Here is a 248,791-nt window from a genome sequence, read left to right on the forward strand (position 1 = left end):
TATTTCTTTTAATTAACGTGCCCTCTTAATCTTTAATCAAAGTAACTTTCCCTCCCTCTTACAGCACCATCTCTTCTCTTCTCTGATGACGTGTTTACTGAGGGCGGGGCAAACTTTCACTAACATGAGATCCCAAAACACCAGAAAAGACTATCACAACTTCCCTTTCATGCCGACTTAAACAGTTTGAACTGATATAATATAATAGATGTTTGAAACCAACATAGCTGGATAAAAAGCATAATTGTATAATTAAACTTTTGACTCAAAACCATAAAGTTATTAATGAGATATAGCCAATATATCTAGATCTATAGCCTATAACGTTACCAAGATATAGACCAATGTATGCAGCAAATTCAGCTACCGGGTCACATGACTTTGGAAAAGAATACCAGATAATTTCCAATTTGGATTTGGCTTTGGCTACAAACCCTTGCAGTGTTAACGCGATGTGGTTTTGTTCTCCAGCACCACCCTCGGGTGAACAGCGCGCGCTCAACTCACTGTCAACACCTCAGATCACATGCACGATGAAGCAGCCTCCATATACACACTAACGCAGGGTTTGCCTTCAGCAGCACGCACACAACCCGACATTTCTGCACAGAATTATTGCCTACATCTGATAGTGACAGGCGGATATTAAAACACTAAAGCATGGATACCGTTTCTATTTCTAGAGAGCGTGATGATGCTGAAATCACAGATTCAGCCACGACAGAGGGACCTTCTCATGAAGAAGCTCAAAGGTACGTGTATACTGTACGCTAATGTGGATATTAAGGATTATAAGCTAATTGTTGGAGGAAATGTACTTGCTTGTGAAGGAACGTACGTCATTTAAAATGTTGCTTTTGCAAATTATCAGAAATAATGAACGTGTCGCTTTTTAAGGTGTCTCTCTATCAGACCCACTTTGGCTTTTGTTTACAAGGGAAAATTCAATTTTAGGATAAAAAAACAAGCAATAGGTTGAAAGTACAAGGAGATCACGTGTAAATAGTACTACTACTACTAAATAGGCTACTATAATTTATTGGATTTGGGTTTATTTGGTCCATAATATGGCACGTCACGACCACTGATTCTTGACGATGTTTTAGGGTTACAAAAGCCAATATGAATTATTTTTTAGGGTAAAAAACATTTAATATTGGCTATATTTGACTTACAATGCACATGTCATTCAAAAAGATAAAGATTAAAAATACTCTTTAAATTCTTGCAATGAATGACAAAATAATGTTATGTAGATGTGCTATACAAATTTTACTTAAATAGTCTGTAAGCACATTCCTTGTGTCATTTTTGATTTTTTTAAACTTTATAACATAATCAAGACATTCCTGCTATTACAAAACACTTTTTAGCTGTGTATCTTCATAAAAATGAATGCTTGATTATTAAAATTGAGTATTTCTGAATGGTATGCCGTATCATAAATGTGGTCTGAACATTAATTATAGCTTGTGAGGAACTGATGTGATATTGACTTTAAGTTCATTTAAATATTTTTAACTGCAATGTCATGTAATTTGATATAGCCTAATGTTTTGAAGTCAGATATGATCTTGACAATCCTGATGTTTTTGTTCAGAATATATTTACATTCATATTTACTTATGTAAGTGTAGATGTATTTATTATTATTAATAATAATAAATTAATGTAGGGGCTAAATCCATGTTAAAATGCATTTGGTCTGAAAAACAAACAAACAAAAAAAAACAAACTACAGGACATCTACTAGCCTATTCAAAATTACATTTAAGAAATATTCCAATTCCTTTAATGAATGCCCCCCCCAAAAATGGAGTGGAAATCTTTTCTTTCCATCCTCATTAGTCAGGCATGTTTCATATATCTGGAGTAATTCTAATAATCTGGGATCTATGACTCTAAATGGAGGTGTTAGACGATTGACTAATCACGGGGCTCATTTGTTACTCTGACTTAGATATTTTGCTTCAGCATAGGTGTACATTCCCAGTTCTGCTAACATCAACAATGATTAACTTTCATGATGAAATCTATCTGTATATCAAAGTATGAGCAGATGGTGAGATGCTTTCTCCAGCTTTGGTGGAGAAGATGCAGTGACTCATGTTTGACCCTCTCCGGAGAATCCATGTCTTAATATTCCAATGCGATCTTCACACATAGGCCTCCCTTACCAGCGTTTGATTTGTTAATCACAGGTTTTGTTCCATGTTATTATCTGTTGTTTATGGTACTTAAAATGGCTGCACACGATACTACACACTACACACAAATGCAAGTTCTTCATCTCCCAAAACGGTCACAAACAGCCTGGGAGATTTTATAGTCTACTGGCAACAGCATTAATCTGAATCTTTTGGTAAAGACTTACATTACTGAGATGACAATCAATCAATGTGTGAATGATATTGTTACTCTCATCAAGTTTTATTCAGCCTGCATACTTGTTCCTAAGTATGGTTTCGTAAAAAATAAAGTTGATTATAAGATTTGAGGATTAATAATTCAAATTTTAGCCATTTAAAATTGAATTATTAAAAATATGATTTTAGCCAATGTACAGCAGATACTTTGCCCTTTACGTGCAAGAAGATGTGCCTAAAAGCAGTGTCACAGAATCGGTCCAATTATTTCGGATCTAGACTGAGTCACCATGTATCAACCTGAAGTAAATCTCTTGCAGCGTAAGTGTCCATTATATTCAGTTTCTGTTACATGTCAGGCATTTATTCCAGATCGTGACTCCTATGTAAGTTCCACAGAGTATTAAAAGCTTGAGTGAGATGGGAATATAAACTGAGCAATGTTTTTTTTTGCTGAATATTTATGCACATCATATGCTCATACGATTTGGTGCAAAGAGAGCAAACAAATTAAGTATTTAGTAAATATTTATACTTTCTCCCAAAGCCGACTTTAGTTAAAGAGGGTATTTTATGAGCAAATTTACTCTGGAAATCACAATCATATCCATTAAGCTTAGTTTTCCCTATCCTTGAGGCGTTCAGAGCCATCCAAAGTGCAAGATTTCTAGTGTCTTTACTTGTCTGCTGATGGACTGATTTCACCCTATACATTCTGACAGGTCACAACAATCACTTCCGAGTCCTGGCAATGCGGACCCAGACACGATGTACCAGCTGCAGAGCTGTCAAATTAAATTATGCCTGTGTTCCTTTTGATAGGCATCTGAACACTTGCAGCATGCGCACAACGTAAACCCATGATCCTCGTCAGATGCCGAGTTGAAATTATGCCTGCTTTTACAAGTTTTAACACATGTGGAAATTTGTAACGTTATTAATTCATGCAGAAAGCCTTGTAATGGGAATCTGCTAACAATGATAAGCGAGTTCATCACACATTACATTATCAAATTTCCTGATGCTATTTTTACAGCTCTGTGATTAGTAATTGATCCACAACAAAGATTGCCATGTTTTATTGCAGGCTGCTTCGAAATATGGAGGTAATGGAGATAAAGCAGCTCACATCCAAATACACACTGTGCCGAGAAACATTTTAAGCATTTAGGCCAATCAAGAAGTTCAGTAATGTGAGAGAGAAAAGGCATACGGGTTAAGAGTCAATGCTTTGTTGAATCATTATTCACACGCGTCTAGTTCAAAAGTCGTTTTATTCTTCACTGCACATGATTTATGGTTGTTTATTTTCTCAGTGGCTAAATGGGATCAGTCGTGCATATTATAATCTGCCCAATTTAGTTTGCACACTTAAAGAAACTAAAAAGGCAGCGTATTTGTTCCTTGGACACATTTATAAACTTGAACAGCAGTCATTTGTTTGTTCCAGTGTTTGCATTGCTTGTCTCCCTGGTAATACTAAGAGTCATCTAGATCTGTGTAAAAACAAGCTTGTTTAAAGCAAATAACTTAAAACTTCATAGTATTAGGAGTTGTTAATGTTTTCTCACACCAAACCTGACATTTTATTTGAAATATGGTAAAGAGGGACACATAGAAACATGGTTTATATCATGACACATTATGCTATTTGATCAATAAAGCTTCTACTTCAATACTTCAGCACAGTAACAACTGATGGTTCCCCATAAAGAGCCATAATAAATGTTCATAATTAGTATTGTGAATATACTAAACGAAGAAAAAAAAATGAATAGGCCTACTGAATCTTAAGGTTTGGTTCTTTGAGGTGATCTACATTATTCAGCAGTACATTTTAAGCAGTTGTCGCACTCATATTTTTTTATGCGGTTGGCAGGGTAAACTGATGGAGTCCCTCCCACTTGGCCTAATTGGGTCTTCAAGCATTTCGCTGATACATTTTCCAGACACTGCTTATCTAATATATAGGGTAAGACGCTCACTAAATAGTTGTCAGACACTCAGCTGTAAACATTAATGTTAGAGGCACATTAAGTTAAGTATACTTAAATTAAGATTTGTGGGACAACTATTTATTTTACATTACAAAATCTTTATTAAACATTCTATTTTTTGTCAACATGATGGATTCAGGCTTTCATGCGCATTTCTTTTTGTTCATGTCTGACGCAAGCAAATGATTAAACACTCAATATCAAGTAATCAAGTTACCAAATTAAAGTGTGTAAAAAACTAGTGAAATCAGCAGCAAAATATGACATTAAATGAAGTAAGCATAAACACATTGTGCTCTCAAAACAACAATCTGTTTACAGCTGATTTTGCACTTAAACGACCTGAAATATGATTTTCATTTACAATTAATTAAATGGTTCATTTAATGACTGGATCAGTTAGTTCTTAGATCATCAACTGCAGGAGTCGGATCTGTCCATTTGTGAACCGGTTCATACAATAAGAATCGCCTTTAAAAAAAGATTCAATACGAATCTGATACTGTGTCTCGTAAATTCTTAATGTCGAAATAACTAGTCAAGTCAAGTTACCTTTATTTATATTGCACTTTTTACAATACAGATTGTATTAAAACAACTTCACAGTGATATCATGAAAGTAATACAACACCGATCAATAATATTGTTGAATATTAAATGTCCCAAACTAAGCAAGCCAAAAGCCAAGGCAACAGTGGCAAGGAACGGTATGTTCCTTACGGTAACAGTGGTAAGAAAGGTATGCCATCCGATATGTAGTAAAGTACAAATTTGTTTGCTAAAAAAAAGTAAATAATTTCCCAAAATGACTGGCTCAACCATACGATTGAATTAATGATTTTGTAAGTTGCTTGAGAAACTACAGAAATTGGATCAGCCCAATTGATGAATTATCGGACTGTTGAAACAAGGCTACATTGAAAATACATTCATTCAATGTAGGCTACATTGAAAAGGTAGTGGTGTGAAAGTATAGCTACAGACCAGCACAGTAATGAAGTTAAAACACCTGATAACGCTATTCTTTTTTTGTGCAGTGAAATACCTGAGGTTTCGCTGTGTCCTCCGGACAATGACAGCACAGAATCTCAGATGTGTCCAGTCAGGATAGAAGAGAACCAAGCAGACAGCGACAGTCCGTTCAAGTCAAACTCCTCGACTCAACTCCACCATCATGCATCACAGGGCTCTGACTCTCATTCTCCACAAGGCAAAAGATGCCCCTGCTGTGGCCACCAGCTTTCGAATCAAAGCAATGTATGTCCAGATCAAAAGAATGCTTACCATCCAGCAGACTTGCATTCAGCGAGTCCTGTTAAGACTGTCCATAGCTGCAGTCCATCACATCTGCCTTCGTGTCACAATAAAATGCAGTGCCATTGGCTTCACGGATCTCATGATGGCAGTAACCACAAGCCTGTACAGCGGCACATGGTGACAGTGAGGTCCAGACCCTTTATCTATTATTAATATCATGCTAATAGACATGCATCTAGTTGATTGTAAACATATAAATATGTTATATTTCTATATTTGTCTTCTTAGTAGGAATGATGGCCTGCATAGGATACCAAGGAGGTGAGCTGCTTTTATAGCAACTGATGATGAAGATTATAACAACATCACATGAAATTCAATATTAGGATTATTATTTACAGTAATACAGTAGTGCACATTAACAAATTAGCCTTATGTTCCATATTAGATTTAAAGGAATTGTGAAGATGCATTTAAGCATTAGGCTAATGTGGTAATGTAATTCTAAAATGCAGGGTGGCAAATACCAGTAGTATGATGCAAGTTAATGTGCCATACAGGAATTAGATTCAATTTGACCATTTGAACATTGATTTTTACAGCTATTCCCAGGTCATAGTGGAGTACCCGATGACTGTACTCATTTCATGTACGCTAGTTCTGTTTGCCTGTTCCCTGGCTGGGATTTTGACTGGTCCTCTGCTAGACTTTTCAGACCCTTTGTTGGTGAGTATTTCAATGTCTATAATATAGAAATAAGGCACGTTTATAAAAGTGACTTAAATGACCTAATTTATCGAAGGCCTAATCCTGGTTTAATTTAAGCTGTCTCTGAAACCAGGCCTAAGAGTTTATTTTCTGCTTGAATACATTTCGGAGAATAAACTGGCCAACGCTAGACTTTAGATCTTTATAATTGTAAACTGGCTTCTCAAATGACTTCAATTCATTTTTATAATGACTTCAAAGAGTTTCTGCTTACCTCTCATGTGTCTTTGATCGGATCTCATAGGGATTTGAACCACGTGGAACAGACATCAGTATCCGTCTAGCAACCTGGATGAGGTTACAGCAAAACACTGGGCCTGGAAAATCATTATCCCCAGTTCCATGGCAACTCACAGAAAGAACTACAGCAGGGTATTTCTTGCCGATCGTATGATGCTAACATACTTTAAATGACTACTACTGATATTTTCACTTAATCAGACTTTGCTTTTAATACTAAATGATTTATATGTTATGTTTATGTTGAAAAACATATTTGTCTTACAGAGAGGACACTATTATATCTGAACCTCAGTTAAGAGAACGATCAAGGAGAATGTTGCACAGAGATAACGCTGAGCACAATTTTTTTTGCAATCCCCCAGGTGAGATTTTATTCAGGTATTTCCTAACCTAATAAATCAGTAAATGGAGCACAGCACGTTATATGTTATGCTGTTGTTGGTCACCTAATCTGTGGTTCTGTAGGAGAGCGCTATGCTCAGCTGGTCTTCCGCTCTGGAAACTCTGCCAGTCTCTGGAGCCTAAAGGCAATTTACTCCATGTGCCATATGGAACAGACACAGGTAAACCAAGGACTATATTTTTCCGAAAGGATAATATTCTCAAGAAGAAATTCAATTCAGTGTTTTGTTGGATATGTGATAAAATCAGATTAATATATTACACTATTGAATCATTAGTGATCATTTGTAATCATAGATACCTGTAGAGGAAGTTTGGTTCTGCATAAGAAACTACATTTTCAATTTAAAAATCTTTTTTTATATTTGCGATCTTTTTGCTGCGAAATGCAACTAATGTTTTTTTTTTTTCCATTATTTTAGATCCGTTCAGGGAAACAATTTGATCAACTCTGCCAGGTCAGATCAGAGTTGTACGGCTCCACAGTGGAAAATGAGTGTTGTCCAAGTTGGTCTCTGGGAAACTACTTGGCTCTTCTGAACAACATTTCTTCCTGCTTTAGTCTGACTTCACAGCATGTTTCTGAAAGCCTTGGTCTGCTCAGATTCTGTGCCCCTTACTACCATGACAGAAGCCTGGTTGCATCATGTACTGAGTGGAGTAAATTTGGCCGTTGTGCATCTGTCCCACACCGCTGTAAACTTCCAAGCATCTTCCAGATTCTTCATTACCTTGTGGACAAGGACTTCCTGGGACCACAGACTGTTGAATACAAGGTTCCGTCTCTAAAATATAGCGTAGTATTTCTACCAGTGGAGAAAGGTGATCCATTGATGAAAATGTATTTGGACCATCTAGAGGGTCGTGAGCTCACTTACAACACCACCACGATAACAGGAATGGATTTGGGAATTAAACAGAAACTTTTCAAGTATTATTTGGCATGGGACTCTGTCTATCCTGTTCTTGCAGCTCTTGCACTTTTGTTCACAATGGGAATATATCTCAAATCCCCATTTATAGCGGTGATGTCACTGGTGTCTGTCCTTTTATCACTTTCCACCTCATATTTTTTCTACAAAGTTGCATTTAGATTGAAATTTTTTCCAATCCTCAATCTTGCATCAGTCCTTGTCCTTTTGGGAAGTTGCCTAAATCAAGCCCTGACATTTGTTGATTTCTGGAAACTAGAGCTAAGCCACAACCCTCAAGCTGTCCTTGAGAAGAAAATGAACCGGGTTTTACAGGAAATAGGATACTTGGTGTTAGTGTCAGGTCTGACATCTAGCATAACGTTTTACTCAGGCTACATAAGTAGCATCACTGCCGTGAGATGCTTCGCTGTATATCTTGGCAGTGCTTCATTAATAAACACATTATTTGCTCTTGTTTGGCTTCCTTGCACCCTCATTTTGCAGGAACGCTATGCTGAGCTGTCTTCAAACCCTGTTGCAAAGGCAGCGTGGAAGCCCTGCTGCTCAAAAAGTACAGGTGGATTCTGGGAGACAAGTTCAAGAAAGCGCTGCCTGTTTACCTTGAGGCAGAAGCTTCGGACATTAGGCAGAGGGTTTTCGGACACGTCGAACCTGCTTTTTTTAAAGATCCTGCCTTGTGGCGTAGTGAAATTCCGATATATATGGATCTGTTGGTTTGCAGTTCTCGCAGTCGGTGGAACGTACATATCATGCGTAGACCCTGGCATGAAACTGCCAACTTCGAACAGCAGGACAACTCAGCTGTTCCGTTCCAGCCATCCCTTTGAGAGATACGATGCTGAATATCGTCATCAGTTCATGTTTGAGCGAATGAAACAGGGAGAAGATGAACCCATGACGCTGACTCTAATTTGGGGCATCGTTCCATCAGACGATGGTGACCACTTTGATCCAAAAAGTAATGGATCTTTAGCTCTTGATCCAGGGTTCAATATGACCAGTCCCCAAGCCCAACTGTGGCTCCGGGATCTGTGTGGAAAAATTCAAAACCACAGCTTCTATTCTCCATTAACAGCTGACCAAGAAACTGCAGAAGACAATTTGTGTTTTGTCGAACGTTTGATTCACTGGGTTTCTATACGGCGCTGTTCAGAAAGTGAGGATGCATTTAGCTTCTGCTGCAATAATATTCCCTTTCCATACCCACCAAGTGTTTTCGAGCAGTGCCTTAGCATGATGGTGGCAGAACAGTATGCAGAGGGGCGCTTAACCAGTGGCGGAGGCCTGAGGTTTGATTCAAATGGTAGAATCACTGCCCTTGTTGTAATATTCAAGACTGTAAAACTGTACAGCTTCAACTACGGCAGTATGTCACAATTCTATCAAGAGATCTTATCATGGTTTAATGGAGAAATCTCCCAGGCTCCAATGGGACTGCAGAAAGGATGGTTTGTAAGCCAGCTAGGCTTATATGATTTCCAGCACTGCTTGAGTTCAGAGACATTGGAGGTGGCAGGCTTTTCGGTAGCTCTGACATTTGCACTGTTCTTACTGATGACGTGGAATATTCTATTAAGTGTATATGTGTCCATTGCAGTGGGAGGAAGCGTGTTTGCTACTGTTGGTCTCCTTGTGCTTTTGGAATGGCAGTTAAATGGTGTGGAAGCACTCTTTATTTCAGCAGCTGCAGGTCTTTCTGTTGACTTTGTGGCCAATTACTGCATTTCATACAGCCTGGCCCCACACAGTGACAGACTGGGCAGGGTTGCACATTCCCTAAAGAGAATGGGTTACCCGGTAGCAACAGGTGCTGGGGCATATTTTTGCGTGGGCATTATTATGTTACCCGCAACTGCACTGCTTTTCAGGAAGCTTGGAATCTTCCTCCTGCTTGTGAAGTGTGTTGCATGTGGCTTTGCCACTTTCTTCTTCCAGTCGCTGTGTTGCTTCTTCGGCCCCCAAAAGAACTGTGGGAGCATAACCCTACCCTGTGGTACAAAGCAAGCCACTGAAAATATACTGTCGTCCTGTTCGGCTACAGAACAAGGGACCACCAATCCCGCAGCTAATGGGGCATTTGGGTGTGGCACAGGTTCTCGGGTTCGAAGAAGTTTTAATAAAGAAAGCGAAGGCTTTCTTTGCCCCAACCAGCAGCACCAAAGAAAGCGCCAACCGATCGGAGGACGGGAGCCAGAACAGTATGAGCTGCAGCCACTTGCTTGCCAGTTGAGCGACAGCTTCGAGAATAGCACTTGCACCAGCAAGCTGTCCAACAGACCTTCTGTTCTTTCCGATGATATTCAGTTCTGTGGCCTTAGTCCAAGGCAAGACTATGATGGAGTCAGCATTGAGGCTGACAGGGCAGACATGTGTAGCAGGCACCTTAAGGGTTGCAACCCACCTCCAGCACTTCAGACCTCATCTCCGTACAAAGAGAATATTTTGCGTCCTGCAGTTGCTCCTACACAAGATGCATCTAAGGAGAAGGTTTTGTGCAAGAAATGCCGAGGCCAGACGAGAGGTGGGCTCCAACTTTGGAATGTCTCTTTATCATCTTCCTCAAGCATGGAAGAAATCATGATCACTCAGACTACAGACACTGTCAATGAAAGGTCACTCTCAATAGATGAAGCCACTAGCTGTCATCTACACAAACGGCTTTTGTCATGCCAGTCTCAGAGTTCCATAGAGGGACTCGAAGACTCCAATGAGACCTGCTTAAGTGAAGTAGAACCTGGTATATTAGTCTCTCAAGCTGTTAAGATAGAGGAAGAGTTACAACCAGGCCACCTCAATGGCAAGAGAGAAACTTTACGTCTATCCTTGAAGGAGACTGTATATGACCTTGCCTCCCCTGGGTCTGGTAGGGTGAGGACCACACAAAGTGAGGCGCCAGTTATATTGCCCAACAGCAAACCTGACATGCCCGATGTCTGGATAAAAAGGGATGGAAAAGGTGAAGGTGGCAGCTGATCAATATTGTCAACACACTGAGCAAATCTAAACAACCACAGCATGGACAGTACTTTATGGTGGGCTGAACTTTTATACTCAGGAGCAATTACATTTCGAAATCTGTCTGAAAGAGACCTAGACATTTGCAAACATCAATTAATTGTTTCATAGTATACACAGTGCTGCTTACACAATTTCAAGAGGAGACTGTTTTTTTTTTTTTTTTTTGCATGATTCCTTGCATGTCATGTAAATATACATTGAATGTGCACACACAATAGCCTTTGAAAAAGCCTTTCTTCAGGGGCCTTGAACTGCACTTACGAACAATTGTGCCTGATCTTTTACACAACCAAGCCATGAACTTTTCAACTAATTTCCATAATTTTAAGGTCACAATCATTATCTTTACTGTTATTTAGACTCAACAACCAAGCTCTGCAAATCTAAATTCTACAATTTACAGTTTTTATACACAAATTATCAAGCATTGAAAACCAACTATACCGTAATTTTGCGCTTAACTTATGCTAGGAAAACTTGGCATAAATGTGCTTGCTATTGTGGCTATAACTGTTTTACCAATGAATACCTTTGCATGTTATTTTAATTATTTTCAAACCTATATTTATTATCGCATAGCCATAAAAGTACCTCTTTTAAAAAAAGACAATGACTGCCCATTAGAACATAGGCCAATTACAACAGTGTGCTTTACTTAAATGCTTCAGTGTGTGGACATGTTTCACTAATGCCCGAGATTTATAAATACCTGCAATATGACATTTGAACTCTATACAAGACTGTGAGTGTTACTTCCATGTTCAGTATGTATTTGAAAGATATGCATTAATCAGAATGCAAAAAGTTGTATGTAAAAAGTGGTGTATTGTGATGTGCACAAAAATGTCAGTTATAAAACTGGAATCAAAGGTCAGTTAAACCTGTTACACTGAGGGAAAAAAAAGTTTGCTAGAAAGAATATGTCTCTTTTTTATACTCAGATTGATTTAATGTTAATTTATTAAGGCCAGCGGATGTGCCCTTGAACTTAAAAAAGCATCTTAAAATACAAAGTGCCAAAATTTAATAATGAATTGTGCCAAAAGTTGTTTCCCCTCTGATTATGCAGCTGTATTATAAAACCTGCTGGTGTTGAACTACTGTTGTTGATAGCCTGTGTGTAAAATCAGATTTTAAGTTGTCAAAAGATAAACTATAACGAAGAATTTCAATAAAAAATTAAATATTTTTAATTGAGGTTACACTTTGTGGGGTGGTTTTCAGGTCTCAACAGGTTCAAACTTCATAAGATGCAATTAATTTTTTTAATTTCTATGCATAACATGGCATTTTGCATGAGGGATTTTAATTAAAATTACTCCCACCTGTAGGGGGAGAAGGAACTTAAAATTATATACAGTATATATATATATATATATATATATATATATATATATATATATATAAGTTCCATCTATATATATATATATATAAATAATTTGCATTCCCACAAAAAAGGACTGTTTTATGTTTTATTGCTGTATGTTAATGTCAGATGAAATGTTGTCCTTATCAAATAAGGTGCTAAAAAAAGAAATGCACCGCAGAACAGACTAATTAAGAAATTAAGTCATTTTGAATTCACAATTAGTGTATTCAGTAAACGAAGTGTATTTAAAAAACAAACAAACAAACAAAAAAACCATTATTGTAAACTTGTGCACAGTGGTATCTGGTAACAAATGTTGCATGAATACATCTGACTTGAGTTTAATCCTGAATCCAGTCTTCTTTGGCCCAGTCAGGCAGTCGGGTTGAGTATTCAAAGTCAGCTCCTTTGTAGCGTAATGCATGAAGATACATTATCAAATCCTTCTCTTTTGGGTCAGGGCGCACAATTTTACACTCGCCACATAAATGATCTCGGACAAAATAATTCGATGTTGCAGTTCTGGGGGCTTCATCTGAGATAGAATTTGTTTCTTTTTGAGCACCACTCATCTCGCCCTCAGACTCAACTGCAGATGTGCTCTTGTGAAGTCCTTGGCTGCCTCCTGCCGTTATTTCACCCAGGGGCACTTTACAGGAACTATCATCACATGCACCACCACTTGACTCAAGTACCGTTATCTGATCATGGTTTTCTTCAGCACCAACCTTACATTCCGTCTTCGGCCCTTGTTTTCCTGAGACCTCTTCATCAGGCAAATCCAACAAGTGCAGACTCTCCTTTGAACGATGTTCTTCTATTAGAGCTTCTAGAAGCTCCTCATCACTCATACCTACCAGCCCTCCTTTGGCTCTATTAGGACCCCATGCAGAAGACCCATATATGGGATCGTTGAGGATTGGGAAGCCGAGGAACTGAAGATGAACACGAATCTGGTGAGTACGTCCTGTGAGAGGCAGACAGCGGACCACACTAGAGCGTCCGTTATAGCTCAGTCTCTGGAAGACTGTGCGGGATTCTTTGCCTTTGGGATCCACTCTGCAAAGGCCCACGCGGAAGGACACTACCAGGATGGGTTGCTCACACACCACCTCACCCTCTGGAAACTCCCCCTCCACACGGCACACATATTCCTTTTCTAACTGTGAAAAACAGAACAAAAGTATGGTTAAAGCTCAACGCTTCAAAGTTTAAAAACACTTCCAACAAATATGCATTACTTTTTGATTAATTTTACAAAAAAAATCTTGAATACCTCTTCTCCCAACCACTACAAAATGGAAATAACTTTTACTGTCCCTTCTGATCACACTGAAAAAGTGATCCTCTGTATTTTTATCCAAAAAAATCTAAATCATGGTACATTAGAAAAATGACAAGATAAGAAGTCTTTTTTTCCCCCTGAGCAATACAATATACTGTCATCGATTAAAACAAGAAGAAATATCTGCCAATGGTTTTAGAGAAAAACAACATAATTCAAAGGGAAAACAAGATTTCTGATCTTGATAGGTCACATGATCAATCAACGCTCATCATAAACTCTTTATAAACTTTTCCACAAGAAAATTAACACCAATATTTAGAAGCTGCACAGTCTCATTCGCACAAACATTAAACACCATCATGGTAACACACATGAAATTTTAAAAATGCAATAAACTAATTTAACAACATTACATGTAACATAAAACCCTAATGTACAAAACTGATTAGAAAAAAATAAGAAAATTTTTTAACAAAAATACATAAAATGTGTATTGTCACGCAGGGAATTGTGGGAATGTCAATTTACATTTTTTTCACTATAAATTATACAATGAGTTGTTCTTTTTCACTTTCAGAAACTAAATTTAATGGTGTTTTACAGTAAAATTACATTAAATGTATCATTAGATCTATCAAAATTATTTACCATATATAGTAATTAAACTTTCTGGTAACCAATAAAAGTTTTGCACTGTAGCATTTTTGCAGTGTACGATTCCTTTAGTAAGTGTGAAGGGGGAAACAAACAGCATGGAGACATTTCAGACTGTAAACCAAGTAGGCATCATTCAGAGAGTTTGTCTTACCTGTCTCTCACGAACCATTTCGTCCAGTTTTTGGGAGACCTCAAGTGTACGAGCAAACAGCAGCACACCAGAGGTGAGGCGGTCCAGTCGATGTACTGTGTGAAGACCACTAAGGCCTTTCTCCTTCCCCAGAATGAAGATGACAGTATTGTGACGGAAGCGCCCACAGGGATGCACAGGAAGCGAGCCAGGTTTATCCACCACCACCACTTCACCATCATCCACCAGAACCTCCATGGGCTGCCCGCTCACAGGGGGCTCGTGGCGATGCACTGTGTTCCTCAAAAAGTCATTGTTCTAGACGAGTAAAAGAGATACATAACAATTAAACAGGACCACATACACAGAGACAACCGTTGAGCATTGTCACGCGATCTCTTACCTTCAGTGTTATATTCAGGTCATCCACAGGCGTTTCATTCAGTTTAATCCGCCCCTCTTTGACAGCCTCATGGTAGTAGTCCATAGACTCCGCGCGAAACTCACTCTTGAAAACCTCTAGCAGAGTTTTACCAACCCAACGTCCCTTACAGTAAGTCTTAAAATCAAAATAATAAGGATGCACTTTCCGAAGACCGCCTTCAAAATAGTAGGAGGTTTCCGCAAAATGTTCTTGACTGAAACTCACACCCGGGTTGCGTTTCTGTGGAGGCGGCACGTACCTCTCTCCGGGACGCTGCTGTTTTCCGCCCCTCTTTCGCTTCTTATCGCGGCCTGGTCTTGCTGCCTGATCCGGCTCCTCGTGTTTACGTTTAGCGCAGTTTGTTCTTACCGTGCTCTCTGTATCACAGTTGTCTTCTTCCCTGGTTGCCCCTTTAGTATCCATGTCGTTTAACTGTGTGCAGCGCTGCTGTTTTGAGAAATTAAAGGAGACTTGTACACTATTTCTCCTGACATTTAACGCTGTTCGTTGAGTTCCCAGGGTTTTAACACTCACGTTTTTGTCCCGATACAAGTGTCTCAGGAAATTATTGTTTTCTCTTTTTACAAAGCAAAGTAATGAACTGAAACCTGCTACCTTCCACCTCACGCACGTGAGCCATGCCATCCAGCGGTTCAATGACAATGTTATTTCCGTCTTGGGTTGATGACATCACCGTGACGTCATGTGTTTACGAATTATTTGTAGAAAATCGGTGTAAAATCTGCTTTCATTCTATTCACTTTCTTGGCATGATGAAATTTACAATAAAAATTATTCAAAACAATTTTTACCTGAAAAATCAATTGCTTATTTTATTTAATGACAATGGTCAGCTTATTTATTTAATATCTCTTTACACAGTGTTTCCCTTGTTTTCCCCTACGTTATTTTAATGCACTGCTCTATACTGTTATATTTAATGGTAATAAAAAAAGTTAATAGATTCTGACAGCTTTACCAATTTGTGGGGAAAAAACACAATGCCTAGTTGTGTTTACATTTAATTGTGTACATTTAGCTTAGATTACTACAACATTTCTTTGATTAATTAAATTTGTCAAATTACACAGCTGATTAGACAACAGAAACACTTCAACAAAACATCTGACTCTGACACAGAATTAAAAAGAAAAAGAGAATACATTTTTAAACTCATTCTTAATTTCAATAGCTAAAAGTATTTTTGTTTCCCATTTATATAAGCCTGGACATGTAAACTGAGTGAGCAGTGAGACATCAAAAAAAAAACATCAAAAGGTAGCAGTTACATTTAGAACTGTACTCTATTTTGAGTGCTTCTCACTGTCTAGTATGTTAAAGCTGAACAAATAGCCACTTATGTAGCATACTGAAATCACAAGCCCTATGGAAGGTCTTGCTCCCTCAGTTTAAGTATGTGAAGGAACACCACCTCAGAGAATACAGCATTCATTTCAATCCACTGCTGCATTTGAACTTCAGTTTTTAGTCAAGAATCCGAATGATCCAGACGAGTGTGTTGCTAGGCAGCAGGTGAGATGGGATGAGAGGCCTCCCCTCAGCACTAAGGGCTTGCTGAACCACAGCACCAGCGCCATCTCCTGCAGGGGGAACCATACTGCAATCAGAGCTCATCACTGGGAAGAGAAACAAATGTGATGAGCTTCAGTGCAATATAAATCACTGCGTTCTGAATCTGATTCATCTCATAAGAACTAATACATACCTTGGCCACTGGTGGTGTTTGTCTGTTAGTGGGACATAAACCACACCCATCAGCGCTTTCCTGAGGAAAGTGCCATCGCTCTGACGGTCATACTGCTCGAGAACTTGGCTTCCACCCTCCGGGCCCACAGGCAAAACAAGTCTCCCACCTGGTTTCAACTGTTCCAGAAGCTGTTGATACACATGTTTAAATCAGACCACTGCAGGCTGTATAAACAACAATTAAATCAAATGCATATTGTGCATACAGCTTTAGGGAGTGTAGGCGCAGCTGCTCCAACATGAATGGCATCATAGGGGGCTTCATCAGGAAAACCTAACCGTCCATCACCCACTGCAAAAAAGCACAGCACAAAAAATATTTAGAAACATTCTTCATTCATAAAATGCAAACAAACAAGTCAAATTGGCAATGTTTGTGCTTCTATGTATAAAAAAATATAACACAATTCATTTGAATCTATTATTTTAATCCCTCACCCACTAACTTAATTCGTCCAGAGGAAAGCAATTCTGGATCGTCCGCCTGGACATTTTTCATAGAGGCTTGCACCAGCTCATCTATGTGCTCAATTCCCACCACCTTTCCAGAGGGCCCTACCTGCAGTATAAACATTGTTAAACATATTGAAAAACATATAACATAATATATAAGCACTGATGGGTGTGGTTTATAATTCTATATACTGTACTGGTCAAAAGTTTGGAAACATTACTATTTTTACATTTTTGAAAGAAGTCTCTTATGCTCATCAAGCCTGCATTTATTTGTTAAAAAATATTGTGAAATATTATTACAATTAAAAAAATTCTATTTTAATTTACTTAATTTATTTCTGTGATCAGAACAAGCTGAATTTTCAAAAAAGTAAAAAGTACTTTGTAAAGTAATTTTTGAAAAGTAATGTTTCAGTCATTTAAAAAAAAAAAAATATATATATATATATATATATATATATATATATATATTTAAAGAAATTATTACTTTTATTCAGCAAGGGTGTGTTAAAATGATTAAAAGTGATAGTGAAGATTTATATTGTTAGAAAAAAAATCTATTTTGAATAAATGTTGTTCTATTTAACTAATCCTGAAAAAAAAGTATCACAGATTCCCAGATTTTTTTTTTTTAATTAAGCAGCACATCTGATCATAACAGAGAATCAAATAAGCATATTAGAAAATGAATGCAGGCTTGATGAGCATAAGAGACTTCTTTCAAAAACATTAAAAATAGTAATGCTTAAAACTTTTGACCAGTACTGTATATATAGGATTAATATACTGTATATTTATTCTTTTTCTGATCATTTGCAGCAGGTATTTGTTTTTATAAAAATTATAAAAATGAAAAATTATATCAAAAACTTTTATGACATGCTGAAACAAGACTGCACTCACCATTCTGGCAAAGCATGCAGTGAGATATCCACTTCCTGAACCCACATCCAGGGCTGAGGCTCCTTCTTTTAACTTGTCACTGAGAACCTCAAGAGCATGTGCGTGCTACACAAGCAATCATTCATTCATTAGAACATATTAAATATGACAGTTACATCTACTTTTAGAAGGGTTTGTCTGACTTACCATATGAGGGGCACTAATTGTAGCCTTGAATCCTTTATAGAGAGAAAAAACAACAATGTGTAAGTGAAAAATGGCTCAGCACTCTTCAGTTTATTTCATCTATTTTGAAACCAACATGCCTGATGTTGAAAGAAATCACCTATGGACTGGGGAGAATCAGCATAAGGGTGGTCTCTTGAATAAATCCCTCTGTCGGTGGCAAGCATAGCATTAAAGACTCGGTCACTGTGGATAACTCCATGATCTGTCACAGAAAAACACATATGCTATGCTAGTAAATCTATATCCATTAAATTACATAAATCTGTGTATTGACATACATATGTACAATAACATCCTATATGACTATCTATGTCTCTATCTATTTATACATCTCTCCACTAACCTCTCAAGCGAGTGATGAGCTCTATATGTGTTTTGCCACTAGAGATCCATGCCATGGTTCTGGAGAGCAGCAAACCCATAGGGACCGCTACTGCTGCCAGTCTGAGCACAGTCTGCATTGCCTGACTGGCACCGCCTGCAACAAATCACATTTTCATTTCTTGTTCATTCCACAAAAATCACTTTCATGTTCAGACAGTCTTTTCACTCTGAGATACACCTGACTTGAGTCTTCAGTTATTACCCTGCTGAAAAAAGAACCAACTTAAACAACTTATTCTTTGCCAAGCTGGTCTACAAAGTCTAGAAATCCCCTTTTAATCCAGCCAAGAGCAGTCTCGCCTAGCTGGGAGGAATAAAGCAGCAAACCTAAGCTTTTTTTCCAGAAGGGTACAATGAGAGTTGTTAAAAAAGAATGCATGATGTTTAAACCAAACGAGTAAGTTTAATTGAATTTGACTTGTGACGCATGTTATGCTGTGTTTGCTCATTTTAATAACTTTAATGTCTGGATACCCGTCTTTAGACCTCAGACCACTGATGCGTCCAAATATGCGTCCTTCCTTGATTCAGGTCAACAAACAGGAGAATCGGATCTGACCTAAATGTTGCAAGCCAAACAGCAAATAGACAGTGAAATAACCAGAAATAACAGAATATTATTCTATATATACGCAACAAACTGGGCTTTAAAATGTTATACGTGGTTTTCTTATCACACAACTAAACATTAAAGAGTAATACAATAACAATATGCAGCACCTCAAGTACAAGTTTACACAATGTTGTTTTAAAATGCTAGATTATAGACTAAATGCATAACTGCCAAGAGAGATCAAATGTCCTACTTGAAAAATTCGACCCGATGTCAATGTGCTGAAGAAGTAAACGGAAGTAGCGTTTCCAAACGTATCTCTTCGACCAATCGTATTCACGGAAGTATTGACGGACAGGTGTGACGACCAATCATATTCGACGGGTAATCCCTGCCGGTTACGTGCATCTCCGTAGCAGAGAAGGCAAAGCAATCAGAAGTATGGGTTTTACATGCTAACTCTTGAATTTATTTCTCCTTTTAATGTGTGATTTTAGGTCTGTGCTGCATTGAGAGCATTGTACTTTAAGGTAGGCACCACTGCTTTAGTTTTAAGATTGATCATTTTCTACAGCTCCATTATACGGGCTCGCTTAAAGAGCTAGTAATCAATGTCAACAGTCGTTAAGATTTTTGAGAGCTTGCCATGTAAACAACCAGCAAATGAACACTATTTTGCATTATTTAGTCACAGAAAACATGACAGGGCTGCCTTTTTCATTTTCAACCCATGATTGTTGATATCCCATGTATAACTTCAACACGCGAGTTTGTTTATAAATGATTTTCCATTCAGAAACGTGATGATTGACGACATTGAAATCCACGCGGCTCGATCTAGTGGAGAACTGTGGTCTGAGATCTGCTCAAGTCTCCCAGAGCCTGAGGAACAGGATGCTGGGCAATTTACAGACTCATTTGAGCCTTCCTCACCAGGCAACCCACATTCAAACTCACCCAGAGCATCTTTTAGCCCCTGGGAACCAATGGCTGATTCTGACATTTACATTGCCAGTTTAGGTACAGGGAATAGCATTTGATAATCATGTTATTTAAATATGGCCTGTTTATTTGTTCTTTAAGAGCGTGTTGTGTTTCTACTGTACAGAAAATCGATTGAAGAGGATCAAGGGACAATCAAATGAAGTTACGTCAAGGGAAATGCTCCGTTCCTTGTCCCAGGCTAAAAAGGAATGCTGGGATAGATTCCTCCACGATGCCCAAACCTCAGAACTGTTCCAGGAAGGAAACTTCGATCAGAGGTTAGGATGAGGCATCTTGAACTATTCACCCTCGTTTATCATCGTCTACAAGTATTGTAAAAATTCAACTTGTATCATTTTCCTCACTTTAATTGTAGATTATAACTAATTTGAATAACATCTCTCTCTTAAAGGGACACTTCACCCATTTGCATTAAGCTTTGTATCTTTAGAAACCCAGTCATATTTCTGAATGGTCATAGTTTATTAATTGTTAATAATTGTGTGATGTTGACTATAACCTCTGCAAATTTACTCTTACAAAAACACAGCCATTCCTCCATACATTTTACTGTGTAATCTAAAGTAGACCATTTCTCACAGAAATGGTCTACTTTAGATTACACAGTAAAATGTCAGGGGAAGGTCAGGATCTGGCTTGTCCAATCTAAAAAACTGAATTTATTCTGCTCGAACCATTCTGTTGCTGACTTGCTCTTCGACTGAGTCTGTGAACCAACATCGCATATAAATATGTTTTGCTACTAAGCCAGATACGATGCCCACATTTAACTCCCATGTTTTTTTTAAGAGCCTGTTTTATTAATAATTAGGATTTGGGTCAAGATTTTAGGAGCCATTCATTCTGATTATGTTGAACAAATGCCATTTATAATTTCTATGGTCAAATGATTTTAGTGTGGATGTAATTATTCAGTGTTGTCTTTTCATGCAGTGCTTTGGAGCAGTTCAAGCGCTGGATGTCTCCTGAAAGGGTGGCCATCAATGCAGAGGAGCTGGAGTTACTTCTTTTGCCCACACAGAACAGTGAGGCTCTTGCTAGCTCAGCCCAAACTGACAAGCCATGTGAGGAGGAAGAGTGCCCAAGCCCAGAGAAATAATCACATTCCAGCGATAACCTGACCAGCAGTATTAGGGGAATTAAGAGTATATGGGCTCTTGTTGTGGAAAGCAACTAAATTATGATCCATTTAATGGGATCATTTGTTTCACATAGATAAATGAAGGTGTCTTTGGTTGTTTGTCTCCCTTAATCCAGTTTTCAATTCAAGGTACATTACTGTATCATATTGAAAGAAATACATGAGTGATTAAAAAAATAAAATCTCTATCTTGGAGACATTTCAGCCAGAGGAACTTCACTACATTATCATGAAACATTCCATTTATGTATCATCAAATGTATTTTTATTATTTACTTGTGATTTTTTTTTTTGCTATGTACTTACTCCTTTCCTGTAGTATTGAAACTTGTATACCCTAAACCAAACATACATTTTTTTCATTACATCATTTTATTTACGCATTTGTATGAATTGATAATCAAATGTCTGGCATGTGAACATTCTCCTAAATTTGAATGTAGGTTAGTGGACTAAATCAAACATGAGTAGAGAATTGTGTGTGTTTTAAAACATTTTAGTAACTGTTCGCTTTATCTAAAAGGATAATAAAAACTCTGAAGGAGCCATAATGAGATTCCTTTGTGACCTTTGTAGTGATGCATACTGATATGTTTGCCCAGCATTAACCAATAGATGTCACTATTGTTGAATATGGATGAGTCACACCTTTAGGGCATTCCTGTCATTTTGTTCTGGAAGCATTATAGCATATGATTATAGCTTTGTTCCTCAGCTGACCTCTTTAATTATACATACAAATTTAATATTGTGTGTGTAAAAAATATTTATTGCATGAGTGCTATATTCAATATTAAAATGTAAGTTTTCTGCTTCCAGTTTCTTCCTCAACATCATAAGTTGTTGTTGGGGTAGTTTACAATATTTTGATTAGGCTATTTTTGATTATTTATTTGAATATTTCCTCGATACATTAATGAAGCTTGGAGAGAAAAGCTAATATTGGTCAACGCCTCTTTTGATGTCCGTTTTCAGTGTCTCGTTTGTTTATTTGTAAGTGTAGTTCTTTCATTACTAATACGAAAACGTGGGTGTGTCTCAAAACCTTGCGAGCTGCTGGACGTTGGATATTCAAAATAAGAATTGTATTTAAATGCGTTCATTTTTAATGATATATTTTTTTTTGTTTAACTGTTGTTTTTTTATTTTTTAAATTAATTTTCTTAGATTTATTCATTTAGCAGACGAGGTCTGAAATCGTGTTGGAACAATGTTGGATTATGTAAGCAGGCTGGTCGTTACTGAAGGGTCCTCACTTGCGCGCATTGACGTGTTGAAGGATGCGCGTGTCTGGAGGCGATCTTCGCGCCGAATCTATAACCTACACAAGTTGTGAAGCTTTCAAGAGGGACATTTACACGGGTCGCATTTAATAGACAACGTAGTGATTTACTCAGTCTGTGAAGAAGTCTTACCTGTATCCTTTTAAAGAGTAGGCTAAGTGCTTTTGGATCATGCATCATCCACTGAAGAAGTGATCAAGAGGACAAAGGTGGGCAATTCATCCTTATTGAAATAATGCAGTGTGTTTATCGCAATAATATTTTAATTAGAACGCTAAATTTGCCTATTAAACAATCAGACAATGTTGCAAGGATTTTTAATTGATTAATCAAGTAAACCAATAATTGTCTGTAAATGCAAATATTCAGAATTACAGTCGTATCTTTATTGAAAACATGCATTTGACGGATGTTAGATTAAATAATTGCTCATCAGTCATTAATTTTATTCATCCAATGGAGTGTTTCGTCCTCTAAACTCATTTATCATCAGAGGAAAATGTGTGACGTCAGGCTCTCGTTGCTCATCTCACACTCTTGAGTTACAGTATAGCCTATTAGATTGAATCTGACTTTTAGGGTTGTGGGCAATATGACTCAACCAACGGTTAAATTGCCTTTCTCTCTCGTGCTTAGAGAATGATCTTAGTAATCCTGTCTTCTTCCTTTAAACTTGAGATGTGTCATTCATCCAGTTTGGTGGGATCATTCTGTGATTACCCAACAGAACCGATCTCAATCACTGTATAATTAAATGCAACATGCATGACTTTGCCAGTCTCACAATGTTGTTAATGTTCAGGTGAATGAACAACTGGGAACTGCTGTTATTTCAACCTGTTAATGGCTTTTTGGCAAAAGGTAAATCCATCTATTTAATTAGCTGAAATAATAAGCAGGCTCTGATGTGTTTTCTTGTTCTATTATTTCATATTTTTCCATTTATCCTCTAGTGAACACTTGTGAGCATCTAACATCTTGTATAAGGGTCCTCTAATAGATAGAAGCCAAAATGCCTGCTGAAGTTATTCAGTCTTAGCCAATTTAAAGTGACTTCTTACAAGTATGTTCAAATGGCTGTTGATGGAATTTTATTTCAAAGAGATAAAATTGGTTCCTCCTCAGTACACCTAATGCACTGTAGATTTCAGAAAATGGTGAAAGACTTAAACTGATATCTCAATCTTGCAATGATTGAAGTCAAAAATTATAAGCAGTCATGAATCACGTCAAGATAATATTTGTGTATCTTATCACTTATGTGAGGTCAGAGAACCGATCAAAGAGAAGATTCACTTGCTGTTTCTGCAATATGATCAGTTCATTTAATCAGTTGTAGATTAATTTGCCATTTAAGTCTATCCTTTATTTAAAAGAGATTGGTCTTGTTCGAGTACATATCCACTTTAAATTACACACAAATAAACCATCCAATCCTGTCCGGTGTAGTGATCTGTGTTTATTTTAACAAAGGGCATTTAGATCTAAAGAGGTACTGAATTTGTTTCAGACCAAAATGCTTCATCATTGGTTCTCAAAAATGGGTCGCAGATCTTTTCTGACTGCAAGGTTAAAGAAAATACAACCCGGTCTAAATTAAATGTGAATTTACATAACTGACCACCACAGTGTTTTGTGTGGTAAATTATTAGCTGCCAACAGCATGAAAACAGTTAAATTCAAGACATTTAGAAGATTGTTAAACTTCCTATTTAAATTGCCTGTAAGCAATATCCAAAATTTTGAATATCAATAATAATTTTAATCATGTCGTTCATCGGTTTGTCTTGGCAATACATCATCATATGTGACCTTGGACCATAAAACCAGTCACATGGGTCAATGTAAACATATTCTGAAATCTTAATAAATAAGCTCTCAGTTGATTTATGGTTTGCTAGGACAGGACAATTTTGCCCGAGATACAACTATTAGAAAATATGTAATCTGAGGGTGCAAAAAAAAAAAAATCGAAACATTGAGAAAATCGCCTTTAAAATTGTCCACTTATATTCATGATTTATCATTCACTCACAAAAATAAATGTTTTATATATTTATGGTAGAAAATCTACATGAAACATGAGATTTACTTAATATCAAAGGCGTAAAATCAAAGCGTGATATTTACTAAACATGATATTTACTTAATATCCTAATGATTTTTGGCATTAAAGAAAAAAAAAACCACAAATGTACCCGTGCTACTTGTGACTGGTTTTGAGATCCAGAATCACATATTTATACATCAGAGTACATAATACATATACATCATAATTTATTCCTGTGATGGGAAATCATTACTTCAGTCTTCAATGTCACATGATCCTCAGATCGTTATTCTGACGCTGAATTGATTATCATCAGATTGATCTCATGAAATGGCGTATGCATGACACGCCAATTCGTATTTTCATTTTTGGCGTGCCATCAACATGCATAATCGCTTTTAAACGTGTTTATGAACGCCGTTGACTTAACGTTACATTACTATATATATATATATATGACCTACCCCAACCCCGTCCCTAAACCTACCCGTCACTGGGGTTAATACCATTTATGAGTCTTCCCCTAACATCCTATGGAAAAAAATATCACTCCCCAGATGTAGATCTACATTTTGCTTTGTTTCACTCAGACATTTAACGGCGTAGACATACACGCATACACACGCATAGCTCAAAATGAGTGTAAATAACACGCCACTTGACTTAGAAGTGGTGTGTATGTTAACGCAAAAGTCATGATGTCATGTTGTTATTATCAATGTTGAAAACTCTTTCTTTGATGAAACGAAAGTTCAGAAGAACAGCATTTATGTGAAACATTATAAATGTCGTCACTTTTGAGATACAGTGCTGAATAAAACTATTTCTTTAAAAAACGCTTACCTCAAAATTCCAAATGAGTGTAGGCTATATAAAATTAAAGTTTATACATTGTTTACATATCTATTCAATTTATTTCAAACAGGTGCCTGTGTTTGCTGTCACCATGGACTATCTACATAACGAATCGTGGATAAACATGTCTTTAGATGCATCCGCGTCATCGTTCAGTGGACTCGAGCTCCTGATGGACCTGAAGCCGCTCTTCATCCCTCTTTATGCAGTGCTAGTCCTGGTAGCGTGCTCTGGAAATCTTGTCCTCCTCATCCACATCGGACTGAACAAGAAACTTCACAGCACCACAAACTTCCTCATCGGAAACCTGGCCCTGGTTGACCTGGTTATGTGCCTGTTCTGCGTTCCCCTGACCGCGTTTTACGCCTTTGATGAGCGCGGTTGGGTTTTCGGACAGTTCATGTGTCATTTTGTTACCCTGATGCAGACTGCGACTGCGTTTGCGGCAGTCCTGTCATTAACCGCCATCGCGGTGGACCGATACGTGGTGGTCGCCTACCCAATTCGGCGGCGAGGAGGTCGTTCCTTCTGCGTCTGGTTGGTGGTCAGCGTATGGCTCTGTGCTTTGGCAATGTCCACCCCCACTGCTTTGCACACGGTGTACCTGGACCTGAGTGCAACTGGCCACGAAATGGCAGTTTGTGAGGAGTTCTGGCACGAGCAGGAGCTCGGTCGTCTAATATATTCATGTTTCTTCCTGCTTCTTTCCTATTTTGTTCCTCTAGCAGCAGTTTCCATTTCCTACTGCGCAATCTCCTGCCACCTGCAGCACAGAGCTACTCGGCTCATGGCCGCTACACCTTCCAACCAGGAAAAGTGGGGGCGCAAGAGACGCAAGACTTTTCGTCTCCTCCTGGTGTCTGTGCTGTCATTCGCGTTCTCCTGGCTCCCCTTGCAGGTAGTCAACCTCATTCGCGACCTGGACACGGACTTCGCCATCCTGAGCAAGAATCACGTCAATGTGATACAGGTGTCGTGCCACTTGCTAGCCATGAGCTCGGCTTGCTACAACCCCTTCATTTATGCTTCTCTTCACAAGAAGTTCCTGTCATATCTATGCCAGAACTTATTTCAAAGAAGAAAACCTCATCGTACTCAGAGCAGCCTCACAACCTCCATCCGAATGATCCGCATGAATACTTCTAGTACTCTAGATGACATTCCCATGGCCATTAGTAAGATTTCACAAGATTGAATCTTCACCACACAGTTGTTGCTTCTTTAGGTGCTAGAACTGAACAGCCTGAAGGCAAATTCTGTACCACCACAACTGTTTTGTTAAACCAATGATTCTTTTTCTTAAAGCTATATGAAATTAGTCATTGAGCCCTGAGGGGAAATGTTTGTATCTGCTAGAAATGTTAAACATGTGAACCGATTTTTCATATCTCCTGGCCAGTAGATGGCGCTGTGCCAAAGCTACTGGTGTACCCTCAGGTCATGCTTGTGCTGACTTGTACCAAGTTGTGCGTGAATATGCTAAAGGCTTTGCAGAGATATAGCCTCACGTCCATTTTGGCTTGCTCTTTGTCTAATTCGTTTGTGCGCTATATTGGTACATGATTCCATAACTTTGTCGGCATGGTCAGTTTGCATTTGTTTCTTACTGTTTATCAAAATTCCTACTACGAATACACACAGGTGGTATCTATGAAAAAAAAAAATCATTGTGCTTCTGTATTCATTTAGTGGTATTTTAAGGCAATGTATTAATTATGCATGTCCATTAGTTTAATGTGAAGCACTGCACTCAAGTGTCCATTAGAGGTTTACTTAACAAAAACCCTTCTGTAATACAACTCAGTATAATACATCAAATAATAATTCAATGCAATAAAGGTGTAGCAAGTTAAGCATGCATTCTCAGTATATTCTTTGATAACACGTACATTTAAAACATTGGTAACGCATTAATAAGGTTCCATTTGCATTAGTTAACTAGTTATGAACTAATATTACTTCTAAAGCATTTATTAACCTTAGTTCATGTTCATTTCAACATTTACTAATACATTTTGTAAGACTAATGTGACGAACACGGACTAATGGGAACTCCTGTAACAATTAATTAAATTTACTATACGTATTACTTTTTGTTAGGTAATGCGTTAACTAATGGGACCTCATGGTAAAGTGCTACCAAATGTTTTCCATAAAATATATTACAAATATATTATTATGATGATTTCTCACATTTTATTTTATTTTAAGGTGAGTCAGTCTGTGCTTTAGCAGTGGATTTTTTAAATAATTGAGACAAGTGCCTGTTTTTTGAACCGATTCATTTAGGAATGGAACATATGATCATTTTTATGAGTGAGTCATCTTATTATATATTCAACTTATTCAATCAAAAACACTGATGCTGCATTTTATAGATTTACAGTATTTAAATAGATTTTTTAAAATAAAATTATATAATTATCAAAGATTTAAAATAAATAATACATGTTCATTTATTGCATAATATGAACATTATATATTCATGTGGCTTTAGTTCAGCAGATGGTAAATGAGCCAAATGAAAATGACCTAATAAACATCCTGCATTTATGGAGCGCATTTCTGTAAAAGCATAAAAAAACAAAAAACAAATTATACACCACACTTCATGACCTCACATAAATCATAACCGCTTACATTTCAGTAATTTCTAGTTAATGCAATTATGCTTGTTATACTTTAAACAAAAAGCTAGTGAATGCATCTAATATTGTAATTTACCTCAGATTAATTATGAACTGAAGTGCATGAGGAGTCTAGTGTACGCCCAAAGACCTTGAATGTAGTATGGATTGTGTTTTGTACACTGCACAGTATTTAGGTATACTGCACACCATCTTCAAAGGAAAATGCACAAAACACTGTCAGGCTGCATAAAAGGCCATAGACTCTCCAATACTGTATTATAAAAGTACTTTCATCTGCGGCACTTTCTGTTCATTCTTCCCCCCCTTTTTGTTTTATTCACTTGGCTGCTTTCATATTGTTAGGCATCGGAAAACAGATGAAGCGTAAGTGTTAGACCACTGATGGTTTTTCTAATGTTATGGTTTCCTTTAAAGGAATAGTTCACTTTTAAAAAAAACTTTTGCTGATAATTTGCTCACCCCCATGTCATCCAAGATGTCCATGTCTCTCTTTCTTCAGTTGAAAAGAAATTAAGGTTTTTGATGAAAACATTCCAGGATTTTCTCCATATAATGAACTTCATTGGGAACCAAACGGTTCAAGGTCCAAATGAGAGTTTCAGTGCAGCTTCAAAGGGCTTTAAACGACACCAGACGACGAATACGGGTCTTATCAAGTGAAACGATCAGTCATTTAAAAAATAAATAAAAAAGTTTAAGTTTTATAAAGCACAAATGCTCGCCTTGCTCTGTTTTCTGATGAGCGTTCGTGACTCTCATGTTCAAACTCGTTCATCAAAATGAACAAATATTTTTTCGAGTCATGACTCGAAGGGTCCTAGATAAGACCCTTATTCATCGTCTGGAGTCGTTTAAAGCTGCACTGAAACTCTCATTTGGACCTTGAACAGTTTGGTTTCCAATGAAGTCCACTATATATGGAGAAAATCCTGGAATGTTTTAATCAAAAGCCTTAATTTCTTTTCAACTAAAAAAAGAAATACGTGGACATCTTGGATGACATGGGGGTGAGTAAATTGTCAGCAAAAGTTTTTTTTTAAAGTGAACTACTCCTTTAAGTCATCTGCGCCCTCAGGCGTACATTTATTAATTTTGCACTGAAATCAGCAGGATGTGGAAAATTATGTGCATATTAATTTGTGTCTACAGTATTGTTCTAAAATGGTGCAATTACACACTTTTAACTTCCTGAGTGTCTCTTATTCAGAATCCCAGACTTATAAAATGATGCATTTGGTCAAGAAAACTGCAGGAGTATAAGGGATAAAATATACACATTAACAAGATGAGCGATTAGAGCCCTTCTGCCAAGTACATGCCTGAGATTTGCCAAATCAGACAGTAATTAAATCGCTATCAGCCAGGTGTTTCATAACATATTCACTGCATTCCTTCTCTGTTAACTCAAAAATGCAGTCTCAAAAATAAATGTGCATTTGTCTTAAACAACTCTAAATGTACCATGAAATGCCAATCAAATGTTTGAACATTTACATATTTGAAAATGCACTACGAAGCACTCAACATAAAATTTCTGCTACAGGGTCAGTCTCCCAGACTAAGCACACTGAATAATTCAACCCAAAAGTGGCACAAAGTCAAATAAAAGTAAAAAGTCAAATAAATAATAAAGAATGGTATGGTATGAATCATGGTACACATTAGGTGTGTAAAAACAGAGCCACTGTCGATGATTACTCATGGGCACCAAGCTATTAAATATTTACCTTATAAAAATATAAGGTTTGATAAATAATGTTTCTTGCAAGGTACAGTAAGAAAGAGATTACTCACATTTACAGTATGATAAAGGATGTTTCAGACTCTTTGTCCTTTTGTCTACTGTCCGTCCATCCATCTAACATGCACACATCGGTAATCGGTAAAGGAACTCTTTATGCCAAAACAGTTCCATAGTTTAATTGTTGTATCCCTCAATTGCGTCATGGGGTCTATACGGGCCCAATCGACTTTTATTTAATAAAAAAAAGGTTACCTTCATCTCAGTGGAAAAAGATTTTTTGACTTTTCATCTATCTATACACACACACACAAAAAACTGGTCTTGATTCGGTTGTTCTGAAGGTATGTCAAAAAAATGTTTACACTTCTGGTCTTTGGGGTCAATATGGGAAATGTGAAAACAAACTAAATATATTTTCTTCATGTGTCAAAAAAAAAAAATCTGGCATAAATCTGAAAAAATGAAGAAACAGAAACAGAAATGAATTTACACAGAAATGAAGGCCTAGTACTAGAGCATAAATGCAATGTATCATAAAAAAAATAATATTTCATTTGCAAGCTAATGGCGTAGTTGAGGAATTGTGTGGTATATGGATACAAAAGTACTTTATATCTCCAAAAACACAGCATTAATGAATAGATGAGAAGTAAACAAAAAAAAGATATCATTGTATCATTTAAAATGTATATTTTTTGTGCAATTACTCAATCAATTGAGCCCAGAAGTGTAAACAGAAAACGAAGACCATTTGAAGGTTAAATGACTGCATAATACTCATGTTTAACAATTTTTTTTTTACATTTTTTTCCAGTGATAAAGTATGTTTATGCAACGTTTAATTCATTACATATAATCAAAATCAAAAATTGATTAAAACTAAATCCATAACATGATCTCGTGATGGGAACCCCTAAAATGTTCTATATATGAAGCTCCTGACAGAACCCTTAGAGTATGAACATCCTTCTAAACATCTCTTTCAATGTTTCAGTCAAAGAAAGAAAACCATGGAGTTTTGAGATGATATGAGGGCGAGTAAATAATGGCACATTTGAAATCTCTTGTGTAATCAGGAAAGCTTCACAAGAAATGAGAAGCAGACTCACCAGAATGGCACGTTTATGGATGAATATTCAAAGGGAGTGTGGGCTGAATATTGAATACGGGGAGGAAATTGATTCAAAGCTAATTACAAGAAAACAGAGGAGGTCCTTGTGGGCTTTTTTGTAGAGTCTGGCTAGTTTAAAAGATGAAAAGTAAATTGGCATCTGACAAAAGTGGGGAACAAGCCTCTCAACAGAGATTCTCACCAGCAAAAAGGCATCAATTATGGTCCATCTAAACCCTCTCTCTCCCTTCACCTCGAAGTTTCCCATCTGCCACTATCCTGCATCAAGCACCTGGAGCTTGTTCTATACTAATACAACGATTTTCTGTTAGATTGCTAGTGTCAAAATCGTGATTATAGCTGCCTGCATGAGTTTTATTTTAACAATAGTTTGAAACATGCTGCTGAACCATGGACTTAAGAGTATATTTTCACACATATGCTCCCCCCTCATAATCGGATGAATAACCAGAAATTTACATTTATGTTCATTTCCACATGGATGGACATGTAATCAAATATTCATGGGAGCTAGCTTCGCCTAATCAGTGCAAGCTGAAACAACTGTTTGCTTGTCCATGCAGATATAGAGAAAAAAAAAGGCTTAACCACTGCAATGGATTATTAATTTTCTATTTCTATTCAGCTTAATATGACTCATCATATGAGAAAACAAGAGTCACCGAATTACCTGCTGACGCTGAACATAACAGGGAACTTCCTAATCGCCCTTAAAGATGATGGCGCTACATTTAAGTTTATTTCCTGGGTTTCTTTCTTTCATTTTAAAGATGCAAACCATATTTATGTAATCACTTTTTTGAATGTTCACTTCTAAGTTAAATTAGTTGTGATTTTAGTTGTGATTTTAGATTTTTTGGTGAAGTAAATACTACATAAAAAAAATAAACCAATGTAATTTACATGAAAAAGTTAGTTCAGGTAAGAATTAAAAAAAAAACGAAGTAAATTCCATATCAGTACTTAATTTAAGCGAGTAGAAATGGAAGTGTAAATATCAACTCAATGAAATTAAGTAAAAATTACTCAACTTTTCTGATACTGGGGTTCCCATCATGCACTGGACCTTGAATAATTAATGAGGTTAATTTTTCACTGGTTTCCAACTTTCCAGCTATTTACACTATTTTATCATCGATTTTTGTTGTCAGTATTAGTAACTTGCCATTTTGTGACATTTCGAGTAAATTTTTTGCTCAAAGTGACACATTCAAACACAAAAACGACCCATCAAATGTTACCGCCAGTACCAAGTATTGAGGTGTTTGCATTCACATGAGGCTTAACATCTGACATGATGTAATATAAATTATTTAGATGATCTAAGTAAAGCACATACTATAAATGACTAATAAAATTCAACATTATTGTTTTAGTGAAATGTAATACAAAAGCAAAGGAAATCGATATTAATCAACCTTTCACTGGCCGAGTTAAAATGACTTATTTTCTGTAAAGTTTACTTAATTCCATATTCCAAGCAAATTTAACTTAAAGATTTCTAATTAAAGCTACTGATAAATATGTTTAGGTTTTTACTTGGCAAATCTTTGTAAATTTACTAGAATTTTCTGAGCAAGCAAGCTTTTTTCAAGTAAATCCTACTCCAAATTTTTTACAGTGTAACATTAATAACATCATTAAAAAGCCAGAGAAAAAATTACAGTTCAATTATAACTATTCATGTTTTGGGGGATTTTTGTTTAATTTTCAAATAGTCGTCATTTCAATTTAAGATAATCAGTTTAACAAGAGCTAATTTTTCTTGTCTATGTAATCGTCCCAGTATAATAATTAACAGTACTATATTATTTCAGTCGTTTATATATATTTCAGACTAAAATATTACATCAAATACACGTCCATTTCCAAACACTGAAAGGTTCCTCAAATAATCCTTTATTTTTCAGGGTGTTGTATAGAAATAGTCTCTAAAATTACAACACAAACATATATTTATATTATATTTTACAAAGTTACATCAAATGATAGGTCTGGGAATTACCATCCTGCCCAAATAAGTGCACAGCAGTGTAAACACATTTAATTGAAGAGTCTCAAGCCATTCTCATGTCAGCTACGTTACACTCTGCTAGACAAAATGCATTACTGTCTTTCTATTTAGTTCCATCCACCAAATGCACTGTCCACTTGAGAGACAGAGGCAAATCCCCATATGCAAATGAGGCCTTCAGTGTGCTTCTGAAGGCATTTTAACTTCCATTTCTGATCGGCCCCATTTTGTCTGCAGAGTGAAGCAGCTTTTATCAACATGTTTCGTTCCTGCTTCACAAGCTTTAGTTTTGATGAATCTCTTCTCATAGCAATTACACTGTCTCTGCTTGGCAGTCATGCCCTCAGATTTAAGAAAATGTCTCCATAATGGTTTCAGATTAAGACCTGATCTCTGGGAAAAGCAATGAGTCCCCAGCTCCAGTTTATGCCGACTTGTTATCCGTGGCGGCTGGAGGCAGCTCTAATGAGTAGCCCAGAGTTAGCTGAGAGAAGGAGAGGGTGACCAAAGGCAGGGGCAATGCTTATCAATCAACACTTATTTGAATTAATCCCTCACAGAGCGGCAGAGGTGATGCATTAAAGCATGCAATGCCACTGAGTTCTACCGTGCTTTCCGGAAAATACGTCTCACATGACTATAAATTTCACCGGGTTAAAATTGCATTGTTAAAGCTACACTGTGTAACTCTTTTAGTTTATTCTTAGCTAAAAACACTTAGTTCTTTCAAAAATATATGTGCTCATTAATGTATATTTACTTTGTTCAAGTAATAAAGTATTCTCGTGAGTGTATAATATGCCATTGAAAACACATACGGGTAAGGGGTTCTAATGTCGGTCGCCATGTTGCCCCTCCATCTTGAAAGTACATTAGCCAAAGAGGGACATACCCGTTAATTCAAGCTTCGCCTTTCGCGTTTACGTTTGAGTTAACACTCATGGGCGAGGTCGAACTGGAAGCCATGTTAATCTTGGACTACATTGGCCACCGTAGGAGTTAAAACGAAATTGGAATTGAGAGGAACAGAAACTAATATTTACTGGATGATCATATATCTTTTCACCGCTAGATGGGGGTAAAAAAAGAAAATCACAGAGTGTAGCTTTAAGAAAGCAAAGACAGGTAAATCACAGCAGAGCATAAGTCAAGTTTTAGCAAAATACCAATAGCTCTAAATTAGGGATATTGGTACTTTGTAAAACATAACTTTTAAAACAATTTAAAAATAAAAATGTATTTCAGTTCCTCTGACTCCACAACATCCTTCAAATTTTTAGTACTCAGAACAGAACAGGAATGACAAATGTAGGGCCTGTTTACTGTAAAAAAAAAATAATCCTGTAAAAAACGGTATACTACTGGCAGCTGTTGTTGCCAGCATCATACCGTAACTATACGGTGTGTTACTGTTTTTGTGTTAGAGCATATAGCTGTTAAATTAAAGTTTTATACTGTAGCTGACAATACAGTATTTAGCTGTTAATTTCAAAAACAGTAACACACCGTATTTTTATGGTATGATGCTGGCAACCACAGCTGCCAGTAGTTTACCGTTTCTTTACAGGATTATTTTTTACAGTGAAAGATGGCGTCCACACCAACATACGCGTCTGCTGCTTTAAATGTACAAGATCTTTAAAGGCCCACTGAAGTAACTTGTAACGCGCCGCTTTGTATGATGCGTTGACGGAATTACCACTGAAACAGGAAGCAAGGCGGGGCATAATTTATGTCTCCTCCCCCTTTTCAAATAGTCAAGAGCGTTTAGTTTACCTCACAGACTGCATGACGTACTTGACAGCACCATGGAAGCGAATCCGGGCACTGATGACACTGATTTAATAATAGAGGTGAGAATATATTCTAGCCATTTCATTCTTAACCAACGTACAGTTGGAAAACGGAATAAAACTGAAGCGTTTGAGAAACCGAACACACATCTACAACCCATATTGTTTTTGAACGGACCAGCTTTTTTATAACCTAAAGGGTAACATATTCATACTAAAAGCTAAAAAAACTTCGATTTTGATTTCAGGGGGCATTTAAAGTCAGATGGATTCTGATTGGCTGTCATTGTTTTTATCGTTAAGCAGTGATTCAAATGATATTGTTCCTCTGTCATTATCGTTATAGTTGTGGTGTAGATGCTACTATTCGTTAACATTTTGAATTATTTTTAAAACTAAATCTTTATTTTTATCTTTCCAGTTGTTGTGTACAGGCCTTATAAGTATAAAGCAAACATAAATCAGATGATGATGGAGAATATAAGGCTATTATACCAGCCTTAACAGGAATTCTCATTTAAATGCTCAAATGGAGCTCAACAACCAGGCATTTATGACACAGCGTTTATTGAGAGCATTGATGTACAAAGGTATTGTCCATCTTTTTGATCAAGAGCGGTGTAAAGTAAAATGAAATGAAAAGGTCTGTTAGTATGTTTCATTATTATGCAAATGCATGACTCAGAAGTTCAGTGACCTCAGAGATCTCATTTTCATGCTGCACCAGAGAACAGTGTCTGGTTTACTAACACTGGTGACTCTGGATGAGGTTAGAAGTATAGACGGCTGGGGTAAATGCTTTAAAATGATTTTTCACAGAGAAAAGAAAGTCCTGAGTAGTACTGAAAATGACCAATGAAATATATATGAGAAAACAGCATTACACTTGAGGCTAGGTGCTCTTCTTTTGAAACATCTGCTTTTCCACAAATGAATAAATGCATGTCCATGAAATATTGATGATAAAATCAATATTCCTCTATAATAAAAAGAAACCACAAACCAACCTAGCAAAAAGACGAATACTGCAACAATATTATACGGTAGTGATATTAATACTGAAGTCCTCTTAGGTCGTTTTCACTGAAATCAATAACCGAGAAGGGGGAATTTCAGGTTCAGTTGTTCATATGATTTGGACGAGAGGACTAACACAGCTGCTTGTTTTGGATACTTGTTTTCACAGCTGCAAGTGACTTTGTTGTGAGCTGCGTTTCATACATCGCTACAAATTTTCACAATAGACAATTTACCTTATTTTTCTTTATGCTTCACCTTTACCATTGTCTCTGGTAAAAGTTTGTCAGCGAAATCCAGACATTTCCATACGAATCTGCGCAATCAGAAAAAGAAAAAAGCTACTTGAAAGCTGCTTGGTTTGACAGCGACTTCTAGGTAACTACACTTGACTGTGGACCTTTTTTCCAGCAGAAGTTTGCTGAAATTTTGCTAATGATGTCACCTTAAGATATTAAAGTAGCAGAGGTTATTATGTCCATTTATTAGGAAATATCTGACACTGAACCGGTTAACATTGCATGTTTTTTTTTCTGACAATTCTGACAAAAGACACCTAACTGTGCATAATGTTAACCAAAAGCTAAATATCTTTTGAGGGATTTTTGAGCACACTTGTTTTTTTTTGTTTGTCTCCAATCTTAAACTGACACTTTATCCTGAAGCCTTTTTTAGCTTTTCTATTTTCAAGAAAGTTGTTGATATAAATTAATGCTCTAAAGAACTAAATTGCTTGTACGATTCTTTATGGTATTTCAGAACTTCATGTTTTGTAACATTAAGTTAACATTTACGCTATGCTTGTAAATGTTCTTTTTGGCAAAAAAAAAAAAAAAAGGCAACTATTTATGATCAAATTCCCCTCTCACAATTTTTCTTCTTTAATATCTCATTTCTCTCATCACAGTGTGGAAGTAAAATGAATTGTGAAAGACAATACCTGTTGACTTTAAAGTATTAGTAAATTTAATATTTATGTTTATTTATAATAGCCTATCATTATATGTGTTCAGAGGAACAGTGGGCCACATTCAGTTTTACCTCACTATTAGTATGTCTTTCATGCGTCATGCTTCAAAACTAAGACAGGTGCAGTATATCTGTAAAACAGCTGCAAGTCATTTCCTCCCGGCAACATCCATCATATCGAGACACTCTCAAGCTATCAGAAGCATACTGATTTCCCCCACTTACATAGAGATCACACTGTTCCTCCACGCTCTCTGAGTTTATTTTATAGCAAGCATTGAAAGATTTACTACTTCTAAATTCGCTTTTTTCTTTGCGAATTTTTTGATTCTTGAAATGTGTCACTATACCACTCACAATAGACTCATATTAAAAATCACTGTTCAAAACTATTTGGTAATGAATATTAGGTGGGTCAACCATTGTTTTTGATTCTTAAAGTTTATATACAGCAACGGCATTGCCAAGTGGCATTTTTGAGTTTGGAAATGTATTGGTGAATGTTTATGCTGCAAAGAGACAACTGTGCCATAGTCACCCTGAAGTTTCCTTTATTAGCCAAAATGGATTCAACTATGACATTGGATATTATAATATGCCAAATTTCAGGGAGAAAAAAAAAATGTCTGTATGAGCGAGTCAGTTCATTCAATCAATTCAGTCAACTCTAATTCATTCAGGAATGAAATTTAACTGCCTTTACAAAGTAATAACTGAATAATTAATTCACCTGATTCTCTCAAAACAGATTGCTCAGTGGTGCAAAATGGTCGATTCGTCATTGACACTGTTGATGTAGCAAAAATAGATGGAGAATTACTGACCATATTGTGTAAAGCATAATTTACTCACTACTAACTTCTTGTTTATCTAACAGTTGTACACAAACAATATCACACTTTAATGTGATTTTTAAATATGCATTATACGGTTTGAAATCAGAGTATCTACTAAATCTACTGTATATTAATCGAATTTAGCTAAAAGTTACCTAAAAATCTATTTCTTACAGAGATATAAGCACACAAAAAGCAAGCATTTTTGTCCTGATACATCTGTTGCTCTCTTTGAAAGAGGTTTAATATGGATTTCTTTGACTGACATTAAAAGGTCAAGGTGAAAATGCTGAAAATCTATCTGAAAAAACAAACAGAAAAATGGATATAAATTTATATTATACATGTCAACATAAAGAAAAGAAGAACAGACAGAAGTAAACACGTCTATAATGGTATATTTGTCTCTTGATATCCAAACCCTCACTTATCTCACTTGAGAAGACTGAGGAAAAGGTGCACCATCCAAGTCTATCACAGAGATAAGTGAGATGGAATACAAGGACTGATATGCGAATAAATCAAATGCCTCATGAATATTTATAATGCTGCTTACCTGCTCAATTAATTTGGATTTAAATGCCATGGAAACATTTTGAATCTCTAGCGGTGTGCATTTGGTTGATAAGGGAGAGTTGCAAAATTTGATTTTGCTTTCTTTCATAATCTTAGATTTGATTACAGCTCTGAAATTTGTTTATGTTGGACTGAGAATAAACAATACATCGGTATTGGTTCTGCATTATAAACAAACATCTGCATTTTATAATGATTTGTTTTTCCTGCAATGAATAGATTTTAAACATTCGTAAGCCAGTCTAGGTCTCAAAAGCCAGTTTCAAATTTGCATTCGCTAAAGAGCATTTTAAAATCTCCCGACCCAAATATAACTTTAACATGTCTATATGATTTCAAATAATCTAGAAAGGAAACAAAGTGAAGTAAAATGATTAAAATAGCAAGCAACAGAAGTTTGCTCTTTAGGGTAAACAGCAATATTATTCTGTATGAGCCAATAAAAGCACTTGTTTAGCAACATCAAATTGTGCTTATCTTGTAACATTAGCAATAGCATAACTGAAGAACTAAAAATATCATTATTGCTTCCAAGACATTATCATCATTTTTCCCACGGATCATTAATAATGCAAACAAAAGATTGCAGAGGAATCTAATTTAGTTCGTGGCTTCATTCAAGCCCTCTGCTGAAGTTTTCAGAATTCACACATATTTGGACACAAATCAAATGCCAACTAAGACCTGCCGTACAAGGCTGTTGCAAATCCATATTTCTGTAAAGTCAGCAGCATGGTAATTTGATTTAGTAAAACGTTTGCCGAGCATCATATAAGCAGCACCAGTAGAACATAAAACACGAAGAGCAAATGCCTTTCTGGCTTCAACCCTATATAAAATATATAAAACAGCTAGCAGATTTTTCAATCTGATTGCAAGTACTTTCCCAACTGGTCTCCATGAGGATTGAAGCATCCATGGAGAGAGATAAATCTACAAGTGGATTGTACTTGTAGTACACAGAGAGGGCACAGAGAATTTGAGAATGCCAAGGAGAAAAATTCATTCCAAGTCACAAACTGGACAGCTTCAGTAGGCTCCCAACAATATGCATGTGATGTAACTGCATCATAAAAAACAATTAATAGAAATGAAAATGCATGGCAGTAACTTATGATGCATCAAAATACGTTTGCTGATTTGCATTATAAGGCGACGTGGCAATGGTGGATGTTTAACTGCATCTGTTTAATGTTTAACTAAGTATTTACAACTTCTAACAGTGCTTCATTTCTCTAAGACGACAGTGTTGTTGGGCAAAAGAGGGTCTCTCTGGGTAGGTTTAGCACGACACCCTGTGGCAACTCTGCACCATTGCAGCTTGTGTTCACTAAACTATAAATTAAAATGACTTTTATTCAATCATTCTCAATTATGCATTGAATAACATTCTTCCTCCTGAAAAGTTTGTTGCATATTTTCAGTTTTTTAACACACAAATGTATTATTAATTGACCTGTGATTTAATTTAAGTTACATCAATACACAGAGCCTACAGGAAAAATACACACCAACCGGATCGTAATATGGATTTTTTTTAACAGATGCCTCAGGGTGGGCTTTGAGAAGCTGTTAACATCTCAAAACCAGTGTTAAATATGTAATGATGTGCTTCATGGTTTATTTGGATCCACATCAATACGTCTAAAGTCAAGGAACTCAATTCGGTATTAGTAAAACAAACAAAACAAAGGATTTGATGCTCATATATTATTTATTCCTTTTAAATATTTTCCTCTTATAATATACATTTCTATCTTAAATAATACAAATGCGCTGTGCTAGTTCTATTATTTCAAAGAATGCCCAGTACTTCCATGCTGCACTGAAATATATATATATATATATATATATATTTGTATAGACACGCTCGCCCACATACACACAAACAGCCATTCATCAAAGGAGCAAAGAGCTTGGAATTCATGGTCAGTTTTGTATACAGATAAATTAACGTAATCCTCTCTCCCTCTCCTCATTTTGGTACACAATATGTTGTATTTGCCATCCAGAACATTCTACATTTCAAAAATACATCATTTTGACATAAACAGCAACCATCAAGGAGTCTACTCAACCACACTGTCAAACAAAGCAAAAGCTCTGCTGAAATGTTCCACGAAACCGCTATGGCATTAACACGTCTAAACTGGCATATCTGACGCTGGGAGATGACATTAACTTAGAAAAAAGAAAGAAAAAGAAAAAAAAAACAGAACGGAAGATCAGGACGAGATTATTTCACTTCTGTTTTTGTATAGTTTGGTATATATATATATATAAAGGGCGTGTAACTACTAAACGACAGAAGTCATTTCTCAACTTCATCACAATGACATAATTACTTCTGATTGATTAACATTCACTTAGATCTCAATAATGTGAAAGGAATGGATTCAAAAACAAACCACAAATCACATCTGAACTTAAAAAAGCTTGTTAACCCAAGTCAAATAGTCTTTACGTAAAAAAAACAAAAACAACAAACAGGTCTCCTCATTCATCAGAGGTTGACCTTTTTGGGAGTCCCTGTGAGTACAATATCACTTTGTAACTTATGTAAAGTCCTCTTGATTTCTGAAACAAGTCCAAAACAGAGAAGTGTAAAGGTCAGCATAGTGCGATCAGACAATCTTATCGATGCTTTTCAGCATAGATAAAAATGTGGTGAAAAACAAGCAGGCCGAAAAACGCGAAGAGGCTTGAGGAAAAACAAAACCAATCAACCAGTATTTCTTCACATAGCAGACTGAACTATTTAAAGGCACAAACAGACCATATAAAACAGCTTTCTCATTTCATAATTAGCAATCTTGTAACAAAACTACCATGTAGGACGAGAAGCAAAGGGCACATGTTGAAAGCAGGCCTGTGCACGCGAGATAAAGTTTGTCCATTCACATTTGTAACTGACAGTTTGCGAGTTCTCTCGTATCTTTGTACACGTACAACAAATACACAGTATTTTCCTGCATTGGAGATCAGTAGCAGGTGACATTTTGAACTGAGTCAGACTGCTGACTTGGTGAATGATACATTTTAGTGCAAACTAATGGAGTTGCGAAGGTGGATGTTAAGGAGTGGCGTGATAACCTTTGGTTCGCTGGGAAGGCAGAAAACGGGGAAACTCGGTGTAGGATATAAGGCAAGTCATGATGGGCGACGGGAGAACGAAAGCTCGTTACACATTGGTCAGTCAACAGAATGGTAAGTTAACCAAATGCATTCTGGAATATTTGGTCCGCCACATTAAATCTATGATCCCCCACACCCTGTTATGACGACTAAATGAATGATTGGCCAGTGCGTTGAGGGTCAAACCGATCGGTGCCTCCTAAAACACGGAGCTTGATCTAAAAATAAATATTTTTAACCTTCCATCTACAGATAATTAGTTCAATAAGGGTGCGTTTACTACCAAAAAGAGAATATTAGAGCTCTATTACATAATCCAAGGTCATTGTTAATGTACCTGCATTAATTTTTTCATTCTTTTTACACTCATTCAGCAAATATAAAAGATAACTGCAAAAATAAATACTCAAATTCATGGAGTGAAAAATCACATTTTGGCGATACCTTTGAACTCAAGGTAGTTGTGCTCAGAATGCTGTTCTATAAAGTCACAAGGGATAATAGTTGAAACTTAGTTTTTTTTTTTCAGGAGTGCTACACCGAGAGCATTTATCCTAAAGCATTTATCCTTTAAAAAAAGAAAAAGAAAAAAAAGTGGAAAACAATAACAACTCCCTAAAGACTTGTGGCCGTCCATTTGATAGGACTTTGATTGTGTCATAACGTTTTGGATTCTGGTTTCAGTGTATGGCTCCATCCAGACCTACTGCAGGTTTTTCAGCAGACGGCCGTAGCGGTAGTCGTAAACGTGGCGGCAGACGAACACCAGGTCAGGATCGATGTCGTTGGGCACGCAACGATGAGCTGGGATTACATAGTCGGAGGGAGGGACCAGGGGGCTACGTCTGGATAAGCCCTCCTCATGACACTTCACCAAGGCACAAAATCTGAAACATTAAAAATCAGATCAATTTCGTACAAAGGATAGAAAGTGATGATACATTTGACACTTGGCGATAAAGATGATCGCTTACCTACAGTACTGTGCTAATGTCAACACATAGCACTTATCCTCAATACATGCCACGCTATTTTCATCCTGATGCCGAGACGCGAAAATCTCATTCTGGAAAAATTCACACAGCTTTAATATTTTATATTTAACTTCAGGGAAACCATGCTGTAAGTGTACTAAATAAATATTGCAACAAATACAATGTGAAATGAAAATGCAGATATATATTGAATCAAATACATGGAAGATAAAGGCATGTTGTTAAACTATCAAATATTCCCTTCATAAATAATAGTAGATATACAGTGTTCATATAACATGTTTGAGAGTGCTGGGAGTCATTTGTTTGTCCAGTGTCCCTATTCCAGTGGTTTACTGAACACAGGAAACTTGTGCTGACTACTTCCTATATGAAAATCATAATCAAAGGAAGTCAAATGTTGACATTGCAAGTCCCCGGAGGACCACACGGCTGTGCCGTGAGCAATTGTAGACTCACCTCACAGTGCATGCTGGGAATGCGACCCCCCTGAGTGTGTTCTGGGCGGTAGTACCAAAACAAGCTCATCATCAGCTCCCCTAAAAGTAGGATCCAAGTATTGTGAGCTCTTCTGTGACTTTCATTGATGTATTAGAAAACAGCGTTTAGAAGAAGCCTTACCTGACTCAGGGTCTTCCCAGAAGGCGGAGACTTTGGCCACATAAGGCAATGACTTCTTCCTGGGACCTGAGCGCAGTAGCACGGCGTCTCTGACCCTGATCACCTCTCCATCTCTCTGCACTCCTTCATAGCACCTGCGCAGGGATGTTGATTCCTCACCCTTCAATCAAATGAAAAATAAAGAGTTCCACATTTTATCTCATTATACGTTTTTGTATCACGTTAGACATCTACAAAAAAAAAAAGCTACACATTTAAAAACTCCAATAAGAGGTCAACTTGAAGCCATTTGAATTATTCAAAGCTTTACTTGATATAGCTAGATTAATCAAGTAGTGGGTGGGTTGTCTGAAATGACTAGTCTCAAAATGCATTTCAAAAATTGCACTAATTTTAACTTGACACACTGTCTTTCAAATTCAATATGTGGGGAGCTATAAAAAACAGCATGAATTACGACGCAATGACATATAAGATGTTTAAAGACATCTAAATGCATGACTGCAGAAGCGAAAGGAGATCAATTTTAAAAAGGACCCTTTAAATAGGTCAGCTGAAGCACAGCATGATGTTAACATGCTAATTGAGAGCACTACCGCTAAAAATATAAAAACTAATACATGGATTGGTAACACTTTGGTTTAGGCTCCAATTCTCACTACTTACTAGTTGCTTATTACCAAACATATTAAAAGGATATTGGCTGTTTATTAGTACTTATGAAGCACATATTAATGCCTTATAATGCATGACCATATTCTACATCCCTTAATCCACCTGGCCCAATACCTAAATTTAACAACTACCTTTCTAACTATTAATAAGCAGTTATTAGGTGTTTAATGAGGCAATGGTCGTAGTTAACAGGTAGTTAATAGAGAGAATTGGACCCTAAACTAAAGTGTGCGGAAACCCTAAACTAAATGGAAGCTCAAATGTGCTGCAAAACACGAGAATGAACCTCATTCTCGCACATTAAGCAAACACGCTTTCCATTTACCATATCTGATGCGTGAGTTGATGAGTGAATAAAAGCCTAAATTCAATCTGTTCATTATATAAAGCAATGATGTCTCTTCAGAAAACTTTAGACTAAAATACTTAATTCATGGATTAGTTTTACGATCTCTTTATGAACTTTTTAAAACGTTAAAGTGGTAGTTGCTAGCGGTCAATGGAGGGACAAATGGAGAGAAATTACATTTTTGGGTGAACTATCCCTTTAAGTCTTCCTCCGGGCACCTCCTAAATGTCTTTTTAGGAAACTTTCAATACGCCAGTATGTTTTGACACCATCCCTAGACAGGGCAACTCGAGTACATACCACGATGAACACTTCCTTTTCTGTTGCCACACCAACAGGCATCCAGCCGTTTGTTGCCCGGCGACGACTGATCTTAGGCTGCTTGGCAGAGCCGCTGCCATGGCCTGCTCCCAGCTGGCCATCCTTAATGTGAGGGCAAACAGCAGAGTCCCGCACCCCAGAGCGAGAGCCACTGGGCGGCTTGGCCCTCTGAGGGCATTCCCGTCCCACTCTAATCTGCACCTGGGGTCGACTGGCATCGGGAAGAGGCGTCTGCAGGTGGGGCACTGACTGGGTGGATGGAGGCACACTGGAGATGGGGCAGATGGACAGAGGCAGGGCAGAAGGCATCGTGATGGATGAGCTGTGGTCATCCAGAGGGTAAGAGTAGTCTTCTACAGAGCGGGGAAAGCAAAAAAATCATTGGCTCATAAAATTCTGCATCATAAACAAACACCATATTGCATGTAATACAACACAGCAGACTAATGCAGTCATAAATGAGTCAGTGTGCCAGATGCTACGTGGTCAGATGCAAAGCTAAGAGCTGTAACCACAATTATGTACAACCTTGAGGGGATTGAATTTTATGACAGGAACTACAAATCAATTTAGAAATGTGGAAACAGTGAAGCACTTGATTATTAATTCATAATTGAACTCAAACAAAACAATGACGGTGCATTATCATCTCAATGACATCCAATTGCTGTGATCCAAGGGTGTCGTAAAGGTTGTGTGGGCAGTTGAAAAAATAAAATGAAAAATTCAGAGAGGATGAGCCAATCTCGGGAAACCTGTCAATTGCCTATGTGGTTCCCATAGTGATGGGGAAATTTGAGATGTGAGAAAGTACATGTGACACATTCTTCTGGTAATGCATAAAGAGACAAGAAATGTGCATTTTTAGGGTTCACCTTGACCCCAGAAATTAAATTGTGTCATGATTTGTTCCAAAGCTGTACTCACTGTATCCTGATTTTTAACCATGAAGCAAAAGGTGATTTTTTTCTTCTTTTTCTTTTGTTTCCCCATACAATGATAAGTTCAATGTGACCACAGACTCAAGTTACAAAATATAGCCTAAAACAAAGATACAGTACGTTTCATACACTAATAATTCATTATAATTTGGTTTTGTACGGAAAAGAACACCTAGAAATCAAACGTACATGGGATTTAGAGGACAAAACATTCAGTGCAATTTTAAGTTTTATACTTTAAAAAATCCCCCTTAAAACTTTTAACAAAGAAAATTAAAAAAAACATTGACATACTGATTAGTCCCTTTTTATTTGCTGCCATGATCTTAAACTATCTAATATTCTTTAAAATATTATTTTATAGATAGATTTTCTAAATGAAATCACAAGTTTTCCTTTTTTTAAATTAAATTGGAAATCTTGTGAAACTGCTGAGTTTCATTTTCAGTCATTTAAATGCAGTTTAGTCTATCTGCATGGACAAATCAGGGTCAGAGAGTGAAAGCATGAAGACTTGAAGGCATGAAGACTATTGAAGTTAATTCTCTCTTATCTCTTGACTTTCTGTTTTACTGGCCACTTCCCCATTGCAACGAGGGAAGAGGAATGACTCTTTAATAGCCGATTAACAAGTTGGTGGTTTTAACCTGCAGCAGGGCAGACTCCTCTCGAGCAAAAGATGCGGTTTATCAGCAGTATCACCCTACCCATCCCCTGAGGTTTGACATCAATGAATGGCAAATGCAGACATTTTATTACAATCTAGACTCCAGATCTAATAGAAGCAACAAGCATAAATTGAACACCAAATCAAACAGCCCTCAAACTAAGTGCACACAATGACATGCCGTTGGAGTGGTAATCACACTCAGTCTACACAAAAAATAGATAACAATACTTAAGATAACCCAGTTTACAGCGCTTGGTCCCTGTGGATCGAGTCTAGGTAAGCGTGTAAGGAAAAACACAATCATTGTACATTCACTCGAGCATGAAAGTGTTGCGTTATTGGAGGAAAACTTCACTTCCCCCAGCAGTATACAGACAGTTTTAATAAATGTACACTCACAGTATTGAACGGTTCAATACAGCACTTTATGTGAGATTTGTTGTTTTTTTTTTAGCGTAAAGCTTTGCACTTCCAAAAATTACACAATTTCCACATCCATTTAATAGCAAACCAAATGTACCAACTTCAAATTAATACTAAAATGCCTCTGCTTTGCTTGTTTGTCTTGTCACAGTGAAAGTCATTCTATACCTAAAGAGAAACCCAGAGAGAGTCAGATTACCGTCTCATTAACGGAGATTACGGCGAGTGAAAAATTACATCGTATAACGGAGCCGTGTGGTTAAAAACCAACAAGGGAGCATCTCTGCGGAGGTCTCCGCCTGTACCGAGGTCCACATGCGTCTGCGAGACCACAGCTGCCACCTCACAATGAACAGACAGTTCAAGTCTCCTGCCAACAAAAATAACCAGCACCCTACCCCACCTGTGGCAATTACTCACATGCAAACCAACAGCGAACAGACTGCAGGGAACATGCAGCCACAATGACGTGGCTGGGGAAGGGAATTTCATTTCATTTGTCACTTATTCAAGCAGTTACTTTTTTCCCCCACAAGTCCTTGATGCAACCTTGAGAGGATATCTCTTGACATCTTTTAAAGTCACTGTATTTCTTATGTACACCTTTAGATCAATCTCTTTGGAGACTGTGTGAGCTCATTCATAAAGACGTCTACTGCTGAGACTGGGTCAAGGCTGAGAATACAAACATGGCATAGAATGATGAATGTGGGAATCCATTTTCTCTAAAAATCAGTCATTTTTTAAATTTACATAATGATGTTTTTCTATTTTCTTTACAAAATGATATTTTCTAATAAGCCATCTCTCACATTATAGGGGAGAGTGAGGCAAGATGTGCCAGTCACTCTTTTTATGTGTACCTTATGGATAAGTCAATTTATTTTTTTATTATTTTATTATTTTATTCATCCAGTCCAATTGTTTCCTCCAAACAATGTGCAAATTAAGTATATATCCCATATGTGTGTGTGAACTGTGAAATATCATTAATTTAAAATAATTTAGTAATTTAATATATTTTAAAATGTAGCCTAATTCATTCCTGTGATGGCAGTCCAGTCTTCAGAGTCACATAATGATGATTTGGTGCTTAAGAAACATTTCTTATCATTAGAGACGAACCAATTCCTAATTTCTCTGCTCATACTGATAGCCGATTATTCAGAATGATAAACCGAGAGTTAGATTTTTTTAATCTCTCCAAAATAATGCTGCAAATGAAACAAGGAACCCTCTTATTTTGAACATTACTATAATATATATATTTTTTTATTTTTATTTTTATATTTTATATATTTTTTATATTTTATATATTTTTATATTTTTACAGTTATGGTTCTTAAACAAATCATTGAACGTAAAGAGTTGTGAATGAGTCGCGTGTGAGACCAGTGTCTCTGTCAGCAACGGCTAGTCTTAAAGGGACAGCAGCCAATAAAGCTTTCTGTCAGTAAAGTTAATCAAAGAACAAAGTGAACAGAGAAAATTACTCACTGCACTTGACTAAAGAACTTTTGTATCTTTAATAAGTATTAGGCTATTCTAGATTTAATTTATAATTTATGCAATGCAGACTGTTTGATAACTTTGTTCAATTTCTGTATATGTCCTACATTTTAGACAGTAACGGCACAGACAAAGTCTGCAGTAATGCAAAAACATCGCTATTCAATTATGTGAAAATATTTTATTGCATTTAGTTGTTATTACTAGTTTGAGTTGAGAAATACACATTTCAGCATTATCACTAATCTGTGCGTGCATTTTATTTGAGAACCAAGCAAATTGATGAAACCATTTGTTTATTATATCGCAATCGCAACATTGACTTCAATAATCGCAATATATTTACCCCAACTCATGCAACCCTGATTAACTGTGCTACTTAATTTAAACCTGATTTACAACAAGCAGAAATCTGTGAGGAATATAACGCCCAAAGACAAATGAACTCATAAAAATAAGCTGTTATGTAGGAGCAATAGCCATGTGGGCAGCGCTGTGTCGCGTTCGAGTCTCAGGTAGAGGTTCAGCCTTATTCGTTCATTAATGACATCATCAGCGACGATTAGTCAACGCCGACTTTAATCACATAAATGTTGACTTTAAAAAAGTCGTTCAACCCCAACTTCCTATCTGTTGCATTGTCTGTTTTACGCGCATATGTGCATATTTGCTTTGAAGTACTTAGTTTAACAGCGTCTTGCAAGCTTCTTTACTAAATGCAGCCCCACTTAAAAATAAAATGTGGCACAGTTTACCAACACTCACTCTCTCCTCCATACTTCAAATCACAAGAACAGCAGGCAATCTGTTTCAAGAAAAATGCTCAAACATCCTTGTAAAGTTACAGTTAAACTAGTCAGACAAAAGCGAGAGACATTTTTATCTTTCATTTCCCATCCTACCTTTTTCCATTTTGTGCATGCAGCTGGAGCATCCTGCGTTGTACGAGCAGCCCCTGCTAGCGATGGGTTGCGTGGGTCTGTAGGCATAGCTGTTGAGCCTGCAGGTTTCTCCGTAGCAGGTGCCCACCGAGTTACAGTATGCCGGATGAGGGATCCCTGTGGTATGGGAAACTGAAGAGGGTAGCAATTTTGGTCTCTGGACCCCGCTAGTGCACATCTTCAGCTGGGATACTGACGAGGGCGCGTGGCTTCCTGGATTTGAGCTTACAGGATGCGTCGGAGTCCCGTGATGGGCAATGTGGACATAGTACCCAGGGTAACATGGATAGGAATGGGCACCGATAGGCATCGCTGGATGCGTCAGGGTGTGAGACGGAGGAAGAAATCCCTTCAGAGAATGTTCATCGCTTTCCGGGTAGGTTTTCTGGCCGAGGAACAAGGCTAGTCTATGGCAGTACTCCACTGATCTCTCCTGGGAACAGCAGTAATATGATTTCACATCAGTCTCTGTTTTCTCTTCCTTCACAGGCTTCAGGGGAAAGCCAAGCATGGATCTGCACTGATATCCGGGGCTAATAAAGCCATGGCTTCCTGTGCTCCCGTCCCACAATGCCTCGGAGTGGAGGGCTTGCTTCTCACAGAGGCTGCAGCATTGCTGCGCTACTTTTAACTTGGACTGACAGGCCAAGTTGTGCTGCTGTTTACGCGATTTAGACTGTGGCTGTTTCCCTCGCACCCCTCCACCGCTCGGTTTGCCATCTGTTTTACCTCTGCGCTTCACTCCAGAGGACGTGCTGGTCAGCTTGAGCAGGGCGGCCGCATTTAAACCAGCCAGGCGCTTGGGAGCAGGACTGTTTAGAGTCAGGAGATCGATAGCGTCGGCTTCCGCCTTCGCTTTTTTGGGGTTTCGACATTGTTCGGTCTCTCCGACACACGTGCGTTTTCGGTTATCTTGGGCTTTTCTGGAACAATCATTATCTTTCGTTGTGTCTTTAGAAAGAGAAGGGTCTCCTTTTGTCTGTTGCTGCTTCTTTGAGAGTTTTGATGTCTTTTGGGGGTCCTCTCTGTCCAACAGCAGACTGTTAACGGCCTCTGCATTCAGAGAGGCCAGCCGTCTCTGGCGAGGTTCGGGGATGAATTCTGTGTATAAGGCAGATTTATCTGGTTTCACTTTGCTTTTTGGTTCAGGCGCTGACCGGCAAATCTTACAGGCTTTCTTGCGACACTTGCAGATTTTTGCCTTCCCCTGCATTTCTTTCACCTTGGCCTTCATGTTGCTCCTACACGTTTCGCTCTCGTCCAAGCGCGTCAGTACGACACAGCAGTTAAGCGCGCTCACTTCACCCAATCCATGTCGTCCCCTGAGGGGGTACAGCTTCCGGTCTCTCTTGGTGGTTTTCCCTTTTATTTCCTTACCTTTTCTTCTTTGGGTAGAGCATGTTTTAGCCTTCTTTTCTGGCCAAGTTCTGTCCATAGTTGTCTGACAGCTCACCTGGTCCGCAGATTCACTCTTATATCCACATAAAGAGTTCCTCTGCCGTGCATGGGTCATCACACACTGTCATGAAAAACCTATAAAATTAAATAAAGCATTTTTAATTATTTCGAAGCTGTAACTGCTATGATTAAATATATAATGTGTACATGAACTATTAAGAATTCCATAACCCTTTACTAAATATTATTAATGCAGCTGACTATGTAAACTAAAGCTGAAAAATGTGCCACCGTAATCAGGTTTCTGGTTTGGCAAGAGTTTCAAGAATTTTAATTTGTAAGTGACAAACATGGTGACTAAACTGCGTAGGTGCAATAAACAATTTTTAGCATGTTGTTTTGGCCTTTTGTAAAAAACATTTTTCTACAAGAATTCACACAATGCATAAATAACATTCTTTTTATATTTTATCTTAGCAAGCTAGTAACACTTCTGATATTTTAACTTTGAGATTTTACATCATTCCTTTAGCACATAATGGCGTCATAGGCTCACGAACTGTATATTCGACTCTAATAGACCTGAATCACTGCCATGTCCGTTATTTAAATGAATGATGTAGTTGCTAAAACATACAGAGAGACAGCAAAACATAATATTATGAAATTGAGTGTTATGATGATGTATGATGGTGCCATGTCTGAAACTTAGGTCAGCTATGCCTATTTACATCTTGCATCATTTTAAAAGTACATTTATCCCAAAAATTAACATTCTGTCATCATTTATTCACCCTTGTGTTGTTTCAAAATAAGTCATTTGCCTTCTTTCTTCTTGAAATTACAAAAACATGTTTAAGATTACCTTTTCCATGTAAGCTCAATGACTGGACCTTTCAATAGCTTTTAAAACAACATGATGGCTTGTAAATAATGACAGGATGCTCCTTTAAGAGATACAGAAACACCTGATCTGTAAAAATTACATCTTCGAATAGTTTCTTAAGTGCCCATTAAACTGTTGCACTCCAAATAAAAACTATTTAATATGCAATTTACACAAGGTTGAAAACTTGTAACCTCAAATGTCAGATGAGAAATGAATGCAAGACATATTTCTGATGACATTCTGGAGATTTAACATGTCCAACATGTTTCCCCGAGACCTATTGATTAACTGAAAGGCAAGTCAGGGGTCAAACACACACACGCGGAGGAGACATATGACAGTAATTGGGCTCCATGTGAAACTTAACACTAACAGACACAAAACACTAACTGCTTTGACCTATTGACAAGTTCCTCTTTCTTTAAAAGGAACAGAAGTCCTTGAGGCTTTCCAGCTGACTCTGAAGTCAGACCAAGCTATTATTAGTCAAAGACATCTTTTAATGTTTGATGCATCGCTTTAGTTTGAAACATGATTTTGAGTTTTATGTTCTGTATTATTAGTTACATCACAGTGCTCCACCATTAAAGACAGAAGAGCTTTGAAAAAGTATGAATGCTACAGGCTTGCTAAGATTGTGTGAATAGATCCATTTATTCATGTACTCAGTTATTAAGTTTGACAGCTGCTGTATTTGAATCTCCATCTGTCAAATAAAAGAGGTCATCATAACCATCAGTCAACCTCAGACGCACAGTGCTCTCCTTTACAATGCACAGAGCAAGTTCAGCACCCGTGAAATAAACATTTTTGTAAACTGTATTTACATAACTGTAAAATATGGAAGCAAAAAGGCATCTACCATAATTGACAACTGTAGCATTCTCTCATTTCAGCAACAAACCTCTTCACTCCTACTGCTCTACCATTTAAAATCATCCACATTCGCATGCGCCAGATAAAGAGGGGAATCATTCTGTAGTTCCAACTCAAAAAGTGAGGTTATACTAAAAGTAAAATAAACAAACATACACTAAGTACAGTATAATTACTGTTATTAAAATATTCATTAGGTGTAATAAGTTTGTTGTTGTTAACACTGAAGAAAAAAAAAAAAAGAAGAAGCATGCATTCAATTTGAAATATTGGATTTGGTGACCGTGATTCTATTCGTATATTTACATAAAACATACAATCTGAATCAGCTTTAACCCAGAAAAAAAAATCTATAGGTCAAAAGCATATTACTTCTCTTCTCTTGCTTTATAGAGTCATTATAAGATAACCACAATTAAATCCAACAGTGTGCGTTTACAAATGTGAAAAGCTTTAAATACAATATCTAAGTGCCACTAAAAACTAAATCAACAGTCTGTAATTCTGGGAACGTCACAAGTTATTGATCTGCAGGGAAGTGTGGCTCATAAAATAATAGACTAAGTGCTGGTCATGTCCAATTGAGTGACACAACACAAACTCTTTAGTGGAAGGTAGCTGGAGGATGAAATTTTGGCACGATATTGTGGAAAATTAGAGGTAGCCCTTTCTAGTTTCGGGAGGGGTGAAGGGAAATGGACTGCTGCCCACAATTTACCACCTTTCCGGGTGTTTTTCTTTTTTTCTGGATGAGGTATAAGCCCGACTTTCTGGCAAATATCCGGATAGCCATCTGGCGTTTCGGACGTAAAACGTAAACGTTCAATACAAAAATGTATGCGGTCTGCGATTTGATAGGTGTGCGGTTTAACGTGATATCCGACATGTAGAAACGAAAGAAGTTGCTCTTTCCTTCGTGTGATTTAAAATTCACCCCTCACTCTTATTGTACACAAATAGATGTTGTTCTTTCTTCCTCCTTCACTGCAGATACAGAGAAGGGAAAGGTGTGGATTTGGGGGGGAAACTGAAAAAAAGAGGAAACAGAGTGAAATGTACAGCGCGATTAAAGTAATCCGGGATAAAGGCGGCAAGCGCGTGCTGGAGGTGTATGATGATGAGAGGAGCTCGCGCGGCTCATAGGGCGTATCACACTCACACACACACACACTAAAAAAAACAGCGATGTTTCCTTCACATCCTACGGTTTCTGCCACCGCATATCTCCCAACTGCGAAACCGAACCAGCACGTCAACTCAAAACCGAGCAATTAACGTCAGTGCTGAAAATGACACTAAACGGCCAACCGTGAGAATCAAACGCCGAAGCGGGTAACTAGCGCTCGGTCGGTCCCTGCCGAAATTTCCGAGCTTCGCGATGGTATCCAGAGCACGATAAAAGAACAGTTTTCGCAAGTCTAACTAAAAAGCGTCTATCGAACCGAAATTATACAGCAATGATTAGGAATCATGTCATATTTCAAGCTATTTCCCCACTAGAGGAGAGAGCGAGCGCTAGAAAAAAAGCGCATAACCAAGATAAAACAGATTAGTAATCCTTCATTTACCTCGTCATCCACTCACTCCGCTGTATTCCCGATCAAATAATCACATTCCGCGAGCAACGAGGCTCCTGATGTTGGGCTATTACAACAATATCGATGTTCAACAGTGAAATGAAACGAGGGGAGCACACACAGCTGACAAGACACGTTTAATCGGTGACCTACTTCCGAAGTAGCGTGCTGCTCGAGATAATATTCATGCGCTGCATTCGTGAGAGCCGCTGCTGCGCTGGGACGAGGTCTCGTTGGCATCATTCAGGTAGTTGAGTGATGAAAAATGCAAAAATGACAGGCATCGGCTGAGATTTAGACCCCATCATTCCGTAAAACTCACTGTTGGTCAGTGCTTGGTCTCACGCAGTGAGCAAGTCCCTTGGATCAGCAGCTATTACATAATGGACAGCCTTGGACTATCTCATCATCAGCAATAGGCTACTCAGAAACTAGATAACAAAATAATTGCCAAAGGGAAAAAAAAGTTTGCATGAGGTTATCAGAGCTGTCTAGGAACGACTTATAGTTTTAAAAGATTATAGGCTAATTAATCACATGTGGAAATTTAATGCTTTTACTCCCAGGAACAAGCCCTACTTCCATATTCAGATCTAACTGAAACTGGTTGGTTTTTTGACCATTACAAATTGTTTGTCAAGCTTAGGTCCTTGCCTCTTTAATGTGAGATGCATGTGAAAACAAATACTCAGGCTAATAAACAAATTACACTGTAAAAGACAGCCAACAATCACTAATCCTATATTATGTTTAGAACACAATTTCAACTGAATAATGATTTAGGGTCATTCCATGTCAAATCAACCAGAGGTTGAACCATCGAGGGCCTTTAAAACGAAGATATTAAAAGGAAAGTTTGTTAAGAAGCAGAACAGAAGGATCTTGAGATACCCAACTCTTTTTGAGTAACAGACATTCAAACTCGAGGCAAAAAAACTCACGATTGGCATATAACGCAACCAAGATTGCTAAAGTCAACTGATTTTACCAATAGACCTACAAATCTCTATGAAAAAAATAAAATAATAATGCTGCCATCTTTCTATTTGTCATTTTTACCCCCTGTAAGTAAAAAAAGTTGGCTCCAGATTTTGACCCCCCTCAAAACATTGGATTACTCCATAAATGCATCCATGACATTTAATATTTTGGCTTTCATGAGATTTTTTTTTTTTTTTGAGCAAAATAAAAAAAATTTGAGCAGAGAAAGTTTCCAAAATTTGGTTGATTTGACACAGAATAACCTTTTAGTGTCTCCATATACTACAGAGAATGTTCCTTAAACTCTCACACTCACTGATGCTCGTTTGAAGAATGCATGCCTTTCATTTGCACATTTATGGATTTCAGTGTCGCTACGCGCTTAGTTTGTTCAATACTACTACTTCTTCATAATTACTGAGACAAGTTCACAAATAATGTTTTGTTGTTAAACCAAGATATTATTGAATGGTGTGTTAGACATCAATACAAATCTAAATTCAAATCTCCAAAGACTCTAAGAAAAGTCCATGCACAGAACATCCTTGCACTCTAAAAAATGCTGGGTTGTTTAAACCCAATTTTGGGTCAAATATGGACAAACCCAATGTTTGAGTTTGTCCATATTTGACCCAAAATTGGGTTAAAACAAGTCAGCATTTTTTAGAGTGTACTGTTTTTTCACTGGTGTTTTGCCTGTATTTTAAATTACTTTACTAAACTGTTTTATAGTCAAACGATTTTTTCTCATGGTGTACTTTTCCTTACTTGTTCCTGTATAACCCAATTCGCAAACATGTACAATTAAATTGAGTCATGATCTTAATGCTTTAAATGTTTTGAGTATAAATGTCTTGAAACAAGAGTATAATATCAGGATGCAGTAGTTGCAAAATAAATAATAGATTTGGTGAACATTTGCTTTCTTTTGAAAGTAGACAGTATAGCAGACCACACTGTAAATTGATGGGGAAGTATAGCTGAGATTCTTCCTCTGAGGCTGTAATGTCTCAGATAAGATAGGGTATCAAATAGAGATGTTAAATGAACGGACCCTAAAATGTCTGTTTATCCTGTTGATTATGCAGTTTTAATCAGGGAGCCTTTAAAACACACTGCATGTGGCAGGATGGCAAACACAGCCGAAGCTATCACATTAATCTTAGAAATAAAAAGTAGGAGGAAATATTAGACCCTTCTTAGACCAAGCCCATTAGTATATTTAGTGAAACAGTGATTTTCTGCTTTGATAAAAGCAATTGTCGGTGTCATATCAAATTTCCGTCACTCTTTTAAAACAGAAAACTCTAACTAAACACAACTGAACAGAGGTAACAATCAACACTGCATGCAAAGCTCATTTTACACCGACACAAGCTCACAGCATAAACCTCAAAGTAAAGACGTTTCTCTAGCAGATCAGCCTTCAGCTTGGCCTTCTCATGAACGTGATTATCCTACGCTACTTGAAATGCGTTTTCATGTTGGTTTAACGAGAGAGAGGAAAAAAAAAACATTTCAAATAGGCTTTTTAACTCACTTAATTCAGCCGATGCTCACTGCCTTTGATAGATCAGATGATAAAGCATTAAAGCTTGGTCCGTATGTCATTGATGCCAACAGGACGAAATTACTCTTTTGAATTTCCCATGAAGATCAATAAAGTTCTGCATAGAAAGAAACACAAAAAGTAAACTAAAATATTAGTTTGTTTTAGTACCCTTCTATTTGCAGAGGTGTAAAGTTCAATCTATATTTTGGGGTTTTTACTTGAGAACTATTGTACCTTTTGCCCCTGTAAATCCAAATACATTCATTATTAACCCTATTTTTCAAATCGACATGGTAGGAGTTTCACATCAGCTGTTATGAGAAATACAAAAAGGTTCGAAAGAACCCTCGCAAATGAAGCTCATCAGCTCAGGTGGCCATGAGCAAACTGGTACCATGCTTCATTTGCTGGCATTTGAAAAGCAGGCAAGAATTCACTGAAAAGAGGCTGAAAAGGCGTTAATGTTAGCCCACTGCGTCATCACACCAAGAGTGCAGAGGCACAGTCTGATACTGACACTAACACATTGTCCAAGAGTTCACTGTCCACTGAGCAACCTTCTGCCAGTTTAGCCACTCAGAGTTTACTCCATTTCAAAGCACTAAAGTGAAGCTTTCGGGAGAAATTGCTCAGCTGCTCCTCTCCATCAACGTCCCCATTAATGCAAGATTAAGTATACTGGTGGCATTCATTCACAGAAGAAATTGAACTGTCGTGAACTTCCAGATGTATGTAGCAGCGCTCTTTCAGGACAAAAGTGGCAGAAGACATTTATTTGCAAGTTAGTGATTTTAAATAATTATAGGCCTATTTTACTTCAATGACAAAAACCCCAAACCAGTTCTGCTTCTAATTGCAATCATTGTGAAAAAGCCACTTTTAGATTAACTGATAAAAGTAAACGAAATTACCATTATCACACTCAAATGAGAAAAGCTGATGAAGGGTCCTAATAAAAAGATGGCATCTAGCCCTCCAACTACTTCTACTAATGTGAAAAATATGCATGCATTAAAGGGGTGATGAACTGAGAAATCAAATGTTCCTTGAGCTTTTGACATCTAAGAGGTCATCATATAAGAATATCCTGTAAGTTTCAGAACTGAAAACATCCCTGTTAATCCAATAAGAGCTTTTATTGACACCAGGCTCAGCAAACGACTCGTTTTTCAAAGTGAGGAACTATGACGTCAAAGAGGATAAAACACCACCCCCGCAGAAGAAGATCAACGCCTACTTCAACATGGCCGGTTTAGCCCCGCCCACCAATTCGCGCATTACACGCATAGCTAAATAACATAGATTCCTACCTCGTGATGACAAACCGGATCGAGCTACCGAGCAATAAATATTGTGCAGCGCCTGGTTGTGGAGGAAGACAGTCGCTGCATAAGCTTCCTCTGGATTCCAATAGGACTGCATGGTTAAACTATTTTTAATGACGTTCCACTCCAGCTGATGAGGTTAAAACATCGTCAGTCTGTTCGCTTCATTTCACTGAGGATTGCTTTGTAAACAAGACTGGATTTACAGACCGATTAAGAGTAAAGAACGATGCTGTGCCGTCTATATTGGATCCGAGAGGAATGGTGCAACACATCACGGACTCTGGGTCGAATCATTCCAGTTGCCATTTTACAACATTGGTGTTTTCAAAACAATTTCCCCCACGTGCATCGAGGGGTGAGTTGAAACTCATCATGATATGCAAAACTGTTATAGTCTTCAGTGTGAGACACCCATAAAAACCTAGCGTTTTTCAGGTAGGCTCAAAACTTGGGTACAAAATAGCTTATTACTTATTCATTTTAATGTTTTTGAATGCAAAAACCAAGCGAATGTCATAAATTGACCTCAGACAATATAATAAAATTTGACCCCTTTAATATCAGTGCCTCTAATAATTTGACATGTACTGTCACCTGATTTGTTAATATCCAAACCCACTGACTCATGACCCCCCCCCCCCCCAAAAAAAAAAAAAAAAAAACAGTTTGTAATTTTTACCAAAACTGTCAACTGTTAGTTACCTCACAATATATGATGAAAAAAACGTAAATGGGTTAACATTACATTTAATTTTACTGTAAAATACTGTGAAATGCACAGTATTTGCAAACTAAAAACATGGATTGGCATACAAGTAAAAATAGAAGGTAATTCCAAAAGGTCCTTGCGTGACATCAAATATGATTAAAGTTTATATAAAAAATTGAATTCTCATTTTTGTTCTTAGTAGGGGTGTGATGAGATCTCGTGCCATGAGATTAACAGCATGTAATCTGTATGATTAGCATTTATGATAAAATATATCTTGTCAAATGCGTGCTTTGCACCGCCACTCCCTTCTTTACACAGAGTACGTGCAATCGTGAATCCGAAAGTGAAACACAAGCTCCTGCAATACTGGGATATTCCATTTGATTTGTCAATTTTGATTTCATGGTGACTTTTAAGAGAACCCCATTTCCACAACCAAAGTTCATTTGATGTAGGCTAATATTGTTTTCAAGTGTAACATAGTAGTTTTGTTTAGCTATAGACTATTACCATGAAAAGATCGTAAAAGATATTCCAGTAGGCCAACATCTAAAGAAACCATAAAGAGACTCTGGATGTACACAGCATGTTAATTTGTTTGCTTGTGTTAGTTCAGACTCTCAGATGACAGTTTGTTGCCACTGAACTGACAGAACACAGGAAGTCGAACTCTTGTTAGTTGTTAAAAGTGTCTGTCTTCAAAAGCATGAAAGACAGAGGGCAAAGTGCCCAGGAAAGCGCAAGGGATGTTTTTCTTCTTCTTCTCATAATACACTCTTATGACACATCTTGTTAAGATTACAATGAAGAATCAACACCGTTTAATGCTTTCTGAGAAAAAAGAAAAATCAACAATAGTTTGACTGGATTTCCAGCTGTGTAGTAACAACCAGTACAAACAACAGAGGCTCAATCTTGTGTTCTCGCACGCTGGGTGTTGCCATCTGTGATTTTGAAGACCATGTGCTCTACAAGCTTCAGGGGAAGCCTGAGGACTGGCTTGGAAGATTTTAGCATGGCTCATGAACAGGCTTTATCATCCTTTTAACATAAACATTTTAGCAGTGATAATAGACCAGAGCTTCAACCCCTTCACGTCGACCACAGCTGCAAACCCTCAAAAAGCTGAATCTGGTTTCAGTGGCCACTTTTACCCCCAGTTCTCTACTCTAACAGACCAGTAAATTTCACAGCTGTGGCTCTGGCACAGGACCAGGTCGTGTCTGATGGGTTTAAGATTAGCCACATGAAACGACTCTTCCCCGTCAAGCATATGTGAGCTGGAAATCTATGGGACACATGTCCTGAAGGTAATGAAGAACATTCCACAATGTCTTCATTCAAATAGAAATACAGTAATCAAAGTACTTTTGATGCAGTCTAAAGAATGTCTTGCCTTTGGGGATTTAACTCTGGGATGAGAAGAAGGGACATTTGAGCCTTTGTGAGTCTGTAACTGACATAACTCCAATCTCACCCAAAATTATCCAAATAAATACGCTCCGTTTGTTTCATATAGTGTCACTAGTGAGATACTGCGTCTCTATAGGTTTCCATGAACAGCGTTCAGTACATTGCCCTCAAGGGAAAACAACAATTAGTCATCAACGATTAGTCAGCTGACATTTTGTACACATTTTAGTACTGTTCAAAGAACTGTTTGCAAATGAATTCTTAAATTTGCATGAGGAGGAAGATGATTCAAACATTTGAAACAAAGCATGAAGACCTGGTTTATCTGGTCAGATTATACTTGTCCAGTGCAAAATTAAACTTTCCAATCATTTAAACAGGTTTAACAGTTTTTGGAAACATTAGGAAGACTATCAACAAGTCTTGACTCTCATGGTCAAACTATGCAACATTCAAGGTACATTGTAGTGATGCACTGTCTAAATAAAATGTATTTTGTCAAAATAGATTTTTTTTTTAAACTACAAATGAAAAGGTTTTGACATTGATTTTTTTATTATTCTTTTAAATGTTCCTTGAGGTTAATAAAGTTTTTTTGGGCAAAAAAACATGCTGCCCGGACAAAAAATGTCGCTGTTTGGATTTAAAATGACTTTACGATGTCTAGAAATCAATTTCAATAGTAATGTTATATTGGGTTTAATAAGTCTTTTAATGAGATCTACTAATATTGTTAGTGCCGAGAAATTTCATGTGAATAAATCCATAGATCAGCAATTTTGCTTTGTGTAAGTTACCTAGTCTTGTTAGAACTTTAGCCAAGCATGTCAGGTTCTGGGATCTAATCTGCACACGTATAGATTTTTTTTCTCATCAAAACAAAATATGTTCATCAGTGGCTACAGTATATCAGACATTTGTAATACAACTTTAATATAGACGGATGTCCTGTTACTTTATCCACAACAGTAAAAGACCTGGGTGTTATACTAGACCGCAACTTGTCGTTCGAAAATCATATTTCATATGTTACAAGAACAGCCTTTTTCCACCTTAGAAACATTGCTAAGCTACGTAACATGCTATCTATTTCTGATGCAGAAAAATTAGTTCACGCATTCATGACCTCGAGACTAGATTACTGTAATGCTTTATTAGCCGGTTGTCCTGCATCCTCAATAAACAAGCTACAGTTAGTACAAAATGCAGCTGCTAGAGTTCTTACTAGGTCAAGAAAATATGATCATATAACACCGATTTTATCATCTCTACACTGGTTACCTATTAAGTTCCGCATCAACTACAAAATACTACTACTGACCTATAAAGCCCTAAATGGTTACGCACCTATGTACTTAACGGACCTTCTTTCGCCCTACAATCCACCGCGTTCCTTAAGATCACTAAATTCAAGGCTTCTGGTCATTTCTAGGATATCGAAGTCCAGTAAAGGAGGGAGGGCGTTCTCGCATTTAGCTCCAAAACTCTGGAATGGCCTTCCCGATACGGTCCGAGCCTCTGACTCGCTGACACAGTTTAAAACTAGATTAAAGACGCATCTCTTTAGTCAAGCATTCACATAATGCTTACCTTCTAGTCCTCTGTTATGCCATACGGAACCGTTTGCCACTGAAACTGCTTAACGCACCAGTGGGACTCGACAGCCTCTTAAAACAAACGGGTCGGCGCGTATGGTTGGGTTGCGGAGAGTTCGGGTTACGGAGAGTTTGTGAGTTATAACGGAAATTATTATGAACATCAGCTATGCTAATTATTTCCCATCTGCCTTTCTGCTGTTATCTCGGGACGCTTGTCCCGAGAAAAATGGCGTTCGTCAGGTCCAGTTTTGTGTCCAGCCTCTCACGGGGATTTCGGATGCCCCAACGCCTGTGATGAGACGACTCAACGCCTGTGATGAGACGACTCAACGCCTGCGATATGTTATGGCGCCGTTTGATTCATAAACAATATTTATATTTAATATTTATATTTAAACAATATGAATGTAAGCCAGAGGAGAACTGGCCCCCGACTGAGCCTGGGTTCTCCCAAGGTTTTTTCTCCATCCAATCTGATGGAGTTTGGTTCCTTGCCACTGTCGCCTTGCTTTTGGCTTGCTTTGAGCTTGCTCAGTTGGGGTTATTTAGTGTTTAGCAATGTTGTTGATCTGTGTTGTGCTACTTACATGTTATCACTGTGAAGCTGCTTTGATACAATCTGTATTGTGAAAAGCGCTATATAAATAAATGTGACTTGACTTGACTTTTGCGTACATTTTGTTCTGTGATTTCAACGGAACGAATAAAGAGTCTCCACAGCGGCGATAGATTGAAGCAAGCATCCGAGTGAAGACTGTGCGAGGCACAAGAAAACACTTTAATACTAATACTGTGTTTGATCCCCTTTTGCCTTCAGAACTGCCTTAATTCTCTGTGGCATTGATGCAACAAGGTGCTGAAATCGTTCTTTAGAAATGTTGGCCCATATTGATAGGATAGCATCTTGCAGTTGATGGAGATTTGTGGGATGCACATCCAGGGCACCAAGCTACCGTTCCATCACATCCCAAAGATGCTCTATTGGGTTGAGATCGGGTGACTGTGGGGGCCATTTTGGTACAGTGAACTCATTGTCATGTTCAAGAAACCAATTTTGAAGAGATTCGAGCTTTGTGACATGGTGCATAATCCTGCTGGAAGTAGCCATCAGAGGATGGGTACATGGTGGCCATAAAGGGATGGACATGGTCAGAAACAATGCTCAGGTAGGCTGTGGCATTTAAACGATGGCCATTTGGCACTAAGGGGCCTAAAGTGTGCCAAGAAAACATCACCATTACACCATTACACCACCAGCCTGCACAGTGGTAACAAGGCATGCTGGATCCATGTTCTCATTCTATTTACGTCAAATTCTGAAATCGAGACTCATCAGACCAGGCAACATTTTTCCAGTCTTCAACTGCAACTTGCAAATTAAGAGATGAGTGGTACCCGGTGGGGTCTTCTGCTGTTGTAGCCCATCCGCCTCAAGGCTGTGCATGTTGTGGCTTCACAAATGCTTTGCTGCATACCTCGGTTGTAACGAGTGGTTATTTCAGTCAAAGTTGCTCTTCCATTAGCTTGAATCAGTCGGCCCATTCGCCTCTGACCTCTAACATCAACAAGGCATTTTTGCCCACAGGACTGCCACATACTGGATGTTTTTCCCTTTTCACACCATTCTTTGTAAACCCTAGAAATGGTTGTGCGTGAAAATCCCAGTAACTGTGCAGACTGTGAAATACTCTGACCGGCCCGTCTGGCACCAACAACCATGCCACGCTCAAAATTGCTTAAATCACCTTTCTTTCCCATTCTGACTAGTGCTGGGCGGTTTGACCAAAAACTTATTTCACATTTTTTGAACATTCTAATGACGTTTGAATGATGTTCTAATAGCCAAGCAAGAACGTTAATACAACGTTTATATAACGGGAGAACTGAACGTTCTTATAATATTTTGAATATGGCGGTAAATTAAAAATTAATATCTATTAATATTAAAATTTTCGGTATGAACCGGACGGTATACCGTCCAGTACTAATTCTGACATTCAGTTTGGAATTCAGTAGATTGTCTTACATCTAAATGCATTGAAGCAACTGCCATGTGATTGGTTGATTAGATTGCATTAATGAGAAATTGAACAGGTGGTCCTAATCCTTTAGGTGAGTATGTCAAAAGATCAATGCAAGTTTGATTTCTCATGTCATGACCCCTTTAAGATCAATCATTTTAAATGCTACACATGAATTTACACTTCACAACATTATAGGAGTGTTATTCAATGTTATATTTAACAGTGTTATTAAATTATTCAGGGTTTTTTTAATAAAGCATTGCGCATTAAATGACGGCAAAGGTAATCTAAATGTAAAAATAGCGGGAATGTGCCTGTACAATTATAAAATATCAAAATTATAATAATGAAATCTCTTATATAATTTAATAACAGAAATAGACCTGTGCATCACAGGAATTTGGAGGCTCTGCTTTGTTCTAATTCTGTAAGTGCACTTTGTCCCCGAGTCCCACTAGAAGACGTTTATATTAGCTTTGGAAGTTCAGCAGCAAAATTACTTTATTAAATCAATAGAGGATATTATCTCACATCTTGTTTGTATCAGCAAAATAATCAATGCTTTAAAGATAAACTAGTGTACACTCTGTATCTCAACTTATAATGCAGTCAATACAGTGAATCAATACAGTGAAGCCGTTGTGTAATCATTACAACGTTTTCTTTGTAAATTCAATTCTCCATGTCAAATTTTTAGATTTGATGTGCAACGAGTGGAGATGAGGGGGCCCTGTTATACTCCATGTTGTACAAATTTGTTAAAAGGGGTTATGGACCATTAATCTAAAAGTCAATTTGCTGCACATAGGCTGCCGTCTGTAATGGGATATCACTGATGATCTGTTCAGTGAAAAATCCTAATCATGCATACATATATTTGATGGATTTCTTTTTCCCAAGAGGTGATAATTCATGTTAAACATGAGTCGAATTTGTTCAGTGAGAGACTGATCTGTACTAAGTGCACTTGACAATGAAAATAGGATGAGCAAAAAAGGAAACTATTTATATATCTCAGAATTGTTTTATGATTAAAATGACATTTAATCATAATATATCTTTAGCAGTACTGTCGATATTTGATACATTAAAATTCTATTTAGATTCATTTAATGCCTACAAATTCATCTTTAAATCACTCATAATTTCATATACTGTCAAATGAAATTTTTATCCTGGAGACGAACTGTGTTCGCGCGTCACCGTATCAATGACATCATACCTGCGTTATCCTCAATTTCCAGGTTTATTTTTTAGAAACCATAGATTCATAATAACACCAAAGATTTCATAATAATTTATGAAATGACCAGAGTAAACATTACATTTTATAATAATTTCCATATGCATTACTATAAAAATGACCTTTAACCACTGAAAAAGGTGTATGATTTATTTTGGGGAAAAAAAGAGACTGTAATGGTATAGAACTTACTCCAATAATCTGTTTTATTTATACAACTTAGTTCCCTACACATTATTTATTTAGTTCTCTACACATTAAAATACATAAAAATGCTAGCAACACCTGCAGTTATTTCAACTTTATGAGGATTTTAAGGCCTCTCATTGCTTCCTACAGTATATAACATTACTAATATTTACAAGGAATATGTACACTACATACACCCTGAACCCCTAAACAGGGAATACAACTTTTTCATTTTTTTATCCATACTGCTTTTTAAGTTTCAACTTCAAGCCTTCAACTAAGTTATACCATAATTACTGTCACTTTATATTCAGCAGACCCGAGCGCTACTTATATCCTCTTCTGATAATAGCATTTAGACCTTAGGTTATATTTTACCTTGTCGGTTTAGTCAAAACATTTCACCTTTAGCTGACTGTTTTGGAGCACATTGCCTTGTATTTGCAACTTACAGAACATTCTTCATTTTTATAAAGGCATTTAGGTCAAACAAAACCAATGAAACATAAAAACAAAACAATCATCACAGAATAATTTTTAAATGGAATTCAGGCACTTAAAAAGGCAGCCTGAAGGAATGTGGATTAAGCCGCATTGAACAGAAGACTACAGAACCCAACATCATTCAAAAATCCTATAATTGGATCATAAAATAGGACAACAGAACATACGCTTGCTCCTCAAACATAGGTTCTGGTTAATAATGGCATAAAACTGGAAAGCTCCTCCTTGCCATTTTCTTTTTTCTTTTACTTAATTTTTTGTTGTGGGGCCAGTGAACATTTTGGCTGGGCAAGTACAAATTTGAACCACTGGCCCGGCCAGGCCAGTAGAAAAAAAATCCTGAAATAATGCCTTTTCAAACAATAGCATATAAAGTCTGGGTGTTAACGTAACTTAATTGACAAAGCATAATGACAATTGACATGTCAAAGATTTTTTAGGTAAATTTTAGGTTAAACATTTTTTTCAATAAGCAAAACCAAAGTGTCTTACAATTATCTTTTGATGAAAACAAAAACGTAGATAGCACTTGAAAGATAGTAATGTCATCTCTGGTCAGGTAAAAAGCAGTATCTCTCTTTATCGACAGAAACAAAAGTTTCAACTATTGTCATCCCAGCACAGCAAAATGGTGACACAATCATACAATGTCACGTGGAAGATAAATATTCCACTAAAGCAGATTTTACATGCATCATTATCTTGATTTGTAGTACACTTAAAATGATTTTATTCAAATTGGTACATTTATAAATCAATCACTCAAAACATCGGAGGGTTAGTTCACCCAAAAATTTTAATTCTGTCATTAATTACTCACCCTCGTGTCGTACCAAACCCATAAGATTCAAACCATCCTCCTATAAAGATCATTTTGGTGAAATCTGAGAGATTTCTGTTCCTCCATTGACAGCTACGCAACTGACATTTTGACGCTTTAAAAAGTTCATAAAGAGATCAGAAAACTAATTCATATGAATTATGAGCGATTTAGTCCAAATTTTCTTGAAAGAGACTTGATTGCTTTATATGATGAACAGATTTAATTTAGGCTTTTATTCACATAGGCTAATCATTGATCAGCAAACACAAGCAGAAGCTCAACTCAGAAGAACCAACCTCTTGCTGATGCTCAAACGTGCTGCATAACACATGAGAATAACTTGCGGAAGCTTAAACGTGCTGTGTAACACGAGAATGAACCGCATCGGTTCTTGCAGAAGATTAAACGCGCTGCATAACACACGAGAATGAACCTCATCAGTTCTAGTGGAAGCTCAAATGTGCTGTGTAACACACGAGAATGAACCTCATCAGTTCTTGCGAAAGCTCAAACATGCTGCGTAACGCACGAGAACTACCATCACTGGTTCTTGTGGAAGCTCAAATGTGCTGCGTAACACGAGAATGAACCTCATTGGTTCTTGTGGAAGCTCAAACGTGCTGCGTAACATATGAGAATGAACCTCATTGGTTCTTGTGGAAGCTCAAACGTGCTGCGTAACATATGAGAATGAACCTCATTGGTTCTCACGTCAAACAAAAATTATTGAACTTTTGTTTACCATACCTGATGTGTGAGTTGGTGGATGCTCATATGTGAATAAAAGCATAAATGTAGCCTAATCTGTTCATCATATAAAGCGATCGTGTCTCTTCAGAAAATGTGAACTAAATCGCTCAACTATGAACTTTTTGAAGCATCAAATTGGTAGTTGTGTAGCTGTCAATGGAGAGAACAGAAAGCTCCCAGATTTCATTGAAAAGATCTTCATTTGTGTTCCGAAGAAGAACGAAAGTCTTAAGGTTTGAAAAAACATCAGGGTGAGTAATTGATAACAAAATTAAAACTAACCCTTTAAATGTGCTATTCTTCATCCATAACACAACACATGTAGCCTATTCATTATCATAATATAAAAGTATTAATTAAAACTACTTGTATAAAGTCTATATTCTTGAAAAAAGGCCAAATTGTTTTTTGGTGGGTGACATTCAAAATGAATTAGCCTAATTAAGGCCCTTAAAGGAGCAATAAAATGCAGTAGCCTACAAGAAGCAAATGCAATGGACAAGTGTCAGTCAGTACAATAACAAAATGTTCTAAACTTCTATTTTCTGTCGGGCCATTGACCTTTATACTCGAATAAAAGTCAGACAACGTGACCAGAGCAAAAATGTCAGTTTCAAGTTGATGTTCCAGTGTTTTCGACAGGGAACAACCAGTGCAAAGAACCCATGATTGCGTTACTAACAAACAAAAGATTAGACAAACAACTCATCACCTACACCATAGTCTTTGCCTTCTCTTAATGCGAGCGACAATCTAGGACGCTCCCTTTATAATCTAGCAAGCGCGAGTTTTCGGACAAATTACTTGATTATATTGAGAGCATTCTAGTGTTGACGCGTCGCGTAGGAATGTTATGTAGATGGATAACATGCCTGTCATTATGAATAACGAAACTAAATGATGGATAAGAATTCTTTCCAAAAACCACTTAATTACTTCAGAGAGTGACGGGCTTAGAGGAAATGTAATATAGGTGGACATGACGCCAATAAAAGATAACCGACTTATGTCTACAAACTTCCCGTATCCTTTCAAACGTAGAGATTCTCTTACCTTTAGTAGTGTCGTGGATTTAAATGACATACTTTGTTGGTAACACACTGCTGGTCCGCTTTTGTTTCTTTCTTGGATACATGGAAAGCTCATAGTACTGTCATCCTGAGGAGAACACCTGGAATAGAGCAGACTCATGCAGAACTGACACAAACACATTTGCCATGGAGTTTACGTAACACCACCATCCGTTGTTAATGGCCGTGTCCCAAAAAATAGTGACCTGCCTGCCTAGACTACATTTTTAGGCATCACAGTCAACTGAACTGACACACAACACGTCCCTGAGTCTCTCAACATGTTGCACGCACCTATAATGCTCAATAATAATGGGTGAGAAATGCGCCCACAATGTCCATTATGCGGTCTATGTAGGCAGCTCACTAGGTTTTGTGACACGACCAGTGTGTTGACGTATGGCATGCTGGGACAACATGGAGTTTCTTAAAGGGCTATTGGCACATGTGAACCCCAAGTAAATGTGAAAAGTGAAAGCTGCAAGTAAATTATGTTACTTTTCTGAGACAATTTTTAAAAGTGACTTTATAATCATTTTAGTAGCCTATTTATGAAGTCAGTTCCCCTCAAGTTGTAGTTTATCACATTGCCTACAACTACATCTGACAAGCAGAACGTATCAGAATACATTATTTTAAAAATCCCTTTAAACAATTCCAGTAATGACCTTTTTGTAACTGCTTTTTGGTTTGAAAGGGACCAATTTGTTACTTTAAAGTAAACAATTGAGGAATGTTGTGACAAAATATCAATGCAAATGAATGCATCTACAAAACTTAAAAACTAATCTATGATCTGATGATAATAATAAACTCTAACAAGTATACCGATTATTAAGTTTGCATTGATGAAGTAGGCTACATACTGAATGGATTATATGAAATAAATATATTTATAGTTAAAAGAAAATAAATTATTCTATTTGCAATGAAGAGTTATTGTTCAGTAATTTTCCACAACCGCTGCTCAAAGAATCCACCTGATGGTTAACATATAGGCTATTTAAATATCACTATTTTTGTGAATGTTCTTAATTATTTTCCATTTCAACCATTAAATAAATGTACTGAGAGTAGAAAAAGTGAACAGCTCTGTAAGGCATTTTTTCCCATTTCAGGTAGAAAATAACAGACTGTAAATGACATTATTTTTTTTTTAACTAAAACTATTAAAAATGGTTTACGCTACATGAAATAAAATATTAATATTTCATGAAAAACAACATGATTGCAAATGTTGCCTTGGCAACTAACTCTTATCTGTTGGCATTTTAGAACATTAGTACATGGATGTTTTTATGTTTTGTCTTATTGTTCTGTTGGCTTTTAATGCAATGTACAGCACTTTGGAACTAAAGTGGTAGCCTGTAAGCTGCTATAAAGAAGTCTGACATAAAGCAAAATTAGTTATAGCTAAAGCTTTTCTTAAAACGTAAATAATATAACTCCTAAAATAACCCTGAAAAAAAAAATCTGAAATAACACCACAAATACAAAGAGTATGCAATGCTTTTTTATAATTCAGAAATTCAAAAGATATAGATGGAAAGAGGATTATGTTAGTTCAAAACAATCATTATACAACAAGTAAGTTTACTTCAAACACATCAAGTGATTAATCATTAAGGCAGAATTCTGAAAACCGAAAGATTTGATGGGTCGGTACGATAAAAAAAGTGCATAATGAAAATACAAAAAGAATGGGAAGAGTGTTTGAATTACAACGACTTCAATAAATATACTCTATAAAGAAATCTTTATTTTATTCACATAAGAAAACGAGCAAAAACAATCATGTTATAGGGTAGAGATGATATGCAAACCAGCTTATAAAGACTGACCAAAAAACAAGTCGATTGCATGTACCACGTGTTACAGAAACGTCTGAGTCACATGACAAAGTCTTCTGTGACAAAATAATTGTTTAGGTGGTTTACCTTTTGAATGATGAATGATGACTTGAATGATTCCTACTGCTTGTGTTGTTGTATACGAGACCACTTGATTTATTGTAAGAGAACATCACATAAACAGCTTTAGACATCCAAAAGACATATTTTAGTTTTGTATCACTGCTCTTGAAACCGATTAGCAAGTATGCTTCACATGAATGAAAGTGTTAAAATTATGATGCCAGTTATGATGACCGTTTTGTCTCATCGTCAAGTGCTGCTCTTATTTGAACATGGCATTGAAGGATCTGCCAATGATCATCCTTCTGACCTCACTGGTACCAGCTCCAATCTCATAAAGTTTAGCATCTCTTAAGAAGCGGCCCATTGGGTAGTCATTAATGTAACCGTTTCCACCTGTGAACAGATGCAAAAGTAAGTCAACTAGGACTTGAGTCATAAGACCTAGGCTTACTGAATTAGCAGGAATTCATTCACTGACGTTGGGTGCGTCTTAATCAGCTCTTTATGTCAACAGTGTTTCTCAGAAATCGCTTACTGCACCTTTAATGATCAAAATGGTATATGCAAACCAAATTTGCCTATACATTCAAGGAACAATTCATCTACAGCAACAGTTACAAGTTTGACTTGTTTGCTGTTTATCCACCGAGTAATTGTTAAGAATGAAGACAGAAGGGTTTGGCCCTGATATCGGTCTAAGGTACATTGAGAGCTCTTTTTTTTTGCTGTGCTAACTACTAAGCACTCACCAAGGCATTGAATTCCATCCAAGGCAACCTGAGTCGCATTCTCAGCACAATAAAGGATTACCCCAGCACAGTCCTACAATAACATCACAAATCAATACTGCTACTACACACTCTGGAAAGACTGTATGCATCATTTCCAGGCTTATGTGTAACATTACAAAATAAAGCATTCAAATAACAAAAACTGTGTAAAGAGCTCTTACCTTAGCACTGAAATGGCCTTTGTCACAAGCGCGGGCAACGTTGTATAAATACTGTCGACATGAACTAAGCCGTGTGTACATATCAGCCATTTTCCCCTGCATTAGCTAGTCAATGGGAAGAAATTGTTAATTTTATTGCCAAGGGAACATAGTTGTATAATATCTTTTCATAACTTTACATGCATACATTCAAAAGTTTGGGATTGCATTTATTTAAAACACAAATCTTTAGTTACAATGGGACAGAGCTCTTCTACACTGACTTTCTATGAAGTTTAAAGTAATCTATGGATGCTGGTTTTTAGAAGGCATGATGACGAGATGACGAACACGACGTCTGTGTAACATTATAAACACATTATTAGCTGTTTGATAACGTAGTCAAGCCAAAGTCTAATCATATCAATTACCGTTATGTGTCCGACGTTGTAGAGATGTATATGTGTATATATATATATATATATATATATATATCGAGATCAGGCATAACATTATGACCACCTTCCTAATATTGTGTTCTGGCACAAAGATGTTAGCAGCAGATCCTTTAAGTCCTGTAAGTTACGAGGTTGGGCCTCCATGGACCGGACTTGTTTGTTCAGCAGATCCCACAGATGCTGGATTGGATTGAGATCTGGGGAATTTGGAGGTCAAGTCAACACCTCAAACTCTTTGTTGTGCTCGTCACACTGTCTCTGCCTTCTTCCAATAGTGCATCCTGGTGCAACAGGCTTTCTGAATGTCTTTATCATTTTTTTGAATGCCATACATGACCCATGACTAACCACATAATTTATTTTATATATATATATATATATAATGACATATGATCCATATATATATTGGTGATTCTTAACGCCAATTTGTGGCATCACACTGGGATTTTACAGTGCTGATTCCCATTGTCCCCAAACTTAAATGCTTTTTTACAAACGCTGCAAAGTCCTTCATCATTTTTATCAATAACGGGCTGCAACAATGTCTTCAAAGTTTCGTTTTAAGAACGTAAATGTAAGTACACATTGATGGCCTAAGACACGAAACGAGCAGTTTGTGTGAGAAAACGAACACTATTTATATCGTTTTTACCTCTTGTAATCACAGCCATGTCCAAGTGAACTGAAGGCATGAGCGCTTCATTCTGCACATGCGCCGGAAAGCACCAGAAGTGATCTCTTGCACGGTTGCAAAAAAAAAAAAATCTATGTTGTCTGTTGATATATTGAAATCGTCTGCCATTGCAATTTCCTGCATATCTAAATATATTTAGATCTTCAGAGTGAAGGATAACACTTCTGAAATCCCTGAGTAAACAATGAGCACCGGATCACTTCCGGGGCTTCCTGGCGCGCTTGTGCAGACTGAAGAGCCCTCGCCCTCAGATCACTTGGACATGACTGTGATAACGAGGTAAAACTATATAAAAACTGTTCGTTTTCTCGCACAAACCGCTCGTTTCGTGTCTTAGGCCCGTGTACTTACATTTACGAGTCATTAAATGATGTTTAATTTTGACTTCTCTGTGCATGCTCTTTGAGGTGAACCCAGGGGAGACCCCATAAACTTCCATTATATGACTGACAAGACTGACCTAAAAATATCAAAATTGAAAATACTGTGGAAACAAAGACACCAGCATGTTGGATGCCCTTGAGGTAAGCTAAAACATATCAAAAATGAATTTCAAAGTGAACTATCCCTTAACTCTTTCGCAAAATCCATTTCAGGACTTTTAATGCCCAGCGAAAACCCTGTGCAATGTCTTCCCCAGGTAAGCGACGCACACGCACCCGGCCTTCCACATGATGTAAAAGATAACATGATTCATCAGACCACCTTCTTCCATTGCTCCGTTGTACGGTTCTGATGCTCACGTGCCCACTGTTGTCGCTTTCGGCGGTGGACAGGGGTCAGCATTGGCACGCTGGCTGGTCTGCAATAAACTGCAATGAACTTTGCATTCTGACACCTTTCTATCAGAACCAGCATTAACTTCTTGAGCAATTTGAGCTGCAGTAGCTCGTCTGATGGATCGGTCCACACGAGCCAGCCTTCGTTGGACCACTTTTGATGCATACTGACCACTGCAGACTGGGAACACCCCAGAAGAGCTGCAATTATGGAGATGCTCTGACCCAGTCGTCTAGCCATCACAATTTGGCCCTAGTCAGTCTGGCCGTTTTTACAAAAACCCATTTCAAAGTTTGCATTCTAAGACCCCTGAAACGCCGTTGTCATTTTAAATGTTTTCATGAAATTTCTGTTTTCAATTGAAAACGGTGTTTAGTAAATGGCGCTAATGACTTTTAAAAAGGAAATGAATCAATGCTGAACTTACATAAATGGGACAATGACTTTCTTCGAGAGCTGCTGTCCAATCAAAACAATCTTTGTTGCATTAATTTCCTGTTATCACTGTAAAACTGCCTTGCAACAATCTGTAGAAGATGACTTGACTAGATAAACATAAAACATGACGAACACACAAATCCTTGCATATTTTAGTCTAAAGCATACCTGGAAGTGGCCAATTTTCTGTCCAAAGGCTTCACGAATATGAAGATAAGGAATCGCATGGTCAAGCACAGCTTGCATGATGCTGAAGGAATGTATAAGACGGACAAAAATAACTCTCCGACAGTCTTTGTCAGTTTACATTTCTGAGCATGCTAACTGGAAATAAACAGTAACAATTACCCAACAGGTCCAGATGCCAGGACAAGTCTCTCTAGGTCCAACCCACTCATCATAACATATACACCTTTATTTAATGGGCCCAATATGTTTTCCTCTGAAACCACAAAAGAACATTCAAATGACGTTTGGACGTCCACCACATTCAGACTAATATGCATAATGATAAACTCATTGACACACCAGGGACCTTGCAGTCTTCAAAGATGAGTTCACAGGTGTTAGATCCTCTCATTCCCAGTTTATCCAGCTTCTGCGCTGTGCTAAATCCTGCCATGCCCTTCAAGAACACAAGCACAATGCCTATGATATGATCACATTTGAAGTTGTATAGCCTTATGGAACAACACATTAAAAATGAAACATTCAATCAAAATCTGAATGCCAGGTGCAATGCAGTGTGAACGGTAAATTATAATCAATCATCTAAGAGGAAGTGGTTTGTCTTCTCTAACCTTCTCTATGATGAAAGCGGTGATGCCACGGGCTTCTGCCTCTGGGTCTGTCTTAGCATACACAATCAGAACATCTGCATCTGGTCCGTTCGTAATCCAGAACTTATTACCGTTCAACACGTAGTGATCCCCTTAAAGATGACAGATCAAAAGGTAAAGAAGAACATGTATTGTCACATTCTAGGGGCAAGACGCATCTTTTTTTAAATTATTTTTGCAAGCAACATAAATCATTAATGCGTCATTAATTATAATAGATGTTTTGCCAGTCACAAATTTCTTTAAAAGGCCCTTCCAAAGCATGCAATAGTATAAATAAGCATGACAAACATAAAATACAAACTCTAATAAAAAAAAAGCACAATATATTGCTGTGGCGAGCAAGACGAGACCCAGGGCCGTGAGAGAATAGAGCAGGCCGGTAGAGTAATTGATACTGAGCGTCACCTGTTCCGGTCTCGTATCTCTCATGGAGGAGCTTTGGAAGCATAAAAGGAGGGGCGACGACACAGTGAAGGACGAGAGCGGACCAGGCCTGGACATTTATATTATGTTTTGGTTATGTGTGTGCGGCAGTCTTATGTGAAGCTGCTTTTACCTTCGTTTTGTGTTTATTTTTATGTGTAATACTGTGAAATATTATTAAAAAATTTGTATTAAATGTTTATTATTTTAAAGTATTTTAATCTATTTTAAAATGTAATTATTTCTGTGATGACAAAGCTGAGTTTTCCGCATCATTACTCAAGTCTTCTCTTCAGAGTCACGCGAGCCTTCAGAAATCCTTCTAATATGCTGATTTGCTCCTCCAGAAACATTTTCTTATTATCAATATTAAAAACTAAAATAGTTTTGTGGATTTTTTTCCTTTCAGGAATCTTGATGATGAATAGAAAATTCAAAAGAGCATTTATTTGGAATAGAAATAATTTGTAAAAGTTTTTACGGTCACTTCTAATAAATTAAATGCATAATAAAAAAAGTCTTATTTGACCCAAAAATTTTGAATGGTAGTGTATATGAAAGGACAATAAATCACAAATCGGTTAACAAATATACTGTTACATGCATGCATCTAACCAGTTATGACATGGCCATGGCACTGATGTAACAGTGCTTATTATAGCAGTAGACAGCGGTGACTAACAGAGCAGCACATAGAGTGATAACAGAAGGCCAGTCACCTTGTTTTTTCGCCTTCAGTTTCATGGACACCACATCAGAGCCAGCGTTGGGCTCACTCATGGCCAAAGCACCCACATGCTCCCCCGTCATCAGCTGAAGAACAAACATAGTGAAAAACCCAACCCTAATATTCATAAATAACCTAAATGCACTACTTAATTAGCCTGCATTTACAGTTTTAATGAATTTTCCCTAATACATTATGTCATGGGTCTGTTTTAGAAAGCTAGCTAAGAAAATGTAATCGATCGACACATTAATATAAATCTTTTGACTCACACCTTGGACATGTACTTCTCTTTCTGTTTCTGGGTTGCATGACGAACCATCTGATTTACGCACAAATTGGAGTGCGCTCCATAGCTGAGGGCAATAGCTGCTGACACACGGGAGATCTCCTCCATAACAATCACATGATCAAGGTAGCCCAATCCCGTTCCACCGTCCTCCACTGCACACAATCAAAACCATTGAATCATATCAGACTATGCTCAATAGTGTCTCAGCAACGGTTTTCTCATAAACAATACTTTTTGAAGACAGTCTGTAAATAGTCCAACCTGGAGCAGTAACTCCAAGCAGTCCAAGATCACCCATCTCCTTCCAAAACTCCTATAAAAGATCATATTTGTTCTGATTCATTACTCTGGTTTATTATTACACAGAGACTCCTGAGATACTTGTCATGTATAGGAACTCACCCTCATGCGGGGAAACTCGTTGTTCTTGTCAATCTCATCAGCGTGTGGAGCGAGCTTCTCCTGGCAGAATCTTTGGACTGTCTGTCTGAGCTGGTGTTTAAAAGAAACGTGTGATAAACGCAAGGGGGTCTGTCCACAAGCAACTTGAGCTGCCAAAAATCTCAACAACAAAAAATCCAATGAATGTACACATTTCATGGTGCTTTAAAAACTATCAAGGCATTATAGAGAACAACAAACCATGGTTTTACCCATGTCAGGGTAAAAGATGGCATGGGAGACCCTAATAACAGCAGCACAACAATAAAACAAATATAAGATCAAATGTATACATTTATTTTTGTATGTAATCCTATCAAACAGCTCCCCAATGCCTTTAAGAATCAAGTTAATTTTAATAACAATGAACAAAAGACAAAAACAGTTATAAATTAAAGACATAAATTAATGTCAAAAAAACATTATAATAAATTATATATATATATAACTATATGTTTATAGCACTATAATAGAAAATAATTTAAAGATTTTTTTTTAACCCTCTGCAGTTTTTAGAATTCTTTACTTCATTGGAACGGTACTCTGTGTCAAACACACACACAAAAAATTATGAAAGGTCACTTCTTTTTTTTTTAAACAAATCTACCAAGTTACGTCTTTTACAAGAGACCAAACTTAAGTCTGTGCTCCAAAGCATTTATGATTTATGACAGTTTAAGTTGGAAAATTCTTTTTCAAGTCCATGCTAAATAACTCAAAAAGTTAATACATGGATTATACAGTAGATAAACAATTTAGTACCATAAAATCCCCTACAAATACAGAATAATAAATAAAAATATATCATCGAACTAAAATATAGTAGAATAATTTCATTGAAATAAAATAGAAATCGGTCATTTTTGATCTACACGCAAACAGTACCAGAGGGTTAAATGTATTTTCTTCCCTTATACTCCTGTGATGTCATTACTCCAGTTGTCACATGATCCTTCAGAAATCATTCTATTATGCAGATTTGGTGCTCAGGAAAAAATGTATTGTTATTATCAATGTTGAAAACAGTTGAACTGATTAGTATTTTGACAGGATTCTTCGATTAATAGAAAGATAAGAAAGAACAGCATCTATTTAAAACAGAAACTATTGTTGTCACATTATAAATGTGTGACTTTGTACTGCATCTTCCACAAATATACAGTACAGACAAAATGCATTGTAAAGAAAATTCTATTTCATGCATTTAACTCGAAAACCATATACAATAAAATAGATGGATCGTGAATTTATATCACACTAAGAGGGACATTTGCCACTTCCTCACAATGAGACTACCATGTCCAAACAATTTGCAATTGCATGTTGAATAACAAACAAGTGGGCTGCTGTAAAAACTAACTAAGGACATCTAAAACGATCCTGACCAATCAAAACGCGCTGACCGTTCACACCTACCAGCACGAGCACGGTCATTTGGCACAGACAGCACGAATACTGACGTAACGTTCTTATGAAAACCGTAACAGATTGTATTCGTTTTAGTTGCCTGGCGACTAAAACGAATACAATCTCTTATAAAATCCCGATAAAATCCCAGAGTTGTGTCAAAGGTCATCATGTGAACCAGCACGGCAAACTGACTCATTCCTACAAAAATTCCAATAAGACGTAAACAAGAAACAGTGACATTTCACGAGCTTAGGCTCTCGGTTAGGTAGCGGGGGTGTGTGGGATACCTGGATCTGCTCCTCGGTCAGACCGTTCACAATGTCGTCCACTGGTACAGCTCCAACGCAGCCGCGCCGCGAAACACTGACATTGGTCACTCTTTGACAAAGACGCAATGCTCTTCTGACTGCAAACATTTTGTAGTGACTGCAGGATGTAGACAGAACAAAAAGGGAAAACGCTTAACTGCACTTGGACGGGTGAAAAGCGCAGGAGGACAATCCTAAACTTGCATAAACTGCACTTGAAAGAATTGCGTTCTCCTTCTGTTCTGTTGTTTAACGTGACCTCTATCTGCCACTAGAGCTTTACTGCCCCCTACAGCGATGAAGTACAAACTACAGTAAAAAACGTCTAAAAGTTATATATTTTAAAAACATGCGCCTACATGTGATTTTATTTTTAAAATGTTGTATAGAAGTGAAAATCATGAATTACCTTCTAATTTGTGGAGATTTTCCGTATCAATATGCAGGCCTATAGGCAGCCTACTTATTATACTTACACTTAGCCTGCTTTCAGAAGTAAAACGTTGGCATTTATTAGAATTTAAGATTAAAGAGCCTTTTATAGAATTTTGTGAATCATCAAATTTCTCTGGATTTTAATTTAAAAATTAAGTTTGTTTTATTTTTTAGTTATCAGTTATGTACATTGGAATTATAGTTCATGTTTATTTAATTATTGTTTTTTGTCACAGGCCTATGTGTTTTGTGTTATGACACCATAATTAAAAAGTCATTATGTGACAGTAAGATTTAATAGCCAGCCCCAATAGGTTTTCATTAGCCTATATAATACATCAACAATTAAGCATTTTTAAAATATACAGTCATCCAAATGCTACTTTCAGCTATAAAGTTTTGACAAACACAAAACTTTTTATATAGCCTATGGATTAGCCGAATAAATATATAGTAATATATTTAGATTATAGTAATAGCCTATTATAGTATATTATAAGGCTATTAAGCTTTAAAGACTTTATTTATCCATTTTCTTAATATAATTTAACATAAATCTGAGAAATAGCCTAATCAAAATGATTTGTATTGGGATAGACAATGCTTTATAATATTGTCAGTATTGCATGTAACATAGCCTATGAGATTGATACAGTAGCAGCAGTAGAATACTACAAAGAACGAGGAAATGGGCTATCAAGCAAAAGCCGAACAAATTAAAAGCCAGGAAGAGCGCTGAAACGTTTCAAATGCGGAAGATGTGTGTTCACAGAGCTCGAGCGCTGTCAACAGGGTCTCCGTGGCTGTGAATGCACGTCCACAGACTCACACCAAGCCAAACAAAGTTATCCGGAGGGAGATCGTTTGTTACGTAACTTACTGGAAATAAAGTAGCTTATCTGGACTGAACCGACTGATTACTTTCCGCGGCGGTACGCAGGATTTCTTTTTGGGGGCCCCCACTCACTAGCAGCGTGTGGCCCCTCGACCAGAGGGGGGTTAATCTGAACCCTCCTGTCACCTCGATGCCCAAACAGAGGCGGAGGTCGCTGCGAGAGGCGGTGTTCTCCCGTTCGTCTCCTGTTAGCGACGGATCAGGGAGAGGAGGAGGAGGAGGACGCGCACATAACTTTTCATCCACAGAGATTTGTGATGATCAAGCACAGATGGCGGAACAGAACACTGGGCAAGGAGGATTTCTCTGCGACGGTAAGACGGGGAGAGGGTGCCTGGTGCCGCAGGTGACTATCACGTCTGATGGGGACTCACGGGAGATCACCGAGGAGGATCTGGAGGAGGAGGTGAACGGACGGCTGCGCCGCAAACTCTCCAACTCCTCCATCTCTTCCAACGGCTCCTCAACGGCGTTCGACGAGTCGGAGGATGACATTCTCAGCGACAACGAGACCAAAAGCAAAGGCATCGTGACTCTGGAACATTTCGGGGACTCGCTAGACTCAGGAGAGGTAGGTTATAGTGATTTACGTGCGGAGGCACTTACAAAAATAAAGTTTCTTTATTGGCATCTTGCCTAGGGTTCCATAAAGAACCTGTAACACAAATGGAAACTTACCATTGCACAAAAGGTTCTTTGTAGTGGAAAAAAAGTTTTTTTTAGATTATTTATTTTTTATTTTTTTAAAGAGCTGATCACTGAAATGTCCTTCAGGAGTGTAGATTGCTGCAAGGTTATTTGACAGTAGGTTTTATAGTTGTCACACATTTTACTGTGAATATTTATCAGAATAATGTATATTTTAAAGTAAATTTCGGCCTGGAGTTCTTTACAGTTTTTTACACAATACAGTTCTTTAGACAGATGCTGATCTTTTGTGACAGCCTCTTGTTATCATCTTATCATGTTATCAGATTACAAGGGGCAAGTTTTCATGCTTACATCTAAGATAATTAATGCATCAAAACAATAACAAAAATCATTGTCTTGGCAAACTATTATTGTAATTATATATATATATATATATGGTAATTAAAAATAGCTATATAGTTATTTTATATATGATATATATATATATATATATATATAGTTATTTTCAAACTAAGACTTTGAGCTTATTGAAATGGGAGTTTGTAACCCACAAAACCACTTCTAGGGCAACATTTGTGTAATGTTGAGAGACACTTTTGTGACAACTTCACTATGTGACAACTAGTCCCGGTCTTCAATATAAGATATATAAGGTAAATAGAAATAAGCTTAATTTTGGACTAATTTTTATGATTTTGGACTTATTTTTATACATCTCTTCTTAAACTAAATAAAAGAAGACTATTCGAAACATGTCATGAGAACATGAGACTAGTAATGAGGAACTGTTGTGTTGTTACGGTATGAGATCCTTATTTAATCTGTTCTTGAGTTCCCAATGAAGCTTTCGATACATGTTATCTTCATTTGACCCCATAACTGAGTCTGAGGCATTAGAATACTTTTGATTGATATCTGCATATTTCCACCATTAACACAATGTGCTGTGTGTTCGATCTTTAGCTGTAGAGCTCATGCTGGTTCATCATTATGGTATGTCTGTGTGGGTGTCTGTTTGTCTGTACTTGCTTCTAATTGTGAAATCATATCTGTTCACCATGTTGCCAATTGAAAAGGATTGTATGTGACACAAAACATGACATTAGCGGCTATGCAGATCTGTATCAGGTGGCTCTTGTAGGTTTTTTCTGATGAAATATTTGCTGTAGTGGGGAACTAAAAATATAACAGTAAAAACCATAATCCATCCATAGCATCCATAGCATTGATATGTTTCTCCTTCATTGTTTACAAAGTAGGCTGTTCAGCGTTTTAATTGGAATTGTTTATATTTTGTTTGCATTTAGCGACTTCAATGTAGATTGAGTTGAGCAAATATCACAGGCGTGCAGCTTTAATAACCTGGCAGCACTTCATGCGTTAAAATAACAAGCTCAACAGGCTTAACCACTATGTGCCAAGGCCCTTTTTTTCATATGCCTACTCACATGTTGTTAATTTCTATAACAGTGGGTGAACTCGAAGTGATGACCTTTGCAAATTGTTTTGAAAATATCCATGACAAGCATAGATGATTTCTAAATACTAATTTGAAAAACATAATAATAATTTGTTACATTTATATAGTGCTTTTCTCGGCACTTACATCCCCCTTACATTTACATGGAAGGGGGAATCTCCTTAATCACCACCAATGTGCAGCATCCACCTGGATGATGAAAAAAGTACATAAATTAGCCCATATTATTTCTGTTACTCGGCTAGCAACTATAGAAACCCAAGACTATGGCTTCAATTCCCAAGGGACATCCTAATAAAACGGACTTTGAACTGGTTTCAGATAGTAGCATCTGCCAAAATATGAGAGAATCACAAATAAAAATTTAACTTAGATAAATAAATCTAAGCGATCATCTCCTAATGTTTTGTTTCTCACTCCTGCCATGTCTGGGATTATTTTGATGGATGTGTTATGTATTGTGGTCCTCGGGCTCATTCAATGCCGTAGAAGGCCTTCGCTGTCATTGTACGTTAAACACTTTCCCTCTGTAAATCTGGACATCATGTCTGCATAGTATCTACTCTATCCTTTTCAGAAAGTTACACATCTTGCACTTAATTAACTGACTGAATGTTGATGCTCTTGCTCAATGACACTGTAAAAAGCCTTTCAGAGTTGTTGAATTGAATGTTTGCACAGACCTGTTTCAGACTCTAATATTCTGAGAAGGAAAGCACATTCAGTGTCACCAAATGCCAAAAGTGGCAAACGCTTCATTTTTATCAGCCTATATCAAAACAAACTCATTGCCGTTTGACATTTAGGCAGAAGCCACAGTGTCACAAACAAGTTTCCATCCGCAGTTTGATATAGACCAACTTAAGGTCATTTTTATAAACTCTTCAATACTCACTCACAATAGAAATTAGATCTTTTTGCTGTAAATATATGTAATTTATCTAGTTTAGAAGCACATTTTCACCATAACAGTGGAAGAACAGTAGTGATATTATCAATTTGTCTAACTAGCAAACAAACAACAGATAGGCCTAGTGGCCTACTAAACAAAGATACTAAAGATACACTCAGCTTTTAGTGCAACATTTTCACTTTGATTTGTAAAGTGGGGCCAAAAAGTATTTAGTCAGCCACTGATTGTGCAAGTTCTCCAACTTAGAATGATGAGAGAGGTCTGTAATTTTCATCATAGGTACACTTCATCTATGAGAGAGGGGGGGGGGAAATCCAGGAAATCACATTGTAGGATTTTTAAAGAATTGATTTGTAAATTATGGTGAAAAATAAGTATTTGGTCACCCACAAACCAGCAAGATTTCTGGCTCTTTAAGAAACTCTTCTGTCCTCCACTTTTTACCTGTATTAATGATACTTGTTTGAACCCGTTAATCAAAGCGATCTGTATGCAGAATCTAAGACATACAAGACCATTGATAATCTCCCTCGATCTGGGGCTCCACGCAAGATCTCATCCCGTGGAGTCAAAATGATCATGAGAACGGAGTGCAAAAATCCCAGAACTACATGGAGAGACCTGATGAATAACCTGCAGAGAGCTGGGACCAAAGAAACAAAGGCTACCATAAGTAACACACTACACCGAGAGGGACTCAAATCCTGCAGTGCCGGACGTGTCCCTCTGCTTAAGCCAGTACATATCCAGGCCCGTCTGAAGTATTCCAGAGAGCATATGGATGATCCAGAAGAGGATTGGGAAAATATCACGTGGTCAGATGAAACCAAAATAGAACTTTTTGGTAAAAACTCAACTCGGAGGAAGACGGAGGAATGCAGAGTTGCATCCCAAGAACACCATACCTACTGTGACGCATGGGGGTGGAAACATGCTTTGGGGCTGTTTTTCTGCAAAGAGGACAGGAAAAAACTGATCCGTGTTAAGGGAAGAGTGAACGGGGCCATGTATCATGAGATTTTAAGCCAAAACCTTCTTCCATCCGTGAGAGCCTTGAAGATGAAACGCGGCTGGGTCTTCCAGCATGACTATGATCCCAAACACACCGCACGGGCAATGAAAGAGTTGCTCCGTAAAAAGCATTTCAAGGTCCTGGAGTGGCCAAGCCAGTCTAAAGTCTGTGTTGCCCAGTTGAAAATCTGTGTTGCCCAGCGACAGCCCCGAAACATCACCGCTCTAGAGGAGATCTGCATGGAGGAATGGGCCAAAATACCAGCTACAGTGTGTGCAAACCTGGTGAAGAAGACCTACAGGAAACGTTTGACCTCTGTCATTGCCAACAAAGGTTATGTTACAAAGTTGAACTTTTGTTATTGACAAAATACTTATTTTCCCACATAATTTACCAATTAATTCTTTAAAAATCCTACTCTGTGATTTCCTGGATCTCCTTCAATCAGTGGCTGACTAAATACTTTTTGGCCCCACTGTATATAGTTTCAAGTCATAAATGCCTTTTTAATATCCAATTTTCAGTTGCTTGTAAAAGGAAAATAGTGTTGACTTCTTTGTTTACTAAAGGTAAAGCTTTTTATGTTTATGTAGAAACATGTCACACTTTTATAAATGATGATTGGTTGTTGTTTGAGTGTTGGAACCATGATGTTTAAATTGTCTGCATGACTGTCCAGTTCAATATTTAGTTATGGCGTGTTACAAATGTGTGTATGCACAGTTCCACAAAGTGCAGGTCATAGCCTTTGGTTTATGGCTTTTCGCTGTATTTATACAGGGCCGTACACAGTCTGCTTGACTTTAAATATGATGTGCTCTCTGGATCTTGTCCAACCCTCAAAAGCAGTTTTATGTATATGTCCAATTTAAAGGCTCAATAATTGCATTGTAAAGAAGGTTTTCAGATCAGCTCTTGTGCCTGAGGGACAATTTAACATGTTTGCAAACTTAAATCGTCTGCTTCATTCTTCCACTTCAGAGGTAGATAGTAAGAAACATGTTTCTTTCCTTGTCAAGTGGAAGAACAAACACTGCACTTCAGTTACACCCTTACTATTTCAACACATGGAGTAAATAATCTCCTAAGGGATTTTTTTTTTTTACAGTTTGGGGGAAAAATATCTGTGTATTTGTGACAAAAATAAAATAAAGATAAAAATAAATGATTTAAGGGCATTACTGCCATACAAATGTTAGACACAGTAACTAGACCAACACACAAAGTGCACCTGTAACCCACATCATATATAATATATATCAAATACATTAGAAATATTAATGTGTTATGAAATTAAAATTCACCGGGCCCTATGGGTTTTTCTTAACATGTATTTATTTATTTACTTCAAAATGACAAAAATCAATCTTCCAGTGAAGAATAAAAATCTTTTTCCCAACATTTTCATACCTCCACCATTACATTACAACTTTAAAATCAACATGAAATCAAAATTGACCCCAATTTGCTCTGTTGGAATGACATCATGCAATGAAGAATTCACAATAAGTCTAGCAACATTAATGCATAATGGATTGATGGATAATGGATAAAACGATCTGCCATCCTACATTTTTTCCTCACTAAATATCCTGGTTCACTCAGAAGTACGTCACATTATGGCATTGTGAACGCATTTCACATCGACATTTGCATTGCACCGTCTTAGCTTTGCCTGTGCTTCATTTAATATTACTCCTCAAATGAACAGAAATGGTTTCCAGGGTGCTTATTTGAAATGGGCAGCAAAACAAACGTCTACTGTATGTTATGGGCTGCAGTGCTCGATTACTGCATGAGCTTCACAGCTCCAAATGAGACCATGTGTGTGTGAGTCAGTCTTACACACTTAAAGAACATTGTGCAGTGTTTAAAAAAACACTGTCAGTTAGTTTCAGTCACTGGTCACTCTTCTTTTTTGGAATCCAATCTCTGACTTATTGTTGGGCGGTCTTAAGGGTTGAGCTTTATATAAATTCAGCAGAGTTTAACATATTTAATTATGTGTTCTAGCAAACCAATGCCTGGTGGAAGCTGAAGACGATTGTCCATTGCCCTTTGGTGGCCACACAACGAAGACGTCTGTCCTGGGTTCAGTTAGCAGGCCATAAAGGTATGCCCAAAAAAATGCTGCACATTTTTGTCTGATGTAACTTCATGTTTCAGTTCCATGTCTACACGGTTTGCACAGTTTCCAGGTTAAATGCATATGGAACGGCATTGTACCTTATACTTGAGACTATCAATTTACTAACAGTAATTTAATCATTTATTAATTTGTTACTTTTTACTAACAAGTTATCAAAACCAAGACACACTTGAATATACTTTTTAGTCTTACTTCATGTGTAAATAGCATATTTAGCTTTGCTTTTTGTAGCTTTTTAACTTTTTTCTTATTTTTTTGTGCAATCAGTAATTCTCTTATTCAAATTTATTTGCAGAAAGATTGGCTTTGTGAAAACACCACTGATTTTAGCTCATGTTTTCTGGCTGTTTTTGTAAACAGGGCTTTTAAATACATGGGGAAGTACAGTCATTTGAGACCATATTTAAGGAAGTGGTTATGATCAGTGTGATGATGCTTGACTCACATGTCAAAGAATATACATTTTAGATTTGATCTTATTGTCTTTTTTTTTTTTACATTTTAAGCTGCAGATATCAAACATATCTAACGTTTTTTTTTAACACTATAAATGTGTGCATGTACTGTTCATATTCACAGATGATAAAGGCACATATTCTGACTAAGATCTGGTTGTCTGGCTGAGCGGTAACTCCAGTGACTCCAGTCTTCCTTTGTGTTTGTGTTTCTCCTCAGGCAGCTTTAAAGCAGGGGATGAGGGCTCCATACTGAAGAAGTTCTCAGAGAATGAAAAGCTGTGTTTTGAGAGGCTGAAAGAGGATGCTTTACATTCTTTCGTGCCCAGCTATTATGGAGTGGTTGAGAGAGACGAAGAGCTCTTTCTCAAAATGAAAGACCTGTTGGCCAACTTTGATTTGCCAAACGTCATGGACTGCAAGATGGGAGTGAGGTACAGTGATTGGAGAACCGATACTCTTTTTTGTTTTTACATGAACACATTTTACACATACTCAGATTATTATTGTAAAGTTGTAAGTTGTTAGTTCACCCAAATATGAAGATTCTGTCATTAATTACTCACCCTCACGTCATTCCAAATCCGTAAGACATTCGTTCATCTTTGGAACGTATTATGTTTGATGAAATCCAAGAGCTTTCTGACCCCAACATAGACTGCATGTAATCACCACTTTCAAGGCCCTGTAAAGGTAGTAAAGACATTGTTAAAATAGTCCATGTGACTACAGTTGTTCAACCTTAATGTTATAAAGCAACGATAATAGATTTTGTGTGCAAAAACAAAACAAAAATAACAACTTTATTTAACAATTTATTCTCTTCCGTGTCGGTCTCTGACGCTGTTCACATGAGCACCATTAATCTATATATAGGCTTTATTTTCTTTTTCTTTAAAGGGTTAGTTCACCCAAAAATAAAAAGTCTGTCAGTATTTACTCACCCTCATGTTGTTCCAACCCCGTAAGACTCGTTCATCTTCGGAACACAAATGGCTGGATCACTCCTCCGTAGGCTTCTTAAGGGTTCGAAACTGGCCGGCTCAAAAAGTTATTAAAGACATTATTAATATAGTCCAAGTGACTACAGTGGCTCAATCTTAAATTTATCAAGGGACAAGAGTACTTTTTGTGCGCAAAAAAACAAACAAAAATAGCAACTTTATTCAACTGTTCATTTCCTTCTCTGTGGACCTCGAGATTTCACGTAGTGGAACTGAGCAAAGCTTAGGTTGTACCTCACACTCATCACACACATGACCAGTGTCGGCCAATAGTGAGCCTGCGTGTGACGTGCAAAACAGAAGCTTTGAAATCTCGAGGTTGAATAAAGTTGTTATTTTTGTTTGTTTTTTGCGCACAAAAAGTATTCTTGACACTTGAAAAATGTAAGATTGAGCCACTGTAGTCACTTGGACTATATTAATAATGTCTTTCATAACTTTTGGGCTGGCCAGTATCCAGCTCTCAGATTTAATCAAAAATATCTTAATTTGTGTTCCGAAGATGAATGAAAGTCTTACGGGGTTGAAACAACATGAGGGTGAGTAATTACTGACAGAATTTTCCTTTCTGGGTGAATTAACCCTTTAATTATTATTCCTGTGATTACTCCAGTCTTCATTGTCAGATAACCCTTCAGAAATCATTCTAACATGCTGATTTGGTGCTCATGAAACATTTTATTTTAAAGCGGTGTCGTCTAATTTTTTTTGTGGGAATCGTTTTTGAGAACAATTTGAAAGAGTAGGGCAATGTATAGGCCTACTATTAATTATATTGCTGTATAATGTTATAATGATGACACACAATATTACAAATATAACACAGCAAGTATTACTTATTTAGCTAATGTTTAATTATTTCCTTTTCATAGTCATGCTAACATATTGTGCATGATGAGTTTACTCTGCCTACTGAAACACCTGTTCTGGTTGTTGGCCTGCATCCTGTCAGGGCAATGGGTGGGGCTCATGAAGAGAGAGGCCCTCTTACCGCACACAATAATAACCACTTCCTGTGCATATGCAGTCAAAACTTACATGCATGCTTAGCAAGGCAGACAGGGCGTCCCTGAGGGCTTCCTTCTCACATGCATTTCACGTCTTCTTTTTAACACACTGAGAGACACTTTTGTGCAAGGAGTCCCTTGGTGACTTCCTCTCCTCACACAGGAAGTCAAGTAAAGTTCAAGCTTGCAATAAAAACAAAAAATGCACATGCACAAAATAGGAAAACAAAACAAATTCAATTAAAAATGCACATGCACATGATTGAATCAACATTTCAGTCAGGTTCCAGAATTTCCAGTACATTTTCAGGTAGTTAAATATATATATTTCTTACTTTCTTTCTTTCAGGACATATCTAGAGGAGGAGCTGGTGCGGGCAAGGGTGAAGCCAAAGCTGCGTGAGGACCTGTATAATAAGATGATGGAGCTGGACAGTGAGGCTCCAACAGCGGAGGAGAAGCAGCAGCAGGCAGTCACCAAACCACGATACATGCAGTGGAGAGAAAGTCTCAGCTCTACTAACACTCTGGGCTTCCGCATTGAGGGTATCAAGGTAGCCACAGTGCCTCAAAATCACAGCAAATTTGAGTTCTGTAGAAAACCAGGAGATTGAAACTAGAGTGTTATATTACATAAATTCATTTGAAGAAAATAAATAAATAATTACATTTGTTACGGATCCACTGAAGTCAGAGTTCTGAACCCAATTCACCTTTGGCTAAGTTTTTTCCGGTTTTGGGAAGGGAAAAAACGGACACCCCCCCCCCCCCTCCCCCTCCAACCTCTCTGGGAAACGCGTATCTGTGTTACAAAGGTCCGAGGCACAACGTTTAACCATATTTTTTGATAAAATTATGACGGTAATAGCCTGCCGAGACCAAAAAATGAGACGCCTGTGTTAAAAGTCAATGGAGCGCTGTCAAAAAGTGTCCGACCTCTGTGGGAGCTCGTTCTTGGCTGCGCTGTGATTGGTCAATCTACATTCTAGGGCGTGGCTTAGCCAAAGGTGAATTGCAGTTTATTCCAAAAGTGTACAAAAAAAAAAAAAAAAAAAAACGATGACTTAAAAAATTTTTTACATAACTTAAACTTCACTTGGTATGGTGTGGGTTCACGAGGATTCACCATTACACCTGAAGAAGCACCTGAATGCAATGGAACAATGGACCAGTGGGAACACAATAGAAAACAAAAGCGCATGGCTTGAAAACATTGGGTACATAGGAAAATTACATGACATGGAAAACATAATGACATGAAATACAAAGCAAAAAAACATGAAAACAAGAGTCCAACAAAACACTAGCCTTACATATTCCCGTGTCTCTAGCCACCCAAACCAAACACCACAAGAACATTTTTCAAGTCCCAGAGGATGGTGGAGCGGAGGCGTACAAGGGGGAGGGAAGGCGTGCCTGGACCATGAAGTGGTCTGTTAAGGCATGATTTATGGCTCAAGTCCTGCTACAATGAAATACCATGACTGTAGAGCATGGGCAGGCCTGGATCGTGGAGTAGAAACAGGAGGCCATGTTGGATCAGAAAACATGAACATCATTCATGACTATGACATGGTCGGCATGTACTGACGGTTCATCAATAGCCTCCCTTGACTTGTTCATGAATAGTCTCTGTAACCGTGATTTGAGACAGACATGGTTCCTGAATGCTCTCTCTGGTTGTAACCTGGGGCAAGAAAAGTGGATGGACTTGGAAAGTGGTTGTGACTCGATCCATAAACCTTTTATGGATGATTCTCCTTGACTGTGGTAAGGTTCTCAGAAGATTCAGTATCATCTATTACAGCTGCTGCATTCTCAATATAGGTGTTATAATGGACGCTGCCACCTCGAGAGGATATTACGAACGCTGCCCCCCTTTCTGAAGAGGTGTATGTGTGGCCCACACACAGAATAGCAGTGGCTATCACTACAAGTAGTGTTGACAGTGGCATGATCTCTGGGAACTACCAGGATCATCATGGTTGATGAATTCAATGTTGGACAAAAGCTCCGTATCCTCTGGCTTGGCAACCATGCTTGGCTTGGCCATTTCATGAAGAGGCTCTGAATTGGCATTCATGACAGGACTTGACTCTAACATGACGTTCTTGACATAAGACTCTGGTTTGGTGGTCATGATATGAGGTGAAGACATAACATAACCAGACTGATCTCATGAAATGGCGTATGTATGACACGCCAATTCATATATCCATTTTTGCGTGTTTATGAACGCCGTTGACTTAACGTTACATTACTGTGTATATATGACCTACCCCAACCCCGTCCCTAAACCTACCCGTCGCTGGGGTTAATACCATTTATGAGTCTTCCCCTACCATGCTTGGAAAAAAAAAATGTCACTCCCCAGATGTAGATCTACATTTTGCTTCGTTTCGCTCGGACATTTAACAGCGTGTACATATACGCGGAATCACTCGGACATTTAACGGCGTAGACATACACGCATACACGCGGATAGCTCAAAATGCGTATAGATAAATAGATAGATAGACATGTTTATGCAAAAGTCATGATGTCATGTTGCCATAACATGGCTTTGGCATGATGGATACTCCGGTACTAAGGAGATGTCTCATCCACAATCCCCACAGTAAATGATGATCTGCTTAGTAACAAAGCATGAGCAATGAAAAATAAATCTTTCCACCTGGTAATTTGGAACATGCGGGCTCTTTTAAACCTGCACGGAAAATGTCTTTAAGCGCTTTAATCCATCAGATTTCAGATATTGCCCTCAATCTGCTGATTTGTAAAAACTCTTCATCTGACTTTTTTGTTTTTATATTCAATACAATACATTGTTTTCTTATTTCAGAGAGGAGAAACCTGCAACACAGACTTTAAAAAGACCCGGTCAAAGGAAGACGTCATTCAGGTCTTTAAGGATTTCGTCGAGGGCAATAAAAACATAATTGTGCGTGAGTTCTTGAGAACTAGATCAACCTGTTCTGACATAATGCACACACACACCTACATTTCAGTGGAACAACACTACACCTTGAATACTTTCTATCCAGGATATACATGTCTGATGTAAAAAGGCCAGATATTGTTTACTCTCAGTGATGCTCCAACAAGGCAGTTCAAACAGAATCATAAAAGCTCATCTGTTCAGTTTTGGGGTCTATAGTACATGTCATGAAGGGTAAGGTAAATTACAGGGATAGTTCACCCAAAGATTTGCTCACCAGTTATGAATGCACCCGTTTCGCTTAAGACCTCGCCGTATCATTAGGAGCCACGGGTATTAATTTTGTTTTGCCTGTATGTTTTTACTTAAACTTTTTTTTTTACTAGAACTAGAACAGAGTTAGTACTAGCAGATATAGCTGTAAGGTTTAAAACACCTTTTAAATAATATTTTATAATATGCAAGCACAGCAAGATGTCTCAACAGAAAACAAATTAACTGCACTTACAAGATGTCCTTGTGTAATTCGAGCCTCTCTCCAGTGAATACTGAAAAAAAAAAAAAATCAATTCTAGGATAATTCCAGTTGAATTATTGATTATTGATGTGCTCTTCTCCTTCACTTACCTAATAGAACTCCTATATTACAAGGTTGGAAGATATTGAACAGGCACTGAAAGCCTCGGAGTTCTTCAAGAAACATGAGGTAAAATACTTTTTTTTTCCTGTAATGTTGTGTTTTATCTTATTTTTTGAAGTTGTGTGATGTAAATATTTACTGATTAATGTTAAAAAAATTGTTTAAATTGTTATGTTTAAAAGTTATTACTATTTAAGTACTATATGTACACTTCCAACATGAGCTTTTTGGAGTTAATAATATCTAATAATATCTATAAATGTCCAAATATATATATTATTATTATTTTATTTATTATGTGCCATATTTTTATTTAACGTTGTACTATATTGTACAGAAATATTGTTTACACAACAAAAGTTTGGGGTTAGTAAGATGGTTTCCATAAAAATATATTTTTAAATAAATCCAGCTTTATTTTCATTTCCCCAAAACATTAAAACGGTACTGTAAATCGTGTTTTTACATGATTTGGCCCTCCTCAACAATTACTATGCATCCTCTATGCGACTAGAATGAGATTATGGAAATATTGTGATTAAACTTTACCTTGTGTAAATGCAATACTTTGGTCAAACTAATGCAATTAAGCCCATAATCATAGTTAGTAGCCATACTCGCATTCAACTTTTCCGATTTTAATTACTATAAACAGGCATTCAAACACCTTAATTGCATTATTACACGCGTGTGCTCGAACGTGTGAAAATTGCTCGTAAACTGGAGTGAAACATCTTACTATGATCAAGTCCTTACTTTGATTATTGTAAAAAAAAGGAAAAGAAAAAGAATAAAACAGTCATTGTTGAATGTCTTTCAGGTCATTGGCAGTTCGCTTCTCTTCATTCATGATCACAAAGAGAGAGCTGAGGTCTGGCTCATTGATTTTGGTAAAACCACCCCTCTCCCAGAAGGACAGAAGCTGGATCACTACAGACCCTGGGAGGAAGGCAACCGAGAAGACGGATACTTATGGGGCCTTGACAACCTGAAGCAAACCCTTTCCTTTTTAGCCAGGGAGTGACCTTCTTACTCTGAACTTTTCACTTACTGTCCGAGTGACAGCTACGGCATGCTGATAGACACTTATAAACCTTCTGCAGTGCATTATGGGGAGACTACCAGTGAGCAAGTCCATTACAGTATTAAGCTGTAAAAAGCATTTCGCCATGATCATGGTTTCAAAAACCCAAATTTGTTTGTTGTCATTGCGCATCACACAATTACTCTTCCCCAATGTCAAAAAAAGAGTTCAAAACAAATACAATTCTAATTACAAATGTTGTTTGTAAAAAAAGAAAAAGAAAAAAAAAAATCACATGAACAGGTACAATGTATATTTGTCTACAAAACACTTAAGCATAAACCTTTCGATGATACGGGACAAATTCAGTAATTTTTTTAGGCTGGTAGTTTTGCATGCTGGAATCTATCAAAATCAGTTTCTTCACACATTGTTGCAACATTGTTCCATGTCTAGGCCCAACAAACACTAGTCAAACAATTGACATTGCACAACCAACACAGTCTCATGAAAGTGTGTATCTATACCATGATTGTCATTTCTCGTGGTATTTATATGCCAAAAATGGTTTTTGCGTGCATATGCTATGCACTTAAAACCCCCTGGGTAGGTTTAGGGGGAAGGGGGGTGGGCAGTTCATAGAGCCAGACCGATATATCGGCAGGCCGATATTATCGGCCGATATTAGGCCTTTTCCAAACTATCGGTATCTGGAGTTATAATGGCCGATAAATGAATATTTCAAAAATAAAATAAAAACGGACGAAACACGCTTCAACCATGTCATGTTGGAGTTGTATAGTTTGTCCACCAGAGGGCACTCTACAGCGTCCCTGTTGGCATTCTAGCTAACCACAAAGCTAGCTAATGCCACTATCATCAGTGGAATTTAATGAGCTTTGTTAATTAATTAATGAGCCTCTGTTCTGTTGCGTCAATAAAAGAAACAAGTTTCTTTTTAAAATGCTTTATTATTATTTTAATTAAAACTCATACATAACTAAAAATAACTAATGTTAGGGAAATCTGTTAATGTTTTGTTGTGCGTTCCTGAAAAAAATAAAATATATCGGCCGATATATCGGAATATCGGATTTTAAAACCAACAAATATTTGTATCGGTATCGTCCTTCAAAATCCTTTATCGGTCAGCCTCTAGTTCGCACTTATTATACGCCAAAAAGTGCGAAAAACGCGTACCCTATACATGCAAAAACTAGTTTTGGCGTATAAATGGCACGAGAAATGACATTCGTGCTATAGATACGAACTTTCATGAGATCGGGCTCGCACAACTGACTGTTTTCTTAAAGTACCATCAAACTAACATACAGTAGAACAGATTTGTGGAACGCAATAGTTCACAGATACGGGGAACGCATACAGTGATACAATGTGAATAATGCACAATAGTGCATTTATATACAATATGATATTAATCGTTTTGACCTCAGTGATCAATCAAGGGTGGTGTAATAGATTATTTGGATGATTGCGTGGATATATAGTATTGGTTTTATGTTTAAGAACCTGGGTTGTGATTTTCTATACCTGCACACCACTGAAAGTGTTTCATTATCAGACAAACTTAACGTTGTGACACTATTTTGTTTAGGGGGGCAGGTGAGTTTCATCACAGTGTTCCCTGTGCAGCATGTTTATGACAAATAAAACATCTGCTCAAAATTCATTCTGTATTTCCCAAATTCATTTAAGGATGGTCCTTCATAGCAGGATTATAGACAAAAACAATTTATTTAAAGTTTGCTATTATGCAGCAACGTCCATATTTGGAAGAAAAAAATACAGGTAGTACATGTACGTTAAAATTCACTTCATGTGATGGTACATTTCTAATCTGGCTAGTTAGAAATGAGCCACTGCAAAGACAAATGCAGAAGATTGGCAGTGATAACCTCAACATAATCCAACAAAAATTATAATAAAGAAAACAACAATAAAACTGAGATTAAATATTACAGCTACATAATATAAGGGTTAGTTTAGTGTGAAATGAATATTAATTCAATTATACAGCACTCATTTTTCTGGGTAATGTATACCTTTTCTACCCTTCTATCTGGTTATATTCCAACTAAAGAGTAAGAACTTTAAGATCCTTAAATCACAGTCAAATTATGGAACTTTTAAATGGATAAATAAGACAAAAATAAATGTAAGATTGTGCTAATTCATTTTTAGCCTCATCTAAGGATCCTCTCAGCAGTCCCTGACTAAAATGACAAAAAAAAAGTACACACAAATGAATCTTTCCATATTAAAACATTATTCACCAACAAACTACAATATCTAATAAAACATTTAAAAAAAATTAGGAATAAGACTTAACAAGACTCAAAAATCAAACTTCTCATGCATCACATTATGCACACTGAGGTGTTATGTGGTTCGTGATTGTGTTAGTTGTCATTTGTCTGCATGTATACAAAGTCACAGTTAACACAGGGTAGCTTTACATCTAGTACAAGGACATTTGGAGATAAAAAGCACTTCTATTTACTTATTTATTTTTGAGGGAAAAGTACTAAGAAAATAAATTGCAAAAGTGGTTGTCTTTCAACAGTGCATTGACATGGAAATCAATACAATCTCCAAAGCAATTTCCCGCCACGTCACATGCCAACACATTCAGGTGCAACACCTTTGTAAAAATCTCACAATTATCTAAGTGTTTCTCACACAAAAACACCCTCAATATAAAGGCAACATACTGTTTGCAAACGTGTTGGTTTTTCAAAACTAACAGCAGACAAAAAAAAAAAAAAAAAGTCTCTAATGCTACTTTCCAGTCAAAAAACCCTGTAAAGTCCACCTGATCTGAGATTAAAGTTAAAGGTGCTTTCTGTCAGCATTTCTGCAACACTGACATTAAAGTGTACCTCTGAGTTATTGGTGATAGTACTTAAAAAGCTTTAATGAGACAGCTCACCCCAAAAGATTACAATTATTATTCATCTTCATGTCATTCCAAATCTGTATGACTGACTTTTGAACACAAAAAAAGATTTAAGCCCTTATTTAATTGACCCTTTTCACATTTCAGAGGCTTTCAGAAGTAAACTTCGCCATTGTTGGATAAATTTCAATAGTGGCGAGGCAAATATGATTTTTGCACTCCCATTTGGTCCAATAACAAAAGAATTTTAGTCGATAGATAGAAAGATGTCAAATTTACCATCACTTCCTCTGCCATTGTAATAGAAAACACCCTCATAGCTGTTAATTTATTTATTTTATTTAATGCCAAGGTTGCATAACATATCACAGTCGGCAAAATGGTGTATTGTTTTTGTACACACAATGAGAGTCAATTCCATTAACACTTTGGACCATATTGACTTTCACTGTCTAAAAAAAAACAAAAAAAACTGACGCTGTTTGAAATCGAATACTTCCCTACTATATAATATGCGAAAAACAGTACACCAAAAGAAAAGAGTAGTATGTTCAAATACATAAACAGTAGGCGAAACGTCTGAAGTGATATACTGAATTGAATACACTAAAAAAAGTTATGACAACATGTTTTTACATTGCTTAACTTATTATACTGAAGTTATACAAGTTTCAACTCATTTTAAGTCAAATTAATGTAATTTAAGTTCTAATGACTTAAACATCCAAGTTGATTGTACTTCATTTTAGACAGCAACCTTTTTTACAGTATACCATAAGGCCAGAGGTTTTGTGAATGGAAGTGAAGTGATGCTGGTAGGTCACATGACCTTAACAACATGGATGATGTAGTACGTCAGAATTTTCACTACCACCCATATTCACTACTATTATAGAGTAATTTTTTTTAGCAGTCGCAAAGTAAATTCAAATTCAAACCTAGTACCCTCAGACAGAACGCGATTCCAGACGCAGCCTGAGACATCTTTTAAAACATCTTAGAAAAAATTCATACAAGTTTAGAAAAACTACAAGATGAGTAAATAATGACAGAATTTTCATTTTTGGGTGAACTATCCCTTTAAAATTTTTAAAGCTCTTATGTTTATTTTAAAGTCATTCAAACTATTTCTTTTAACAACCCAGTTAAATGTTACTAGTTTTTGTGACTGGTCGTTATGTGTCAAAGTATTCTGTTTGTGTGAGGTCTGAACATGTTTTGGTTCTTCCTATATTCCACTCCTAAAACCAGCTAAAAATGTGAATTCATCTAGGACATCAAACCTCCATATATATGCATTGCTAATTATGACGAATCAGTAAATTTCACGTGAACATCATGTGTTTTCACAGTTTTGACAGAAGATGAGAATCCAGTGTAAAAGGGCTGCTATTAGCCAAGTGGAAGTTTCCATAGAAACCATCAGCCATTTGTAGGAGAGCCACCACTTAATGACAAATTAGGTACAACTCCTCATGTCCTTAGTGTTTTTGGCACCGCAATACAATAATGTAGTCTCTCGCACCAACATTTATCTACTGGCAGTAACTAAAGGCTGGAATACACTACACAAATTTCGCTTTTTAGCGTTGGTTTACTGTCTGGACGATTCAACACTAGTAGCCAAAATCGAGAGCCAGTCTGCAAATTTGAGCTGACATATTTCACAGAAAAATCTGTGCATAATGATGACTAGATTTAACTTCCGTCCCAATTCAGATACTATCCGTCCTAAAAAATTAGAATTAGTTTGTCCCAAATTGTAGCAACTGTGCACACTTTAACGGCTAATATTAACCCCAACCCATAGAGTGCAACAGTCTGGTTCCAGAAGTAAAAACTCCAGTCATTTTCCCCATAGGGAAATTGATTTTAAACAATAACTTATAATCCTTTAAAAACAGCCTTACTGTGAGCTAAGAGGTTGTTCATCGATAGCATTTGCTTCTGTTGAAGCCGTCAGCCCCCATTATTTTAACTTGGTTTTAAAATAAGAAAACTTTTGAAATTGTGGTGAAAACTACATTACCCATAATGCTGTACAGAAAATTCGGTTACACTATTATATTACACTATATTTATAGAAAATACCACCAATCGGAGAATAGAAAGAAAGTAAAAAGCGCCAAAAGATCTCTTTACATTTCCCTACACTCAAAATATTTAAATATTTTGATATATATATATATATATATATATGCATATTTCTATAAAACTTTTTAATGCATAGTTTTATATTTCTCTATTAAATTGATTATTCTGTCCACAAGGCATCATGGGACTGTGTTTTTTTTTCCCTTACTAAAGCCGTTAAGTACACAGTCTTGTACCTTTGCATTTTTGCCCGATTTTCAATTACGTTTTTGCTTCAAATCAAAGTTTGTAATGTTATGATTCACCTCATAGCTGGTTGACTTGGTTCATGGCTTATAATAGTTTACAAAGACCTTTTTGAAATGCCTATGGGAGAAATAAATGGTAAAAATACTTCCGGAACCAACGCCACTAAAAGAGCGGGCAAGCGCTGTTTTATTAAATTCATTATTTATGGAGTTATTTCATTTTGAGTAATTTGGTCCTCCATAGAAAACTACAAACATGGCAGATGTGCAAGACCTACGGTTAAGAGGCTTGAGTGAATAATATTCAGTATCTAACCTGACGACAAAAATACCATCCACGTTATATTTATCAACCGTGACAGGATGCGCGTAACTAAGCGCGAGAGTGGTTCGTTAAAGACGCCACGAAGTATATCTGCGTTCATGCCATGTTGCAATTACAGGAATTTCGAGATGACTACACATGACGTTCTACTTGAAGCTGTTCACGTCCTCGTACTGCGAATAATGCGTTTCAGTTTGAACACAATCAATCCCTAAATTACAGCAGGTCATGTGGTAGAAGCAGAAGCTCTCCGAAAATTCCCAGCATACAAATTGTAATTACGAGCTCTACAATGACAATATGAAATCTCAATTACAGTAACTACGATATGGTGTGTGAACACATCTTGCGTCCCAAAAGCTAGCTTACTATTCTGTTAAAAATAAAAATATTACTACTTTATTTTATGTAGGTGAATTGAGATTGAGGTGAATAGCATATAATTCCATCCAGTTTGTGGATATCAAACTCGTTTTATATTTTGAGCTCATTGTTTTAACTTGTCATGAGTTTCCTAGCAAGCAGGAGCATGTTTCTGCATGAGTTTGTTGCGTTCGGTATGACTTGAAAGTCTGGTCCTCAAGGTGCGGCCACAAAGTAGGCCAAAATCCACTCCTTTCAACAGGAATCCAAGCAACAGTGAATTTTGTGTGCGGCTGAAAGATTTCCCCATGCAGAGCAGATTTTACAACATATTCAAGCTGATCACACAGATTTTCTGCGTTGACCAAAAGAAAAATGGTTGGTTTGGAAGAGACTTATTACGAGCGGTGATTCATTCAGCGCTACACTATGTATTCCAGTGCAGTGTATTCCAGCCTTAAACTGCCATTCTCCCTCTAGCTAATCCACTGCCATTATCAAATAAAAATTAGAAAAAGAACAGAAAAAAGGTGTTTCCTCAGAAGAATCGTTCTTCAGTGCTAAACCGGGGTGACACTGAGGTCTTCAGACAAGGAAAAGCCAGAATCCCGGTCTCTCGTTGGCTTCTCAGACTGGGTGTAACTCCTTACATCCTCGTGTCCGTAGCTAGCATGGCGCTTCACCTGAGGTTTGTGGGTAGGGGTTGTGGCCAGGCCAAGGGCAGCAAGTGAAGACGTTGCTCCAGAGCTGGTGCTGGGTTCCACAGATTTGGGCACAACTACAGGCAAACTCTCAGTCTCGTAGCTCTGCTCATCATACGCATAGTTTACATTGCCACATGGGAAGCTTTGGAGTTTGGCCAAGTCCATAACAGCAGTGAGCGAGCCACCCGTAGCCCCTGTTGGACCCTTCCGAGAGGGAGGCCCTGTGGGACTGGGTGTGGTCTGGGAGGAGACGACAGTTGGAGGTGGAGACGTTGAGACATTTGCGTTAAACACCACTCCAGGGTCCACGCGCTCTGAGGTAGAGGACGGGGCAGACGTGGATGTGGGGTTGCAAGACAGAGGCATGGACTGGGTATGGCACAGGGCCGTCTTCCCTCGTCCAAAGCTCTCCAGGACCCAAGAACCGTAGGTGGGGTTCCAAAGGTTTTTAGTCTTGTTCTTTAGCTTCTGGCTGCCTGACGACGAACTGCTCCTGGAGCATGGCTGGTGATCTGGGACTTGAAGCCATTGTCCTGGACAGACTCCAGAAGCAGGAACAGGCTCAGCCCAACACGGCTCCAATGTTTCTCGGTATGTGCCCACCTCCTGTGCAATATGGAGGGGTCTTTGTAGCTGCAAACAGGGTTTGAGGGCCTGTGGGGATGCACCGGTGATGCCCGGTCGAGGGGAAGCATCCTGGGACATGGAGTGGGCCACTAGAAGAGGGGTCATACTGCCTGATCCTTCAGGATGGATCACAGTGCCGCCTTCTTCGACAGCAGGACCGTACTCCACTGGGAGAGGGGTGTTAATGACATCGGGGTCCTGACGAATCAAAGGATGTGTGCCAGAAAAGGGTCAACACTATTAATTTTATTAAGTCAGGGGTTTTCGTTTTTTAATATAATAATCATGATTATTATTTTACTCTTAATCTCAAGTTTATAAGATTAAGAAATACAATAACAAATCTGCATGTAGTTTTGTGAAGAAAAACATTTCTACTGTAAGTGTTTTATTACAGTTTCTTCTTTCCACTGGTTGTAAGAAGTGTCGTTAGTTAACTAAAACTTTAAACAATTATTTTCATTCATTAAAACAGAGCTGAACTAAAATCTAAATATTTGATGAAAATGTAAACGAAAATTTGAAATGTTGATAACTAAAATAAGTTTAAGTTAAAGTACTATAAGTTAAATAAAATTGTTTTTAAAAAACAAAAATAAAAACAACTAAAACATATTGCAAAATTACTAAAACTAAAATAAAAATAAATAAAAGCTAATATAAATTACAAAAGGTTAATAAATCCTATAATAGTATATAACCAGTGAGTGTTATTTTAGTATTATTTATATACTATTAAGGTACTTATTAATATATTGTAATTAATTTATATTAGCTTTTAGTTATTTATTTATTTAATATAAATTGCCTAATAATACTAATATAACACTCACTGGTTATAAGGCAATTTATATTTAAAATGTATAATTAAAGGCAATTTACTCTGTAAAACTGCTTAGAAAATATATTTCCTGAAAAAAGATTCAACACACATTTTTTTTTATCAATTTAAAAGGATATTTAATATTTTTAATTTTGCATGTTTGTAACAACATGCTTAATGTTTTTTCAAACAGTCTAAATGATTCCTTATCTATTCTCCAGATCTCCAGATCTATTAAATTCCAACTCTGTTTTACCTGTGTACAGTAGTTGATCCTCTCTAAAATAGTAGTAAAGTTGGGTCGATGTTCTGGGCAGTGTTGCCAACACTGAGTCATGATCCGATAACTAAAAGAGAACAAAATATAATTATTAAAACAGATTAGGCACATTTCACTGATGCTATACAGCTTCTAACAGTATATTTTCATTTACATTTTGTTACATTTACACTTATTTAAAGATTCACTACGTAACTTCATCATGAATCAATCTTCCAAACCGCTCGCGCTCGAGTGTCAAAAGTTACACAGTGTAGGCTACCTTCCAGGTTAGGGCTGAGATCCATTTTCAATTTGAGTAACAACTCTGCTATTGTTACTTACACAGGTCCTGGGCAGCTCTTAGGAGGATCCATACGACCTCCACCTGTTACAAACTCCAGTACTTCCTGATTGGTCTTGCAGGGATAAGGCATGTATCCAAGAGAGAAAATCTCCCACAGTAGTACCCCGAAAGACCTACAGATGGAGACAAATTGTATGCAAATACTGGCCTTGGTCTCTGCAGCCGAGTCCGGCCAAAACAAAAGTCACTGTTTGGATTTAATAGGCAAATGTTTAACAGTATTGGATCATTGCAGTGATTATAATATTTATAGCATGTTATATGTTTGGCAACATTTTTAAACAACCATGTAGGAAGACATCATGGCTCAAATGGTGAAAGAATGGTTGGGAGGTTGCATGAAGAAGAATCACTATCACACAAGAATTGGCACCTCTGAATCCAGGCCTTAAATTCATTGAAAGTCTTTGGGATGTGCTGTGGGACACTTTACAGGGTGCTCGACTCTTGCATTGCCAATAAAAAATCTTGACCAAAAATGTATTCACCTCTATATGGAAATAAATGCTGTAATATTATTTTTGGTCAAGATCTTGTATTGACAATGCAAGAGTAAAAATTATAGTTAGTTAATTAGTGTGATTAAGAGAGAGTAATAATAATTTAATAATATACATGCACAGTGTGTATATTTGTTTTACCTGAATCTTGGACGCAACAGTCCAAACCACTAAAACTACAATTCTTTCAAACCATTGCTGACAAAAGACATTTTTTTTCCCCCAGTAAACTAGTATTACCAGGTATCAGTCTTGCATGTAAAAATGCCTTCTAGGAAGGCTTCAGGTGGCATCCACTTCACTGGCAACATGGCACGGCCACCCTTCCTATAGTAACTCGCCCTGCAATACAAAAATACTCTTTTGTTAAAACTCAATCAATGCCTGTGTTCATTATTATCCTTAACAGGTACTAAACCACACACACAAAGTTTTTTTTTTTAAATAAATAAATATGTGAGATAGTGAAAGCACCTGTAGATATCTCGAGCCATCCCAAAATCTCCTATTTTAGCCACTCTCTCTGGACCAGGACAGGTCAAAAGACAGTTTCGTGCTGCAATGTCCCTGAAACACACAACAGACATACATTCTTGACTTATTATATGCGTGCGAGGCATCAAGGTCAAGGGCTGCAGCGAGTTAATGACGTCTACATAGCAACTGAAGAGCGATTTCCACTTAATCCAACAATGAAGGCTCCTTGAGCGCAAACTTTACTCAGGTCTGGCAGTGAGAAATCACCTGTGAATGAAATGGTTCTCTTCAAGGTAGCGACAGCCAAGTGCAATGTCTCTGGCCATCTGAAGAAGATCCAGCATACTTAGAGAAGATGGCTGGTTCTGTGGGAAGATAAGACGATAATGTTTCTGAACTAACCATATACTGTATGTTCCACACATGTGGCAAACCCACATCACAAAAGCGAAATGTGTGCTAAGTAATAAACAGAGGATAGAATAATGTCTATACACACAAACACTCACAGTTCTGGGTCGGTTTAGTCTCAAGAAGCTCTTCATGTCTCCTCCTGTCATGAGCTCCAGCAGTATGAAGCGAGGCAGGATCTGCAGACTGACTCCGATACAGCGCACAATGTTCTGATGGCTGAACTTACTGCAGACACAAAGGATGAAGAAATAGACTATTGAATGGAAGAAAAGTTACATAATGCAGGTCATTTCAAATTATGTGAAATTACATATTTTATTGTGTGCCAGTTAATACAAATGTAAAATATTTAGTTTATATTGGTTTAGAAATAATATTTAAGCACCTTGAAGACTATTAATATTATTATTATTAAGCACCTTGAAATAGATGATAACATATGTGTGACTCGAAGCCAAATGAAAATCAAAATATCCTCTGGTAGGGATTCACTGATCTAGACCATCCAATGGAAGTATGAAGGATATGATAATTAACTACAGCACAGTTGCTCAGAAAACTATGAATCACTGAAAAACATCTGTTGCCTGACTAAAGACAATGCCATACGCTCAAAAACAAACAACAAATGTGAACGTGATATGCGTAAAAAATATTAAAAAAAGAGAAAAGATTTCATAACTTAAAGCGAGTTTGACTAAAAGCAGAGGATTGAAATGACAAATTTCTGTCTGTCACACACATGTGCGGCCATTACAATGCTGTGTGTGTGTGTGTTACAGCCAAGCATACCTCATGATCAAAGCTTCCATTAGGAAATCCATCTCATCCTGCTCAGAACAGATTTCTGGAAGAGTCTATAAGACGGATGAAGAGAGAAAAAACACAGAATCAATTAAGAGAAACCAGAAACTGCTTTCAAAGGCCAAGGCAGATCTGGGAAAACTCACCTTTATAGCAACCTGCATGGCTGTGTTTTCTCCATTCATACCCAAAACCTGTCCTTCATACACTTCCCCAAAGGCACCGTGTCCCAACGCCCTATAGTCACAGATACATATTAATCACATGTGTAAATGTGGAATTAATTTCCAGTGCTTTCACATGTCATCACAGGAATATTGAAGGAATATTCCAGGTTGAATAGGATTGTTACTGCAGACTGCCAGTGTAAATGCAGAACTGTCAGCAGTATTTTTGTTTGTTTTATGTACTGTACATAATGTCAGGCAACATTTATTATATCAGATATGCTGTCAACAGAACTCAACTTTTATTTAACCCCAGAATATTATTTTAACTAATAACTGGACAAGTGCAACCTGTGGGAAGCTGCATAAACAGCCACGATGTTAAGACTAAACTAAGATGTTTCTTATTAACTAGTCTGACCAAAAGGTTAGAAGGTTAAAAGGTTAGCCAAGGCGAGTCAGTCATCTCATTTTTTTCTTCAAGACTGGAATAGCTTTTTTTACGCCATAATTCATTTTTTTTTTTTTCCGGATACCAACCTTGAGCTTTAATCACCTTAACCTTGATAACATTAGTTAATGAATTATGTATAATGAACTAAAAATAATACTTTAACAGCATAAATGGCACGTTTACAGCATTTATTAATAGGTTATGTTAACTTCCACATGTACCATTATATATTTTTCCTTATATTTTATAAATATAAATTATATATAAATTAATATAAATAAATTAATACAAATATATATTACAATTATAACATGAACTGGCTTTTTAATTTTTTTTATATTGTTGTCTGAGGTCAACTCATGATGTTCGCTTGGTTTTTACATTAAAAAACATCAAAATGAATAAGTAATAGGCTATTTTCTACCCTAGTTTTGAGTCCAGCTCAAAAACGCTCGGTTTTTATGGGCGTCTCACACTGAAGACTTGGACGTAAACGCCCACTGCTGTGAGTGGATGACAGTTTTGCATATTATAATGAGTTTCACTCTCGACCCGGTTTGTCATCACGAGGTAGGCCTATATGTTATTTAGCTATGCGTGTGATGCGCGAATCGGTGGGCGGGGCTAACGGCCGTGTTGAAGTATCCTCTGGTGTTTTATCCTCTTTGACGTCATAGTTCCCCTCTTTGAAAAACGAGTCGTTTGCCGAGCATGGTGTCAATAAAAGCATTGGACTAACAAGGATGTTTTCAGTTCTGAAACTTATAATATGATGACCTCTTAGATGTCAGAAGCTCAAGGAAAATTTGATTTCTCAGTTCATCACCCCTTTAAAAAAAAACATATAGACCCCACACGTTTGAATGGTACTGTACATCTGCACAGCATAGATACCTGAGAAGGGTGATGTTTTTACGTGGCACCTCCTTAAGCTCACTCAGTGAGGCCGCCTTGCCAGCAAAGCAGTAGTTAGGGTTGTAGTCGGTCATTATGGTGGACGAGCGAATTTTGCTAAGCTTGTACTCTGGGCTCTGCAGACGAATTCTGACCGCATGCAGGTGGTTCTTCTTACGATAATATACTGCAAAGAGAAAAACACAACAGGAATCAGCAAAAAGTGATCAAGCTTTTAAGGTGTTTTCTTTAGAGGTAAATCCACCTGCCTAATTTGCATAATTATTGGTCTCAGAGTACGATGTGGATAAGATGATCGTGCATCCTAAAAGTGTCTTTCAAAAGGCTTTCAGCATGAAGGGTAATTTTCTCAGAGAAATAGCCATGTGCGCTTATTTGTCCCCATTGAATTCTATCAAGATGACACAATTGTGCATTTTAAAGCCCCTCAGGGCAGGGGAGGGCCGAAGCTCGGGGCCTGTCTGTCAGCAAGTGATCGGGCAGGGTGGACTCACCCTCAGTGGAGGCTGCCCATGTCCCCAATGCAGGTTGGTAGTCTGCTGGGGAGGGTGCTGCGTGGAGGTGAGAGGTCCCCTTTTGCCGTCGGGCTGCTGGCGCAGTGGCGCGAAGCGAAGCCGGCAGGAAGTTGACCAGGTATTAGGGGTGCGAGAGGGAAAGCCCGAGCAAAGACTACCAACCTACATGGGGGAGAGCTCAGGGGAAGACACACAATTAGCATCCAGTGGAGCTCTGCTAACTAAGGACCCAGAGACCGTGCTCTGCTGATTGTATATTTGACTTTTGAGGTGGTTTTTGTGTGCATACCGAAATTGAATGTCCAAAATATACAAAATGAGAATGAAAAACATGCTTCAAATGTCTTTTTAGAGGTCTGTATCACTTCTCTTTAATGATTTGTGTAATGACAAGTCTTTGTTTATCTTACAAATACATATAAAACGTGTCATGGCACAGCATTGTACAGTTAGTGCACAAGTCAAACAGACAATATATGTTTTTTAAATCGAACATATGGAAGGTACTTGATATTAAGCATAGTTATTAAAAAAATAAAGCATTTATAATGATGAGTCCATTGGATATACATAAAGTTAGAGCATTGTGTGACAGACTGTTGGTTTAAGGCATATTTCAATCAAGGGTTTGGGAAATTGAGTTCACTGGGATACTAAATGAAAATTACAGTAAATAGTGATTTCTAGGCATGCAATTTTTTGCTAAAACGCGGACAATTTCTTCCTATTCAAACAAATATCCTACTGTTTCTATGCCAAGTTTCTGCACATCATAATGTTTCAATGCCAGGTTTATATAATTTTAAATTGCAATGTTAAAAAAAAATAATAAATACTAATATATAATATCAGCTATCATTTATGTTATCATAGATTTTTTTTTATTGGCTTTAAATAGATATGAAAACAGATGAGTGAATATGTGTAATAAATTAATGATCATCCATTGGTGAATCCCAACTTCCCAAGTCATTGCTTTTTACTTTTGATATAAATGACCATTTTTTTGTTTCCCTTTACGAGAGGTAAATTCAAAAGGTCAGTATGTTGGACTGCCACCAGCGCAATGGAAGTATTCAAAATTGTAACCAATATTTCTATTGAAGAAAAAAATCATGATATCCTCATTAATTCCAGAAGATGCTCACATTTATAGGGACAGTGCATTATGCCACCCTCAATATTCCCTCACTGTCCTGTACTGGAAAATAAACCGTTTTTTGTTGAAAGAACAAAACACACAAGTTAAATAGCAGCAAGTGTAATTAAAATACTGGTCAGCACTTATTTACAAAAAAAGCCCATCTGTGAGATTACAGTTAGTTTTGACAATAATTTGGCTTAATTGTTCATTTACCTTTAATATCAAGTCCGTGCTTAAAGGTTAATGGGCTCTATGCACGGCGTTATTTCCGGTGAAGCATTAGGGATGCTCGATAACTTCCGCCGATCATAGAGTCCAATGCAATACCGAGAATTTATATTGAATTTTATACTCCATGGTTCTACTAATGAAACGTTAGTCACAAAAACAGATAAAACAGACACCCCTCGTTGTGTTTATGCTTCTTTTTAAAATTATATTAAATAAACATAACTATATATAAAATTACATCTAAACGTATGTACGTTTCGTTTCAAAGACGGGAGGACAGTAAATATTGAAGACTCTGCCATAATCCCGTTTTCTCCGGTTTTCCTCCGCTTTAATCTACACAACCGGAAATGGACGAGCATCCTTACGTCAAATGCGGAACTTATGCGTGCATATAGCCCATAGCAGTCTCTGTCTTAGTTCCCTACTCATTCCTATACGGGGTATTGTGCAACACTACATAAAGTAGTTAGTTAGTACAAAAAACAACAAAAATTTGTACAAAAAACAACAACAACTCTGTTCAAAACCCAAGATAACACAACCGGTGTTAAATTAACTAAACAGCAAAAGCAACGGACAGAAGGATGAGAAATAAGTAAGTGAAGATTTTTTAGCATGGCTTAAAGATTCTGCAATACTCATATGTGATAGTTTTTGAAAAGGGTTCATTCATATTATCCTGTGTACACTATAGGCTTCAAAAGTTTGGCGTCAGTAAGATTTTTATATATATTATATATATATATATATACTGAGTTTTCACCTTTTCAGCATCATTACTCTAGTCCTCAGCGTCACATGATCCTTCGGAATTCATTCTGATATACTGATTTGCTGAAAACAGTTGAACCGTTTAATATTTTTGCGAAAACTGTGATGCATTTTTTTTTTTAGGTTTCAGAAAATTCTGAAAGTTTTTAAATTCAGAAAGTTGAATTACATTACAAATGTCTTTACTGATGCTTTTGATCAATTTAATGCATCCTTGCAGAATAAAAACATTAATTTTTTACTGATGCCAAACTTATGAACAGTATTAAACAGTATTAAAAGTGCTGTATGAAATTTGGCTAAATAATTATCCGTAATTATTTTTATCATGTCACAGTTTTGTTCATGTCACATTTTTAAGCTGGTAAAACCCTTTTCTTTTAGGATTTTTAATGATGAAACGCTAATGCCCAGTGGCTCCAACAATTACAATTATTTTTTGTACTTATACTAATAATTATAGGGTATGAAAAAAGTCACAAATTATAATTTCCGCTGCCTGTTGTTATTGCTTGTACAAGATCTAAAATAACTGATGTTGCACTTGCCTGAATGTTCTCTGTGAAATGCAATTTTATAATAAATCTGTCCTGCAATGTCACCAGGACCTAGACAAAGCATGTCAAAGACGATGGAATGTTGACGGCACAGAGTTGACGCAGAACTGGAAGAATCTCTTACTGAGCATGAGGCTGGCACATGTGAGAACGACACCCGTAACTACTGTGGACGCGATCACTGCCAGGATAAATATCAGGGATGGGGGTCCGTCTGCCAGGGAGCCCAATGGAACAACTGGAGGACGACAAATTAGAAACATTTCAAACAAATGCAAATATAAACATACTTTTGAGAGCAAATAGACACAGGCTGTTTAGGTACCTATGCAGGTGACGTTGTCTGGAGCAAGAACCTCGTCGCCGTCACAATGGCAGAGGATGAGTCTGCTATCTTCATCACGCTTACAGCTCTGGGTCTCACAATGGCTACAATTCAGATACACCTCGATCTCAGCTTCCCCATGACTCTCCATGGCTAGAACACATGAAAACGGATCAATATTGCACAGTAGCTGTACAAAACCTCAGTGTTTCTGTCTAGGGAGTCTTTTTATCTTTAATTTAGGTTGTATGTAACTGCTTTGAGCTAAATAAAAATTCTAGGGTAAAACAAGCAAGTAAAATTAGTTTAAAACCTCCATGAAGTAAAAAAGATATATTTGGTTTAGTGTATTTGCTATGATGGCATGTGTACTTACTTATATATGCCAAATAAGGTTTACAAAAACTTCTGGCAGACCTTTAAAATGTAATATAAATTGTAATATAAAATATGACTAGCCATTGTCTAATTAAAATACAGTTCATAATAAAATATTTGGTAATACATTTAATAAAATGAACAAAAAAGATCATATTATCTAATGCTAAACAAATAATTAGTGCATTAACTAGCAACTAGTAGCCTTAAATTTTTGAAAGTGCCAGTATTATGCTTTTCAGATATTACCTTTAATGTAGTGTGCTATATAGCTGTTTGTGAATGTAAACCTCGCAACCCAAATTAGGAGCCTTCAAAAAACGCATAATAAGGGCGGTTTAATATATTTGTATTTATTAATATTTTAAGCATTTTATACTGTTTGTTAATGACTTGATAATGAAAGTTATCATTAAGGATTGACAAAAAAATTGTGCCTGGCCTCACAAGCGATAGTCGTCTAAATCATAGCCCTTTACTCCAAACACACTCGCAGTAATAAACAGTGGCGCCAACTTTAATAAGTCACATAAGGTCTTCCATTATCCACCACGAGTTACATTTTCTCAATTTCACGTTTATAACTCAATCAGTGTGTGTGTGTGGCCTGTGGAAAATGTCTCCACAAAGATGGCAATATCAGAAATCCTTGTGGACATTTTTTGGTCCCCATGAGGAAAACAGCTTATAAATCATACTAAGTGATGTTTTTTTTTTTTTTTTGAAAATTAGGCTTAGGGGTAGGGTTAGTGTATGTAAATGTTTGAAAAGGGACTTTTTTATGATCATTTTTTAAGAAGCTATCATTTTTTATTTAAAGCTGCAGTCCGCAGTTTTTTTTCTCTTTGTCGCCATCTCTGTTCGAAATCTGCAATTGCAGATATTCACGGAATTATCAACTTGTACTTCGACTCAACACAGTGTGGATGAACACAAGGAGAGTGTGCAGCTGTCAGTCCCCGCGCCGGTGTCGATACTGGCATTCAGAATCACAGATTTTTCTTTTTGGAAGTATGACCAACATAAAAATTTTCACCAGAAAATGTAATCTGAACAAGTAAGAAACATCCACTTTTGTTCTGGTTCTGACATTGCAGTAAATCACGCTGATTACATCTAACAATGGCTAATAATAACATGCAAAACTGTGCAAATTATACTTTGTTCTCAAATTGCAACGTCAGCATTGCGTGACTGCATGTTATGTCCTTCCGTTATCTATCCATGTTTTCGCATGGGTCCGGTTGCAGTTTCTTTTTTTTTCTGTAGCCACTCCAAAGTCTTTTACAATTTACAGCGGGTGAATCTGTTGTCACTGGTGATTGTCGTTTGAACCTTTCTGGATCCGCCATCAAATTGCAAAGATCAATTATACAGTACCACTGGTGTTAAAAACATTACTATAAACTTATCGCTTTGAATCGAGCGAAGGGAAGCAGATAGTTTTGAACAGGGTGTGTAAACTTAATAGCACAATGGTACATCATTATAGACAGATTATGGCCTGACCTGCCAGCGGTTGTAGAAATATCTTTCCCATGGGGTGAACAAAAGAGACACCATCTTGTCCATCTGCTGTGATGCCATCAAGAAGGGGAGCATCCCCACCTGGGCAAAAGTGACAAAGATAAATATTCATTACATCAGCTAATCGACTTCCTCAAAAAAAGTAAGTATTTAAAATAAGTAAAATACTATAATACAATATCAAGCAAAGTGTATCATATAATACATGCATATAATGCAATTTTATTATTTTTTAAATAATACACACTACTATTCACACTTGGCTTCGGTAAGTTTTTTTAAGGACAATTTTATTTAGCAAGGATGCATTAAACTGGTCAAAAGTGACAAGTATTTTTAATCTAACATTTACCTCTGTATCCTCCACCACCCCCTCCAGAGGTGCAAGCGCCCCCTCCTCCCCCAAACCCCCCAAATGTAGCCCATCTCAGCACTGACAGAGCCTCGGGACAGGATGAGCCTCCTTGACCACCTTCAACAAGAGCTTTCCCTCCCCAGGGGAGAGAGGATGAGTCACTCCATCCACCTCCTCCACCTGAATACACACATACACAATATTGAACTGCTTGTTAATTCAGTGCAAAGCATGTTAGTTAAAAGATGTTCCACAGACAAGATGGCAAATACTGTTATTCTTTGTCTGCTCGTCTACTTATTGTGCAAATTTGACAATAACGTGAGGGCCAAGAACTGCTTTCTCATGACATTTCTGCACACAAAAAGCCTCTTCCAGATGTCAATCCCACAAAACAGCCATCATAATTTATGGGATTGTCAAAAGATAATTTGACCCCGGTGGCTAAACTGAAACTGCAGCATCATATTGAGGAGGGAAAAAAAATGGTTGGTAGCGAATAGAATTAAAGAGCCAATAAAACATTCATAAATGTGGGATTAACTGGAAATTGCTGAAATAATACTTACCATCATCCAAATATAAACCGCAGAGTAATTGTTAGCATTCGAAATAAAGCAATTGTAATATCAAATCACAGTAAACAAGCAGTGACTGAGAGAAGCCAGTCACCCTAATGCTGAACATATGGAGAAAAATATTGGGAGACACCTCACAATTATTGAAATCATGTGCTTCAATCAGATCCTATTTTCACAGGTGTAAAATGTCAAGAACCTAGCCATGCAGTCTGCATTTACAAACATTTGTGAGGGGGTGGTACTCTGACAGGATGCCACCTTGGCAATAAGTCAATTCGTGAAATTTCATCCCTGCTAGATATTCCACAGTTAACTGCAAGTGGTATTATTGGAAAGTGGAAGCATTTAGGAACATCAAAACCAAGTCTGCTAATTCCATAGCTGAAGAGTTCCCAACCTCCACTGGCATTAATATCAGCACACAAATGACAGGAGCTTCATGGAATGGGTGCATTGCAGCAGTTGTATGCAAGCCTCACATCACCAAGTACAATGCCAAGCATCGCATGGAGTGATGTAAAGAACACCACCATTAAACTCTGAAGCAGTGGAACATGTTCTGACAAATCACGCTTCTCTGTTTGGCAGTCTGATGGGTGAGTCTGGTTTTGGCTGATGCCGAATTTAATGGGTTTGGTGTGGAAAAACTTGTTTGGCCCACACAAAGCCCTTACCTCAACGCTTTCTAACACTTTGAAGTAAAATGGTGATTGCGATCCAGGCCTTCTCATCCAACATTAGTGTCTGACCTCACAAATGCTCTACCGCATCAATTGGCAAAAATTCCCATAAAATACTTTAAAATCTTGTGGAAAGCCTTCCCGTATGCATCTCAGCCGGACTGGTTGGCAAAAGAGTATTTCGTTCAATAAATTCTGCAGAGGGCTGTGCTGTAAAAATACTGTACCTGCTGCTCCAGATTTGCCATTGACACCAGAAGCGGAGGTGTCGTTCTCATATTGTTCCAGGAAAATCTGGTCCAGGCTGCTTTCAGGGTCCTCCAGGTAGGCCTTTCCTCCCCCTCCTGCTGCAATCAGTAAAGGCACTGGTTCCCCGTTCTCCATCTGTCCCCGGGCATCCCAAAAACAACATCAGAGTTACTTTTCATCCAAGTAAAAAAGAAGGCCAGACCGACCGTCATTTACATCTGTGTTTCAATTCAGATGACTCCAAATTATTTCAGGATGTCTCAAATATGCTTGTCTAGACAGGCACTATCAGACGACGACTGCTGTCCACATGGCTCCCCTTAAGGGTACTCACAAAGCTGTGATTGATGTTTTTAAAGATGTGTTTGAGACAAGAAAATTGGAAGAAGAGAAAGATCTTACCCGATATATGTATGTGGCTCCCCCACCACCACCACCGCCTCCCGCCCACTTCAAGGCCGAACCGTCACTGTCAAAACCATCTTCAATCACAGAAGACTCGCCCAGACAGATTTTGTGTGTAAGGGGGTTCCTCTGTACATATGTGAAGACAACACTGAAATGTACAGTAGACGGAGAGCTTATACATAAATGCTTTGTAAACCAAGTTTCACTCACTCCTGGACAGGCATCTTCTCCTTGGTGACCAATCAGGATGTAGAGGATGTCCCCTTTCTCCAGTGGGAAGATAGCTGAGATGATGATGCCATGTGAGCGCTTGTTATGGTTCTTTGCTCCTTTGCCTCCAGCAGCTCCATAAGCTGAAATCCTGGAGAATGAGGATGTTTCCTTAGAATTCCCAATGCACTGAACTAACAGAGGACACAACTGCTACATCGGATTACTAATACCCATAAAGAGAAGCAGAAAATGTTTCAAACAAACCTTAAAAAGAGTAAAATCTGAAAACAGATGAACTATGGTCTAATTATACTGTATGTATATGGGAATGAATATTGATAAATGAATATTCATAATACCATGAATAAATGTATGTATGTATGTGTATATATATATATATATATATCCATCCCTCACAAGGGAATCTTCATTCTTAAGGGTCCATGGCATAACAACATTTGAAAATATACTATTAATATAGCAGTAGTATATTAAGCTATTAAGTCATTAGTGGGCCCAAAATAATCACCATTATCCTTTTGAATATAAACATTATCATTTTAATAACATACAACTTAATTAAGCTGAGCTAATCCTGAAATGTAAAAGCAAAGACTTTTATTTCCTCACACCACTAAAGAAGATAAAACTTCCTGTCTAGAGGCAAATATAATAGTTTGTTATTAAAACCAGTCAGTGCTTAAGGCACCAAAACAAAAGGATACAATATAAAATAATTCAGTTTACGAATGAGGGATAGCCGGTGCTGGCTCTCTGGCACCCTGAATGCAATAGCATCACAACATAGTGTCGTCCAAGTTCATCTGATAGTTATCTGCTATGTTTTCCGGTCTCCTGCATGCTCTTCTTTCTCAGACAGTTTTGGAGTTGTTTTTAATGAGCTCCCATGACTAGCCTCTATAATCACTGTAAATCAGTTCAAAGGCTTGACAACACAGGGGCCAGATTAAGTGGAGTACAGGAAGAGATTTATTTGTGCCTACAGCCAGTGAGTCATGTCCCTCTCTGATTTTACAAAAACAAAACAAAAAAATAGATAAAGAGAGTAAGAAACTGTTCACACCTGGTTTTAACATCTGCTTAAATTAATCTACTTGCATTCAATTGGATTTTGAGGGGAGAATCACTTATTTCAAGAGTACATAGATCATGTTTAAATGAGCACTTGAAAAAACAGGTGCGCCAAAAAAAAAAATGAGCGTATTTTAAGAATATCCTGTAAGTTTCAGAACTGAAAACGTCCTTGTTCAAAAGTCCAATAAAAGCTTTTATTGACACCAGGCTCAGAAAACGACTCGTTTTTCAAAGTGGGGAACTATGACGTCAAAGAGGATAAAACACCACCCCCGCAGAAGAAGATCAACGCCTACTTCAACACAGCGGGTTTAGCCCCGCCCACTGATTCGCGCATTACACGCATAGCTAAATAACAAAAATAGATGCCTACCTCATGATGACAAACTGGATCGATATCGAGCAATATCGAGTGCCTGGTTGTGGAAGAAAACAGTCGCTGCATAAGCTTCCTCTGGATTCCAATAGGACTGCATGGTTAAACTTTATTTTTATTGACGTTCCAGCTGATTAGGGTAAAATATTGTCCGTTTGTTCGCTTCATTTCACTGAGGATTGTTTTGTAAACAAGACACAGCTCAAGACTCGATTTGCAGACCGACTAAGATTAAAAAACGGTGCTGTGCCTTCTATATTGGATCCGACAGGAATGGTGCAACACACGGACTATGGGTCGAATATGTATGGGTGAATCATTCCTGTTTTTACCGAGCGTTTTTGAGCTAGGCTTAAAACTAGGGTAGAAAATAGCCTATTACTTATTCATTTTGATGTTTTTTGAATGTAAAAACCAAGCGAACGTCATTAGTTGACCTCGGACAACAATATAAAAAATTAAAAAGCCACTTCATGACCCCTTTAACTAGGTTAACCAGTAAGACAGCTTCCCCAGAAATTCCATGCATGTAGTAATACCTGTCCAATAGCTGTTTTTGAACCCAAGATTGATTCTAAAGTCTAAACCACATTGATTTCCAGCTTCTAAACTTACTTGTACATGTTGGTAGCTGGGACCTTCCACATCTGAACCCCTCTGAGATGGCCCTCTTTCCCCACCACCACGCTGACGTTGGTGTTACGGTAAGCGCCGTCACATTGTGCTTGAGTCGGGCCTAGCGGTCCGCTTGCTCCACAGGAAGTAAACCACCATGTTATAAGGGATGCTTCTGAAAATAAAAGACACTGCTTTCTTTTTTCATGCTTTTATGGTGGTGGTTGAGGAGATCAAACCCCCCCCCCCCCCCCCCCCCTCCTCTATGTGAAGCGCTTTGAGTTTCCAGAAAAGCGCTATATAAATGTAATGAATTATTATTATTATTATTAAAAAGAAATGACTTTTAATCAGCAAGGGTGTATGAAATTGATAAAAAGTGACAGTAAATGCATTTAAAATGTTCCTAAAATGTATAGGTGAAAGCACAGTCATGGGAAATCCTTTAAAGGCCGAAATTCATGAATGAGAAAAAAAAAAAAGAAGAAGAAGAAAAAAATAGAAAATATCCTTAAAATATCTTAATAATGAGAATGGTGATTAGAGGAGTAATCCTACTGATGGATGGTGTGTCAATGAAAGGGTGCATTTCAGTTTAACAAGTGCACTTATTTTGAACATTCTATTCAACAAAGAATCCTGAAAAACAAAATCTATCAAATATTTGGCAGCACCATGGTTTTCAACACTGATGATAATAAGAAATGTTTCTTGAGCACCAAATCACCATATTATAATGATTTTTAAAGGATCTTGTGACACTGAAAACTGGCGTAATGATGCCATCATAGGAATAAATTACATTTTTATACAATAGAAAACTGTACCTGAAGCTGAGGGTTCTGGGAGAGGGCTGAAGGGGTCTAAATTATGCGGTAGTCCTTGTCCAAGAAGCAATTCGTTTAGTTCTTTTAAACCAGATATGGAAAGAGAACGAAGAACAAAGAGGAAGAAAAGTGTGAGACGTTAGGATCAATTCTTGTGAATTTTTTAATTAATTTTATTGTTAAATTTTTTGCCATTTTTATTTTTTGTTGACAAGACCAGCAGTATTGGTGTCACGAAATAAACACACGAAGAATTGAGTACAACAAATTAACGGTCTTAATAATTCCAAAGGTTGCAGGAGAATTAGTGTAATATCAACAACTATAAACTGAAATGAGACTGGACAATGGAACACAGGAAACTGAGGGCTTAAATATACTGAAATTAAAGGAGCTGTATGCAAGATTGTGGCCAAAACTGGTACTGCAATCACTTTCAAATTAGGGTGTAGGCATATGCTAGTCTATAAATAAGACCGACACTAAACCAGCACAAGTAACAATGTCCATGCTGGTCTGGTTTGGTCCAGGAATGGAATTACCTACAAGAGCACCACAGCATGTGTAGCAACAACTAAGCCACAGCGCTTGCGTTTTACTATTTTTATGATTAGTCTTTCAATAAATCAATAAAAATAATATACTGTTCAAGTTAAAAAGAGAAGTCCATCTTCATGTAGATATGGTGGAGAATGACAGTGGCAACATGACAAAGAACAGAAAGAGGAGGACTAAATAGAAACCTAAAGAGGATATTTAATGAGCAGCTCAGGAATTTCTCCAAATCACAGATTATAGAAAACAAAGTTAACAAGGATAGTAAATTTTAAAATTCACAAGTCTTAAATGTAAAATAACAGGCCCATCAATTCCTGCGGTCAACCGCGGCACCGAAACAATCCTGATTCTGAGGATTTATAAATCCTACTCAGAAAAAAAAAGTCTTTTGTAGACATTTTTACAACATTTGCAGATTGCGGAATACGAACGCAAATAGGGAGATCGTCTTATGGATTCTCCCATCCTTCAAAACCAAGCAAGCAGAGTCTACATCAACCGTGTTATGAGAACCATCTCCCGCTGCAAACTGGAGACAGCGGTTAGACATCATGTGTGCACATCACCTCTTAAATTCTCCATCTGCATTTTTGAACACGCCTTTTATTTCTGCATTTTTGAACACTACATTTTTGGACACGCCTCAGCTTTGACTGATTGAACTCAATTATGGGTTTAATACTGTGGTGTGGTCAATCAACTTGTGCGCTATGGATGGACATATGGACCATTATTCTGCACGAAATGAGTGTCTGTGTGAATACTGTACATGTGTGAAGCAGAAAGTTTACCTGTGTCAAAACATGCAGCACTTAATGAAATGTCATCGAGCGCAATGTCAGCCTTAGATCCAGAAGTCCAGAGAGCCCGCACTTTAAGATGGAAGCTGTGCTCAAAACAAATGAAAAATATTTTAGAATGAGAGCAAAGGCCAAAACAGAGTTGTTCAAGTAAATAGTCTACATTTAAATAAAAGCCCAACTCCTAATTTACATCACTCTAAGCAGGGCAAAGTCTCCAGCTTTGGGTAACATGCCTCCACCTAATTTGACTTTGTATCCAAGGCAGTACCAAATTTCATCTCCGGTTAAAAGCTCAGTCATTTAAACATTTCTATTTAAACATCATTGTTAAATCAGAATAGTTAACTGAGCTATATAACTGAGGCTTTATAATTATGTTGGACATTTAATTTAGTTAATGAGGGATTTGTAGCGTCCACAAGTAAAGGCCAAAGTATACTTCACATTTGACCTAAATATTTTTATTGAAGTACCATCTGAAATTTAGTTGATATTTTGAATTTTTACCAAAATATTTGCATGTAAATATTTATTTGATGCCACCAACACATCTTTATAAGGCACAACAAATTTAAAAAATTTTGTGAATGTTTTATTTTGATTGTTTTTATTTTAAAATTATTTATTTTAATTGTACACATTTTAAATGTAATTTTCAATGTCATTCATTTTGGGTTTTATCAACTCACAAACTCCCTTCCCGTTCCCGTTCCCTCCCCCAGCGGTTCGCAAATCAGTCAAAAAAATCATATTTAAATAGAATACTTGATCTTGAAATCACTTTTTTTGACAAATCCAAAGATGAATGATTCTATGAATCAAATGACAGCCTTTGGGTGTTTTGTACAAGATGGTACCCGTTTACCCATTCATCTATTCATCTCACCTATTTAGGATCTTTGTAATCGGCAGAATAAGCTCTTGCCAAGTGTCCTTCCAGTGTCCGGTTCTGTTCCACAAAAGTGTAGGTGCTGAAATTCCGTTCTCCTCCACTGACAGGAGCACCGTTCCATTGAAGTTCCCATACAGGTACATAGACAACTGCAACTGCACAGAAAACTTCATCAGTTGAGCATCTGCTACAAGACCAGATGTCTCAGAATAATATCTTATTCATGGAAAATCGAGTGTAAAAGTGTAAAATTGAAATTTGAAATTTTGAAATTGAAAATTGGCTCAATGTAAGATTACTCTGTGTAAGCTATTTGTAGATATTCTGTACAGATGTGTCCCTGTTTTCATGGACAATTAACTTGAAATCTGCCAAATCTGCCAGTAAAAACCATTTTATGTGGATAGACAAATAAACTACCACTCAAAAATGTGGGTCAGTAAGAATTTGTTTTTAAATAATACTTTTATTCAGCAAGAATGCATTCAATTAATGTGAAAGGTGTCTTCAAATCATTATATCTGAATGATTTTTGAAGGACCATGTGATACTGGCTGCTGAAAATTATCATCAATTAAGTACATTTTCAAATAGAAAACAGTTATTTTAAATTTTAATAACATTTTAGAATATTACCATTTCCACTGTCTCAAATAAATGCAGCCTTGGTGAGCAAAACAGACCTTTTTAAGGTCTGTTTTACCCCAAACTTTTGGAGGGTGGTATAGGTCTAAATCATTAGAACATTAGGCAAGTCTTGTCTTAATTGTGAATTTGAGATCATTGATATAAAATCATGAATATATATTTGTTGTTCACTCACACAGCATTAATATTGCTCACAAGTGAATTTACCTGACAGTCCTGATTCGTTATAGTTGAAGGGAGAGCTGAGCTTTGAACCAACGCCTCAATTTCATCACCATCACCTCTGACCTTTAAGAAAAGAAAGTGCCCTGAGGCGAGAAAGGATCAGTACTCTATTGAGTGCTCAGATATGGTGTGCTGCAGCTTGCAAAACAAAAGCTTAATTGGCAGGGCTGACAAACCTCTTCAGAATGGGCTTTTAAACACAGTGCTGACAATCTTATAGAAAGCTAGAGTTTCTCACGCAAACGTTTTTCTTAAAGGCTGCATTTCAGTTTAACAAGTTGGAATACAACTCCCCAGCCATGAACTGGACTAGGACACCTGTAGTGTGGATTTAAGATCATAATTCTTGCATCATTCTACAAATAAATCACACTAAGCTACATAATACAGCACTATTCTCCTACAGCCTGTAAATGATTACAGACCACTCTTAAAGATATCATGGTAAAATCACAGATGCCATTAAGTCATCATGAAAATAGTTCTCCTTTAAACATTTTGAATTTCTCATGCCATGGAAAATCCCATTGGTGACTTTCATAACTAAAATGATTGTCTGTCTTATGATGAATGTCAACAGAAATTTTTATACACATGGGTCTCCTACATGTTCCTGTCTCAAAGCTGTAGAGAGAACAGTTTTGCCAAAAATAGGTCAATGCGCAAACATGGAAAAGCATCAAAAGTCACAGTTTGTTAAACTACATCACCTCATGACTCTTAATTGGATTGGAAGTGTATGCTATTTAAACATTTCAATGTGACCCATCCATAATATCTCTTACTTACTTCCTGTTTCTTTTTAGCATCAGTGAATAATATTTTCAATGAAATGGTGATACTAAATTGATTCTTTGATGAATAGAAACTTCAAATGAAAAGCATTCATTTGAAATAGAAAGAACACTATATGAATTTAATCCATCCTTGCTAAAAAAAATTAATTTGATTTATTTTATTTAGCAAGGATTGTGTATTCTGGCAAATTATTTGTTTATATAATTAATTAAATGTTAAAATACTTACACATTTGAGAATGAATGTTGTTTCACATTTACCTTGAGTGTTTTGCAGAGTTGTGCCCAGTAGATCTGTATCTTCAGTCAGCTGTTGTCCACTAACTAGTCTCCAAGAGGACTGTGTATAAGACACTGGCCATCCACAGGAGTCCATCTCAAATGAACAGTATGAACCCAAAGGTAAAGAGTCTGCATAGACATAAATCAAATTATGAAACATAACAAATTTATACGTGGCTTTAAAAGCTCAAACGAGCATCCTCTGCTTCCATTTATCCATTAGGTTCACTAAAATGTAGTTATCAGGAACACCAAAACAACAAAGCTGGTGAAGTTTTTTTTTTTTGACAGTTTGTTCAATGTAGTTTTAAGTCCAAGTATATACTGTAGGCCTGAATTTCAGCAATCAGACACAGTACTGAAAAGATTCAAGTATTACATAATTCCAACATCTTTACTTGAGTCTAAAATTGACAGTGTTATTATAGATTCATTTATAAAAGCAGATTGTGTCTCAATTAGCTTTACACTTTAAATATTTCACACCTAAAATGACAGCTGATATGACAGGACTCCAACTAATGTGTGCTAATATGGTCCCTGGATACTTGGCTAGGCCAGATTTAACTAACTGACAGATTCATTATCTAGAGGACACGTTTTATAATGTCATGGATGTAATTAATAAGCTTAAACTTAGTGGGAGTCGCTTTGATCATTTTCATTAAGATGTTGTCAAAATTATGAAACCCTTCACAGAATATCAAACGTTTTCACCAGCCGCGGCTCGTCTGTAAGGGGAGAAATATTCATCTCAAAACATAGATCTCACTATGAATTAAATCAATAATAAATTGTAAATGTGTTCAGTGTTCTGGAACAAATATTTTCAGATATTCTAGATAATTTTAAGTCGTAAAGTGAGCAGGGTACATAAAAATTGGCTCTGTTAGCATGTATTATGACACTCAGGGCCCTATCATACACAATGTATAATCATACAACATTATAAAACAACATTTGGAGGACAATAAATACTAACAAGATAGCATTCTGTGCGTGTGTATCTTTTCAATCAACATAATACCGTAAAATAAGTGGGGTTTTTTATTTATTTTAAAATATAATTTATTTTTGTGATGGCAAATCTGAATTTTCAGCAGTCATTACTCCAGTCTTCAGAGTCACATAATCCTTCAGAAATCATTCTAATGTTAATTTGGTGGTCAAGAAACATTTATTATTATCATCAATGTTGAAAACAGTTGTACAATAAATAACAAATTTGAATAATGAAAATTGCTAAACAAACAAATAAATTAAACTGAACTGGTATTAATTTAAAGCTTTATTTCAGTATAAACTGCAGTTTCAGTTATTCAGCATCACATTGCATTTTCTTAATTGAGTATGTAATCAAACAATTAGGGTAACTCTAGAATAATTAACTGATTTTTTATGCAATGCGTGTTCCATAAAAATCTGAAAAATCTTACATTTTTAATAAACTGTAAATTAAGATAACTTTTAAGAGTCTCTCACCTTTTTATCTTTTTGGATTATAAGTGCTGTGTGCCAAATACTACAATTCAAGTTCTTTGTACACAGACAATTATAAATCATCTAAGCATGGTATAAATGTTAATGAAGATTAAATAAATCAATAAATATGCAAATATTTTTCCAAGAGGGAAGCACACACGAATGCATTTCAGATCCATTGTGTGCTTCCTTACTCAGTGGAAAACTTTGACAGAGAAGTTTTCTAATCCGACGCCTCCAGTGAAAGGATTAGAAATTTATCATAGCCGTAAGATTTAATACAGCTAATGTGAGTGACACACAGCCAGCCAGTTACTCAAATGCACTCTCTTATATCGCCCTGTCACACTGCGGTTCATACTTTTGAGCACTCTCAACGAAATGCAGATTGGCAAGAATGATCTCACAAATCTTACAAGGATTTATGGCTTAAAGGCAAAGAAATGTTTCGATTATCATAAATTAAATTAATGGACTGGTGGGATGCAGCCAGTTCTCTACATTTGAAATAACCAAAAAAATAAAAAATAATAATTAAATATGGTCTTTTTAAAAGACTTAAGAGCTCTGCACAAACTAAATGGTCTGATGTGAGTAACAGAAAATACATACAACTTTGAAAGAGGTGCTCACAATTTCTTACAGCCTGATATGCATCTTCATATAAAATATTTAAAATCTTTCCTTATACTCACTGCATATTAAGCCCTCATCTTCTCCTTGTGGACAGTCAGTATGAAAATCACACACTCTTCGTTTCTCAATGCAGCCTCCAGAAGGACAATGAAGTGATGAGTATTTTTCACAATCTGAACCCAAATCCAAATAATCATCTCCTGCAGAAAAACACAGAAAACCATCAATATTTTGCTCAAAAGTGCCACATAAGGATAGAACAACAATTACCAGTGCAGTCATTTGAATACTTTAAAATTATTCAAAATACTACGGGCACATTAAACAGTTTACATAAGTGATGAAGTAGAAATTCTCGACAGACGGCCTACGTGCAAGTAAAACGTGCAGTAACTCTAACAGATGTTGGAGTTGAATAATATTAGAGAACAATTAATGAGCTGTTACCCATCATGGCACAGTCCTTCAGCTCCAGTGAATCAAATGCCAGAAAACCGACGTCATGGCTGCTACAGGAAGAGTACTGCACTGTCACCTGGAAGGGCTCATCTAACTGACCAATCACAGCCTCCAGCACCTCCCACTGTTGCCTGGGCCACAAAAAGGAAATGCTTTTTTCACAATCATTCAATTTTAGATAAACAAGTTCCTACGAATTAAGAATTGATTCTCTTGTATTAGTAAACTGTGGCCAAGTTGAACGTCATTCCCTCACTTTGATTAAACTACAACAAGGTAACAAATTATCACAATGTGGCCATGATTTAGTAAATCAAGGGCATGCATTATTGTATCATGAGCGCGGTTTACTTACAAAGAGGTAACGAATTAGTAAAATGTGCTGATTTATTAATATGCCGTGGGAACTAATTGTTAATTCGTGGCCACAGTATCCATATTTTTTTACCCCGCGTGTCATGTGCGGGGCTCCAGAAACATTATCTGCACATCTGCTGAAAAAAAAAATAATGTTAATGCTAAAATAACCTCTGTAATGTTCAGAGGTCAGAATCAATTGTATATTTTATAGAAAAGTGAGGCGTTTGGAAGCATACACTATATACTATAGTGTAGCATTGTATTTGAGTTTATTGATTCCATAGCACCAGTTCAAGGTCAGAATATTGTACAAACTTTTCCAGAGAGTTAGAATAATCAGGGTCATTTAGAGAGAATGCGTTTCTATTGGTTAAACTAAATTTTAACTGAAAAAACTCGTTAATTCAGAAACTGAACTGAACTGGTATTAATTTAAAGCTTTATTTCAGTATAAACTGCAGTTTCAATTATTCAGCATCACATTGCATTTTCTTGCTAATTGAGTATGTAATCAAACAATTAGGGTAACTCTATTATTAACTGAATTTTTATGCAATGCGTGTTCCAGAAAAATCTTACATTTTTAATTGACTGTAAATTAAGATAACTTCTAAGAGTCTCTCACCTTTTTATCTTTTTTGATTATATAAAAAATGAAAAATTAACTCATTAATTCAGAAAAACAGAGCAAACATTTTTTTTTCTCATGGAAAATTAACTCGTTAATTTAGAAAAACAGAGCGAAAACTTTTTTCCATGAAAAATTCTCGTGGAATTTTGAAAAACTTTGAAAAATTCTCGTGAAAAACTTCGTAATTCTGAGATAATTAACTTGTTAATTCAGAAAAACAGAGTAGTTTTTTTTCTTCAAGTGAATGCAATATACCCCTCCGTACCATTTTGACAGTTTTACATATTTGTTTCATTTTTCAAATAGCCGCTTTCAGAAAATGAACCACAGATCAACAAAAAGTATTGAACTAAAGAACTACAAGAGAAAAGCTGGCATTGTGGAACTTCTATTACATGAGTTTTTTACAGTTGCATGTGAGAGTGCTTCACTAAATGTACAGGAGCTTAAGTACACAGTGGAGAGCTAATGCACTGTATACCAAACATGAATCTCCGAGTTGGTTATTATTAGGTATATGACTGATTTTTTATACATCACATGGCATAGCGTAACCTCTATTAAGCTCAGATCCATATACAGTAGCCAAATGCAGAAAGTAAAAGTATATTAGCTACGTCATAAACGTACCATCTTGTGCCAAATTGCATTGCATCACCATCTATTCCTAGCTTTCTGTCGGAACCAATTATGCCAAAAGAAACATCAGGTCCTAGTTTTAGAAACAAAATGCTTTCATCCATCTTGTTCATGATGTGCCCAGCATAAGAAAATCAATACCAAATACATCTCCATAACAAAAAGTCTTTTGGTTATCATTTGTTTCTTACGGGTACAGAATGCTGCTTTAAACTATTCTTTGTGTAAGTAAAGCGCATTTGTCATTGCTTGTCATTTTGCACTGCAAAATGTCAGTTCTCATTGTATGATCTGTCAATCATATATCCATCACGACATCACCAAGACATTTAGATACTGTTGTCTCTCTCTCTCACACACACACACACACACTTGGGGTCAGAGTCTTTGTTTTGAAAGAAATTAATATTCAGAAAGGATACATTGAATTGATGTGGTGGCAGAAAATACATTTTAGAATGTTAGAAAATAATTCATTTTTAAATTTTTCTGTATAAAACTTGCAACTTTAAAAAAATGCATCCCAGTTTCCACAAAAATACAAACCAGGACAGCACAACTGTTTTAAACATTGATAACAAGAAATGTTCCTTAAGCAGCAAATCAGCATATTAAAATGATTTCGGAAGGATAATGGGACAGACTGGAGTAATAATTGCTGAAAGTTCAGCTTTGTCTTAAGGAATAAATTACAACTTATTAAAATAGAAAGCTGAAGCTGTATCTCACCTGCCAGTTCCTTGTTCCTTGATTGTAAGGGCTATTGGTTTGATGACGGAGTTGTCAGTATGCTTCACAAAGGCAGATACGTTTCCTCTGAATGGTTCTGGTTGGAAACGAGCGAGACGAAGATGACATAGTGGTCCACTGCTGAGCACTACAGGACTGGTCATGTGGAAAGTACATCTGCCAGCAGCAAAATGAGTTGAGGTGGGCTTTAGTAACAGAAAATGACCTGTTGAAAGACAGGAAACTCTTACTAGACTGCCAATGATTGATTAAAATGTCAAGGTTTTGCTGTAAACATTTTATGCAAAATATATGCCTTCTTCCAGAGCTCCTGCATGGAGTCCGCCAGTCATTGATTGTTCTGAACTGATTGATAATATAATGAATGGAAGTCATCAGTTACCTTCAGATTTCCCAGTGGAATAATCTTTGATTGGCTGGACACCCCATTTGTTGGATCTGTGTTGCTGTGGTGATGTAACATACCAGTCCCCTCCAGTGCTGTGATTGGATAACGTCCAAGAACATGGAGATTCAAAGTCACAGAAGGAAACTGCGGAATGAAGGAGTAGCACTATCAGAGGGTTGAAGGGATGTCACAACTTACTGTATACTTAGGTGGCAAAATAATTACTTAAATTCAGGATCAGCTGCAATAGAAATACTAATCAAAATAGAGAAACGATTCATTTGTCTGGATATGTGGAACTGAAGTTAGAATAACATGTATATCAGCAACAGGCATATCTGGCCAAATGTCGAATAATAAACACAGAATAAGACTATTATCAGGTGCTGCTGTGCTGAACACTCCCATAAAGGCACAGGAGGAAACAAGAGTACAAAAAAGGTTCACTTTAATCCATAAACTGAGATCTACTCACAGGGGAAATACAATAACACAACAACTTAACACAATCAAATGTGATTATCTTCGACTAACACCAGACAATGAGAGTACTGAAACTGCAGGATTAAATAGAGCTAGCAAACAAATGAGTAACACCTGCTGAACTGTTGTACTGAATCAATGAGTAACTATAGCAACAGAACGTGACGGGAACTGAACAAACAGAACCAATATAAGTAAGAAGCAATGACAACAAACTACAGTAGAAAGGAAAACGACCCCACGCCAAAAACAAAGGTAAAGTGTCCAACCAGGGAAAGGGCAGGCGACCAGGGTGATACAGGCAGACTAGTGAGTGTCCAGGATGGCACCAACAATACGCTGATTTCACGCAGCTGCCATTTTGAAATCGAAAGCGAGGCTCCGGTGGGAAGAATCCCGGAAGTACAGATAGACAACAATGTCTTGGACTACCAACCTGAAGCTGCTGCCGCGATTTAAACTATTAAATGTTAATATCCAATATAGGATATGTATATAATTCGTTCCTGCTTCTTTTTATGTTCTGACTATCTATATTTAAAAAATGTATTTACAAATTTATAAAGTTCACTGTATATAGTCTAAACTATGAAAGAAATATGTACATTTTAGAATAACACATTTCTACATTAAACACAACAATACCCCATCGTATTCGCGACTCTCCTATGATTTAAAGCGACACTTCCGGTTTTCTTCCATGGGGGAAGAAATGGGGGTGAGTAAATTATCACCAAATGTTTTTTTTTTAAAAGTGAACTACTCCTTTAAGATTGAGAAACTGTAGTCACTTTTCTAACGATGTCTTTAATAACTTTTGGGCCGGCCAGTTTTTCAATCCCTTAAGAAGCCAATGGAGGAGTGATCCAGCTCTCCGATTTAATAAAAAAAAAAATCTTAATTTGTGTTCTTAAGATGAACGAGTCTTACGGGGTTGGGACAACATGAGGGCGAGTAATTACTGACAGAATTTTCATTTTGGGGTACTAACCCTTTAATATAATCAACCAAGGAAGTACCACATTTACCGGAAACTGATATAAATCCTCCCGAAAACAGGCCTTGAACATACGAGTGCTCCAGCTCACCAGATGGTAGGAATTGCTCTATATCCTGCTCCAGAGCCTGACCGTTTTGACGGTGTGTGAAAAGGAGATGATCCAAATAGTCACAGGGGATGAGCAATAACACAAAAAATTAACACAATGAATCACATCTGCGACTATCTTCAACTAACACCAGACGGAGAGAACTGAAACTGCAGAGATAAATAGAGCTAGCAAACAAGGGTAATCAAATGAGAAACACCTGAAATGAGAACTAAAACAATGAGTAACCAAAGCAACATATCACAAAGGGAACTGAAAGAACAGAACCAATTAACCAAGAAGCAATGACAACAAACTAAAACAAAAGAGGAATGTATGTATGTGTGCATTAAAAGTGCCATTTTAGCAATGAGAACATTTCTGAGCCAAATTGAACCAATCAGTTTATTGAACCAATCAGATAAGAGTAAACTGAGTGTCAGTGAGAAGCTCATCTGATTGGCTACATGATGAAGGTGGACCCGTCCTTCATCGATAACTCAGTTACAACTGAGAATGATCTGATTTTAACCAGGCTAGCGAAAATCTGGATCATGGAACCTAGCAGCGTGAATAAAATCGCGCAAGGTAGCATGGGGAAACAAAGGCTAATTAAATACCTACAAACCAACCCAATACCTAAAGTCATAGTGAGAATTGGTTTTATGCACATCTGCACTACTTCCTGAACTTCAGCCAGCTCCTTGTTTCCTGTCTGCCATTATTATTGGACCTCAGTAGTCACAACAACAATAATCAGGCACACCTGAATTAATCAGTTTGTCCAATAATGGTAGACAGGAAACAAGGAGCTGGCTGAAGTTCAGGAAGTAGCTGTGCATAAAGCCAATTGAACACTAAACTAAAGCGTAACTACAGACACACAACAATGCATATACACAGAATCCCCTACATCTAACCTTTCAAATATTATCTGTCAGTAATTAAAAGGGTTAAGAAAAAGTGGCCTTGGTTGTAAACAGACTAGGGAAGATATTGCTGGAATGCCTTCAAGAAAAATTAAATTACACTGTTTTGTACTCCCTTTTCCATTAAAATCCATCCAAAAATGCAAAACTTTATAATAAAATTAAATACTTAAGGCAAGGGTATGTCAGTTTGGACTAGAGAAGGAATATCTTGAGGGCTTTCGGTTTGTCATCAGGCATTCCAGTGGAAAGACACAGACAAGTTGTCTTTGGAATCATGTAAGGCTATTGATGAAGACAGACCACATAGAAACCACAAAGCCACTCTGACATTCGATTGAAACCAATGGGAAGTGCCCTGAGTGGGTGGAAAACTTAACCAGATCCACGTTTCTTCTCAGTTGAATGTGATGACTGCAATGATAAACTCCATTTAGGAACATTTAGTGAAACAATAAGAAAGAAAACAACTGGCGAAGGAAAAGGGAGCAAATAAATAATCAGCTTTACGTTTAATGTCTTCAACTGGACTGTAGTCGAGAGGATTTGGATGCACTGGATCTTCTACTGCTCTTTCCAACAGGGCACAGCTGCTCCTGACAACTGAGGAAAGACAAGAAGAAAAAAGGTCAAACACAACATCAGAGAAAGTCCTTGTTTTGCCTATAGGCGAAGTTATGCATGCACAGTCTTTTATCAATGAAGCATTTATTCAAAACAGCTGGGCATGGTGCTGAGCGTTTTACCAGTCAGCAAACACTTACTTTATTAGCTAACGTTCATCCGTCAGCACCCACGACTATACTTATGTAAAAAATTAATTAAAACATCAAATTAACAATTTAGCAAGACCCATTAATATTAGATGTTTTTTTTTAAATAAATTATATACAATTTCTTGTTTACCAGGACTTTGTTGAAACACATTTGAAGTTTGCCTTTCTAAAACAACAGTGCTGTTTCAAAAACATTTCGTATGAGCACTGGATTGTAATTTGAGGAAAGCCACATTTCAAGAACAGAATTCCATACAGGCATGAAGATGGGCAGCATTTTCTTTTAAGAATTTTAGCACAAGCCATTTATTTATTTTAAAATCTAGCCACTGAGAGAGGTTGCCAAAACAAAGTTAAAGAAATGAAGGACAAACTCAATCTGATCCATTATTAAAACAAAAGCATTTGATGAAAGTGCATTATCATGGCAATAGATCATAGTGTGCCAAAATCAGCTCAGGAATGAATATGCTTTGCCAGTTATGACCCACACAGGGTATTACACAATCGCTGATGTACACTATTCATGTCCTGGAGTTAAGCCACATGTGTTTGACGGGGCTTAAAATGACCCTCTTCTTCCATTAAAATATTCCCTTGATTTAAATGGTGTCAACTGAATTGAGTTAACCGGAAAAGCATCTGACAGATTGCTAAAGAAGATGGGAAGGCATGAAGCACAAAACATACTACACTGTAAAAAAAAAAAAAAAAAATATTGTTGCTTTAACCTAAAAAAAAAAGTAAGTAACCTGGTTGCCTTAAAAATTTAAGTTGATTGAACTGGAAAAAGTGAGTTAATACAATGAAGGAGATTAATTTAATCATCAGAAACTCAAAATAATAAGTTATCTCAACTAAATAAATTATTTAAGTTGATTTGACAAAAGAAAACATGTTGTGATAACAAATCTTGAAAATATTTTTTTACAGTGTAAGGTTCAGATAAAAAATTATTATGTTGAGGTTTGCAAAATAAACGCTGTACCCTTTTAAAAGCCATTACAGAAATATTTGTGAATCTTTTAAATGCAGGGTGATTCATATGACACACAAACATGTTGTTAGCAAACCCTGATTGAAATGCTGTAAACACACTTTTTGGGGCATATGAAAAAAATAAAAATAAATTCCTTGACCAATCACTGGTCATGGTACATATTCTGCATAAGAAGCAAAACACTACAAAAAAGTACCATGCCAAATCAAACACATGACGTTACAATAAATGACATGACTGGCACAATGGCTTTCTTTGATTGAATGGCTTTCATTATTGAATCTGATTGATTCAAGAATGGAAATAAACTAAGATTTTTAAAATAAATCAACAAGGCTAATTTGATCAACAAGGAGGACCGAGAGCACATCTATGTAAAGACTCAATTGGTTAAAAGGTCAAGACTGAGAAAAACTCAATCACAACAATATAGCCAATGGGGAAATTGTCATGTGACAAAATCATGTGATTTACTGGCAAAATATACAAGACTGCAGCTGGCAAGATGGACCATTAAAATGGGCAAGTTAGCGAAATTTCAAGCCTCATATATTTAACCACAAACTTACATTCTAGAATGACATGGCATCAAAGATCTTGCACAAAAAAAGGGTCTGTATTAAGCAGATGCACACTATAATATAAATAAGTTAAAATATGTGTACATCAAATATGTTTAAAGAAAGTAAGCACATGGCTGTTTAAAGTCTAAATCCAAAACTTAAAACTCATCATTTATTATATTATGATTGATTAGTCTATAAAGATTGGATTAGTTGGGCTTTGTACGTGCAGATGACTGCAACAAAAAAAAAAAAAGACAAACAAACAATATTTTGTTCTAGGCTGCCTGCAACAATGAGCACATGCAATAAAGAAATATTGCTGGATTTGCAAAGTTCTGCCCTGTTAGTGACACAGATTCTTTGAAAGACATTTCAGTGTTTAATTCAAGCACAACTGTGCACAACAGTCCAGTGAAAACTACAGTATTAGTCTTGACTACAAAACATTTCAACCATTGCCAAGGTCTAGTTTACTGAACATGCATTAGTGGGAGAATGCTGTTAGACTACAAGTACATGCAAGTTTTCACAATAGAACATTATTATAGGAATTTCATCAATATCTGACATACAATTCAACAATTTTATAAGATAGCATACATCATAAAAATATCAAATAAGTGTATATGTGATTTTGTTATGTTCCTTAGGATAGACACAAATATATAATCCTAGAAGTTTGAGTTTTTAGCCAGACTAAGATACAACATTGACCAGACTTATGCTGATAGGCTACACTGATAATCAAAAGTCTGGCTCTGTAAAAAGTTGTTCCATGCAGTTAGCTGATTTATTGAAATATGAATGAATTAATATCTACACATGAGGATCCAATAATCCATATGAACCATGTTGAGACTCGCAGTGGGGGTTAAAACTAAGAAATCTTGAGCCATTGCACAAGGCTTGATAATGGCACAAGATTTCTTAGTCGTAACCTCAAGTTTACCCGCTTTCATCTTGGGGGGTCCATCCTTCAGCAAGAACAACTTATTTGCACTTCATTCACTCTGCCAGGAGAACACTCTCTGTTGGATTTGCATGTGTGATTTGTATCCAATTGGTGAAGCATGGCATCTGGCCTACCTGTTCCGCTCAATTTAGGGCCAAATAGGAACATGTGACAGCTGGGCTTTGTTAAGCGCACACTCTCAGAGAAGAGCTGTCACTCCTCACTGGCATGATATACAGCCCAGTGTTATTTCAATTAGGACATCTAAGTCCTAACATTACTGGTGTGCATCTTGATCTATATTTTAAGATGTCAGTGCAAGTTGTTTGCAGATAAAACAGCTCAAACCTGCATTTTAGTTTGGGACTAGGCTTAAGCCTTGTCTGTGAAACCAGAGGCTAATGTTTAATGGGTTTAAAGGGGTTCTCATTTTCACACTCGAGGGGCATTTCCCCTTCCAGAAGCGCAAGTAAATTTGTGTGATGGCTGATGAACTTCTTTGCACCGCATCAACAAACAACATGTGTGATGAGTGTTTTGATGCTCAAGATGGCCAGCACTTTAATAGCATTATATATGTTTGAGCCCGAAGCAGAAGAAAATGAACCAATGAACCTATAACGATTGCAACAATCTGTTTCAGTGTGGTAACTGCCCACCCTTGCTAAATCTCTTAGCCTGTCAGTATACAGTTCTAAAACTAGGCTATATATAAAGTCCCCCTATGGTGAAAATCCAATGTGGTGTTTTTATGCTTTAAAACAAACCATGTGCAAATTCATAAGTCAACACCATTGTTGATGTTGAGTATATTCTCTTTAAAACTTGTAACCAATCACGTCAACGTGTGACTGTCAATGATTGGATTTCTGAGCTGGTGTGAGTGAGTGGAGGTGGGGCTAATTTACATATTCATAGAAATGCATAAATAAGGGCAAGGATGTAGAGTTACTGTACATTCAAACTATTTTAAGGCATAAATCAAGAAAAAAACATTTAAATGTGTATTTTTGGTGATCAAAATGAGTTTTAAGTGATAAAAAACTGGCAGCAATTTAGAAAAACTGGCAGTAAACTGAGAATAATACTAAAAAAAGTGTCAATTGTAAAATGATTTTTTTGTTCAATTGCTCAGACATGTTTGTAGCAAATTACTTCAAGGAAAATATTATCATTAGAACTAGTTATAATTGGTTATAAATATATGGATCAGTTGATATAATTAACTCAATCTATAGCATAATTAATATTACAATCAATTAACCTGTTTGTCCAACAAACACTGAGTGTTAATTGTTTATTAGTTCTAAGAAATGATCAATATCCGGGGTATGGGATATCATTTTCTTACTGTACAGTACTACTCAGAGCATATAGCCAAAATCTGCATGATTATGACTCCAGTTATGGGCGAAACAACAAACTTTATACCATGAATGGAGGGAAAGAAATATCTTAATTTGTGTTGGAACGACATGATGGTGAATAAATACGTTTTTCATTTTGGGGTGAACTAACCCTTTAAACTGAAGAGTTTGATTTGAGGATGAAACTTGCAGTTTTTATTATTGTAAAGTAATGACTGTTGTTAGCTTAGCTTAATACTGTCTATGTTGAGCATTCCAAATCGGTCACTTGGGTTTTTTAAATCTGCTTGTGTCATCCTTACTAAAACTGATGTATTTCTATGCAATTCGTATTGCATTTGAACACTGCTGAATAGTATGTTTAACAGCTGTTAAGAAATAAAAAAAACAGCTTACAAGACTATGACTGCAATAGCTTGAGCAAAAGAGCAAATTTGTGTTCATGAGGAAGCTTATAAACAAAAAATCGTGCAGAAGAGACATATGTAAGTTATTAATGAAAGTTTCAACTTTTCACGGGTCAGTCAACAGCTACAGCACCAACCGCCTGTCTCTGTGTTCACAAGCCACTAATGCAACAAAAAAACCATGCTATCAGCACTTTTTTTTTTACCATAAATCTAGCGTAATTGTAACACTTGTGAAGATCACAGAGCATAATTTTGGGTTGGGAACATTAAGACAGGGTGTTGAGTGTTGAGTAATGCCATTTAGATGAGTAGAAGTGATACAAATTGTCATCAAGATTTTGCATTATTTGACACACTAAGAACCATCTGATCGATTTTAGATTTAAAACTCAAAATCAGATTGATACTGATATACAGTTGAACAAAACGTTCCATTGCTTGATGTACCACAATATCTGTGTGATTATAGACAGAGCTAAACTGTTTGAATCCCAAATGTGACTGAATCTGAATTGAACAGGTAATCCAAGCTGGTGTGTGGAGGCAGAACAAGTTCAACATGTACCTGAATCAACATCTTTCTATATTATAAAGTGGATTTTTATTTTATTCATTTATTTTCTGCATACATTCCAGAAAGAGAGGGGCGGGGGGTAATTTAATGCACTTTTATTTTGTTTTTCAAAATAATTTAGTTCAAGCCACAATGTCTGTCATGGCCTCCAGCTCAGATTGGACTAAAATCAAATCAGAACATTAAAAAAACAGCAGGACTACACACATGAAAGCAGTTGTGTCCCTTTACTTTAGAGAGTTTGTTTTCATTCAGGCTTTTGTCTGTAAGTTGTACCATGAGGAAAGATCCTAGCCTGACTTCGTCATACTCATATTCAAGAGAGAATATGAGTCTGAAACTCCTCAGTTGGGCTTTGATTATGAGGCGTGTCATAACCGAACAAGGAAAAAAAAACAACCTCTGCACTCAATTGGATAGTCGATAGCGCAGTTTTCAAATACAGAACGTAGCCTAACTTTATTTATTTTAGAAGTTAAATAAGGAGTGTTGCTTCTTTTACTTACTTCTCCATGAGTGCCACCAAAGGAGAAACCGCAACGACCACAGGCTTTTCATTAGGCTACGTCCCATCTTCTTAACGACCGTCAGAGCCAGCTGATAAGTTACACTTTTCCCGAATCATGTAGGAGGGACGCCAAAAAATATCTTTCCGATCGACAAATGCCTTGATTGCATTTCTCTGTTTGTCTATTAAAATGAATGCGCTGTTGATTTATTTTACAAAAGACGAGACAGCGGAATCTATACATCTCAGTCCTCCAGCTGCAGTCATCTTTGACAAGCGCTCTTTGATAACGTGATGATTACGTCCCTGCAGATCATCGGTCCAAGCCCGCCCTGGCAATTTGATTGGCCCGTTCATTTTTTGCCTGATCATAATTTCTCCTCAATGGATCGAGTCCAAACCGAACTTCCCGACCAAAAAATGTTGTGGGCGGAGTTCGGGCTGGCATCGTCCAGCGAAAACTGAGCTTTTTCAAAATGCTTTCCCAAGGGGATGAATTTGAAAAATGTGTTTTTGCGTTGTAGTGTGGACTGTGAAAATAGAGGTATTCGAAAATGATGACAAGTTTAGTCATGTGACGCATAAAGCACTGACAGATGGTTATAGCAGTATTGTATTCACTTTCACTCTGTTGCTAACGAAATGTTACTTTCTACACTCCTAACATTACAGTCGTTGCTTGAGGGCAGTTGAATTTTAGACCATACATAATATAATCGTAATTGAGTGCGACCTGGACGGACGAATGTACATAAATGGTGAGATATTTTGGTAAATAAATTCATTGAATTATAAATTATATTTATATAATATATTTATTTATTATTTTATAACTTATTCTATTGAATTATTATATATATATATTTATAATTATTATGAATTATATTATATTGAATAAATAAATTATTTGAAGGTTGACTTTTTTTGTATTAAAAACACTTCTTTTATTGGTCGGATGAAATATGCTAATTGTTTGAGATAGGAATTTTGGGTTTTCGTGAGCTGTATGCCAAAATCATCAGAATAAAACACCTGAAATATTTCAGTTGATGTGCAATTAATCTAAAATATTTGAAAGTTAAATTTTTATCATTACATTATGGAAAATAATGAACTTTATCACAATATGCTAATTTTTTGAGAAGGACCTGTATAAAGAGATAAGCGGAGTAGCCAGAGCGTGCTGAGTGACGCGATCAAGTACGAAGAACCGCAACCCACTTGCTTCCTCTAGTCCTCGGGAGTTCGTTCTCCTGAGTCGAAATTGGCAAGTCCGAACTACCAAGGACGCAAATCCGAAGTATGTGTACTTGCTAAGTATATAACCATGAATCATTAACCAGATCATATCTGAGCAGTTGATAACAATCTACAGCCAGATGTCAAAAACATACAGTGATTCATCAACTAATCATATATGGTGAGGTTACCTTGTCTGGGTCAAGCCAAACAAGGGGATTTACTGTTCTTTGTGTTGTGAAGGATGTATTTGACACGTTTGAACAGGTCAGGAGGGTATGCAGCAACAACAGCCACATTTCAGTTCAACTACTGCTCTTAGGGAGCCATAGGTCTCTAAAACCAACTTAATATTGACTCACTGAATGTCACAAACTAGGCTAAATGTCAAACACATGACAAAGTCAAAACAGTCGCCAGACAGCATCAGAGGGAAGAGTTGTCTAAAAACACAAGACCATCTGGTCTGCTGCTCCACAGAACACAACAGCTTTGAAATTAAAGTGGTTCATTATTATGTAGTAGGTGGGATAGACATTAAGAAGGAACAAAATAATTATCATGAAATTAAATGAAAATAGTCCTCATGAGACTGTTTAGTCACATTTTGTGTGAATGTTACGAATCTGACACTTTTCCACAGACACTTTGGTGACCCATGACTTTTTTAGAGGTATAAACCCCATGTGGCTTTACAGTGAGCACTATCGCTAGCACTAGATATGACTAACATAGTTCAACTATCACTAACGTTTTCAGTTCTGAAACTTACAGGATATTCTTATATTATGATGACCTCTTAGATGTCAAAAGCTCAAGGAAAATTTGATTTCTCAGTTCATCACCCCTTTAAAGTTTTTTAACATTGTTTTAATGAATGAATTTGCTATGGTTATAATTATAGCAAAATTAATAAAGATTTCTAAAGTTATACAAAACATAAAATATGGAAGAGTTTATCAAGTTTACCAAGATACTAAGTGAGATAAATTTAGGCATTCTTTGGTAAATTTTAATCCATTGTTGTTTTTATGGCTAGAAAATGACAAATACACAAATTAGTGTTTTTATATAGCCTACATTTAATTTTTGATAACAGTCAAGAGTTGAAAAAAGTTGACTAAAAATGAAAGAAATACATTAAATGTTGTATTAATATAAAATGAATGGAAAATAAAACATAAAAATATATAGGCTAATACATTATATTTTATTTACAGCTGTAACCTCAAGATGTTTTATAAAAGTCAACTTGAGATTTTTTTGAAGGTTATGCAAGAAAGAAAAAAATATTTTCATCTATCTATCCAAATGATGGAAAGATGAACAAACAGTCAACACAACTTGGACTGTTGGACATGAGCCAAATATGATTGTGATCTTTGACAGTTTATAATAACTGTGACTGTGAACCATTAGATTTTATCAGTGTACGTAGGCCGAGTAAATGCTCTGCTTGCGAGTGACGTCACAACAACACATTTTGTGCTTCTTTAATGTTTGATCCAAACAGCAAACACTTTGATCTGTGTTTAGAGATGCAGACCTGTAATTACAGGATGATCATGCAGCTGGCAAAGGAAGTCCATTTCACCAAACACACTGTCTAAAGTCATTAGATATGTACTTATATGTACTTATATGTACAAGCACCCACTTTACATTGACACTCTAAAATCCCATATAAGTCAAATTTGATTGCCATTTCAGTAATTCAAGGTGTGGGAAGAATGAACAGTTTCCTCGGAAACTATGGTGCAGACATTAAAACGCTATACGTATGCTGGAGCATTTCACAAATGATACTGTCACAATGATGTCACCTTAGGCTATATTGTAACTGTAATGGTTCTTTGTCAGCAAAGTCTCATAAGTCAAATAGCAAACAGCAAAAAGTAATGATGAAATTGCTCATTCGAAATGCTGAGCTTGTCGTCTTCATTAGCACAAATTCAGGGAGATCTCAAACACAGGAAAGAAAAATCACAAATGAGACCTCTTTAACATCTCAGCTGAGCATCGCAAACAGCAATGACAAATGGAGAGTCTCCTGCTTCTGAGAAAAAGAACCTATTCATCTCATAGTTTTTTCCTTGCAGAGATCTCAACAGTGTCTCATTCAATGCTCAGATCTATCAAAAGCCAGACATTCAATATGATCTCATCTCATACATTTGTATAGCTCTATAATCTCACTGCTCTCAACAACTGTCTCATTTGTGTCTGTTTTTATTTTCTTAAAATGATTTTTATGAGCAAGACAAGACAAAATGATATAAATAAGACCTAAATAACATTTACAGTTAAATGTTTTTCCTTTATCCAACAAATGAGTAACATAACAGCGATTTGTTACAGAGCCAACAATAATCATAGTACTCAATGCCAGGTTTATAGAGTGCTGCAGGGATGACGTATTTCTGCAGACAAAATCCTGTAAACGAGTTAGCATTTTAACACATTTCTGGTTTCATCGTCCGGATTTAAATCTCTGAGATAAGATCTATATTCTACAACATAAAATACATCAGTAATACCACCTTCTGATCTGAGAAAAAAAAAAACTTTTACTTGACCCGAAAAAGGCAGATGCTAACAAGTTAAATGGAGTACAGAGGTTATAAGTGACATTAAACAGGTAAACTCACTCTCTTTCACAACCTTGTGTGTTTAATTGTGCTTAACTCAAACTTTGTTAGTCAGGGGGATGAAGACTGAAAGAGTTGGCTTGATGGTATTGTTGAAGTCATGCAACCGTCACCATGGTGTAATTTGTTTTATAGCCTATGTTGCAAGTATTTATAGGCTTCAAACTTCATAAAAGTTGTATTCAATTGTGAAGATTACCAAGATGAACAAAATGTACAAGGAATCATAAAATTTGTTCTTCACATAGCCTATCCAATAACCCAAAAGCCATTGGAATTGTATTTTTGGGTGATGGTAAATAATTTTTCTAAAATGACCAACTCACCAGAACGGTTCACCTGGTGCTGTAACGGCATGCCTCATTACATTAAAACTACTTCAAACACCCCAACTCCACCAAAGACACATAATTCTCCTCACTTTTGCTAGATGATTCCTTAAACCAATCCAAAATGTTGCTGTCTGAGATGTTTTTAATCTCAGCAAATTATCATCCATCTGCTCTGGTTTCTCCATTGGTTTCCCTGAACAGTGAGGGACAGATTCAACATGTTATTTCTGGCCTAAAGGTTGTGATTTATTCTATGACTTTAGCAATCAGCTGCATTTAGTCAACTAGGTGGCCAACTGTCCGCTATAGTTCTGCTAAAAATTGTCAGTTTGCCCTTATAAAAAAACACTTTTACACTGAATACCTTAATTAAAATGCAAAAATACCTTGCCATATAGGTCAACATGTAATGTGAGGGGTGGAGTCCGGCATTCTACTAGTCCCAGCTTGAGACAGCAGGCCAACAGACCGACCGCAGTCCTCTCACTGACTTCCTAATGCATATTTCATATGTGATTGGCTGGTTTTATGATAGCTTTGGCTTTAACCAGTCTCCTCCCTTTATTTTTGCTTCTGAAATAATCTGGATGGAATTTTGATTATAAAGTTTCCACATTTCCATTCATTATGGGGGTGTTTTTAGTACAGCTGGTCACAGACCACCAATTTTAAATGAATGAGGTTTTTTTCTATGCCTGTCTGTTGTTATTTCACTATTAAATTTCGCTAATTGTTATTGCATGTGAACTATTTCACATGAATTCACTGCTAAATGGGTAAAACAATTGAAACTGTGGTTTATGCTACATGAGGTCAGTCATATGGTGTCTTCTTTTGGGCAGTTCTTTGCTATCACAATAATGCTCTATCTATCTTCTGATTCAGTGTGGTTAGAAAATCTGACAGATGTAATATAAATGACAATGCATCTGAACGAGACATTCAAATGTGTTTCATAACTCTTTCTTCTTTTAAAGCACTGACATTCGAAATCCCTGGATGGTTAAATATCCTCAAAGCTGACTTTATAAGCTGACAGGGCAGACTAATAATATATGCTGCTCTTCGCCTTTAATGTTCATAAAAATGCATAGGCTACTAACATTTTAGTAAAATTACATACTGTACTTTTTAGTATTCTGGGTCCATTCTGAGTGAATCAGAAGTTATTTAATTTGTCTTGGAAAGACACATAAATGGATGTAAACTGAAAACAGAATAGTGAAAACCACTAGAGAAAAAGAAGGAGAATGTTAAAAGCTAGAGGCATATTGTACATGCCTTGAGTTGCTTGAAAATGGGTTTCGGTTTTTCCTCAGTCCGACATCTGAGCATTCAATCTCGCTAAAAGCTCAGCACAACAAAGGACAGCATGACAGAATTAACTGATAGAGTCTGTGTGTGCCAAAATATATTAATAAAGAAACAAATAAATGCATTAATAAATATGTTAGACAGATAATGTACAGTATTGAAAGCTAAATTGCTGAACACTGCAGAGAAATGGCGTACTGTCCAAACATGAACCAAAACTGCTTATGTGGAGCACTCTTCCCAGATTGCTAATTAGAGGTGAAGTCTGTTTGCTATTAGCCTACATAAAAAAGGACAGCACAAACTCATTATATGTGTCATAAATTCTCAAGCCGTAAGGCAAAATAAACATGAGTTGATAATCTGTGATGCTGAAGAGGACATTTTGACTGAGCAGGACAGATGAGGTTCTAATGAGCAGGATTATCACATCTCATAGCATGGACATAAATTAGCATATGCAAAACCCTCTTGAATTGGAATTTTTTTGTGTGAATCTTGTCCTTCAAAGTAACTCAATGTTTGTTTGCTTTATTGGCTGAATAAGTAAACACAAAAAATACACACTGACATAAATTCGGACAAGAGTCAACTGCAGTAAGTAATGAATATAGGCCTATAGATTTTAACTAATAGGTTGAACTGCTTTTTATAAACATACATTGGGAAAGCTGTCGTGTTTGAAATGTTAAACCACATTTTTTTTTAAATAATGGCCACAATAATATTTTTCTTTCCTTTGTTCATTTGTTTCATCAGATATTTAATGAATTGTTTCATTGTTTAAATAAAGGCTTATTAATGACAGGCTATTGTGACAACTTATCCCATAAAAGTTCAATGCAACAGAACAACAATAGAGTTTGTCTTTGACTCAACAAAAACAGCTTCATCTCTTCACTAGTTCTTCCCTGGAGGACTCTAAATCATAGGGTACTTTATTTAATTGCTGGCCAGCATATTCTGAGAAGTCAAAATGTTTTATACTTCGGAATAAATTAACTTATTTCAAAGTGCTGCTGAACTGGGCAATTTAGAAAGAACATCTCATACCGTCGTTAAAAATCCTTTGATAAACGGTTTTATGATTCTGTTTCCCCTTCGATCAAGTGGATTTCATTAAAACCATCAAATTCTAAATGCATATATATGTGTCTCGACATGTTTAACACCACCAGAAACATGCAGGTCGGATTTAATTAGCAAAACACTCACCTGTAAAGATGAAAAAAGCTAGTTTTAAGAAAGTTTGTCGAGTAAGATAATCCATGACTCCTTAAAAAGGATCCTGGAGATAAAGTAGGCTACTGTTAGCCTAATCTCCGCTCAATTTTATTCCTGGCGCGGGAAAAAAAGCTCAATAATAACAGATAAAACGCCTTTCCAAAACTATCCAATTCAGTCTCGCGGTTCCTGCTTCTCGTGCCTTAGAGCCGCTGTGATTCATTATGATGCTGATGCTGCTGCTGTAGCGTCTCTCTCTCTCTCTCTCTCTCTCTCTCTCTCTCTCTCTCTCTCTCTCTCTCTCTCTCTCTCTCTCTCTCTCTCTCTCTCTCTCTCTCTCTCTCTCTCTCTCTCTCTCTCTCTCTCTCTCTCTCTCTCTCTCTCTCTCTCTCTCTCTCTCTCTCTCTCTCTCTCTCTCTCTCTCTCTCTCTCTCTCTCTCTTGCTACTAAAGCCTAATGCTTGTTAGTCACGGTAGGTCTCGTATGGTCCATTTGGGTTAAAGGCGCACCTATTTAAAAAAACAAAAAACAAATTACAAAACGAAATGAACTGGGATTTAATTACAATGTATGAAATTATTTATAGTACATTCACATACGGTAGGCTATAGGCTAGGCCTATCATTATTTATAGTACATTCACATACGGTAGGCTATAGGCTAGGCGGCCTATCAGTATTCTAGCATTTAGCATTTAACATCGCCATGTTGACGTCACATGACAAGCTGCGTGATTGGCGTATTAGTTACTACTACTAAGCTACTACTACTACCACCACTACTACTACTACTACTACTACTACTACTACTAAGAATAAGATAAACATTAACTTCAGGGATAACCAATAGGCCTACACACTTATTAATATTAATAAATCCGTTCATCCTTTCTCAAAGCAAACAAATAAATAACCAATATATATTAGACATGATCTTCCACTATTGTGTTATCTAAGTCTTTTGTAACAAACATGATTGTGAACAGCTCAAATAAATAAATAAATTGAAACAAAAAATAAAACTGGCTATTAACAGCAAGTGCTGTTATAAAAATGGGGGGTTATTGTGTTTCTCTGTCATGTGATGCAGCATGTGTTTGACATGAGTTTCTAATATAGAGTTTAGATTCGCCTGTCATCTCAGAATAATGATGGGACGTCTAGCATTTAACCTTATTTCAGCAAATAGTTCACTTCCTGTGTTAGACGTTCTGCTGCACATAGCTGACTTATCAAAGGCATTGATATGGTCCCTAAAACCTCATAAACTGTGTTTCTATATTCCTCCGTGGGACACATAAATAGAAAACTAAATGTTGAGATAAAATGTTGTAGCAATAAAAGTATGTTTTGTGATAAAGTTGCCTTAATAATAATTTGGGGAATACCAACAAAGATTAACATAAAAGCATAAATAATGTTTTTTTTTTTTTTTTTTTTTGTATTTTAGTTATAGGTGTCATTTAAAAAATGTCCCGTTATCTATTGCAATTTTTCATATACAGTAAGGGAACTTTACAATCTCTTACTGTTCAAATTACAATAATTTTTACTGTGCAATGTAACACAGTGTCATAAACCGTACTGTATTATTATTATTATTATTATTAAATGACTGTTAAATTAAATGACTCAGAATCAAACTTTTGTTTCCCCTACTAAAATTCTCATTTATAATACACAAAGAGAATTGAAAATGTAATGTCTGTCAGCAATCCAGCCCGTGTCTAACTGGTCTCTTTTAAAGTTTGATTGCTCTAATTAAAACTGCATGATAAAAAAAAAAAAAAAAAGATTTGTCACACAACAGATAATTTAACGGCAAATACAGTTTGATTTGAGTTTTATTGAATTAAACTTTGTAAAGCTTCAGCTATTCTTAGAAACCCCATTCACTTATCTCTGTCCTCTTAAATGGAAAACTAAAGAGAATAGTATGATTCCAAAAAAGGATAGAAAAGAAGAACAGAAAGAGAGTGAACTCAAACATAATAACATAGTCATTCAATTAGATCACATCATGCAGTGTTCCTGTAGCTCAAACAATAGAGCATTATGCTAGCAACACCAATGCCATGGGTTCGATTTCCAGGCAATGCTTAAACTGAAAAGATTTGTAACTGGTTGTTGTGGATAAATATATACCACTTCACATGGTGAATATATACTATGGATTATATATAATTGCATCAATAAATCAATATATAATTTCTAATTTGCCATGTCAAACCTAAAATATTATATTTTAAAAATATTTATCAGATTTTAAATATTATGATATGATATGAGTTTGAGCAAGCGTTCATGTGCATGACAATTAAAAAAGCTAAATTATGTAGCTTTCAGCAATATGCAAAAGATTAAAACGTAGTGCCTCTTTCAGCACATTAAACCACTTACTTACACCAGTAGTGTGCTTCAGATATAGCCTTTGTGTGGAGTATATGCTGAAAGCACTCAATCACTTGACCCTCTCCAAGCCATTTAGCTGCCTGTTATTTACCGCTCAAGGAAAGCAGTAAAGAACCTGACCAAAAATGAAAAAAAAAACCTTTCAAGCTTGTCTTTAACCCGATGTTTGTAATGTACAACTGCGGCAGAAGTATCTTCTAGTATTTTGCTATGCTGTATTTTACATTTGACCAGTAAGCTCAATAAGCAAGACTTGTCTTTGAGAATAAAATTAGGATACGTGCTCTCAAGGCACTAAAATGAGCTCATTTTAGACTAGAAACTGCATATTTGTTATTGTAATTCCAAATGTATTTTCTAAAGTTTTTTATTGACATTTTTTTCCATGCACATTTTAGGAAAACAATCATTCAAAGACTAAAAAATGTGTGCGTCATGCATAAATGACCTCATGGGACAGATTTTATATAGCTGGAACTATTGTTTAACCCTGGCAGGCAGTATAAAAACCTTTATAACTGTGTTTTAGGTTGAAGTTAGTAAGTTTTGGAAGACTGAGGGTATTCAGTATTTCAGAGGATATTGGTGATGGTGAGAGCAAAGTGTTTAGGAAATGAGATTATAAAAAGTTGAGAATAGAAGCAGTGAGGGCAGAGATGAAGAATATATACATCATCAAAACAGTTTGGAAGATGTGATCCAAACTACAACCAGAGGTAACAAAAAAAAAAGAAAAAAAGATGCCAATGTCTATTATAATTGACAACAGATAAGCAGGGATGCTCCAAAAATGATAAAATCATTTATTTTGTCAAGCTATAAAGTCACTATTAGTCCCAAATCCGTTTTTTTAACTATATTTGCCCTAAAGGGTTTGGCAATAAGAATTGTATGCAATACAGTTTCCTTGTTTGTAATAAGGCTGAATCATCCCTCTCAGGTCAGCTATTAAATTTGATCCCCTCCCAATGATTGTAAAGCCAGCCTTGGGCTGCCATATCACAAGAAAAACTCTCCATGAACATCAGTCAACAGAGAAGCCTGAAATGGTTTCATGTCCTTTCCATATTTGATCTAGAGAGAAAATGTTCACACTTGAGAAAATAACATAATGTATTTTATATGGAGACAAAGTGCATGCACTGACATTTCATATGAAAGCATGTGTCTGCTTATACTTCAAAATTTTACTTCTGCCACAGATCTGCTCTCATAAATAACACTTTATTGTGATTTTAATCCTGGACGTTCTGAAGATGAATATCAGAATTTTTCCTGTTGTTCTACAACATAAATTACCCAGTTATTTCAACCCGATCTCACGACCAAGTCGTACGAATTCGACGAATGATTACAAAGTGGCTAATTCGTAACAATTCATACGACCTCACTCGTACGAATTAATACGATTTTGCTAAATCGTACATATTTTACGAATTGGCCAATTCGTATGAATTCGTACGAATGACCTACCCCTTACCCCGCCCCTAAACCTAACCATCACGTGGGTTTAGACAAATCGTACGAATTAGTACGAGTGAGGTCGTACGAATTAGCCACTTTTTAATCATGCGTCGAATTCGTACGAATTGGTCGTGAGATAGTGTTGTATCCGGAATTATTCACCCCCCATTGCAAATCATCAGTTTTATTGGCAAAATTGACATATTTTCTGCTGTTTGCAATGAACAAATCAAACTAAAGTATTTGAAATGGCTCAACACAACAAATGTTTCAAGTGGTTTCCCCAAAATCAACTGAAAAAGCAGTCTAAAAAATTACTCAACCCCTTCATGGCAAGCATCGTTATTTAGTAGAACACCCTTTTTGGTGTCATGACCTGCTGCAAATGAGAAGTATAACCAGACACCAGCTTCTGGCAGCGTTCCTGAGGAATCTTAGCCCATTCCTCATGAGCAATGGCCTCCAGTATAGTAATATCCTTGGGTTTACGGACTGCGCGCCTTCTTCAAATCCTATCAGAGATTTTCTAGGATTCAAGTCAGGTGACTGTGATGGCCAGTGTAGAATCTTCCAGAACTTCTTGTGCAACCAAGCCTTGGTGGAATTTGAGGTATGTTTGGGATTGTGTCCTGTTGGAAGGTCCAATGATGCCCAAGCTTCGGCTTCCTCACTGACGGCATGAGGTTTTCTCCTAGGATTTCCTGACACTTCAATTAATCCATCTTCCACACACTGCAGATTTCCAGTGTCAGAGGATACAAACCATGCCTAACTGTAGTCAGAGAGTTCTTTTCATCATGCTTCATCTTTTTCCTCCAGACATACCACCGAAAAGTTCCAGTTTTGTTTTATCGCTCCACAGAACAGAATCCCAAAGCCTCTGTGGCTTATGTTTATGATTTTGAGTAAATGGGAGTCAACTTTTCTTGTGCTTTTAGGTCAGTGGGGTGTACGTTTTAGAGTTCTGGCATGCGTTTAGGATACTCCTTACTGTGCAAGCTGAAACATCAGTGCCTGTTGCCATTAAGTCTTGCTCAAAAATCTGGTTGCAGCTATTGATAGCTTCCTTTTTCTGCCCCACCCAGGTAGTGTAACTGCTGTCCCTCTAACTTTGAACTTGTGAATTATGCTTCCAACAGTGTCTTGTTCCTTTTTACTTTTGGTTCCTTCACTATTTTTTTGTATCCTGTTCCTTGATTGTGAAGGAAACTCTTCCCTTAACTTTTTAGACCACTCTTTTGACTTAGCCATATTTATAACATGCAGTCAAACGTGACACTCGACAAAGCTAGCCAGTTCAGAAATGTCATGTGTTCTAGCTCAAGCACACCTGGTGCAAATAATGAAGCCCTTGATTAGTTGCATCAAGTGTGCTAAAGACAACACATTTTTTTGCAGATTTGTGCTGTTGTGAGGGATTCTATTCAAAGGGTTAATTAATTTTGAGACGGCAGAAGTATTCTAAATAGTGCATTCTCAGATAATACCTGAAAGAGAATTTGCCATTCATTTTACGTATATTCAATGGACAATTGTTAAATAGCTGTTAAATAACTGTTCTCTTTAAAGCATTTGAATTTGGACGTGGCAACATCATCAACCCAAAAAACTGGGTTTCAGTTAACTGGGTTAATTTTTATTATGAACACTGTAAAAAAAATATTGATGGTTTAACTTAAAAAAGTAAGTAACCTGGTTGCCTTAAAATTTTAAGTTCATTGAACTGGAAAAAGTGACTTAATACAATGAAGGAGATTAATTTAACCATCAGAAACTCCAAATTATATGTTATCTGAACTAAATAAATTATTTAAGTTGATTTGACAAAAGAAAAAATGTTGTGATTACTACACTGTAAAAAAATATTGTTGGTTTAACTTAAAAAAGTAAGTAACCTGGGTTGCCTTAAAATGTTAAGTTGATTGAACTGGAAAAAGTGAGTTCATACAATGAAGTAGATTAATTTAACCATCAGAAACTCAAAATAATAAGTTATCTCAACTAAATAAATTATTATAAAGTTGATTTGACAAAAGAAAATATGTTGTGATAACAAATCTTGAAAATATTTTTTACAGTGAAAAGAAGAGAAACTATAAACTTTTTTGCAGATCACTAGATTTATCTGCAGGATGAATCTTTGATGTGGTTAATCAGTCAGATGCTCTTGTCACAGGTTTTAGAGAATGTCTTTGTCAGTTTGGCTCTTTATGTATAATTTAAAGTTGATCTCACGGGTAGCTGTCGGTAAGTGCATCCACATCTCCTTCACTGACCTTACAAACTCATGCACATGCTGATTCAGCACTTCATAAAGTCAGGCTTTACCCAGCATCATACAAACTAAATTACAAACCAATTAGCATTAGCATCTTTCAGACTCATGCACATATTTTTTTAAATGAAAAATTTAAGTTGCAATAAACGTATTTTAGCTCAAAGGAAAATGTACATTTTGTAGTCATGATGGGAGATTTTTTTCTCAATATGGGTGCTTTTGTTCCAAGCTCTGTCATCTTTCTTCATTCGAGTTTGGAGAGCATGCAATGATTGTCTAGTCAGAATGAGATAGATGTGCTCATAGGAATGTGACGTTTGGATGCATACAAAAGCAACTAGAAATTATTATCTTGGCGCACTTATTGACCTGAACATTACATCAGCACTTAAAGATCATGTGTATAAACGATTCCTCACAGTCTACTCATACACTATTAGTGAGAAAAATTATTGCAGAGTTTAGTAGGTCATCAAGAGAAGAATGGAGGACAGTCATTTAACGGTCCAAAATATGATTGAAAGAAAAGAGTTTGAACTTGTTCCTAAACTTTGAATTCACTTCAGTGAAATCATCCAGCAACTCACTTTCAATTTGGAATAGGCCGAGGGGCTGGCGCAAACAATCTGATGGAAAACAACTAGCATGCAGCAGGAGGCCACATATTACACGGGGCACTGAGCAAATTATATTTTTTATAGTGTCACATTATCCATTCATATATTATAGTGTCATCTGATCATAAAAAGTGCAAGCAAAATTCAAAAATAAGTATCAAAAGTTAATAAAGTCTGCATATGAGAAACACATGCACAAACTACATACACAGGCACATTTTTAGAAATACAATGCAGCAATGATGTGTGATGTATTACATTATGATATCTTTTTTTTCAAGCAACACTGAGCAAAAATAGAAGTCCTCCATTTAGAGCAATTTATTTAAAAAGGTGTTTTTTCATTGCTAAAATATTCAAATATTCAAGCACTTTTCCTTTTCAGAAGACATGACGTTAGAAAGCACTTTGTGTTTGCATAGACTGATATGAGAGTCACTCGTTTAGCTTTTCATTTGCATAAAGACAGCTATGCCCTTTTGTTGCTGATGTATAAAAACTGTGCATTAATACCATCATCACTGCTGAATTATGATTTAAATAGTCAATGTAAATATCAGATATCTTTCCAGATGACGTAAAAATAAGAAATGAAAATGCCAACTCCCAGACCGCAATTAAAATAAATGGAAACGGAAACATTTGTTTAAGCCTCCGGTACTTTTTTTTCCCACAGTAATAGCAGTTTACACAATATCACATTTTCAGATTTGCCATGGTACCAAATTAAGTCTACAATCAATAAAAAAATAATTTCCCATCATATTACTCAAGATAAAATCACCTGGATTATTTAAAGATGTAATTCTAACACTTTCTCATTGGAAATGTTCTGGTGATATGTAACTGTTGTCATTTGTTCTCTTGCAACAATTCAAATAAAGAGCTCAGAAACAAACTAGGACTGATTGATAATGTTATAAAGTGTTGTGGAACAAGGCTAAGGTATTTGGTTGCCATATATTAGTTCAGTTTTTCCATCTCTACATCATTTTAACTAAGCTGGACATGTACATCAATAATTGGTAATTAGCGGTTAAAGGCATGCTGTGCAGTGCAGTGACCTGTTAAAAATGAGTTAAATGGGAAAAACACATCAATTGAGCGATGTCCAGCATGATGCTTCATTAATGTGATGTGCATTTAGAACCAATTCATTAAAAATATCTGTAAACCTAATATTCAATACCAATATTCCTGTTTAATTAGTTAATAAATTATTTAAAAGGCTTTGTCACTCACTTCAGTCAAATGTGTACCTTGTGTTTATCAAAAATTAATTTAGTAAGATTAAACCAAAATGAGTTTCAATCGGGTCATATTGAATGTTTATGCAATTTAATAACACTTCATAATAAAAAGGCAAAAATGTTGCCAAACCCAGTATAAAAGCCAGTATTTCCTAAAGAGCACAAGGTGTAAGTGAAGTATGCAGTATGTGTGCATATCTACATATTCCTAATTTTCTCATAAATTGAAAACCTTGGCAAATTAGCCTTCCGAGTTCGCCTAAAACTTCCATCATGACTGAACAGCTTTTTTTTCATTGGGTCTGTGCAAATTAAATTCATATGTGAGCTATTTCAATAATACCAATCAGCAGAACACTGGCTTCCTCTTTGACAGTTTCTCATATTATCAAGTATCATTAACGCGGTTAATTGATTCAGCGTGCCTTGAAGAGTATTAAACCTGAAATCTATCACAAAAATCCCAGAATCATCTTTGCAAAAAACGTATGTAAATAATTATTTTTAATATAGTAATTACAGTTTTGTTTTGTTTCTTACTCGGATTGAAGGTCTCAGATGTCTAAAGATAATTTAAAATCATTTGTTTACGCCTTATTTCATGGCTTTAGGCTTGAGGCTATAGTATTCCAGAACTACCATAACAGAGGGTTCAAGTAGAGTTGATCTGAAAGGTGGCGGACGCATAGTTGTATCCGAGATGGTTAAAAAAAAAAGTGTTTCCAGCTTTGACTCCTGGCCGGGTGACTCAAGAGCAGGGGTTCTCAAATTTGGCCCTCGAGATCCACTTTCCTGTAGAGTTTAGCTCCAACTCTAATCAAACACACCTGAACAAGCTAATCACATGTCTTCAGGATTAAAACTGGTGGGATTGATCCAGGTCAGCAGGAAAGAGGACCTCAAGAGCCAGATTTGAGAACCCTTGCACTTGGCTGCGTCCCGAAAACTATATCGGGCACGTTTGCACACACATGCAGACACCTCACGAGACTGATTTCGGACTGACTTCTGAGGTAGCATAACGTTTTAATGATCTTAGAGTAAGATTTGGTGATAAATAAGCGAATATTTAAAACATGGAAACTACATCAAAAGCGGAAAACGTTGGCCAAAAACATACCATTTACACTCAAACTGACCACCAACCCCGTCTTTATTTTTTTAGCTTAACTGTTACAGAATGGAAAGCACGGGATGGCAGTGAAGGATACATCTGCTGCCTTCAAAAATCAATCAGATGAAGGTATCTTAGGAGACAGATGAAGGTATCTTTGGATTCAGATATGCCTTGATGCCTTCCCCCCTTGGAATGCATCCTCCAAAGCCAGCATTTTTCAGTTTTTGGACGCAGCCACTGTTATCCAGACTGAAACCCAGACTGTATCTGCAATAGAACCGGTTACGGATGAGATGCACCGGCTAAATGAGCAGTAAAAAGGTATTTTTCCGTAGGCCTATATTATTATCTTTGGGAATGCTCATGCAGTGAAATTACATAAAATGGGAGCAACAAAAATATCCTCCTACGTCTCAGTTTTTATTAGACCAGTGCCAAGAAAACACTTATACTAACATTCGTTAATTGGCTTAAGCACTAACAATTCTGAGGGCCTGAAGTTTCAGTTAATTTATAATTAAATACAAAATACATATCGTATTATTATTATTTTGTAAATGTAATTTTGAAACCATTAACAGTGAAGGAACAATATTCCTATGCCCCAAATTTTAAAGCATTTTGCAATCTTTGTTGTGCTCCGCAAAGCTGACAGTGCTGTAAAATGAATGAAATAATGAGGAATGATATTAAAAAGTCTAAAAACGCTCACTGTGAGGGATATTATCACAAGTAATCTGGGTATTTTAAAATCTCCCTGACGAAGATATATTTTCACTGCACATTATCATGTATTTTCATTGGCAAAGTAAAAACTGAGGCAGTCGCACAGAGAAGATAGAGTGAATCATGCTTCTCAACGTTGTGGACCTACAGCTAATAACTCTGACATACTCTAAGCTTGCCAACATTGTGCTGCTGCTAGTTTAGAGGATTTTTACAGGCTTTGTGGGACTGCTCATGGAAGGGAAACAGGTGTGTCTTGATATGTAATTAGGCGAACACTATTCCAATGTCCTGGAAAGAATACTCAATGGGTGTTAATGCTAGCAAGTGAGTTATTTGTGGGCCTCTGGGGAATCGTATACATTAAACAGGCTTTGTTTGGTATGTGCAGATGACTTTGAGTGTAGTATGACTTTCTCTTTTGACATGGTCCTTGCACAAGATCCTGGCATTCATGATTCAAGTCATCTCATGCTGCAAGCAGTGCTTTTATCTTGTTTAGCTTTAGCCTGTCAACCCATATATTTTTGGAATAACCGTGGAACAATAACCATTTAGTGCGTGATATAAATCAGACTTTCCCTGAGTCCCTGTCTGTCTCTCCCTGTATATCTTTATTGGTTCAGACTGAAACACTAAACGCAAACAGGCACAATTATTCAATTATCAGATGTCATCCATAAGATTTTTCGTGGTATAATTTTTTTAGTTTCAATATGTTGTCCTATCCGAACTCAATATGATAATTTGTAGATTTGTAGAGGGGAAAAAAACTTGGCTCTGTGGTGCTATCAAAACATTGCTTTGTTTGTTAAAGCATTCTGACCAGCCTTAGGCCTAGACATCAACAAAAGCATAAACAATTTGTGGCAACATTTTATTTTACAGTGTCCCTGTTATACATTATGTAGTTAATAACTAGCTCCATAGGCCTTATCTGACATTCATCTTTGTTAGTGGAAGTCACTTTAAAGGAACGGCGAAACGTGCAAGAAGCAATGTAAATTGAATTTGGGGCGAGGAAATCTGTCAGTATCTGACCAATGTGACCAATTATTTAAAAAAAAAAACATTTTTTAAATTCTGTTTGGTATTCAGGTATTTTATAATTCACCTTTGAAGTAATAATTCAACCTAAAATGAAGATTCTGTCAATGTAACCCTAACGTCATTTTAAATTAATTTGCTGTTATTCCTGTTATTATTTATGTTATATGTCTTTCAAAGCCAAATAATATTTTTGTGTAACAAAAAGTTATAAAAGGAGTCTGCATCTCAGAAAAAGACTGAAAACGTGAGGTCATATAAGGTAGCCTAAATAAAAAAAGCAACACTGCATACGTCAACATCCGGCTTTTTAGGGTACCCTAGATGACGTTATCGGATCCTAACCCTACCCCAGACTTAATCCGTCACCTATCTGACGTTAAAGGTAAAGCGTCAGTTGTATGACAGCCCGGGATCGTCATGTAACCGGCGTTTAAGGGTACCCTAAAAAGGCGGATGTTGACGTATGGTCAAAAGACGTCAGTTATATGACTTCTTGGGAAGAGACTGTGTTCGATATTTCACAGCCATAAATCCTACATTTCCATTTATGCAAGCCATTCATAATTCCTTGTGCTTTAAAGTTATTACACAACAGTGGCTTTTCTTTAGTTTCAAATTACGCAAAGAACTCAATCAAGCATTATGGAACGAGAGATTTTGAGGCACCATGGGATGCAGCACAGCTGGAATGTCCTTGCAGATGACATAAATAACAGGAACTAAAGAGACCCCAGCCAGCATCTGGGAAAGAGAGAGAGGACGATTGAGAGAGACAGGGAAAAAAAAGGTCTTCCGTCACACCATGCTTCATTACTTGGCCCTGTCAAAACACACGATGTGCTGTCAGAACGTTCAACTCGTGACCCTTTTCACCCTCTACGGCCCTGATGAGAGAAGACAGTTCCTCTGATTTCTCTTGGACAGGGCGAGCTCCAAGTAGCACCTGAGCAAACATAAAACTTTACGTTATCTTTCTCCACTTTGAGCTGAACAACAATAAGGAAGTGCAGTCATCTGACAATTATTTTAACTATTAGGAAGATTAGGAAGAGGATAACTGCATAAGATCTGCATTTTTCTTTAACTGATTACAAAAACAAAATGCTCATCTTTCAATATTTTAACATAATAAATAGACAAATCTATTTATTAAATGTTTAATAGAATAATTGAATCATTTTATTTTACTTAGGGGTGTAATGATACAATAGGCTAAAGTCACGATTCGCTAGGCTATATATCACAAAACTGAACTCACGATACGATATTATTACAAGACGTATGGTAAAATGTTAACAAAAAAAATGTACTGTTAGTTAAAATGCAAAATTTGGTTTTACATTGGGGGTGTAAATGAATAGGCTTGGGCTTGATGTTGGTAACCCAATGCATGGGATAATGGAAAATATTCATGATTCTGAAGCTTAAAATACAAAATTTTACACTCTGTCACTGACTAGTTATATTTAAAATAATGTTGGCCACTTTTTACTGGTAACATCAGACATTTGGCACTGGCAGGACCTACAAATATTCCCTCATTTCATTTTAATAGATTATATTATTATTATTACGTGTTGCTGTTCACGGTCAGGGACTATTTTTTTCTAGCGGAAGAAAGGCTTTTAGTGATTTTACTTCATGAAAGTTGCTCTAATACATTTGCAATATTTTTATTGTTTGTTTTCTTACTTTAATGTACTGAAACTACTGTAATTCGCATACAGTAATTTTCATTTTTGGGTGAACAATGTTGCAACTATACACAATGCATATTGTCACTATCCCCGATACATATTGTTGTATTGCGATATGTTGTGTGACACGATTTTACTGTTACACCTCTAATAGTTAGGCCAACAAAATCCATGTCATATGACTATTTGGCTTATATTTTATTAGTTCATATATATGACTACACAACATTTTCTCATGGTAGGCTACCATTTTTTTTAACTTTTTTTTAACACAGATCATAAACATCACTGTCAAGAAGATTCTAAATAACCCGATCTTCATTCACCACTACTAAGCTTCTAGTATCTGTCAATCTACGTTATTTTACAGACATGCTGATCTCTTCAGCATTAATCAGCTCTGATTAGCCCAGAAACTTTGGGGGGCGAGTCCCAGACCAGCCAGGCAGAACCACTAATTGGAAACCTCGGTCCACTAATTTCAAAGGCATGATCTCCCCCTAAGCAACCCTGATAAACATGAGCTTACGTGCAGAATCAATACCGGTTGCTTAGAGATTCATTGGCTGGCCGAGGGCCTTGATCGTTGTATCTACCCGATGCCACTTTTCCTTTTCATTAGCCTGCATTAGCCTCCTGCCTGGAGGCTTGATCTGACACGCAAGAGGAGGATAACAAAAGGAAAATGGCGAAAAAACAATTATCCAATTAAAAGGCTTTTGCCCTAAATGATTGGCTGTGAACCAATGAACTTGATGGGTCATTGCATTATTAGAGCAGGCTCTATACTAAGGAAACATTCACGTAAGCGGTAAAAGGAAATGTTTTGGGTTAATTTGGCATTCAGATGGTCACTTGATGCAAACATTGAATCTCTGAAACAGAAAACCAGTTGTTGTCCTTAACTGTGCCAAAGAGATGCTATGACGTTATTTTTTGCACTTATTGCTGCCGCTTGAAGAGCTAAAAGGGTTAATGGGTTTCCAAAGTACATGGATAAAACAGACAAACACAAAATATGATTTATAAAAGGTCAACAAAAAGTAATTTTCTCAGAACAGCATAAATAAACTAAGTACTCTCGACTGAGTTGCTATCAGGCTTGGTTATATTCTGACAATGAATTTATACACTGTTCAGTTTGAAGTTGACATGGGATTAGGGTTACGAATACTACTCCACTCCACCCTATCATTCCTCTGACATTTCAAAAGCCTTCCATCCTTCATCTTAACAATTGGATGGCCCATCCCATAAGGAATTGAGTATTTTACACAATATCTGTGTATGAGGTAGATGTACAAAGTAATAACACATACAAAAATAAAACAATAGCCAAAAGAAAAGCCTGGAGAGAAATGTGACCGGTGCCGATTTTGAGTGATTTTATATAATAAATTGTAGAATCAGCAACACCCATCCTAAAGCTTTAAGAAGAAAATGATGCCATTGAGCTATTAACAAAATCTCCTTTTGGCAATGCTGTGAAAGTAAGTCCAAAGAATATATTACGAAGAATTAATGTTGTTCAGGAGCACAGTAAAGGCTTTCCTGGTTGAAGTTAGCAATGTCAGGTTGACATAAAAAATGAACAAGCTCAACCTCAGCAAAGTATCCAGCCAGTATGGTTGTGTCAATTAAAACCTTCCATTTAGACTTTCCAATGCACTCTCAGAGAGAAAGGTACAACAGCTTTCCCTGGGCCCCTTTAAAATGGTTCTAATACATACCATTTAGGTACTAATACACTTTTGGCACCAATATGTATATGAAGGACTAATATGCTCTCTATGTACAAAGGTGTACCTTTTGAAATACTGCCCCCAGTGACAGCTTTTGTACCTTTTTGTTCTGAAAGTGCGGGATGTCAATGTGAAGTCCATCTTCTAAAATGATAGTATGTGAAAGAATAAAGGGTGATGCATTGCTAAGCACGCTCATTTTTCTTTTGAGCCAAACCAAAGGCCCCGAGCTGTCTTTGTAGAAAAGACTTGAAAAGCATCATACGCGTAACTTGATAAATAATGAAAACACCACATACTACAGAGGGAGAGAGAAGTGGCAGCACATTTGGATTCAAGCTCGCTCCATGCCCTGGCAAGGTCTCCAAAGCGTGATTGATGATTCAATACATTATGTGATGTTCTAATGATATGGGTGTGTGTCATCTAGCATCAAAAGTACAAGCTGGTCGTCATTTAACAATTAATGCAAGATCAATTGATGAGGCTGGCTCCATGCTGTGCTGCCGCTGATGTAAGCTGGAAAGTTCACCTTATTGGTGATGTTTTCAAAAGGTAATGACGCACACAGTTAATCATTTATGGGCCGCTTGACTGCCAAATGCTTTACCAATGGTATGACTCACATGGGAGGACAACCTTATTAAGTCCGAAAGAGTTTATCAGTAACCATGTGATTAGAAAGTCAACTGAACAGTGCACTCAAATATTGTCTTTTTTTTTTTTTAACTCGTCCTCATGTTGTTCCAATTCGTTTCTTCTGTGGAACATGAAAGGTGAATGTTAAAAAAATATATACTGACAGGTCCATAAAATAAAAGTGAAAAGGAAATGGAGCTGTCAAGCTCTGAGAAAGCACTATAAAGTACCATAAAAGATGTCCATATGCTTCCAACTCTTCTGAAACCACATGATAGCTTTATATAAGGTAAAATGAAATTTAAACTCTTCCCCTGGACATCACAACAGTATTTTTGTAGTTTTTTTTTTCCTCTTCGGTGGTGTGTTTTGAAGCTTATTGATTTTTACTGGGTGGACAAAAACAAGTTAATTATTTACAATATTTTATTTTGTGTTCCACAGAACAAATAAAGTTTGAAATTACATGAATGTGAGCAAATGAAGACAATGTTAATTTTTGAGTGACATTCACAATGTTTTTCTGTTTAAAACGCAAAAAGAAAGGTATTGGAATGGGAAAAAAAACAATGTCTAGGGATGTGTTTTTTAAAAGTTGACCTTCTTTTAACTTAGCATTTGACACGTTTAAAACCAGTGAAAAGCGGCACAGCAAAATACAAAAACACATTCTGTGATAACGCCCCCTCTTAAGGCCACGATATACTCATACTGAAGTTCTTTTTCGTTCTTTGTGTAGGGGTAAAAAAAGTTTGAAATAACTTTGCAGTGGTATACAGTGAGTGAACATCTTGACGCCGCCCGCGCTGCCGAGGGCGCCGTTTAGATGTAAATTTGTGAAACACAATATAAACAGCAGTGAAGAAAGCATGTATGTTTGCATGAGATCTGCTATCCAGCACTCAGTTTAAGTAAAGTCACATTCATTTATATAGTTTATAAATTTACACATCACTTTATACACTAGATTGCTTTAAATCAAACAGCTTTACAGTATTATTTATTCATTTCATTTAGCTGACGCTTTTATCGAAAGCGACTTACAACTGCTATATATGTCAGAGGTCGCACGCCTCTGGATCAACCAGGGGTTAAGTGTCTTGCTCAGGGACGCATTGGTGTCTCACAGTGGATTCAAACCCGGATCTCTCACACCAAAGGCATGTGTTTTATCCACTGTGCCAACACCACCCCATAAACATGAAAATTAAACTTGAAAAAGAACTTTCAATTAGGATTGCACTTCAATTTCAACTATTATCGGACCTTGACGGACTTAAAGGAGTATTTCACTTTAAAATGCTTTAGAGCTTTATAATGGCAGTGAATTACAACCATCAGTTTGAAGCTCAAAAAAAATATAAAATAACTCCACACGGCTCTGGGGGGTTATTTACAGTTACATTTAGTCATTTATCAGACGCTTTTGTCCAAAGCGACTTACAACTGAGGACTAAACCAAGCGAGTCATCGTGAAGAGGCAAAAAACAATGCAAGTGCTCTAAATACAAAGTTCAGACATTGTTTGGGGTAGCAAAAGCCAGATAAGCAAGGATTTTAAGGGATACTCCACCGTTTTTTCATCCCTCACAGCCTCGCTTTCATTCTCATTAAAAATCAAAGATGGCGCTGCCGTGAATAAGACGTATCGCTCTGGCGCGCGAGACACTTTAGATAGCAATTAAACAAGCCCAGTTCATTCAATATGGGCTAAGCAGAGAAGCGACCAAACACCTCCACGTTTTCCCGATTTAAATACAGTTTAACTCGACCTAGGACGATGACACAAAATAAAACGCTGCGCTTTTCTAAGCGTGTAAAATGGATAACTATATTGTACGGCGGAATACCACAGCAAGTGCTTGGGACTTGGCGCAGTAATATCATCACTCCGGAGAGTGAGAGGGGGGAGACGACTTTTCACGAGTGATGATATTACTGCGCCGAGTCTATCGATATATATGCGCAGAGTTTAAATAGTTTAATATGAAAAAACGGTGGAGTATCCATTTAAAAGAAAAGATTTTTTATGGGGTCAATTATTAAAATTAAAACAAAACAATTACAAAATTGGTTTTAAAACAATTATTAAAACAATTAGAAAAGCAGTGCAGTAAAATTAAGAAAATGTGTTGTAAACAGTCCCTTATGGGGTCATTCACAAAGAATGTGTTTGTGGCGAGTGGGGCTTATTCAGCGAGGTCTAGCGGGAGAGAGAGAAAGGAGAAGAGTAGGTCAAGAGCAAGTCAAGTGCAAATGATGAACACCTGTGTCTTGTTGCAGTAATTGGCATGGAGAGACCGGATATAAGCCGCTGTGGAAAGAGAGTGGGGAGGGAGAGACACAGAAGGATTGAGAGCGTGATTACTAGAGGAAAGAGTGTCTGACCATCCTGGTAGAAAGATTGACAGAGCCGGTCTATGAACTGTTGTCTGGGCAACGGTGAATGTGCTGTGTGCGCGACTTTTGTTTGTTGTTATTTTGGAGTTATCCCAGTAAAACGTACGAGTCCCAATCACGCCGACCCCCACGTCTTCTTCCTTCCCACCCTTGACCTCATCAGTGTTTTTATTTAAAAACACAACACATGACAGTGTAATGACCAAAAACATAAGGTCTACAGTAGATAAAAGTTGAACCGAGCGCTGCATTTTTAGAATGTCGTGTCATGCGCGAGATGCTGCTAAACTTGAAAGGAACAGTTAAAAATGTCAGTAGCTGACATATAAAAACAATGCAAAAACTTCTGTGTGAACGGCCCCTCACCTTTTTGAAAGAGACCCAGGATTTAGATGTAAAAAAAAAAAACTTACAGTAAAAATGGACTGGCAATTGTTTCAAAACAGTGTCAGTATAAATTAGAGTAACACCGACAGAGACCTTTGCATCCATTGGTTTTCTGTCCTCAATGATGTTTAAGAGCAGTCAGTCCATGAACTGTTCCCAGCAGGCCTTTGCTTTAAGTCTCCCCTCTGAAATGTCACTTATCTGCTCTTACATAACATATGGCCTTTAGGAGGGCACTTTTAATCATGGGCAGGATGCAATCTTGCATCAGCATTTGTGAGCCATTGGCAATACATCTGTGAGGCTGCTGTTATCCATTCGAACTGCAGCGCCAATGAACAATTGCCAAAATATCTAAATGTATAGTGCTGTGAGATTTATGGAGGCAAGAGTAAAATTGAGAGAAGACGATAGGAAGACTGTGGTTTTCACAGACATAATTCACTTGTGACACGAGAGCATAAATCACTAAGTGAAGCACAAAACAGATACTCCCAGTAACGGTTATCTAAAGCCCAGTCAACAAAGAGACACAAAGACAAACAATTCAGTGTAATCTCTCTTCACAATTGAGCAGACATGCCACAAATCAACAATCATTCCAACAGAAGCTGTTCGAGTGATTGTGTACAGTTACATTCTTTTTAAAGATAAAGGCCTGGTTTCACAGACAGAGTCTAGAGAGTAGGCCTTTGTTAAATTTGGCCATTTAAGTAGCTTTTATAAACATTATTGGTGCGCATCTTGACACAAGCAATGCCTCTGACATATCGTGTTAAGACAGCTCAAACATGCATTTTAGCCTGGCTAAAGCCTTGTGGCAGCACTTAGTAAAGCTGTGATAGTGAGAACGTTTATTGCTATAAAATAAGCTAATGTAGTTAAACAGTTTAGGCATCTGTAAAATATACTGAATATCCTTTTGGAGTTTAGACTTATTTACACCACTTATGTTATAAAACCAAAAACCTGTGAATTGCTGAGTGAACTGCATCGCTAAAAGTCATGGGTTCTGAATTTACATAGAAATACATGGTAGCTAACGCTTTAGTTTAGGGTCACTATTAACCTTACCTATTAACTAGTGCATATTACTATATTGGCTGTTTATAGGAACTTATAAAGCATATTTATATATTGAATAATATTGATCTGTGTTGTATTATTTTCATGTTATCACTGTGAAGCTGCTTTGATACAATCTGTATTGTAAAAAGCGCTATATAATGTACTTGACATATTAATGCCTTTTTAGTCATGTTGTTAATAGTGAGAATTGGACCCTTAATTAAAGTATAGCCAAAAATATATATTACATATTTTTAAATTTTTTTCTTGTTTATATATATATATATATATATACTGTTTTTGCAAGTTTTTTAGTCTCACCAAGGCTGCATTTATTTGATTAAGAATACAGCAAAAAGTGATGCAGTGAAATATTACATTTTAAAATCACTGATTTTCTATTTTAATATTTTAAGTTTAATTTTAGTTAAATGTTAAATCTAACATTACGCCACTCTTCAGTGTCAAATGATCCTTCAGAAATCCTTCTAATATTGATTTGATGCTCAAGAAACATTTCTTAATATCAATGTTAAAAAAAATTTAATGTACCCATGCTGAATTTTTTTTAATAATAAACTTACTGAGCCAAACATTTTGAACGATAATATTTATATAATATTATACTTTATATAAAGTATAATAATAATACATCATACGTTCCTTTGGCTTGTTTTCTGCCAGCGGTTAACATGCTCCTCACTCAATGTGGGTATTGTCAGGGGCTTGAGATGTTGCCAGGGCACAATGTCCTGTGTCTAATATAATCAGTCTCACTGATTACTATCCTAGCTAATAACATTATGACCTGGTGACACCAATTTAGTCCCTATAGGCTGAGGCCCTCCACTCCTTTATATTACACGGTCTGTTTGCCTCAGCTGCTGTCTGTAGAGATTTGTAAGGTGTCTGTATAGCCCCTGAAAAAAGGGCACTCTGCTGAACAGTGATTGGTCTCCAAGGCCCCTGAAAAAAATGGGTCGGATTTGGACCTTGGACGTTTTAGACAGACTTTTGAGCCAACAAACAAATGTAGTCTGAGTAATAAGTTAAAAATTTGTTTCACAGGAGGTCATCCAAGTGACAACCATGAACAGGAGAAAAGCTGTCATAAAAAGAATGATTGGAGCAACTGTAAGCTTGTGCAAGAAGACATTTAGGAAAGGCTGTTTATAGATGCCTACTACGGGCACAACCTGAATATCACTGCCATTAATATAACACATCTGGACTCTGTTACCATTAGACAGGAAAAAAAATTTCTTAATATCTTATATTTCAGCTGCACACACACACACACACACACACACACACACACACACAAAGTGTCAGAGGCACACAAAAGATTCCTCTATTTCTGCTTTCATGCATATGAAAAGTAATGAGTAATTTGATTAACTACCAAGAGGCAGAAAAATACTAAAATGTCCTGAAAGGTTATTTTTGTTTCATATGGCTGAAAATAAATCTATCATGAATATCCACAGGCATACATTCCTTGAATTTTGTTTAGTCATAAGACATTGCAAATCCATATACGTAAGTGAATTTAGTTTTTAGCCTACATTAAAATGACATTGAACTAATTTTCAAGCGGTGAAAGTTACCTTTTTATAGACTGAGAATATTTGACTGCATTTAAATACTGCCATTCCCTTGTTATCTTGTTCTGTTTATTTATTGTTAACAAGTTCCCAAAATTCTTGGCAATATGCTAGAAAAACATGTTTTTAATTTTCTGCTGTAACTTTTGCTAGCAGACATAACTGGAAAAGGGTGCTACCTTCTCTTGCAATATCACTAGAATGAAAGCTTTTACATTAGATAATACTCAATATTGACCAGAAAATAGTAAATTCATTCAAATATTAATTCAGCAAATCCAACCAGTTACATATCGACCACTGGAAAAACAGTTTCACACTTCAATGCTTTGAAATCAAATGTCATACCTGTCAAATATATTGCAGTAAACAAGAATAATAGATTACCACCATCACTAGCCCTAAAGACACACATTAATGTTAAATGGTGAGAAAAGGCAGGCATTTCACATTCGTGAGAAGGCTCAATAATGCTATGTCTACGTCAACTGTCTGTTGAGCAAAGTGTGCACCTGTGTTTAAATGCACCACGCATTAGTGTCTAAAATCATATTTCCATTTTTAATAAAAGCAATTTAAGAAAAACCTTAACAAAACACTAAAAAGCCTCAGACATTTTTCTCTTTACTCAAACAAAAATCAAATGGTTCCAGATTTCCATCAGCAATTTGTAGCAGCATCAAGTTTGAAACCACACAAATGAGTCTGGACAAAAACAAATTTGGATAAATAGTATCTCACGGTGGGCGATACAGTTGAGATGTTGTGTTGTCTACAGGAGCCGTAGTGAAACTCAGTGCCCCCTGCCTGTGATATAATTCAGACCAGATGTCAGCTGAACCGTGTGACTAGCATTAGCAGCACTCACAGGAGGCTTCATTGTCTTTAACTGGCAAGCAAAAATTCAGCATTCCTGAAGGAGCAAACAAGAGACTAACCGGCAACCGCCGCCTTTTCCCGATCTTTCTCATTTTACTTTGGTTTTATTAAATTCCTTAATGACATTTCAGCAACAAGATGACGAGAAAGCTGCAAGAACAGCACAAACAAAAGTGCTCCGTACAAGCTTGGGTAAGAAATTAAACAATTCGTTCCCTAACCATTCTTTTTAATAAATAATTGTACAATGTAATACAATTCTGCAAAAATAAATGCAATTCTGTTTGTAGTACGAAAATGTAGCATGAATATAATCTTGATGTAGCCTACTACCGTTTGTCGTTATCATGTGACCTAGCAATGTCAGTTGCGTCGCTTCACTTCCATTCATAAATCCTCTCCTTTGGCCTAATGGCATAGTAAAGTGTCCATTGTGTGCACACTTCAGAATCTCAACGAAAAATAGTAGGTTATCCACATACTTTTGGGCAACACTTTAATGAGTACTGTGAATTCCAGCATACTTCTTTTGTAACAAACTTTTATCTCCTACCGTAGGGAAGTAGGCCTATGCGATTTCGGAGTGCTGCTTGTTTCCGAGTCACTAAGAGTCATTTGCTCGAGAATCGGACTTCACTGGCATGCTGAAGTGGTACCGGTTCTTCTTGGTTCTTATCCTATGGTTCTTACCTTAGTCTCGAGTTCCTTAATGGGCGCCGTCATCTTTAGAATAGCACTATTGTCTTTGGACTTCAGTTTTTGCGGTCGCTCTGTATATTTCATCACTGTCGAGGAGTAAGTAGCTGGTGTTAACAAAAGTTATCATGAGCGTTGTAATGTTTTTCATAAGCATTGTAAAGCAGATGTCTTAACAAATGTAGACCAGGATTTTTTTACGAACAGTTTATTCATACCTATGCAAGATCGCTGTGAAAATACAGACCGGAAGTCAACAGAAAAGCGGCGGGGCTACATACGGTCTATAATCTGCCAAATAAAAACTGTTCAGTCGCTTTAAAAATAAACAACATTTCAGTAAGCCACATGATTTGAGAAATCGGCACAAACTATACAATATAAAAAAAAACTAAAAAAAAAACTGAAGAACAAATAGGTGTGATGTCATTTCAAACCATATCTGGCCAAAAACAACTGTGTTCTGGAGTATGTTTCCGGAAAACTTCACACTGGCTTTTAAACACCCTAAAACTGTTCATGATGATTACATAATATGTGGAAAAAAGTATTTTCCAAGTAATTTCTTCACTCAGTATGAGGAAATCACACACATAAAAAGAATGAATACACAAGCTCTAAAGGGAAAATGGGGCTTTAAGTCCAAACAGAGACCAAAGCCTTTTCATAAATATGAAGGTCAAGTCAGAGTTGAAGAAAGAATAAATATCCCCTTGTCTTTATTTGCCCAAGGTCATTTTCCAAAGTTGGTTTTGTAAAAGTCATTTTTGTTGTATTTTAATTTTAGTATCCATTGAAGAGTATACAGTGTTTGTTTAATATTGTGAATTATACTGACATAAATGGAGCACGCTGATCATGGCTCTCTGACTCATTTCAGAATGACATAAAAAAAATAATGCTCAAAGACAATATTTACGTTGAGGAGTTTGCTCATTTTTCATCAGTTGTTGCCATAAGCTCTATATGGACAGCAAGAGTGGCGTCTGTAAAATTAAACCCATTACCGGTAAAACATATTGGAATAAGTCAATAGTTCGCACATTTGGCTTCTTTTTATCACCGTAAGAGTTCCAACTAACTGTGGTTGAGAGGCGGCACAACTATTAATGTGAATAATTTCAAACATTTCAGCCATAAAAGCCTCAATTGAATTAACAATATACACATTACCATGCAAAGCAAGCATACAGCACTTAGCAGTGGTCAAAAATGATTTCCAAAACTACTTTTGGATTAATTCCTGAACTTTAAACTCAGAATTTAAATTACCACACAACCCTGGTGTTTGTCCAAAAACAGTATAATTTGGTTGGGAATTTTTTTTTTTTTTTTTTTTTTTGTGGATGGGAGGGAAAAAACCCTGACACTTCAGATTCAGGCAGCAATAAAATAACTGACTAACCCATGTCAAGTCTGGAATTATATAACATCCCCACATCAAATAACTAGCCTCTGGATATGGCTACAACTTCATATCTTACTTCAGAACAGTTGAAGATGTGCCACTTTGGACTTTTGGCATATATACTTGGCCAAAAAACAAAGAGGAAAAAGGGATATGGACACAAGTAACCACACCATATACACGAGAAATAAAACATTTATTTTATAGTCTATTGTTGTCATTTGTCCCTAAAAAGCACAGATGTATTAGGATGGTAGCTCACAAATCAGGAACCAGGATTTTTTTTTCCTTTTCACCTTTCTCCCCCTTTCTGTACAGTTCCCACAATGCTTTCCAACCTGCGGGCACGAATGGAGGGCAGCTGTTCATAAGTGCTGAAGCCCAGCTCTGAATTTTGCTGGGGCAGCCAAAAAAGCAGAAGGTGGTTCTTCAACACCTGGAGAAAAAAAAAAGAAAAACAACACCAGGAAAGGTGAGAAATCAAGAGAGAAATATAATGGAGATAAAAGTAGATCCTGGAAATGGAAACTCTCTTTAAAATAGAGGTGAGTGAGTGGCTGATGGTACCTCATCTGTCATGTAGTAGGTCTTTCTAAGCAGGCTCCGACGTGCCGCTTCTACCTCCTACAGAGTGTGAAAGTCAGGATGGTCATCACTCACAGCACAATGACAAAATAAGACCACTAAGAGACAATCTATCACACTTGCTTCACTTTTCCGACATATTTCAAACCCAACCACTCAATTTAGCAGTTTGTGACAGACAACTTGCATTTATAATTTACAGTTTTCCCCAGACGAAACATTTGCTTGCTTGACTTGATGACTTGTTATTTCCTCATATTAAGCCATTATGGCTTCTGAAGAATGGGAATATGATGTACAAGTCCTACTGACAAATTTTATTTTTGAAACTTGAGAGTCTTTGGACACTTTTCACATTAAGTTTATGGAAAGAGCAGCTTTTAAATGTATTTTTATGCTCCATTTAACAAAGTAAGTCATATGGTTTTGTAATATTGTAACATGAAAATGATAACTGAATTTTCATTTTTGAAACTAGCCCTTCAGGATTGCTCATCAAGGAAATTCTTGCTTTTTTGTGACATTGGTCTTGCTCAGTGTTGTGATTTTTAACTAAACCTAAAACGATTCAACTTTTAGGTAACTAAAATGAAGCCGAAATAAAATATGATATACATTTTAGATTAAAAAATAAAGGTTGTGTTCACCCTTTCAAAAAAGAAAATTATACATTTAGCCCTGATTTGCTAGCATTTATACCATCATTTTTACCAACAAATCTAAAGAAAAAACGGCTTTGACGTATATTTTAAAACAGATCTTGTCAAATATCCAAACCAATGCTGTGTGTTGAGCTAAACAGGCTCGCTATATGCGTACATATGATGGTATATGATGGAGCTGACAACTCGGGAAGAGCTTATAAAATATGTAAAGAAAAACTGTCTCAAAACAATGACGAAAATCGAAAATCTGCTGCAAGGAGACGTGGTTCTGATGCCTGTAATGGGTAACATCGCACCTATGACGAGAAAAAAAACAGTTTGCTTGTTTGCCCATTCTGTCCTTTTTAAGTTCGCAGCTAGTGACATGTCCTGTTTTTGGTTTGATTATATGTCTTAGGTCCGTGTTGTATTCATATTTCAGTCAAACCTCACCAGAGTTTGTTCAAATCATTTGTGAACCCACCCTTAAATGAAATAATGCTAAAATAACACTAGTCTTGATGCCCTTGTAGTTTACCTCTGCCACTGCATCCTGGGAGAAAATAAAAGCATTGAGATGGGCAACAGCCACAGCATAAAGTACAGGACACCAGTTCCTTTTCAGAGCTCCTGTTACTAGTGCTCGAAAATACAGCTGCAACAGAGGCAGGGAGTCCTCCATGGGGGACGTGAACTTCTCCAGTGGAACAGGCAGCTGTAAAGGACAAACAAATCAGATTTCAGCTGGAGATGGTCTTAACTGCTTCACAAAAGGGATTTACAGTTTAGTCATATATATGGCACATATACATCTATGGATAAGCTCCGAAATGGCTTTAAAGGGCAATTTTCACAGCTACACAGACAGAACAGCTTTTTTTTTTTTTTTTCCAACCAAACAGCCACTGTCAAGTATTTTTTTATAAATGTTTAATGCCATTTAGTCAAGGAAAAATGTATTCTACATTTAGAGTAGGCAAAAATACATTGTGGTTTTATTTTGTCACAAAACTTCTGTGACTCTTATTACTCATAATTTCTTTGAATTGCAAAAAGTTGAATAAGTAAATGCAATAAAACATTTTTGTAATAAAATTTCACTTTCATTTATATGCAGTAGAATAAAAACATATATTTTTTATTAAAATCATTAAAAAAGTCACCATGAAATCTATGAAATATTGCAGTATTTTCATCCTTCATACTTATCCTGCACATAAAACCCTTGATGAAAAAGAAACCCCTTACCTGCTGTAGCGAGACCCCCAGCGATCGCAGCATTCCCACATGTTCACCGAACACAGCCAACCTCATGGTGACACTGTAGCGCCGCTGTAGAGGCAAAAGCATGAAGCAGCCAAAGAGCGGGTCACCGAATGACACAGCCTCGTACTGCGCCAGTAGAGCCGAATATAAGTCATGAAAGGAAGCCAGGCCTGGTGGAGCTGAGCCCAGATCCAGCGCCTCAAGCTGGGCTGGCTGTGTTAGTCTGCGAAACAGCGCCCAAGTAAGCTCTTGCACAGGTCGCTCCAGGAAGAGGTCACTGGAGCACAGAAAGACACAGGCTAGCCGGGCCAACTTAGCCACTGGTGGCACAGCCGTGAGCGCTTGCTCCCTCCAGCTCTCCAGCACAAGCAGCCATTGAAGGCAGTGAGTGGCTGACTGCAAAGACCCTGCTGGAAGGGACTCTACCTCCTGCCCACCGCCAGCTGACTGTCCCGTTCGCTCATAGAGACTGATGAGCGGTAAGTAGGGCCAGTCGGAAGGCAGCGAGGGGCCAGTCAGCTCAGGTAGAAGATGAGAGCGGACGAAAGGGTTTCTGCCGAGGTACCGGTCCCGGGATGAAAGGACAGAGGGTTCCATGTGTGCAAGGTGGGTGAGGTAGCAACCCCGGATGGAGGGCAAATGATGAAGAGCGTCACGTAGCAAGGCACCAACGGCAGGTGAAGTCCTCTCCTTGAGCTGCAACTCGGCCAACGCGGCCACCTCTGGTTCACCACAACCACCCTCACTAACAAGGAAAAGAACAGAATTATTACTAGATATACATATTACATACTTCAAACTCTCATGACAGAGAACAAATATGTATATTCTCAAAGTACATCCTTCTCACAGTACATCCTTCCAGTGGTTAAATTGTGAAAACTATTCATAAATAAACAAGAGTTAAAAAGTTTGGGGTCGGTTATATTTGGTAATGTTTTTGAAAGTTGTCTCTTAAGCACAACATTTGTTTGATCAAAAATATATTTAAACTGAACACTGTTACATATTAGTACAATTAATTTATAACCTTTTTATATATTAATATATTCTAAAATGTAATTTATTCCTGTAGTGGCAAAGGTGAATTTTTAGCATGATCCTTCAGAATTCAAATTTGAGAAGTTATGCAACTCATTTTTTTTGTGGAAACTGTGATGCGTCTTTTTCAGGATTGTTTGATAAATAAAAACTTCAAAATAACGGCATTGATTTGAAATAGACATTTTTATAACATCATAAATGTTTTTACTATTATTCTGATCAATGTAATGCATCCTTGCTGAATTTAGTAGTGTAAAATTAAAGGATAAAATTCTGTAGATAAACACTAAATGAAATTCACCAAGAATACATGTAAAAAATATATATAGCTAAAAACATCAACTGTCAACTATCCATGGAAAGATGGCTCCATCCTGTAAGAAATATGTAGTTTGCTGCTCTCTTGTGAATATAAAGTAATACTACAGCTTGATAAAGCAGGGAATCTAAAATCTTTTTTTTTTTCAATCATTGCAACAACACAAATTATAAAACTATTTATAGCATGTTTGTAACTCTATTGAAAGGAAGAACACAATCAGAACGATGAACAATAATATGTACCCAAATGTAAACCCCCAGCCAGTTTTGAGACTGCAGACGCTTGGTGTAATTTCTCTCAACGAGTTTCAGCTCTTATCTTTGTACAGTTAATGAAACATAAAGCCTGTCCTTGTGGTACATGACTGAAGAGGCTCAAGAATAATAATGCAATCATTTCATATCAAAGCAAAATAAAAGACATAATCATACATTTTAACAGTCAGTTATGATTAAACAAAATGAGGGCTAAATTGGCTTTTTTTTCTTTCTTTCTTCCTTTGCTTACACTGAATTCAAAGTATAGTGACATTTGTAATGACAATAAACAAAAAACATTTATTTGAGGTTAAACAAAATGAGGGCTAAATTGGCTAAAATCCAAGCATCTGAATATGTGGGCACTGCAGAAACATGTGAATATTATTTTGTGAATACCAATTACAATCACACTAAGACGGCAAGGGAGATGAGAGCTTGGGGCAAAGCTTCATCAGATACTCACGGAAGGAGGCTGTGGCTGAATGTCAAGACAGACATGAGTTCATGAGCCAAGTATTCACTGCCAGGCAGCAGCCAAGACAATAAAGCCAACGATACTTGGTGGAACAAGAAAGCGTGTTTGGCCACCTCTGGGTCAACTGGAACCTAAAGATAATTAAATCACAAAATAAAACAGGGCTCCTATTTCAATCTTCACATTTCAGTTCCCATCTCAGGGTTTACAATTTTCCATACATTTTCCATTTCCAGAATCAAATCTCCAAATCTCTCTGTTGATTTTTCAGACCGTGTAACATAAATGGTTCATACAGCATTATTTTCAGAATTATATTTGGTATATAGGACAGTAATCTGTTCTCAAAGGTGATAACATGCGCTTATATGATGTGAAGAATCCTAAAATAACAGCGATTGTTTGGTCCTTTATCTGTTGCTGGTTTGAGTGGCATTTGAGTAAACATTCTTTAAGTGAAGTTCAAAATAGACTCACTCGACGCTTATGGTAAAGACAAACAGTTTTGCATAATGAAAATGTGCACCTTGAATTCATTCAGTCAATGAGATGAATTGCCTACACTGATTATGAACGACACATCAGAAGCAAACAAAACCCATTATAATCACTGCCGCTGTCTACACTGGATATACAGTTTCTGACATACAGTACATTAGTTCTGTATGTCATTGAATTCATTCAGAATGAATTAACTAAACTTTTGCAATGAAACATGCTTGTATGATGGGTTTATATATTTATAAATTATAAATTTTATATTTTAGAAAACATTCATTAAGCAAAGAAATTAAAACATTTTTCATTTTCTATATAAAAATATATAATAAAAATGTATAAATGATATCAGTATGCATAATATGTATGTAAATGCTGTTTTGTTAAATGCGAGGTTGCAGTTACCAGCTTGTGGGCCAGTCTGAGCAGTAGATACAGCAGGTGGTGCTCATGGCGTAAAATCCAGGCACTCATGTGAGAAACAAAGGGCATGGCTCCGATACAAGACCGCAGATAAGCCAGAACAGCATCAGAGAGGATGAGATGACTGAACTGATAAGAGAGAGAGAATTAAATTAGCCACGAATTAAAAAGAACACAGCATTTATTTCAGATCTATAAAACAGTTTAGCCATAGAGAATTAACCTTCTGAATTAAGCCCTTGTGGATGGAGGTGATGGTGTTCAGCAGGTATAGGAGTGCAGTAGGGAGGGACAGAGGGGAGTTGGGTCCTGCAATCGGGCTGGAGGTCATCAGCCTCGAGCTGAACAAGCCTGGCAGACTGGGGACGACCTCCACACCAGGGGCACTAAGCCTGGGGTTACAGATCACAGAGCTGGACCTGCAGAAGAAGATCATATTGTTCCATTTATGTAAGATCTATTCTTTTTGTATAGCTCAAAATGATCACAGTACCCTACAATATAAGCCCAGGCACGTCCTTCCTTTGTTCATTTACTTACATCATGCTATATTAAAATGGCAAAAATAATAAATAAAAAATACAAAAAAAATATAATAATTACAGTTGTACAATATAATTGTAAAATTTAAGTACAGCAATTTAATTCAGGTAATATAATTCACTTGATTCTTCAAGTGAACACACTTTTAAAGAAAAGATCAATACATCCGAAAACATCTGTTGCAATTTAAGTCATATAGTAATTTTATTGTACAATAACGCCACAGATAGTCATTATAATTTAAAAATCATTACTATTTAACTAATATTACTTAACCATTTCACATTTTATTTTATTAACATCACAGTTTATTGTTGTATATAACATTATGGTGATGCAAATATCATTGAACAGATTTTTAAAGCTGTTTTAAAAAACAAAACATGAATTCATATACAGCAACCGTCCCAGGACACTAAAGTAAAATAACAGATCACCCTACCTGAAGCTGCTGGCCAGATTTTGCATGGCCTGATGGGATATCAGGGGCAAAATCACGTCTGAAGTTAGTGACTCTAGTTCCTGTAGACACTGTACCGGCTGGAAGGAGCTCTGACAAATGAATCAGATCAGATTAGTCACGTTGCATAACACATATGCAAAGGATGGTAATTATTTAAAGTATCTCTATATAATAGGCCCATTTGCATTAAAAGCTTCAGTTACCACAACTAAATTAAAAAAAAAAAAAAAAAAAAAGTATGTGAATACGAGGCTGTGAATAGCACTCAATCTATATTAGCAGTGTAACATAAAAATACTATCAGCAACTATTTTGTGCAGGCAGCATTATCTTGCCTTGAGGGAACTGACTGAATACGCTGAATAAATCTCTCATATGTTGGTGTTTATCCCACCAGAAGCATTGATTCTTTTCATTGAAAAAGAGCAACTGTTTACCCACTTTGCATCTTAGAGATGAGTTCATGTTTCATGTATCATTCATGAATCTATTGCAAAACTTTTCAAAGAATTTAAAGGGGTCATGACATGGATTTCTTTAATGATTTTAATATTTTCCTTATTCGAACCCTCTGTCTAAAATGATCCATTTTTAAGGGGCCGGCTCATGAATGATTCATCTTTCAACAAGTTTCTTTGCGAACTCTCCTTCTAAAGTCTGTACAGACAGAGATGCAACCCAGTAGTTTAAAATGGAAACAAAGCCAACGTTCTTTCACTCTTCCACTTGTCACTCTTGATCCTGTTGTCAACGGACTCAAGTTCGTGGAGCTAATGTACTGTATGTCAGAAACTGAACACGCATCTGTATACCGTAACCATTGTAGACAGCGGCAGTGATTATAATGGGTTTGCTTCTGATGTGTCGTTCACAATCAGTGTAGGCAAATGTCAGCTGTTAAGCAACTGAATGCTAGTGGGCGGAGCCTATGGTGTGATGATTTATTTGTTGATGTCTTGCTCTGGAGGCAGTCATATGCAAATATATTTGCCTGTGTGACATCACAGATGCAGCAATAAAAAAAAAAGATTTCTCATGTCATGACCCCTTTAAATAAATGTAAAAATGAATAAATGTAATTTGTAAATAAATATGCCTTTAGGAATATGCCTGTTTTAAATACATGAGAGTAAAACAGGCATCCAGACTCGTTTTAAAATGACCTTGTCAGTGAGGTTGGTGGGACACTGGCTTTGATTCTTATTTCATTCTTATAAATACATACTTGCACACAGAGCTGAGAATAATACGCCTCCACGTAGAGCAGGTAGGATGGAAGCAGAATCAGAGCGCTTGACATTTGAGCCGAGCCATCGAGTGCTCTCACACAGCCCTTGAGAGAGCTAATGACAGTGGGCTGGAGACCCGTCACATGACTCCACAGAACAGGAGGAGGTGGAGGACACTCTGTACCCTGAGCACTGTCGATACACACATCCAAACAGCTCCAGACCATATCCAAAATGTGAAATTGCAATATTATAAAAAGCAAGACAAAAAAAACAGTGGCACATTTGTCTCTTAATAAACATTAAAACAGTGGTTAATCCTACCAAGAGTATCTGACGAATTGTAAAAGTCAATCAAATAGAAAATAATCGTAAACCTCTTTTGATTATTTTTAAGGAACCCATTGAATTGCTTAAAGGAATAGTTCACTTCAAAATCATCATTTATTCAACCTCAAGATGTTTCAAACCTGTATGAATTTCTCTCTTCTGCTGAGCACAAAAGAAGATATTTAGAAGAATGTCGGTTACCAGACAGTTGATGTACCCCATTGACTTCCATAGTAGGATTCAGATTCAGATTATTTTATTTCATGCCATGTCTGCAGTCAGAGCTATTTTCATGGCAAAAATTCATTTACAAAAATACAAACATCATATAAATACAACAAAAACAAAACAAATAAACAAGAAGTCGTATTATACAATATATTTTTTTAAATTAACATATGATAAAAAGTCCAGAACCTTTTCAGGCATAATCTCATTAAATATGTCCTTCAAAGAAGTAACTTCATAAAAGAGCCTTCTACTTGCGTTAAGTCCAGGACAATCTAATATAAAATGTTTGACAGATAAAGGAATTTTACAAAACATACATAAAGTTGGGTCTTCACCTTTATCCATAGTAGGAAGAAAATACTATGGAAGTCAATGGGGTGCGTTAACTATTTGGTTACCGACATTCTTCAAAATATCTCTTGTGCTCAGCAGAAGAAATTAAGTCAGGTCAAGTCAGGTTTGAAACAACTTGGGGGTGAGTAAATGATGACCGAATTTTCATTTTGAAGTGAACTATTCCTTTAATTGCTTAAATGCACATTCCCACATATTTTTATTTATGTAATGTGCAATTGTTCAGACATCTGGACAAGGTTTGCCAAAGAATAGCATATCCTAAAAGTGGAGTCTCACCTGACAAGGCCTCTCTGCAGTTCTTCATGGCATCCTGCCGTTTGAGTGACCTGAGTAAGCAACACCAGCAGAGCTCTGATTCGGTCCAGCTCCAGAAACAGCACAGCCTCAGACGAAGCACACGGCCGGTTCCCAGCCTGCAACCTCTTCACCAGCACAGGATACAGATCCCTGGAACCACATCAATACAGTCAGACGCTTTGAATACATCCCTAAACATCTAGCTATTTGTCACAACCACAGCTTATTGTCATCATTTGAAAGGGAAGTGAATGATCACCCTTACGTGTAAAGACTGCAAGCCTGTCCGTAGCCGGCAGCAACTGCGAACAACCTCAGAGCCTCTGTGGTGCAGCGAAGAGCTTCACCTGCTTCCAGCAACATCTCTGATGGATCCACAACCACAAAACGTAACAAAAGCTCCTTTCCTCCTAGAGAGTTCAGCTAAGAGAGACAGTATAATTAAGGCCATGCTGTGACTTTAAGATAAATATCATACTAAATGTACAATTTCTTTGTATTAGAACTTTACTTATTTTAGGAAAACCATCCAAATATGTCATCCAAATAGCATCGTAGCCCATAGCAAGACCATGTATATATATACAATTTTAGCATAAGAGTATGGTTTGAAATCTGAGTTGGAGACCTGTCACATCTTTTAATAAGCATCATACTCATTTACTAAAGAGGGGGGAGACCTATCAATCTTGCAATAAGTATCATACTTATTTACATTTGGTGGGCACTTGACACTGTTGACCTATGCTATTCAGGGAATACTCACTATTCTAGCACAAGCATGCCTCCCTGCACTTGCTAAAACACGAAGCAGCTTCATCGCCAAAGCAACAGGCAGCCCATACAAAGAGGATGGAGTCTGAGAGACGGCAGGGGTCCAGGAGCAGGGAAGGAACTCAGAAATCACAGTCTCCATCAGTCGTGGGCAGTTCAAGACCTGACAAAAAAAAGGTTTCCATTTCAATAAACAATCTTGACACAGATCAGAAATTGTTGCACATTTGTAAACACAAAAGTCCCTACAAGATCAAATTTTTTCGCATCCACTTCCAAATGTGGTTATTCAATATATATTTGTCTAAACATGTATATCTAAATTCTCTTGGAATTCCAAGCCACCACAAGGCAAGGGCCTGTATGTACTCCCATGTAAGAAATTGAAACACAGAAACTGTATTTCAAACTCTTGCCCTATGAATTTTATTTAAAAAAAAAAACAAAAAAAAAAAAAAAACAGCTTCGCTACTGAAAAGTACATTAGGCAAGTTTCTCAGCAACGAGGTGATAGCTTCGCAATTAAACTCACAGCTTCACGCAGGTAATTCACACTAACAATTAGGGCTGTGAAGCGATACATCGCATCCAAAATAAAAGTGTGTTTACATAATGTGTGTGTACTGTGTATAATTATTTTGTATAAACACACACACATGCATGTATATATTAAAAAAATGTTTGCTTGTACATACTGTATATATATATATATATAATCTAAATATTTTGTATTAAATAACACATTTTTCTTAAATATATACATCCATGTGGGTGCATGCATATATAACTATATAACAAATGAATTATACACAGTTCACACACATACATTATGTAAACACAAACTTTAATTTTGGATGCGATTAATCCTTTCACATTCACAGCCCTACACAATCTCTCTTTCTCTCGTTAATTAATTACATTTCATTCAAATAAATATATGCTTACCGCAATACTTTATTTCATTTCAGAATTCTAGATATAACGAACCGTAGATAAATAACAAACAAAAATTACTGTTATTTTCAAGCCTACATCCCTTCAGTCAGATTTTGCATGCAAACACCCATGACAGCTTTTAACATATCCATGCTGGCAGATAATCATGGTACCACTCGACGTGAATCATATAAATGATTTTATTTGCTCGCCCACCTGAGGGTCAACCTTCTCACATTGTAAAGCGCTCACCAACAAAATCGTTTTAGGCAGGGATTAATGTAAACAGATATTGGATACAAGTAAACTGAACTTGAATAGGCGAGACAGAAGTATATGGTCAAAAGATCAAAAGAAACAAGCTGAAGTACTAACATTTCTAAAACCAAAAAAATTAGAACTAAATAAAGCTAAATAGAAACATTTTAGAAAAATAAAAACGTCAAAAGGATATACGACTAAACCTCACATGAATGAAAACTGAAAATATTCTAATTCAAGTTATTAACAAATATGATTCTAGACCAGGAAGAATTTTGAAAAACATTTGTCACAATGATATATAAATAACAATAAAATAGCAGTGGTGGTGCAGAATTCAGTTACCTGTGTGGCTGCAGCGGTCGAGTGGCGAGCGATTCTGATCAGAACCTCCAGAATATCAAGAACAACTCGTGGAGAGGGCCGCAGCACCTCCAGGATGTAACGCAGTCGAGGAAGTCCCTGCATCCTTAAAAAGCCCTGATGACGACACACAAACTTGAGAGCCGATACTAACTTTGCAGAAAGAGAGACATCTTAGAGTCCAGTTACCTTGACAACATCTTGCCTAGCAACATCATGATCGGTTTTCTTTTCTTCTTTTTCCTTTGCCGTTTCTTTTAAGGCTTCATCCAAGCCTTCATCTTCCTCATCCTCATCCTCCTGAACAGTTGGCAGCAAAGGAAATGTTGCCATCCCGAGTAGCCATGAGAAGGCATTATCCAAGCACTCCTAGGATGAGAGATCAGAACTGTTGTGCTTCTTCATCCCCAAAAGTGCATAAATGATACGCGAGATGATAGTCTCTTACTTCATCATCGGATGAAACCAGCAGAGCTCGCAAGGCATGCACCGCTGCTGACATCACACCCTCCACACCGTCATCCAGGGAGAAACGCAGAAGGAAGAGGAGTCCAGCATCCAGTAAAGAAGACAAGACGCTGCCCTTCAGAGAGGAAGTGTACTCACCAGCACGGGCCTGATGGAGAACACACGCGTACAGTGTTTATTAAGAGACAAATCTACCGAAAGAAAATATTACAATGGATGGATGGATGGATTTTTGTTCAAAGTTAGCAATTTCAAATTTCTAAACGTGCTTTTGTTTTACCTAGATTCCCTATTTGCATACATATTCTTCCGCAAAAAGCTTGCACTTTTATTTTTTTAACTTCTAGAGGGACAAAAGTTACATAGTGTACCTTTAAGTTTAACCATGCAAAATATTTTAGTAAGCCATTGTTACTTTATTGAACAAAATAAAGTGTCCAATAAAAGGGTTACCAAGATAAAATGAGTAGTATTATGTTAGCCATGGGATTTCAACCTGTCTGTAGGGCTGTCAAACTATTAATCGCGATTAATCGCATCCAAAATAAAAGTTTGTGTTTACATAATATATGTGGGTGCACTGTGTATAATTATTTTGTATATATATAAATACACACACATGCTAATATTATTTATATATAAAATATTTATATTTATATATAATATAAATCTATATACAGTAATAGTATATACATGAAAATATTTCTTAAATATATACAAGCATGTGTGTATTTATATGTATAAAATAATTATACACAGTGCACCCACATATATTATGTAAACACAAACTTTTATTTTAGATGCGATTAATCGCGATCAATCGTTTAACAGCCCTACCTGTCTGTATCTATGAGGAGATTTGCTACATATAAAATAAAATTAGTTTCAGTCAGGCTGCCACTATGACTAAAGTCTTCATCTCATTTGAGTTTAGATTATTTTAAATATTTTTTTTAATATCATTTTTTTTAATGATGGGAAAAAAAGAGAATCCAGCATTTACCCTCTTTAATTATAGTGTTTGTGAAATCAAATCTACTACGATCTAATAGCTTTTCACATCAACTCGAACTTTTTGTGTTTTAAATGTTGGTTTACTTTGGTCAGGACATTCGCGAGAGTGCTGACGGCCAGATTGCGCTGTTGGTTGAGCTGACTGCGAGAGAGGAGAAAAAGCTCTTGCAGTGAATATCCAGCCAGCTGGAGCAGAGGAGAGAGAGAAAATTATTTAAATATTATTACACGTATGACAGATGCACAAGTCTGAATTTGACTAATACAAGCATCTTTTAAAAGAAGTACTGGCATCAGTTATATTTCACTGCCAGTCTAAAAACAATCAAATAGAGATGAATTTAGCTAAAGCAACTCACCTCTGGCTCCTCTCCATGGTGATGCAGGCCCAAATGGGTGGGCAGGTCTTTGGTGGCTGGGATGAGACTTCCAGCGAAATCAAACCGTGCTTGCATAGCCTGAAAATGTAATAAAGCATTTGTACAAACAAGAACACAGAATACCAGAGAACATTTCATTTATCTCATTAAAGTCAGTATAAAATGAAATTTAACAATTTTCTAAATACATGTAGATTCTGTCTGTTGTTCATAACTGACAGTGAAATGACAGCCTTCTTTCTGGTGATGTAAACCCATCTCTTTCTTACAAATAACTGCAAACTCATATTCAGATCTACGTGATTCAATCAACAACCGATGGACAGAACCTAATTTTTTTTTCCACAATAGAGATCCTTTATGTGCATAGCACAGATATTCCAGGATTAGTTCAAGTATGTGCCAAAGCTTAATACTTAGGGTTTGGGGTTTTGGAAAAAAGTACACAACTAATTAAACCACCTTTGTAGGTTTCATGGTTTGTACCTTTTTGGTGCTGAGCCTACTGGGTGCAGGAAGGTCTCTAGTCCATTCCAGTTTGTCTAGCTCCACCTTGTCCATGTGAATCCATTCCTTCTGTGGCTTGATGGGCAGCTCCTCCTCTGCAAAAAATAAAAATAAAAAACTCAGTTATTTAAAAAGTCTATTCACGTGTATATTGACAAACACATACCACATGCTGACGGCAGTGTGACTATGGAAGAACTGTTCTCTGAACGGTAGCCTCTGATGTGCTTCATCCATAAATGTCATTGAGTACCTCTTATCTCTATTACCTTAAAACAAATTGGTGCTTGCTCTAGCTAACTCTGCTCTAATCAGACTAATTGAAATTGATGTATCTGCCTTAGCATGCTGGGCTCACCGCTTAGCTGGACAGATCTGCAAAGTGTACAGTCCAGAATATGTGTGGCCAGTTCCAAGCCCAGGGTGAATAAAGAACTGGAAACCATCCAGCTGCACTTGTGCTGACAAGATTGAGAAGACGCCGGCCTGTACATTAGCTTTACTTTCTAATGTTGTATGCATGCGGACTAGTCCAAATACCCCATTCAGCCTACTTCATGAGTAGCATTTGTCAAATAAACTACAAATATGTAGGTTTACCTTGTCTTTACAACATTACATCACAAAACAAATGGTAGCTATATTGTGTGATCTGCTGCTGCTAAAATCACTTACCTGTAATTGGAGGCTGAACTGCAAGCGGATTCTTATCTTCCTCGTAATCCTCCATGGTATCCCTTTGAGATTCCTGAGCTTTCATTGTGTGGTCTAACTCTGTAGAAGTGCTATTAGGTGGAAAGTTTTCTTTTTGCACAGGCTTGGATGATGACTCAGATCCTGGTGTTCTCTGGGCCTTCCGAGATCTCACAAAGTCCACTAATCTAGGGTCTGACATAATGCAACAATGTGAGCTCTAAAACTCTTAAATATATGAAAAGAATAAAATCAATAAAACAAAATCAAAAAAATTATGAAAATGGTCAGTGAAAGGGGGCTTTAATTACAAAAAAACACTTGCAACCGTGTTACTAAAACATTAGACATTTTCTGGCAACAAACATTTATACTACTGTTGAGAAAGTTAATAGTTTTTAAAGAAGTTTCTTTAGTTCACCAAAGCTGCTTTTATTTGATAAATTTTTTATTTTATTTTTTTAATTATAAATTTTTTTTTTAATTTTTGATAAACTGAATGTCACTTTTGATAAACTGAATTCATAATAAAAGCATAACTTTCTTTAAAAAAATAAAAATACACTGACCCTAAACCTCAAATTACAATAATTGAGAAGATTAGCATTTTAAGGAACCAAATAATATATTTTAGGGGTGTAACAGTTGTCTGTAAAAAAAAATAAATAAATAAAAACTGTTCTCCACCCACGCTTCAGCATACTATTGCACCGTCGTTCATCTTAAATCTGACGACGCATCTATAATTTGGTTTGTTGAAGATAACACGTAAAAAACAGACAGAGTTAGGCAAGTGTATGCATTCTGGCTTCCCAAAACGTTACAACCACGATGAGAAAAAAACATGGACAAAACAGTCACATTTATTTGTGATGTTGCTTGCAGTTTGATTATTTGTTCTTATTTTCTTCTTTATTTGACAGTAGTCTTTTTTTTCCTGAACATAGCCAATGCCGAACGTACCACATATACAGTATATTTCTTAGAAAGAAAAAATTACCCTTCACAATACTATAACAAATTTGAATGGAGGATCCTGCCAAATACAACACTACAATTGTACACTTCACTTTGCGTAAAAACTAAGAAGATATTGAGCTCACCGAGCTGTGCTAGCAGCTTCCTCTGTTCCTCCAGTATCTCACTCTGGGACATCGCCTGCAACCTTGCCTGATTCTCCTCATGGATTTTCATTGTCTCCATGGCACTATTTGCAATTGCAAGTCCTTGACCTGAAAGTAGCAAGGGGCCAGCAACACGTGCTGTAAAAGAACCACACACAGAAATTATGGTATGCTTTAGTTAGCCATGAAAAACTTTCTGGAATGTGATAGCGCTCACTCACCCATAACATCTGATTCAGGTCCCTCAGTCTCCATGCTCTCCAATGGTGAGAAGCCCACATGTCTAGATGCAGAAGACTGATCTCTAGTCTTTGAACCATTTAAAGACTGACCATCTTCATTATTAGACCTCTGTGCTGCAATTTGACGTGCAAAAATACTTTTTCTACCTCTTGGAGCTCTTTCCTGCCCCTATGTGCAGTAAAAAAAAAAAAGGCAGAATCGTCAAACAAGTGAACTGAAGAAAGGATTTTGTGCATGTATAATGTTTCCTCACCTCACTTTCCACCACAGATCTTCTTAAGACTTTAGGGAAAGCAGTGCCTGTGATACATGGGAGCAACACAGGTACTGCACTCGTGTCCCTCTCCTGTTATGAGGGAAAAATTACCAATAAGCATGGCATTGTGTTATCATTCAATCAAACAACAGACTGTAATAATTAAATAAAACACACAATGATCCTGGAGAGAACAGCACTGATATGGGTATCATGTCTGTCCAGTAGCTCTTCTGGGCCCTCATCTTCAAAACGCACCCGCTCCTGTTTAAAACGAGACTTCTTTGCAGGGGTCAAGGTGGGAATCTCATCTGGAAGATCTGAAGGTGCAGATACACTAATTTCACCCCAAATGTAGTGATTACACTTTAGAATAATAGTTTGTTTCACACATAAAAAAATCAGCTTGATCCTATGAATGCAGGTCTAATGAAACTCATCATTATGTGTATGAAATTGTTAAAAGATGAGATTCAATAACTGGCAGAAAGCTCAGATATTTCTACATTACCTTCAATAGTCACAACATCTCTGTGTTTTTCCTGCTCATTTTCACCAGCAGCGTCTTCTCCTCTGCGTTTATCAGGGCGCTTCACTACAGTGACAGTGGACTGACCGCCCGCCGCCAGAAGCTCTTGCTGCTCCCGGAGCAGATCCGCTTCGCTGTCTGTGGACTTGGGACGCCGCAACATCCCAAACTCCTGAATTAACACAACACAAGCCAAGGAGTCTATTATTTCAGAGAAGAATGTCAGGACTAATAATGACTCAACATTTACCCCTTAAATTTGCATCGTGTACTTCAATGACTTACAGTCTTAATGTTTATTGCTTAATATTCTATAGCCAGGAAGATCGTTCATGCCACGATCCTCTCAGCTATTTTGGATGAATATGTACTCTAGCTCTAAACACATGAGGAGTTTACAAACGTGTCTCAGCTTCCGGGTTATGCGTAACCATTACAAAATAAAAGTACTTTCGGTTTAAGCTTTCTTTTGTCTTTAAATAAAATATTGCATCGTTATTAACATATATAAAAACATAAGAAATGTTATGCTATTGTATTTTCATAAGTATGTGTTTGCCTTTCACTATGATTTATATTATACTATAAAAATACATAATTTAAAAAATATATCAGTCACAAGCTATAAGAGGCTGGTTTTGAGTGACTGGCATTGGAATAAAAGATAATAAAAATTCTATTTGAGCAATAATGTCTTAAGAGAAGCTATTACAGCTGTCTTAAAGTCTATGTTTATCACTACCTTTCCATTCTGTTCACTTTAGCAGTTTATTTATGTAGGCTACATGTTCATCATCAGTGCAGTTCAACAAGGAATTAACTTTCAATAAATTAATTCCTATACCGTATAAAATGTTTAATATAAAGTAAGTTTGAAATTAGTTACATTAATTTTCGGGTTGAATATATCTTCACAGACCCAATTTGTGACAAACTTAGCAAAACAATCTCAAAAACAGTGCATTTCAGTGAGTTTACACATAAACCAAAGAACCAGCTTCGGTCTCCATTTATGAGACTCAGTTCTCGGTGTTCTCTCTCTCTCTCTCTCTCTCTCTCTCTCTCTCTCTCTCTCTCTCTCTCTCTCTCTCTCTCTCTCTCTCTCTCCTCCGCAGTCTCCCCGCGGTCTCCCCCTCCCTCCCCAGTCTGCCTGATTGGGAACACCCAGACCGGGATCCCCGGCGTTCCTGGCATCCATCCCAAACCCACCACAGCCGGGTAAAACAACGTCCTAAAGCGTATTTCATTGAGAAAGACGGAGTATTGCAGTTAACATATTTGACTGCAATGTTACACCTGCCGCAGGATGTTGTCTCTAGATCTGGAAACTGACACTACTGCGGAGGACACAGCGCCTAGCTCCCCTGATGGTGGCGCGGAGACACCGGCCACTCTCGATGTGCTGGAAGAGGTATGAGATGAGTCTTATGACTGCCATCATCAGTGCTGTTTCATAGTCATGGAGGAGAGGGATTTCTGCATTATATCCTCATGTAGACTGTAATTGTCTTATTGTGGTTTGACTTCTTCCAGTAAAAGGCTGGTCCACACAGTATGTCTGAGATTGAAAAAAATATAATTGTATAGCCTGCTAAATTCACTTATAAAAGAAACTGTTAAAAGTGATACCCTTAAAATGTATCTGCTTCCAATTGATGCATAAACTTCATGGTGCACAAGTTATTGATAATCAGCCTATAGGCTAAAAAAAAGTTTTTTTAAAGAGATTATTGACTGCAGATCATGAGTAATAAACTCACAGGATGCTATAATGGTTTATACTGGTATTAGGAGAATGTTTGAGACGCCTCGTAAATTTTTTTGTGGAGATAGCCTATTTTAAAATCAGTGCTGCTGCTTGATTCCACAATGACAATAATTTTGACAAGACAGGACAAACGTTGACTGAATTTAGAAAGTGCATTTGTATTTTACATCAGGAGTAGCTCTAAATGCGTTATAAATGTCTAAATGTGTTATATATTCACTGCACTCAACCACACACTTTATATGATTGATTAACACCTCTGGAATACACTGCGGTAATTATGGAACTGCAGTTAAGGAAAAGATGCCTGCTACTGTAGCTTGAGAATCACAGAGGGAGTTAGAGCACTTTTTGAGCAGTTTTTAAAACCTTTATATAGGCTAACATACTAAAAAGTCTGTGACTGATGCTGAGTCAAATCTGCATCTCTGGGTTCATATGGTTTTGTGAAGCATTCATGCCCTGCAAGTTCTGAATTTCCCTCAGCTTACAAACAAATCCTGCTCGCTGGATCTCAGAACTGTAATTTGCTTCTTTTTTCTTTTTTTTTCTTCTGAAAAATTACATTTGAACTGACATGTTGATTTGACTGGTATTTTCAAGATCTTATTCTTTATCTAAAGCAGTAAACATAAAATAAATATGATTGAATTGTGTTGATTATACTGCATATATTTTGCAGTGCCTATATATATATATATCACAGCACTTTCAAATTAAACTTATTTTCTTTAAAACAACTGACAAACAAAATCAGTGCTTCCACGTTTGGTATTCCTGATGTCATTATCAAGCTTTAACTATAATGCTTTTGTATCTTAAATCATATTATGCCCAAAGTTTCAGATCAGTGAGGATAAGAGCAGTTTTTCTAGAGTATGCTTTTGAATGGCTGACTGTTAGCTCTGTCAGAGTATTCTCTTTCATGCTGGATTTCTATTATTGATGTTGCGCCTCACTCTTCCCTCTTTAAAAGCCTTTCAACCCTTATAAATATCAGAAGCAGTGGTATTAGCTGCTGAAATGTACACTTACTGGACAACATAGGCCTACATTCTCAACTCATACAAATATTGAGCATGATACAGTTTTTTTTAACTCAAAACACAAACTTCTCAGATATTTGATAACTAAAAGTAGATTATTATGGTATTTTTAAAAGCTGTAATTTTTTCATCATAATTTCTATTCAGCTCACTTGAACCCTTTGAATGAGATTCAAACTCACAATTAGGAGCAAGGTCCTTTTCCACTTCTGTGCTTTACTAAAGAATGGAATCAAGTTCAGATTTAGCACACAAAATCATTGCTGAGCCACTCTCCTGCAGGTTGAGTAAAAACAAAAATGTAAAAAATTCAATGGATTTTGTCTGCCATTGGCTCAAGACAAAGTGGCAATGACATCAGCATGTTTTGTTTCTACTGATCATTGCATGGATACACAGGGCCCTCATGATGAGGAAAAGAAAAATGTCATTACAAAATTGAATTACCTGCAAAATGGTCAAATGGTTAACAAGTCTAAAGCAAGTGAGTGCTTATAGGCTTAATAGACGTTTTCTTGAGACTTTGTGTCAGGATGTACTATAAGTAATTAAGTCTAAACTGAGGGATTGCTACAAATCCTCAGTCTTGTCAGGCCCCACTTTCTCACAAAGATCTATATCCCTCTAGTCATGTTCAGGGTTTACTCTTAATGCGTTGTCTGCACTTTGTTTGAAGTAGACTCAAATGAAAACATTTTATTTTAAACTTATTTTATTTTTATTAGAAGTGTACATGAAGAGGTTAAAGGTATAGGACATTTAAGATGCACTGGAGAGCTAAGGCACTGTTATTTTATTATTTATACAATATTATTATACTATTTATTATTATTTCAAATAAGGTTTTATTGTTATATTTCCAGTTTTCATTTTAATTTTCGATTAGGTTTTACTAACTTTGTGCTTTTGACATTGTTATTACTGTTTTAATTATTAATATTTGACTCAGATTTTTTATTTCAGTTTTAGCTGACATAATTTTAGTACTTCAGCCTCAACTTATTTCACTTTTTCACACATTTCTAATTTTTATGATAATTTATATGATTATTTCAGCTTTATTTCAATTACGGAAAATTAGTTTTAAAAGGTACAGTAAGCGATTTCTGAGAAATGCTGTTAAAAAGTGGATTGAACCGAGCACCGAAACACACACTTGAGGCCAATCAACAGTGAGGTGTGTTTATACACTTATTAGGCCTGTGTTGCATAGCAGGTTAGGCTGCGTTCGAAATCACATACTCTCTTAGGTTGGTACTTATTTTGAATAAGTACTTCACAACCGCTAAAAATGTTCTATATTGTATAAATGTGTAGTAGGAATATAACCTGGATGTACTACATTTGCCATGTTGTCTTTATCATGTGAGCCTACCAGCATCAGTTACATTGCTTCACTTCCATTCATAAATCATCTCCCGTGGCCTCATGGGATAGCAAAGTGTCCATCGAATGCACACTTTAGCATCTCGCCAGAAGAAGTATGCCTACTCTTTTATGACTACTATGAATTCGGACATACTTATTTTGTCACTCAATTTTCATTTTTTATGCTATATCGGATGCCGCCTGAATTTTGGGGGTGGACCTATCAAGATAGGAGTATGATCTTTCTGGTGATTTCAAATATCAGCAGCATTTCTCAGAAATCGCTTTAGTAGTTTTAGTTTTAACTACACTGATGTGAGGAAATACGATCCCCTCGTACATTATCATTGTCTTACATAAGTGAAACTAAATCTCTGATGGTTTGTTTATTCATTACCTCTTGTTTTCTCGTTCACAGCAAGTCTGTCTCCCTTACAATATGCTAATTACTCTTTATCTTTCTCATTATTCCTTGTAGCAATGGCCAATAAAGCAGTCCCTGAGTGCCTCTATGTGCCGCGAGACGCACTGGCGTTGCCTTCTCCTTTCCTTGCTCATGTATAGCTGCCTCGGTGCCGTGGCCTGGTGTCAGCTCACCCAGGTCACCAAGCTGAGCTTCGATTCCTCCAGTACTTCCCTCACAGCCTCAATGAACTCTCTTAGAGGAGGTCGCTCCATGATATACCACGAGAGCCCTTGCTCTGACGGTTATGTGTACATCCCCTTGGCCTTCCTGCTCATGCTCTACGCCGTTTACCTTATGGAGTGCTGGCACTGTCGCGCCCGCAGCGAGTTGCAGTGCAAGGCCAACGTTGAGAGCGTGTACGAAAGGGTTCTGCGCATGCGTCAAGCCCGACCGTGCGTCTGGTGGAAAGCCATCAGTTACCATTTTGTACGTAGGACTCGGCAAGTGACGCGTTACAGGAATGGAGATGCCTACACGACCACGCAGGTTTTTCATGAGCGTGTTAACACGCACGTGGCAGAGGGCGAATTCGACTACAGCCGCTGCGGAATGAGAGACGTCTCACGAAATTTGCGCGGACTGGAGGGTCACGCAGCGACGCGATTGCATTTCTCCAAGTGCTTCAGCTTCGCAGGAGCGGGTCCTGAAAATTCATACCTCAACCAGCGAGCCAGGTTCTTCTCGGAAATCGAGGGTTTGGACGACTACATGGAAGCCAGAGAAGGCATGCTTCTGAAGAACGTCGACTTTAAAGAGCACCTCATCGCTTATGTGGATCCCGATCAACTCCCGTGGTACACCTCGCGGGTCACCTTCTGGATAGCGGCTCTCCTCATGCTCTCCTGGCCACTGCGAGTGCTAATCGAGTACCGGACGGCGTTTGTGCACTACCAAGTCGAGAAACTCTTCGGACTAGAGTATAGCAACAACAGCCCGTCTCCAGAGGCTGATGCCACCGTGTTGGACACTCGCTATGGCCTTCCAAGAGTAGAAACGGTGGATAGTACGGAGCTGGAATGGCACATTCGTTCAAACCGCCAGCTTATACCCAGCTACTCGGAAGCCATGCTGATGAACCTGGGGGCTTCTGGGTCAAACCACAGAGACAGCATTTGCTCCAATCGATTGCTGTTGGACAGCTGCTCAACGCAGAGCTACGGGACGTTGGTGCAGAACTGTGAGCACTGTTGCCAAGAAGAAGGCGACCGAAGACAGCCAACGATCAGCTCTAGCTGTTCCTCCATCTTTTCTCGGCACACCTTCCACTCCCGTTTGTCCCTGGACACCTCGCACTTCTCGTTGTGCCGCATGTACGGCTCCAGGCGCACTATGGGACTGTGGAGAAGCCGTAGTAGTACACTTACAGAGCGCTGCTGCCCTGATGAGCAGTGCTGCAGGTCTTACACCAGTCAGCTTGCCCTTAATGACAGCCCGCCGAATTACCAAGACGCTCGCTTCTTCCCAGTCCTCATAGTACATCGGCCTGAGGGCTGTGGGGACTCCTCAGAGGTGAGGAGTTATTATGTTCGTAGAGACTCCTGTTGTGTGGAGACTTCGGTTTAAAGTGTCTTGAACTTGTCAGGACTTGAACTTGACTATTTCAGTGATAGAAAAGGTTCGTTAAACATCATTATTTGCACTACGCAGAAAGTGGCCAACATGGCTTTTTCATTTAGAGGAATTGCTTGGCGTCGAACTGATGAAGTGTGTTCTCATGAAATATATCTTGCTCTAAAAGCTAACTTTGACGAGCAGGACGAGGCCGAGGGCCGTGAGAGAGCGGTGCGCTCTCGGCCTTGTCCTGCTCGCCACACTAACACATGCTAAATTATAAATGTGGCGTATTCAGGCCAGCATTGAAGACTGTTTTGTTTACATTTTGATTTAAATTAAAGGGCTGGATTGGAATTATCAACCATTAATTGACACTGGTTATTAACGGTTGGCTGACAAATGTCAGTTAAATTTATATATATATTTAATTTTTTATTAATAATACAGATGTTTTGATGTTTTATCAAATTAATTTATCAAAGCTTGAGAAAAAGATTAGCATTCCTATGATTATTAAAGACTACAAATATTTATTTGTTAAATAAAAGAAATTGGAATATCCCTAAATCTTTAAATAAAAATAGATTTTAATACATTCTTTAAAAGTTTGTAACCTTTACTGATATCTTTTTGGATATTTTATATTTCTTTTATCATTAGTAGTTGTTTTTGTGTTATTTTGTTAATGCTGCTGATCCATTGAATGAATATGTTGGCATCAAATAATTGTATGATGTTCAGTTTATATAAGCTACGGTTGCATGGCAATTTGCTCACATTGTTTCAAAGAAGCAGGTGATCTATGTATGCAGCTTGTTGGATACTGTCCCTCTGAAGAGATTTCCAGAAAGAGCAATATGGTCCTTCACACCTTGGTATATCAATGTGTCCCTGTGACAGAAGACATCACATTCAAAATACATCGGCTCATAAAATGAGTTTAATGAGAGAGACTCATCATATCTAGCAATTCCCCTTTAAAGTGAATGTAATGGCCTGACCTGTATGTTTGAAGGTTGTGAGAAAGACAAGAAATGCTGTTGAAATGGCAGTGACTGTTAAAAAAATAGTGCAGAATAAAATTGCACCAGTGCTAAAACATGTTACAAAATGTCCCCCGGAACGTCTTTTATATACACCGATTTGTTCATTGTTTTCATGTGTAGATGTGGTCATGATTGATTTTGTTTGCTCTATTGTGTAGTCAGCATTGTCTCATATTGTGTGAAACTATTGTGATGGAATCCTCCGCCTGTCAGGAGGAATCCTATATTCATCCCAGATGCTGCATGGAATTATATGGTGTGTTCTTGGCCCATAACTCGCTTGCCAAAGTCAAAACAGCTGTGCACCAGAAAGTAGCTGAACTGTGCTAGAATCACTCACAACAAATCTTGTAAAAGAGATGCATTTTGGGGCTGCTCTCCTTAGGTCAACTTAATTTGCTGGGATATTATTATTATAATAATAATTATTTGCATATGTAATGTCGAAAACACAAAATATTTCTTGTCTCATCACATTCAGATATGAATCATATACATATCATATTTTTGATTCACATTTTCAATATTACAGTCAGTCTTACTGTCAAACGGATCAGATATTACGTTATTTACGTATCTTACCATGCTCTCTTCCTCTGTTAAAACATTGGAATTCGCACTCCTCTTCTGTGAACAGACCGGAACAGACCCGCCTTTTGATTGGCCATCTTGGAACGGTCAACGTGTCATCAACTGACGAAATTTAACTTTTTACAGGTAAGAAATGTGTTGCTTTGTGCTTTTATATGAATTAACTATGGTACTTTAAAAAAAAACTTTTTTTACTTTTATTAGGCCTATAGTAACTTTTAATGTCCTGTTAGTTGAAGCAGTTTTCTTGTTGTAGCCTACTGTGTTAGCCAAATCATCTCCAGGTGTTAATACATCTGACTCTCGAATTTTCACGGACCGGTTATGACTGTTCCAATATGTCGGACGGCTATATAACCCAATGAGGCATCTATTTATGTGTAATCCCTAGTTAATGTCAAGGAGCCATGGCAGCCGCTCTGCAGCAAAACAAGCGCGGCTCGTTGCTATGCCTACTTTTGAGCGCTGTCTGAGCTCTGGTAACTTTAAAACGTTACCTGTCAGCGACGCGCTTTGCTTGTTTTATTAAAAAGTATTTTAAACTCAATTTCGGTCTAAACATTTGATTAAAACTGCTGTGAAAAATAAATGTAATGAAATTTCCAGTGTGATCTCTGTGCTGTGATTCCTGTGGAGACGTGATTTGTGAAGTGTGGCGGTAGGTGGCTTTTCATAGTAACAACACAGTCAGTGGCTTAGGCTATGTTTTTTTTATATATATATTTTATGTATTTATTAATTGGGTTGATATGTAGTGTTTTACAGCAGGCTCCAGATGTCTTTTAATAGCTAAAAAGGCTGCTTTTTTTTAACCCAGCAGGCTTTAAGAATCAAATAATCAATTTCTATTTGATCCTTGTTTCTATTTTAGACAATGTCCCATAAGGCCTCACAGACAACCATGAGTTTACAGCATGCAAACTGGAGACCAGAGCACCATAGCAAGCGCAGAGAGGAGTGTCTTTACAAACAGTTTCTGAATAACACAAGCCAGCACCTTTCTTTCTCTGAAGAAGTTATTTGTGAGATGGGAACCATTTCATACAGAAAATTTGATTTTAGCTGGCTTTTCCATACCACAGGCCCCTTAGCACCATCTACAACATTAAAGAAAAAAAAGAAGCATGGAAAGAAAAAAAGAAACTGTTACATGAATACTTTAACCCAAGAAGAAGGCAGAATTTCATTACAGGCTCCGGCACAAAATAAGACTAGTAATCTGTTGCAGCAGAGGAAACAACACAGGTAATACTGTCACAGAATCTTCTGCTTTCATCAAAATGCTTTTATAATTGGATATCCACCCACAAATGAAAATTCTGTCATCATTTACTCACCCTTATGTGTTCCAAACTTACGAATGAAAAAGAAGATATTTTGAAGAATGTTGGTAACTCAAAAGCTTCTGTTACATTGTGCTTTTTGTCCATACAATGTAAGACAATGGGAACCAAAACTGTGGTTACCAACATTCTTCAAAATACCTTTCTTGTGTGTATGTCACACAGAAGAAAGAAATGCACACAGGTTTGGAATTACATGAGGGTATTGACAAAGTTTTCATTTGGGAGTGGATTATCCCTTTAACACACTTGAATTTCACATTGTTGTTGTTGATATTTTGTGGTGTCTGTCCTTATTTAACAGGATACCAGGTTATGGGCTCTCTCCAATAAGCATCAATGTGCAGAACCACTTAAATAAGACTGCAACTGTGACCGTCAAGCACATTGAGATCCCACAGACCCCTCGTCTGCAGGATATTCTGAATCCACGTCCAGGCAGCCATGTCACAGAGAATGCCTTTACACAGGAGAACTTCTCAGGTAGACTTACTTATGTAGTGTGGTTGTTTACTTGCAGTTAAAGTGCACTATTAGTGTTAAAAATGCTTTAAAAGAGCTCTTAGTGACCCTAATTACACAGTGCGGTTGGAGGCCATCTTAACGCATCAAGAGCAGTTAATGGACCACAAGAAGAGCTTCACCCTGGCAAAGCATGTTAATCTGTCAGCTCAAAATACATCTTTAAATTCATATTAAAAAAAAAATGGGCTCAGAAAGACAACATTTTTTTTTTAAAGAAATGTATACTTTTAAGATTAATCAAAAGTGCCAGTAAAATTTTATACATTGTTAAAAAAAAATCTGTCAAATACTTTAAATGCTGCTATTTTGAACGGTCTATTCACCAAAGGTTTCCACAAAAATATTAAACTGTTTTCGACATTGATCAAAGTAAAAGCAAATCTTGAGCACCACATCCTTCTGAAGGATCATGTGACGAATAATGAGTAATGGCTACTGATAATTTAGCTTTGCCATGATCATTGCATTTTAGTTGTTTTAAATAGTCAAATATCTGACTGGATTATTGAACAAATAAATGCAGCCTTGGTGAGCATAAGAAAATTATTTTCATCTTACTGATGTTTACAACATGGTGTTGTATTTATTATAATATAATATAAACCCTTTTAAGGCAGTAATTAATTGAAGTAGAAAATAAATATATTTTCCATCTAATTTTTTTTGCTCAGCTCAACATAGTAAGAAATGGAAGTTGAAGGTGGTACCGCAAGATTTGCAGGCTCTCATTGTCTCAGCCCTTGAGGATCCAGTGAAGAGAGTTCAGATGACTTCTGCAGTGTGCCAGTATGCCATGAGGACACCTAACACACCCGCCAGAGACATTCTACGAAACATGATAAAACAAGGTGCATAAATGAAAGGAGACCATTACTTGAAAACTAAAAATGTCATTTAAAATAAACTCTAAAACAAACATTAATATCACAAGTAAAGCAATCTATCCTACTCCGATGTTGACTCAAAATGACCATCATATGTTATGACTCAGACCCCTCTGGCACGGGTGCAGACAGCTGGCTGGCGGCGCAGTGCTTGGCTATCGACGGTGATGCAAGTCAAGCTGTCATACAGAGACTCCTGTCACAGCACTTCCTTAGAGACGCTCTTTCAGATCAGGAGCAGTCTATGAAGTTACTCTCACACATCAGCAGCAAGACTGTGAGTCTCTCTCGCACTGGTTTTTGCATAAAAGACACATATTTTTGCATATCATTTATGACTATGTAAACTTTTATCTTGTTCACATTTTGTCATAAACGTAAGTTTAAAAGTTTGGGGTTGATTTTTATGTTTTTGAAAGAAGTTTCTTATGCTGCATTTAATATTGTGAAATATTATTACTATTCTAAATTACTGTATACATATATATATATATATATATATATATATAAATATTTATTCCTGTAATGGCAAAACTTAGTTTTCCACCACCATTCATCAGTGTCAAATAATACTTAAAGAAATAATTGCAATTTGCTGATTTGGTGCTCAAGAAATATTTTTTATTATATTATCAATGTTTTTTTTTTTTTAATCTTTTGCTGATAATTTACTGACCCCCATGTCATCCAAGATGTCCATTTCATTCTTCCTTCAGTCGAAAAGAAATTAAGGTTTTTGATGAAAACATTCCATGATTTTTCTCCATATGATGGACTTCAATGGGAACCAAACGGTTCAAGGTCCAAAAGACAGTTTCAGTGCAAACTGTTCAAAGGGCTTTAAACGATTTCAGACGATGAATAAGGGTCTTTTTAAGCGAAACGATCGCTCATTTAAAAAAAAAAAGACAAAGTTTAAGTTTTATACGCTCAAATGGTTTTATAAGATCGCATCTTTTCCCACATGAAAAAAAGATTTGTTAATTTTGATAAAAAAGTTCGAACAGGAGAGTCACGAATGCGCATCACAGAACAGAACAAGGCGAGCATTTGAGCTTATAAAACATAAACGTTTTTTTTTTTTAATGACCGCTCGTTTCGCTTAATAAGATCCTTATTCATCGTCTGGAATCGTTTAAAGCTCTTTGAACAGTTTGCACTGAAACTGTCTTTTGGACCTTGAACCGTTTGGTTACCAGTAAAGTGCATTATATGGAGAAAAATCCTGGAATGTTTTCATCAAAAACCTTAATTTCTTTTCGAGTGAAGAGAGAAAGACATGGACATCTTGAATGACATGGGAGTGAGTAAATTATCAGCAAAAGTTTTCTTAAAGTGGAAACCATGATACATCTTTGATAAATAGAAAGATCAAAAGAACAGCATTTAATTGAAACAGAAATCTTTTGTAACATCATAAATGTCTTTACTGTCACTTTTAATCAATTTAATGCATCCTTGCTCAATAAATATTTCTTTCTTTCAAACTAATATTTTTGACCCCCCCTATATTTCGCATGGTATTTCCCATCCAGACACTAGTACGCTCTCTTCTAGCAGAAGAGTTAAACAGCGCTAACTGGAGAATGCGAGTTCAGGCCTGTACAAGCATTGCACAGCTCAAAAGTCAAATCAACAAGGTATCATAATATAATTCTTTAAGACATTTCAGACACCTATATCTACATATCTAATATCTCCAAGATTGCTGAACATGCTAGAAATGCTTTTCATGCAGGATGTTTGCAACAAACTGATACACATGATGTGGAACGACTGGAGCTGTGCTGTTCGTCATGCTGCAGCACTGGCTCTGAGTAAACTGAACGTGGCCAGAGAAATGCACAGTGAGCTGAGGTTACTATCTCAACCCAACAGACACATCAAAGCATTTATATTCAGTTAATTCTTAATAGACAATCAATTTCTCCACAGCGAAAAACTGGAGGAGGGTCCAACCGCTTGGCGTCTGGAAGCGCTGATCTTAATTGGTCAACTCAAAATAATGACACCCAAGCTACTGCCCACTTTCCTTCAGTGCTTTAAAGATGACTATGTGACTGTGCGCAAACAAGCTTGCTTGACTGCAGCCTCTCTGATGATGGAAGACCAGTCGGTGAGGAGATGAAGGAGCTGTGCAAACGCACAATTGATTGAAAAATAAATTGAGGGTTCACTCGAATAACCGCATAAAACATCTCTACAGGTCGTTGATCAGCTTATTAATCTGATGCAGAATGAGCCAATATGGGAGGTGAAAGTGGAAGCAATTAATGGTGAGCTTGAAAATGACTGCAGGCATTCTATGTTACTATTTTTATGAGTACACTAAAGAAATATCATTATATAAATGAAGCTTTAAAGAAAATAGGTTGGATGAGCCCAGCTGTCCAGGAGTTGCTGATGTGGGCTGTACACCATGAGGAAGAGCCCAGTGTGCGCATTGCTGCCTGTGAGGCCCTGAGCACTTTAGACGCAAAGGGCCCGGAGTTACAGCATTTCCTACAAGAGCGTTATGCACTGGAACGCAACGCTGAGGTGCAAAGGTATGTGCTTATAGACCACTGTCATTTTTGGGAGTAAGATTGTAAAAACTTTTCAGTTTTCTGAATGCTACTTTAATCGTTTTTCTCACTAAGACACATTAAAGATCTTCTGAAAAAGCATGGGTACAGCCTGCAGGGAGATGAAAGCAAGATTCATGAGATAAAGCTCCAGGTTAGTATGGGAATGCAACAGGTGTAAACAATTTTTAAATGCAAGTCATAAAATATGCCCCCCTTGTAGGTTTGCGGGTTAAGAATCACTACTCTATAATAGATATCAGATATAAGAATCACTACTCTATAATAGAAATAGATATCTCAGTATCACACTAATTGCCTGTTGATATTTTTCTGTTTTTCTATAGATGGAGCAGTTGTGTACAAAACACATCATTGCACAGAAAGTACTCTTATTAGAAGAGATGGGAAAGCAGCAACAGCAGAACTTATTGTACTGAATTTATGGTTTCATTTGTCCAACTATATAATATATTCAAATTCCTGAACACTAAATCAAACCTTTTGAGTTGTTCCACCTAAACATAATTCACTCCAGTCACTGACGTTCAAGCAAACAGGCTATAAACGTCCAGAAATGCTTTGATGCATCAAGTATCCCGCAGGTCACTGATTTTACACTGATAGTATATTGAGGTATCAGTAAAAGTAGGCTGTATGTTGTACACAAACTAGGGGTGCACCGATATGAAAATTTTGGCCGATACCGATAACCGATAATTCTTTATATTTGAAAGCCGATAACCGATATATCGGCCGATAAACTTAAATCCAAATTTTTTATCTAATTTTGAGAGCCTGATTTCAAAAACAAAAGTCTCACAATTAAATCCATGTCCCAAGCGCACAATTATAATGATGTTCTCAGCCGATATGACAGATTTGCGTTGCACATGTTGTCCCGAACCAAATTTTCATTTTTTGAAGAGATTTCAATCATATTTCAAAATTTCAAAATTCAAAAACATAAACAGTTCTCAACAAGTGTCTCAGCTGAAGGGAATAATACATTATTTATCGGCTTTAATATATCGGCCACATTTTCTTACCAGGCCGATAACGATAACATTAAAAATGAACATATATCAGCCGATACCGATATGTTGGCCGATATATCGTGCATCCCTAACACAAACAATATAATACATGATGCTGGTTCCTAGCACTGAAAGATTTATTTACTATAATTATTACAAAAGAAAAACTCACAAAAAATTAAACATGCCTGAAAATGTATATATACTGCTGCAGAATATAATCCATAAATCAGTTTTCTCTAATGTATCAAAGTTCCTTGTCAACAACCACTAGGTACACAGAAAAGAACAACATTAAACAAAATATGAAAGCTTATATTTCGATGTATAAAGTCATTTTCATTCCTGTGAATGTCCTCGTCGCTTAAGAATTTGCTTGTACAGGTTCTCAACCTCAGTGACTTGAGCCAGCAGTTGAGTTCTGCCATTGTTCTGATAGGGAGAACAGTTATAATATGAATTTGCATTATAAACGTGACATGTTTGCAAGAATAAAGGTAATGAACATCACATAGAATGTGGTTTCAAATCATAACATATTTATTTGAACCTTTAACCACCATAGATCTGTATATTTTTAGTTCAAATGACCACCATGATTGCACCATGATTGTTTCATTACACCATGAAACATACATACTGAGTGTGTGTATGTGTGTGTGTGTGTATAGACTTACCAGATTACTCAGATAACTACCAGTGTTTGGAATTGCTCGAACAATCTCAATTTTCATTTCCAGGTTCTGAATGAACTCCACCACCATCCCCATGAGCTCTACCAGATATCTGTACACAGATTTATGTTACATTAAACAATAATCAATACTGCAAGTAATTATTTCAATACAAAAGCACAATTTAAAACTCCAAACGAAGACCATTTTGTTTGAGTGGGACATTAAACGCCTCTGACCTGTGAAGATCTGCCTGAATGGGCAGGTTCTGCTGACACAGTGGCTTTGTGAGTCTCTCTAGCAGGATTGTCTGATCTCGCAATACTTCCTGAAGATGGGAAGTGAACTGTTGCAAGGAAGCAAACCTTTGACCTAACAAAGAAACACACTTATTAGTAAAATTTTAATATTCAATATTGAAATGTGGATTTATGCGCGCGATTCTGTTTCCAACACTTACTGAGGTAATGACTGTGAGTGACGTCTGCACCGTCTCTTTCCAGCTTCAGCAGTTCTAAATCTAAACTAGTCTAAAACAATATGATGACAAATAGAAAATCATTTCAGTGGTTTAAGGTTTGAAAATCAAAGAAGTGGCAAAAAAAAAAAAAAAAAAAAAATCACGGCTCTAGTTTGTTTCCAACCTGATCAAGATCATGTCTAATTCTGCTGAGCTGCTCAGCTTCAAGTAAATACGAGGAAAATACTTCTGAATCCTGTGGGAGAGCATCAAGCTCCTCCTATAAGATTCATAACACAAATGCATCACATTAACCACCAGGACAGTTTATAATCAGTGTAAGAAAAAAATAATTCTCTTGGTTTACCTGTGTCATGGTGCCTGATGTTACACATCTGGCTAAAATCTTAGCGGCAGGTGTCACTGTATAAGTAATGGGGTCCCAGGGATTCATTACATATGTGATTCCAGACCTGGTGGCAATAAAACAAACAAAAAACCCTAATAAATTATGGTGGTTTTTCAGATATGGACATTTTCATGTCCCAGGGAATTGTCTTTTATCAAAACTAACAGATTGCATCTTTTTGTCATAGGCCCTATGAACATTCTTGTTGTGGGAATCATTATGGTAGGAAGAATTATTTCTTTTACCCGCAAAACCTTTGTGTTTGCTTAAACATTTTACATTATCTTGCAATCGTATTGCTTTCCCCCGAAAAAACATTTAAAGTCAGCATGAAACGGAATGCGTATCCAAGTATGCAGATAACATGTAAGGCAGGACTTGATTTTGTCCATGTGGAATTTATTATTTTTATAATTTTTTGTTTGTTTTTTTTGCTTTAAACAACAAAACAATACAAAAGATTACAAGGACAAATGATTTTTTTAAATTTTATTTAAATAATGATGTGCACGGATAAACCTTTTATAATAAATAATACAATATTCCATTAAAAATAGAAATTGTCTACTTTGATTCCATGGTGACTTTAATCTTGAATACCTTTAGGTGCTCTGTGGTCCACTGATGGACATTGGTATTGGAGACATTAAATGAACCCTCGTAAAACATGTTAGACTCTAAAACAATGAACGCCCAGTAAAGTAAAACTAGATAGATAGCTTGTTGCTCTTAGTTGATATGATTAGCAACTGTTATATTAATATAGATACTGACACTATTGCTGCGTGACTTATGATTTTCATATCGTTCCGTATTTTACCTGTCGTTCTTGAATGTGATATCCTTGATCTGCCAGATATTGGCAAATAAAACGTCTGTGTTGTTTCAAATTACCGCCTCTTCGTAACTTCTCACTTGAACACTAGCACAACTACGCAAGCGTCAAAGAAGAGCAGATATCGTCAACAAATGCATACATTTGGCACAGGATTCATCGCTAACCTGAATAATAAGCATATGACATACAGATCATAGAAAATAGAGCGCGATGCGCAATGCAACCGCAACTTCCTTGTCATGAACATTATCAGGTCAGCAGATTCACAAATACATACAAAGAACAACATTTCTGCACTTTAATTAGAAGTAAATAAATATTAATATTATAAATAAACTACAAAAGTATAAACATATGTATATATGACTTGCATATAACGGTTTTTAAAGAATTTCATGATTTATAATTCGTCGAATCAGCAGACATCGAAACCTCACATCACCTAACGTTACTTCAGCAGCTGCGCAGTGAGCACTTCATTGCTGTTTGCATAGGTTCCTGTAATTAAATAATGAAAAGAAGGCATTAAAAAATAGACAAAACCCTTTCTGCAAAGTTAGTTATATATATTTGAGTAAGTCAATCGAAAATATTATTTCAGCGAATAGTTTAATAAATCGTGATGCAGTTATATTTGACATGGTGCGGTAAGAAGCGGGTCACACAATGACAACAACAATCCAGCATAACAAACCCCAGATGTCACTGTTCTAGATTCATACAAGGGTCGTCTGAATCTGTTTATCACGTGCAGTTTGCGTTAACAATAAGGTACAGTAGGAGAAATGTCTGCTACGGCGCGTTTAGCAGCCCCGGTGATGTTGTCACGGTTCCGCGGAGCTCTGGTCGGTTCTGTTTTGGGTGACTGTATAGGCGGTGAGTTTGAAGGCGCCGTGGATGTGCCTTTGGATCGAGTCCTTCAGCATCTCAGCGCTTTGGAGGATGAAACACGGGGCGACGGTGAGCATTCCATATTCACAATGTATATATATTAAAAGAATATCTACTTGAGCCTTGATATTTAATCTCTAACTCTATGATTACGTCAGTATGACCATATCAGAAGGCCATATCACGTACTAGGCTAATATGTGATATATAACCATTGGCAGGTCCTGAAGTCTTTGTTAACCCTATTTTATCCCTCATAAGTGGCCACTCGTAATCTTTCGCGTTCAAAAAAGAGAAGGGAATTTTATGGTAATAGGCCTATTCACCTGATGCACGATTTATTTCAATACAAAATAATACAAATAGTAGAAAAAAAAAACAGTTAGTAATAATAAAAGTTAATGATAGAAGTAAATGTATTTGTATTTATAGTCATAACATATCCAGTATCCAACATATACACACACATCCAGTGGTTGGACAAGTGCGGCTCATGCAACGTTCTCTCAATTTTGTTGCTTGTTTATTTTATTATTGAGAGGAACGTGCAGCACATATTTACATACCTCAAAAATTGCTCTGTATTTTCATACTTCCTATGGTGGTAATGTTTGATCAGGTAGATTAAAAGTGTGATACAAGACCATTTAGCCATTTCTATCCATAAAATTTGATTGTGTGTTTATATAGCAATTGCCAACAAGTTTTGTACCATTTCTACAAAATATTTTCGGTCCTAAGAGAAGTTTTACTTCCATGAAACATTCTTGACTATGAATTCAGTGTTTCTTAGTTAATTTTAGACGACATCTCATCTACATTTTATCCAGGAATTCTTCAGTACAGTGATGATACGGCCATGATGCGATGCGTTGCAGATTCACTCCTCACCAGGATGGCGTTTGATGAACGAGACATGGCTCGAAGGTACATTACTGCTGGAAATGGCTAAAAAAGTCATTTTAAGCAAGTATTTGCTTTTCCCTTATCATCTTACTTGATTCCAGATTTGCAAAGGAGTATAACCTTGCTCCGGATCGAGGTTACGGCTCAGGCGTCATACAGGTTCTGCGGAAGCTTGCATCTCCCCATCTGAAGGATGTCTTCCAGCCGGCACAGGCTCAGTTTGGCGGCCGCGGTTCTTTCGGGAATGGAGGTGCCATGAGAGCAGCACCTTTCGCCCTTGCCTTTAGAAGTCGCAATGATGTCCGCAAGGTGAAAACTTCAGCTTTTAGCATTTTGGGCTAAGTTGCCATAAAACAATGAATTGCAATCAACAATAGCTTTAGACTACATATATATTAGAATGCTAAAAACACACCTAAGCAAGAATTTATTCTATGAATATTTGAATTTTGTGCTGAACAGTTGGCGGCCTTCGAGTCAGAAAGGTTAAAACCACTTATTTAAATACTTCACTAATTTGGACTGTCCCAGGCTAACATTCTGTCCTTGCATTTGCTTTTGGCAGTACTCACGGCTTGGCGCTATGTTAACACACTCGTGCTCTTTGGGCTACAACGGGGCGATGTTGCAGGCCCTTGCTGTCCATCTGTCTCTCCAAGGTGCTTTGGCTCTGCCCAAAGAATTCATCAACAAACTGATCTCAGAAATGGAAGATATGGAAAAAGATGAAACAGCCCAGCTTGATGCTAAAGCGTAAGTGAGCCCATCAAAAAAATGAGCTGCAGGTGTTTGTTTCTTAAAGGTATAGTTCACCAAAAAAAAAAAAAAAATGCAGATTTTATTATTTACTCATCCTCATGTCGTTCTAAACCTGTAGAACACAAAAATATATTTTGAACTTTTAAACTGTTTTTGTTCATTAAATTTTTTTTTTAAATCGCTAAAAGTTTTTGTGATTTGAATAAAGCCTGAAAAAAAAAAACTTGGCTTGAATGAAAATTTGAAATGTTGTCTTGGCAATAAACTTGAAACTAAAACATGATTAAAAAGAAATTTCTCTATGGTTCTGACAAACTATGTTTCATTCCACAGACTCAATTTATCAGACTTCCCATATTGCTCACGTTTGCACAGGGTGAAAGAACTTATGGACAGAAACAGTGTGAGCATTGAGGAGGTCATATCTGAATTGGGTTAGTATTGCTTTGATCATTTTTAGAATGGCATTCTGCTGTGTTTTTCTTTTAGTTGACGCTCTTTCTTTGCATTAGGAAATGGCATTGCTGCCTTACAGTCAGTGCCCACCGCAATCTTCTGCGTGCTGCATTGTTTGGAGCCCCGTGATGGGCTGCCGGAGCAGTTCGGAGGACTGGAGAGGACAATAGCCTACAGCTTGGCTCTGGGTGGCGACACCGACACCATTGCTTGCATGGCAGGGGCAATCGCAGGGGCACATTATGGCATCGACTCCATTCCCCAGAGCTGGCAGATGAGCTGCGAAGGGGTGGCGGAGGCTGACGATTTAGCACACCGTTTGTATGATCTTTACTGCCTTCCACAGTTCGAAGAGGACAGGGGGACAACAAGCTACAAGAATAATCAACTGTACACACACGCCAGTGATCAGCACACCACAAAAACTGACTGACCCACTACACGGCCATATGCAACATGCAGCCACACATAAGAGAAACATTACTTGACATATAGTGTCAAATGCACTTGATTATATACCATCATCTGTGTTTATAAAATTGTGAATCTTCAGTTCAAAATGTTTACAATAAAAAAGAAAAAAAATGGGATGAATTTATTGGTACTAATCTTGTGTTTTATTTCTTTGTCATATTTAAAATGGTTCTAAAAACTATTTGCAGTGAGCTTCAGAAAGTTCAAAAGTGAATTTGATTTTAAATACTAAGTTTTTTTTTTTTATTATAATTTTTATTTTGAGCAAAATTTTGAAAACCTAATTTAAACCTATATAAACAGCATTTTATTAAAATGATCTGTTTATTTAGTATTATTATTTTAACATGAGAATTTTAACATATTTTTCCCCATTTCCAAAATGTAGGCTGGTAGCATGGGTAATGCACATGAATTTTTATGATGAAGGCGATGTCTGCTACCCTTTGTGGGGCTGTTGAGAGGAAATGCAACTACACTTTAGGTGAATGAAATAAACATGTAAAGGCCTGTGGGCAAATTTTCAGGAATAGAGAAATTCAAATCTATAATATATGTAATCACATACTTCAAGATTTTTGGAAACATTACATTTGAATTATTTGGAAAACCCCAAATGAGTTGTTTTCATTCTAGTTGTCACAAGGGCGATATATATAATTTTATACATTTTGAAACATACAGATTACTGCAACATTTGAAAAATAAGTATGATGCACAATATACTGAAAACATATTTTGTATACATGATTTACATGCATGTTTTTGTTTGTTTGTTTGTTTTACACTATTTTAATAGAAAACATGTCTCTTGAACACTCAAAACTACACATACCTTGGTATAATTCAACACAGGGAACTTCACGAAGGCTGTTAGTGACCTGAGGGACAAAGCACAAAGAGCTTTTTACATTGATGTTCCAATCAAAATGTGGCTAAAAATAATTAAATTGGCTCTAGAACCCGCTCTGGGGTACAATTACACACCTAAAGTTCACTATATATATATATATATATATATATATATATATATATATATATATATATATATATATATATATATATATATATATATATATATATATATACTAATATATACACACACACACACAAGGCTGCACTAGGGAACTCGGGACTCGGAGGTCTCTGTTCCAGACCAGTAGGAGTCACTAACGCACCCTGTAATGTCATACCATTAAACAGTAGAAGTAGATAAAAGAAAAAAACACGTGAGTTTGGAGTTTCTGCGATGTTTTTGATTTTTACGAATTAAAATACTTTGGGTGTATGAAGGAATTAAACGACAACTATACAGAGGAGACACATTTGCAAATAGTTAATTTGCTCTCAGTTAATAAATTGCGTTTTGATGAAAAGCACAACCTAATTCAGCGTCTGTTTATGCATTGGACATATTAATAATAATAAAAAAATCATAATGTCGGAGTCCACGACCCCAGGGAAAAAAGTCAATTTGACCGGAAGTGCCAGGAAATTTAAGGACAACGCCGCCGATTGGCATAATCTTATCCAGAAATGGGAGCGATTAAATGACGACGGATCCACGATTGCGACTAAAATTGTTAATTTGGGACTGAACAAAAAGTAAGTTCAATATAGCAATTGGACAATAAATATTAAACGATATACAAAAAATCTGCCTGCTCTTTTACACCTGTAGCCTGTTTTCCCTGTCATCTCTGTTCCCAGATCAAATATGGAGTCTGATATGGTGATGGAAGGAGGCAGTTTGGCAGCTGGAGACCCTTCAAAGAATCTTAAACAGAACAACCAAGAGCTTGAGGAAGAATGTGTGAAGTTACAAGATGTTGTGGATAAAATGGTACAGTTTTGGAGAAGGAGTTTTACCAGTATTGTGTTTTTGTAACATATTTATGTAGTCCAAATTGTTTCACCAAAGGCAAACATACTGTCAAAGATGGAGAAAATGGTCAGTGATGAGCGTGGGATCTGTGAGCTAGAAGCATTCCAGTATGGAGAGAAAGGAAGAGCAGAACCACTGTTCCACACGTGGCCCACGCACCAGTTTGGTATGAGAAAGAAAGGCTCATAATCACATACCAAGTTATCCCACTTTCTATTAATGTTAATTTTATCGATATGTCCAGTTTACTTAAGTAGAATTTGCTTGGTTCTAAAATTAATAACAATAAATACCACCCTGCAAATGTGACTCCTTAAGACACCCATAATATAATCATATATTATTTGCAGATTGGTAGCTGGAATACACATAAATCCTATGTAATCTCAAAGTAATTTTTAAAAATGGAATTACCACTTAAATCCCATGTTATTGACCTTTTGTTTCTTTGTCCTCTTCATGGCAGCTGAAGTATCTTCTAAGCTTTACGAGTCATACAAGCAGGAGTTGGCACTGAAGAAGACCATACTTCAGGAACTGGCCCACACTTCTAATACTGATCTTTCTATGGTCTACCTGTCATCCTGGCTGTATCAACCCTACATTGACGACAGTGTAAAATTGCTATTAGAAAGTCTGCTATTAGAAACAGGTCACAGACCTTTGTAATTCTGTCTAGAACAGGGGTGCCCAACCCTGCTCCTGCCGATCGGCTGTCCTGCACAGTTTATCTCCAACCCTAATCAAACACACCTGAAGCAACCAATTAAGGTATTCAGGATCACTTGAACATTAAAGGCAGGTGTGTGTGATAAGGGTTGGATGTGCAGGACAGTCGACAGGCAGGAGCAGGGTTGGGCACCCCTGGTCTAGAATCTATGCATGAGAACAAATTAAAATAATATATCCCAACATGTATATAGCTTTAATCCGTTTTAACCTTCAAATTTTTCTCAGGAAAAATTAAATTATGTTTTTATACTGTAATTTCTTGTCCTATTTCCTTTCTTTACCATACAAAGTCTTAACTCCATAAACTCACTCACAAAAGTTTTAATGAACATGTCCCTTTGTATTAAAAATGCTGAGATGTTTCAAAACAGTAAACCAGATATTATATAAAAAGTAATAAAATAGTGCAACAACCTTTCAAATGACTTTTGCACTGGACAAACTACTAAATAACGGAAACAATGGAACATATGAGGCTGCAGTCAAAGATTATAAGAACCTCAAGTCAGTTTTTTTTTTTTTTTTTTACAAATCTAGACGTTTTTTCGCTGCTTAAGAGTGGCCTGTTATGAAAAACATCCCCTTTGTATGACATCTAAAAATGCCATGTTTTTGGGCCAAACCTCTGGGGAACGACCACTTTCAGCCTTAAAGGTTCGTTTTCGAACGAATGTCCAGAAAGGTTTGAATAAATAAAAAAATGTCATGGGATACCAATTTAAACTGTATTAGAACTACAGCCTGGGTTTCTAACAAAGAAATGGTTATGTACAGATTTCACTGAATGGCCAACTAAGTGGACACATCATCACAAAAAATTTACCACAGATTTTCTGAACCTTGCTGAAGTCCATAACTTAGTTTTGGCAAATGGTATTTTCTTTCCTCCCATTTGTGCATGTTGAGAAAGAATCAGTTTCCAAAATGAAAAGCAATTGATTCCTTCACAAATTTAGTGTCACATATGCAAAGCTTTTGCCAGCATGTCATCACTTTCCCCTTGAGACACAAAACACGCAGCTACATAATCATTTCCTCAGAAACCAATAGTTAAGATATGCCAACGTAAGTGAACTGTCTAAAATTCAAAATGAACAATGACTTTTGTGGTATAAACAGAAAAAACACTATTATATAATAATACTGTTTTTATACAAATTTACAAAGAATGCAATAAAAGTTCATTGAAAAAACACCATTACACAAAACGCATGTATGGTGTGAATAATGGACAAAAACAGGAAGTGAAGATGCGACTCCATTAAGTCTTTCTTTCAGTTTCAATGCCCAGCAGGGCATGAACAGTCTCTAAAGGAACCCCTTCAGGTGCCTCTATGTGCATCATTGTGCCATCGGGGCCGTTGACGATGACGATCCCTTTAGCGGCTAACTCTTCCGCGCTCTGCATGACGAGTCCCTCTGCTGTCTGGATAACAACAGAAGATTCTTCCTGCACCACGGGCTCTTCGAGAGCTTCGACCTGGTCCTCTTGAACCTCTTGCTGAGCAGGTTCTTGCGAGTTCTTAAACTCAGAGTCAGTGCTCAGAGCCTGTTCCAGCTGTTTCACCTGATCCGCGATATCCACGGCTACGCTGCTGTTCAGGACCTTGGAGATCTCTGGATCTTCTACGGCTTTTGTAGCATCAGAATCCGAAGAAGGCACATCCGTCTCCATAGGCTCTTCCTCTGTCCTCGGTGGGCTGGCATTTTCAGCACTCTGTGCGGCGGCGTCAGCGGTTAGATCTACAGACGTCAAGCTCTCCAGTCTGGTCAACACCACCTGAGGTTTTCGCATCACAGAGCCGTCAACGGTCTCGTCCTTCTGGATGCCATTCTGATTAACTTGATAGCCGTTGGTTTCTTCATTGCAGTTTTCTATTTTAAACCTTTTTGCAGGAGGCAGCATTTTGGCATTCTAAGGATAACATGAAGAGTAAATAGGATTACCATAAACAATTTTGTTCCAATAAAAGTATGACGAGTAGCACACAACACCTCAAAGAGCGGTGGGGATGTTAAAGTCCCTGTTAAGGCAATTCTACAAAAAAAAAATTAAACACATTATAAATGTTACAAATATATTGCTAAAACATATTACAAAGACTGTGAACTGTGAAGTACTGAAATGCGGAGTTAGACCGTTGAACAGTTTTTTCACCATTGCTATTTTACTGATTTTTTGGGCGGGGCTAAAACAGGATGACGCACTGGAGCCCTGAGCTCCTGGACACGCCCCTACTTGACGCACTGAGGCCAAAGAGTGACCTCTGATCCGACACATGATGTTGGATGTGGGAGTAGCGTAAGCTTAGGTGAGAGTAGACAAACAAACAGGCCTCTAACAAGCATTAAATAAATGTTAACAGATACAGCTTTTAATCTTAAAAAAAATGTATTAGTATATTCTGAGATTGAAGTGTTGTTCATTGTTAGTTCATGTTAAGTAGTCAACTAATGTTATCAAATAAAACCTTATTGTTACTATACAAATGTATTAAGAGCCTTTATATTTTACAAAGGGGGTTCCTCACAAAAGCATCAGGGCATCAAAAAAAATTGACTAGTTGATAAATAGAATCATTAATTATGAAAATACACTCAGCTGAGAAATGTATACTATAACCTATTTAAAGGAGTATTCACTGGAATAATTTGTGCACAGAACGTACCTCAATACTCCGCAGACTCTTTGTGGCCTGATTTGCTCTTGGCTCTGACTGATTTGTCTTTTGACTTTGTTGTCCTTCAGAGGAAGTCAGGAGTTTCAGTGCATTGGGATCGGTTATGCCCAGAGATTGTAAAACCTGTAACGAAAATGAATTTATATGGTATGTAGTCAAGTTTGATAACAAAGCTGAGATGATTAAATATCTAGCAATTACTTACTCCCATGTTGTTGACCTCTATAGCTGGCCGAGAGGCTGGCGAAGTGTGCAAATATTCCAGGGCCATCTTCTTCACTTGGCTGTGTAGTTGTTCAAATTCATGGTAAACGCTCGGGAACTGTTGCTTTGATGGGTAACCCTTTTCGACCTAGAGGGACAAGAACACTAAGCATGTATGAAATGCTTCCAACAACGTAATCAAATGGTATTTTTACATATTGATTCAACAGTGAGAAATGAAAGACAAAATTAAAAAATCTATCCCATGTTCCAGAACATCTGAACATACCTTCATCAGCACAAATTCCCATACAGTCATGACTCTGGCCAGACGTGGAAGAACAATCTCCATGAGATCTTCATCATCGTACTGTTTAATGAACTGAAGAAAGATGAAAAATACTCTGACATCAAAATTACAGTCCACAAACAGTCAAAGTTGTCAGTTCTATTTAGACGTTCAATAAGGTTTATAAGTATCCGTTCACACTGAAAATCTAGGAGTTAAAATCTAATATAAATTAATGTAAAAGAAATCTTTTCAGGTTCAGCACCATTTCAAAATTATTTATCAAAAACACACATTTGTGAAATAGACCATGTGAATTCATGTGGTAAAAAAAAAAATGTTCAAACTAAGGACAATAACTAAAGTTTTTAAAAATCATTCTAATTCTATGAGAATAGGGAAGTCCACAGCACAACTATAAGCTTTCCAGCTGATGAACACTAAAAACATTAACAGCCAATCAGAATCCATTCTGCTTTAAAGAGCTCACGAATTTAAAGCATCAAATGGCATAAATCCAGTGCACTATTAATAAAAAAAAAACATTATCGTGCATTAGTGTGTATGCTAATATTGTTGCATTATAACATTATCCTTGTATCACCTAGCCAGCCCACACCATTAGCATTTTACTCAGTAGTTACATGATGTAACTACCTCATAGGTGGAACGCATCAAATATGTAAGTACAAACCACAGAGACGATGGTGAAAAGTCACTCTTTCACACTTGACCTAGAATGCATGCATATATGATTTGAATATCTAAAAATGTATAGCAATCTAGCTCGTACTTCTTTCAGCCGATTCCTCTGTCTTTGTGCTTGCTGCTCTAAGCTCATTCCTCTAGGGTACTTGGGTGGCCGTCCTGGTCGCCCTCTCTTAGGTGGTCGCCCAGGCCTCCTAGGACGGCCTGGCCGTACTGGTCCCCTGGGCCGCCCAGGTCTCCTGGGTTCTACCTTGCCAATTTCTTGAACCTGAAATATTGTTAAATTGAGATGATTTGATTAATCAGATAAATACACCAAATATCAAACAAAGCAAAACAAATCATCTTACTTTTTGAGTACTGAGTGTTTTCACATTTTCACTATAATCAGTGACTTCAGTTCCTGACGGTTGTTCGTCTCTAGTTGTGGAGAGGTCTTCTGCTTGAGGTGGTGTCGGGTTCTTGTCATGGGTGGGATTTAGCTTATAGTGTCTGTTCAAACCAGCGACGCCAATGTACGCTTTATCACAGGTATCACATTTAAAGGATTTGTCACGGAGATTGAGGGTTACATCTGAGCTCTTCTTCCCGCGTTCTTCTCCATCCTCATCCTCCACACTTATCTCAGAGTAGTCATCTGAATCTGATTGGTGGCTTTCTGCCAAGTCCTCATTCTTAATAAACTTGTAGTCCTTCACCTTGTGCTTAGGTGGTCTGGACACCCGACCAGAGCGGGTCTGGATTTTTTGAGGCTTCTTCTGCCGATTCTTAGCTTTCTGGGTATCCTTTCCAACAGCTGGAGTTGAAGTTTTTGTTTCCACGGTAATAACTTTGGTAGGCGTTGTTATCTTGGCTGGAGGAGATAAAACTTTCGGAGAGGGCACAAGGATCTTAGGGGTAGGAACAACTGGCTTGGCTGATGGAACTGGACTCTTGACTGTGGTAGGTGCAGGGACGTGTACCTTGCTAACCGGGACAGAAATGGTGCTAACTATAGGAGCCGGTTTCTGAAGAAGAAGCTGAATAGGAGGATCGTTTGGGTTTTGTAAGAAGTATTGCTGCTGTCCAGGCACAGGGGTGATGTGGATGATCTGAGGGCTGCTTAATGTTCCTACGGTTGAAACCTTCACCATCGGCTGACTGGCTGACAGATTCTGCGGCTGTAAAATTGTTATTGGAGTTGTCTGCCGTTGTTTATTGTCTTGCTTCAGAGGTGCCTGCACTTGAATTTGGATGGGCTCGGCTGCCTGAAACAACAAAAACAACATTAACGTTAGAAATAAAAGGCTAAATAATTTGCTTATACAATCTGTGGACTAATTCAGCTCAGAATATCTGACTGGTTTTATGCAGAAAAAGGTAGAAGGATGCATACACAACATCATACTATTGCAAGAAGAAAGATTTGCTTTGACGTTACAAAAACTTTACATCTTAGTAACCTTTACTTCAGCCCAAATACCATAGTTACTGTAAATATTATACAGTGAAAACTAATAAATTAGCCTAATATAAGGTCTCATGCGAACAGTTTAAAGTTCTTGATCATTTCTATATGCAATACATGTATGGAAAGATGTATAGAGAAAAAGAAGTATGGAAGGAAAAGAAGAACTATGCACAGGAAAAAGTGCTTACACGTACAACAAGAAACACTTGTGGAAGTAAGGAAGCACAAAAGGAAGTGTGAGGAAGTACAAGGAGTAAGAAAAAAGTATGTGCACAAGAAAATAAGGAAGTACATTTGTGCAAAGGGAAGAATGTTTGAAAGGACGTATGGAAGGAAATCTGTGCAGAAAGCGAGAAAGGGAAAGTAGAAAACGCAGAAAAGGGAAGTACAGAGCTAAATATTTGTAGGAAAGGGAAAGTTATTTTATGTGCAGAAGAAAGGAAGTATGTAAGGAAGGAAGGAAAGAAAGGAGAAAGGAATTACTTACTTAAAAAGGTTTTCTGAGAAACCATTCAGTCCCATTCTGCACAGTAAATAATTGAATCGTCTTGTCATACAATCTCTCTGACTAATGAAAGACTCTGTCGTACCTTCTGTGTGGTCGTGTTGGCTCCATTCTGCGACTGCTGCAGCGCGACGTGTTTGGCGACGCTCTGCAGCTGCTGCGACGCGTTCTGCACGATACTGACGGGCTGTGGCTGGATCGCTGTCGTCAACTGCAAGTTACTGGTTTCCAGTGCAATGTAGGACGCCGGCTGCGCAGTGACAGACCTCTGCAGTATCTTCGGGGTAGTTGTATGGGTCGTAGCTGGCTCGGTCTGTGCGATCACCTGTGCTTTACTCACTATAACCTGCTGCACGTCCACGATAGGGGCAGTGGAGGGTTTCACAACTGTCTCAGTCCCTGCAACATGGACTAATTGTTGTTTTGATAATTGCTCGATTAATTGCTGCTGCTCCTCGGCCGATAAGCCCGAGCTTTCCACGAAGCTGCCGTCGGGCTGCACGTAAATGATGGTGGTCGTCGGTGCAAGAGCGTTTAAGACGTCGCCGCTTACAGTGGTGCATTCTGCCGTTAAACCGGCCTCTGCGGTGGCCTGAACAAAAGACGTTATGATATTTGAGTCGGTTATCACCTCCCCGCTCACGATCTGCCCGATCACCTCCTGAGTAACGTTACCATCCACAACTCTGACATCCACCTCCGACTCGCCGTGCATTAACTCGACGAGGCCTTGATCAACGCCCCCTTCTGCGGTGGACGGCGTTTTGCTTGCGTCTTCTTGATTGTTTTCCCCTTCGGCTTGTGTCGTCTCGGGCTGCTGCAGAGGTTGGCTTGCGTCGAGGTTTTCCATTTGTGCTGCAGCAGATTTGGACGTAGAATTATTTTCGTCTTCATTGTCCGCCATTTTGTTAACAGGAGCAAAACTTGCTAACTGACGTAGGGATCCTCACAAGAGCGCGAAAAAAATCAGTTTGCTTCCTGGCGAGTAATACTCAGAATGTGAGTAATATTTGCGAGATTGTTTCAAAACCTGGTCAAAAACATTTCAAATTTGAAATACGAATATAATTCAGAGAAGCTTCCTAACGTAACGGTAGCCAGGCATGCCACCGATGACGATGGCACGGAGGATGGGTAATAACAAATCACGTCATTTCCGCTTTTAGCGCGCCGTTCTCTATTTTCTCTTTTTAATCATAAAATTAATTTCAAATTGTCTTACTGCCTTTACACCGGACAATATTTAAAATATTTTAAAAAATCTTGTTTAGATGTGAAGACCATTCTTAAGTAACAAATATTTAGTCCTTATTATAATAGTTCACACTTGTTTTCACATATTCATATTGATTAACGGAGAAAAACAGCTTTGGGATACACCGTAGTCAAAAATTGTCCATTTTCCTGATTAATTCCGATCACTTTTGACATTTCATATTATTCCACGCACAAAAACTGCTGTAGTCTATTAATAGCGGCTAATAATTACGGCTAAAGGCTAGGCCTACTATGAATCGTATTTACAGTATTACACATTTCACAATTTATATCATCATTTTTATTTGAACCCAACATGTTTTAATGAGAAATGTTATCGAAATTACTGAATATCTCATAATATCTCACATTTTCGTAATAATGTGTGGGCTATTTAACTTAGCATATGTTGGATGGTGGGAAATGTTCTTGATTTTCAGAAGAAAAAAATTCTCCTGTGATGCATGTATAAACACTGTTAGTGTATAGTGTGTAAGAATATTGATAAACTATGAGAGTGTGAAAATTGTATTTCTTAAAATTCAGTTGAAAAAAGATTAGCGAAAAAGCCATTTTGGACACATAGCCTATACACACAATCCCTACGGAAATTAGATTTATTACTAAGAAAGCAGTATACTAATGTTGGTGGGTTTGTGAATAAAATAATGTATTTCCAATGTGGAGTAAATAACCTACATCTCCAATCTCCAGCAGGGGGCAGGAACGGACCACTTTTACATATCTCAATCCGCATTTCATGGTCTCGTTGTTTGTCACTGAACAAACGTGTTAGCCTATGCCTTCAACATTTAGCATAACATACGAATGTTATTCAGTCACAAAGACTTTTGCAGTCCAAAAATATTTTTCGCAGAATTAAACAAAGTAATACACTATGCACACACACACACACACAAACTCCACCTTTCTCAGGTGGGAGAGAGAATTTCATCTCAACCTTTTTTTTTTACTCTCTATCATTGAATGTCCCTGCTCTGCTATACTGCTTGACATATATTGTCATGCGTTAAGTTGAGCATGTCAGCAATATTTTGATCAATTTAAACAAAATACTATTAGTTCATTAAAATAATTCTCAAAGAGTTTTCAAATAATTATAATCTAATGATAGGATTCTTAATGATCATGCCTGTTATACCTACAAAATTGCATTCATTCATTAAAGTAAAAGTAAGAAAAAGAAGAAAAAAAGCAAAGATTAAAGTGAGCAGGCAGAAATAAATCAATAATTCAGTTTGACTGATATCAGAATTTATGTTTGGCTAATGTACATGGATATCATCCTTATTTTACTCCAGAAAATGTTCAAACATCTTAATTACCTACCTTACTTAACAACGCAGCAGCTTGGTGATCATCACAATCTGATTAAGAAATCACTCTAAAGACAGCATGGATTTGCCACTAAGATAATCTTCATATCACAGATAAATCCAGCTCTTCCCTCAGTCAGTGACCATTGGCGACCATTAGTGACATTGTGGGATTAGCCTGCATGAGTACTTTATGTGATTCTCTTAGTGAGAGTGCCTGAAGCCTGAGAAAGCTCCAATAAGTCCTATAAACAAAGCAACTGGTATCATCACAAACAGATCAAGACCAAAATATCAAAATAATTAGTGATTAAACTACGTAGCACGGCATAAAACAGAGAGTTTATTATAGTTTTGAACAACATTTCATTCATGAAACCGTCTAGAGAGAAATGCAAAAGGCTAATATGCCTGACACAGGATCAGCTGGGTGACAGAGATGTCAGAAAAGCGGATAGAGATACATACAGCCTAGCCTTATCACCCCAGATGTCAACTAATTAATTACGCAGACACTAAGTAAATTAAATTACAGTGCATATCAATAATCTGTTGACAGGCCTTGATAATAAGGGCATGGAAAGGATCAACAACCCAGATGAAATAGAGAGCGTTTGCAACATCATTTTGGACCGTTCTTCTAATCAGCACAAATCCTGATTGATTTCACAATTTACGGATTAGCCAGACGAAGACCCATATATCTTTATTTATTAGGTTTAAACATGGTCATTTTTATGGCTAATATTTAATCATGTACAGTTGTAAGATAATTAACATGCTTTTCTCTATCCTGTTATGTGAGGATTTTTTAATTGTAAGGCACCCGAGACGGCTAATATCAGAATGACTGTAATCCTTGGCCTTATTTATTCAATATATGCAGTAATTCAGGAGAACTAGCCTCTTGGATGAATGAATGAATGAATGAATGGATGGATGGATGGAGGGATGGATAGATAGATAGATAGATAGATAGATAGATAGATAGATAGATAGATAGATAGATAGATAGATAGATAGATAGACAGACAGACAGACAGACAGACAGACAGACAGACAGACAGACACACTGATATAGAGGGAGAGAGAGATGCTATCTAAGGCTGTTTTCATGCTCTCTCCCATATGTCTGTTATGCATCAGTCCTGCTGTTTAATCTGCCCAGATTGAGGCTTCTCAACTGTGACGGATTACACTCAGTGACACAGAACTGTTTAGGCTACATATAAATCATTGTTATTCCAGGCCTGATTGAGTGAAACATTGCAAAATGCAAAAAAGAAAATGATTTCAGTGCAGATTTGTCTTTTAATACTGCATTATTGGCATTATGCGTAACTTAAACTGATGCTGCATGTAAATAAATTCAGTTTGTTAAAATTCATTACGATTTTTAAAACGCATTGTTCATCCTTTTTTAATAATTGGAATTACATTTTACATGTCATGAAAAAAGCACATAATAAGACTACAGTACATTGATGTATAGCTCAAACAATACTGTAGCAGGCTATCTTAATTTACAATATATACAGCAATACACTCTATTACAACCACTGAGAGTTTGACACGGTTCTGTACAAAATGAAAAAGAAAAGCACTGAATGTTCTTATTTCAAAGCTCATGTCTTGATCAATTATTTTCTGAAAATGACAATATTAATTTAATCTGAAATGATATCATAAATATCCAAACATTTAGTCTTATTCAATTGAGCTATTCTGCGAACAGCACTTTTGATGATAAAAGGTCCCACAGTATTCAATGAGAATCAAAAGAATCCAGTGTTATCGTGGAAAAATGAGGAAGAGAAAATAGCCCAGATATTTTCACACCAATCCTACTTTATGGCATTACAAAGAGATGAATTACAGTGCATAATCTAAGAACTCTTTTCCTCTTCTTTCGTGTCTAGCCGTTCGCTGGTCTTCTCCTCCGTCACTGACGTCTCCATTTTGTGCTCTAGTCTCTCAGAGGAAACTGTTCCCAGCACTTTGGCACTGTGCTCCTGTGCTTTTGCTCTGAGAACTGCAATACTGTTCTCCCTCAGTTCCTCTTTGGACATAGGTGACTCTGTCCTCCTTTCCTCAGCCTCGGCCTCATCCGGTTTGGGATTGGTGGGTTTCATCTGAGTGACATCTGACTTCTCATTTGGTTGGACTGCAACAGTCTCCATGGACTTCTTGTGCATCCCTGCAAAGAATGGTGGGCATTCGTGTTTAGAAAAGCAGCTGGTGGTAGGAAAACCATCTTGAACTGGAAATAGCAAGAGAGATTTTAGATTTAGTAACAGCATTAGACTAATCTGAGCCATGAGAGTCACGTATCGCATCAAAAATAAATGGAGGATATGGCTAAATAAAAACTACAATAATATTCCTTTTGTAGGTTGTTATTATAATTTTGTCATTTAAGTAAATCCTACACTGTAAAAAAATATTGTTGGTTTAACTTAAAAAAAAAAAAGTAACCTGGTTGCCTTAAAATTTAAAGTTAATGCAATGAAGGAGATTCATTTAATCACTAGAAACTCAAAATATTATGTTATCTGAACTACATAAATTATCTAAGTTGATTTGACAAAAGAAAAAATGTTTTTAAGTTATATTTTTTTACCTTTTAAATGATATAGCAAGTTCCCAGCGACTTTAAGTTGCTTAAAGTGCAATGGGAATTCTAGAAAAGAGGCCTACATGGCATTGTGCAAATGAAAGGTTTGTGGTTGTAAACAAGCCGTGTTACGAAATCTTATGTACACATTTATTTGCCGTCTTAATGCTTCCAAAAATTAAATTATTGTGGGCTTATCAAATATAAGGGGCAGCAAAACACGTTATCAGTTTTGGAGACACTTTTTTTGTAACACATTGATTTTTTTTCCCATTTGTGTGTGTGTGTGTGTTTGCTGTTGTATTTTGTTCATTTTATGTATTGTCAGTTTTAATATTTGGACCCTGAGTCAGTAATAAAGTTTGATGATTATGATGATGAAGTATAGCAATTTGATTATATGGCTATATGTTTTTGTTCTAAACTACAGCAAATTATTGTTTTAAAATGGTTAAATACAATTTAAAATGTTTCTTGAGCTATTTGCTTGGGTAATTTATTTGCTAAAAAATAAAACATTTAAATTATGGACTGGGAACATTGTTGCAAATGTAGTCAAATTGCTTAATTTTTAGCAAGTTAAAATCCAAAATGCATGTCCTGGTAAGGCAAATTTTCATAGAGATACGATGTAGATCTACTCTCAGTCATTTTTATTCATAGCCTGCATAATGTTGAAATTCAGCAGTGCTGGGTGACAAATGAAATACAGTATTAAGAGTACAAGCAAGGCTTTAAATTATAGAAGACTAAAGATTTATAAAAGAGACTACATAAAAACATTTTCATTTTTTTAAACTGATATCATCATTACTAGTTACGATGATGGTGAATTATAAAGGTACATTTAAAAATAAATAAATAAATAAATAAATAAATAAATAAATAAATAAATAAATAAATAAATAAATAAATAAATAAATAAATCTTAATCTGCTGTGGCATATACCTAGAAGCCAGGGGGCACAGGAGTCCATGATGCCATCTTTAGCTGACTTCAGAATGGACTCAGGCAGCGGGATGGAGTGACGCACCATCGCACCGTAGAGCCCGTACTCCGCCATCACACTGCTACGGCCCCAACACTTCTCCCGCTTTCTCCACTTGGCCCTCCGATTTTGGAACCACACCTGTTCACGATTAAATTTGATTTGCAAATTTTAAGAAAGACGTCCAAACAGTCTAGTCTAGGCTATAGCCTATATCTTATTAGGCGGAACGCCAGACATTCAATTGGAAAAAGTGAAAGTTGAGTGAGGATGTCAATCTGTTTTTTCTGCGTGTTTCAGAGAAGCAACGATATAGGGGTTTGGGACAACATGAAGTTGAGTAGGCCTATAGCTAAATTATGCAATCATTTTCATTTTGGGTGAAGTAGGGCCCTATAGTCTAACCCTTTTAATTAGCCTGGAAAGGATAGAAACACAGACCTAGAACAATAGCCTAGGCTAAACGAAACGACGCGTAAAGTGCCTGCAGTTCAGTTCTGTCATGAAGCGACGCGAACGCATGTTGATCACAGCAGTTAACCAGCAATTGCCCTTCACTAATTCTGCTAGCAGAGCTGACGGGGGAGGAGGAGGAGGAGGAGGAGGGGCTGCCGGGTCTAGAGAGGCCAGACATTGGATAAGGAATTATCAAAACCATTTTCCAATCTTTTCTGGTAATGCCGATGATGATGATAGCCCTCATTTCATGCACGATACTTTTTGAGGAGAAATTGGTTATCGGGCACTCAAAGAAAGCGGGTGGAGACAGCGATGAGAGACGACCCCAAGGGCGCGCACAAGCTGATTGAAAAATAAGTTAATTTCGAGCCCAATCGATGGTGGACAGGCGGGCAAATATCACGGGAAATTAAACGAGCAGGACCCAAGAGAGCAGCGCCATTGACCCGTGCTAATAAATTCAATGTAGTTATTTCATTTGAACTCCCCACATCTCGCCACATCCCTTCCCTTGGAACACGGCGGGCTTTTCTCATTTAACTAATTACACTCGATGAGAAAATTAGATGTTAATTTTACTTTGGATTGAAATAGAATTATTTATTTATTTCCTTATTATTTATTCACTGAGAGGCACCGTAATGAGAAGGAAATTAAAAGGCGTGCCAGCAGATGGATGGTTCAGGTCACACAGTAATCTTCTTCCGCCTTGATTGCTTGATTAGGTCGTTAGCGCTCTCTCTCTCTCTCTCTCTCTCTCTCTCTCTCTCTCTCTCTCTCTCTCTCTCTCTCTCTCTCTCTCTCTCGATACATACACACGCGCGCGCGCAAACACACGCTCTCTCTCTCTCTCTCTCTCTCTCTCTCTCTCTCTCTCTCTCTCTCTCTCTCTCTCTCTCTCTCTGTGAGAGCAAATTGTTTCACATCCAACTGAGGCTGATGAGATATTATCTGTGGGATGCTGGACTTGATCGATAGGCCTAGTCAGTGTGCGACTATTTTAAAGGGATTTCGATGGGGTTTTACAGCATAAAACATTCAAATTAGTAAGCTATTAAAGTTGAAAAAAAGTCTCTCAAATTCACCCTAATTTTTGAGGCGGTATTTCGCTATTTCGAAAGTTTAATTTTTGCCACTATCTGTAGGCTATTTTAAAAGACTGATATTTGGGATAATACATTTATAACAAAGTGAAGAATAGTATTTGCCATTATTTAATTGCTTACCTCAAACTAATCACAAAGTAGCCTAAAGCGCAAGCTTGTTTTGTTTTGCTAGTCTCAGACGAAAATTGCTCTGACAAACTTGTAAGCCTAATCTAACTTTAATAATTACAGAAACCTTTGAAAACCATTCTGAAACATATGCTTCATGGTTCCATAAAGAACCTTCAACATCCATCGAACCTTCATTCCAAAAAAGGTTAGGCTAATTATAGTCGGAAAAAGGTTCTTAAGATTTTTAAATGTTCATTAGCCTATAGCTATAGAATTTTTTTTTACTTTTACTTTTAAGAGTGTGTGGGCTAGACCTCCATAATTCGCAGTTCGCACCACTGAGATCACCATCTGTTGCTGACCCCAAGAAAATGTTTGCCAACTATAACCATTACACAAACCATTAGCTGATTAAATACACGCAAAATCATCACTGTAAACGGAAAAGATACAGGCACAGTTTCCTCAGATCACCACACTGGCAGAACCTCCAAGAGAATCTAAAGGCTAGACGGTCTCTGAGGAACCAACAAGTTACTGCACGAACTCAAACAAAAATGGGTCATGCCAGGAAAGGTTTTGAGGCACTTCAAAATTCCTTGAATATGCCCACAAAGCAGCATCTGAAACATATTCAAAAAGGACATCTCCGAAGACACCTGAGAAACCTCTAGTCTATTATCTTATTTTTTTATAGTGTGTAAAATATATATAGAGGCTCAGAGTATAGAGACCTATAGGCCTATTTACCCCATCTAGCCCAAGATTTTTTTTATTTAATTAATTTTATTTCATGTTTTTTGTTCTCAGTTTCTTAATTTTAAGTGTAATGTTTTCTTTTGCAAATATTTTGATATATAATTTTTATGTGAAAATAGGAAATGGATCAAAGCATTTTGCATTTTGAAAGAAAGAAAGAAAGAAAGAAAGAAAGAAAGAAAGAAAGAAAGAAAGAAAGAAAGAAAGAAAGAAAGAAAGAAAGAAAGAAAGAAAGAAAGAAAGAAAGAAGCTGGCGTAATTGCGCGGAATTTTGAGGGACAAAAAAATCTTAATTAAAAGAAATATATTTTGGACAACAGACATAACAAATAACTATAGGTCAAATAGCTTATAACAGAAAAAGGATCACATGCCACCGCATACAGCAAACATGATTATAAACTGTAGGCTTTTATCTAATAAATAAAAGAGCGTTGCGTGTTGTTTCCTTGTATTCTCATTTAATTGTAACGGTGAGTAGCAGTGTTCGTTCCTCACCTGTATTCTGTCCTCGGGCAGCTCGGTTTTCATAGCCAGCATTTCTCTGGCGTACACATCCGGATAATGAGCCTCGTTAAAAGCCTTCTCCAGTTCTTCCAGCTGGTAAGATGTAAATATTGTTCTACAAAAGAACAACATTCAATTGTCATAGAAAATCAATATTAGAAACATCACACATAGCCTACATTTCAATAGGCTCAAATCGAGTGGACCAATGACGAGTTTTTTTTTTCTTTTAGATTTTAAACTAAAGAAGAAATCAGCCTATGTGATGTGTAGCCTATTAATTAATATATGATTTTTGAACATATAAATAGGCCAGGCTACTGAAAATCATAATTATAGATATTAATGTAGGCCTATTGTTTCTGTAAATGAAGCAGATCTTTCCTATAAAAATAATCTAAATGCTTCTTACAAAATGACCATATAAAAATGCAAATTACGAGAATGTATTATTAAAATTATAAAGAAAAATAGATAGGCTATTTTACTGCGTTTTAAAACCTACAGTTAAATAACTCGTTACATAAAAAAACAACATAATTAGCATATGCTATGCCCCTAAATAAGGGACAGAAATCTGGGCATAGCCGTCGAGAGAAACGTTTTACAGAATTTTACACATTCCTGTTTCAGGATATTTAATTTCGGAGAACACATAGCCTAAATTACGTTTAAGATTACTGTAATTATTCAAGAAGATTGATTTAGGCTACGTGCATTTTTAGCGTTCAATAGCCTACCTGTGTCGTCTCTTTTTTCTCTTCTTGCTCTGGCTCAGTGAAGACTTTGATATTTTCCTTTCACTTGAAGAGACATCTTCTGAATCTGTAACATCGGAAGAAATATTAGACTATTCAAAATGGCTGTGACATTTTGACATTTATTGCCATTTACATTTATTGCTCTTTAGTTAAAAAAAACAACAACGCTATTTGACGTTTCCGATAATAACTTGGGATTTGGAGGAAAACATATAGCCTAATATAGTAAAATAAAACAGGTAACAGCAGGCATTTTATTTCACATTTCCATCTCGAATTTTTTTTAAAATAATTAATAATATTAACAACCAATAATAGTAGGATAATGATGTTATTATTATTAAGGCCCTTTCCCTTTGACAGGGCTATACAAAAAATAAGAAAATTGGACCCGAGCGGGCGTTGAAAGTGAATTTCAGGCCTATACCTGAGCTGGCAGACTGGTTATTTTCCAGCGGGCCCACTGTCCTGTTGAGCGGCTGTAGATGGACGTTCTGCGCGTCTGACAGCACCTCGAGAAACGCGGGCTGGCTGTAGAACGACGGAATACCTCCATGGCCAATTAAGCCCATCCCGACCCCAACACCAACCCCAGCCGGACCGAGCATCGACCTGCTGGCGAGAAGGTGCGCCCCGGCAGGGAACGAGTCCAGTGTGCTCCGCGGAGCCGCCGAAGACGGCTCTTTATTTAGTCCCAGGATCTCCTGGATGCCGAAGCCCGTGCATTTGGGCGGATGTGTGGTGCTGCTTTTTGACAGATGTGGATTGTTAGTTCCCCTGTTCTCAGCGGCACACACTGATTTTGATTTGTTCAAACTTTCCGACAAAACAGCCCCATCCTTTCCTGTCATGGTGCCTCTGAGACTATTCCCTTCTTCACATACGAGTCGGTCCCTTGTGCAAAGGCATCCACGGCGCAATACGCATGATCCCTCTAGAAATTCTCCTTTTATCCAACAGGTCCATCCCAACAAGGGTCAAAACTCAACAGCCAATCAGCGGCGAGTAAGTGATTTAGAATTCCAGAGGATACAGGATGCTGCTCTCCCTGTTTGTCATGCATCATATCATTTCATTCGCATCACATGTTGCTTGCAATTATGTGTTAATCAGACATTTAACCAAAATTTGCAAATACAATTAGATCACTTCGAAATTATATTTTGAATTAAATTCACTCGTAATTTAGGCCTACTAATAATAACATACTAGGCCTATGTAATCTTCTATACAAATGTTCTGTTTTCTTCAACATTTTTGACGTGTTACTATATTGTTAACGGCTTTATGAATCTATTTTAGGTGTATCTAGGTGATAAAATAAAGGCTACAATTGTCGAAAATAAAAAGGACACCTGAACAACGGAAATGTGCAACCTATAGCACACATAAGACTAATGTCGTCAGCAATGACAGACTATTGGCCGGTCAGAAGCATTACAATAATTGTTTGAGGCAGAATCACCTGACACCAAATCAAAAAAGCAAAGCCTGGAAAAAAGCCAAGAAAAAAAGCCTAGAATAGGCTAATGAATGAAATTATCTACTATTACAAAAACAAGCAAAACTTGTAATTTTTTTTTTTAATAATCCATCGTATAAAACTATAATATGATTGTTATTGAAGGGTTGAAGGAATAAGTGTTGAGGGGTTCAACAAAGATTTCAGGCTCAGAACGTGCGAGGAATGTATAGCTAATTCCTGTAATTCGCTAAAGATCTAAAATCCCTTTTAGGTTTAATAAAATACACGTTCAATGATATAATTAATGGAGAAGATAAATGGGTCATACAAATTAGTATCACATCTTTGAACACAAATACTCATCACATGACAACAATATGGCTGCATGTTTGGGATTGAGAGATTTTATTTTTTCATTATTTTTAAATATCAGTAGGCTATTTTGAGAGGAAATTGCATTTTAAAAAAGAAATAGTAAATAAATAAATAAATAAAATATTACGATAACCTACTAATTTTTCCAAATGAATTCAGCTTTGTAATTAGGCGTTTGTTTGTTTTGTTTTTTTACATATTTAAAACCCTTACAAAAATGATAGCAAAATGACTTCGAAAACATGTTCATAAAAGGTGCATTTTAGCATTTCTTCATCTTTATCTTCGAGTAGCACAAAGCACCACCTAACAAAATATAACAAAAGATCATAATCACATCACTAACTGTAAAATTCTAAAATTCGGAGAAATCAGCTGAATATAGCTTGCCTAACCTGGTTGAATTATAGAATATTAAATTGATATTTAGGTCACTTGTAAGTAGAGGAAGGCAGGAATGGGTGTCCAATATTATTTCCACAATGATATGCTTATAAGATAAATACAATTTTTTTTATATAGGCCTATATGAATTTTTTGAAGGGTATTTATTTAGTGGGGAAAACCAAGGTAAATTTGGACATCTTCCATTATCCTTTATTATTCTATACATTTTCAGAGCTGTTGCATACCCATCAGACCGCAAAATATAGCTTATTCTAATTACATCCATGTTTCTTTAATACACCAAGGTCTAATCAGCTATTACTAAATTACAGTGGGATTTTGATTCGTTTTGCAGATAATTTGTGGCACAATTTGGACATCTGGACAGATAATTACTGGGAGATAATTTATGGAAATGAGCAGCGAGCCGTTGATGGAGACAGAGATAACACCAATCTTATCAAAGTGCCATGTACCGATGCATAAATAAACGTCATGATTCATACGACACCAGCAGAACGTCAGACGCGTGGCGCACGCACACACGAGGGAATGATTTCGCGAGCGCGCGCTCCCGAGAGACAGCTCTGTTACTACTTTTCTGGCTAATTAATAGCTACACCGAACACTTGGAGATGTTTTATCATGTCGAAGTGGCCTGGTAATAACAATGTCCTGAATTTGACTAATAAAGGTGAACTGTAATCCTGTTTATAAGCTTAAAAATACAGAAAAGCCATGCGATTTTGTGGCCTGATGGGACATTATTCAATTACCCATCCATGCTAATTCTTTGTTGGCCTGGCTCCATGGCAATTACATGAGATGATCATCAAAACTGGCAGTCACACAAAAGTAAAGTTTAATCACATATAGGAACTCCGCAAACGAGCGATCTGCACATTTAGACACATTGAGAAAACAAACGCGCAAGTAAGTGCAAGAAAATGAAACTTCACGCAAGAGTTTTCGCGTCTCATCAAAGCATTAAACTCCTCGACGCTGAGCAAAAATATTACAGCTGCAATTACATGAGCACCAGTTGAAACTAATTAGAAGCCATTAAGTGGAAATTTCATTAAGGGTAATGAAGAAATCAATGTTATCAAGATATGCTAATGACACATCACCCGCTCTAGATAAACCCATCTATTCACAAGACTCGCGCTCTGTCAAAGCAACCTGTCAATTACAAACTGCTTCCTGCCCTCTCGTAGCCGCCGCTTCTGCTGTAATCTGTGCAGGGCTTTGTTGTTTATTGTGAGCTGAAAAAAAAAAAACCCTCTCCCTTCATGGCTTTTAATAATCCATCTACATATGAAAATGGCTGCATCCTGATTTACATGCATAAGAGGACAAACTAATAAGGCTGTAGATTAAGGAAAGATTTAGTTCAGTCATTCGTGTAGATTTGGTGGCCTATCAAAGACTGGAAGATCTGATGGTGGCAGATTAAAAGGCAAACAGCTGTTGCAAAATTTGTTTCCCCCCCCCCCCCCCTCTCTCTCTCCCTCTCTGAATATTCAGTCTCTTGTGGGCTCATGCCTATTGCCTACTTATTTTAAGTGAAATCCGTCATCTCCACCACACAAACACAAAGCTAGTGGTTGAGATACTGAAAAACGATTGCGCTAGTCAAACAGATGGATGGTAAATTACACCGTTGCCTTGACCTCTGTGCAAAATGGGACGCAACCCTTGTGTACTTTTTCAAAGCTGCTAAAATGAGAGTTTGTCCAAACTTGTAACAATTATAGTATAATGTGATGCATACAAATGAAGACCTCTCTTATATTGAAATGCTTGACGGCTATTTGTCTTTACGAAGAACTTGGAATCTGCTGGAAGGTCAAAGCAAGGTAATGAGCTTTGGGATGGGGCTGTATTAGGGACATTGTATTGCATTAGTCCGTCCCCTATCACAGATTGCTGGTGCTTGATCTTCTCATGCCAGGCAATTTAAATGAAGAATCACTTCTGCTCTTCTGGTCATAATTCTGTATTTGCAATGTATTGGAAGTGATGAATTGTTTTTAATGTTGCATTTTGTTTTTGTACACCAAGCACACAGTCTTGCGGCATAGAGGAGTGTCTCTCAACCACCCCCCAAAGACCCACTCAAGAACTACTTTCACCCAAAACCTCCCTGATATTGTTCACATTATTCTGCATTAAAGGGTTAGTTCACCCAAAAATGTTCACCCAAGTAATTACTCGCCCTCATGTTCCAACCCTATAAGACTCGTTCATCTTTGGAACACAAATTAGGATAGGCTCTATTGTACTTGAAACTCTATAGGCCTCTATTGTAATTGAAACTTGTCAGCCCAGAAACTAGTCAAAGTGGGGCTTAACCTTAAGTTTATCAAGTGACGAGAATACTTTTTGTGCGCAAACCTCCCCAAAATTACAACTTTATTCAACTATTCATTTTTTTCTGTGTGGGCCTCTGAGGGAGTTACGTGTAACAGCGCAGCACTTCTGTGTTGTACTCCAGAACGTAAGCTCGCTATTGGCCGACGCTGGTCATGTGTGTGATACTGGCCAATAGTGAGCCTACATTCTGACGTAAAATTAACAGCTGAATAAAGGTGATTTTACAACTTTGTTGCCATAAGACAATGCCATAAACCCTAAAGACAACTTCAGCGGAAATCCACCAGTACCACTGGAGTTAAAAACATTATTACAAGCTTACCGCTTTGAATCGAGCTAAGCCAAGCAGATAGTTTTGAACACTGGCTGGTTATGTATTTTCTCAAACATGTATTTTGGATCATTTTTAACCCAAAATAAGCTACGGACAGCAGCTTTAACGACTCAAATAACGTACTATCTTAACCTAAAGAATTATTGGTGATTTCATATAATGATAAGCTTCACATTTCCACTTTTATATCTTCCATATATCCATATATTTTATATCTTCCCAGAATATTCCTTTACAAAAGCAAAATATAATAAAAAAAAGTTGAAAATCCTGTCTTGAATTAAACCGAAAGGCCTGTGAGGCATTTTAAAGTTGAGTTACTGGTACTCCATTTCCTGAGACTAGGGATTCTCAGAGCGGATACTGACGACAGCAGTCTGATAATGGTAAACACCTTGTGCTGAGTAGGTGAAAAAAAATGGAAACTAGAGTTCTTTCCCCTCACGAAACCGCCAATGGTGCGATGACCCCCTGATGCAGAGTGAGTTTGCTAGCTCCAGTTTTCTCATACAGCTCCCACAATAGCGTGTTTGGAAGCTGCCTGCCGACATTGCTTAATTAGGCGAGGAGTTGATTAATTTGCACTAATTGACAGCTAATTAAAGGCCTGAGGGCACATCGGATTGACGTTTGTTAGGGCAGCAAGGCCCGTCGAGGTCAGGGCAACGGGTTGTTTATGGCTGCTCTGGTGTTTATCCTTTCTTTCCCCCGTTCTGGAGACAGCCCCTCTGTGGGGAATGACCCTCATCTTAAGGAGGATGTCTGGACAGGACCTATTTGACAGGCAGAGACTACTGGCGGGTGCCATTATGTGAACCGCAGCTTCCGTGATGTCAGTTTACTAACTGGTCTATTCACAACAGTCATTGTACATCACTACTGTCACAATGTATGAGAGCAACAGAGTGTAACGGACGCAAGAGTACAGAACCCAACAAGTGCAAAGTTCTGTCAAACTTCATAAAGTGTATGACTATATATATACTTAAAGTCAACATGAAATGAAAATGAACAAGTGTTGAGCAGTATTTATAATTTTTTATAAAGGATTTATTGTGCCCATCTTTCTTTAAAAAAATGAATGTGCTCTCATAATCTTTAATCAAAATAACTTCCCCTCTCCTTGCAATGGCATCTCTTATCTTCTCTCATGATGCGGTTTTCGGTGTGAGGGTGGGACAACCAAACCACAATGATTAAACCAAGTCCTTTTGGACAAAGTCAAGTCTAGCCCTACATTTTTTCTTGTTTGAGAAGCCATTTCACTTATAAGACTTCTGTTTCATGCTGACTTTAAAGGGGTCATCGGATGCCTATTTTCCACAAGTTGGTATGATTCTTTAGGGTCTTAATGTAAAGTTTGTAACATACTTTGGTTAAAATTGCTCAGTGGTTGTGTAAAATAACACCTTTTTAGCTCCTCAAAAACAGCTCTGTTCACAGGGACCCAATTTGGTGCCTGTCTCTTTAAATGATAATGAGCAACTGCTCACCCCACCCCTCTCTTTCGTGGGCGTGTCAACACTTAAAGTGCTGCCTTGGCAGATAGTATACAAATGGCTGAGGATGTAAATATACAAATACAGGACAATATGACATCATATTGCTCAGAAAATCCAAATGGCTTGATTATTGATTATAGTGTTTAGGCTTTTTGAGGATTAAAAAAAAGAAGTGAATTGATTTTTTTCATTGTATGGTGGTTGTGTCCACACACTGCAAAGACACATTTATTTGCAAACACCATATAAAAGTGAATTTTGCATCCCCTTTAAAGTCCCAATATAATCATGGCAAGGATAATGGCTTTTTCCTCCTTCACTTAGGGGTAAAAAAAGTTTGAAATACCTGAAAAGCAGAATACTGTTAGCCAACATCCCAATGCCCAATACAGGGGGATTTAGATGAACATGTAAATATGTGCAGCGTACTTTCCTCTCAATAACAAAATAAAAACAGCAGAAAAAAAGCAGTTAAGAAAGCATCTGATCATATATAGTGATGTGGATATGTTTGCCTTAGCTTGGGAATACCGCATTTTAAGTAATTTTATGTTTATTTAACACATTATACAATAGATTGTTTTAAAGCAAGTAGCTATGTTTCCATTCATTTATTTTTACTGCGATGGAAACACACATACCAAAAAAATTAATAAATCACTCAATGTGGAACAAAACACTTTTGTGACTGCCTCAACACAGTGGATGTGATTGGATAACTGTAGCCAGCGGACCTATTTTATTGCACAGCATCTCAAATGTTGGTTTGGTCATTCAGAAATGCATGAGCCCAAGTCTGTCATCAGAATGATTTGGTTTAATCCCTCCCAGAATCGCCCATCCCGTTCTAATGACAATTCGTACGTATTTTACGAGGTGGCTAATTCGTACAAATTCATAGGACCACACTCGTACGATTTTTGCTAAATCGTACAATTCGTATGAATTCATACGAATAACCTACCCCTGACCCTGCCCCTAAACCTACTCATCACTAGGGTTTAGACAAATCGTATAAATTCATACGAGTGAGGTCATACGAAGATAACTTGACCGCGTTGAATCTGCGCAAATCATTTACAATGGAGGAAAAACAACGATTTTGTTCTCTTGAACACATGGAAAGGAATATGTTTTGTGCGATTTTACAATTTTGCGCAAAGTTAAATTAGCAACCTTGGAAAGGAAACATAGCTAGTATTGCTTTCAATTAGAATTACAAATTAAATTCATACTATAAAGCAGCTCTCCAGCGTGTTCACATCGACAGACTGAACAGAAATTTACCAGAGAAGTTTTCACCATCAAAAAAGCACAACTACCCATCACATAATCAGCACAGTAATTCAAATGATAGCTTGAAGGTGTTTACCAGCCAGAGCGAACTTTTCCGGAAAGTTTGCAAGCAGCTTTGAACTCGCGAAACAAACTTCAAACGAACTTGAACAGCCTTATTTTGTTTGAAATGACGTCACAGCAGTTTGTTCTTTGGTTTCGCTTGAAGTATTTTGGGGCCTTTAATAAAAGATCAACAACAGTACAGAGATAAATATACGTATGTGAGACTATTTGCCAGAGGTCAAGTTTGTTTTCCAGAGAATTTGCAACTCACTTCTCTTTAAACTTGTTTTAAAGCTTGACAGTTAAAAAAATAAGGGGCAAATGTGGGGCCTCCAGAGCGGCATCAGACACCAGTTTTGAATGGTTTAAACCAGCAGCTCCCTTGTTCTATGTGAATCAGAAAGACAATTAGGGGCTTATTAGACACTGGGGGAGAGGCGCACACCAAAGAATTGGTGGGAGCAGGAGCGAACACTCGCCAACCGCAGCCTCTACGACATCTCCAGCCGAGAACAGTCCTGGCCACTGTCTCACCTAATTACGCTCGCCAGAGCGTTCTTTGTTTGCAGTTCAGCATGCCTGTCTGATTCCCTTTTCTCCCAGACTGTTCGCGCCAATGTCCCTGGAAGTGTGCTAATTAGAGAAGAAATGGCCCTAGTAATTATGTCAACTCTTGTTAACAGGGATGACAATGAGCAATATTATTTTTACGCAATGTTTTGTACTGGGGGCCTTCAAAACTTCCAATTCCCATTAAATAGATAAAATGGCCTTGCACTGGCATGGAAGCACTCTCATGTCAAAGCCTTTTACATGTCCAAAGCTAAAGAGGGACGTTAATGGAGCAGTCGCTGGAGTGGCACAGGCATGAAGTTATTGCCCTAATTAAAAGTTTGACCACTACTTTGTGAACTCCCTCATTGTTTCATCGAAGCTAGTTTCAAGAAAACGTCATTGGTTGGCCAATGGGAAGCAAAGCCTCACTAGCAGATGGAAAAAGCAAAAGTGTTAAAAATGTACTAAAAAATGAAATAAAATAGGAAGATCAGCATTTTTTCCGACAGGGCATGTAGGCGAACACAACCAACTGTACTTCATTTAAACAAAAGTGAATTTTTAATAAAACGATTAAAGTTGTATTACACTGTATTAAACACGGCAGAGTGAAAAATAAATACATTTATGAACATTTATTGAATAGCACACCACTATCCTACCCATTCTACTCAGCACCTGTCATTTAAAGAGAACATATATACAAAATATATTGATGCATTGCTGTTGTGATGTTTTGACCCCATATCAGTCAAATCGTATAGAAAGCATTTAAAAGCTAACGTGTCATGCTACTGTTTTCTGCCTCACAAGATCACAATCAGGTGGTAGCTGTCCCGACAGGTCAGCGGTCACCATCTGGGTCTTCACTTTTTGGGTCTCTCCAAGATGTTCAGGAATTTCCCTCTCGTCATTTCTCGGGCTGGAAAAGGACAATAAAGTCAACAGGTTATTGCACTGTTATAGACACGAGCACAACGCATCCCTGAAGTGCAGCAGAGATTGTGAAGGCCTCATCGACACAACATCCATCAACACCATACTGGCGTGACTCCGATCTTCAACTAAATCAATAACTTTTTTTAAACAAAAATGAAACATCACTGAACATTTTTTCTTCTGTAAACCAACTTTTTTGCACTATCTTCCTGTTATCTCTGTAAAGCTGCTTTGAAACAATCTGTATTGTAAAAAGTGCTATAGAAATAAATGTGACTTGACTTAGTCTCCAAACCTTATCAGATGCACGTTAAGTAACTTAACATGGTATATTTTAATCAGAGAAAGCTAGATCCTGAGTAATTATGGAAGAAAATATAATGTACTAAAATAAAGTGTTTCTAATGGACCCATTATTTCTTCTTCAATCTCAAAGCTCCATCAACATAATCTACAGCACACTCTCCTTATCTTTTAGAAATGGAGGTGTAACAGCCATGACCCCTCCTGTGGTCAGGTTGACACGGGCACTGATGAGCTGTTGGTTGTGTTTTTCAGGCAGGAAAATGATTGGAGTGAGGGACAGGGTAAGTGGCGGTGTTGGACGGCAGCTAATGAAATAATGTGATGGAATTGTAATTTAGATGAGCTGCCCTGTGTGGTGTGTTAATGACAGGAGCAAGTGTCACCTTTAGCTTTCCATCAATGGATTAAACATGATGCAACCTGGATTTAGATTTAGAACTTCATACAATCTCATCAAACATTTTATTAAAAAATAAAAATAAAATAAAATCCCACAAACAATGGAGATTTAAATAAGGTGATAAAACGTAACAATAGTTTTACAAAAAAAAAAAGAAAAAGTTTGGGCTCGGCAAGATTTGTTAATGTCTTTAAAAGAATTGTTTTTTTATTAGTCTTATTTGACAAAAAAATAAAAATAAAATAAATAATACTTTTTATTCCTGTAAAGGAAAGCTGTATTTTCAGCATCATTACTCCAGTTTTCAGTGTCACATGATCCTTCAGAAATCACTATAATATGCTGATTTGGCACTTAAGAAACATATATTATTATCATTATTATTATCAATGTTATAAACGTGATACTTTTTTTTCAGGATTCTTTGATGAATGGAAAGTTCAAAGGACAGCATTATATTATCGATTTCTTCTTAAAAAAAACTACTGGCCCTAACAATTTACTACCCCCACAATGGAAAATATATTTTACATATACTAATGTACCTAAAAGTAATTTTTGAATATTAGACATCTATTTTAATATCATTTTAATTAACTTTTTATTCATCACACTCACACACACTTTGAATGAAACATGGTGTGTGTTATAACCAAGAGTTTCCAAGAGTTGAATGAACTAACTAGACAAACAAAATTGTATTTTAAAAGTTAAAAATTGCAGGAATAAAGATCAGTTTGATTGTTTCTATTTTCCTAGGCATAGGTTCAAACAGTAAACATTTGACTCCCATTACATCCCTGAGAGAGCTATGAGTAAAACCTGAAAGTCAACTTAATCTTCAGTATATTAAAACAATGGATTTTTTTGTGAAAAACTTAATGATGAGCATAAGATATTACAATCATTAAAAATCCCACTGCAATGTCAATGTGAGAGATTAGTGCCTCAAGTACTTTCCATAAGTAAAGTGTGTCTTAATCCCAGGTTTAATGTCAATGATAGGGCATCAAACGTTTTGTTAAATGGGCCGTTGCTTTCTGGAGGGGTCCACAAACAGGGGGAAAGAGCTTTGTCATAGCTGAACTAACAACCCTACTCTAACTCTTACTACCCCTCTCCCAATCTCCCTCACATGTTCAGTCCAAAACAATACAGGAGTCTGTCTGGCCAAGCATTCTCCCATGAGACCCCTTCACCAGAGTGCACCCCTCTGATCCACTCATTAATTAGATTTCCATTTATCCTCAATTCCCGTCAGAGCAGAAGAGAAATGATTTGCATTGAGTGAGTTAGATTAAAAAGGGGAGTGTAGAGGGTCCTGCCAGCACGCCTTGCTCAAACACACACACACACAGAGACAAGTATGTGCATTTTCACACACACAAAGATGGTCCTGTCACTGGACGGGGCAGATCAATACTGATTAGCAGGAGTTAGAGATTTGTTTAGTTGATTAGAAAGGTCAATTACTAATTCTGTACTTAGTTAATCAGCAGCCTGTTGCCGGTGACATCCATACTAAATGGCATATTATAGATTCCAAAGGCCATATTATCTTCTTGATGGTATATGTACACTTTTTCATATTTGAATGAAGCAAATATGCTTCGTGATTAGTTAATAGGCAAAATAATGGTAATACAAATAAGCCAATATATGAGCAAAATCAAAGTGATACAAACGGTTATGTGATGTTTGGTTATTTTAAAATATATTATGATAAATATATAGATATCTGCAAAAATTAAATTATACATATTGGCATTATATTGAAACTATTAATATATATATATATATATATATATATATATATATATATATATATATTTACAATTGATTATTGCATTTATATATATAAAATAATATATGCATTGGTCTGCATACGACGCATTAAATGAAATGTTGAATGAAACATTATATTTTACCATAAAACTTTTCTTTCAAAATGAATCCAGTTAAACAGTCATGGATGCTGTTTTTCCTTGGGAATCTTTTAGAGGCCAATAAAGCACATCTGGAGACAAGACTGGAGGAGAAAATGAATTCCTGGACCTTAAACTGAATTTTCTCCAAAACCTGACTGCCCCAATTCACTTTCATTAGAAGTCAAACACACTAATCGTGCCCCTGTTGCACATCTGAAACCGCCACTTGGCTATTAAGGGGAGTAATCTTTATTTAATAGATTTAACATCTATTCTCGCTGCCTGAGCCTCATGGGACGGGGGAGGACAGACACGCGCCCGCACACAGACCCACCCTCTCGTCCCGCGTTGGAACACATACACCTGATGCTCATGTTTGTGTTCAAAATTCAATTACCTACTTATTGATACTTCACAGAGATATTTAAGATGCAGACATGGTGAGTGATTTCCCAAGGGAGGCACTGCTTCCTCTTAATGTCCCAGCCGAGAGCTCTCCTCTTCTCACCCCTCCCTCCAGCCGCTTGACACCACGAATCATTACACACACACACGCACGCACAGTGCCAGCCCTGCCACAGCCTATCCCTGTTCAAGAGGTGTCCTTATTAATAGGCAATCAGTCAAAATTCATTCATTAAAAACCCTAAAAGGTTTCACACAGGCGCTATGATTAGCTGGGAAAGAAAATCCAATGAATTCCTAATGTATTTATGGAAATAAGGTGTCATTTCCGATCTGTTGACAGAGGTGGTGGCTAGGACAGAGAAGAGAGAGCGATATAGATGAATTCCCTCCACTTTCCCTCTTTGCTGGTCTAAATTCTAAGCCACGTTCGGGTGTATCTGTGCAGTCGAAGAGTCTGAATGATGTCATTGCATGTCAGGGTCAAAGTGAATTAATTAATGCACTGCAAAAAAAAATTTTCTTACTCTTAAACATTTAAATTTACTTGAGAAGCAACATTACTTGAAGCATTACTTCACCCCAAAAATTTAAATGGTCATCAATTACTCACCCTCATGTTGTTTTAAATCCCTAAGACTGCCATTCATGTTCTAAACATAAATGAAGATATTTTTAAGGAAATCTGAGAGATTTTTATCCCTCCATTGACTTTGCCGCTTCAAAATTGTCAGAGAGTCGTAAAACTAATCCATATGAATCAAATGGTTTAGTCCAAATTTTTGTAGAGACTTGGTTGCTTTATATGATGAACAGATTGAATTTAAAGGGATAGTTCACTTTGAAATTAATTTTTGATATGTTTTAGCTTACCTCAAGGGCATCCAAGATGTATAGGTGTCTTTGTTTCAGCAGTAGTTTCAATTTTGATAATTTTAGATCAAACCATTCGTGTCCGCCAGTCATATAATGGAGGTCTATGGGGTCCACCTCAAAGAGCATGCACAGAGAAGTCAAAATTAAACATGATTTAATGACTCGTAAATGTAAATACACATTGATGGCCAAAGATACGAAACGAGCGGTTTGTGTGAGAAAACGAACAGTATTTATATAGTTTTTACCTCTTGTAACCACAGCCACAAAGCGCTTGCGCCCTCAGATCACTTGGACATGGCTGTGGTTACAAGAGGTAAAAACGATATAAATACTGTTAGTTTTCTCACACAAACTGCTCGTTTCGTGTCTTAGGCCATCGATGTGTACTTACATTCACGAATCCATGAATCATGTTTAATTTGGACTTCTCTGTGCATGCTCTTTGAGGTGGACCCCATAGACCTCCATTATATGACTGATAGACACAAACGGTTTTACCTAAATATATCAACATTGAAACTACAGCGGAAACAAAGACACCTACATCTTGGATGCCCTTGAGGTAAGCGAAAACATATCAAAAATTAAATTTTAAAGTGAACTATCCCTTTAAGTTATTCACATATAAAAATCAACGAACTTAACACGTGTAACACGTGAAAATGAACCTCATTGGTTCTTGCACGTCAAGCGAACATGCTTGAGCTTCCTTGAGCTTTCCCCCTGGTGTGTGAGCTGATGAATGTTTATATGTTCAATCTGTTCATCATATAAAGCAATCATGTCCAAAAATCTGCTCAATTCAAATGGATTAGTTTTCCGATTTTGTGATGAACTTTTTAACGCATCAAAGTAGTAGTTGCGTGGACTGTCAATGGAGGGACATAAATCTCTCTGGCTTTATTGAAATATCGTAATTTGTGTTTTCAAGATGAACGAAAGTGTTACGGGTTTGGAACGACATGAGAGTAAATGGTTACAGAATTTTCATTTTTGTGTGAACTCACCCTTTATTTAAGGTATTAAGTGTTTTCTGAAATAAGTGAGTTTATACTTAAAACAAGAAAAAAAATCTGCCAATGGTGTAAGAAAAATAGAAAAAAGAAAAAGTGAATTTTTCTTAGCCCATATGTTCTTGCATGTTGCTTCTCAAGCAAATATATATATTTTTTTCAAAAACACTTTTTTACTTAAACTTTTGCAGTGTGAAGTTAAGGATTATATTTTGAACGACACCGCAAACATTCCCTGCTTTATTCTGCCACTATATCAGCCATAAAGATCCAGGAAGGACTGAGGGGAGGGGAAGATGAGAGGACAGGAAGACAGAGGAGAGTAAAGTCGAGGAGAGCTTTCCCCCAGCTCAGCCTGTCATCTAGCAGCACTTCATAACTGCTTGCCCCTGCGGTCGAGTGTCTCTGATGGATTGATGGAAGCACATTACTAGGGTAGGGTAGCATCACTGCAATCATATTCAGCGACACACTCCGCTTAATAGAGAAGAGATTGATCTAGGGGAGGAGGCAGTGAACATTGGGGCCATTAGCACTGGACGGGTCTGACCTTCATACTGGGTGCAAGAACAGATTGAACAGCAGGAGGATCTTGAATGTTGCAAGCCAGAGTTTTGTTCCTTACTGAATCTTTAATATTTATCATATGCATCTGGAGCAATATGGAGCACCACATATGGGTCAAACAACATCACAACCAGTTTTTGAGTAAGGATCGATTAATTTGTTCAAAAAGACATCAAAAATGTATTCATGCACACAATTCACTTGAACATACCTCTTCTGAGCGTATTTTAAATTTCTGTATTAGAATTAATTTTTTTGGGAGGTAAAGAGGTCAAAATGTCATTCTATCTTGATATTAATGAAGGAAATTGCCTCATTAAAAACGAAATTGAAATGAAAAATAATTCAAAATGTATTTACTGCGAATTAATATTTTAAAAAGTTTTGTCCACCAAATCATAATGTGTTGCAAGCAACATACAGGGAAAAAAAAGGAAATGATATCAGAGCTTGTTGACGCATAAGTGCATGTCAAGGTCAATAAGTCTCTAAAATATCAGATAATTTGACCTGTTTGTTACAAGGCAAGGATAGATCAGGATGTAAAATGTCATGTGGTGTGGTGACTCAAAAACATTTGTAATTAATATTTCATGATATTTGTTTTTATACACACACACACTTGTCAAAAGATATACCCAGCCTACAGGAAAATTGACATTTCTGCCATTTGTTAAAATATTATTAATTTAAACAATTGCTTTATTTGAGAACGCAATGAAATATGCCAAATTGAATATGCAAATATGCTTTTTCCTATGAGCTTTCCTGTTTACTGTAGTTTGCTTTTGTTTTTTCAAAATAATTTTGTCAGATAATATCTTAACCAAGATTAGTGTTTAGTTTTTAGTTGTTTTAGTTTTTCCCCCCTCATATTTAAAATGTTTAAAAATAAATAAATAAATATATATATATAATTTGTAGGTCATCAAAAACAAATATCCCCTCTGGATTTCACATTTGACAACTACTGTATGTTTGTAATGGATGGAGAGATATTTAAAACACTGTTACATGTATTCAAGGTGGTAATATATATTTTTACAAAAATGGAATTTTACTTGATTGTTACACCACATAAAATCTCCTATGAAACTAACATGAATTCAAACAATACATTTTTATAAGCTTGGCACGTGTCTTTAAACTTGATTTTTGAAAATGGTCTTTTCTTTATTGTAGACACTCTTCTTTGTCATTGAGCCATTATGCTCCTACCGTAGCATCTGTAATAAATCATGATATCTGTCTGGGGAAATATTAAACTAACTAATTACTACATTTTCTGGAGAAAATATGTCTGCCACTTGACTGTACAAAACATGCCGCCATGATACTAGTATGGTTGCCAGAGTCCTAAATCAGATCACTTATAAAAGTAATAACCCACCTCTCCTCAACAAGCTGCACGATCTGAGGTATTATTAATGTTTAATCCTCGGGTTAGGGAGTTTTAAAAAAAAACCCTTAGTGAGCATTATTAACCAATTTTATGCATTCCTTACTTTCCTGCTGCTTATTTTGGTTCAAAACACACAGAAATGCAGCTGTAATCTTGTTATACCAACAAAATATTTCCAAATCATTTACCACCCCATTAAAAAAAACAACAACCCCACAATTACTCAAGTAGAAACAAGTGTGTTACATCATCTGTGCAAGCCGCCGCAGTGGAATCAGAGATATCATCAGCATCGCCTGAGGCCTGGCTGTCCCAGAGGGGCACTCTCCATTCAATTACCTTCAATAACAGTACTTATCAGTGTAGTGACTGGTCCTGTGGGAGCGGATAGGCCTGATGACCATGCTCAGCAGCCCCCCGACAGCAGCATTCATCACGGCCTGGAGCAGATGGGTACTGGTGGGGGGCTGGAGGGGTAGGCACACGTCAGGTCCTCCCACAATGACCCTGATCAGCGTCACTCAGCTAGGAGAGGAGGGGTACGTCCCCAAGGAGACTGGTGTGACACATGTCACGCTCACACACACAAATAAATACACATGCAAATGATATTCTTATCAGCCTATGGTCGCACCCCCAATAGGTTTACACACCACTTATGTAGCAGTTACAGATGAGAAAATGGGCTGATCCACTCAACACCAAGCTATTAAAATACTTAGTATACACTTATTTATACGTTTTGAGCTCCGTGATTAACCAAAGCTTAATATATGCTGCCGTTATTCATATTTTTCCACCCCAAACATATGCGGCTAATGCATCTAAAAGGCTCGGCATCTGCACGTGCCCGAGCTGAAAAAAATAAATAAATAAATATATAAAACAAATGTGTGGCTGATAACCTTGCCTTTGGGGTGAGCTTTCACTGCCTGATTGCATTATCCCCATTAACTAGATCACGACTTTAATGGCCATCAAGCCAAAGGTGCAGTAAATCTTCCTCCTCCTCCAAACCCTCCCGTCTCCTAACACAACCTCTCGTCAGCTCGTTTAAAGGCGCAGAAGAGAGAAAGAAACATGATGAAAAAGTAGCTCAGATTTACAAGGCTTCCCCTGACAGCTAGGAGAAGGAAGAAAATTAAACCACACCGCATTAAAGGGCGCTGCGTTAAATGCAGCTCTGCGCCGAATGATAATCATAATTTCATATCTGTCTCCTCAGAGTAGGAGGCATTACATACGAGTACGCTTATTTACAATATCTTTATGGTTTGAACTATAGAGTATATTGAATTGATGCGGAACAATATAATGAATTGATATAAGCACAGAGCGGATTACAGATTAGTTCTCTTATATTCATGTTGTTACACATATGTGTACAGAAGGGTCCAAACGCCTGATAACATAATTTGGGAATTAGATTTTTTTTTTCTTCATCTAATTATTTCTTTTCTTCCACCTCGAAAAAAAAAAAAAAAAAAAGATTTTGAAAATCGTAATACAAGGAAACAATTATAAATGTACACTACTGTTTGGGGTTGTTAAAATTTGTTTTTGAAATAAGGCTCTTATGATCTTATGTATAATAAATACAGTAAAAACAGTAATATTGTGAAATACTATGAATATTAAATAATTTAAATTGTTGTTTTTTTAATGTAATTTGTTCTATTTTCAGAAGTCATTACTCCAGTCTTTAATGTCACATGATCCTTCTAATGTGCTGATTTGCAGCTCAAGAAACATTTCAGTAATGTGCTTTTTGTGGAAACTGTAGTAAATTTCAGAATTCTTTGATGAATAGTAAGTTCTATTTGAAATGGAAATATTTTGTAAAATTGTAAATGATTTTACTGTCACTCGTCTAGATCAATGCAATGCATCCTAGCTGACAGAAAGTATTCATTTCTTGAACTGCTTCAACTTAAGAATGGGTAAAAATGAATATGAAATATTTCAGATTGAATGCCTTTGTACCAACAGTCAGATATTCTATCTTCCAGTGAATAACAAGACGCCCTTTGAAACATGATAATTTAATGTTCCAAAAAACTTGTGGAGTTCAAGCAGCGGACTATTTTCTAACTATTATTTCGCTCAATAGCATAGAGCTGTCACTTTAGGGTTCAAATCTGGAATCTGGCCAGGCTAAAACATGAGCCTGATGGACTTGTTCTCAAGCCACTTCTTGGTAGTCTTTGCAATTTGGGCAGAGACATTGTCTTGTTGAAAAAATAACATCTGATTATTTCTCTTTAGGTAACAACGTTTCAATCGTGGGAAGAAAAGCATTTTGCAACACTCTCCTGTACTCGAAAACATTAAATGATTTTTCACAGTGAAGTAGCTCAGCATTACCAGCAGCTAAAACATCTCCCCACACAATGACAGTTCTTCCTCCATGCTCTACTGTGGTAGAGATGCATTGATATTTCTGACCAGATTTTCAAAGACATCGCTCTGGGGCATCACCATGCAACTCAAGTTTCATTGCTCATTTAATTTTCATTCAACTCTGCTGAACCATTCAGAATCAAAAAACAGAATCTTCCTATTTTCTGCCAGAAAAAAAATTCTGAGGCAGCAATGGATTTTTAAGTAGTTGAATTTGATTGCATTCTGATAATTTTCTGACCAATAATTTGTTGTTAAAGTGTAGATTTGTAAAATGTTTTAATATGTGACATGCTTTTGCATTTGTGAATGATTTCCCCCCTCTTTGGTAATAACGCCATCTAGTGGATGCTTTATAAAGTCACATAAACGGTGCACTGTGCGGTGACTGTTTAAACTAAGGCCAGGGTTAGACTTCATTTCAACAAGGGCATTTAAGTAGCTTTTATAAACGTGCCTTAGAATAAAACTTTACTGGTGTGCATCTTCAGAAAAAACAATGGCAGTGAAATATTTTAAGATATATCAGTACAAGTTGCTTTCCATTAAAACAGCTCAAACATACATTTTGGTCTGGGACCTTGTCTGTGAAACCAGAGGTAAGATTACTTACACTCCTCCAAGCCCAACTGATAAGCCAGATTCTGCAGTCCCTTCACCTTCTCCATCAGATTTGCTGTGGTCAAACTTCCTAATTCTAAAACAGAACAAGAAGACCAATCACATCTAGGCTGCCAATGCCAGAACAAATAAGTTAATAAAAATTAACAGTTTTTTTTAAATTCACATTACAATTCATCTAACTATTATTAAGCTCTTTAACTGAAGCATCGGTCACATGGGACCATAACAATAAAATGCTAACTGATGCATCAAGGGGCTCAATGTTAATTTGTTTTAATTCATGGACAAGGCAGCAGACCTTTCAACATTTCAATATCTTCTGACTCCAGTTCAGCCATCCATTTGGGCGGAGAATTTGTGATAGGCTGGAAAAACAAACAAAAGTCTTAAATTCATATCTTATGTTTGAAAATTATCTATTATAATTCAATTTTTTTACTCACATTTTTGAAGGATGCAGCAAATTCTGAGACACCCGGTACTGTTAAAATATCAAAAGAGAAGATAGGATTTTCAAACAACATTCAGATACATAAAAAAGCTACTGCAATAAACTAATGCACTTAACGTATTTCAACCATGTAACTTTGTGTCATATGTGAAAACATCTGTGAATATGATATAAAGTACTGTTCAATGACATTAGACAATCAAACTCACGCTGCTCTGGCCACAGGTCAGGTGAAGCCCGATCAAGTTTTTCATAACTCAGCAGAGAGGACTCAAAGTCCTCACCTATATATAAAAACAATCATACTCCTTATTACAACACTGGTTCAGAAAATAATAATAATTAACATTCATTAAAATAGAACAGATAATAAAAAAATAATAATACAGTGAGTTAAAATGTTTGGGAACAGCAGTCCTCACGTGTTAATCAGGATATAATTTAGTATACAAAGGATATAATTTAGTATACAAGTAAAGTTATGACAGGTCACATTGGAGTGGGAATGTGGGATTTTAAGTTATGATTACTCAATTGTGCATTGTTGTGATCAAGCTGAACTTGCTGTATTGAATATCAATGCTTGACAAATATATACAAAAACACATTTTAAAAAATATATATATGCAAGATACAAAAAAAAAATTCTTCGCGTAACCGCTGCACCATTATATTCGTAATTATTTAACTGATGTCGGTTAGCTTGCTAATGACTGACTCTAAACAATTTTATCACGCTATTCCGAGGTAAAAGCTTCTTTTGAAACTCAATTGTTAATTCTTTAAGATAATATGCTGAACAGCATAACGGTTTATAAGCTTTAACTGATCCGTTGCATGGCTACATTAACAACTAATGCTACCATGGAAAAGAAGAATTAAAATTTACCTCCATTCGGAGACGCCATCTTGACAACAACACACGTGATTTGAGGAAACCAATGACTGAAGGCAGTGGATCTCTGTAGCCACCCCCTCTCGTGTTGCGCTCTGTCGCAACCATTGACAGGGAAATGTGAATCATTGGTAAACATCAGTTTCAACTTACCCGAGAAGCAACAGTAGGTTTTAATAAAACTCACTGAGTTCAAGATTCAATCTGTGTTAACCAGGACAGATTTAAGAAAATACATACAACTTTTGAGATATTAAACTTACCAAATATACACCCCCAAAACAAACACCATTCTTCCACTAAGCATTGTGGATATAATATTTTCATTAAGACACGGTTTTGCTATCCAATGCAACAAATAAAACCCTCATACACGGCCATTTTTTTAATGTATTCATTTCGGTCAGTCATTCATCTGCATTGAAGACAATTACGAAAGCAAAAAATCTATCAAATAACATTATTATATTCCAGAACTACATAGCCAGGCTCCCAACATGAATCCAATTGAAATTTTATAGTAAGGCAATCTAATTGGAAAAAAAAAATGTCAAAGGTTGTCTGTTTTTGAATACAACAGTTGTTCATACATTTCTTCTTAAATAGTGAAAAACACAATATGTAACAAATGAAATGTAAAACCACAATCAAGGGGGTGAATACATTATACAAAGTCTATAAATGTGAAATCTGAAAGGCACTTTATTACTTCTATCAGTTTATTTCAGAGAAGCAAAAGCAGGTGAACACTATCAAAAAAGCATGACTGTAAAATACTGTAACTTTAAAATACAATTTTAAAAAGTTTCATCAATTTTCAAAAGTTTCAACAACAGAGTAAAGGCTGTCCTTCAACAATGAAATGATTCAGTCAACTTGTAACAAATAAATATTTAAAACATTTTAAGGCCCAAGATAAATGGTCTAAAATTGAATAGAAATGTTGTCTAAAATTCCCAGGATTCCATCCACCTGAGGCCGGCCATGGAGGAGGCAGGGTCATGTGCCAGCGGCCCCCTCATGCCATAGGAGAGAGAGTGAAAGAGGTAAAAGCTGAAAGGAGATGGACAGAAGAGATTTCAGAAGAAATGGCCTAAATTTGTGACCCAAGCAAACATAATACATTTTGAATAATACAAAAAATTTTGTAAAGAGTTTGTAAAAAGCATAAAGCTGTTATGAGTCCAAAACAACTAAATTTAAACATTGTGGAGCCTATACTGTAGATATACACCCTATAGAACCTATATGAGCCTTACCTATAGATGAACCCTAACAAGAGTATAGATTGACCTCCCCTCAGAAGATAATGGGATATGGATGAACTAAAGAGAAGTTGAAAATTCTGAAGGAAGATGTCCAGAGTAATACCTTAAATAAAAAAGGTCATTAAATATGTTACCTGTAATGTTGTGCCAACAAATATGCCAATTAATGATGACCAAAACATTTTAAAGTCCAAAGTATGTTTTACACAATTTACATAAGGCTAATTATTAACCTTTAGTTTATATGACAATATTTTGATAAGTATATCAGCCGATTTCTGCTCTTTGGCTATCTGGTTTGCCTTTGTACCTGTGAGCATACTGCTGAACAGCATGGCAGGAAAATAATGGTGGTAGTAGAGTATGCGACCCATGATGTAGAACGGGAGGTAGTGTAACAGCCAGCCCAAAAACAGCATCCCACCACCCTCCATGAGAACATGACAGTGCACTGAAAGAAAACACCAGCTGTTTTAGACTTCTGATTGGCTCTTGTACTGCACAATCTGCAATGCTGCTTACCTTTTCTCATTCCCTCCATCTTCACTCCTCTCTGTACGGCTAAAGAAGCCACGGTCAGCATGACAACAAATAGAGCCAGACTCAATAGATTCAGCCACCAGATAACCTGAGGATGAAATATGATGTTTTGGCAATGGCAGGACAGGAGATCATAGCAAATAGAGGGCATAAAAAAGACAGAGACACTTACAGGGTTCCCGAGTAGATAAACACGGTACTCTGTCTCGTTTACTCCAGAAAACCTCAAACCCTATTATGAGGAATAATGATGAGATAGTACACAGATGTGGATTTTCAAAACATTCCTGTTATGGCAACTAAAACGAAAACTATTAAAAATCATTTTTTATTCATAGAAATAAAGCTGAAAAAATGTTTTAAAAAAAATAAAATAAATTAATTAATTGAAGAACTAAAATTAATAAAACTAAAACATAAAGAGCTAATTAAATTAAAAGCTCCTAATTTTGTTTTGGGGGTCTCCTATAATAGGTTTACATGCATCCAATGCTAAAAAAAACAACAAAATAACATTTTTTTCTCATAATATAGATTGCACATCAGACATCACCACATTTCTCAAAGGGTCTGAAAATGGTTTGCTTGAAGATTCAGTCTCTCTAAACGGATCCTTCCCGTCCTTTTCAGTGTGCTGTTATCGGTCTACCGCTTACGAACTTATCAGAAATGAAACTTCAACTACAACTAGTGTTTGAAGGAGGGTCAATGTAGATGTTGTTCGCGGGCAGAACAATGAAAACTATAGGCTGGTATTACTGGAATTACTGACGACTCGTTTCGGCAGTTCAGAATCAAGTTTTTTTTTCTTTTGGGAGACAATAACTACCAATTAAATAAAACATTTAATTTTATTGTGAACTTTGATCTTAATATAAAAATGTTAAAAACCTTAAACAACTGTATAACACGCTACATGAAAGGTCCGAAAAAACACAATTGGGGCACTTTAATAAAAGAACTGAAAGCTAAATAGAAATAACAAATTTATTAAAACAAACTAAAAGTTAATTCAAAATATGAATAAATACTATAACATTAACACAACACTGCTATTAAAAAACACTGCTTTTTCTTTAATCTGTCTTTAATCAGATTTTACACAACTTACCTGATAGTTGATGGGCCAGTGCCAGGGCTTAGAGTTCACCTCATTGTCTTTGGCTTTCAAACCACTGTTTCCCTAAACAAAAACAAAAAACAAGTTTTATTAAACTTAAACCCTATAAAATTAATTAATAAAATATTCCCATGTGAAAATCTTACCCTGATCATCACAATATGAGACTCCCAGAGGATCTCCAGGAAAGTGGGTTTGAGTACTAAAAGACTGATGTTGTTCACTGCAGATACACAAAGATGTGAAAAACCCATCCAGCGGCACATTTATATTATCATATTTTTCAAATGTAGCTATATTTACATACATTTAGGGTTGATGTGATCTTCAATGTTCCACTGCGAGTTGGGGGTCTCTTTGACATATGGGCTACATGTGACCTCCACTTGCTCCCATCCCCTATTGAAAAGTAAAATGCAGTTTAAAAAATGTCTTTCTGTAATATGTTATGCGCTACTGACCAGAGGTGCGTTTACTACAATGATGTAACTCATGGAATAACTACCATATGAAGCATCATTGGAAAAACTAATCACCCACTGTAGTCTTGACTGTTTCCCTAAACCACAGTAACATGGTCACACCTCATTGGTTAGAAGTAACATTGGTTCAATAAAATAGGACCATCTTTAAGACATGTGGAGGAGTAATAAGTTCTGATAATTAATCTATTTGCTGCTAATTCTGCTAACTAATCTAATCTAATGCTTATTAATCTATTCGAGATCTCAGAGATGCTGCTGTAACGAACAAGGCACCTAATAATGACTACTTCACTGTTTTGAAACTATGCTCGAGAACCAACCACACAAGTTTGCAATGGTTTTTGTGAATGTTTGTTGGAACTATAGTTTCAGAAAACGCCAAATTGTTGAACTAAGTTGGTAACAACGGAAATTGCAACCATAGTTGGTTAATTATGCTTTATGGAAATGCACTCCTGATCTCTGAACAAACACTCTCACCACTTGGGTAGGGTCTTTCCAGAGGAGCAAAGCACACAACCCGTGGAGCGATGGAGAAAGCGCACTTTACTACGCAGCACCTTCACCGGATCTCCCTTTCTCCCTCCACACACCTCCACCTGCCACAAGTCATTCATGTCTCCGCTTCCATTCTGAAATGAAAAGAGATTCAGTTTGAGGATGCTACTGTCAACTTATAAAAATGATCAATGTTCATAAGAGGTTTAAAATTGCACTGTAGTTCGCTGTTATCTAGTAGTATGAGATCATCCTTTTGCAGGCGATCAGATATTATTAAAATATTTAAATCTACAACTTGAACTAAAACTGAATCTGTTACACTGATAAAACATGAAACCACCTGATCAACTGACAGGTTTCTAAATGGAACTACAGAGCTGGTTCACGCTGAATAGGTAAACTCATTTAATCCTAGTCCACTTTCACAGCCTCATTGCGTTTATAATCATGCTCTTGCAAAATCTTCTATCTCAAACTTTAAGGGAAAATGTTTTTTTTAAATAAAGACTAAAAGTTGTCGGAATACATCATCACTGCAGCAGTCTATAGCAATGAACTTGTAGTACATGAAAATAGTATAGTACTCACAATGCCGTATCCTGTGACCTGCAGGTGTTTTTTGGTCAGTGGAGCTTCATGGAAATGACTGTGAAGATTCCTTGTAGTTCTGATGAGAAGAATTAGGGGTGCACTGTTACTATTATTTTCACTTTTACATAAAAAAACAACAACAACAACAAAAACTTGATGCTTACTCTTTGTGTTCCAGTCTAATAATGTCACCATTTCGGACCAGCTCTGGTGACCCTGTGAGATCTTAGTAGAGAACAGGAGCTATTGACTATTGTGCAGTATCGATATAGGATAGTAAAGTAGTGCAAACATGTAAAATAACTCACCGTCAGAGTTGTCAGGTCTCTTGACCAACCACATGTTGTTATAATCTTTGTGCAAATAGGCTGTAACCTACATAGGTGAAGATGAAATATAGAAAATACAATTATTTATTCAAATACAGGCCAGATACAGTACTAAAAATACACATCGTAATACACCGTACACTACTGTTAAAAATGTTTGGGTCAGGAAGGATTTCTAAAATGTTTTGAAGAATGTCTTATGCTCACAAAGGCTGCATTCATTTGATCAAAAATCAATTAAAATTATTTTGAAATATAAAACAACCATTTTAATATAATAAATGTTTTCTATTTTAATACATTTCAAAATATATTTTTTTCCTGTGGTGGCGAAGCTGAATTTTCAGCAGTCATTACTCCAGTCTTTAGTGCCACATGATCCTTCATAAATCCTAATAATATAATGATTTGGTGCTCAAGAAACATTTTTTATAATTATCATCGCTTAACATTTTTGTTAAAACCATGATACAATTTTCAGGATTACTTAATAAATAGAAAGTTGCTTATTATCATGCATATTACTAGGATACTGGCTGTTTATTAGTACTTACAAATCACATATTAAGGCCTTATTCTGCATGACCATATTCTATCCCTTAATCTACCTGACCCAATACCTAAACTTTTAATAAGCAGTAATTAGTAGTTTATTGAGGCAAAAGTCATAGTTAGTTAATAGTGAGAATTAGACCCTGATCTAAAGTGACCAAAAAATTTGAAATAAAAATCTTTTGTTGGATTATTAATGCCTATGTCACTTTTGAGCACAACTAATGTTATATACAAAATTAATTTCTTTCTTTCTTTTTTTAAACTGACTGAACCTGTAATTAGAAATCATAAACCAAAATAAGATACAGATGAGATGTTCATATTGAAATCTTCCAGATAATGTCATTACTGTTGTCTTCCTGTTTGGGTTTGGTACGAGACGCAGAGGGTGGTGTGCTGACCTGCTGCTGATGAGCTCCAACCCCCTCTGGGTAAAGGTGCCAGTGAGAGTGCAGATATCCTCCCGCAATTCGCAAATTCTTCACTGTTATGACAGAGCCATATGCCAGATCTGTGGAGAGGACCCAAGTGAAAAAAGAAACACAAGAAGTAAACATGTAAAATATTGAGCTTAAGAAGTGCTTACACTCCGGCATTGAGGCGTTGTGTAGATTGTTTCCAATCAAGCGAGACTGGAAAGCAGAGCTGAAGAAACCGTCCCCAGGACCACTGTGTATGAAAAAGGAGGCTGTTAAAATTACATTTTATTGTATAAAGAAAGTATTAGAATAGAACAGAATATCAATATTGGCTCAAACAGACCTTCTGTTCAAGACAATGAAGTGGACGGCAAATATTGTAGTGTACAGGAACAACGGGAGCATTATCAACCCGAAAACTCGAGCAAGTAAGTGCTTCCCAAAATCCACCTGGAGAAAAACAAGAAACTATTTTCAGTATACGCTACCATAAAAAAGTGAGATTTAAAAAAAAGAAATTAATACTTTTATACAATGCGTTAAATTGATCAAAAGCAATAGTAAAGACTCCTTTGTAAAGACTAAATAAATGCTGTTCTTTTGAACGAATCCTGGAAACATATCAGCAAGGAAATATTAAGCAGCACAACTGTTTTCAACATTTATAATAATAAATTATTCTGGTTCAGAAAATCAGTATATTAGAATGGTTTCTGAAGGATCATGTGACACTGAAGACTGGAGTAATGATGCTGAAAATACAGATTTGCGTCACAGTAATAAATGACATTTTAAAATGAATTAAAACAAAAAATTCCTATTTGTAATAATATTTTGAGAACATTACAATCATTTTGATTAAATAAATGGAGCCTTGTTAAGAATAAGAGACTCCTTTCAAAAATATTTTTAAAAAATAGTAGTAAACAGGTTCTCATTTCTACCAGACACAAGCTGAGGTCCCCAAGTAGCCTCCACAGATCAAATGCTGTGTTGATTCCCACCAAGAGGATGACAAATAGCCCCACAAACTTCACTCCCAGAGAACCAGAGAGGCAAACCCCGGTCAGAAGCAGCCAGAGCCACCAGGAGAAGCTGAAAGACCTGAAGGCAAAAAAAATTGCATTCCTGATCCATTACGTATACAAACTCAAACAACAAATCTACAGAGAGATTCCTCCTCTACCTGTGTCTCTGTGTGTTGAATCTAACCATGCACAGAACAGAGCCCATGATGAAAAACATTAGAATGGGATCCAGGAGAATGTACTGAGACAGGGTGATGCAGCCAGTGTCTGTTGTAAAATAGACCATTTGATTTAGATTCAGATTATAGTCGTTGAATACAGCTCTGTGTTGATGATCACTACCACACTCACCAAAAATAAGAAGAGAGGCTGCGATTAGCGCTGCTGGTGGAGAATGCGACAGCTCCAGGACAATAAGAAAGGCAAAAGGAGGAAGGCAGGAACCAAGAGCTGCACAGAACTACACACAAAGGAATAATAATTAAAAAAGATTAGAGCTTACACTCAAACAATGATAGGATTTTGAATGGTAAAATTAAAAAATGAATTAGATCTGGATTTAGTAATAGTCTGCTAAATTGTTAAACATTGTAAAACTATAGTATAGATATATATATATGTATATATATTTACTAACTAGTACTTTTTTATATATTAATGTGTGTGTGTATATATATATATATATATATATATTGTGTTTGGCAATTAATAATCTCAAAATAAATCCAAAATAAAAGTTTGTTTACATAATATATGTGTGTGTACAGTGTAAAATTATTATTTGAGTGCACTCAAATAATGATAGGATATTGAATGGTAAAATTAAAAAGATGAATTAGATCTGGATTTAGTAATAGTCTGCTAAATTGTTAAACATTTTTTAAATTAATACATTTAAAAAAAGCATTACTGTAATAGTTTTCTATAACCATTTATATATATATATATATATATATATATATATATATATTAGATTTAAAATAAATACATTTAAATTATTTTACCCATGCATGTATATTATATATAAATAACACAAACTTTTATTTTGGATGCGATTAATCGTTGACCAGCACTATATATAAATATTTATATATACAATATACATATATCAATTCTTATATATTTTACTAACTATGTTTTCACATATAAATAACTTAAGTTTACATTTGCCCGAGAAATCTGCGTGAAAATGATAGGGAGACAATTCAAGGTTTACCGCTCTCATTCCCCAGTAGTTATGGTGCTCATACTTGTCCCCAGGTTTTATGAAGGGAAAGGTGCCATCATAGCCTGTCAGGTATCCAGCAAGGCCGATCAGCATCTGAGTGATGAGTGCAGATTAATTCATCATTTTGAAAAAAACTGTGAAAGAGAGATTATAGTTGAGCAACAGGGTTTAGACGCAATGAAATCTATACCTTTCCAAGGGGTGGATGGACGTCAAAGAAGAAGGTGCGATTAATGTAATAACTTCCCATTTTCCCGAAATGAGTCTCATCCCAACTGCAATAATGGACCATAATATTTATTGGTTATGATATTACGGTTATTATCACAATTCTAAAAATCTAATGCTTACCATACATGTGGAGGCTCAGTGATCTTGTAAAAGCGAGTACATACAGAGAACACAAGCACCAAGACCAAAGTATAACATGAAACATGATCATCATCTCTGCAGGGAGAACTGAAGTGTCCTCCTCGCTTGGGGATCCTTTTATTTGTCCCGTTAGAAGGTTGGGAACGGCATTCAGCACCCTCGTTTACCCTACATGTCTGTCGATGTCTTACAGCTGATGTGTGTTGTTGTCTTTGTGAGTAAAGCTCCTTCGGTCTGCCGTCCATTAGCAAGTTTTTTGATGAAGACAGTAAGTCATTATTAGTGTGGTAAAACACTATAAAGACAGTGCCTTCAGACCCATGGGTTTATGGTAATTAAATCCTTACAGGATTTAAGATCTTGCAACTTGGTAGTGGTGACATTGCTGGCTGAATGAGACTTCTCTCAGATGTTTCGTGGGATGTTCTGGATGGGGAAGTATTGGGAATGTCTGCACTTCACTGTCACCTGCTGGACAGGAGAGGCACATGCAGCCACAATAAATCCAGAGCGTGGGATTTTATATGATGACAAAATACATGGATTTAAATTAATAAAATGATGCATGGAAAAGAAGCTGTCGACAGTCTCAGTTAGGAGGTCATTCTTACCCAGAATGCTTAAACTTATATCCAAGCATAATTTCTCGCCACACAATTTTTAAATTTGGAACAACTGTAAAATTCTTCATAAGAGGACATCTTTATTTCTTGAAAATTGGTTAAATAATTGATTGATGTTAACAAACCAGCTATTTGATAGTGAAGGTAATTTATTTAATTATTCCGATTTTGTTTCAGGATACCAATTCCCTGTATCTAAAGAATTTAATTTAGTTGTCAAGGCCATATTTTTGGAAATCTGTATGCTGTTTAGAAACAATAATAGTGCTACATTGACTTCTGTTTACCCCCCCTAACCTTGAATCTACTGTGGTTTGTTTTTCAATGCATAAATCCACTTATAAAATTAGGTCATTATTTTTGGACCCTGTTACTTCAATTCCTTATTGGAATAACCTTTTTGATGATATTAAATGGTCATATGTTTGGTCACTTCCTCAGAAATTCTTTCTAACAAATAAAGTTAAAGACATATCCTATAAAATTTTTCAAAGATTGTATCCAGTTAAATACTTTTTAAAGAAATTTAGAAATGATATTGATACTTCCTGCTCTTTTTGTGAAGCCTCCTCTGAAAC

At 36.9% G+C, this 248,791-nt stretch overlaps 19 protein-coding genes and 1 long non-coding RNA gene across 31 annotated transcripts; 9 read left to right on the forward strand and 11 right to left on the reverse strand.

Moving 5' to 3' along the window:
• Nucleotides 1-454: 454 nt before the first annotated feature.
• On the forward strand, nt 455-12,183 carry disp2 (dispatched RND transporter family member 2). Of its 3 annotated transcripts, XM_089120426.1 has the most exons (9): nt 664-752; nt 4,246-4,338; nt 5,401-5,808; nt 5,909-5,941; nt 6,223-6,346; nt 6,633-6,760; nt 6,896-6,993; nt 7,097-7,194; nt 7,456-12,183. In XM_089120426.1, the coding sequence occupies exons 3-9, from the start codon at nt 5,456-5,458 to the stop codon at nt 10,939-10,941; spliced, it is 4,320 nt and encodes a 1,439-aa protein (XP_088976552.1). In that variant the 5' UTR covers nt 664-752; nt 4,246-4,338; nt 5,401-5,455; the 3' UTR covers nt 10,942-12,183. The 3 variants fall into 3 exon arrangements, with proteins under 3 accessions (XP_039524638.2, XP_039524648.2, XP_088976552.1); XM_039668704.2 differs by lacking the exon at nt 4,246-4,338 and having other exon boundaries at nt 455-752; XM_039668714.2 differs by lacking the exon at nt 4,246-4,338 and having other exon boundaries at nt 455-752; nt 5,912-5,941.
• Nucleotides 12,184-12,444: 261 nt separating this feature from the next.
• On the reverse strand, nt 12,445-15,535 carry rpusd2 (RNA pseudouridine synthase domain containing 2). 2 transcript variants are annotated; one of them, XM_039668743.2, is made up of 4 exons: nt 15,389-15,535; nt 14,834-15,301; nt 14,452-14,748; nt 12,445-13,518 (listed from the first exon to the last, which is right to left on the reverse strand). In XM_039668743.2, the coding sequence occupies exons 1-4, from the start codon at nt 15,497-15,499 to the stop codon at nt 12,697-12,699; spliced, it is 1,698 nt and encodes a 565-aa protein (XP_039524677.2). In that variant the 5' UTR covers nt 15,500-15,535; the 3' UTR covers nt 12,445-12,696. The 2 variants fall into 2 exon arrangements, with proteins under 2 accessions (XP_039524677.2, XP_039524671.2); XM_039668737.2 differs by having other exon boundaries at nt 14,834-15,535.
• A 129-nt stretch (nt 15,536-15,664) lies between these two features.
• On the reverse strand, nt 15,665-19,535 carry pcmtl (l-isoaspartyl protein carboxyl methyltransferase, like). 4 transcript variants are annotated; one of them, XM_039668659.2, is made up of 10 exons: nt 19,399-19,535; nt 19,067-19,151; nt 18,552-18,686; nt 18,306-18,410; nt 18,167-18,198; nt 17,981-18,085; nt 17,060-17,180; nt 16,828-16,913; nt 16,581-16,750; nt 15,665-16,455 (listed from the first exon to the last, which is right to left on the reverse strand). In XM_039668659.2, exons 3-10 carry the CDS (start codon nt 18,667-18,669, stop codon nt 16,419-16,421), a joined length of 774 nt encoding a protein of 257 aa, XP_039524593.1. In that variant the 5' UTR covers nt 18,670-18,686; nt 19,067-19,151; nt 19,399-19,535; the 3' UTR covers nt 15,665-16,418. The 4 variants fall into 4 exon arrangements, with proteins under 4 accessions (XP_039524593.1, XP_039524605.1, XP_039524599.1 ...); XM_039668671.2 differs by having other exon boundaries at nt 15,665-16,491; XM_039668665.2 differs by lacking the exon at nt 19,399-19,535 and adding an exon at nt 19,313-19,366.
• A 413-nt stretch (nt 19,536-19,948) lies between these two features.
• Nucleotides 19,949-21,842, forward strand: ccdc32 (coiled-coil domain containing 32). The gene is made up of 3 exons (XM_039668691.2): nt 19,949-20,165; nt 20,254-20,407; nt 21,084-21,842. Exons 1-3 carry the CDS (start codon nt 19,949-19,951, stop codon nt 21,247-21,249), a joined length of 537 nt encoding a protein of 178 aa, XP_039524625.1. The 3' UTR covers nt 21,250-21,842.
• A 141-nt stretch (nt 21,843-21,983) lies between these two features.
• Nucleotides 21,984-27,322, forward strand: prlh2r (prolactin releasing hormone 2 receptor). The gene is made up of 2 exons (XM_039668646.2): nt 21,984-22,783; nt 25,550-27,322. The coding sequence occupies exon 2, from the start codon at nt 25,571-25,573 to the stop codon at nt 26,672-26,674; it is 1,104 nt and encodes a 367-aa protein (XP_039524580.1). The 5' UTR covers nt 21,984-22,783; nt 25,550-25,570; the 3' UTR covers nt 26,675-27,322.
• Nucleotides 27,323-39,906: 12,584 nt separating this feature from the next.
• bahd1 (bromo adjacent homology domain containing 1) lies at nt 39,907-67,993 on the reverse strand. 4 transcript variants are annotated; one of them, XM_089120429.1, is made up of 8 exons: nt 67,702-67,993; nt 56,053-56,179; nt 48,753-50,324; nt 44,287-44,660; nt 42,963-43,122; nt 42,801-42,880; nt 42,321-42,412; nt 39,907-42,233 (listed from the first exon to the last, which is right to left on the reverse strand). In XM_089120429.1, exons 3-8 carry the CDS (start codon nt 50,302-50,304, stop codon nt 42,050-42,052), a joined length of 2,442 nt encoding a protein of 813 aa, XP_088976555.1. In that variant the 5' UTR covers nt 50,305-50,324; nt 56,053-56,179; nt 67,702-67,993; the 3' UTR covers nt 39,907-42,049. The 4 variants fall into 4 exon arrangements, with proteins under 4 accessions (XP_088976555.1, XP_039524541.2, XP_039524559.2 ...); XM_039668607.2 differs by lacking the exon at nt 56,053-56,179 and having other exon boundaries at nt 67,702-67,992; XM_039668625.2 differs by lacking the exons at nt 56,053-56,179; nt 67,702-67,993 and adding an exon at nt 53,685-53,880.
• A 1,220-nt stretch (nt 67,994-69,213) lies between these two features.
• Nucleotides 69,214-77,619, reverse strand: ivd (isovaleryl-CoA dehydrogenase). The gene is made up of 12 exons (XM_039668599.2): nt 77,358-77,619; nt 75,622-75,711; nt 75,481-75,532; nt 75,202-75,371; nt 74,920-75,013; nt 73,736-73,866; nt 73,464-73,560; nt 73,284-73,377; nt 73,104-73,185; nt 70,587-70,691; nt 70,384-70,456; nt 69,214-70,027 (listed from the first exon to the last, which is right to left on the reverse strand). Exons 1-12 carry the CDS (start codon nt 77,484-77,486, stop codon nt 69,894-69,896), a joined length of 1,251 nt encoding a protein of 416 aa, XP_039524533.1. The 5' UTR covers nt 77,487-77,619; the 3' UTR covers nt 69,214-69,893.
• A 922-nt stretch (nt 77,620-78,541) lies between these two features.
• Nucleotides 78,542-93,671, forward strand: itpka (inositol-trisphosphate 3-kinase A). Its single transcript, XM_039668584.2, has 7 exons — nt 78,542-79,279; nt 84,778-84,877; nt 85,589-85,802; nt 87,729-87,933; nt 90,222-90,320; nt 90,952-91,023; nt 91,778-93,671. The coding sequence occupies exons 1-7, from the start codon at nt 78,839-78,841 to the stop codon at nt 91,979-91,981; spliced, it is 1,335 nt and encodes a 444-aa protein (XP_039524518.1). The 5' UTR covers nt 78,542-78,838; the 3' UTR covers nt 91,982-93,671.
• ltk (leukocyte receptor tyrosine kinase) lies at nt 93,438-133,749 on the reverse strand. Its single transcript, XM_089120430.1, has 29 exons — nt 133,491-133,749; nt 127,850-127,942; nt 124,834-124,983; nt 124,431-124,656; nt 122,060-122,202; nt 121,672-121,812; nt 119,474-119,623; nt 118,398-118,498; nt 117,537-117,697; nt 116,639-116,733; nt 115,290-115,370; nt 114,463-114,637; nt 112,374-112,524; nt 112,158-112,289; nt 111,734-111,890; nt 110,243-110,425; nt 109,873-109,971; nt 107,986-108,138; nt 107,785-107,898; nt 104,419-104,605; nt 103,050-103,140; nt 102,892-102,956; nt 102,195-102,324; nt 101,953-102,050; nt 101,683-101,775; nt 101,449-101,550; nt 100,687-100,821; nt 100,339-100,429; nt 93,438-99,457 (listed from the first exon to the last, which is right to left on the reverse strand). The coding sequence occupies exons 1-29, from the start codon at nt 133,555-133,557 to the stop codon at nt 98,489-98,491; spliced, it is 4,533 nt and encodes a 1,510-aa protein (XP_088976556.1). The 5' UTR covers nt 133,558-133,749; the 3' UTR covers nt 93,438-98,488.
• Nucleotides 133,750-161,522: 27,773 nt separating this feature from the next.
• Nucleotides 161,523-166,243, forward strand: LOC148973575 (uncharacterized). The gene is made up of 2 exons (XR_016146695.1): nt 161,523-161,770; nt 164,001-166,243. It is a non-coding gene; the product is annotated as an uncharacterized LOC148973575 (long non-coding RNA).
• On the reverse strand, nt 163,862-180,642 carry rpap1 (RNA polymerase II associated protein 1). Its single transcript, XM_039668557.2, has 25 exons — nt 180,483-180,642; nt 180,180-180,369; nt 179,846-179,988; nt 179,666-179,758; nt 179,391-179,580; nt 179,149-179,307; nt 178,028-178,240; nt 177,332-177,447; nt 176,825-176,923; nt 176,550-176,651; nt 175,432-175,599; nt 175,173-175,352; nt 174,966-175,100; nt 173,416-173,586; nt 172,915-173,072; nt 172,629-172,799; nt 171,431-171,626; nt 170,185-170,294; nt 169,423-169,618; nt 169,182-169,328; nt 168,267-168,409; nt 166,160-166,922; nt 165,450-165,626; nt 164,250-164,306; nt 163,862-164,118 (listed from the first exon to the last, which is right to left on the reverse strand). The coding sequence occupies exons 2-25, from the start codon at nt 180,358-180,360 to the stop codon at nt 163,975-163,977; spliced, it is 4,212 nt and encodes a 1,403-aa protein (XP_039524491.2). The 5' UTR covers nt 180,361-180,369; nt 180,483-180,642; the 3' UTR covers nt 163,862-163,974.
• Nucleotides 180,643-181,366: 724 nt separating this feature from the next.
• On the forward strand, nt 181,367-187,668 carry LOC120477130 (transmembrane protein 151B). The gene is made up of 2 exons (XM_039668544.2): nt 181,367-181,608; nt 184,858-187,668. Exons 1-2 carry the CDS (start codon nt 181,504-181,506, stop codon nt 186,406-186,408), a joined length of 1,656 nt encoding a protein of 551 aa, XP_039524478.2. The 5' UTR covers nt 181,367-181,503; the 3' UTR covers nt 186,409-187,668.
• Nucleotides 187,669-188,504: 836 nt separating this feature from the next.
• On the forward strand, nt 188,505-194,083 carry heatr4 (HEAT repeat containing 4). Its single transcript, XM_039668530.2, has 12 exons — nt 188,505-188,694; nt 188,908-189,281; nt 189,684-189,862; nt 190,576-190,752; nt 190,896-191,065; nt 192,324-192,428; nt 192,527-192,645; nt 192,724-192,904; nt 192,995-193,064; nt 193,145-193,334; nt 193,428-193,506; nt 193,700-194,083. Exons 2-12 carry the CDS (start codon nt 188,911-188,913, stop codon nt 193,790-193,792), a joined length of 1,734 nt encoding a protein of 577 aa, XP_039524464.2. The 5' UTR covers nt 188,505-188,694; nt 188,908-188,910; the 3' UTR covers nt 193,793-194,083.
• Nucleotides 194,084-194,502: 419 nt separating this feature from the next.
• On the reverse strand, nt 194,503-202,707 carry haus2 (HAUS augmin like complex subunit 2). 2 transcript variants are annotated; one of them, XM_089120432.1, is made up of 8 exons: nt 202,579-202,707; nt 201,092-201,137; nt 195,891-195,996; nt 195,708-195,803; nt 195,524-195,593; nt 195,303-195,435; nt 195,067-195,175; nt 194,503-194,821 (listed from the first exon to the last, which is right to left on the reverse strand). In XM_089120432.1, exons 3-8 carry the CDS (start codon nt 195,975-195,977, stop codon nt 194,729-194,731), a joined length of 588 nt encoding a protein of 195 aa, XP_088976558.1. In that variant the 5' UTR covers nt 195,978-195,996; nt 201,092-201,137; nt 202,579-202,707; the 3' UTR covers nt 194,503-194,728. The 2 variants fall into 2 exon arrangements, with proteins under 2 accessions (XP_088976558.1, XP_039524455.2); XM_039668521.2 differs by lacking the exons at nt 201,092-201,137; nt 202,579-202,707 and adding an exon at nt 196,753-196,877.
• Nucleotides 197,282-200,380, forward strand: adprs (ADP-ribosylserine hydrolase). Its single transcript, XM_039668512.2, has 6 exons — nt 197,282-197,730; nt 198,492-198,588; nt 198,669-198,876; nt 199,133-199,320; nt 199,660-199,760; nt 199,839-200,380. The coding sequence occupies exons 1-6, from the start codon at nt 197,556-197,558 to the stop codon at nt 200,213-200,215; spliced, it is 1,146 nt and encodes a 381-aa protein (XP_039524446.1). The 5' UTR covers nt 197,282-197,555; the 3' UTR covers nt 200,216-200,380.
• On the forward strand, nt 201,545-203,128 carry cinp (cyclin dependent kinase 2 interacting protein). Its single transcript, XM_039668514.2, has 4 exons — nt 201,545-201,861; nt 201,967-202,099; nt 202,178-202,307; nt 202,608-203,128. Exons 1-4 carry the CDS (start codon nt 201,695-201,697, stop codon nt 202,808-202,810), a joined length of 633 nt encoding a protein of 210 aa, XP_039524448.2. The 5' UTR covers nt 201,545-201,694; the 3' UTR covers nt 202,811-203,128.
• A 302-nt stretch (nt 203,129-203,430) lies between these two features.
• Nucleotides 203,431-209,852, reverse strand: znf839 (zinc finger protein 839). Its single transcript, XM_039668500.2, has 7 exons — nt 208,796-209,852; nt 207,106-208,002; nt 206,841-207,023; nt 206,048-206,140; nt 205,760-205,906; nt 205,543-205,677; nt 203,431-204,788 (listed from the first exon to the last, which is right to left on the reverse strand). The coding sequence occupies exons 1-7, from the start codon at nt 209,612-209,614 to the stop codon at nt 204,135-204,137; spliced, it is 2,928 nt and encodes a 975-aa protein (XP_039524434.2). The 5' UTR covers nt 209,615-209,852; the 3' UTR covers nt 203,431-204,134.
• Nucleotides 209,853-211,627: 1,775 nt separating this feature from the next.
• Nucleotides 211,628-227,347, reverse strand: vsx2 (visual system homeobox 2). 2 transcript variants are annotated; one of them, XM_039668486.2, is made up of 5 exons: nt 219,038-227,347; nt 218,590-218,674; nt 217,841-217,964; nt 214,868-215,048; nt 211,628-213,501 (listed from the first exon to the last, which is right to left on the reverse strand). In XM_039668486.2, exons 1-5 carry the CDS (start codon nt 219,459-219,461, stop codon nt 213,191-213,193), a joined length of 1,125 nt encoding a protein of 374 aa, XP_039524420.1. In that variant the 5' UTR covers nt 219,462-227,347; the 3' UTR covers nt 211,628-213,190. The 2 variants fall into 2 exon arrangements, with proteins under 2 accessions (XP_039524420.1, XP_039524410.1); XM_039668476.2 differs by having other exon boundaries at nt 211,628-213,564.
• A 136-nt stretch (nt 227,348-227,483) lies between these two features.
• Nucleotides 227,484-239,278, reverse strand: lin52 (lin-52 DREAM MuvB core complex component). Its single transcript, XM_039668464.2, has 6 exons — nt 239,149-239,278; nt 238,469-238,543; nt 238,252-238,289; nt 238,107-238,173; nt 237,798-237,881; nt 227,484-227,867 (listed from the first exon to the last, which is right to left on the reverse strand). The coding sequence occupies exons 1-6, from the start codon at nt 239,165-239,167 to the stop codon at nt 227,812-227,814; spliced, it is 339 nt and encodes a 112-aa protein (XP_039524398.1). The 5' UTR covers nt 239,168-239,278; the 3' UTR covers nt 227,484-227,811.
• A 248-nt stretch (nt 239,279-239,526) lies between these two features.
• Nucleotides 239,527-248,020, reverse strand: pomt2 (protein-O-mannosyltransferase 2). Its single transcript, XM_039668454.2, has 21 exons — nt 247,570-248,020; nt 247,409-247,493; nt 247,207-247,311; nt 246,342-246,450; nt 246,149-246,257; nt 245,907-246,066; nt 245,306-245,412; nt 245,130-245,212; nt 244,945-245,054; nt 243,968-244,034; nt 243,824-243,884; nt 243,657-243,735; nt 243,048-243,199; nt 242,390-242,481; nt 242,229-242,305; nt 242,074-242,145; nt 241,135-241,194; nt 240,945-241,050; nt 240,733-240,873; nt 240,414-240,525; nt 239,527-240,207 (listed from the first exon to the last, which is right to left on the reverse strand). The coding sequence occupies exons 1-21, from the start codon at nt 247,833-247,835 to the stop codon at nt 240,102-240,104; spliced, it is 2,259 nt and encodes a 752-aa protein (XP_039524388.2). The 5' UTR covers nt 247,836-248,020; the 3' UTR covers nt 239,527-240,101.
• Nucleotides 248,021-248,791: the final 771 nt, after the last annotated feature.

This window comes from Pimephales promelas, chromosome 15 (assembly GCF_988280905.1).
Source record: "Pimephales promelas chromosome 15, fPimPro1.hap1.1, whole genome shotgun sequence".
In the NCBI taxonomy this organism is placed as follows: Eukaryota; Metazoa; Chordata; class Actinopteri; order Cypriniformes; family Leuciscidae; genus Pimephales; species Pimephales promelas.

Excerpts from the sequence above, each read along its gene's own strand:
- disp2 (XM_039668704.2), top strand. The coding sequence starts at position 661 with ATGGATACCGTTTCTATTTCTAGAGAGCGTGATGATGCTGAAATCACA. Across the intron at positions 753-5,400 it reads TCTCATGAAGAAGCTCAAAG|TGAAATACCTGAGGTTTCGC; the intron begins GTACGTGTATAC and ends TTTTTTGTGCAG. Across the intron at positions 7,195-7,455 it reads GCCATATGGAACAGACACAG|ATCCGTTCAGGGAAACAATT; the intron begins GTAAACCAAGGA and ends CCATTATTTTAG.
- rpusd2 (XM_039668737.2), bottom strand. The coding sequence starts at position 15,499 with ATGGCATGGCTCACGTGCGTGAGGTGGAAGGTAGCAGGTTTCAGTTCA. Across the intron at positions 14,749-14,833 it reads ACCTGAATATAACACTGAAG|AACAATGACTTTTTGAGGAA; the intron begins GTAAGAGATCGC and ends TTACTCGTCTAG. Across the intron at positions 13,519-14,451 it reads AAATGGTTCGTGAGAGACAG|TTAGAAAAGGAATATGTGTG; the intron begins GTAAGACAAACT and ends TGTTTTTCACAG.
- pcmtl (XM_039668659.2), bottom strand. The coding sequence starts at position 18,669 with ATGCAGACTGTGCTCAGACTGGCAGCAGTAGCGGTCCCTATGGGTTTG. Across the intron at positions 18,411-18,551 it reads GCTCATCACTCGCTTGAGAG|ATCATGGAGTTATCCACAGT; the intron begins GTTAGTGGAGAG and ends TTTCTGTGACAG. Across the intron at positions 16,456-16,580 it reads AAACACCACCAGTGGCCAAG|GAGATGGCGCTGGTGCTGTG; the intron begins GTATGTATTAGT and ends TTCCCCCTGCAG.
- ccdc32 (XM_039668691.2), top strand. The coding sequence starts at position 19,949 with ATGATTGACGACATTGAAATCCACGCGGCTCGATCTAGTGGAGAACTG. Across the intron at positions 20,166-20,253 it reads CATTTACATTGCCAGTTTAG|AAAATCGATTGAAGAGGATC; the intron begins GTACAGGGAATA and ends TCTACTGTACAG. Across the intron at positions 20,408-21,083 it reads GAAGGAAACTTCGATCAGAG|TGCTTTGGAGCAGTTCAAGC; the intron begins GTTAGGATGAGG and ends CTTTTCATGCAG.
- prlh2r (XM_039668646.2), top strand. The coding sequence starts at position 25,571 with ATGGACTATCTACATAACGAATCGTGGATAAACATGTCTTTAGATGCA.
- bahd1 (XM_089120429.1), bottom strand. The coding sequence starts at position 50,304 with ATGACCCATGCACGGCAGAGGAACTCTTTATGTGGATATAAGAGTGAA. Across the intron at positions 43,123-44,286 it reads AAAAGGAAGTGTTCATCGTG|GGTGAGGAATCAACATCCCT; the intron begins GTATGTACTCGA and ends ATTTGATTGAAG. Across the intron at positions 42,413-42,800 it reads TTCCCAGCATGCACTGTGAG|AATGAGATTTTCGCGTCTCG; the intron begins GTGAGTCTACAA and ends GAATTTTTCCAG.
- ivd (XM_039668599.2), bottom strand. The coding sequence starts at position 77,486 with ATGTTTGCAGTCAGAAGAGCATTGCGTCTTTGTCAAAGAGTGACCAAT. Across the intron at positions 75,372-75,480 it reads GCTTGGAGTTACTGCTCCAG|TGGAGGACGGTGGAACGGGA; the intron begins GTTGGACTATTT and ends GATTGTGTGCAG. Across the intron at positions 73,378-73,463 it reads TGAAGACTGCAAGGTCCCTG|AGGAAAACATATTGGGCCCA; the intron begins GTGTGTCAATGA and ends TTGTGGTTTCAG.
- itpka (XM_039668584.2), top strand. The coding sequence starts at position 78,839 with ATGCCCAAACAGAGGCGGAGGTCGCTGCGAGAGGCGGTGTTCTCCCGT. Across the intron at positions 85,803-87,728 it reads GACTGCAAGATGGGAGTGAG|GACATATCTAGAGGAGGAGC; the intron begins GTACAGTGATTG and ends TCTTTCTTTCAG. Across the intron at positions 91,024-91,777 it reads AGTTCTTCAAGAAACATGAG|GTCATTGGCAGTTCGCTTCT; the intron begins GTAAAATACTTT and ends AATGTCTTTCAG.
- ltk (XM_089120430.1), bottom strand. The coding sequence starts at position 133,557 with ATGGGACGTAGCCTAATGAAAAGCCTGTGGTCGTTGCGGTTTCTCCTT. Across the intron at positions 122,203-124,430 it reads AAGGAACAAGGAACTGGCAG|GCAACAGTGGGAGGTGCTGG; the intron begins GTGAGATACAGC and ends TTTGTGGCCCAG. Across the intron at positions 114,638-115,289 it reads CCCAGAACCCTCAGCTTCAG|AAGCATCCCTTATAACATGG; the intron begins GTACAGTTTTCT and ends TTTTATTTTCAG.
- rpap1 (XM_039668557.2), bottom strand. The coding sequence starts at position 180,360 with ATGTTGCGGCGTCCCAAGTCCACAGACAGCGAAGCGGATCTGCTCCGG. Across the intron at positions 179,581-179,665 it reads GATCTGTGGTGGAAAGTGAG|GGGCAGGAAAGAGCTCCAAG; the intron begins GTGAGGAAACAT and ends TACTGCACATAG. Across the intron at positions 173,587-174,965 it reads CGACCGCTGCAGCCACACAG|GTCTTGAACTGCCCACGACT; the intron begins GTAACTGAATTC and ends TTTTTTTGTCAG.
- LOC120477130 (XM_039668544.2), top strand. The coding sequence starts at position 181,504 with ATGTTGTCTCTAGATCTGGAAACTGACACTACTGCGGAGGACACAGCG. Across the intron at positions 181,609-184,857 it reads CTCTCGATGTGCTGGAAGAG|CAATGGCCAATAAAGCAGTC; the intron begins GTATGAGATGAG and ends TATTCCTTGTAG.
- heatr4 (XM_039668530.2), top strand. The coding sequence starts at position 188,911 with ATGTCCCATAAGGCCTCACAGACAACCATGAGTTTACAGCATGCAAAC. Across the intron at positions 189,282-189,683 it reads CAGCAGAGGAAACAACACAG|GATACCAGGTTATGGGCTCT; the intron begins GTAATACTGTCA and ends CTTATTTAACAG. Across the intron at positions 189,863-190,575 it reads TACACAGGAGAACTTCTCAG|CTCAACATAGTAAGAAATGG; the intron begins GTAGACTTACTT and ends TTTTTTGCTCAG.
- haus2 (XM_089120432.1), bottom strand. The coding sequence starts at position 195,977 with ATGAATCCCTGGGACCCCATTACTTATACAGTGACACCTGCCGCTAAG. Across the intron at positions 195,436-195,523 it reads CACTCACAGTCATTACCTCA|GTCAAAGGTTTGCTTCCTTG; the intron begins GTAAGTGTTGGA and ends TTTCTTTGTTAG. Across the intron at positions 195,176-195,302 it reads ATTCAGGCAGATCTTCACAG|ATATCTGGTAGAGCTCATGG; the intron begins GTCAGAGGCGTT and ends ATCTGTGTACAG.
- adprs (XM_039668512.2), top strand. The coding sequence starts at position 197,556 with ATGTCTGCTACGGCGCGTTTAGCAGCCCCGGTGATGTTGTCACGGTTC. Across the intron at positions 199,321-199,659 it reads GCCCAGCTTGATGCTAAAGC|ACTCAATTTATCAGACTTCC; the intron begins GTAAGTGAGCCC and ends TTCATTCCACAG. Across the intron at positions 199,761-199,838 it reads GGAGGTCATATCTGAATTGG|GAAATGGCATTGCTGCCTTA; the intron begins GTTAGTATTGCT and ends TCTTTGCATTAG.
- cinp (XM_039668514.2), top strand. The coding sequence starts at position 201,695 with ATGTCGGAGTCCACGACCCCAGGGAAAAAAGTCAATTTGACCGGAAGT. Across the intron at positions 202,100-202,177 it reads AAGATGTTGTGGATAAAATG|GCAAACATACTGTCAAAGAT; the intron begins GTACAGTTTTGG and ends GTTTCACCAAAG. Across the intron at positions 202,308-202,607 it reads GTGGCCCACGCACCAGTTTG|CTGAAGTATCTTCTAAGCTT; the intron begins GTATGAGAAAGA and ends TCTTCATGGCAG.
- znf839 (XM_039668500.2), bottom strand. The coding sequence starts at position 209,614 with ATGGCGGACAATGAAGACGAAAATAATTCTACGTCCAAATCTGCTGCA. Across the intron at positions 208,003-208,795 it reads CCAACACGACCACACAGAAG|GCAGCCGAGCCCATCCAAAT; the intron begins GTACGACAGAGT and ends TTGTTGTTTCAG. Across the intron at positions 204,789-205,542 it reads AGAGTCTGCGGAGTATTGAG|AATGCCAAAATGCTGCCTCC; the intron begins GTACGTTCTGTG and ends TGTTATCCTTAG.
- vsx2 (XM_039668476.2), bottom strand. The coding sequence starts at position 219,461 with ATGACAGGAAAGGATGGGGCTGTTTTGTCGGAAAGTTTGAACAAATCA. Across the intron at positions 218,675-219,037 it reads TAACCAGTCTGCCAGCTCAG|ATTCAGAAGATGTCTCTTCA; the intron begins GTATAGGCCTGA and ends CCGATGTTACAG. Across the intron at positions 217,965-218,589 it reads AGAAAAAAGAGACGACACAG|AACAATATTTACATCTTACC; the intron begins GTAGGCTATTGA and ends GTTCTTTTGTAG.
- lin52 (XM_039668464.2), bottom strand. Across the intron at positions 238,290-238,468 it reads TGACCTGTGGCCAGAGCAGC|TACCGGGTGTCTCAGAATTT; the intron begins GTGAGTTTGATT and ends ATATTTTAACAG. Across the intron at positions 237,882-238,106 it reads AGATATTGAAATGTTGAAAG|AATTAGGAAGTTTGACCACA; the intron begins GTCTGCTGCCTT and ends GTTCTGTTTTAG.
- pomt2 (XM_039668454.2), bottom strand. The coding sequence starts at position 247,835 with ATGGACGGCAGACCGAAGGAGCTTTACTCACAAAGACAACAACACACA. Across the intron at positions 247,494-247,569 it reads ACTGAGCCTCCACATGTATG|TTGGGATGAGACTCATTTCG; the intron begins GTAAGCATTAGA and ends CCATTATTGCAG. Across the intron at positions 243,885-243,967 it reads GAGACCTGACAACTCTGACG|ATCTCACAGGGTCACCAGAG; the intron begins GTGAGTTATTTT and ends TTCTCTACTAAG.